Source organism: Pithys albifrons, chromosome 5, assembly GCF_047495875.1.
Source record: "Pithys albifrons albifrons isolate INPA30051 chromosome 5, PitAlb_v1, whole genome shotgun sequence".
Lineage (NCBI taxonomy): Eukaryota > Metazoa > Chordata > Aves > Passeriformes > Thamnophilidae > Pithys > Pithys albifrons.
In genome coordinates, this window is record NC_092462.1 from 32,105,010 (window position 1) to 32,349,519 (window position 244,510).

Consider the following 244,510-nt stretch of genomic DNA (forward strand, 5'->3'; position numbering starts at 1 on the left):
GCTTTTTCTTTTTTTTTTTTATCTCTTCCCTCCACCCTCTCCAGATGAGAGGAGAAGGAAGGATACAATCCAAGTAAAATAGTTCCACTGTATCTGTAAAACAAAGAGAGAAAATATGGTTTTAATAGTTTCCCATTTAAAAGAATTTATACAGATTAGAGTGCTACCAGATCTCTTGTACTGATGGTATAGGTATTTCATACAAAACACAGCTAGAAAACTATCAGAATATAATATCAGTGTGTGCTATTAAATGTGAATAAGTATGCATTGAGGGCAGCTCAAAACTAAATTTCACTAATATTGATAAGAGCTTACAGAATAGAGTAATAGAAACAACACTAGGAAAAGGGATATTTTCCTAGGATAAGAAGGTTTGTGAGGAGTTAGTGCTGGAAACACAGTACTTTTGTCTGCTCTCTTTGCTCCCATATTTGGCTAGAGGTTTTTACCAAAACAATTAGTGTATAACATGAAGAGAACTCTTTTCTAGCCCAGCAGAAAATGTATATTATGTGTTTTGCAGTCAGCTAAAGTGGTAGTTGACCTTAGGATCTTTATCAAGCTCATATTTCCATGATTATTCTGCTTGATAGTCATGCACTGTCTTGATTTACAAGCTAAATCATTGCAGTCAGTGAAAATTACTAAAATATCTAAAAGAAAAAACCAAACCCAAGACAGTAAAGCCTGACTAGAATAACTCACAGTGAAAGTAGCAGAGAATCCCCCATAAAGCCAGAACTAGCTGGTATGTTATAATGCATAAGCTAGAGCAACTGAAGGCCAGTAGCTGATACTAATCCTACCAAAGGTCAAGTGAGTTCAGTACTAGAGCTTCTCTTTCATTACTGCTACTGCAGCCCACAACTGGTCTTTTCACATCGTAAAATTACTGAATTTGGAACAAAAAAGTAAGGCTATTTTCTGGGCTGCATAATTACATTGTCACTATCACAGGATTGTTAGAGTTGCAAAAGGTTTCCTTGAGAGGTTGATGCCCTGAGCCTGTCAGTGTTCAAGAGGCCTTTGGACATTTCCCTTAATAACATGCTTTAGCTTGGTCGGCACTGGATTGATCGGGCAATTGGGCTAGATGATTGTTGTAGGTCCCTTCCAACTGGAAAAGTCTATTTTATTGTATTATAAACTAGAAAGGAAAAGGCTATAGCTACACACACTGCAGATGACATTGTCACATGCAGTGGCAATCAGGCACTGCCCAGACCAGGCAGCAAGAGGATCCAAATAGCCTCACTAGGTATCTTAGGCCAACTAGCTTTCTCACTAACAGCCCATTGTTTCTGCATCATGCAGAATTTCAGAATCTTAGTGCAGATTGGATGCAAACTGCTTTAAAATTCCCAGGGAAAAATCTGGTCAAGAACTTTATCCAGAAAAATATGCAGAAGCTGGTATTTTGCAAGCTTTCATGGTTCTGACAAAAGCATTGTATGTGATGAGTCGTTCTAGTCTCTGTGGCTTCGCAGGAAGTCCTTATCTTTTAAGTAAATTATAGTAGACTTCAGAACTGCTTCATATGAGTACCAAATGAAGTTCAGCAGAATGTTGCTTCCCCCTCAAAGAGTTCATGGCAGTGTAAATTTTTTAATGCTTGTAATGCTTGTGTTCACCTCTGACTACTCGAGTCAGAGGTGAACATATCAAACCCAAATTGCTTACAATCTAAATAGAAATAAAATTTTGTCCTCCTACATATACCCACAGAAATTTCAGAGTTGGAAGAAAAATGTAGAAACTAGATGAAATTACACAAGATGTGCTGGTGGATGTGGGTGTGACTTTTTTGAGAATTTAGTGACCTGAATTATCCTTCTCCCCCCTCAGGCCAGTACAACACTGAATGTACTTATTTTATTATGGTAATTCACAACATCAATAATTGACTTAAACTGCAAGTGAATATAAATGTGTGCTAAGATTGAACTATGTAAGACAGACATTCATTTTTATGTGGGTAGTTTTCTGCAGCAAAGGGACAGTATGAAGTGATTTAATAGCATCAATGTTTTTAAATGTTACAGCCAAATCTTCCTAAGCTTGCTCTGTCTGAGACCTACGTCTCATAAATATTATTTTGTGTAAGTCCTGATATAGTACTTTTATACCTTAGACTTTCCCCCCCTCCATGATTACAGCTAAAACCAGCTTAACTTTTGCATAGCACTCTCTGTCTAATAGAATGAGATAAAAATTCTCCTATTATGCATGTGTTAATGTCTTGTGTTATGAATGTCAAAGGTGTACACCATTGTTCAAACAGGAGAAAAAGTTATGGTCTGCTGGGCCTCTTCCCTCCTAAAACAAAGAAGAGTTCTACAGTTGTCTGTAAAAGGTGCAGAGCTCAATTCTAAATCATCCTACAAAACATTAAGGCTCTATTAAAGAAATGTACTCTTGCTAAGCAGCTGAAGAAAAAGCCGCCAGTCTAACTTATTCCATATAACCAAGAGGGTGATTAAATGTTCCAAATATGCAGAAGTCAAATGTCCCATTTCTGCTTTAAATCTTTTCCTTTTATAGGCTGTGGGTTATACTCCCTGCTTTGAAAACCTGGGCTGTTTAGGAACAAGAATTTATTTACAGATTTAAAAACTTGCAACTAATCTTGGATGAATAGCCTAAATTAACCTTTGGCAGAGAAGTTGTAATTTCTAAGCCAGCACATAACTGCATTTTGCATTAGTTCAGGAATATTGGGTACTTTTAGGGGTTAAGAATGAGATATTTTCCATGATTCATATCTCTTTTAGCTTGAAAAGTCAACAACTCTATTACAGTGTAACCAAAAGGGGATTTCAGTCCAAAATGTCTCATTGCTTGCAATTAATTCGGGTTCTTGCAATTAGGGTTTCCTATCACAATGCATTAATGCATGAAAGCAGCTGAACAAAGAGTAATACCACATGTTTGAACTAAAAATACCCTGTGTATATTGTTTCTGTGCAAACAGTTGTACATTTTGGTCACTGTAGATAACCTCTATGTCAGAACAGTGGAGATGCATATAAGATACAAATTGTAGAACTCTGAGGGGATGCTTGTGTGTGCTTGGTTGTGGACTTAATCACACCCTGTCCTTTTTTGTCTTAACAAGTATGCTGAATCCTATTATTTAAATCCGTGATAAAGTACCATAAAACTTTTAGTGATAAAATACTTAGGTAAATAGAAACAACTTTATTTTCCATGAAATAAGGACTTTGGAGCTTAGACAACTGACATGGTTCTTTAAAGAAGGTAAGAAAAAAGGCCAGGCTAGTTTAGAATGAATTCTGTCTTGCAGGCATACCTATGGGAGAGGGGAGAAAAAACCCTCAGTTGAACATGGCATGGTTTCCAACTTGCTGAGCTCAATCTTTCTTCCACTGTGCTGGTTTTGGCTGGGGCAGAGTTAATTTTCTTCACAGTGGCTAGTATGGGACTATGCTTTGAATTTGTGCTGAGCACGAGGTTGACAATGTAGAGATGTTTTTGTTATAGCTGAGCAGTGCTTAGACAGAGCCAAAACCGTGTCTGCTTTCTGTACTGCCACTCTGGAAAGGAAGTTGGGGATACATGGGAGGATGGGAACAGACACAGGCAGGACAGGTGGCCCAAACTGACCCAAACAATATTCTACACCATATGACATCATGCCCAGTATATAAAGTGGGGGGAAGAAGAAGGAAGTGGGGCATGTTTGGAGTGATGACATTTGTCTTCCCAAGTATTGTAATGGGGCCCTGCTCTCCTGGAGATGGCTGAACACCTGCTTGCCCATGGAAAGCTGTGAATTAATTCCTTGTTTTGCTTTACTTCTGTGTGCAGCTTTTGCTTTCCCTATCAAACTGTTTTTGTCTCAATGCACAAGTTTTCTGCGTCTTAGGCTTCCAATTTCCCCCCCAGTCCTGCTGCTTGGAGAGTGAGTGAGTGAGTGAGTAAGTGAGTGCCTGCATGGGTTTGGTTCCTGGCTGAGGTTAAACGACAACATCCACTTACAAGACAGTGTTTTGTGACCCCATTGAAGAGTCTGTGTCTTTCAAGAAACTCCAGAAAACTAATTCTGATCCCCTTCCTGCTAACATACATGAGTGGCTTGCCAATGGATGACAGCGTTATCCAAACTTAGAGTAACCTTTGGATCTCAAAAGCACTTGTTTCTAATTCCAGCCTTGTACCTTAATCTCTGTTCTCCATTTCAAAGTAAATTCCACAGAGGAAGAGTAAGAGATTATGTCTAAGGTTTTTTCTTTTTTTTTTTTTTTCAGCTCTGTAGCCCACATCTCATCCTATGTACAGTGATAGCCCTCAAGTGCCATAGTGTACTACACATGAGTCTTCATAAGTGCTGGGAACTGCTGGCAAAGTGCAACAGAATGGAGATAATACCAAGTTCCATTAGAAGATAACAGGACTGCCAACTAACACCATTCAGTAGGTACTAACATCTTAGGCAAATGGTCTGTCTTTATTTTCTAAGCTTTAGTGCATGAAATGTGCTTAAATGCCAACAGCCACAACTGACAGACTTGGGCTGATGCCTTTCAACTGGGGTCAATATCTCCAGTCAAATAGCTTGGACTATAAATTGCTAGTGGAAATTATGAAACTCCATTCCTGCAAGTAATTCTCGCTCTCATCTGATGGGATGCAGTTGCAGGTGGCTGTTGGTTACCAAGTGAAACCTGCAGTCTGTGTGTGCCTTGTCTGAATAAAATGGAATGGCAATATTGGTGATAAAAACATATCCAGTTATAGCACTTGCATATAATTTATAATAGAGGATACTATAATTAAGAATTATAAACTAGGTACTTGCAAAAATTTACCTGTCATTAGATAAATATGTCATATTTTCAATAGTTCTCTCATGTCTGTTAAATTAGATAGGTTAATGGCAATATATTATCAAGCCATTACTGGTACTTGCTGGTTGTCTTTCTTCCAAAAATTAAGCAGCAATTGAATACTGACAGTGGAATAAGAGGGGCTGGATCCTACAGCTGAGCACACAAGAAAGGCAGGAAAGAGATAGAAAAGTGTTTAGTTTCCCATCAGAAAGAAGCCAAGAGAGGAAGTTTTGAAGTACATAGTGTTAGCTACAAAGAGACTTTCATTTGTGATTAAAGAAGCTGACTGTATTGCATCGGCTTCTGAGAAAATGGGAAACAAAAAGGGATATATTCTTTTTAATTAGGATTACAGCTAAACTTGCTCATTAACTACTTCTAAGGGTAAAGGCTGACTGTTGGAGCCAGAAAGAGTGATGATATATGAGTACTTCTTTTACTTATTTCAAACATGGTCTCTGCTTTTAACAGTATTATTTTTTCCCTTTTGAGAGTGAGACAATAGTAAAATGTATGTGCCAATGGAAGAATTTGCATTGTGGAAGGACTTGCACTCAATATCGGCAGGCAACTAGAGGCAGTTCTGAAATCTCATTTGTGCTCATTTGTGTTTGTTTACTGACGACAAAGAAGCAAACAAAAGCTGTGTGCTAGCAAATTTTTTATTTGTACTTTTGCCAAGACATACTTGTTTATGTACTCTCTCTGTACCAGGATTTTCAGTAATGATGGCATTAAGCTGTACCCTCTTCTCCCTTTGGTTATAACTAGCAAGCTCATATATTTTTATTTAAATTGGCTATTTTAGAAATACTGATATCAGTTAAAACAGCTTCTCTTTTTTAGAAGAATATCATAATTGTGTGAGCAATCCAAAAATTCAGACTGCAAAAAGATCTTGTAATGTAGAGGTAGAGAAAAATATATATCTTAATTTCACAAGATATAAAAGAATTCTGTGTTTCTCCCTCCTTTTGCCTCCATAGTTTGTATGGACAAATTTTAGTGTACTGATTTTGCCCAGGATCTTTAAGGTTCTGAATTCTGGATTGATTATTTGATTATTTATTTATTTATTTATTTATTTATTTATTTATCTATTTATTTATGAGGCTTAAAGACCCCATACAGCAACCAGCATCCCTGTATCTACATTTCATTTCCAAACTTTATAGGCTACAAACAGTGGAACTAAAATATTTGTGAACACAGAAAAATAATTAGGATTCCTCAAGAATATCTAGGAGTCTGTTGTGTGCCTTCCAAAAAAGGAATGGTAACTGTCAACCTGTGAGAATTTCTCTATTAAATCAGATAGAAAATTTGACAACTAGCCCTAGGCTTCAAAGCTTAATTTCAAACACCTGTACACTGTGAGGAGCACTTGGAAGGGGTTCATCACTAAAGTGGCATCCAAGCATTTATGTTTCAAAACAGACACCGAAATGTGGCCAGCTAGTTAATAAATTGCCAGCATTATTTTTTGCATCTAACCCTTCCCTTCACTTACATCTTGGTGTCTTTTTTCACTCAGAATTCACATCCTAGCAAACTCTCTTTGCAGATTATGGAAAGAATGGAAATCTGTTTTGAATATAAAAGCCTACTTGACTAGGCTGCCTCTCCAACACACAGGGAAATTTCCTCCTCAACTTGAAGAGTTACTGAATCAGTGGGATGCAGACTGTCTTGGAAAGTGGAATTGCTCCCCCTCCTCCCCCCACTTTTTTTTTTAGAAGTTGCATCAGCCTGAAGTGTGGGGAAAAATGCATTGTCCAGTAAATCAGAGGATGAGCATCAGAAAATATGCAACAATTTATTAGCTTATTGGTTGTCCTGTCTCTGGAATGGAGACTAAGCCCAAGTATATCAGCATTTCATACTAAATAGTAGTTAAAGAAATAATATAGGTAGTGTTGGGAGCAGGAACTGAAAACTAGTGCTTACACCACCACCATTCCTGGATGACAATTCATCAGTTTTCTTTGCTCACTGTTGCTCGGGCTGTGTGCATCTAACAGTCACTATTGCAAAGACACTCTGTCTCAGCAGCAGAAACAGAATATTCTCCCCATCCTCATTTTTGCATGACTATATTCATGGTCTGACCACAGACACAAGTCATACTTTCAGGATCTTAGATTCAGGGAAAATTTGTTTAGGAATCCCAAGGCACCTCATATGTGGGATAATCAAGAGAGTTTACAACTCAGTCAGTATATTGATGCTTTTGGCTTTGCTCAATTATGGGATATTTTTAGTCTTCATTTTAAGTTTTCTAGTAAGTAAATAAAGATGTGTGTTGACTCCTAGTTGCTTAAACATCAATTACTGTTCTTACTGCCTTGGACTTCAATATCTACATGCTGATATCTAATTTGCTTTTTCTTCTTCTTTTCCCATATCCATGGAAAACTCAGCCTTCAGGAAAATCAGGTGGATCTGGAAACATTTGAAAAGTCAAGATTCAGACACAAATTTTGAAGAGGAGGGCTAAGGACTGAGGCATTTCAGGTTGCAGGATAAAGTAAGTAGTACAGGGGGGTTGAAAAATTTCAGTTTTGAATTCAAACACCTAAATTGTATTTCATGCTCACATTAGGCACCTAAGTCTTGCTTTTTTCATTTCTTTTAAACAGACGTTGGGGTTTTTTTACAAGTATTTTTTAATATATGCTCCAGTTCCTACTATTGTAATTCTCTGTAAAACTGAACACAATTAATAATGATGTAAAGAAACCTTTAAGAAAAAAATCCATTTTAGGCAAAGCATCAAAATGCAATAAAAAAATCTAGATCCTCCAAAAATCTTAACATCTATCATGTCTGGTGCACAAAGAAATTGCATATTCAAAGCTCTGTATCAGATGTTGTCTGTCTTTGTAGACTTTTCAGTGTTCAGGATATCAGACTAGTGGCTTCAATGGTGGATTGGCTATTATAGTCAATTTTTCTCCCTCAGGTTCTCCTTATAAAAGAATGAGCTGAACTTGATTCTTGTTTTCATTGGTGCTGGAGAGGAAACAGAACAGAAAAAACCAACCCTCTTTCTCCATTAAGAACAGTTAAGTGTGTTATATTCAGAGATTTTATTTTTCAGTTTTACAAATATCATCTACAGAAATATTCCTTGTAAGGGCAAGAACCATTCTTTTTTTTAGAGCTTGTGAAAAAGATCGCAATGACCAGTATGAAATGTGAGAGACAGTAGCTCGTCAAATAAACACAAACCAAAAAACAATTGGAGCTCTTAACTGCTGGCTCAATATGACTTTCAGAAAGCTGTAGTTTTCTAAATAAAAGTAGGCATGCTGTTAATAATAACTTGCACTAAAATGGTGTTCGTGTAGCCCAGCTGCTGTGGGAGAGACATTTTTCTCCCTTTAGAAAATGTAGATGCCTAAATCCAGAACAGAGTCTGTAGCTTGGCTGCTACAGGGTAGCACTTATTTCCTCATTAAAAGGGGTAATGCACTGGAAAAGTATTAGCTAAATAACTTACACCTTTCTGAAAAAAGGAGCTGTGGCAAGAAGCAGGGATGTGAGAAATCACCAGACGGCAGTGGAAGTCTTTGGCCAAAACCCACCAGAGCAGAGGAGACCAAGTGATCAAAGAACAGCTCTGGGAAAGCTGTGAGTGCAGTCCTGCATTCTGTGCTGAGCAGGAACACTCAGGCAGTGTGCTGCAACATACTGCTGAATTAAAACAAGTGGTATTGAAACAAGGGGCACAAATAAAGCAGATATATAAATAAGTAATTCTGCTTTGTTCTGTCAGAATGAGATATGATTCCAGGAGCTGGGAACGGAAGACTGCTCAAACCAATGTGTCAGTGCCAGAACTACCTGCCCCTATCCCACTTCAGGAATCTGGGAGAGAAAAGAATGAAAAACAGCACATGTAAGGAAAAATTAAAAGGGGTAGGTTTAAAATGCACAGACCTGTTTATTTATTTATTTTTTCATTGAAAAGGTGTAATGAAAATGGGGCACTATGTGAACAACCCCTGACTAGGAGCTGAAGCTCCTATCTGCATGTAGATAAAGTATGCTATAAAAAAAGAAAGTTAATGTACTTAGTCTGAACCACCTAGAAATGCTGCTTAGGAATATAAATTTGACCCAGAAGTACGAAATCTGGTCTTCTAAAACTTGAGCATGTCTCATTAGTTGAAATAAGACACTAAAGATCAGTCTTGATTTCACGATGGCAAATAACTCTTTAGTCAATATTACAGAAGGCTGTTGATAGTCACTATAAAAAAATATTTTTTGTTTGTTACTTCAAGTGAAATAAATTATTTGCAGGCAAGGGTTTTGCAGTAAATAAATTGGTTTCTATGCTCAAATGAGAAAAGCACTCTTTGCAGGAGCTCTTCACTGAGAACAGTTTTAGGAGCAGTTGTTTTGTTTGTGGGCTGTTTGTTTTGTTTTGTTTTTTTTTTTAATTAGGAATCCCAAAGGACTCTAAATATAGATAGTGTGGATCTGAATCAAAAATTGTTTTCTTTTCGTTTGTTGAATTAACAGGCGGCAAACAATTTATGAAAGAAAAAAGGCAATTTGAATCTAAAATATAAACTAGTCAATCCAGTGAAATTTGATGAAAGAAGGATGAAAAAAATCATGGAGTTCCATTAGTAACAGTAATGCATATTATGGGGGAAAGAACAGAATATGATTAGGCTGATAAGAAAAAATTTAGTGCAAATCCTTTTTAAAAATACTAGGTTGTTTACTTTAAAACATGTAAATATTGGTGCTCTGTACAAAAGTACCAATGGTTTTCTCCTGCAATACCTTATTGCCTGAGCAGGGTTTAAGTTGGCCTTGATTCTGCAGCCCCACAATCCCTTCCTGGGGGCTGGTGGCATGTACTGCTCTTTTTCTTCCTCATGCTCACAACAAATTGCTATCCTGAACTCCAGACTGACAGGTTCAAATGCTGTGTCACAAGAGTAGCAAGATAAAGGTCTGTTTGTTCCTTTTTCTAATTGGAAAAGTAAATAAGGAAAATAATTCTATTAAGAAAGCAAAAATAAGTGACCCTTTCCCACAAAGTCACAATAATGATAGTGAGTTGGAATGAACAACAGGAGCTGGAAAGAAATCTTTTCCCTGTTTGGCTTGCCTTCTCGTATGTGACTGCTTTCCATAGAGAAGCATTGCTGGATTTCTCAATTTTTTCCATTCTTAGACAATCTCTTTTAGAGAGAGGGGTCCTACTTTCTATGCATTATAATGTCAGGACTTGGGTGTACTGTAGCTTATGGTTCATAGTTCTCTGGAGGTATAAGATACGGATGGAAAACACATTATATAAATCCTCTCCTGTAGTTGAGAAACTTATTGCTACTTTCCTTAGCAAATCCAGACTTAGTAACGGCCCACAGAAGAATGGTAGTCTCTGTGATTGCAGTGTACTAGAAGCTAGACTAGCCCATTTACAAAAATGAAGCATTATTTTTGAGGCAATAATTTCTCAGACTTGCTTGTGATTGAGCACTATAGTTTAAGGCATCTTTTTTCAACTTTATGCTATTTCAGGCTTTTTAAAATCTATTTGGGTTTTATTTTTAATCTGTGCACAAAGCAACAATGGACAACCTATTGTCTGCAGAAATTTTCTGGATGTGAAGAAAGCAGGTAGCCTAGAGAAACTGGAGTCTGGGTGGGGACATGACAGGAAAGAAGGGTCTAGATGCAGTACTTAGACACCAGCATTCTAAATTTTAACAACTTTATTATGAGATGGAATACCGGCTATTGTCCACACTTGTTCAAGTTTTTCAGTGAACACTTCTTCTACAGTGGGGCTTTTTCAGGTTTTTTTCCAGACAGATTTGTTAACCTCACTCCTGTCTTACCTTTGTTGTTGCTCTTCACTTATATATTTTCTTTCAGCTATGGACTAGATGAGAAGTGTGACAATATGAATATTTACATGTGCCATAAAATATTCAGTGGTGTGCCAACACTTTTTACTGTACTAGCTGTGGAGATAAGAACAAAGTATATGCTGAGTAAACCCTCTCATTTTTGAAAGATAACAAGAAAAACAAGACTTTGTACCATACCAGGAAGAATTTCTTCATGGACAGGGTTGTCAAGCATTGGCTGTCCACAAAAGTAGTGGAGTCACTATCCCTGGAACTGCTCAAGAAATGACAGGATGTGGCACTGGCTCTGGTTTAGTTGGCATAGTGGTGTTCAGTCAAAAGTTGGACTCAGTGATCTTGGAGGTCTTTTCCAACCTTAATGATTCTGTGATCTGAAAAGGAAGAGCAAGAAATACGATCCCTTCTTCAGCTGGTAGCCATTTCAGAGTACTGTGTCCTGGACCTAATTCTTGGGATTAAATACACTTGTCAAGTCGCTCTTAGTGGGACTGTTTTCTAGAACTTAACCATGGAGCAACATTATACCGCTGCTCACTGACCTTGAATAAGATCAGTAATATGATTATTTGGAATGATAAATGGACACATAGGAGATGGGGCACAGATGTAAAGAAAACAGGAATGGAGCAGAACTTGCCCAGAGAAGAACCTGTGTTCATACCAGGGGAAAATTTTTTAATGTGCTTTATGTCTGTAGGTATAGTAGATAAGCTTATCTTGTTTCTGAGACTTCTACAAAATAATTCCTTAACAGCAACATCTCTTTTGAATAGCTTTGAAAATTACTTACAACTTATTATAAAGGTTTTAAATTAAAATAATTATGACACATTATAGAGAGTCTGTAATTGGTTTGATTTTGTTTGGGTTATTTTTTTTTAAACAGAAATTTCCTTCTTCCTCTTTTCTATTTCAATAATATGTAATAAACCAAGAAAACAGAAAAGTCAAATTTAATGACACTTCTATAATTACTAATGACCCCGTTTTATCACATAATGCAAAAAAAAATATGAAAAGTCTATTTTATGTTTAATATAGCTTCCATCATTCTTAGAAGATGCAGCCATATCTGATAAAAATATTGTACTTAAAACATAAGTATGTTTATCCCAGTTCTGAAGTTCCATTTCCACTGGAGGAGTCGGCAAAGCTAGAAAAAAATAAATAGGACCAATTCAACAAGAAAAATTACTTAGCTGACAGAAATTAAGACTGTTGTAGTGCATCAGGTTACCATTGCTTTGAGACACTAGAAGAAACTGGAGTTTTCAAAGATGATGCAAATTAGTCCTTCTTGTTTAGAAATCAGAATAATGCATGTCAGGTGCAGATTTCTTCTGTCCGTTTGCTCCTCAACATAGGAAAAGAAGGGTAGGGGTTTGTATAAATCTGTAAAGCCAATGTTCTGTTAGCAAGAACACTTAATATAATCCTATGCATTCCTCCAGGTAAGCATACCTGAGAAATCAGTTACTTATGAATATTAAAGTGAGCACCTTTTGGGCTCTCTGGAATATGCATTTATGGTGCAAGTGCTACTACAGATTTTTAAGTTAATTTTTATTTTGCTTAGGGAAAAGTAGGTGGCTTAGAAAAGCAGTTTTGGTGTCAAAAAACTAGGTGAGCACAGAGTAGCTCTTCAACACAGGTACTGCCTTTCTGTATATTGTTAGTAAAATAAGTGGCAATTAAACACTAATATTCCAAATTCTATTTGGCTTAAAAATTTAGGTCCAGTGAATGGATTTGGAAGTGACAAGGCAACAGTCATCTAGAGAGTCAGTACAGACTGTTTCATCCCAGGCTATCCCCTGTGGCATGGTAGGCTTGGCTGTGTAGCTATTCTTGGTATTCTTACTGTTCTGATGCTGTTCACAAGAGAGTACTAAGGAACAGAATTCTAACATTTTATCCTGAAGTTCCTTTTATAAATATGGCTAATCAATTCCTAGTATAGATGGATACAGAACTATGCCATGAATATATGTATTATTTCGTATTAATTCCATTCTCAATAATATACTGAACAATGTGATAACTTTGTACAGAAGGAGGTAAGATGAAGGTAGGTCATTGTTTGTTGAAAGGAAAAAACAATGAGCAGTTGCAAGAGAGTAATTATTGTAATAAACAGCAGTTCCCTTTTTTTTTTTAATATCCATGCATATTGAAATGCAAAGCCCAGGTTATTAAAATGAGACTACAGCTGGATGAAGCTGGCCCTTCAGGACTGGGAGTTACAATGAAGTACCAAAAGAAGTTATCATATAAAGACTTAGTTTATAAGTCTTGCTACAGACTGATATTTCAGACCTTTGTGAGTACCATCCTTTCAAACAGTATTTTTGTTGGCACTTCATTGTCCTTTCCCACATAGCCTCACTAGGGTTTTTGGGAACTGATGCTATTTATGAGGGTTTATTTCTTAAAATATCTCCCTCTGTAACAAAGTTCCTAACATAAGGGAAGGCCAAGCCAAGAAAACTAATATAGTTAGGAGAGAAAGCAGGGTAGTCATAGCCAGTACACATGGGCTGTGGTAAGGGAAATACTTTTCCATTTGAGAGGTTTTGTGGATTTGAGCAGGTCCAGTGGAACAATTCTGTATTATGGGATGATTAAAAAATTGTAGAAATCCATTCTGGTGCACCTTTCTCAACACTAGGTGCTCAACAGTCAGAGCTCAACTATAAAAAAGAGTGAAAGAGAACATTTTGACTATACACATTACAGAGACAGGAGAATATTAGACTAAACAAAAAATTGACCCCATGGAAATCACTAAATAAACGTTTCCTTCACAGGGAAACATATTGTATATAATGCTTTTAACACTAGACCTTTTTTTAAAATTGTCTATTCTGGTTGCAAAAGGGGGGCAAAAAGAATAAATTATTATGGGAAGGTTAATCCATCAAAACACTGACAGTGACATCACTACTCTCTGATCCTCAACAGAATTATTTTCATGATGTTCTTTCCAAGCATGGAGAAATAAATTCATGAGAAAACTATTGGTTACTGTGTAGAACTGCATCTGCTTAGTTGTCTTCTGCTGTACAATATGAAAAAAAGTAAATTTTATCATTGATACTGCAGCTGACACAGCAAAAGTAGCAGAAAGTTGAAAGTTTGTACCGAAGTTTAATCTACATGTAAACCCCAAAATTTTCTTCTGGAAACTCAAGAGGAATGTTTCTGAGCCAGAGACCTCAGACCTTGCTCTAAAACCTCTACCCATTCATATAACTGCTGCTCTCTGCTGCTCTAGTGATCTGTGGCTTCTGTCATTGTAATTCTACAGAGTTAGTGATGATGGCTTCATTTTTGAAGTATTAATTTGTTTAAAACAGCATTTATATGGAAAAAAGGTAGTACTATTGAACATTCACTGTACCACAGCATATCACATAAGATAATCATCACAGGATTGATAACTTGTAATGAGGTGCTTTCACAATCTGTAGCTTCTCTCCATCACAAACTTTATTAAAAATGTCTGACAAGAGCTACTGTTCCTTCTACCTTCAGTCAAAAAGCCATAAAAAGAGAAAGGGCTGCTCCTTGTCACACTGAGAACTGCCTACATTGCTTTAGCATGCCCCATGACAAGTGAAGATCGGGAGATCACACACATAGGAAAATAACTGCCCTATGGGAAAAGAATTACTTTCCTGGGGAAGTATATCAAAGTAGCAGAAATATCTATAATCTGACAGAAATTAGTAACATAATAATTGACATATATGTTAAATTTACAGTTGGTTTTTACTTACCTATTAGCAACTGAACACAAAACAATGTTAAGATGTGACATGTAAGAGAACAAAATTTTATCACAGACATTTTCTGTCTAATATGGATATATATATATATAAATGGAAAGTGTTTCTGTCATTAGAATACACATGCACAGAGCTGTTTCACATGTTAGCAGATACACCTACTCACTTTTTAAAAGTATTATTAATGTCTGTCTCTCATCTTCATAGACAGAAAAATACCTTCCCACTGTGAACATGTGTCAGATAGGATTATAAATGTTTATTATTCTCACATAAAAAGGTTGCATTAAAAAACTTTAGCTTTTAACAATGTTCCTTTTTTCCTCTTCTTTCCTTGGCCATTTCCTATCTCATTTGGGGCTTTTTGGGCTAAAAACGCAACTCTGAACTTTTACTTCACTGCTTACAACAGGACAGATTTTGGTGAGAGAAGCCTCAGTGTCCAAAATGAAATTACAAACTGCATTTGGTGACCTGCATGTAACTGTTAAGTCTTTGTTTTAGGGCTGGGTAATGCTACATTGCCTAAGGAAGGATTTCAGTTTAGTGTCTTCCTTCCTAGCCCTCCTTACTGGCAGAAAAGAAGGTAAGATTTGCTATTAACAGCCCTAGGGGCTTCCTCTTGTACAGCAACCACTGGTCAGGCAGGTGTGAGCAGGCACGTAACAGTGACTGTCAGGGCTGGAAAGAGATTGAAGAGTGGCACAAAAAGTGTATTCAATGCCAGACACATCGAGGCAGGAATGATGGAAGCACATCAAACAAAGCTTCATACCTCACCCACACAACCAGCTTTTCCTCAGATCTATGGGATTTGGAATTACTGGATTCTTAGTCTTTGAATTCACAGGCAATTTTTTGAAATGCTGAATTAGTTCCATGGGAAGTCATACTTTTCTGGGAGGTATAGGCATAGGCTAGAACAGACCATTTCATTGCTCCCAAGGCACTAAAATTGCTCTGCATGAACATTTCTCTCATCACTGAAAAAATACTGTGTGAGGGAAAGTAGATACTGAAAAGAAAGGCTAATGAAAAGGTTTAGTCTCTTAGAACACAAACATGAAAAACATGAAGCTATTTATGTTATGTAAAAGAACTTGATAAGAGTGAAGCTGCACCTACCACATCTTACCTTAAACACTGTGCCCCTTGGTGTAAGGAGAGGGGGAAAAACAAGCATCCCATTCAATACATATTGCCAGATGCATTTTCTAAAACCTAAAATGACAAGTTAGAAAATCCATTTGGATTTTTTCTTAAAGTCTTCCTCAGCTCTCAGTTGAGCTTCTGTACTCCCTTGTGGCTGCAGCCAAAATGAACCTCTGATTTTGAAAAAGTCTTGATTTCAATGGAACTTCTTTCCTATTAAGAATGAGTCAAACAACAGAAAACAACCAATCTACTGTGCGTTGATGAGACCCTCTGATCTCCTGCTACAGTTGGGAGTGTTACAGTCCCTTGCTCCATAGCCATGAAGGGCCTTTGCACCATGTATGAAAAACAAAGTTACAGAACCTTTTGATATCATTCCAATAAAGCTTCATCACACTCAAAGCCTCATAAATTCTGTTACTTGAAAAGCCACAGAACATACTTATATAGCTTTCAGTAGATGACCTGCTGGAAAGGGCTTTCCTTTCAAGAACTTTTGTGGTGGGAGTTATAAAAACAATAACAAATCTTCCCTTTGCATCCATTAAACAATAGAGTACGAATGACTATTATCTGATTTCTTTCTATGCAATGGTATTGCATTTCCAGTGAAGATGGGAATAAAGTGGTAGGAAAAAAAAATCACTCTCCTGAACAACTCTGAATGCAGAAACAAGAAAGAACTGAGGTCTTATAGAATCATAGATTCACTAATATTGGATAAGACCCCCAAGAGTGCAAATTCCAATCTTTGACCAAACACCATTATGCCAACTAAACCTTAGCACTAATTGCCATGTCCAGTGATTTCTTGAACAGTTTTGGGAATGGTGACTCCACCACTTCTCCAGGCAGCCCTTTCCAATGCCTAACTGCTTTCTCCATCAAGAAATTCTTCCTGATGTCCAACCTGAACCTCCACTGTCACAACATGAGCCCATTTTCTCCTGTCCTGTTGCTAGTTTCCTGGGAGAAGAGACTAGCCTACACATTTCTACAAACTCCTTTCAAGCAGTTGTAGAAAGTTATAAGGTTTTCCTTGATCCACCTTTTCTCCAAGCTAAACAGCTGCAGATCTCTCAGCCTTTCCTCATAGGACTTGTGCTCAAGTCCTTTCACCAGCCTTGTTGCTCTTCTCTGGACCTTCTCCAGTACCACTTCTCCTATGACTTACTCTTCAAACCCTTCACCAGTTCCATTGCCTTTCTCTGGACATACTCCAGCACCTCAATGTCCTTCCTGAATTGAGGGGCCCAAAACTGAACAGCGGATTTGAAGTGTGACCTTACCAGTGCCAAGTACAGAAGGATGATCTCTTCCTTAGTCCTGCTGGACACACGATTGTGTTCTTGACCACCTGGGCACACCGCTGGCTCATGTTCAGCTGCTTTTGGCCAGGACCTCAAGGCCCTTTTCTTCTGGGCAGATTTCCAGCCACTCTTCTCCCAGAATCTCCTAGGTTTATTGAAATGACAAATCAAAACTGTTGCAGAGATTTGATTCTGAAGTAAACACAATATGGATGGCTGTTTAGTATACTACTCACATCCTGTTCCCCACTTTAGTAGAGGATTCTTGTTTGCTGTAGTAGAGACCTTTCTTAATTTACCTGAGAATTTGGTATGCCTCTGCTATCACCCAAGAGCCTGTCATTACCTGTGGATATTAGGAAGCGTATCAGAATTTTGTTTTCTGCTGTCTTTTATATTTTCTGAAAAAACTGCTACATCTTCTGGAGTATAGAAAAACCTGCAAAAAAGGCAATAACTCCACTAACTACTGAAAATAACATTTGAAAAACAACAATCAAAAACCAGAAATCTTAAAAAATGCAGAAGTATTTGAATTTCCTTACATAATTTTGCTGGTATACCTTTTGATACAGCCAATGCACAAAGCTGCTTCCAAGGTACCTACAGTAGGTCCTGAATATTAATATTCCTATAATTTATTACATGCTTCTTTTTAACCATCACTTTTAGAGATTTTTATAGCTAGATGCACAAGATTAAAAGCAGTTCAGAAATTTATTTTGCAGCTTTAAATATCAAACCCCACTACTAGGAAGGTAGATTTTACTTCTGAACCAGGACACAAGAGAATTGATAGCAGAAGAAACTTTAAGAAGACATAAGTAGAAATTTTTGTTTTCTCTGCATCTTTCACTGCTTTCTTTTCTGAACAGATAGACTCCCAGGCTTGGGGGCTTGCTAATATGCCACCCCTACATTTCAGGCAAATTGAAAACTTTCATTCACAGAGAAGTTAACTCATGACAATATATATTTGTCATTGCTAATGAACTCCATAAATCAAGGTGCAATTCAAAAATAAATACCTTTACAACATTACAGACATTATCTATACTTGATACATTTGTGCACATCCACAGGTGCACATGGAAAAAATGAAGTCTAGCACTTTTAGCGATGTTTAGTTTTGGAATAAAAACCAGGAAATCTATTTCCATAATTTATTTTGTAAAACATTAAACAGTAACCACATAATTCTTTCCAGAAGAAAAGAGAAAGGTTTCTGAAATCTAATTATATATTCACTCAATAAGTTGGGGAGATATTTAACAATTTCTCATGTGCAGACAGCCTGCCTTTACAAAGCACATATATGAACGTATCACCTCTACAGCTGAGCATATCACCTACAGCTTAACAGCAGCACATCCTTGATCTGTTTACAACCTACTGCTTGTATAATTTAGACCACTGGAAATCTAAGACAAGCCTGGAAAAAAACAAACCATAAAATAAAACAATAAAATAAATTAAAAGGGCAAGATTTAAAAAATGGGGAAGGAAGCTAAGTCCAGCTATTCTTGCTTTTTAGGGTTACTCGACTCAATTGCAACATTCATTCAGTGACATTCATTGAGTGACACAGTAAAAGGGTAATGGTTTGTAAGATGGCAAAGTCAACATAACATCATTTGAATTTTCTGAGCTCAACCACTGTTTGGGATTGCAGTACCAGAAACACAGACAGAATCCTAAGTTCCCCTTCTGACACAGAATTTCACCTGATTGATGGCACCCTGACTGCTAACTTGATGCTTGTCTGAAGTAAAAATCACTTTTCAGGCCTGTCTCACTCTCTGGTTCATGTACTTCACATGTCCCTGTAGAGTATATCTTATACAGTGGGCCTTTGTGTAGTTTTGTGTTAAGGTTCCAAGGACATGGTTGTAAGGGTTTTTTTTCCTTGTCTTCTCAAATTTATATTAGTCAGGTTAAAGTTTACTTTGTTCAAAAGGGTCTAAGGACGAATATTTGATTGCAATGTTTGAAAGCTCTTACCCATTTCCTTATTTGCACAGAAGAAAAAAAAAAGGAGAAACATGATGAGAATATTTTCAAGATCTGCATACATTACAGTAACAGTAGCATAAGTCAAACCATACACCAAATGTTTCACAATTTGTAGTTTCCTTTGCTAAGCATACTACCTTATTTTGTCTGGAGTTCAAAACACTTTTCTAAGATGTTAAGCCACTTCCCACAAACTTCACTCTCAGGAAGTTTGAATTGGCTGCTTTTCCAAAGAAGTTTGAAGGATGCCAGTGTTCTCAACTTTGAAAACTCAAAATGAACTTGTATTCATGTTTCAGATCAAATGAAGGGCTTGAGTTTTATGTTTTATTTTTTAATCACTGCAGTGGCACTTTGGAATCCAGATATTCAGTTCTTATTTTTTTTCCTTTGTAAGCATTCACTCTCATATTTTGCCTAGTCTGTTTGACAGAACCATTAGCTTCAGCCTTTTCAAAACAAAAACAGGCAAACACAGATATTGTATTTCTAAATCAGAGGCTGAGGGAGAACTTAAAAAGGGTCTATAACAATAAATAAAACACATATTAATGATCAGCTAAAATAGCTGATACAAAGTGTTCTCAACACACCTGAACAGATCCACTGACATATGTCTCAAATTTATTTTTCTTTTTTTTTTTGACTATGCTTATTAAATATATAAGTCTTAGACATTTTGAGATGAGTAATATAATAAACAGTAATAACAGCAATACACTTTTCTTACCTCTGGAGGAAACCAAACCAAACAAAAGAAACAAAACTAAACAACTCACTTTTGTCCTAGATCAGCAAGTGGGACCAGTTTATCACTGTGTGGGGGTGACCAAAGCAATGTATTCTAAACCCTCTGATAAACTGTTAACAGTGGACCATTTGCAGCAGCTGCTCAGGGCACACCTGACCCCTCAGTCTGTGAGCTGGGTGTTAAAGAAGCCTGTGAGGTAAGAGCTGTGATAACTCCCTTCCAGGAAGTTGTTAGCATGTCCTCACCCAGCCTGAGGTGTCATGTCTGTTAATGGGCCATCAATGATTCCAAAATACCCTATGAACCACAGAGATCATTCAATGTGTAATCACCCTGCCCTGTGGGAGGTCCCATCTGGACCTGAAAGGATATAATCTTGGGGGCTTTGGGACTTGCTGGACCATTCATTGGATCCAAAGGAGGATCAGAACCTCTGTAGGACTGCGACCACCACTCTTGACCAGACTGTGACCATCACCTGCACCAACAGGGTTTTTTTCTCTTCTTTTTACTTTGGATTCAGGAGGAACCATGTGGGGCTCAGCACATGGGCCAACGAACACCACTGTGTTTGTGCCCCAGGTTACTGGGTTATACTTCTGGGTTTTGTGGGTTAAAACCAATTTCTCTTTGTATCATTGCATTTATTGTAATTTTTTAAATTTAAATTGTAACTCTCACTTATAATCTCTTTTGTGTTGAGTTCGTTTCTCCTGCGGGTTTACCTTTAAACCAGCACAACTTGTTATCCCAAGGACTTCTAGAGTAATAGCAGGTCAAAAGTTAATTTTGAAGTACAGCTGTTCATAGATGTAAAAGAAGAAAATTTTACAAGTACCCTTCGAAACAGTGAGCAAAAATGAAACTAACAATTTAAAAGAAAACACACTTGAAAGTCTTAGGCCTAAAAGTCTTAGCCCAAGTTCTAGCACAGCCTTATGGACCTCTGCTGTGGCTGTAGATTTAACAAAGGGTGGTCTAAGGCCCAACCAAGGACAGTGTATTCCGTTGGTCTTCAGGCTTGTCAGCCAAGGGGCCATCATCTGCACAGAAAAACTGTGAAGCAGCCATAATTCCTATTTTCAGCTGTGAACTAACTGAAAAAAAGGCTTCCTAACACCTATAACCAATTACTGAATTGCATTACACTAATTTACTCTTCCCCAAGAGCACAGAAGACCTGAATTTCATCCTCATTTCAGAACTTCTTTTACTTATGAGTGTTCTCATTTTCTGAAACAAAAGCCACAATGACTCAGCTGTCAGCTGTGTATTTAAGAGACTACAGGATTTTCATTCAGCCACTAAATAGGATTATTTATAATAGGGGGTTGAAAAATATTCAAAATGAAAAAAGCATGGGGAGGAAATGCTACTGCCCACTGATTGTCAGCTGGTATACACAGCCCACTGCACTGTTGGAGACAGTGTCAACAAACTCCTCTTACTGACTGGAGGGACTTGCAGCTGAACTGAATATATTGCTTTTGCCTTCATGCCTCATGTGCACCAGACACCACCCTGACATGGCCAGAGGCTGGGTCATTCTGAAACATATTTAAATTCAGCAAATTACTTACAGATTATAGCAACAGCTGTCAATACCTAGAAATCAGATGGAAAGCCTTCCACAAGCTTGAAGTGTCTCCCAAATTACTACATTACTGAAAGAGCTGTAGGGGTTAATGTTTTACACATTTCCATGTTTATTCATTTGTAGGGTTGGGTGTTCGGGTGCTTTAAAAAAATGCTTTAGAAGAAATGAGAAGGAAACATTAGAAGTCTTCAAAGACAAAGCAGCTACTACCAAATGTAAAACAGAACTATAAAACAGTCACAGTCACATAATTTCAAAATTGTTTTTCACATATCTGAGCTGCACTACAATAAATATTCTGAACCTTAGATGTCCTAATTGCAACTTGGCAACACCCTTTGGCTGCACCAACCTAGTTAAGTGTCAGATGTTATTGGATAAGATCCACCTTATAAGGCAAAGGAAATACTTCAATTTGACATGTGCAATAAGTAACAAACACATACTATTAGGTTTTTATTTTGAGATAAACATAAATGTGAATCTGCTAAACGTTCCACAGCTGCTGCAGTTAGGCTTTTAAAAAATATATTTGTGATATTTTGCTTGTCTTAATGACATAGACAATTAAAGCAATCCCCAACTGTGTTAATGTGATGTGCCCAGTCAGGGAATTTATCAATAAAATTGATTAATTTATTCAAAAGATAAAAATAACAAGATTGTTAGGGAGATCAAAGATAACCTCCATTGCTGATCAGTGTTTGAAAGACAAGTCCATTACACTGTGTTAACACAAAGGTCAGATGAGCCTTTTTTGCATAAACAATAGGCTAAAGTGCTCAGAGAAACTAAGAGCACATAAATTTGAAATAATATATAAGAATGGATTCAAATTGCCTTCATGTACATCCAGTCAGTGAATTCTACCCTCCAGACTCAAATTTTGTTGACCAAATAAATGCACACAATGTTTTTATTTACTTTGTTTGAAGGAAGAAAAAGGTAAAGCATGAGGAAATGCTGCAATTCACAATAAGTACTATAAATAGCTGCAGGTTTTAGAAAATAAAAGCCAGGGCACTGAGCATTGCTGGATAGCAAACACAAGGACTTGTTTCAGAAAAATGTATGCAGTATGTCTTAAAATAACTGACAGTTTTACTTTGTAGTTTTACTTCACTGTTTTTCCAAGCTATTTTGGAAACTTCTGAAATCTGTCTCTTCTGTGGAGAACAAACTTCAGTTGCAACAAAAAACTTATTCCACCACTGCATCAGTCTTTTTAATATCAAGAGACAAGCTGCAGTGTATTGAGAGTTTCAGCTTATCATTGTATACAATTATCCAATATATCCAAAAGGATTTAAGTGAGTTAAATATGTCATGGAGCTAAACAATCACTCAAAGTTTGAGAACCTCCTTGCTCCTTGAAAATGCCAGAGATACCAAAGCAGCTTACACAGGTCAGTAGCAAAAATTTAATGAATTATTCTTGATGCAGAAACACTGTAACAGAGTACCAGATTTCTTTACTGATGGATCCCAGAAGTACAGGGAACCAAAAGTATTTGAATACAGATCATCAAACTATATTTAAAAAATTAATTAAATTGTATGTCAGAGTTGGTAACAGAGTTCAGACAAAGATTTTGGGGTCAGAAAAACAGTGAAAGCAAGACATAACATCTGTTTTTCTGAAGCAGCGACTGAAAATGGATTCACATCCAGGTAGGTATTTCCAGCTACTAATATAATTTCAGTCTAAAGCTCAGACCAAATGCACAGCAGTCAGCATATGTTAAATGGAAAAGTTTCTGCTCTGTATATTGAACCATTTGACTACATCACTCCACCCAAATACCTGCAAGTGTTGTTAACTAAAGCAAAGCATGATCTGAAAGAGGAATTACTCTTGCTAGATCTGAGCAAAGTCACTGTGATCTTTTGTTTTGGATCCAGTATTAAAATACACAAGTGGACCATACTATTAGGTCTGTTTCAAATACCTACAAATTCTAGGTCTTAGTTGAGAGTACAATCAATTATAAAGGAAATAATAAAACATGCAGCTTTTGAACCATATATGCTCTGATTGTCAGGTTATACTCAATATTTCAGGCTGGTAAACCTTATCACCTGAGATAAACGGGATCAGGGGAACTCGAGGAAGAAGGAAAGTGAAAAAGGGAAACATGCTGCTATGTGCTGTTCCCTTACTGTCCATCCTGGTCATGTCTTTGCAGCTAAACAGGTCTCTCTTTCAGTAAGTCACATGACGGATGTTAGCTGTTAACCCAATTTAAACTATTTTTGTTTCCTTTCCAGTACATTCCAATCAGCAGCACGAACCACAAACAGTGCCCAGCAACTGGTGAGTAGCAGATGCCCGAATACCACGTTTTTCATCTCCTTTCAATATCCTTGACTCATGCATCCTGTCTGAGCTAATGTTAGTTTCCTGATTGCAGTGTGACTGTAGCTTGGACTCTCAACAAGGGCCTGAGCCACCCCAGAAAGCTCACTCTTCAGCTTTACTGTGCTTTTAGTGACTGACTCTCAAAGCTACTGATTTGCATCTGGAATCTCTAGATTTGCATTGATATAACAGTCCACTATTAATTTTAAAATAATTGTACATCATCATATAAAAATACCATTCAGTTCTGACTTTATTTGACCTCTAAGAATAAAATGAGCTACCACCCCCACCAATTATACTGACCATACTACCATTATTACCATATCACGTTGTCCTGCTTGAATGACAATGCCTCCAAAACAGATCTGAACCAGAAAAAGACCTATTTCTTGTTTGTAAGGTCCCTGTGTCTTTATTCCCTAGATACTTTGAAGTCCTCCTCTCCAAATTACTGTAATGTTCTGGATATTGTAGCAGTGATTTCACATTGCTTAAAACAATTTAATATTTCAAAAAAGGTAGCTTATTTTTAGCTCTGATTCAGGAATATCAGCCAGGAACAGAAGGAAAAGGACAGAGTAGCCAAGTAGCGAATTTTCCTAAGTACCCTAGATGTGATTAAAGTACAAAGAGTACTAATTGTGTGGCAACTCATTAATAGCATTAGCTAGGGATGCAAAATAGTTACCATTTTTTCATCCTTTTAAGCCATACAGTTAATAAAAAACTCAAATTTGGGTCATTGCCTTTATTTTTACATGTTGCAGCAAGAGGCCATGTGCAAATATATGGCTGAGTTGCAACAAATGCTTTGTTAAGCTACTGATTTCAAACTTCAGTTGCATACACTTCCATGTTCAGTTATTTACCATGAAGTCTTTCTTCTCTACCATTAAAACCACTCACTTTGCTATCAAAAGTAATTCCCACCAGGTCTTGTGACAGAGCAATATTCTTACCTCCATTTTACAGAAGAAGGAACCAAGATAAAAGGTCCATAGAGAAAGTCGGTGGCCCAGCCAAGACTGCAGATTTCCTGAGACTCCATCCAACACTTTGACCACAAAGTCAAGCAATTTCTTCTTTGTAGCCTTTTGATCTTTTATTTCCATCATGAATGACTAAGCTATAAAGGATCTTTGTTTAAAAAATAGGCTTTAAGAACAAATACACACTAAAGATTATTTACAAAAAACTAATAAAATAAGACTTGAGCCTTATCCAATTCCAATTAGGTGTTCAAAATGTGCAAGCTTATATGAAACTATAGACATCTAATGTTGTAAACATGTTCAAAAGTGTCAACAAATATGAACTTGAGAGCAACAAGTTGTGCTCAAACACCCTACAAAGAATTATGCCACATAGCCACCTTTAGTTTTCACAAAAATGAATGCACATGTATTATCTGGGCAATGAGGCAAAGTACAAGGCCAGAAGTCTACAGGGTCCCAATTCAAATGTATTTACCTAGGTAATGAACTATTCACCTAAGCAATCATTATTTCAATAATTAGTAGGGGGAAAACAGTGTCTCACCTTAAACCATGACAGCAAGGGAAGAAATTGCAGAAGCTGCATACTCTAAGCACTTTGAGCAGGAACTTGACCAGACTTGGTGCAAGACATAGAGGTTTGCTTGGTTTTGTTTATAAAATCAAGAATAACATTATTATCCCAAGGTCCTGTCCACCCAAAAGAAATAAACACAAAATATGAGGGAACAGAAGGATAAATGTGAAGGCAGGAAGAAGTAAAGCATGTCTTGTAAGGTATAAATACCTTACTACATCATAAACCTTTGGTTGGGGAAAAAAAAGATATATTTTCCTTTTTGCATGGGCTATTTAAATGGGCAGTCAAATGCCTTCCTGACATTCGATCCCGTCAGATCTCGGAAGCTAAGCAGGGTCAGCCCCAGATTAGTACTTGGATGGGAGACCTCCTGGGAAATGCCGGGTGCTGTAGGTTCTAGTCCTGAGGACTTCACTGGCACCGTCCAAGCTCACTCGGCCATGGCAGATGAACCTCAGGACTTAAACGGTGGGGCCAGTTCTGCGCACGCTGAGCCTCACCTAAAATCCACTGCGCAGGCTGGAAGGGCACACCCACATGGGGGGACAGCCCTTCCCAAATCTTCGTTTGCGAAGTTTGGCCATACATACATTTTTGCTGATTATTTACACTGTTTATTGTACCTACCAAAGGGCTGTGAAGGCATTGGCCACTCTACCACCAGACAGAGCAGTCGTGAGATGGTAAGTATCACAATCCCATTCACCCTAAGAAATTGTATAGGGTGTGCAACACACAGCTGATTTCTACTGAGATATTCACACTGTTAAAAAGATACAGTGAAAAAACCAAGCAAGTAATTCTCATTCTGATATAAAATTGTTCAGAAAAGTCTATATTGTGCATCTGCATTATTCAGATGACATTTAATCACACAATTTATGGAAGGAAAGCATAGCTCATAGGCAACTTGATAACTGAAAGGAAGTTACCAAAGATGAAGGTGAAAGAATTCATTATCTTCCTCACAGTAATTTTAAACTGCTCTATTCTTCAACAAAAGCACAGAATGCCTTTGATTATCTGTTCAGACCATTTATTATGAACACAAGCAGAGTAAGACAAGAAATCTCTTCCCAGCTGTGCAAGCACTAATTGCCGTAGCAGTCCCATAATTTTCAGCCTCACCCGCAAAGTTTTGCAAAGCTGCATTCACAGATCACATACTTGTACACTTCAGAAGCTGATCCTCTTTACTCTGAAGTGAGCACAGCATGGCTGGGGGTGTGCAGCAAGGAAGAAATCTTCCCAAAAAACCCTCTTTAAAAAGAAAAATGGTAACTTAACTGAGAAGTCACTATAAAGCTGCTTCCATAAAATACTTTAGCATAGATGTGTCTATCCATATTTCTTATCGTACATGTTTACCATGATTGATGTGGTACCAAACTGGATACAAAATCTACAGAAATGTCTTGCCTGAGATTCAGTTTTGGAGGGGTGTGTATATATGGGAGTGTGTGTGCATTGGTTTGGGGTTTTTTTTCCTCTACTGACTGTATTCTTTGAAAATCATTGCTACACTACTTTGACAATTATTAGCCAAGATTGTGCTTAAGTATCCATTCCAAAGTGCCCTTTGGATGTAGAAGTGCTTTGCATTAAGTGTTTTGTTATTAAGAACATTGCAATTTTAGTTCTTGGACATATTCAACAGTCATATTGCATTGAATGAAAGGTCAATAGTTTTTCTTGGAATTTGTTCATAGTCCAATGTAGCGTTTTCTAGGAACTTACTTGCAATGTTATTATATGGATATTACTCCATATAAAATATGGCCTGCTAAGAATCCAGTTCAAATCTTCTGCTGCTGCAAATGCAAAATGACAGAATGTGACAGAAGTGTGACATTTTACGTGGGCTGAATTCACAACTGAGAATAGAGCACACCTGAAATTATTGTGAAAGAGTCTGAATATTAGAACTGATCACAGTTATTTGTATTACCACTAATTTTTATAGGTGTATTTAATGCTGAACCTGTGAGAGAATGCAACTCCACAGAAATACAGAATGCCCATATTAAATAGAGAATGCCTATAATGTTCAAAGAGCTTACAGTGTCTATTTCCATGTGTAGTTATGAAATATTTATATATATAATAAATATTTGTTCATTTATTTACTGCTGCACACAGCTGATCTGATTGTTGTTAATGAGTTGTATTGATAAAGTTATGGGACACTGGTTGCAGTAGCATGTATCAGACTGAGAAAAGCCTACTGGCTATGTATTCACAGGATATTGTATGCAAAAGTAATTTAATCAGTAAAAGCCCAAACAGGCCTGAATATAAACTACTGTTTTCAACTTAGTCTCAAGAATGTAAAGAATTTAATTTTTTTAAGATTTATATATCTTTCTTGTCCACAGGGAGCAGGAACCCTAGCAGTCTATTGCTCTGGATTCCAAGGTTCTTCTCATATAATCTTATTAATAAAACTTTCAGTCACAAGAGTGATCTTACATTTTGTTGTAAATTTATTCTTTAATTTACTATGGCAAGAAACTCACAAAGACTTTTAATTGAGCATCTGCTCTATTAAGAATGAAACAATATCTGTCCAAGAGAAAAATGCATTTAAAATCAAGATACATATTTAAAATGTTGTGTGGAAAAAACATGAAATGGTTCGAGACAAAGAAAGTTGCTAGCACATGGCAAAGCCTGCCCTGTGGTTGGTATTCTTCCTTGTTTACCACCAAGTTTAGGAGGACTCTATAAAAACAAAGATCTACATGTGAATGTCAGATAAGCCATATCAATAATTATCTTCTAGAGGAACAATTTTGTATTCTTCAAAACAACAGTCACGGACTTTTAATAAGGCTAAATAAAATCAATTGATAGAGAGGACAGCATAGAAAGTCTAAGACATTTCTTATGGCAAGAAAAGCAATAGAGAAAGCAGTAGTATTTATCAGTTTTTAAGAATGTCTAAGACTAAGTCAGCAAGGTATCCAAATTTTAACATAGGCACAAATGTATAGGCAATAAGGAATGTTTGTTGCATATGTCTTCCCTTTTACACGGGTGGCAAGTATACTTAAAAATGTAGCAGATTTGAATCTAAGTAGGACACCATTGGTTCTACACTCAATGCTCTGAACTATCTTGTCTTCCACATCCTCTTTTACCCACATGATTTACAAATCACTCCATCAGAGCCCCCTTCATTTGGGGAAGGAGAAGGATTGGAATGGAGGAGAGGGACAAAGAGGGTATAAATGTTTAGGAAGTTGCCGCTGTGTCAATTAGCTGTATTTCACATGATTTGCCTGTGAATTTGGCTTATGAAATTGAAGGGACTCCAGCTTCCCCTTCCCTACATAGGAATGACTGTCTACTTTCCTTGGCATACATATATATATGTAGAGTTTCACAGCTCAAGAATCAACTGCACTTACTACACAACCAAGTCAAGGTGCATGATTTCAAGGCTTCAGTGAAATACACTGAATAGCCCAAACTCCAGGAGTGCATGCAATTATCATTCAGCTAGTGTGAGTAAGAGACAGAAGATTCAATTCATCACAGTCTATGAGATTTTCAAGACATCATGATGAGGTTACATAGACAATTTGGACTGATTCTCATTGGGAGTGAATGGGCTAGGCAAATATTTAGGGTTTGGGAATTACCACTAGTTGGGCCCTATATCTATTCTTTCAAGGAGAAATCTTTTTTTTTTCCTTTCTTTCCTTTTTTATTTGTTTTTGTTTGTTTGTTTGTTTTTCGTTTTTTAATGACCACAAAGACCTAAACACTTTTAGAAGCTTACCTGCAATAATCCAAGGACTGTTCTGAGTACTGCTTATCTACTGTTCCTTTATGACAAGAAATGGCATCATTACACACAGTGAGGAAAGGAAATTGCCTCCCTTAGAAATGGTTCTCAACCAAATAGGTATATGAAAATATTCTGCAGATGTGATTTAGGTAACTCCTGTCCTGACTTGTTATTTATCACTGCTGAAATTAAGTCATGTTTTTTCCTTTCCATCCTCAAAACCAGTGTCAATACCAAAATATTTCTGTTGCTTAAGAAAGAATTAAACCATTTATTCACGTAATAATTTATTGCTACTATTTTGAAGAAATTTAATTTTAATTTGAAGGCAAGTGTAGATTTTTTAGTCTTGTGCTGCACAATTAATACATTCCTGTTTTCTCTTAATTCCATTCTCATCAAACCTCTCTAGCTCCAGGCTGCAGACTCAGAGTAATTTCTTTTTGAAAGATTGTTTCTTATGCTGTTCCTGTAACTTCTGTGAGGAAGCTACATTAATAGTCTGTGGGCAAGAACTGATAATAAATGCAGTGCTTATTCTTAAGTGGGCCGTGCCAGGCTACAGTAACAGAATCTGTTTAACAACAAAGTCTAAACACATCTTCAAGGGAATAATATAACTACCAAAAATGTCTACAACATTTTCTGTGGAGCAAGCCAAATTGCAATCCTAGTATGACATGTCTACACTACTTGCTAAATCTTCCAATTACCATCATGCATGGGATTAATTTTTTTGTTTTGTTTTGTTCTCTTTGTTTTTGCAACCATATGGTTTTTTATTTACAGGTGAAACTCTAAAGACAGATCAGCAAATAATGGAAACCATGAATTCCAATGAAGCAATATCTATTAAAAAGGATTCTGTCCTCCTAACTCAGCCTACATCCTCTAAATGAACTAAGAGTATAACATATTTCGAAGCAATAGAAATTTTATACACTATCTTCACTTATAATGTTGCCAGCCTGAAATATTCCTTACAGCAAAAGTAATAATTTCTATACTTTTTAAAGAAACATTTGTCTGCGTGAATTTTGAGCTCTTAGTATTAATGTTTTCAGCAATCTGCAATTCCTTGCCATTCTCTTTGCAGCACACAGTATGCTTCTTTAAAGTCTCAAGCCTTCAGCCACAACACATCATCAAACCTAGCAAGACTACTGTTGATCCCACACATCTGGAAACCATAGCTTCAGGAAAAAAACAAATTAAACCAGACAAACCCAAAGCAAACAAACCAAGAACCAAACACAAAAACATCACCCTACCAAAAACCAATCAGAAATTCTCACTGCTAATTTTGTTTTGTCATATGTAATACATATTAAAGTAATTTCATATATCAAAATTGCACTTCTAACTTTGCAGTTCATTTCCATTTTTATATGCTATGCACAATGGGGATTCAAACTGTCTCTCTTTTAAACAGTTAAAACAAACAAACAATTATCTGTCAGACAGGTTTTTTCTGCAACTAAAATGGACTTTAACTGATAAGAATTATGGTTTCTCGTGACTTTACAAACCAACATTTTATAAAAATAGGTATTTTTCTCTACCTTATAAACAATAGAGGGGAAATAAACCCAGGAAATTCTCATATTCATTTTTGTCACTGTTTCAAATTGTGTTATATGGCAAGAACATTTTAATTTCCATTAGCGAATGCTATCACTGAAGAGGAGGAATACTGATTATCCCATAAAAGACTTCTTCAGACTCCTGCAGCATTCTGCACTGCAGGTCCACACATCACTGGTCAAATGACTGTAGCAGTATGGATTTGATTAAGTATATTTCTTTGGAGTATTTTGATGTAGCACAATGAGAAGAATGCTCATGAATGACCTAGTAAGTGCCATGCTGGCCCATAAATTACTCCAAAACAGTCCCAACAGATGCCATAGCCCAATCTTTCAGAAAATATGCAAAAGTAAATATTTCTGTACTTTACACTAAGTAAACAGGCAGTTGATTAGCTCCTGACATCTCAATACCCATAGGAATACATGCAGTAGTATCTGCCACCAAAAGCCATATATATAGAAACATTTATCCAAGATATAAAACAACAGATGGATACATACAGATACATTCCCTGCTGGCTGCCATCCAGGGTTATTATGTGGTGCAGGAGTCGACCTCCAGAGCTAGCCAGCTTGCCCTGCCTGTATTTATTCAGTAACATCAGCCCTGTGTTTGAGCTACGAGCCTCTCCTGTGGCAGCAAGCATGTCCTCGTTAAAAAGTCAGACAAGGTTAATTACCATTGTGTTTATTTATAAAGATGATCTGCAATGAGAAATATTAAATACAGGTTGAACACCAGGTTGTTTGTTTAAGATTTCCATTGCTTTAGAAGTAGTGTTCTGTCTCGTGATCACAGCTAACAGAGCACAGTTCTTTTAGTTGAGAAGCTGAGTCACTCACTGTTGCTTTTTTTAATCAGAAATCAACATCCCCACAGCATATATTTTTCCCCTCATAGGCTATCTGTGTTGCTGGTTTGGGCAGTAACTGAATAGCTCTCAAATGCAGATGTATTACAGACCTATAAAACATTACCACAATTTACTGAGCCTGGTGAGGATGCTTTCGTTTCAGCTTTTGATTCAAATTCAGTACTGTGTCTGCCTCCTAGGGCCATGAAGCAAGTCTCTTTAAAGAGAGCTACAGATTTATTCTTCCACTTTGAATAAGTGAAAATGTGTTTTGTTGAAGCCTCCTGAGAGTAAATGGATTTCCTATAGAATCCCCTTTTGTTTATGCCTTTGATGAAAGCATTTGGCACTTGATGGTTCCCAGGCTATCCCCAGTTTAAAAAAGAAGAAATCAAGTGTGCTGAGGGTTAAAATATTTTCAACTAACCTCAAAGCAAACTTAAAATGAACAATTGCATCAGATGTCAAATTATTATGGAAAAGCAGTGCTTACTGTCTCTCCTCTTCACTTTTAGACTGAGTATACTGTCTCATTTTGTTCTTAAAGCAGAGCTAAGGGGTGAACATATTCAAGTAGCCACCGGAAGTCCAAACCTTTTCCTCTCATTTTTATCATCTACTACTCTTTCCATTTCAATTTCTTCAGAAAATGATGCAAAAATTATTGAGATTAGAGGCAGGTGCTAAATCACCACAACAGCCCTAGATCAGAAAGAACTGCAGATTGAAACTTACTTAAACACAATGAACCTCCATTAGATTATTAAAGAGTTTGCTTTATGTTTCACTAGCCAAGTCTTTCAGAATAAAATTTCTAACAGACAGTTACTGATGCTATAAATACACAGAGGACAGAATAAATTGACACTACTAAAAGTCTTTATGTAGAGTTCATTAAGAGTAGCCAGGACTTTTGGTGAAAGAAACATTATTTACTGAAGCAGGGAAATATTAAATAAATCTTTTAGGACAGTACTAATTATTCATAATAATTTATCACAAATTAGCAAGCTCTTTAACACATAATACATCATCTACAAATCTCAGGACTACCTATTTACATTTGGAGTACTCAGGACTTTTTCCATTAATCATTTTGAGAAAGTAAAAACTTATATTTCTAATTCATTATAATTCTAATACTGAACTTAGCTTCTCTCTTCCTTCATTGCACTTATAATTGTTGCTTTTTAAAAAAGAGATGGTGCAGTGATGGCAAATCCATCCTAACTAGCAGATATCCACCTGCTTTTATCACCTGTCACTGACCAGTAAAAACAACATTGTTCAAAGCCATTGGTTTTAGAGTCATTTGCAAAAATGCCACAGGCTTATGTTCTCTTATTTTGGACAAGTTTCTGTAGTTCAGTTATTTCCCCACTCTATGTCTGAAATAACTTTTCCTTTCATGTACTTTGAAACAAAGCAACATAACTGAGGTCATAATTTCTAAGCTGCAAGAAATAAACAAATTAAGTATCATTTCTCATTTCATCCTCATATCAGCCTTCTGTGATACAGCTTAAACCCCCTGCCCAAAGACTACTGACATTCCCCAGTTTAGGAGTAAGAGCCATGCAATTTTATAGGCACAAACCATCACAGTGGTCCAGATGACAATCAAAATTATGCCATCCTTCCCTTCAGACAGCTTGGGTTCCCATCACTCCCATTTGTAAATCACGAAGTCAGATATTCTGTAAAATGCCTTTACTTCTTCAGCTTAGTTTCCCACCATACTTAGCAAGTAAAAGCAATGCACAGGGAGGGCCTGTGCCCCAGTCCCAACATGGGCAAGTGATGAGTGTAGCACTTCTTATTTATAGTGGCAGTGAAAATAATTCATGGTATAATTCTGTAAAATGCAGAAACAGAAGAAAAGGAAGCCAGCATCTCAAAGGTACAGCAAATAAACCTATGAAGATATCAGCACAGCATAAAACATGTCTAATTTTCCTTTTGAAGCAAGAGTACAAGGGAAGAACAATGGTCTGAAAGGAATAGCAGAATTAGTAAGAAATAAAGTGAATGTAATATCAGAAAAAAACCTAAATCAATTGTTTTCACCCTGTCAAGGATCAGATTGAAAGGTAATGTGGTAGAAGTTCATAAACCCCCCTGTGCTATAAAAAAAATGAGAGGAAAAAACCCCATTCACTGTCTTTTTTAAAATAAGGGTTAAAGACAAACTAAGCTACCAGGGTAAGAGTAGTCAGAACAAACCAAAATACAATATGTAGGTAAATGCGATGCCACCAAATCATTTAACTATTCACATGTATGTTAGTTGTTGTGTTTAATTTGTTTCTTCTGTTTCATCATTTCTGTGCAGTTTTCTTTGTTGGTTTTGTTTTTCTTTGTTTGGCTTAGGCTTTTTTTTTTTTCTACATTAAGTTGGACAAATCTGTGCAAGAAAATGAATTAAATACAAAAACATTCCCTCTGCTTTGGGTAGTTCCTGAACCACATATTTAATCTGAAGGAGTACTCAGAGAATACCACCCTCACCACCACCCTGCTCTGCTCTGATGCTTTACCATGGTAACATTGTTAGGGAGAGAAGAATAAGCTTAGCACAGCTCTGAATTGGTCTGAAACATTTTTTTTCTGTAAGCAATCTTTTGGCAGCCCTATGCAAAGAAAAATGCACTTTCACTGGAGGATATCTCCAAATCTGAAAAGCAACAATCTGAAAGCTACTTACTCAAGGAAAGCTCTTAAGCAACCGTTAATTATTTGCATCATTTTAACAAACAGTTATTAATAATGCTTCCTTTCTTCTTTTTTTTTTCTCCTACCATTTCCTCTTAGCCATCAAAAAATATGGCTCTTGCTACTGTCAGTTAGATAATGGGAAACTTAGATGCCTGCCTAGATGGCATTTCTTACTTTAATATATATGGAACCTGTTTTATGTCATGAAGAAAAACTAGGAGCAGGCATATTCTGGAAATACCTGGAAATATCTCAACAAACAAGTTCAGGCATACAAGGACTGCCCTTTTAGGAATAATCTTACCTGATGCAGCAAAGGAGTGTCACTGCTTCTCACTCACTCCCTGGTCCCAGTGTCACAGAGGACAAAGACAAGCATACATAGAGGATGAACATTGCAGTTTATCTGTTCTTTTATGTTCTGCACAAAAGGTTCATGTTTTAAAGAAAATTGAATAGAAATATGTCCTAGTTCAGCAGGAGGGACCAGCTAACCCTGTGTGGGGGTGATCAAAGCTGTGTACTCTACCCCCTCTATTCATTCCCCAAGGACAATGGGCCATTAGCAGCAGCTGCTCAGGGAGCCATTATCACCTTCACACCCAGCCTGAGGGGGGCGGAGCTGCTAATGGGCCATCAACAGTTCAATACTCCCTGGCTCCCAGAGTTAGTCACCCATTGTGTGAGTTCCCGCCCAGGGGGAGGGACTGGGTGCTCTCTGAGGGTACATAAGTGGTGGGTAAGAAGACCTTGGGAACTTCTCGTTGGATCCAGAGGAGCAGCAGGACCTCAACAGGAGGAGATCATCGCTCTCGCCCAGACCATAGCCCTTGCCTGCACCAACAGGTCTTTCATTTCCTTTTGCTCTGGACTTGGGGGAACCACAGGGGTCTCAGCACAAGGGCAAACAAACCCCCTTGGGTTTGTGCCTTAGGACACTGGGTTATACTGCTGGGGTTTTGTGAGTTGAATTTCCCTTTTGTGTCAGTGTTGTTATTGTAATATTATTATTTAATTTTAGCTCTGACTTATAATCTCTCTCGTGGTGAGTTCATTTCCCGTGCTGGTTTGCCTTTAAACCAGTACAAAATATTTTTCCTGGACTTTAAACTAGTACTGAGTAATATTTCAATCTGTGTAGTACCTGCTTAGTCATGTTCTCAAAGTATCTGTCAGTATAACTTTAGACAATGTTTAACAAACATTACCTTCCTGAATCAGGCTAGTAGCCAGAATATTTTATCTACTGATGACTAAAACTGGATGTTTCTGAGGAAGGTACAAACTTAGAGAATAACATGTTCACAAGAGAAGACTTTCCCCGGGCCCCATTAACATTTCAGTACTCCAAATCTAAACCATTTCTGCTCTGTGCCCCTTTGCCAAGTACCTCTGGCACTTTCATACCCAAGTATGAGCTAAAGCAAAGCTTCTGGCTACTTTCCAAATTAACAAGTTTCCAGTATCTAATAAAAAGACCAGGGAAAAGACTCTAAGAAATGGTTTCAAACAACTCTGTTTGCTGCGCTAGCAGCATATCTGCCTGGGGAGAAGCAGCCAACATATTACATTAATCTTTTTTTGGCAATTCATTTCTTCTGTCTCCTTTTTTGCCATGACTTTTCTCCACCTAAGGAGAGTGTCGTATCAGCCCAACTTAAAAAATAAATCCCATTACATCTTCTTGCCCTTCATGCTGTTCCTATCTTCTCTTTCTCCATTTGGTTCTGGATATCAACGTGACAACAGCAGCAGCCGTATACATTAGCTGAAAACATTTCAGTTGTAACTGATCTGAGACAGAGTAACTGTACTTATGTTCTCATTGTTAATTTGCAGTTCTCTCATCAGAGCTTCAGACAGAAAAAGATTTTTGCAGTTTTACAGATGAATTCCCTGCAATCTTGGTGTAACTTTACAAGTGGTTTCTGAGAAGTCAGTTTGTGCATTCACTGAGTAAGTCCTAGTACACAGCAGTAGTTATATGGAAAGGAGAACCATCAAAACAAACACTGGAGCAAAATGAACACAGATATTCCATATGGCAGGAATTCTCCTTTCCAATAGTCACAAACACAGCAAGATAACCACAAGTTTTAAACAGCCCAAAATGTAAATTGCACTTGTAATCAACTTCCTGCTCACCGATACATGGCTTTCCAGGCAGTTCTCAGTTTTTGATTGTCATCCTGATCCTACTGCATATGGAAGATATATTAGAGCAATTTTCTTTTAAAATCACTCCAGTGACTTTAAATTTAATGTGGTTTTTATTTTGTTACACTTATCATTAAGCACAGGTACTGTTCATCCTGTAGTGGTACTTGACCTCATCGACTAATTACCAGACTATTTCTGGATCACTTAAGTTTGCAGTCATTACACACAGTTGTCAAGTTCAACAGAGCATGCTGTGAAGAAATTCAGACCACCTATGAACAAAGTTTCTGTAAATTCTAGAAGTTCATCAGCAACATGAAATGATGACTTTAGTCTCCAAAGGGAAAAAAACAAACCCAACAGCCTTTTTAAACAGCACCCAGAAACTGTCCTAGGAATAATTAGGAAGACAGAATACAATACTATATAGTACAATTCCAATGCAATTGCCAGTTACTTCTTCACGTAATTCATAACAGGTACAGAAGTTTTGGGTAAGAACTCTGTTGGCATGTCATGCTTACTCAAAATTTCATAGAGGCAGGAGGGAGAGGGCATTCAGACTCTCTCCTTCTACAAATAGTGGCTGCAATTACAAAAGCTACCTGAGGCTTTCATTTTATGGTTCTGCATCTATCCCATTGAACAAGACTTCCTGCATTCTCTAGCTCATACACTTGTTTTCAACCACAAGAAATAGTAAGCCAATTCTCCTTCTGAAATTGATGTAAAGAAGAAAAAAAATCACATTAAACAGCTATATTGCCTTCTGCTTGTGTGTGCCTGCCTGCAAGTTTGAATGGATCATAGGCTGGAATGTGTTTGATTTTATCACAAAGAAAGTTTGATGGTAATATTCATGTTCACCTCTACCAGGATACAGAGTCCAGCCAACAGAAATGCCTGCAGTTTTGGGAAATTATATGGATTGAGTAGAAAATCTTCCCTCATGCTCAAGAATGCCAGAAAACACCCTATTTTCTCTGTTATAGAGGACTTCCCTCCCTCTCTTTCACTGTGCACATCACAATCCTACCTGAGCCCAATAGCCAGGGACAGCCCCATTGATGAAGATGTTCACTTCAGCAACACTGAATCTGTTCTACTGTCAGGGAAAACAGACTGGTTTCACTCTCAGAAAACCTACACCACTGCTTAGGCCTCCTTGTCCAGACATGAAAGAGAAGTGCTACAGCTGGTTAAATAATTCTGCTCTGAAGATTAAGTAGGTAAGGCAGGCTGTCATGCTTCCCATTGCCCTGATAGCCATGCACTTTACAAAAGATGCCAAGTGCTATTGCAAACATAGTTTGTACTTCCATGACAGTAAGTGCTTCTCTGTGTCCTTTCATTGCCACAGGCCAGTGCTTTTGATCCATCAGCAGTTCTCAGCACACATTCCCAAGGGAAATTCTTTGAAATGTACCTTCATCTTGATCACTGACCTCAAGCTGGTCCTCACTGTAAGCACTAGTCCAAAGAGCTGCAGTTGCTTTGTGCAGAACTTTATCTGATTACCAGATTTCAAAGAAGCTAAACCCAGGCTAATCCACCACATAAAAGAGTCAAACTATTTTTAATGCACTTCTTTCTTTTAAAGCCTAACAAGGGACCTAAAATTCAGACCACAATTTAGCATAGCTTTTTTTCTGTCCCAGAGCCAATCTGCTACAGTTTATCACAGAAGATTATACTGTATTAAGAATATTATTCTAGAAATAATAGAGCATTAGAAATACTTGAGGAAACTAAACATACATAAGGATCCAAGAAAAAAAAGCCAAATACAGGCAGAAGATGAAAATGAACCAGCTTAATCTATTCATAAACAATTATCAGATATCACTTTGTTCTGATACAACTAATATGTCTTGCAAAGACATCAGCGTTTTATATTTTGCTCAAATTAATGACTAACAAAGACTTCATGTAAATGCTAATTCATTTATATACTCCATTTGACACAAGTTGCTTCACAGTCAACTGTGCCAATTCTTTTTAAAAAGGTAACATCTGCAACATAAAAAAATTATAAATGCTTATAATATATTGGGAGCTCCAGCTGTTGTGAGAATGAAGAAATCCTAATGATATCAGAAAGCAGGAATTATATTTCATTCACCCTTTTTACCATGGTGAAAAGTCAGTCAACATGATCCAGATGTTTGTTCTGGGTGTGAAAGAGTGTCTACTTGGTAAATATTCTCTGAGACACAAGCATTCTCTTTATAGTACTGAAATAATTGATTTAATTCAAAAGTAAAGAATTCAGAAGTACAGCATCCCTCTTCCATTACTCTTCAGGGTGGAGGACATGTTTTTTTCACATTTTGGTTCTTAACATAAAGTCTTAGGGAGTTATCCAATGGCCAAACAAATCAGAACAATAATGGTATAAGTAAATAATGAAACATTAGAAAGGCAAGTTAGGTTTTGTACCAAGTTGCATGAAATTCTGTTTTTTGGTAATACATGTCATTTGTCAATGGAGTTACAACAATTTGTTTGTAATTATATTCAGTTCTATATGAGAATGATTCTGCCTCTCTTTTTAATGTGGAGAGAAATTGAAGTTTTGAGTGCCAGGCATATTGCAACTACCCAAAATACTTTTTCTTCTTTTAAACCTTCTGCACTTACTTGCATCAAAGCCACTTATATCTGAGCTCATACACTTCCTGATCTCAGCCTCAGGAGTGTTTATGAATACAGAGAAGCACAGCATCCAGGGAGAGGAGAGCTGTCTCACCACAGACCCAACACGAGTCCACTGAGGTCATGAGCTATGAAAGCACCCTGCTCCTCTAGCCCAGCCCAGGCTTTAGGAAATACACCAAGCAGAGTCAGAGGTTGAACCAGTCATCAGCAGAGACACCAAGGCTGGCATTACAACAGAGCTTTAACATCACTACTCAGAAACAGCATGTGAAGTGATAAGTATTCCTGCGTACCAAAAAAGAGAGGGCAGTAAATAGCTTTACTTGCACTTGCATACAAGTTTACATAATTCATTGAATTATATTAGGATGACAAAGTATATATTTATAGCACTTCCCCCTTTCTTAATCTGTTTTACAATGCCAACTGAAAAAAAAAAGTCGCATATAATTTTTCATTGATTTCCCCAGCTAATAATCAAGGCTTCTGTGACATGGACAACCATCAGCAAAAAAAATATTGCAGCTCTTGATGCAGGAGAAACTACAGTATTTTTGCAACAGGACTGCTTCTTCTTAAACAAGCTTAGGATAAAAAAAAAAAATTAAACTGCAGGACCCAGACAGAAACACACAGGGAAAGTTCTGGCCTTGCCTGTTTTTGCTTTAGTCTCCGTGTTCCTACCTTAAAAACACAGTCATAAATTAAAAGTGGTTTATTATTATTTCTTTAAATGAAAGGGGTGATGATAACTTTGAAACATCCTCCCGCAGTGGACAATCCACTGTGATGTCTATAAAGTCTTCTCACCTCCAGCATACTGAAAATACAGTGCAAATAATCAACTCATCAGACTGATGCTAATCTTCTGTGCAACACCTGATGTCAAAGACTTCACCAGTTGGAGAAAAATAATGTGAGCCACAAAATGAAGATATTTATGGCTGCAGTTAACTGAGTCTTTATTGACAAATGCTCCTTGTGTACCTGCATTATGCACCAAATAGCAATTAGTCAGATCTGATCTTCAGATGCTATTTAAGAGAACATACTTGCAGTGGCCATTTATTTTACAAAGCAGAATTTATTGCCAAATGCTTCAGGTCCACAGAAGTTGTGACAGCATTTGCTCACTTCTGACTTACAGGTTTGGAATAAATCACATTTCTGCAAAGCCTGAAACTTACCTGGACTCCTCTGTGAAGGGGTACCATCCATGGAACAAAACCTAAAAGCCTCCTGAATGCATCTAACTGAAACTTCCCTGAAGTGATCAGGAAACTAGAAATTATAATGAAGCTTTAATAATTATCATCCACCACAGTCATGGACTGGCAGTGAGAAGAGCTCATCGAGGAAGATGGACACTGATTGACCTCCATTTTGGTATGAAAAGGCTGTAACAGCACACTGGAGTTTGACTGGGGACAGGACAAGAATGAACCCAAAATACTGACACCATGTTTAGAAAACTGGCTGGAGGTTCACAACTCAGCAAAAATGCAGGACATTTTAGGAAAATATCTAAAACACAGATGAAATTCAAGCCATAAATTTCATTAAGAAGTCACAACAATTATGTCCTTTAAAAAAAATGTTCTTGAATAAGCTTCCAAAAAGAAAAGGCAGACAAAAAACCACATTTAAGTTAAATACTACTTATTTATGAGGGGTTCAAGAATGTGTTGAACTGTTTTCTTGACTAATGGTTTCTTCAGAGATACTTAGACGAGGAAAAGTTAGAGTCCTTGCAAATCCATAGCTGTTATTTTATTTTAACATAGTTGTGAAGGCCATGTATCACAGCCTCACAGTTCAGAGCACAGAAACCACCATCCTAAGCCTTCATTACCACAGTTATCACAGTTATCAAATATAGCCCACGTTGCAGTTCACAGTGGACCACAAAATGATAGCTTCTGCAAAAACCATAGTGGTCCTCCATTTCCACTCACACTTGGTTTTGATCAAAATATTTGCAAGGAGCTTTGGCCACTTGAAGCCATGTACTGGAGATGATACTATACACAGCACACAATCCTGGAAAAAGGGACTACAGAAGTAGCAGTCCAAAGTGTCAGCACTGTACTCCCCACCTACCTTCCCACACTGCATGCTTTGTGCAGAAACACAAGGGACTTTTTCCTCCCCTCATTCACAGAGGTAGAGACGAGGAATTTTATTTAAAAGTCCAAGGAAAACCTGGTCATGGTAACCAGTCAACTATCAAGGACAGTATCACACAGTCTATTATTAAAAGGTAAGCATTTGATTAACAAAGCAAATATTATAATCAGGAAAGAAATGCAAAACAATAGGAAAGTGAAATAGGCCAGGAATAAAAACTCATTAAAATTGGCCATGTTTGGTACAAATATATTTCAACATCCCTTTTTCACCTTTATATTGTTGCCATACACAGACAGATTCTTTAGGGAGATTCATTCAAAATAGGTGCTTCTTAGTTCTTACAAAACATATGTATAACACACATGACACTAGGGATGGTGTGGGAAAAAGGGAGAGAATGAGGAAGGAGGGAAGCAAAACTCTGCATTGTTTCTAAACATTCAGAGAAGTCTCCACAGGCAATATAACTTGGATCAAACAGGAAGTGGTTCTTCAGTTGCTGACACAGGAGAAGCCTGACACCAAGGTGATAGAAATGTTCAGTTTATCCCAGTCCTGTAAGCACTTTCTCTTGGCTGTTGACTAATTTCAGGACCTTTAGCCTCTGTCCTGCCAGGGCTCACGTTCTTTTCCCACCTAATGTCCTGGTTGGTCTAGAGCTTTATGGGTGACATAGGTCTTATTGCGACTTAGTCACAAAAGAAGGAAAGAAAAAAAAGAAAAAAAAATTGTTTGCATTTTCACCCATATCCATCCTTCATTTATGTGTTGACTTGTCCAGGCCTTTAGCACTGCCAAATGCTTACATTGAGGAGAGGACAGCATTAGACACATCAGTTGACGTCAACACTAAGTTTCAGAGTTAGTTTAGTAGTGTTCTCTGTCTTCTTATGGATTTTTACACTTCCTAAGTAGAGTATGGTAAAAATAAGTAAAAAGGAATTGAAACTACCTCCAGTGGTTTTTAAACTATGTTTTCTTTTATTGTTGCAAGTGTTTGAAATTTGTTTGCAAATAACATACAACACTGATTTGTGCACAACTTTGTAAAAGAAGACAATAAATTTCTCTTTTCCAAGACTAATAAGAATTGTAGCAGCATCACATAAGATTGCAGATGATTTTTCATATGTATTATTGGAGTGTTGATGTTGGCTTCAAAAAACATATCATTATGGTTTATCTGAGCATGGGGTTGGAGGGCAAATCACACCACCCTTTAACAACCTGCTGTTTCAAGGAATTAAACAGCGATTTTTTTCAAACCCCTTTGGTAAGAAAAGCAATAGAAAGCAAATATAAAAGCATGTCTATAAAAGAGGGGAGATGCTTGCTTAGGAAGTAGATAGAACAAGCACAGTCCTTATACATTCTTTTCAGTAAAATACCCAGAATATGCACCTACTTGGCAGCTGATGTTAAGAACAGGGGGGAATTAAAATCTATCGTTCTGCACCTAATTGAATCACATTAAAAGAGAATAACATCCCAGGCAATTACAATCCTACTAATGTAAAGGTCGGTTGAAATGATTGCAAGTACTAATTCAGCAAAACTCAATGCTCTTTCCATTTACTTAGAAATAGGTATTACCTTAATTATCCCCCATTAAAAAATACCCCATGCCTTATGGATTTAATTTTAGCAATGTGATTCTTTGATTTGAAATGCTTCTTTAAATATTTAAAATGAAATATTTTTCCTGATTTTGATATTAAACAATCCAAATATTTTCTTCAATAAAAAGTATTTTAGCCAATTTATTGTCTCATTTATATAGTATTAAAGTAATGCTTGTAAATAGTTTTTTCTTGGCATCCTTGTCATAGGGTTATGGTGCGCAAAATGTAATGACATTTTGCATCCTTAAAAGAGAGAGTTTGATTTTGCCTAATCTATGAATCTGTGGATAAATCTGAAATGACTAAATTTGAACAAGCACCTATTTGCAGTTTCAACTGGTGACTGATTGCTTTCTTCTGACACACTGTCAGACAAATCATTCCAAGTACTGGATGCTGTACATAACACGGCTCATCATATCCACGTAGGCTGAAGTACTTTCCTTGTAGAACAGGAGGAGCTTAGACATAGCCATGCATCTAAAGGCTCCAAAACACTGTTCTTGTTCTGTGCTTAACCATTAACTAACATGAAAAATCCCTATTGAGCTGTAAAAGGCTCCTGGCAATAGTAAGGAAGCAAATGTTGGCAGAAACACTGTTTTACTCATCCAGTTTTATGCATTTGCCTCATTTTAGAAAGCCACAGTTAGTGATGTCAGTTTAGAGGTAACAAAAAGTTATTTGGGCAACTTGAACACATCAGCCTGGAAACTTCATTCTCAGAAATCACATTTGATGCCTAGCTTTGTGTGAGATATCTGTATTTCTTGAAAAAGGTTAAACAGGTGGCTGGGATTCTTTCTGCACAAAGGGAAATATCTGCTTCTGGGCTTGCCCATAACTGCCCAAACCTTGGCAAAGCTAAAAAAAGAACATAGACCCAAGCCCTGCCAGGATCTGTGAAGGTGATCCTCTTCCTTGCCAGGTTTTCTCAGCCTATGATTCATGTTTTTTTATCATTCTCATTTATGTTCTTCAAAAACACCACCACCAATTCACAGTCTAAATTCCACCTATCTGGAGAGAAGGGAGGGGCATCCTCTACCCCAGAAGCAGCATCACCGGAACACCTGGCCAAGGAACAAAACATGGCTTTCAATTCCCATCTGTGCTGAAGGTGATAGGACATAAAAAGTAAACTCTACAGGTTTACAAGGCTCTCTGGCATCTTTCTTCACAGACGTAACTCTGCTTGTGTGGAAAAATTATTTGCCAGGTCACTGAGAGTAAGAAAGAAAGATATCATAAATCATTTTATAGTCAGTATCAGAAAGTTAAGTACACAGAGAGCAAATGTAACCACACAACCTAAAGGTTAGAACATTTATATAGTATAGCAACAGCTGGCCAATGACACTTTGCATTTTAGATAACAAATGCCATTATTTAAATGGCTAAGTGAACAATTTAATAAGCAAAACTGAGAATGCACTATCACAGAATACTTTTTCCACTCCATGCCTTAAAGCATTCCCACTGGAGACAGTTAAGTAGGATTCAAACCTTGCCATTAAAGAAGGGATTTCAGCCTTAGCTTTACAAAACCTGATAAAATATTTTTACTTCTACCTAAATTTTTACTTTCATTTTAAAAGGTTATTGTTTCAACAATGTTTTCTTTCTGAGAAGCTTATTCAGGGTACAATGGGATGGATATACTGCAGCCACATTTTGTGGGAACAATTAGTTCATTCTTTTAAAACAAGTATCTGTGGTTTGTATCTTGGGAACAGAACTGAATTTAAACACAGCTCAGTATACCACTAAGTATCTGATTGGCTGTACTTGCCAGATTATCACATTCACTGACACTGGATTTATTAAATTTGATGAAACCAAATAAAGGAGATCGGAAAAGGAGTGCCAGAAAACAGTACCTGTCTGTGTCTTAAGTGCTTCTTCCTTAAGGGCAACTGGAGGCTGCTGGAGTTTCAAAATTGCCATTTCAAAACCTTCTGGATCTTGGCCACAGAACATTCTTTTCAAAATTGCCATAGACACAGATCATTCAGATATGGAACATACAGAGACAAAATAAAAAGCCAGAGAGATACCCAACTGCACACAAGCAATACTGGTCAAAGGTAGACTGATCATAGGCCTTAGCAATAGTATTCCCTATCCCTCAGCCCTCATTAGGTGCAAAAACTGTAAAAACACTAAACCATCTCTTAGGTTGCTCAGAGACTACATAAATACTTTAAAACATTTGTATTCTACTGTGCTTTTTCCTACCCTTCTCATACTGCAGATTTTCTTATTCTAAACTACACCCTTCCCCTTTGTGACAATGATGATCCCAGTTCAGGAACTTGCTTCTTTAAGACAAGAATATCTTGCTGCCACAAGAATGCAAAGTTCTCAGTACTGCACTAGTTGAAAGACCCTGTGTTGGTGCAAGGATACTGAAATGCAATGCAAAGTCTGGGCTGGCAAAAATTGAGTGCTCACAAAGCACAGCAGGTGTTTGCAATTACCATCAGCTGACGAGCAGCAGCAAAATACAACTACTTCCAACAGCTAAATAACTCCTTGATAACTCCCACCTGTCTCTGTCCCACTGACTTTAAAAAGACAGGCCTCCAAAAACTACACTCCAGCAATTTGAGGGAGAGGGTAGCATGGGGAGCAAATATCAATGCCTTGTTTTTCCAGATTAGTGTATTAATTACTACTACATCAGGTGGTCACCAGTTCTGGACCCACTTTTGTTTAAAAAACAAAACAAACCAAAACCCATCCAAAACCATAAAAAAAATGACACACATGCCCTCCTAAGCTGAGATTTTGTCAATTCCTGCAGACACTCCTTGTGTGTGTGCAGTAGGCCAGTGGAACTGCTAGAAGCTCTGCAGGCAGTGCTCAGATTTCAGAGAAGCTGAAGATGCCAGTTCTAGCATCCCCCAGACAAGGTCAGCCCAGCCCAGCCCAGCATAGAAACCAATCTGCAGGGCCCTAAGAAATACCTGAGGGGAGCAGGCAGCTTTACAAATTCCACTTTAGTTGACACTAAAAGAGGATTTTAAAAATTTTGAAGAATATTTTAATATCTTAAATCCTTCTAAGGCAGCCTCTGGAAGGGATCATAATTAGAAAACTTAGTGTTACTTTGTTTCCCGCTGGTATAGGTAAGGAAAAATATGAACAGCAGAAAATAAGCATAAAAATATTCTTACATATCCCAGACATGATAAGAAATATCCATGATGCTTTTTTACTAGACAGACAATTAAATGGTTATAATTTTTTATATCTTGCAAATCCTGAAAACATGTAACATGCAAGCCTTAAAATTAAATTTGGGGATGGGGAATTTTTGTTTCGCAAGCAACTATTGACCAAATGGCAAATATTTCATATAAAGCTCTTATATTACATTTTGTAAACTCTTTTAGGAAACAGTGTTACTATATCCATCCTCCATTTTCCGTTCACTTACATGTTCTTGATACCTTTATGTATGGTTATTAGGTATGCCTGTTTCAAGAGTCTAATGAAATCCTGAGATATTCACATATTACAATATCCCAATGTCAATCTGCCAACTTCCAGGAATTAATGTGTCTATGGCTTAATATTCCAGTACTTAAAATAGTGATAAAGTTGCAGATCCATTAACTCTTATACCATATATTAACTAGTGATTGTAATGCAAATAGGTGAGTTTTCAGCTTAGAAGTGGTGGAATTCATAACTACTAGTTTCATAGTTGCTAAGAAATGTAGAAGATGCATATTTTTGTGACAAATTTTTGGCATTGATTGATGACTCAATTTTCTGTTTGAAAAATATAGTTGCTGAAATCTAGTTAAAACTACACTATTCTGCATCTTCTAACTTTGGTAAATTAACCAGCTTTATTATTCTTTTGAAAACTCTAAGGTCAGGCAATTTTGCAAACTGAAACATTTGATACAAGAAAATTCCTACTTCATCAGGATAAAATAGTAAAATACGACAATAAAGCTGACTTTCAATTAAAAAATATAATTAGTTTGTATAAATATCAGTTGTAATAACTAAAAAGTACTGAAGTAAGAAGCATAATTAAAACCTAAAACTTTTATTCATCCTTTAAGTGTATTTCACATTGTTACCATATGTTGCCAGAAATAACTAGCAGATATTTGGTTGCTTTTTTTTTTCCTTACAATCATTGCTATTATTTTAAGAGCATGGGAAATCTTTACCTTTCACTTTAAATTCTCAATTATTTCTATATCATTTTTATTATTTTTGACTCTTACTCCAGCAATGAATTTCTGCTTAGCACAAATAAGCAGCAGGATTTCATTCTGATCACTGTATCTCAACCTTTTTTCAGCTCTTAGTCAATAAGCCAAATTAGACTTACAGAAAACCATGCACTGAACACAGTTACCATTTCTAAAAACTCTTCTATAATCAAGTGGAATAAAGAAATCCTGTAAAGTAACTCTCTTCAAAGATGATGGGAAAAAAACCTGGGGTTATGGGATCAGTGGAAACTCCTTCATATTTTCAATATGCCAGTAACAAAATCAAAAAAGAGAATACAAAATCTTGCAGAACCAAACAGAAGATCTGAGTAGTCTGTCAGGCATTGCAGTGGTAGTGAGAAATTTCATCAAGAAAAATTGCTGAGATCAGCATGTGATCTTCAGTTTAGGGAGCGCCCATGGTTTGAGGAAATCACTATTTCAAAAATCTGTTGTCATCGTAGCTCTCTGTGAGCCACTGAATTAGAAATTAACCTTACTAGCTGGGGTTGTAATATGTATCGTCTCCAAATAGGAAGTGGGCCAACATACAACATATGAGCAAAGGTGGCTTTTGCATTCTCTGCAAGAATAGGACTGTACATCTTACTGTCCAGTACCTTTAGCAAAAAATGAAGAAAAAATTATTTTTAAAGTGATCTTAAAATCCTGCTGCTACTACTAAGATGAATAAGCAGAGTTTGCTGATAAACAGCATTAACAAATCAAGTCTATTTTTAGCTGTTTTGTGGTGGTTCTTGCTGATAAAGTATTTGTCTGCATTTTTCTGAATTGCATTTTATTTATCCTTGAAAAGAAAGCTTGCACTTCTAAAACACACACAAAAAGATATGCACCATCTTTGTAAAGTTCAGAGACTTCTGAAAGTGCTTAACTAGTTTCTTGAACAATGAAAAATACTATTCAATGAAATATTAGTTGACTGGATGTCTTATAGGAACCAGGAAAAAAGCATGAAGCAGCAGAAAAAAAATTAAAAAGTTAAAAATAGAATGACTATTTACATGTAAAAGACTAGGAGTATTATGCTCCAGAGATAGTCAGTGGCAGCAGATGGTACTTCTCCAGGGAGTAAAATTGCTGATGAAGTAAATTAAGTCTGTTTTGAGTCACAGACAAATAAATCCTGCAGGTTAGGGTAGCATAGGTAGAAATGTGGCCTGACATGGTGGTAAGACACATGGTGTGACACATGGACTTTTACACATTCACTGTCATCTATCCACTAACTCCCTGTTCTGATCAGTGAGTGACGTGAAAGGATCACTCTTTCTGGGTCCTGTCTCAGCAGACACACAACGCTGCTTGTGCACAGCACAGGTCCTTGTGCAAAGGCACAGGCTGCATGCAAGGAGAGACCTCCTTCTCTGCAGGGGTCATGTTACAGCCAAAAGCATGAAGTTCAGCTCCCCTCACCCAGCCACATATTTGCTTTGCAAGATCCTTTCTATGAATGAGTATAAAGATGTAAACAATTAAATACCCCTCTGTGCTACCAAGAATTTAAATGAATTCTCCTAAAAGGAAATCTATTCCCTACATATCTTGCATGGCACTTGATTGAAAGAAACCAATCTGGAGGGCAGGTTCTTAGTTGCAATATGGCTGGGTTTTGCCACCCTACAGTGCTGCACTTCTGGCCAATGACTGGAGTCAAGGAAAATTTTAAACAAGCGTAAATCAGGGCAGTCCAGGTTGGTTTATGGCTTGTGGAAGACAGCCCAGTCTGCAGGGAACCACACAGCTGTAAGAGTACAGGAAGGAAAAAAATAGGGCACTGTTAAAAACTTGGTCATTCTGAGCATGTATGAGAGTAACTTCACCCTGCTTTAACCTGGAACCATCTATCTTCACTTATCCATTTGAAGAGTCAAGGAACTTAAGGTATCTTTGAACATAAGGAAGAACTCAACTTTTCTCCCTGGGCCTTCATAGTGAGTAGCTCTGATGACAGGAGTTATATTACTTCACACTCATGGTGGTACAAGTGAGAAAGCAATGAAGGCTGGCTTCCTGCCCCTTTTCTATTGCATTCCAGAAACCATTTTTGCACCATCTGTGGACCTGTTGCAATATCTGCATGGGAAAAAATATTACCTTCAGACTTCATTGTAGATAAGACCACACATGGGAGAAGGCATGAAGAACAAGCTCCCTGGGGCCTTATTCCCAGATGTGTCTGAGTCTCCTCTCTCAGGTAAGTAGCTGATCAGATGCCGTAAGGGCTGTTTCCCCAACTCCTGCTCCCCACACAACTGGGGCAGCAGGGTTGCACTCATTTTCCCTACTGAGAGAGAAGCTGAAAGGGAGGTTATTTTATTGTCAGCCTTCTGTAATACAAGAATATCCTTCTGCACTCCCAGAAGAGAGATAAATTGGCTGTACAGCCATTTTGCACCAGACCAGAACAACATAATAAAAGAGCAATGCTTTGTCAGGGCGGGCAATGTTGACTGTGGTGCCTGGTTCAGGTGTTTCTCAGCAGTTTTTGATATAATGTGTAAATAAAATGCCTTTCTGGAGATGCATCTACAAAGTCATCCAGTTCTTTGTACATGGGAAGCACGTACCTCTCACATCACCTTTCTTCCCCTCACAGTGCTTTGATTTTAGTAGTATGCCAAAACACCAGAACTATCTATATTCTGGCACAGCTTTTGCATGGAAATCTCTGTATAGTGGGCAGCTTTCTGGCTTGCTTTTCATCACAAATCTTACAGGAGAGGAGCAGCAGTTCCAAAGACTTTTACAAGGAAGCCTCAGGGCTTCTTTGCCAGACTTCAATGGATATGCTTAGGGCATGGTATATGGAGGTTGAACTGCCTGACTCCCATTAACATTAATAGAGTCAGAAGGCTAAATGCCTATGCACCATTCTGATAACAAACCCACAGTGTCTGGCAAATAGTGTGCTGCCATTTCTAAGTCCTTTCAGATATGATGTTTCCTTCTTCAGTACCAGGGTGGCAAATTAAAATGGAGGGACAGCCTCCTTCAGCTGAGGCATTCTAAACAGTAAAATAACTGTGAGGGTTCTGTCTCATTTTTAACACAGAGGCTTCCACTGGCATATAGACTTCCTTACATATAAGGTATCAGCAACCTTACAAAAAACTAATTTTAAGAGCCCATAGCACAAAGATAAAAAGCTGCTATTGACCTCTTGGTCTAATATGAAAGAGCAGACTAGCAGTTACACAGGATTCATGACCCCACTAAAATTCTAGGATGTTTGCATTATATGTGGTCTTTGAAAGTTATAAATAACAGAGATATTCAAACATGAGGCTGTTGCACAGCTGAAGAAAGGAGCTAATTTAAAATTTAACCTGTATTAAGAAAACAAAAACAAAAACAATTTCCTTCATTCCCTGTTTATGAACACCTGCAGTTTATATTATACACATTTTCACTGGAAACAATCTGTTAAAACTGTAAAATTATTATAGTGTAGTCCCATAGTATGTCACACCGTGACAGTACCTTTGATCTCAGCCCCTGGGAAACATTTTTTCATGTGGGCAGCAGAAGCAGCTGTAAATACAATGTTAATACTGTTGGGGTATTAAATTTCCCTTTTATTTTGCTGGCTGAAGTCTGAACGGTTGTGCAGTACTACACTTGCCATATAACATGCTTTCAAGTTTCTGAAGTTTCAAGATAATCTAGTAAACGGTCTGTCTCAGATACTTTTACAGTGAAAAAAAAGGACTTCTCTGTTTCTTTCAAATCTGGGAAAATATACTTTGGTGATAAATCTTGGTCTCTCAACATCTTGATCCTCTCCTTAGCTGCCTCACAGTTCACAGCTTTTCCGCTTTAACCTGATTAAAAACAATCTGTTGGTGAAATTACTTTGTTACAGCCTACAGATACCATTTATGTTTGAGTTTTTCATATGAGTAGTCCTACTTTAACAAAAAAAGGCTCTTTTAAAAATGTTCTGTCTTTCCCTGATGACTGTCTCATCACAACACTAAAATTCCAGATCATATACAGAAACAGCACAACAATATACGCTTAGCTTGCCATCATGCTGTGTAGCCTATCAATCACCACACACCCATCCCAACTATACCTGAAGTCAAGGGTATGAAGACTGGGTAATGTTTTGAGCAGTGTAAAGTATAACTTGAGCTAGATTTATGCTACTCTAATCCCCACAACTTTATTCTGGTGGAGTTGCTTTGCAAAATTATCTTACTTGTTCAAGCTTTATACTGGGAAAGTTATAAAGATTAGGGACTTTTTTTTATCATTCATGTACTGAAAGTACATCTTTAGTAAGAATATTTATTAAACTTTTTAATATAATATCACACACATTCTGTTACGTGAAAATTTACATTTTTACATATATGTAACAACAGATCAGCTAATTAAATGCTTTTTGCCTTTTGAGAACAATTCCTTTAAAATGTCTTCAGAAAAGAAATTCTACCAAATAGCATGCAAACACTTTGAAGTGTCAAAATAGTCTCGGTTTAGCCTTTTCTGTTCTCTGCTTTCAATTCTGAACAAACACACAAGCCACAAGATCAGTTCTACTTTGCATGCTCTGTACGCACTGCATAATAACATATATTTTTGCTCATTTTCAAATACCACTGTAATAGCCAGTTGTGTGCAGACAAAGCTTTTTAAATGCATATTGCTGGGGTTTTGTGCCTTAGAGCAAATCTCATTTCATGCTCTTTGGTATCAGTATTGCTTGGGAATGCAAGGACTAAAGCCTACAGTCAGAGTCTAATTCCAGAAAAGATATAAAAGACCTGTTAGAAGGAGGAAGGGAAGGTGAGAGAGAGGGGCAAGCAGGTGAGCTCCTACCAAGGCAGGTGCAACCCTTTCCTCTTTAATGTGTGAGTAGCATTAGGAGTCCAGCTGAGATCTACAACAGCCAAGAGGCTAATGTTGCTGGACTTTTTTTTTTTCCTTAATGTCATCAGGTAAAGATTTCAAAAAACCACTAGCTGCACGTTTCTGGCAAAGATTGTGTGCATGTTTCTCCCCACTTTCTCCCACTAACTAACAAAAATAAGTTCATATTCCTTTTAAATATAGAGCTTTTCACAGAGGAAAGCCATATTAGAATAGTTTTACGTGGAAGACTGTGGTGAAAGGTGGGTGTTAAATCCTTCTGTTGGAAAGAGATTAAATCCACATTGGCTACTCATGCTTCTGTTGGAGGAACGAATGAAGACCCTCATTCCCTCCTGCTGCTGCTGTACTTCATGCACAGCCTGCACCATTAGTCATGCTAGGAGCATGCCAGCTGGATAGAGCCCCTCAGGTGAAACAGACCAAGGAATGCCTTGCTTATGAATCCAAATTAGGCTTAAATGTAAATTTAGGCTGGGTCATTCCACACTAAGCTAGTTTGGGGATGCCCAGGGGAAAAAAAAAATAAAGCCTTCAGGATATACAGGGATTTTTACATGAACAGGTGGCTAAAGACAGCTGCAGGTTCAGTCTGTACTCCCTCCAACCCAGCTCCACCTAAGCCTTCTCCATTTGAGAATCATGTCAGTGTGAAGACTCAGAAAAATGAATGCAACTGAAGAATTCAGGTGGCTCCAAAGTTATGTGGCTCCTTGGGGGAGTTATAAAGGCTGCAGTTTGGGACACAGAGGCTTAGAACAAGTATTAGGGAACTTTGTGCTTTCAGATTTGTCCTGTCTTGATTTTCATCAGATTACTTATCTGCTGTAAAATCCTGGTAAAGGAACTTCAAAATTTTAGGGAGGAAGTTTTCACATGAGTTCAAATGACTTGAAGGACAGAATTACACAATTACATTGCAAAAGATGGTGGTGTAGAAGAGAGCAAACTGTCAGAAATGAGCCAAGAATGGAGAAGGGCAACCTACTTGACTTAGTTATGCAGGTACCAGCTCTTGTTTGAGAGAGAGGTTGGGAAGAGAGTTTCCAGTCACCTGCTCTGAAAAAAAAAGCACACTGCACAAGGGGGTCGGTATGAATGCATCACATCCTCCAGTGGCCCAAATCTGTTTGTCCACACTGAGGAAGCTGGCTCTTGGGCCACTCTTTGCAGTCTGGCTCTGGGTCACAACTCTAAGTGCCTTTAACAGTGGTGGTGAAGAAAATTGTGTAAGGATGGACATGCTTCCTGAAATTTAACCAGAGCGCACATCTGTGCATCCTCGACACCAAATCAGTTAGGGATGGTAACCCTCTAAAAGTCAAGGGGAAAAGATGTCTCTGTATAATTGGAAACTCCATCCTGCCTCTTATATCAAATAGTCTAAGGCTGCCACCACAAAAACTTCTTAGTTATTTCCACAGCAAAAACTCACATTCCATAGACACTTCTTTACACAGTTCCACTTCTATACAGTTCCACAGACTCCTAGAGGAGTGAAATAAATACATTTTAATATAAATCATTCTTTAAAAATCTATGATCACTCTCAGGATGATGCATTTGTTATGGTAGTTTTCAACCACGATAAGGACATGTTCTTTGAGTGCAGTTATGATATTTCTCACTCCTGTTCCTATACTTGATAGAAAGTATAGCTTTTCATCTCTATTTACTGTATTCACACCAACAAACCACATTTTTAACAATGTGCAAAAACCTAAAATTACTTTGGTCAGAGTAAATGTTTATAATCTGTGAGTAAAGTATTGCAGTATTGTTTAGTAAAGAGCTTCTTCTGCAGTTTAGTAATATGAATTCTGGTCAAAAAATTGTCTAGAAGTACTTATTCCTTTCCACAGCATCCTGGTGTCTGAGTTGGAACATCATGGGTGGTAGGTCTGGATGGGTGGCCTATTAGATGGGTGAAAACCTGCCTGGACCCTGAGGACCAAAAGGTGGGTGGTTAATGGTTCATGCTCTACCTGGAGACCAGTTGTGATTTTTTCGGGACCTCTCTTGTCTAATATTTTACTCAGTGACCTGAAGGAGAGGTTGGAGTTCACCTTCATTGAACTCTTGGGTGACATCTAGTTGGTGGGTGCAGCCAATCTGCTTTAAGCCGTGGCTACCATCCGGAAGCACACAGACAAGCTGGAGATATGGGATGGCAGGAACCATAAGAAACAAAGGAAGGAGAAATGTGAAATTGTGCACTTTGAGTGTATGAAAGCCTTGCCGTGATACAGGCTGTGGAGCAGCTCAGTTGAGAGGAAAGGGGTGGCCCATAATCTAAATATGAACCCACACTGGCAGTAATGAAGGATAGCCATCTTTGGGGCTGTGTCAACAGGAAAATACACAGTGGAAAGGAAGATGTCTATTCTCTCTACTCAGCACTTGTTGATCGTATCGAAAATACTGTATCAGGTTTGAGGTCTCTTGAACAGTAAGGGAAGAGACTGATAAACTGGAGCAAGTTCAATGGAGGGCTGCCAAGAAGGCTGGGACTGGAGCAGGTGTGAGGGTGTCCTGCAAGGAGAGGCTGAGGGTTGTTCATCGGGGAGAAAGGATGGCATTTCAGGCAGACCTCACAAGAGCCACCAGGGCCTATGGTAAATTTAGCAGGAAGAGAGAGTCACAACAATCCATGGCAAGAGGGTGAAAGACAATGACATAAACTGAAACAGAGGACATCCCACTGGAAACAGGAAAATACTTGTTTGCTATGATGGCAGTCCAGCATTGGAACAGGCTGCCCAAGGAATCTGTGCAGTCTTTAGCCTTGGAGGCTCTCAAGATCCAACTGGATCAAGCCCTGAGTAGCCTGAACTGACCTGAGGACTGACTACTTTGAGCAGCAAGTTGTAATAGAGATGTCCTGAGGCCTTTTCCAGCCTGTACTAACCTATACTTCATTATACGTTTTAAGACCTTTACTGGAGCTCTCTAATCATTACCTTCTTTAACTTTCTTTTCCTTTAGCATGAAAATCTTTTAAACTATTTCTAAAAGTACATCCCTCAAAATAACTGTTCTATTCTTGGTAAGTACTGTCATTATATATAGATATTTATATATTTAAATTTGGAATGCTGCAGCTTAGTTTAAAGGCCTCTTCATAAAATAATGAAAGCAAGAGCAAGCTTTTCAAAATTTAATCTAGATGAGCTATGTAGGAGTGAATTAATGCCTAAGGATATGCTGTCATTTTTAAATGTAGAAAAGTATAATTACAAGTGTTGCAATTATGAAACTGAGCTTCTTAGAGAAATTAAGACTTGGTTAAGAAAATTAAAAGGAATTGAAAATATCTATGTGACTTAAGTGTCCTTCTTTTGTTACTATGGCTACAATAAAAAATTAGCAAAAGAGAGAACTGGATTAGTACAATATTAAAGATTAGGAGTGCTAATTAGTATTCTCCTTCTATTCCTCTGATAGCTACATAATCCAGAGCCATTTATTCTAAATCACTTAACTTTGAATACTTTTGTTTTGCAAGTAAATGCCAACTCTTTTTATTATACTTTTGTCTCTATTTAATAAAAATACCTGTTTCAATTAACATATTTTTGAAGTCTAGACTACTCCATTTTTAAATAGTCCAGACAGACATTTATTATCAGCTTTTTAGTGATATTATTTTCTTTTGCACAAATTACATAGTATGTTTCCTTTGATATATAAACATTGATGTGGTGCCTCTACACTTTTGGCTACACAAAATTGTACATGAATTTGAACACAAGTTTTCCTGTCCAAAACTTTTTAAACTGAAACACATCCACATTTTATACCATTTTAATTGCATGTTTTTATAATATTTTTTTACATTATAAAAATATCTTTAAAGCCAAGCTGTCTATTTTGTACTTTAAAACTTGCACACTGCTTTTTTAATCTGAATACTTATATTCTTGTCTCATTTTGTAATCTAAATTTGAAAGATGTACATGCACAAATTAAACCAAAAGCATGCAATTCTGTTTACAGATAAAAGTACAAGAGAGTGAGAATAACATACTTTTTGTAGGCACAGTTACTTGTTCAAATGTGAAACCAGTTATGGAAAAATAATACTAAATGGAAAATCAAGGGGAGGGTTACTTCTATGTGTTGGGCGTTGATCTTGGTTTTAGATTTTGATTCAATCTTCAGTCTGTCACAGGGTTGATAAGGGGCAAGCCTGAAGGGGTGCATCCTAAAGCTGATCTGCCTGGTGGCTGCCTCAGTCCTGCCATCCTCCCCAGCTCAGCTCTGACCCTGGCTGAGGCATTTCAGTACCAAAAGCTGTATGAAATGGTTTTGTTCTCCCCTACCCACTTTTCAGGTTAATTTTACATAGGTTCAAGGCAGAGAAACATCCCAAATGAAGTCTGAACAAACATTTGAGTTAGTGGGAAGGGAGGATTGCTGGTTTGCCAGCAAAGACAAAACATGAATGGCTACTGCTCTAAGTGAGATGTAGTTACACTGCATGGGACTGGAGCTTCAGTTTCTCTGTCTATAGCATCAGTTTAGTGTTGGTTCCCTCTTTCTTTACTTCTTATTTATCTTAAATTTTTACCTGTGACTTTTATTTTTTTTTTAGCAGAGATACAGATTTGGGAACACTTATTAATTCTACATAAAGACAAAATGCATAAAACTTCTAAAGGAAATATGTTAGAGGCAGCAAAAGGAAGTAACAAATGGATTCCTGCCAATAGCGTGCTATAATTAGAGGCTTCCGGGATGTGTTTCAGCAGATGTATAAGAGTATGATAAATATTTGAAAGCACTGGAGGACAGTGTCTTATCTTTACAATGAATAGGTATTTTAATAAATGTATTAATAGCAAAATATGAATTAATAAGGTCAAGCAAAGCACAGGGGCTTCCTTGAAAATCTTAATTATCCAAAGACAGAACCAGGGGTCACCAATGCTTGGCCAGACTTTCATCACAAAGTGATGTGATTACTGTTATGCCTTATCTGGAAAGAATGTTTTGCTCCAGAAATGATAAATTAGACAAGATTACTGCTGACTATTTGAACAGACAATAATTTTAGTTGTCTGTGTCTAGGTGACAGTAACCTTTGTTTTTCCAAAGCAAATGGAACAATTTAGGATTTGACTGTGTTATTGGTTTAACCAAGTAGGCCAAGAAGTTAGGCTTTAAAGTTCAAACCAGGCCTGAAATTGTCAGCTGACTTCTTCTAGCCAATAATATTGTATTCCATACCATACTACATCATCTCAAAGGGTGTAAAATCCAGTGTGTGGGAGTGGCTTTGTTCAGTTCTGCTATGGCCGAGGTACAAGTCGGATGTGATCCAGCTTTTGTCTTGGAGCAGGCCTTGCTGCTGCCCCTGCTGCCTCTGTTTGCATTTTGTTTGCATTCAGGGAAGTAGAAACATTTTTGTTGTTACTCTTTCTGTTTCTTGCTATGTGTCTCTTAGAGTACTTACAGATCTAGTGTAGTAGACTTTGCTTTGTATTAATTGGGGAGTGGGAAGTTATTCCTTGTTATATATATGTAACGTGTGTGTGTTATATTGTAGTTTCCTCTTAATTTTCTCTTTTCTGTATAAATACATGTAGTTAGTTTCAGCATAAACCTGGTTTTGAGGTTTTTTCTTTCCTCTCCCTCTTCTTTTCCCCTTAGCTGGTTGGGGGGAGGAGGAACCCTTTTCACTCTGTCCTGGACAGTTGGCGTTTTGCCAGCTCAACCCAAGACTGACTGGAAGAAGGGCCAGATTAAGTAATTTTAGGGTTGGAAAACTTATGGAGGGGAAAGAATTGGAAGATATTTAAATCTCAACAAAGCCCCAGTGGTTCCCAAGAAATAATGGGACAGAAGATACTCTTGTTTTTCCTATTTTCAAACAGTCTGGGAACACCAGAAATGGGGGAGGACAGTGCTATTGATCATGCGTGTTGGCAGAATGCTAGCTTTTTAACACAGGATGGATGGGTGCAATTCCTAGACATCCCAAGCCTGCAGACATGGAAGTCCATAGCATGTGCCATCTGAAAATAGTTAACAACGCTCATTGACCTTCAGAGCTCACTGAAGTATTTGAGCAGCAAGGAAGCACACCTGACTTATCTGCATGAGTGGATCAAAGATCTGTGTGAAAGTGCAAATAGATAACAGGGGTCTATGTATCTTCCTGAAAGCAACATGAGGCAGCAGAAGTCCTTGCAAAGTTCAATGCTGTGTATAAAACCATATATATTTAAATAATTTTTAAGTAACCTTCAGAAACTTATTCAGGCACTTCACGCACATAAGAGGCCTCATTGACTATAGTAGAACTATTCATATATGTCAAGCTAAGCCCATCTGTAACCCTTTGTAGAAGGCAGCTCTTGGCACATACATGAAATGTGACAATGAGCTGCTGACTGAGAAGTTCTTTACGAAACTCAGATCAAACCCAAGCATTAAGAGAAATTCACCGGGGAAAGGACTGGTGATTAAATGCTGTGCCACCCAGCCACTACAAACAGATGGGTAGCAGTCCTGGCACGCTGAGTAGGTCTTACAATGCTACAGTGAGAACTGGGGACAGGAAAGGTGGTACAGGTAGCAAAAACATAGAAGTAAAGTGGCAGGGGAAGCTGCATGAATAGCAATGACCCCATGTAAGAGGGTTTTTTAATTCCTTCACAATTTCTTAGTAAGTAACACAGAAAAAGCAAGTGCTTGGTAAAAAAAACAGGTACTTCTGCAGCATCAATCACTCAGCATGCAGACTGAAATATCAAAAGAGGAGGAGAAAGAGTAAACAACTTTGAAAATATATTCTGCCATGAATAATGGCTTTGTAGAGCTAACAGAGCTACAAGAATTCTGCAATATAAAGAAGTTCACCAAACCCCACGCATAACCCTTACAAGAAACTTAAAGCAGGCCTGGGAAGTTTGATAAAAGCGGTAACTTTGAACTTCCTCCACCTCAGGATAAGCACATACAGAATTTTTGAAAACCAACAAATATATTAGTAAAGCACTATAACTGAAATCCTTAGAGATTCTAGAAAACAAATTAGGATGGATTCATTGTTGCTAGCACCATTATCAATAATCTTGTGTGCAGGGTCAAAGCATAGCCTCTGTCAGAGGACAGCAGGCAGATCTATGCCTGAAAGTATTTCACAGCCTCCTTTCAAAAAGCCTTGTCAACATCAGTGATGCTCTCAATTAGAGTATTACATTTATTACCACCATATGACAACCCTGCCTCCCTGCCCTATAGAAACCTACCCTATGAAAATCAAAATGTAAAATGTAGTATTATGGAACTGTCAAAATATTTGAATTATTTTAAGGTCCACCTAAAACTTTCCTATTAATTTTGTAAGCAGGATGCTCAGGTGTTAGAGGGATTAGCTACAATAAAAAGCTCAACAAACAGTCACAGATAAACTTAATTTCAGTGACATACAAAATAACAATACCATCATCATTCTGACACAAATAATTCTAATAAATTTCAAAGTAAAAAATAGATGAAAAAACACAAGGTTGTTATGACTCACCCAGTGATGCATCACATCTTAAAGGGATATGAATAATTACTACTTCAGCAAGCAAACATTCAGTTTTAATTTGATGCTATTGTTGGGAATGAAATGGCACACAAGCAGAAACATAGTAATTGTTTATGTGGCATTAATTACTTATATCACATGTTGATGTTCTCTAGAACAGAATTTCAAGAAACTGCAGTGCAGGTCCTGTGCTTGCCATCCAATTTCCTCAAAACCATGTAAATCTTTAAATAGAACCATGGGGGAAGTATTCACATCTAATGTGTGCTGTTCGTGGTTATAAATGAGTCAGACATACTACTAAGTCTTTAGTGTAGGTGGGACTGTCAATGCCTGCATTGCATATTGAAACACTGCCACGAGAAGAAAGCAGTTGTCCATGGTGAGACAATCACCAGAGAAGAAATCAGTCCTCTCTGATAATGACTTTGATAGCAAAAAGGCAATGCTATGGCACTGATACATCATGTAGGTGCAGCAGAATCTAACCATAATGCAAAACGATTAAAATATTTTTTCAATCCTGACACCAGAAGCTTTTATAATTAGGATTTTCTCTTTAAATATATTTTTTCCTAAGGAGTCATAAAAATAAGTGTGAGAATAAAGGAAAAATCAATCTTAATTTCTTATCAAATTCTTGTTTGGAAATAGAGTTTTCATAATTCCGATCTTTCCACAATATAATTGAACAAATATTAAATCATTAAAAACAAACAAACAAACAAAATAGCAACAAAAAAACACAAACCCACAAACCCTCACTATTTCCTTCATTTCTCTTCAGGCTTGTCCCATATCTTATTTCTGAAAATCTTTTCTATTCTAAATTGAGAAAAATATATTACATATATTGATAAGTAAATAAATGTTAAATGTGAATAAATAAAATACAAATACTAAAAGATTTATTTCATTTCACAATTACAAAATAAATTATGTGCATGATTTTCAATACTGGCGTATTCTAATTTCTTATCAAAGGAATTTCACCTTTTAGGACATATAATTTTATGTTAGTGATTGTCTTGGTTTGAGATAAGCATTTGCCAACCCCCCCAAGCACAGAGAGAAAAGCCTCCCTCCTAACACCAGGGAAAGGGAGGAAAAGAGAAGGGAAAGAAAAAACCACTTCAAACCACGTTTATACTAAAACTACATATATTTTTCACAGAAAGAAAGAGACAATTAGAAGAGAGTACAAATATACACTCACACAAGTCTGCAACAACAAATTCCCCACTTCAACTTCTTAACGAACACACAAATTCTACTGTCTTAACTACACATTACTTAAGAAAAGACTTATTCCCCAGGGAGACAAACTCAAGCGGAAAGGAGAGACCCAGAACAACACAATTTACTTTCCTGAGATACCCTGTGAGCCAGTGCTGGGCCTGGTCCTCTCCATCCCCCCGGGACAGCATCGTGCGTCCTCCCAAGAGGAGGGCTGAGAAGTGACTGCCTTAACTACTCCCACCCACACTGGTTCCTACTTCCCTGGAGATGATGTCATAATGTGGTATGGAATACAAAATTACTGGCTACAAGAGGTCAGCTGTCAGCTCAGCCCAGCTCAAGTCAGCTGACAGCTTCGGCCTAGTCCAGACTTCAGAGCCCAAATTTAGGCCCACCTAGGTGAACCCATAACAGTGATAAAAACTTCTACAAATCACATTCACATGGATGCTTACTTAAATAATCTATTCAGCCAATAATTTACTGAATCTCTTAAAAAAATCATACATGTTCACTGATCGTATCAATTTTTAATATAAAATATACATGCATAAAATTTGTCCTATGTATTTTATTGTCACTTAAGCTTTCTCTCAGTTGCCTTGAGGTATCAGTCAATCTGCCCTGTCCCCCAAACTCATTGTTTCCTCTTCATAACAAGATGAACATAAAGAAAATCTGACATATGCATTATTCAGGCAGCTTCTGGTGTTATTTTTATCTTTTAAGTGGTTCACTGAAATACACTCCACAGAGCATATGAAGGTTATAGCACCCAGTCAAAGGAAATACACTTCATATTATTATTTCTTTCCTGAACTTCCCACTGAGACCTTCCTTCACCTGAAATATTTTGCATTTCTAGATTCTATCTTCCTAGTCTGATTACCTAAAAATTTCCTAAAGTACAGACAGAGGAGCAATCAGTCAATAGAAATCGGACAGTACAGCATTTCAACAAAATAAAGATACAAGACATCAGTGACTCAGTCTCTGAATGGGCCTTGACTTCAGTAGCTTAAAGGGTATTTTAAGGCCCCAGGACCAGAGCAACAAGTTCATCCAGGAGTTTTACTTTTTTAAAAATACACAAGGCTCCAAAAATTCATCCACTGAAATCTTTAGAAGAGCCCTCAGTTCTTTAATGCCTTGAAGTAGCATAAAGATGAGATGCTACACGTGTTTTCTCAGGAGGCACTTTTACTGACAAACTTTAGAAAATAAGGGAGAAAATCGGAGGTCTTGGCAAAAGTTTAAAGGGCAACATTCAACCGAAACAAAGCATTCCACAAAGCATTGACAATTTAGCAAAATCCAACTCATTTGGCCCTAAGTTACCCAAAATATTAGGAAAGGAATAAAGGAAGATAAGAAGAAGAAGTAAGAAAAGAGAAGGAGAAAGAGATTATTATCAAATAACTACCACTAGAGAGTCCTCTGCCAGTTCAGCTTGCAGGAGGCCAGGGGTCAGGGCTCAAGCAAAGATGGAACCAGGTGTTGCTGGGTTTGTGTGCTTTGGCCCCCTGTGGCCATCCGCCCCACATGGGATTCCTGGCCCACTGGCCACTCCGGGATTCCAGGGCAGGGAGAAGGGTGGTGCTCCCACTGTGCCAGCTGATCTGAGGGTGGTCAAGGGCTCCAGGGAGTGGTGGAGACCCCTGCTCCTTGCCTGCCTTTGACTGACAGCTGCCCTGGGGTCACCCAGTGAGTCTCAAGGGGCTGGCACATGGGACAAGGCATGACCTCACCTCCAGAAAATTTGCCTTGTCCCTTCCCCCCAACTCACCCCCCCCCAAGTTGTTCTGAGCCAATATAAGAATCCAGTGTCTCACAGGTACATTATAATATCCCTGTAATTATTAATAAACTGAATACGTAGATTGAAAATAATCTTTCTCTTTTACTACTCTTCCTTGAAATTTCAGGACTATAATAATAGCAGTCGAAAAAAGGAATGTGCACAAATGTCCATGGAAATATACTAGCTGGATATTCTGATGGTTATCATTTTCTGGCAGAGCAATCACATCATGAAGATTAGTTAGGCTATATTGTCATTGCTCATTTAATACGTCTGCACACGAAAATGGGAAAGGGGTGTCTATCATGGCATGGTTAAAGGAATACTGTATTTGCCAAGTTGAATAAATGCTAGAGCTATTCAGTGAGCTAAAGATGGCCTGCATGTACAACCCATAAACTGTCAGCTGTCTGTCCCTAATTAAATATCACCACCTATCACAGCTTGGAATTAAAGGCTTGAACTGCTTCAGTATCAGACCAGTCATCTAAAGATCTACACCTTCTTTCCTCTTCTTCTACCCTAGGTGTAAGAGAATGTTATTTATAGCTTAGTACTCCCTAAGTTTTTTCTTGGAATAACTCCTAAAAAGAAGATCCCGAGAATTAAAAGGAGGAAGAAAGGACACTTCCCCCATATCCCTTCTTTGTACAGAATTAATCTTTCCACTTGATTAACAATAAGAAAAAAAGAGCAGAATCCTCACTGAAAACAGAAATTTCTGATGGTCTTATTAATTTATCGCTGCATTGTTCATTTTTGCAACAGTGTATCTTAATTATAAAACATTTAACACTTGTTTGGGGTGGGTGGGGTGTTATTTTGCAGTTCCATTTCTTTTTCATCCTGTATACCCCTGAGTTCATCTACATGGTACTATTCCAAACCATCTTCCAGGATGTATTTAAAATGACATTTTGTGTTCCATATTCAGAATTCGAAGTGCCTTGTAAAAGGGAGGTACCATCACCTGTATCCAACAGGGTACATGAAAAAAAGGAAAGCAACTTGCTCAGCATTACATGAGGCATCAGTGGCAGTGCCAAGGTCATAATGCTATTTTCCAGTCTGATAGGCTACCAACTTGAAAGCAGAGGGTAAGGAGATGATGTTACTATAATAAACATGGAAACACAGTCTTTACGTATAAAAGCACAGAATCTGAAGTTCAGAATCACAGTCTCAATTTCTTTGTTTTCTTGTAATGCATGAAATGTCTGACCTGCAAAAAAAAAAAAAAAAAAAAGAGAAGTTTTTTATAAAAACTGAAAGGGAAATTCAATGCTATGTAATCTGCCAGTTCATTAAGATGTTTCTAAAATATCACAAGATAGAAAATATACAGGCATTTTTGTTTAGAATGTGCCTCTATCAAAGAAAATTTGATATTGAAATCATTTGGAGCTCATCACAATCTAACTCCAGCCTTGGCAGAGATTAAGCAAAGACATTAAGCAACAATCAATATTAATTAGGACAATTCTTCCTTTTTCATGTTCATTAAAAATAATAAAAAAGGAAAAAAAGAAGAAACCATTAAGAGCATTTCTTTGTGACAAATATTCATAGTGTTAGTTTTCCATATTTTGTGCACATACATTTGTGAAGCAACTACATATGTACAGTGTGATCTGCTGTACACAATCTGTATGTTTCAGTATTTACATGCATTCTTGCTTCAAAAGTGCACCCTGCTCTAAACACTGTGCAGAAACATCCATAGAAGACCAAGTGGAAAGCAGAGCAGCTGCCAGACCGTTTGATGGGACCCTGTCCATTTCTTAAAAATAGAAGAAAATAAGATGATTCAATAGTCGTACATTAGAGAATGCCAATATAAAGGGACACCAAGCAAAAGCATTAAAAATTGAGAAGAGACGTCTCCAGCCCAGCACTCCTGAATGGAGCACATGGTAAAGGACTAAAACTTCTCTTTTGCTTCAGAGGTGTAGTGCACATGACAGGTGGGTCTGGTATGCATGGTCATGGCCCAGGCAGCACACAGCCCTTCCCTCAGTGGCTCCCAAAATCCCTTGTGCCTGCCCAACAGTAAAGAGGATCTGTCTGTCTTTGCTATTGGGTGAATAAATCCCTGTTTATATGGCTGATACAACTAAATGTATCATTAAAACAACAGTCAACATACTTGGAAATGGTGTTAAGCCCTTTTTCAGTCTCTCCAGAGAAGGGAAATGTATTAAGGAAAAAATAAAAAGCATATGTCAAAAAGTTTTCAAACTTTAGTTAAAAAGCTGAATGATCCACTGCAAATTAACAAAATAATCTTAAATATCTCTTGCAGAATGAATGCATCATGTTATTTTTCCATTCTTCCCACATGAAGCAATTTATTTTACCCATAGGAAGCCCAGGAAAATGTACTTCACAGTATGTACCTCTGGTAAACAAATTTGCTGAAGCTCCAGTAAAAAGTCTAAAACAGTAGAAAATTAAACATAATTCCTCTGATTACTGAAAATACTGCACCTACAGTAAAAATGAAGTCAAGCACAATGGGTTGAGGGAACACCAAGGAACTTAACACAGCAGACAGAAGACTAAACTTTCAAAGTAATGATATTCTTGATTACACAGTAGGAGAAAAGTGCTGAGAGATGTATCCAAACTATCTTTTTTTTTAAACTAATTTCCCACTTGTTAGACTTGAGTCTCAAAGTACTCATGTCATATAAATGGGAATTGCAGCAGCTCATTCCAGCTGTAGTGGTTTTGAATTTGCTGAATTAAATGGTAAGAGACTGAAGCTGAATAAGACATGCCACAAGAATTAGAAAACAGCCAACATATTTGAACTATTTTTTTGTTTAAATCTTAATATTAGCCTGTTGCTGAAGCCACAGCAAACTTTTGTAATAGGCCTGATCCTAAGTTTTTATGCATATTGCATGTTTAAGCAAATGCTCAGTCTCTTGAAGTCTTCCTCAGCCATGTATAACCATTATGGCTCTTGCCATTAGTCTTGAATGGCTTTTCAGCAAACAGCAGAAAGCCTCTCCATATCCCTGCTTCACCTTGCAATATTTTCCTCTATGCTTTGCAAATAATAGGCAAAATACAACATGAAATAGGAACAGTTGAGTATTTGGCTCACTGAATGTAAACACAATTCATGTCTCCTTTACACCTATTAAATGCACATTCCACAGTCAGCTTGCATCTGCTTTAAAAGCTGTTCATTTTTCCCTTGCTACAGTTCAGGTAGCCAGTATACATCCTTTCAAGCTAAAGAAACAATACATTGGCCAGGCCTTCAAGAATTACAGCCTACTTTTTTCAAAGTAAATCTGCTTGCACAGGATAAAAGGTTTCTGCTCAGAGGCTGTGAAAGTTTCATGCCTACAGATATCCTGAACCCTCTCTACTTCCCCCTCTGTAACAGGATCAGTAAGAAAACCGATTGATAAAATAACATTGGTATAATAATAGAGTTCACTTTTTTAATTTGCTTGGTCAAAAGCGAGGTGCAGCAACCAAAAATCAGATAATAAATTTAGTCTAAAATTCCACTATATAATTCCAGATTTAGAAGCTTGCATTACATGACAAAATGAACTATATTAAAGTACTTAGGTGGTAGTAACTCCCACTACCGCATTCCTTTACAATGGAGGTAACCATCCACTACTTCATGGCTGGGATATCATTTCTAGGCTGTAGTCTTCCACTCCACAGTTCCTCTGCAGTCCAAACTTGCTCCCTCATGTCTCTGAGCTACAAACTTTGCTATTCAACTCAACTCCAAAAGCAGTTGTTTTCCTAACAGCTCTTGGAAATTTCCCCCACCACAAGAAGCACACCACAGCTTAGTCCCACCAATACCCCCACTTTGTTTCACTGTCTCAAGAGTTCAGTCCCTTTGTGTCCAAGCTTGCAATTTCCAACAGCAAGTAATGGTTGAGAGGCACTCTCTGCATTGCCTGCTCTTTTTCCTGACTCTTTTTATGTTGCCTTTGAAAGAAATTAGGTTTTGACAACTGATCAAATTACTGAAGGACAAATTAGTAGCAATCCACTGAATTATAATGGACTCTGGATGCACTTGTAGCTAGGGCTGGTGCAAGATGAGAAGCACTAGCTCGAGGCACAACCACAAGTGAGGTACACAGCACTGATAACTGCAGCTCAGACCAATGGCATCATCTCTCTGATGGCAGAACAGCAATGAGAGTAAACATTCAATGAAAAGAAGAAAAGGACAGGAAAATATTCTACAAAACCTTCATCTTCTTTCATGACTTGACAAATTAATGACAGCCAGACAGAACAATGGGAAATGAGTTTTCTTCTACAGAGATGCCTGAGAAAAGCCAGACCTCCCAACACATCCAAATAACCATCTCTCAGGACAGCATATTTGATACCCAAGTGTGAAGGCATAGCAGATTTCTCACAGTAGACCATATCCTGCCTAGTTTCTCTGTGTCCCTGATGACATACCCTTGCAAAGCCAGTCAGGACTGCTCCTGCCTTGGTGGCCTCTGTGAAGATCTATACAAAGGTGCAGGTGGGACCCCTTTGACCTGCTGGAATCAAGGTGCCCATTAACAGGGAGGTCTCTGTAACGCTTTTAGCATCCTACACTGCCAGGCAGACCTAGAGCAGTGTAAGACACAGTTTACTGCCTACAGTTGAGATGCACACCATAGCCCTTAGGAGCATCTCAACAATAAACACCACCACTTCCCAAACATGGTTAGCTCCCTTTGTACACACCACTGTTTGCCTTGTGCTTAGTTTCTTCAGTCTTCCTATGCCTGGGTCCCTCTTCAAAGATATGTTTCTACCCTTTTTTTTTTTTTTTTTTGTGCTGAAAGGGAAGATTTCCAAAGGCAATAGTAAAGTCAGACCCTACATCTCACTGGCTCTCAAGTGCTGCTAAGTCCTTGCCTTATATTTGTGTCTGTAAAGAGCTCCTCTGGATCTTCCATTTTTCATGTGTATAGATCTTGAATTTTTCTTTAACACAGACTAACTGCTCTTCTCCACTTTCTGGTTCTGTTGCTTTACTATACTGACACAGATCTGAAATATCAAAAAAAGACTGTGTTTTTACTTTTGGGGGCCCATTAGCACAGCATGAAGGAAAATATGCATAGGCTCTGGCAGTCTGGATTCACTGCTTGTCTTGCAGAAGGATGTGTACAAAAAGAATACATGGAAGGGAATAGAGCTAAATATTAGATTATAGGATTCTTGTTTTAATCTTCTTACATTTTCCCAAGAAAGAGAAGGAAATTTAAGTTTTAAGAGACAAAACAATCTTAGCTCAGGAGTTTGAGTCCTCTTTCTGCCAACTGAAAATTATTTCTCTAGCCATTTTCCTGAAACTTAAAAGTAAATCTGTGCCTGACTTCTTCTCTTGCATTTAAATAAGACTGCTTCATAACCTCACTGTTTAAAACTGTCCCACAGGTCACGAAGAAATTTTTCACTGCAGCCATCACTAGGAGTTATCTTCAAGGATACTGCAAGGGCAGCCAAAATTCTAAAATCTGTTAAGATTGCTTAGAATAGTTGAATATTAAGCTACCATATTTAAGGCAACAATTTTAACTCACCAGACAAAGAGGTTTGACATGGTTGAGTTCAGTTAGTACAGTGGTGATATGTTAATTCAGGTACTTTATAGAGTAAATTATTTATATAGAGGATCTCATTTACTGCTTTCACACTGGAGAGAATGCTGCTTTTACTGATTTAAATGTCACCTGGACCATGGGTAAGGGGAACTGCATCTTTGCTTAAATTAATACTCTGTTTCTTCACACTCCCATGGGGCAAAAAGAATTTATAAGTACTGGGATTGTTTAACTAACTCTTCATTTATTTTTTTCTCCAGGAAAAGACTAGGATGATGTCATTTGCCTTTACAGATTTTCTCAAAGAAAAGCAACAAGTCAGGTTTGAAGAAGTGCACCCTTTCCACCACTGATTCCCAGAGGTACTGCTGCCCAACCCTGTATCCTGTGGGTATTTACATAGTGGTCTGTCTGTGAGCTGATGGTTATCGTCATCCTGTGTGGCACCATTCCGGGCATTACTGCCCTGGACAACGTACCATAAAATTGATCTGATGTCATTTCCTAAATGACTAGCAACTCACAATCTCTATTTGCACTTATATGGTACCTCTTGACAGGGCAAAGTACTGTTAGCAACCATGAGAGGGAAATGCCCATGTTCTTATGTGCTACATAAAGCAAAACTAAAACACTGAAGGACTTCTAAATAAGCTGTTTGGTAGAAGTTCAAATGCTATCACTTATACAAGAAACTTAATTTTACTTGAAAAATAATGTGTGATTTGACACAGGATATTGGCCTAGATATAAGCCTTTTCCTACCACATGACATACTATTATTTCCCAACCTGATCTTCAGTTTTTAACTTGAAATTAATGATTAACAGATATGAACCCTTAGAAGCTTTTTCTGGGAGAAACTGAAGAATTTGTCATCTATGAGACTGTAAACCTTATGAGGCATTTTGATGCCTGGGTATATCCTTTATAAGGAAATACTTGATTCTGTGCTTAATAATTCTTAGTTTTATGATGATTTGAATATCTCAGCATTAAGATGTAGATTTAATGTTGGTGGGAATTATATGTTTGCTAATCACAGAATGGCTGAGATTAGAAGGGACCACTGGAAATCATGATTCAAGTCTCCTGCTCAAGCTGGGCTGTCTACAGCCAGTTGGCCAGATATGTGTCCAAATGGCTTTTGAATATCTACAAGAAGAGAGACTCCAAAATCTCACTGTGAAAACTCTGCCAGTGCTTAGTGACTCTCAAAGTAAGAAAGCCTTTCCTGATGTTCAGGAACATTTACTTCTCTTGCAGTCTTTTCTCACATAAGAGATTTGCCAGTCCCTTAATCAACTTAGTGGACATTTGCTGCACTCTCTCCAGTATGTGCGTGTCTCTCTTGCACTGAGAAGGCCAGAAATGGACATTAGTACTCCAGGTGTGCCCTCAGGAATGCTGAATAGAAAGGCTTGCCTCCCACAACCTGCTGGCAACACTTCTCCTAATGCAGGCCAGGACACCACTAGCCGCCTTTGCCACAGGTACACATTGCTGGCTCATGCTCAACTTGGTGTCCACCAGGACCATCAGGTCCTTTTCTTCAAAGCAGCTTTCCAGCTGGGTGATCCCTAGCATGTAGTGGTGCTTAGGGTTGTTCATCTCCAGATGCAGGACTTTGCACTTCACCTTGTTGAACTTCATGAGGTTCTTGTAGCTCCTTTTCCCAGCCTGCCAAACTCCCTCTGGCTGGCAGCACAACCTCTGGTGTCTAAGTCACTCCTCCCAGTTGGGTGTCATCTACAAAAGGGTGCTCTCATTCTCCTCCAATATCCAGATTATTAATGAAGATATTGAACAAGATTAGACCCACTATTGATCCTGGAGGCACACATATTGGTCTGCAACTACGGTTTGTTTTGGGCTGACCATTCATCCAGTTTTCCATACACCTCACAGCTGGCTCATTCTGCTCTCACTTCATTACCTTCTCTAATGTAGCTGTCTAATTTAGTTTCATAAACTGTGTGGAATAAATCCATATTTTTACAGGTAGAAAAAGAGCTATATTACTTTGGCATTAATGTGCCGCACTGCTAAACTACTGGAAATGTAAAATTGCCAAGTGCACTTCAAGGAATTCCTCACAGCCACAGATTTCCATTGTGGTTTAGGCCATAATTTTGTGTCTCTTATTTGAGATGTTTAAATATGGCTACGATTTAAAGTTTGCTTTTTATACTTCTTGAATTATTGTTACCAATAGTCAAAACTTCAACTTCAAAAAATTGCTAATATTTTTGATTTATCTTAAACTGATTAAAAAAAAAAAAAGAGAAAGTATGAGAAATGACTGTTCAACCTGACCAATGCCTTGGGTATAATGAAATTTACAGGAAACATATATACCAACATTGCTATGTGACAGAACAATTAGTAACTTTTTATCTGTCTTTCCTGCAAGCAGTTAGTCTGGATAACACTTCTGCTTTTATTGGCCACTCCATTGTGCATGCAAGAAGTGTGTTGCTTTCCCTGTGTAACTCATGTGTACTTCAAAATCCCCCTGTCTTTTTGGTGGTGAAACTGCTGATCTGCTCCTTTTGGACACATTCAGCTGAGGTATGAAAAGGGAAAGCGAGTTTAAGACACTTAGGATAATCATTTCTCTCTGAGGCAGAGCCTGTGCTGAATTTCAGCACTCTTTTATCACATCATACAGAAGACACATTCATTTATTTAAAGGAGCTGTGTTTTACAGCTGCCAATGAGGATGTTATGGGATGTAATTCAAACTCTGGCTAAAGGAATCCCAAACTGCTGATTTATGGAATTTGGAAAGCATAGCATAGTCATTGACCACTGCCATAAGTAGAGACAAGAATGCCGACCTATATGAGCACCTGCCCTAAAGCAACACAGGCCTTTCTCTTGTTTTCTTATTCACAGACTCCTCGCTCTTCATAACTGATGACCAGTTTTGTAGGTGGAAGCCAGCCTGCCCATATGAACTCAGCTGGATAGAGCATGGGGCTAATATCACCAAGGTTGGGGGTTTGATCCCCATATGGGCCATTCACTTAAGAGTTGGACTTGATGATCCTTGTGGGTCCCTTCCAACTCACAGTATTCTCATTCTGTTGCCAAGGACTACATGCAGATCATCTCTCTCAGCAACACGTACAGAGTGCTTCTCAAAGGGCCAGATGCCATAGAACTGCCTTCTCACCCTACTCCCCCAACCAAGAAGCAGTTGTTTCTGACTATATCAGAAATTAATCCTTAAGCTCTGAGATTTAACTGCACAACATAACAAAAAATGAGACAGTTGCTATGGTTTACTGAAGGAATCACAGCTCTTGTCGCTTAGGCCTCTGGATGAAAGAGCTTTCTATGGATCAGATATGCTCTGTCTTTCAACACATATCTTCAGCATGAAACATGAAAACTAAGTGGGTCACAAGTAATATGCCTGTGGGGCATATTCCTTTCTGAAGAACAGTGGTGGAATTTTGTTAATTTGAATTACATACACTCTTCAGCTGGTCTGGTCCAACTTCACAATTAAATGAAGGCCCTGAAAAAGCCAATTCCTGTCTGGCACCTCCTCTCTGCAAGTATACCAAAAGTCTGCTTAGACATGCAAACATAAAGATGCTATATGGTACCCAAGTCACCTACTTCTCTTCACTGAAAAGTATGTTAGTCACAATAAAGGAGATGTCACCCTGAAGGCTGAAAGAATCATAGGGAACAGCCTTTGAACACAGGACAAAATAAAGGGTTATGTGTTTACTGTTTTTGAGGGAAATCACTCAATTTGTGACAAAAGGATATGGAATAAAAAAACTACTGGTGAGGGTGAAAAGCAGCATCTCTTCCAAAATTGTGGAAAATCTTGGAAGAGTGAAAGCAAAGTTTAAACAGTATTTCTTCTTGTCAGTCCCTCAATGGAGGTTGGTAAATTTACTATCTTTTGATTCACAAAGTTGCTAATTGCTCTGATCACTGTGTGATTCTGTTTTTCAAAAAGAACACTAAACATCACAGCCTTCAATGAGTTAAATGAGTTTCATGTGCATGCTGTCTGAGATCCCAAGGCCCACCCCACAGATATGAGTAAAGCAGGACAAAGTGAGATGAAGTTTTCTTGCCAATCTTGTTAACTTACTGGGATTCTGCATATTGAAAGAAAAGTAACTTTATCAAGATGTGGCTTATCACGCGCTTTGAACAGGACTGACATCAGACCCAAGCTGGCTTGGATCTGTGTTCAGTGCAGCAGAATCTGAAAGAGGCAGCATGGGCTTGAGTCAAACTAGCACTTCTGTCTTTACTTCATTAAGCAAAATAAAAGCTTGTCAAATTATATATGGAACACCTTTCCAGACTGCAGCATTCCTTGAGACTCCTCTTTGAGAAAGAGATGTTTTGTTCAGCAAACAGGCCCATATATGGGGTATTCGCATTGAACTTTCTGCATCTAACAGAGCTTCCTCTGGGAGCTGGGAGGGCCCGACTTTGACTCTATACTTGATGAAGACATGGTAGTTCAATGAAGAGTGTCACAGAGCAAGATTCAGAGCAGGAGTCTAGTTTATGTGCTATCACACTTGCAAAAAAAGCTGTCAGCTTTCTACCATGACTTATTTTCCTTTCAACAATCTAGGGGAATTCCAGTGAGGCATTAGGCAAATTGTCTTCTCTGAAAAGTTTGTCCAATTTATGCTGAAGTAAATAGACATATTTTACAGTGTGATTTCAGCAGAGAGAATTGCTGTTCCCAGGTTTAAAAGGTCCATGAAAGGACTTTCAAGGGCAAATTTTCTTATAGAGCATCCCATGAAAAAAATTATATAAAATCTTACTCAATGTAATAAAGCATTATATCCCAAACACCATCGGAAAAGTAAGTTGGTCTACTTACCTTTAGCACTTGCTTTGAATGAAGATCTTACAACCATGATTCTTTAGTGTTTCTGCATGAGGTTTTGTGAGAGATCTTTGAACAGTAGCATTCTTACTGTATCTTCAGATGTCAAACAAAGTAAAAGTTTACAATTTTTATTTCCAGAGTTAGGTGTAATGAAAATGAAACTACTTAAGCAGCTATCATTTGAATTGCATTTTTTTTAGTTTCAACACAGTCTTTTGTTAGAAAGGAAATCAGGTAACAGTTTCCATTAGCTGATGCACTAGCTACTAAATGACAAAGTTTTGTGCTTCTGTCTTTTCCCTCCACACACTCTTTTGTGCCATCCACACTTTTTTCCTCCTCTTCTGCTGAAAAGGAGCTCCAAGCCTGTGTAATCAAACAGACAAAGAGCAAAGAAACTTAAATGAATTTAAGAGCCAAGAGATCTGCAGTTAATGCCCTTGGTGAGTAAAGCTTTGGTGCTTCTCCACATGGTTCCCATGATGGCCACAGCTGACAGAAAGGTTCCAGAAATGTGAATACCTACAGAATTCATAAAAGCAAGGTTCAGCATCAGTTGCCAGCTCCTCCTATCTATTCCTCTGAAGATATTTATCGAGCATAGGATAAAACCTACAAAACACAGCCTATATTATTTGGATTTTGTCTGTTTACAGGAGTTTATTCTGCTCAGTTATTTCCATTGTTTAGGCCCATTGGAAACAGCCATTTTCCTCTTTATTCCCAAACACTGACACTTACATTAACGCATTTCAGCAACTCATCTAAAATAGACAGCAAGAATTAAAACCAAATCTCCACAAAGGTGTCAATCTTCTCCCACACATAGGGCATCCCTGGCACTCAGCTGCCATGACCTGTAACTGTGAAAAGCACTGTTAGTTGCTTGTTAGCAATTCACTATTAATATCTTCAGTTAGTTTTTTACCACAACTTGTGCTTTGAAAAAACAAAACATTAATAACAATGAAACAAAATTCTTGGAGGAGCATTTCCTCAATGCTGTGTGTAACTGTATAACAAGACATGGCTCACCTCAAGGCCACAAGAAATTAACACTCCTCTGAAAGACCTGACTGAATAATTCTTTGGGTAAGAAAAGCTTCAGAAGGAGAAATTAGAACCTCACAATGGGGGAATTTAAAGCAAATTAGGAGAGGTAGAATGAGGCCATTGCTTCTCTAAGTGTAATGCAAAACAACCCCTTTATGCTAAAACTGTTTCTACTGTACTTATTAAATGCAATCCTTAAGTTTTATATCAAGACTATTTTTCAGAGTTTAAGACCAAATACTGGTAATGTTCAAGGCATCCCAATTAAACCAGAGACACATTCTGTCCCTTCTTCCAGCTGTCCCTGCACTGACTGTACCCAGGAGTGACAGAGCCTCGCAAGAGAGGAAGGTTCAGGGAGTTACAGGCTTAACTGCAGGGGTGTTGCCAACAAATTGGGAGCCATTAGGCAATTAGGAGACCCCTACTTGCCATTTACTGCTGTATTTGGCCCCAGAAGCCCAGCCTGGCTCATCCACAGCCCCTCATCCCATGCCTTGACCTGCATATTTCAGCTCCCCTCACCCTTTCTTGCCAATGGGAGGGCCCCAGTGGGACTGCTGTGGCAGCAGCTCCCCTGAGCAGTCAGAAGGACTTCTGCAAAACATTTTAAGACTCTTCTAGATGCAAAGATGACGGAAAACTCAGCAGGATCTTCAGGCAGGACACAGTGTGGGTGTGGCCCATTGGACCACCAGCAGAAGCCACCCACACCCAGGGGCAGCTGCTCTGCCTGTCAAGATCCAGAACACAGCACCAAACAAGAGAATTGCACCCTTCACTGCTCCCCTCAGCTGGCATCTTTCCCACATCACCTCCTGCAAAACAAATGAGCCTGTTCATAGTGTTTAAACTAGGGAGGAGGTGGAGTGCCAAACCTGAATGTCTGAGAGGAGGTGGAAAAACAAAGTCTTGGCAGAGGTTGTGAGAAGACAAAGCTTCAGCATGGAGTTGAAGAGGAGGCATAGAGCTTAAAGATGCTTGGCAAGAGGATGGCAAACAGAAGGACTGATGTTTTTGGATCAGATGAGAGAGACAGCACTATGAAGAGGGATATAAAGAGTAAAGGGGTAGGGAGTTCAGAGCAAGCAACTGGGAAGGAAAACAGTGAAAGAAGTTGGCAAGGAAGAAAGTGACCCAAAGGAAGGCAATACAAGAAATACTTGTGGCATTTAGAAAATGTTACCTGCCATACCTCACAGAAACTCCCCTTTACTCTCTGCTGCCACCAAATACCTACCCCAAAATGCATGTCCTGCCTTTTCTGCTATCATGTCTACAGAGATGAAGACACCTCCTGTACATCCTGCAGCAGAAATTTCTGTAATGGAATTATGTTTTTCAAATCTTCTGCTGAATTGTGATGCCAGAGGCTATGATTTCTGTTTGTATCTCAAACTGATGTTCAAAAGCTCTTTAAATAAAAAAAAAGGACAATATTATTGCAAAAAAAATCACCAGCACCCCTGCAAAACACTCTTTTATTCTGGTCAAGGGCTCAAAACTCAATTAAACCAGGTTTCTTGTGTGACCATAATTCTGCTTTCTGATAGAGGGTTAATATTCAGACAGGATAATTACATGTACATTTAAAACAGATATTTTTCTTATTGAGTAGGAGTTTGAATGTGGGGATGGAATCAGAAGCCACTTGAGAATTTTCCAAAATTGGTATCAAAAACTCATACCAAATTGTGTAAAATCAAATTTTCATCAGAATCCATTATCACTATGGAAACAAAAACAGAAGATGTTATTTCAATTTGATGGCTTCACATCCCCCAAATTTTGAATATTTTGAATGCTTCTACAAATAGCATCACATTTATTCCTCTCCTTCTTCTTATGGATTTACACTAATGCAGAATTCATAAAGCAAGTGGAAGTCTTGGTAATGGAAGAATTCGGTTTTCAGAGATGACTTTTTAAATGGTAAGGAGAAAATCACCATCTTAACTTTTCCCATTAAATTGTATATTGAACAGGTACAAATATGCAACCACACCGAAACATTTATTCTCCCAAAATTAGCATTATTACTTTATTTTGTGATTCATTACAATCTGAAAATCCAATAGTCAAAAAAATAAACTAAGTATAACCTTAAAGCATTTTACAAGCAAAATACTGTTTCCTTTCAAATTTGCATAGGGTGGGTGGGGTAAGTGTATTGGTTAAAGAATATAACATACAGAACAACAATACCATAGTTCATCAAACTGTACTGCAGAGAGTTATGTTCCTGTGAGTAAACAGTACTCCAACAGTTATAACTGTCAGTGGAAAACCATACACTTCAACATTTACATGACTGCCTTCCCATGATCATGATGCATCATGAAGGCTACAAGCCACTGGTTTCTTTTCTTACATTGTAGATCATTCTACTTTAAAGAAATTGAAGAGTTAAACAAGCCAGAATGCATCTATCTATGCTCGTTTCTTTTCTACCTGAACAAAGGCCAGTATAGAGAGAGGGAATCTTCAAAGTCAGCTTCTGAAACCGCTTATAGTAATATCTATCTCATTTTTAGTGTCATGGAGCTAGCAAGCTTAGAGCTTCATCCACACATCTCTGTCTATTATTGCTGTGCATCCAGGTAAAAAACTATATTTTTCACCATGTAGAAACAAACTGAAAAGATATCACACTTCTTTCCCACTTTAACCACATCTCTGTTCCTCCAACTGTACAAATCTGGCTTTAAAGTCTCACAAAGTTAAAAAATAGTTGATCTAGATTGTAATGAAAAAAAAGAATATTAAATACCTTTGGTAAAAATAGATATATTTAACAAGTTTAGAAAAGCAAATAGTTATACTGCCAAAAGGAGAGTATAAAAATGTACACAATAAAAAAATAACAAACAAACAAACCAAAACTCATCAGCCATAGTCATAAGCATAAAGGCAGTGTTCTTTTCCATGTTTTCTTCCTTAGATAACATTATTGTCCAGTCTTCCCTCTAAAAGGCAGGAGCTTTACTAGAGCATATGGAAAAATCCAGTCCTTCCTATCAGCATTAGACAAATTAAGTTTAATTCGGAACAAGACAGTCTGTTTTAGCCCAAGTTTATACAACAGAGAACGCTTTGATTTAGAGTACATAGGCATAGCTGAACACAGAAAGATAGATCTCAGGTGTTTTCAACCAGAGGCCAGATGCACTGAAGCTGTAGAAATGAGACGGCCAGCAGGATCAAGTCTCCGTGATGTCAGCCTTCTATTTCTACTCCTAAATTATAAATCCATGTATTGTCAAGAAAATTGTGGGGACAACAACAATACATATATTTTAAATCCCTCATTGATGCCTTTCTCCCATTCTTTCACTGGACCTCCAAACAGAGCTGACACACAACATATAATCCCAGTTTGGCTTCTCCTCTTTTTAGAGCTCACCGGAAATCTTGAAGATGGAAGATCCCCAAAGCAAACAACTGAGATTACAGAAGGAGATAATGCACAAGCCCCATAATAGAATGAGCCATTGATTGAATGTGCTTTGAAAGAAAACAGCACAATTAAATCATGTTTATCCTTCAGTATTCCCTTTGCACACACAGTTACACTCCTCGTGGTGTTCCAGGGGTACATCTGTCAATGATTTGTGCAATCCCCGGACACCAATCCTTGGTTTCAGCTGAAGAACCTGAAGGGGAAGAAGCCAAGCATCAAGAAAACAGCACACACCTAGCCTATGAGCTGGAAACACAGCGGATGACAGAAACTAAATTTTTTCATTAATCCTACCTGCTATTTACTACTTTTGATTTTTCCTCAAACCCTTTGCAAAATTGATAAAGTCTTGTTGAACACAATTAATTCATGTTGCTTTACCAAAGAAGTCTTGCAATTTCATGTTTCTACCTAATTTTAAGAGCTAATAGTAGAGTTAACTCAATTAGATAATTCTATAATAAATAATTTTAGCTATAGATTTATAGCAATGGGAGTTGACAAATATCTATTTCTCCATGAAGTTGACATCTTCCACTAGAGAAAGCAGAACAAATGGTATGGTTGTGATGTGTTTAACTGCACCAGTAAACAAATACCTAAGGAATGAATTAAGAGTTACACAGAAAATTATTTTAACAAGAAGATATTATTTTTTTCAAAGCAATACCTAATTAAAATGCCAAAAAATTATTTACTACCAGTGTAGTACATAAAATATTTAAAAATTGATATTGGTGCATTCATTAAACAAACTTTTTAACTGGCTCCCAGTATTTCCAAACATGCAAATGTAAAAATAGCACGTACCTCATGGTATTTTTTGGTGACTTTTGTTGGCACACATTGGCACTCATTGCAGCTCTGTTGACAACAGGCACAGTTTCCACCACAACGTTTAACCAGGAGACACAGTGGCCAAAAGATGGTGTCAGTTCTCTTCAACTCCTCCCTCAGTGACACTGAGAAGTTGCGAGGAGTACAACTATAGAGCCGCACCTCCTCCTTTAGGAGGTTGAGATCAACCACTGCAAAAAGACAAAGAAACTGGTGCTTTTCTGATTCGCAGTCCAAGTTCATTGGTGGTAAACCAACTTCAGCAGTGAAGCACCCATGAGGATGGTTCATTTTTGTGCAGGTGGTACAGGTTCAGCACAAAAGTACACTACTGCAGTTACATGAATACTGTGACACCTAAATGGAATGATGGTTGCATAGTAATATTCACCAATCTGGCAAAGTTTCTTCAAATTAAACAAAGCAAGCATTGGCTAATACATTCCAGTGCATGTTTTATCAAATCAAACCTTATGGAATTCCCTTTGTTCACACTAATACTCTGAGCTCTAGTGTTGCTATTCTGCAATCATTTTTAGATTGGAGAAATACACACAGACATTAAGAATCCTGCAAAATCTCAAAGACATTTCTAATTTATTTGCATAAAGCATTCAAACTTCCTAAAATTTCAATTATTGCTTCTTTGCAAGGGCTATATAAAAAAGAATCAAACCATTCTTATCTAAGCAGAAATCACTTTTATGGACTATGAACTTCAGGAAGTTGTCATCATCAGTGAATTCTGTATAGAATAAATAAGTGCACAAGATTGTGTATCAATATAACTATTAGTAGGCTCCATTTCCTCCTCCTCCTTCATAGCAGCATACATATGAATTTCTGTTGTTTCTCTAAGTTTCATTTTCTCTTCATGTGTCTTAAATAAAAGTTCCTCCCTGTAAGCACCTAATTTGAAGTGCAAGTTAGCAATATTGATATTTGGCAACAGTTTCCCTTTAAACTGGTTCCACTGTATCACAGTCAAGTTTCATATACAAATGATTGAACTTCAAGCTCATGAAAAGCTCTGAAACAGGACAAACTCTTTTAGGTTCACCTTAGCTACACAGTCAGGAAAGATCAGGTCTTGAAAGAAGCAGTTAAAACTGAAAAAAAAATGAAAAAGACAAGGAAAAGAAAAGAGGGAAAAGCAATGTAAATTGACTTATTTCAGAAAAGTCAGACAGTAATGAACATGATCTGGGATCTTTTGTCTGAACTGTTTTTCTCCAAACCTACCATTAAGGAACAAATGTAATGTCTACTTCACAGGGATGCTCGCTCTAGTAAAAAAAAAAAAAAAAGAAAAAAAGAAAACCCTATGATAACACGACTGTTGAGATGGTTGAAATAGAAGCCTCAAACAAGTTGTAAAGACTTTTAATCAACTGGGTTTGAGCTAAATAAAAAAGAAATTAGGCAAAAAATATCCCAGTGCATTGATATTACTTTAAAAAGTACTTTCTTATTATTGCTATCCATCTGTAAATAAAAAGTTATGCAATAAAGCTAAAATAAGTTTCTGATCTGAATCACTCTCTAGAGAAATACCTTTTTTATCTCCCCACTATGTGAAGAACTTCTAGAGGTCACCAAGGAGAACTTCAGCCTATGAAGGCAAGATAATACCTCAATTGTATTCAAACACATAAGAAATAAAGAGAATTTAGAAGCTGCTAGTAGAAACATTCATTGGTACTGTCCCAGGACCAGATTTTTGGGAAGGAATTTCAGTCCATGATTCTTCAAACATTTCTTTTGCAGACCATATCCTTATACTGGCATCCATGAGTAAGGATTTATTGTTGTGAAAGGTCAATTAAACACACTAAAGCCTTTCCTCTGCTTGCACTTATGGTGAATGCCAAGCTGGGGCACTTCATTCCATGACTATCAGGTTAACATAGGCTCCTAACTAAACAAACTGATTTTTAAGAGGGAGGAGTGTGTAATAACTCCAATACAGTTACTGATAGGACAACAGCCTGCCTCCCACACTGCAAGAGCATTCCTTGGAGAAAGCTGAGAAGGGAGCAGAGTTAAACAGAGGCAAAACTTCCAGGGGAGAGAGTCACTTTAAGAAATCAAAAATTGTTTAAGCCCTTCTGATTAGTTAATTGCTCTGAGTCATTTAGAGGGTAGACATGTCTACCTCCATTAATCAAGGACTATGGACAGAAATGGAGTACTTCGTTCTTCTGTCACGTTTTCAAACATATAAGTGAACTGTCTGAATGAGGATAAAATGCCTGAAGCACAGAGTGAGAAATGCTAGTTCTGCTAATGCTTTCTACAGGGATTGTTTCTTCAGAGACTGATATGCTTCGTACAGTGAATTTGAAGAAATTAGGCTTATGTGCTTATGAGCTATTGAAAGTGGTAGCTGGGCACTGACACCTCTACCAGCAAGCCCACTGGCAGTGGGAGAGTGATGCCTGAGTGGTGCTGTGCTTCTCGGTTACCTGCTGCCTTCTGGCAGCAGCAGAAGAATGCACCAATTTCCCAGTGCTAGCTGTAGTGATAACACTGAGAAATGGGCAATGCATTAAAATAAGAAGCATGTTACACATTCTGTCACAAAATTGGAATGAATTTGAACTGAACCCCTCAGACCCGCAGACATGACTTTTAAAATGGTTCTGTGGAAGGACATCTGCTCTCAGCAGATATCTTTCAGTGCACCGTACAGTTACAACAGGCTTCAGGAGAGATGAACAAATGTCATGTTTGATTTCCATGTGTTAAAATGTACTAAGGTATATTGCTATGATACCTCACAATGAACCCTTGCCCTACCTTATGTAATTCAATTTCATTAAAAGGTCTGTGGCAAATTTATCTAGTGCTTATATAATTACTTCTTTGAAGTCTGTGAATGAAGCTGTTATTTTTTCAAAGAGTAGCTGTCTGTTCAAAATTTATTTTAACACACTGTGGGCATGAAGCTAAATGTGAGAATGTATATATTCCCTTAAAAGTGTTTACTTAACCACAATAAAAGGTTATGTGGATTTCCCAAGTGCACTGAGTTACAGTACCTGTTACAGTATGAACATTTAAACACTCCTTCAACTTGGCTTCTAGTTATGTATCATGTCTGACACAAGTCAGGATTCCTTTGTCTAGCACTAGCTCAGGAGGAATGGAAAGCTCTGCAGTAGCACATAAATGAGAAACACTAAAATAAAAATAAGAGGAAAATGAAAAAAAGGGAGAAAAATGTAGACATAGGTAGGCCTACAGAAAACTGTATTTGAAAAGTGTGCCTTCACATACAACTGAACTAACCCACGTTCACATCAGCCTGAAATTAACTGTGTTCTGCAATTGGCAATGCAATTGTCTGGCATCTTCTTGGACCTGTATTGAGTACACTTGGGAAATTTCTTTCCTAAAACATTTTTCCAGCTGGATGCTGCTCTCTAAGTCAAGGAAACAAATTAAATTCTGTTTGGGGCACTTGTGTACGAGAAGAGATAGCAGCAGGATGGTTTTCATTCCTAAGCACTTTGGAGATGTTCCTGGGAGTGTAAGTTTCTTACTGGCTTCTGCAATGGGAGATGCTACAAAATCCCAAACAAGAAGTAAAACAAACAAACAAACAAGAAAGCAAAAATCATGTAACTGTATGAAAAAAGCATTTTCTAAGGACTGTGACTTTGATTGTGGGTTTGATTGTGACTATTTTTTCCTTCTTAAGCAGGTTTCAGAATATGATCTAATGTTTATACACAGATTTCAATGGGAAGAAATGTGAATATTTAATTTTGCACAGCAAAATATATTGGGTTGTTTGTTTTTGTTTTTGTTTTAAGAATGCTTAATATTATAAAAGAATTTAGAACTATATTTAGACTTCAAAGCCTCTGAACTTGGTGTGTCTTCTTTCCTGACTAGAAGTTTTTGGAACCATTTTATCCAGAAAAACATCAGAGACAGTCCTGTGGAATTTAGGTTGTCTAAACATAGTCTTTTTCATACAAATTATTAAGTAGGAGTAGAGGACATTTCTCTACATAAAGTAACATACATTTTTAATTACATGTTCCTGAAATTGGGACAGTAATCACGCATTTACACTGACACAATGCAAAGATGAAACTGATCTAATCATAGAATCAAAGAGTTTGAGAAACCCCAAACATTTCAGGGCATGCACTTCTCCTAAACATTTCTTAAAAAGCTTCTGAAATACAACAAACATATTAGTGGAGGGAATAACATGGAGGATTAAAGGAAAAAAAAAGAAAATAAAAAAGACAGAAGGTTTGCTTTTCCTATCTATTGAATATACTGAACAGTTAATACTATGCCATCTCAACTGGACAAATTTTCCACCTCAGGCTATTACATTATAGACTCTGTAATGCAGTTTGAGGGTGGTCTCTTTAAGATAAATGTGGCAATACCATGATATGTTTATTCAGCAGAAAAATCTATTTCTGCATCTAATTAGAAGTCTTTAAAAGATTTACTCTGATAGTTTCTTTCTTTCTAAGATATGTTTTGCAGGGAGTTGCTTTTGTCTGTACAGATGTTATCCAACACCTGCATTTTAGTTTATGCAAGGTTTCACAAATTACGTTTTGTTTGTCTCCCACTTACTGTATGCTTATGGCATACATTTAGCTAATAGTGAATCTCTTTAATTAAGGAAGTGTTAAATGAGTATCTGAGAGATATGGTTCATTGCTGAGAGTTTTTAAAAATATTTCCTCCTCTCTGGCTTTTGATTTAGCTGCTCTGTGCGCAGCTATAGCAATCCAGGCAGGGTACAAAGGTTGATCTCTAGGCTCTGATCCAAGAATTAGTTGTCAAAACCTTAAATTTGAGTTATGAAATGCTTTACTTCCTCCCTTTTTTTGCTGATCAGAAGATAATCTAGTTTACAGCTGTCAACAGAGGTCTATTCAGTCATGCTCATATGTTTTCATTTTCCTGCTGTACGGTGGTCAAGGAAGGTGGTACTGTCTGCATGCTATTCATCCACATGGAAACCACAAACATGAAACAGTGAGTAGCATCTGGATGATATGTGGTAGGAAATTCATGAGTGTCAAAAGCAGATGGAAGAAAATGACTTGCTGAACAATAGTTTTACAAGTTTTGAAAACAATCTACTTTACATCTGATGATGTTGACTGCTGCATGACAAACCAGACATGGACACAGGGATTTCAAAAGATACCATCAAAGAGAAACATTTAAGTAATTACTCTCAATTCAGTCTGTGTAGAGACTTGAACAATTCTGAGGAAATAAACCAACAGTTTGCACAATATAGTAAATGTAAGAAATTCCCTGCCTCAAACAAAAAATAATGATTTTGCCTTCCTTAAAATAATAAACTCCCAAAGTTCAATTATTTTACCTCATGAAGAAGTAACATAATATTATATTGCAATATAATATTATATTGCAATATAATATTATTGCAGAAATAAAGATCTCACAGGTTCCTTGCAGGAAGCTACCCTGTTTGTTTCTCTTTTTTTATTACCCTTTTGCTGCTTTATTTTGTAAATTCCTTTAAGTTTTGAGTTTAGTCATCGTCTTTTTTCAGAGAACACAATGGTGAGAACAGCTAACAACAATGATATCTGCTGTGTTTCTAACACACTCCTTTCTTGGAACTAAAACTCAGGGTGAATTACTGTTTCTCTGTTAAGAATCATACCCATAGAAAGCTGCAGGGCCAGACAAAGTAGTAATTTACCTCTTGATTTCCTCCCATGGATGTATGCCTTTCCAAGAAGTTGCCACGTTGGCCTGTACAAATCCTCCAAATCCAGTTGCCACCGATCTGGTTCAAGATACCGGATAAGGTCTTCCACAGTACTAAATCCAGCGACGGCATTGTTTAACACATCTAATGGGAGAGCTGATGGGGGTAGCAGTGATGGGCTCGGTGCTTCTGTGTGGTGCTGCAATCAAAGCCAAGAGCACCAGTCAGAGGGTTAATGGATCTGCTTTGACAAAGTGCTGTACTTCATGAAGTTGCATAGCTGGGAAAGTTTATAAATGGCTAGCTTGTTGCCAAAGAACAGTTTATCTAATAAGACAAATGACAAGAGTCAAAGAGTACCTAATTATTCTTAAGCAATAATTGTAAACAAACTTGCACTACAGTTTTCCGACTTGTTACATTTCTAGCCTTCCAGTTGGCACACTGTGACACCTGTCCTTTGAAGATGTTCACTGAGTGACAGACGAGACTTACAAAATAGAACAAAGAGTGATTTGAAAGTGTGGCCCCATTACAGGCAATTTCTGTAACCTTCTAGAAATCTGACACATCACATTCTGCCTTTCCACTGAAACTTAGCCACAATCTTTGTCTTCTTGTCCTTCGATGTAAAACATGAACATCGCCTAGTACAAAGACAGTAAATATTCTTTTTCTCATCTTTAGATGAAAAAAGAACACAAACTGTGTTTCATATAATGCTAGGAATTATGTTTCTGGTTAAACAATAATAAACAGACTAATAACAATATCTGGCATAACTAAAATTATTTGTCCCTTATGTTCCTAATGAAAAGTCCTTAAATGCTGAAACTGAGTACTGAAACAGTCTGTGTACTTTACCATAGCACAAATCTCACTGACAAACTCACTGGGTTGGGGGTACTTAGTCACAGAAAATTCAAGCAAAGTGAGGCTTCTGTTCTTGCTCACTCTACATTCTACAACCTATTTTAAAATTAAGCATTCATTAGTATTTTCAAAAGAATAAAAAAAGGCGGGAAGAGAAGCCTAAGTAGGAAGCTGCTTCTGCAGCACCATAAATTTCTTTAGGCTTTTGTATAAGCAGCCATCACTACAGACATTATGTCCACAATACAGCACTAGAGCAATTCATCTGGATCATGTAAGAAAGATGAAGCAAAAATTAAACATACTGCTGATTTAGGAGATTGGAAGGACAAGAATATGTGTTTATATGTATATATATTTAAAATATTCATACCATTTAGTGTCAAAATGGTATTCTCAGTACTGTAACGTGAAGTGTATATATCTTGTAATTTTTTTCATCTATAATGTCAGATAAATGGTAGTCACCTTTTCAAAATGATCAGGGAAATTTATGAGAAATATAACAGTTATGCTGGAAAAAATATTTAATTAAATAATCCTTGTAAGACTACATACCAAACAGAATTTTTCTAAAAAATATATATGATCGTGTTAACTATATGTCATATCAAGAATTGTATTTTCTTTTCTGTCCTCTCACTTCTATTAAATATGCATTTTTGGTTTCAGCTGAATATGTGGCTGAAAGAGCAGCAGCAAATGGAAGTTGCTTTCCTATTTTTTGTCTCAAGCCTTTTTCTATATCCAAATTCAAGAAATGGAGTCACTAGAATGATTTGTGCTGGTTTTTGACTGGGATTCTTGCAAATAATAATATAAAACATAGGTCTAGTGTGCTGCTACTATTAACTTTACCATATTTTCATCTTGCTAATGATTTCCAATAGTTAGTGAAGTAGTTGTTTCTCATTTTGGATGAAAATGGGTTTCAAAACATTAAAATACTTCTTTTCCTCTTCCACCCATTGCCCCCATTAAAAAATAGTAACATGCTGATCCATTTCTTTTGTTATGACAATAAAGCAACAGATTCTGGCCTATAATTTAAATACTTGTTCTTAGCAAAATATTCTGCTCAGCAAACTTCAAAACAGTGCCATGACACTGTAATTCAGACGGTCAAAAAAATAAACGTTCCAAAATTTTTCTTTCTGTTTTTCTGCTTGATGATGTAACAGTCACGTTTCCTGGTTTGAAGGTGTAGGGGTTTGCTAAGGTGAAAAACAAAATCAGTGATAAAACACATGGTAGAACTAGTACCTGAATTTAAAACAAACAAACAAACAAAAACAAAACAAAAAAACCCTTTTTTGTTTCCAGATGAAGAAATTTGCTTCAATGTCTCACTTCTACTGGGATTTTGGTTGCCAGTGAAACAGGTGGATCCCAGATGAAAATGCATTAGAACCCACATAAAAATGCATTGGTCTAGAAACTATTTCCATATTCACACCTTATGACATGCAATGTTATGACCTTATGACCAAGCAACACATATATAGCAAGTAACCCATCAGTTTATGATACTCTGGATTCAGTAGGCACTTGCCTGAGTTAGAATGATATGAAGATACGGTGAATCACTACACTTAATGGTAACAATTAAAGTTGCCAACACTTTCTAATAATTCTTAAGGCAAACAAAAACATAGAGAAAAGTAACTGAAACAGCGAAATTACACAACTTTGAAGATGCATGTTTTGGAATAAAGTCATGGGAATCTCAAGAATGTTTTTCCCAATAATCTTTAAAGTTAGTAAATTGAAATGAGAGTTAACATGTACCAAAGTTTAGAGATAATTGATATCATAAAGCTATAAATGCTGTAAGTTATATTATGACATAATAACCTTTATGGAATCTCAATAAATTGTTTAAGTGGTAATTCTAATTATACTTTACATTATTTTTACTTGCTAATAGGTAATATATTTTTTATAATTTAAATCTTTTGGACAGAACATCCAGGGTAGCATAAATGATACTCCTTGTCAGGATTCACAACTCCTTTCTTATACTAAAAATATATATTGGAATTTTATACCGTTCTTTACACTCAGATTTCTCAAAGTTTCTTTGTTTTCTGTAGGCAATGTTTTCACATCCAATAAAGTTTTACTCTCAGCAGAGAAACCAAGAGAAATTACTTAATGCAAGAAATTAAAACTCATCTTCATTGATGATACACACTTTTTAGAACAAGCAAATATGGAACTTCAGTATAACTTTGAAATGTAGCATCATAGATACAACTTCAAAATGCTGAAATTCTCCTTAAATGGATCTTTCATTCCCTTTATAGCATCACTCCTATTGCAATTTAACCTACACTTCTCTTGACAGTCCTGCTCAGAGCTTACCTCCATCTGTGTGCCTGACACAACTGTTTCCAAGCCACTCCCTGTGCAGCGCTATCGACATCAGCACTCAGTAGGTGCCAGAGATGTGCTTTCACTGCAGAATGGTGGTGTGAAAGCCTCACAGGAGGACCAATGATAATCCCTACCTGGTTTGCTGAACAATGTGATGTAGACACTGGAGATGATCTTACAATGAAGTAGCCACAGGTCAACTGTATATTCTATATGCAGCATCACCTAATTTACTCCACAGAGCTATATCATGTCTCTTCTTATGGGCCAGCTAGCAAATAATCAGCCTCTGATATAACAGATATTTATCTATCTCACAGGGGAGACATAACCCAAGACATCAGACACTTCTGCAGTCCAAATATAGCAGGTATCCAAACTAACTTTCCTGACAGAGACCATTTTTGGGGAAGTGATGGTCTTGAAGCTCTTCTACAATAAATACTAATAGACAGTAAACACTGTCTTCTGCCATAGCAGCATATTCTTAATTAATACCAATGTTTCAGACGTGAGATCACCTTTTTTATTTTTTTCCTCTGAGCTTGAATAATGTCTGTCAAGATAGATTTGACAAATAAATCAACAAATTCTGTATTTTAATGTGATATCTCTAGTAATACACAGTCCATGGTTTCTGTCTTTCTATTCAGAAAACAATTCAATTTACTTTAAGAATAAATATGTTTAAAACCAATATAAAGCCAAACAGTTGCATATTTACTGATAGTTACAAAATGTCAGGGTGAAAACTATAGCAGAAAACATAGGGCTACTGCTGGCCTGTAGAACAGCCAAGAATTACAATTAGTGTGGGACCAAACAGAATTTTCATTTGATCTGTTTATATTGTATTTCTGTATGTGGAGGTCACTCTATCAAAACAAACACCTTACAGTAATCTTCTAAGTTGTTTACAAATGTAGAAGACAGGCCAAAAAAAATTTAGGCAACAGTTTAAGATATAGGCCTGGAAATAATATAAAAACTAACATCATAGGACTATCCAGCCCTGGACATCACACAGAACAATGATACCCCAGAAAAAAATGTTGAGATTAAAATGCATTTTGTGGTGCTCTCAATGTTAGTTGTGCCTTATTAAAGGAATCAAAGCTACTCCATCTAACCTCTTCCTCTAAGGGAAAAGCATAGGACACTATTACAAATAAAATGAGAAGGGGTGACCCTGACTGAAGCAGCAGATCTGAACATAAACATCAACAAACAAATTTAAAATTATATAACTGAAGTTCAAACCTAAAGGATTGTTTAGTATGCAGTTTAACTTGAAGACTTGTGTTTAATTTCTTGTTCTGAATATATTTCCAGTGTTATCCTGAGAACAGTATTTAGGCCAAAGTTTCACATTGTAAAGCATCTGGAAGTAGAACCTCCTTGCCAGGCCAGCATGACTCTTTGTGTGGCTGCATCATAAACAAGAGATAATCTTTTTGGAAAATAACAACAATCTTATTCACAGCATAGACCTCCAACAGCTAAGCCATCACAACCAAAAGCACAACAGCTGCTAACACAAACACATTTCTAGATTCACTCTGGCACCAGGAATTTCACAGCATACAGATTTGATAAGGCTGTGTCATAAACCTGTAAAGTAAACATAAAGACATGCTTGATCTCACAAGTTCTGTGAGAGAGGAATACAACCAAATTTTATTAGATGCTTATTATTAGTTTACCTGAAGATTCCAGAGGTATGTTAGACAGATACAAGGCATAAATTTGGATATGAGACTGGATGTTATAACCTTTTCTGTTTGCCACTATCTGTTCTTTCCTTGAACTGAACCTGCTCCAAGGATAAACAATTCAAAATACAACAACTCTCGCCTACAATATACACAAGATCAGCTTTTAAGCACTATCATGACCTAAGGAAAGCCTTAATTTGCTCCTGTTTCTTAGGATAGGGCTGTCAAGATACTAATACTATCCTCTTCCAGTTAAAGGATATTGTTAGGTTGTTCCTGCCAGGAGTAAGGAATTTAATGTTTAATAACACAATCACTGAGTTAAGACTGGAAAAACAAAACCAAGTGAGTTAAATACTTGGCATGACAGGACACTTGCAAGTAGTGAATAATATGTCTAAAATAATTACCTTCCAACAAAAGAAATCCTCACTTTTTTTTTTTCTTGTCTTGAAAACATTGCCAAGCAGTTTCTGAGTGACAACTCATTTATCAGTTGGCACAATTTAGAGAAACTGTTAGACATCAATATGGTTTAACCAGACTAGAAGGGACTCTTTAATAAAGAAAACCTCAAAGAAACCTCCTCTCCTCTAAAACCCAACTAGGATCAGTACTTTGAAAGAAATAACGTATTTCTGCTAATGAAACATCCTTCCAGCATTTTTAAAATAATTTTAAATTATTATATAAGAATACTCCAAGTCCTGCTTAGATTTAAAGATATGCACTTGAAACTTATGGTACATGCACATTCTTGTAGCACTCATAATAAAGAAAGCCTGTTTTTTTCCCTTTATAATCACAGGTAGGCCTCCTACTAGCATCATTAGAAGTTATGAGAGAAAGCAGATATCCAGTTCTTTCCTGAGTTTGCCCTGAGGACACACAAGTTTCTCCACATAACAATAGCTCTTTCTTTTCTCCAGTAAGAACATGCAGTAATAGGTGTGCAAAGCCTCTAGAAATCCTGACCTACTTGAAAAAGAACAAACTTTTACTTGCTTGTATGTATGCAGTACAAAAAAACCCAAAACATTTGTGAGTGTCTTTCTTTTAAAGCCATCTTCCCTGTGCTACATCAACCTGCACACCTCTGCTATGCAAAATGTGAGTCCTGTTCCAGTTGCAAGGCAGAAGGAAGAGGAGATGATCTGTGGCTGGGCCTGTGTTCAAACCCTAAGCAGAGAAATCAGGTTCCAGGATGCAATTCTTGTGGCTTCAGCAAAAGAATGAGAAAAAAACCAACCAACAAAAAACCCCCCAAACAAACAAACCCCAAAAAAACCCAAACCAAAACAAAACACAAAAAGAAATACACAAACAAACACACAAAACCAAGAAAGCACAGAGGTAGACACTCAATTTGGGCTGTCAAAACCAGATAATAAGACAAAGATGTTTGAAGAGATGGAAACCAGGAAGGCCATCACAGCTCCCATCCAGTACAGCACTTTTTACTACTTTAATTGAAGTTACTATCACAAGGATGGTTGCATGAGAAACACGGCACTATAGGGCTACTAATTAGGTAGGTCTACTAAAACAACCGCCACTGGCACTGAATTAAACATACATCTCATTCAACTATCCTCACTTCAGGGATGTAACTTCTGCCAGTCAAATGACACCCAGATAGGGGTAGCAATCCTCCTCAATTTAATCAGCTACTGCAGATGAGAACCAGACTGCAGGATAACAGTCCCCTTCTTTCCAGAGCCTCCAGCTCTCTGCCTTTTACAGGCTTCCTAAATTTTCTGTTCCTGTAGTGTGCTACAGCCTCTTGTCAAAAAGGTTTCCCTTTTATCTCATGGGGAACCTTAATTGTTGCATCCCTGCATGCACTTGCACCAATTTACATCTTAAAGCCAGAGATGGCTTTCTGAGTTCTAGATCTATGTTTTTGTTACTGCACTTTGATGATTTCTAACACTGTAACTGCCAACAGGAAAAAGGTCACAAAGATCACAAAGGGAAATGAACCCATTTATGCCTTTCAGTCTTTGCTTGTCACAGGTGTGAATAAAAGAATAAAGATGTGTAAAAGTAGTGTTTGTTAACAGATAATAGCTTAAATAGCAGCCTAACATTTTCTCAAGTTAATCTTTTGAGACAAAATGGGTTTTGAAAATTTTAAATTTTCCCTCAGAGTTTCTGTGCAGTATACAGAGAAAGTCTGGAATTCTAATTGTGCTGAAAAAAAAATGGGAGATGTTCTCAAGGAAATCAGCAGCATGGCAAGAGCACAGGATGTCACTAATCATCAGTGTTCTTCTGGCAAATTGCAGCTTTTTGACTGAAGCCTGTGCACACTGACACATTTAGAAATACACAGCTTAGGTGTGAGATACTTGTGAAGACACAGATGACACATATCTAGAACAAGTTTATTAACTCTCAGAGGATGCCATCAACAGCAATAACCTCTGGAAACCATTTTCAAAAACACTTTAGTGATTAGTTGGTCTCATCATAAATATCTATAATCCTGTACATGTATATACATAGTTGTGTTTACATACGTATAAAAATACATTTTGCTTTTTCCTGTGATCACATGTATCTCTGGGGCATGGTCCTGTGCAGGGCTTGGGGTTGGACTTGATGATCCTTATGGGTCTCTTTCCACTTGGCATATTCTGTGATCAGTAATAATCTACACTAATTCATTTTAAAGGCAAAAAGAAAACTAATGCTCAGAGTACTGGTTGTATGGAAGACCTTATTGTCAATGCACTTTACCATGACAGTTGTAGAGGTTTCTATTCGTAGGAAATATATACACACAAACAATGATCTCTCTTGGATGCAGTTGCATGAAATTCTTGATTTTTTCAGTGCATCTGGTAAGTCTCAGCAAAGCAGCACATGCTCCTCCATGAGTATTTCACAAGCACTACAAAATTACCAAATTTCTTTCTCCTTTCTCTCCTTTATTGGAAGTATTTGTTATTCTACAGAGGAATCCAGTGATTCTTGTATTCTTTGAGGTCAGAGATTTCATTCACTGATTTACTCTTTCAGTTAATTAAGGACAGAATTCTGCTTGAAAGCTGTGGCACCAGCATCTCTGGCACCTGCAGAGGTCTCAAACCATGAAGCATACAATCCCTGCAATGCCTAGAATCCAGAAAGCTTGCTGATTCAGCCAGCTTGTTTCAATGGAAGTTAAATTTTGATGCCTTTCTACCTTTGTCATGGGTTTTTAACTATACTTGCTTGTTTTAGGAATTAGTGGACTTAGAAGCAAATGGTAAGATTCTAGATAGAAGGTTTAAAGTAATGTAAAACCTCTCATGACCTGGCCACATTTTGATTCAGTAGACAAAGACTCAGCCTTATTATTTGGAAAGTATGACCTTAGAAAGTTGAGCTTTGCTGAGCTGAACAGGGAGTATTTGAAAGGAAACAGCCTGTGACAAATCAGGTCTAATAATACAGAAGAAGCTATGGCATAGACTATCTCCAAGCAAGAAGTTTCAAAATGGAATCAGTACATCAGGTTCTTCCTCAAATAATTTCTTTGTTAATGTATTCAAATTACTATAAATAATACAAACTAATTTTAGATTTCTTATCCCCGAGTTTGGGTTCCTATTAAGTATACTTGTGGCAGAGTACTCATTAAACCATAACTACTTTTAAGGCCTTAATTTCTGGTAAGCACTCCCTCATGTTTATACATTTCTGTCTTCTAAATGGGACTTTAAACCAAATTCAGTAAGCTCTCCCCAATCCCTATATATGTATGCCACAAAGAAAAGTAAGCCTACCTTTTGTTTCCTACCCTAGCTGTTTATGTACCTCATGCATGTGCACATAGAAGGATTATAACTGCAACTTTAAAAACCTGATAATGCTATGCCTTGTAAAAGTTAAATGCTTAATAAAAACATTTAGTGTAATTCAGACCACGGGCAATACTAACATCTATATACACATTTTAAAGAGTGTGTTTGTGTGTTTATATAGGTTAAATATCTGCTTAAAATGACTGAGAGTAGACTGTGTGTAGGCAAAATGAAGTCCCCAAATAATTTACTGAAATACAGTTTTTCTCATGACAATCTCATAAAATATTTGTTTGGAGAAAGTGCTGTAATGTGTCTTGTGCTTGCAGTGTGGTGCTAAAACAGGCAAAACCTCAATGTCTAAGAAATTATAACCTCAGTGTCTGATAGCATTTTGGTTTTTGTATTCACAAAACTGTCCTAAAAAAATTAGCAGCTGCAATGAATCATGTGGAATGTGTAAGGGAATGTGCATCTTCTGTGTTTGCTGTGAGTTTGGTTGAAGCACTTGCACAGGATGTCAGCAGCATCTTCTGCCTTGAAGAACCTCTGTTCACGACAGCTGACTAATTATTCACATAATACTGCTGCTAATTCCTAGATGTTAAGTTTTTTTAAAACACAAAGTATTTTCCTAAAGAGTAGCACTGTCCTCCCTCTCTTAGTGTCTTTCTTTCAACACTTCCTTACTAACTATTCACCATCATATTTAAGGACTCTTTACGCTTATTCTCTCTTTAATCCACCTCATCGTTAAAAGGCCATCTGCCATCTCGTACCATTTCCAGAGCAGAACTCTTTGTTAACTACTTGCTGTATTTTCCAATAAATGTTTTCTCCTCATACTGATCTTACTGAGGAGCTAAAGCACTGAGAACTTTCTAAAACTACTTCAATATTTCATTGCTTTTATAGCTTTCTGAATATATCCACAATTACCTCTTTATGTTGCAAATATAAGCTCTTGAGGTAACTTGGTTTCTGTCCTGTGCTTGAATTGTGCTTGTGTAGTAGGAAATTTCTTGACTGTTTTAAACAATGGTAGCAACATTTTTGAACTAAATTATTCTTTCATGAATTTTCAACTATGCTTGAATGCATATATGAGTTGACAGATGAGTAAGAGATGTTGTTTAAAATGCTGGTATAAAAACTTAAGCTTCATTTTTTGAATATAAACTTAAATGCAATTTTCTATGTTGTGATATCTTGATGTATGTTGTGTTACATCCTTCTAGAAGGGAAGTTTTATAAAGATGTATATATCAAACACTAAAAGCAAGAATGAGATTCTCTCTTCTTGGTATTTGTAGTGATAACCTAATAATTTTTTTAACAGTTCAGATCAAAAGTCATATTTAACGTACAGAGACCCTGGCTTCAGGATTTAGCTGAACTTTAGCAGAACAAGAGAAATATAAGAATCCCAACTTAGCTTCTTTGCAGGCTGAAATATGGAATAGTTTTACTTAAATAAGAACAGAACAACATGAATTATGCTTGAAATGTGAAACTATCACAGGAGAAATAACAGCATAGTTAAACTATCAGTAAATAAAGAGCCTCAGTGCACAAATAAGTCAATACAAAAAGAGATTCCAAGAATCAGATTGCAGTGGGCATGTAGGCATAGTCCAATATTTTTTTTAGTTTGCTCAGATCTTATTGCAGATGGGGTTAATGTGATTCTTAATCACTACATTTACAGACACACCTAAAATTCAATCACAAAATACTCCTATATTTTTTTTTAATTTTCTGTACACAAAGCTCTAATTCTTACTTGACAGGCAAGGAACAAACAGTCAACATAAGTGCAGCTGTTCTGAATAGCAAAACGTTTTTGTACATTCTTCCATGACAGGGGACATGTCCAGCACTAGTTGAAGGACATCATGTCTGCAGACTTTTTTTAAATTACTTGTTTTAATCAAAATACCTATAAAAGCTAAATCAAATTAAACAACTGCAAGAGCCTGGAGTCAGGGAATGAACCATTCTTTAAGTTCACTCTAGGAACTTCCCTATTGGGAATGAGGAGCTGTTTTTAAGAAAATGTTTACTTAACCCAGTACATTCTTAGGAAGCTCATCAAACATTAAGCACTAGGAATGACCATTTATTACAACTGGAAAGTGTATTTGTCAAGGACAAGGAAAAGTACTTCTACAGTGCATGCAACCTTAATTTGATTCTTCAATACACATTTTAAATTGCATTCCACAACAGGTTTCTGTTCATTTCATATCACAATAAAAGGAACACACCCAACATTCCAGTACAGCAGACACTGCAAATCAGAGCTTGTCCTGCCTTGAAGGTAAAAAGCCTTTAAACAAAGCATTACTTTACAGGGAAGAAACCTAAGAAACCTCATCTCTGTCCCCTATCCACTCTTAGTATGATCAAACACATTACAAATGTACCATATTTTAAGACTTGTGAAGAAAATAATTTGTATTGTGTACTTGTAATATTTAAATTTGTAGCATACCCATCAGAACCCAAAAAGCATGGTTGAGACTATGGCTACATTGCACACCTAAAAATTCTCACACCTTTTGAACATGCAAGATTTAAAATTTGTGAGCTAGCTTTCATAGCCCTGTACTGCTAACCATAATATTTTTCTGGCAGACTTAATGTTCAGCTCTCTCTCTTCCACCTATTTTCCACTATCTATATCTCATCATTCTCATGTTATCTCATTATTGATATATATATTATGCACACACCTGTAATATATGCAATAACACAACAAGTGAAAGACAAAATTAATTGGCAAAGTATGCTTAATAGGAGAAGTTTAAGAATAAACATTTTAAACCCCCTTGCATTTAGGAACCAAATAGTAAAAGCATAAATACAAAATGATAAGTACAGAGTTGAAAGTATAATAAACACTGTTACAGGGGACCAAAATTTGAAAAAAGACTATGTGATCCCATCATGAAAAAGGCAAATCTCATTTATATATATTCAGAACAACCTCAAAAAATCAGACTCCTGAGCTGCCAGAGGGGTCTCAGATGAAATACAGTGTTCAGATTTATCTCCAGAACTTGTGAGATACAGGCAGAGAGAAAAAGAATATTCATGTGAAAGAGAAAGAAGAAAACAAAAGCATAAACTATGATAAAACATTCAGTGATATAACTTTCATCTTGACAAAATCAGGCAGACAGGAGACAACAAACAAGTAAAATATCATCAGACGATCAGCTGTTCCCTAGACCATCAATGACAAGAAAGCTGTTACTTATTAGAAAAAAAATTCATACTGTGTAAAACAGTGCAACAGATGATGAGGGAAATCTCAGCAATCTTCATCCCTAAACTACAGGAACAGTACTAGTACCTAGCAAGAATGAGCTTAGTCTATCTACTCCCTGCTTAGGGCAGGATAATGGCTCAGAAAAGATCCCACTGAGTTCCCTTCCAGACATTTCTGTGCATTTCTGTTATTGCATTAAAAAATATCTATCTGGTAACCCTGATGTTTCTGGAAGAGTATGCTGAGGGAAATGCGGAATTCTAGACACAAATGACTTATAAATAACTTTTAAATCTGTGCTACTAACTAACTATGGTTAGGTATCTAGAAGAGCTTGGGGCAAACATTTTTTTCCTCAGTGATTATTTGCCAATTTTAAACCTTTGGATTTATTATACTAATGGCATAATAAAAATCAATAACTGCATGCCAGTATACCTAAATACAGAATATTCAAGAAAAATATGTTTTGGTTTTTTTGCTGCATGTCAACCCACAAGCCCTTAACTTCAATGAGAACAGGAAAATTAATGAACCTACTCCAGTTTTGGACTTTAATTTAGTTACTTTCTCTTGAAGAAAATTGGGGAGTCACGGATTTCTGATAAAAGTTGGTTCCTCGGGAGCAGTAGAAGTTCCTTTAGCAGTATCATTTACAATTTCTTTGAAACCCCAAAACAGTGTGTAATACAACCCATTTGAGAAAACGGTTTTAGTATCAGCTATAAAACAAGTAGATGCATTTCTGCCATGCTCCACTTTTTCAAAGCTATTTAAAATTGATCCTTCAAAGATGTTTTGAAAGCAGACCGCTTTGTTCTATTTCTAATAGTCTCCCATGAAATTTTGTGCTGCTTACAGCATGAACAAATCTATTAAAATTGGATAGGTTGAATCTTAAGGCACAACAGTTTCAGTCTGATTCTTGGTGTTATTAAAATTGTTATAATGAATAAATACATGTTTTCCTTTCTTGACAGTCCTTTCCTTGACACATGTAAAAAGAAAAAGAAGAATAAAGGAAAGGTACTATCTGTCAAGTAATATACCCACAGTATCAACAAATGTTGTAGAGCAAACATCATTCTCTGGAGGACTGCTGGTAAATTGATTGACTTCCATGAAGCCTGAAAGCTTCAGTTATAACACTGTCATTGTCCACAGATGTGGCCAAATATCTGTAATTAATCTGATTTTCAACTAGATCAATAAATATATATTTAATTACATTAATTTGGGTTTGCTAACATAGTATGAGTAAGGGTGGTACTCTTTATAACAGAAATGATGGAAAATTATACTGACTTTTTCTCAACCAGGCCATTAATCTGCCTTGTAACATTTTAAACAAGTCTATTTGGACATTGATTATGGCCCAAATCCTGCCACCAGAACTGCAAGTAGTGACACTGACTTAAACGGATCTCTCTCATGTGCACAGCCCTTCATCTCCTTTCACGCTACTCCTCTGTTCTTGCACATTCACGATGCTGTAAAGCTAAAAAATCAAAATACTCCCCTGTACAAGAAAGGAAGCACCACACACTAATGCTGCACTATTCTTAACCCCTTTACAAACTACTGCTATACCTTACTGTTACTTTTTAAAAAGTGAGGGGTTTAATTTTGTATTTCAAAGGCATAATTTTAAGAGAGTTGTTAAGTCTTCTACAGAGGCACTCCTCATTCTATTCCCCACATGTACCCTTTTTCATAAAAAGCTTTTTAACACCCGTTTCAAAAATTTATATTTACACTGAAAAATACTTGTATATGTATTTAAAATATCCCTGTCTCTTAGTTTCCCATTCACTGATTCAGCAATACTGGGTGTTCCTGATGATTTAATGTAGAATATATGGAACTAATTACAGAACACAAGACATCAAAAACTGTGGTTTTCTAAATTTTAATTAATTGTGGTTTCACAGGCTGCTATTCCATGCAGTCTAGGAAGTGGTTAGATGTGGGGTTTATTATCAGTTTAAATAAAAACTCAAAGTGTGAGGCATTGGTTCCACCTGAATTTTCCAGCCCATAAGAAATATGATTTTCTGTAAGCTGCAGACATTGTGTAAAGTGGGCTTCAACAGAATGAAAACAAAGTGATTTGCTGTCCTAGCCTGCTAGACTGAAAGATAGTGGCTAACCACAAGTTTATCCTTTGATCAAGACAGAAAGTGTACGTCACAGTAATATGATTGAAGATGCTCATTTGAATGCTTGACAATACACTCTCTCACAACTAAGCCAAATAATAAGATAAATTCAGATGATATTAAAAAGGCATTATTTACAAGCATTGCTCACTGACTATATATCTTGATACTTTTTCCTGGGCATGAGAGACAGACACTGCAAACTGCTACAGAAGATGGCAAAAAAGAAGGGAGGTGGTCGGCTGGGTGGTGGAAAGGGAGGAGGCAAAAACTTTGCAAGGAAGCATCAGTCAAGCACATTTACTGGGTGGCTAATTCTGGTGGGATTTCTTCAACCTGCCCTATATGACATTATCTATTTTTTTAAATGAGAATAGAAACCCATTCTGAAGGTTCTCAATACTAAAAATGAAGCATAATCGAGATGTTCTGCATGAACTACACTTACAAAGCAACATTAAACAATTTGGGTGAAGTGACCATGACGACTGCCATGTTTTGCTGAAGGAAGAGTCAGTCTAGTGTTTGGAGAAAACATTTTCTGATTTTGTAAACATTTATACATTTGAGATACCTAATTGCTACAAAAAATAGGATTATCATGTTCTTAGCCTTCTTTTTACTATTGCTGTTTAATCTGAAGCTGGTTTGCACCTTTCAGTTTATCTGTGCAGTCCCATTGTAAACACGTGAGGATTTGAATGAACAAATTGGGATGTGTGAGCACTAACCACTTGGGGAATGGGAGGGGAGAAAAATTGTCATTTCAAGTACATTACTGTAAACAATGTCAATTGACTGAATTTAGATGAGTAAAAATTTTCTTTGCAAGGTTATATTGCAGTTAAAAGTCAGAAGAGGACATTTTGGCATTTAACAATTATGGTCATATTCCCTACTCATACAATATATTAGCATTAGATATAGGTTATCTCAGCAACTACTATGTGTTGTAAAACAGAATTCTGAGAAATGAGGATGTTTTAATGAGTGACTGAAACACTCAAATCTCTTCTTTTTTCTCCCACTCTTTGATTTCTCCCTCAGAAAATAAACCAACTTTTTGATATAAACACTGATTGCAATCTGAGAGTGACAGCATACTGGTTTTAACCTGATGAACATCAAAGCTTAATTCTTCCAGGTAACCTTCACTTCATTATTGTATCTAGTTCATTTTGTATAATCCACTCAATTAGGAGATTAGAAGAATAGGTAGCAACTATGAAATAAGATCTCACTTGGCATAACAGTAATCTCAGTGTAATAAATACACATAGAGAAACAATTATTTGGCAATTTTTATAATATATAGTGGAAAAAAATACCACCAAAACCAAACACACACACACACACACACACACACACATCAACCTATTAAAGTTTGAATACAATGACCATCATTTTGATGATGTGGTCATTGTTTTTCAGATTCCCAATACCTAATATTTCCTTTTGAAGACAATGGGAACTGTTTGTTTTAAAAGCTGTCACCAGGCACACTGTCTATGTGACAAAAGAAGGAGAATCAAAACATTCAAATATTTCAAAAACCTATAAATTGGAAAGTATATTATTATTATTGAAATTTCAATAGTGTGGTTATCATGATATGAATAGAAATTATGAACATCAAAATTACATGTGATAATAAATTCATGTTAGTGCAGTTAGAATAAATAAATAAAACACAATTCTTCACACCTGACAAAGCCCATAGGAACACCATCTGTAAACAGAGTGATCCAACCATGATAACTTGGCTCTATAGCAATTGCCAGTTCCCACCTCGTAGGTAACTTGAATATTATTTTTCTTTCTTCTCTGAACCTCAGTACTTGGCTCAAAACAGAAAAAAGCTGCTATCCTTTTGCTGCAGCAAAAACCCCAATGGAATCTAGGAGTCCCTGACTTCAAGGAAGCCATGGCCTATGGCAGACTGTTACTGGGAACCGAACAATGTTCTGTGTTACGCGGCAGACTCAGAGCAGGGTATAAAAGATCTAAAACAAAAAGTTCACACTCTGTTCCCTGTGCACGATGTGTTGTTTCCTGGTTCTCCTTGGGAACTCTCTAATTACTTGATTAGGAGATTAGCTTTTGTAAGTATTTAATTAATGAGAGGACAGTGGGAAGTCTTTCAAAAGTACTTGTATTCTCACAATTTAATAGGAAATTCAGTTTAGAGAAAAATTAAGACAGTTATGGTGTTTTTAAAATCACTTTTCTCTGTTTTCAGGTTTTTATGGTTACATCTTAATATTTAGCCACTTTTCAAAATATTAACCACAAAATTCAGGCCAGTACAGTTTGGCTTATTATTGCAGAGCAGAGTGTTGCTGTGGGGTTGACAGTTGCACAAAGACCCACATTTTCACTTCACCTCCCTGAATTGGGGCTTTTCACAAGGTCAGGTTCATCTGTCTCTCATGTTTGAAAAATATTGGGCATTCAATCTGCTCACCTATCAAAGATGTGCAGGCTTGTTCCTTAAGTTCTAATATTTTTTAGATATATTTTATTAGCAAAGTAGTAAATTCCAAAACTTATATTGTCTTTCATTCACATAAATACCTACTTGTAAAAGTAACTTAGTTTTTATTATTAATGATGATTGAGAACACAATTGAAAAACTTGCTGACAATTTTTCATTTGTCTTTGTACTTTTGACTTCATCATCTATTTTTCCTTTTTGGTGAAAGCTGGCCTTTACGCTGAAGTGTTTTATACCAGAAAATAGTTTCAACACACTCCTATGAACCTTTATTCTATATTTTATGTTGTATCAAAAGATATCCTGCTACTTTAGGCACCTAATCACAAGGGGTTTTTTTTTCCTACATGAAAGGGCTTGTGACCTTTTTTTTAGCAGAAAGGTAATTAAATAAAGTAAATACAGTATTTAAAGTCACATATATTGACAGAGCGCAAACAAGAAGAGATCAATGACAGAATTTATGTTAACTGAAAGACAAGAATTCCAAGACAAAATTACACAGATGACTTAAGAACAGGAAGTATTTTATTATTAACTTTTGATTACCCAGAGCAGCTCACATTGAAAAGCCGGAAGACAAATATGCGCACACACATCAGAAGAGTTCAGCAGAACAGAATGATTTTCAGAAGATAAGCACGGGCAACCCTACTAACAGGTTACATATTAAATGCCTACATACATGTGGCTGACTGCCCTGCCAGTTAGGAAGTTAAATAATTTGGTATTTAATCCTTTCCCCTCAAGAAATAGAGATGACAATCGAATGGGTTTGATAATTTGGCTCAACTTTATCTTACTCTCCTTGGCTACCCAGTCATTTTGACTGTGTCAGGGATCAGGGAAGTTCAGGGTTTGTTGCAGAGAGGAAGTGAAAATTTGTTTATGAAACAATTTTAAATTTTAGGGATTTTCAAGTTTCAAAAATAGCTGCCTTTTTAACATTCACATGAAGGCATGATAAGGAAAACAGTGGAAATAAAACATTTGAAAATTCAAATTCTGAAATTGTATTTACTATACCAACCTTTCACAAAACTACAAGGATACTGATTTCTAACAAAATTACTGTAGCACACCATCTGTCTTGTTAAAGGGTGTTTGTCACACTGTTAGAAGAACATTTAGAATAAGAGATATCTACCAAAAAGCTATGAAGTTAACTGAGTGCTACCAAAAGACACCAAAGTTACAAAGTGAACAATAAATCACCAGATTGATTTCATTCTCTACACAACTACATTGAAAATCCTGTAACCGACGAAGATGAGACTCAAGAGCTGCTGTGAGGGATTTCAGGTTAGAGTTATTAGAGCTCCATACAAGGAACCCTTTGGCAGCTGAAAGGGTAGGACTGTTAGGACCTGTCAACTTCAAAATGCCTGTAGGATTATATGCAAAATTTCTTGGAAAGGCTGTGTCATTTGCCTTCACACCTCCACCTTTCAAATGTCTTTGAACCTGGTCTTTCATGCACTAAATCACTCCCTTCAATATGAAGCCCAGCATTTTATTTCTTCTCATAAATGATCCTTACTATTTTTCTTCCTGTGATTTATTGCTTAGCTCAAAAACAGAGTTAAATGAATAGTTAAACAGCCTGAGCATTCTGTGTCTAGAAATGTCCTTTGCAACCAAACTGTGCTCCATTTTCACATGCAAGGTTTTATTAATTTCATTTTGGGGGTTTTTTTTATGCAGCTACACTTCACCAACATTAGCCAGCTATCAAGAGCCAGCATGGAAGTAGCCTTCCCGAATTCCTTCTCTACTAGCCTAGCCTGACATAATTGCAAGAACAGATGCAATAGCTTTGTGATTATCTAGACTTTCCCATGAAAACAAAACTGAATGCTTTTCAACAACAATCTTGGCTCCTTCAGCCAAACCTTTCATCCTCATCATTAAAAAAGTTTTGAGTACTTATGAGAAGCTAACAAATGACAGCACATAATCCCCATCTGTAACAACAGACGCCAGGTACTGCAAAGACAAGACAGGTGCAAACTTTGGTATTCCCATAGTGCTTATTATCTACCCCTTTTCAGAAACAAAAGGATTTTTCTCTTAACACCACTACAGATTTCCCACATTAATCTTCCCACAAGTAAACTTTTACCCTGAAGCTACTATACAGTGTTATTATTCTGTCAAGAGTTTTTCTCCTGAGTTTAAAGAGGTGCTTCTACCAACCAGTGGAGTTAGATTGTGCAGTAAGTCATCTACAGCTGATTTGATCTCAAATGTTTAGAGTTGCCCTCATCAGAGCTCTACCATATGCAAAATACTAAAAAAAAAAAAAAAAGAGAAGTTGCATTCTTCTGTCACAACTTCTTTCATTTCATTCCTGTTTTTCCCTTTTGTTTGTCCCTTTCCTACCAGAATTATAGTAAGAAATTTAGCACAGTACATGCCACTCTAATTACTTACTGTCTGTGGGGAGGCAGTGGATAGGATTGTGGCATGATTAAGATACTAGAAATGAATAGGGACACAGCATGAATGCACCTAAACAGCATAAGTGAAAACTAGGGTGCTACCTGAAACCTAGTATGAAATATACATTTGCTTACCTTTTCTTCCACTAGCAAGCATGTCAGACACAACATCTCAGTATTTGAAAGCACAAAAAAATCTAGGACTGTGCCAGTTACACAGGGGATTACTTTGAGAATAGGACAGAATCACTTTGCTTTGGAATTTGTAGAGAAGCCATCAGCGTGCTTTCTCATAAATGTTGATCCTGAAAATTGGAAAAGGGATAGTCAACTAGATGATTCTGTAATGCTTAACAAACAAAAAATAAAGTTGCTAAAAAACTTGGGAGCAGAAGAAGGTGATGTTTGGGGTTCTTTGGGTTTTTAATTTGTTTGTTTGTGGGACTGGGCGGGGGGGGGGGGAGCTTTTTGCTGCTTTTTTTGTTTGGATGTCTGGGGATTTCTTTTGAGGGGTATGGTTTGGGGTTTTTTTAACCAAACATATTAAGTAAAAAAGTAGCTCATAAAATATTTAGTACAGGATTAAATAAAAAAAAAAAACAAACATACAAATAATTGAGACACTACATTGTTTAGAACAGATATGATCAATAAGATTAAACAAATAAATTTTAACCATGACTACAGAATAATTTGGAAAGACTAAAGGAATATTTGGACTTCATTGTGAAATATTTCTGTTGAAGTAGCATCCAGCAGCTCCAATGACATTGCATCAGTGAGTTTACAGTTTAAGAGTGACGAGTTTATATATACATAGAGATTCCTCTCAAATCACAGACTTGTTTGAAGTTATTTGGGGTTTGTTTATTTGTTTTGATTTTTTTTTTTGAGGTGCCTTACAGAAAACTTTTGGTTTGATACAAGATAGTTTGACATTTGGGAAACTGGGAAGCCAATTGGAAAGGCTTAGAAACTTGCCATTACTGCTAACTCTATTGACTAATAGATCTTCAAATTCGCATGCCAGTGTACATAACATATTAAAAGCTTTAATGCAATACTACTGACTGATAAAAGCTAACCAGCTTGATCTGATCTATATTAATCTAGAACCATTTTAGAGGTAAGATTTTGAGAAAGAAAAGAGAATCTCTTTGAAGATCAGTTAAAGGAAAGTTTGCATGAGTAGAGAGTAATATATTTTAGGCTAATATTTCCAATAGCTACAGAGTGGCAGTATTATATTCTTTCATTATTTCTTCTGTGTAGTTGCTCTGATTAGACCCACTCTTTGAGCTTAATGAAAAATTACTACTTGAGAAAACATTTTTCAGTTAGCATGCTAGACTTTTCATCACCTAAAACCCTCACAATATGAGATGTATTTCCAACTCTGGTGTCAAATTGCAATAAAAGACACCTATTCATTTTAAATCTTGATTTTTGACATTTAACTGTGATTTACTATAGGGATACACTCTCATAATGAGAACATACTCAGGACTATAATATTAAAATGTAATGTTTGAAAGTTATTTTCGTTAGTGGTGTACTCTCTGCTTATTAGAAGGTGTAAACTTTGTTGTCTATTAAGCAAAACTGAATGATGAAAGTACCATGGTGGCAAATCCACAAGGCTGGTAATTCACCCCAGTCCATCTTCCTCATATAACATGTATTCTCTTCCTTACACATTAATGCAGATTGGATTTCCCAGTTACTATCTTTCCTGGATTTGTACACAATTTTTTACTCTATTTTCTCATCAATTGGCAAAACACAGTTCTTTCAAAAACAGAATGATACTTAAGAGCCCACATACACCAACCAGACCACTCCCAGAGTCATGACATTGTGTGAGACTTTTGAAATTGTTCAAGACAAAACAAAAATCACTTTGTTCTGAAAACAGCAGGGCACACTACATTAGATTTTACACTAGAACACTACAATAAAGTAAATGATAGAACATGTAAAAGTAATACTCATTTCCAAGTTAAATGTGCATACATAAACTTCTATGCTAAAATGCTGTGAGACACATTAATAAAGTTTCCACATAATAAAAAAGAGTCCCTGACAATATAAATATCCATTAATAAATGGAAATCTAACAAAAGTTTTAAGGTAACTTATAGAAACTGAAGGAAAGGGAGTGTCTAGTTTATTTGAAATAATTTTCCAATATGTTTCCTGGACTTTAAAAATTTTTAGGACATTTACAGTGGTTGAATGCTATTTGCACTGAATCATCCTACTATCTGCTTTGATGTGGGAGGAGAGGGTTAATATGTGATGAAAGTAATAATTTGGGAGAAGGAGCAATAAAGGTTGTCTGCTTTTTCTTGACAATTGCAGTACCTCATCTCTTGTTTATGGCAATAACTTATATTTCAAACAGGTTGCCAGAGTGATCTAACTTGTAAATAATTCTATTAACAACTAAAAGGAGAGCAATTTTCAAAAGCTTTTGTGCACATCATTTGTTTTGATTGCCCCACAATAGTTTCTTTAAAACAAACAAAGTAATTTTAAGACTTAGATAAAAGTTCCCTAATCAGAACCAGTTTGTTATTTGTTGAACACTACTGAATTTTTCAGGAGAAAAAATTGTACTGAATTTCTTGAACAGAAAAAAAACAACCCCAACAAAGTATGGAATTTGAGGTAACATAATTGGATTTAAACTGAAATGAATGTTATTTATTTAGAAAAAAGATAATCAGATGATATTTTATAACTCTTGCCGCAGTGATACTTGATGGGATATACAATAAACTTTCCAAAGTAATGAATTTAAATCTTAGTCAAATCTATGAAAAAATTGTAAAAAAATTGTCAGCCAAGGAAACAAAATTACTGTGTTCCACAGTCAAAGCAACAATTTTTGATTTTTTCAGACCTGAGACACTACATGATTAACATTACAGAAAAATACAAAAGAAATATTATACATACTACATATACTTTATGAGAAACTGCACTCAAATGTTGGCCAAAGGGAAAGGAACCTAGTCCTTCAGAGTAAAAAACTTGCTATCAGGTAAGTATATTCATTCTTTTTAAGAACTAAATAACAACCAACATGATTTAAAATGTCTCTCTTCCTTGTAGAGTCTCAGAAAGTCCACACTGACGACTCAGGTTCTGGAGATTCAGGACACACTCCCATGGATTTCTCTGCAGGTCCACAGTCCTGCTGGATTCATGTCTAGCCCTATCTCTCTGCGAGTCTGCTTCACACAAACAGATCTTTTAAGTTTTTATGGTATCCATGTGATAGAATGAGATATGGTCACAGGCAAAGAAGAAGTTATGATTTGATTAGGACATCTACTTCAGAGGCTCTTTTGTTTCAAAGGTTTCCCCACCCTCTCATTTTAGTCCCACGGATAATAGCCATCCTCAGGTTTGTATTTTTTGTATATTTTTTTATTAACCTGAAGAATTTCACTCCTGTCTATGTATTTTGGGGCAATATTTAATGTCACATCTAAGAAATAATCTCATCTAAGACCTTAAGCAAAAATACAAAGCAAAATAAAATCTCCAAGGTAAGAATTAGTTCAAAACCATCTTTGATTTACAATGAATTTTTGCCATGCAGAAGAAAATGAATTATTGAATTTGCACATTGAAGCATCTTTAGGAGCCTGTTCCATTATCTAGACAGGTTTCACTGTATTTAATCAGTGTAAACTCTGAATGCAGAAGGGTTTTTTTCAAGTCCTTCCCATTATATGACAGGATTTCACAGTCCTTTTTCACTTCATGTAGCTTTCCAAAGCTCTACATAACACACATTCTACATACTACCTTGGCTTATACAACCCTGAAATCCTTTTACTCTAAAACTTTTTGATTACTTCTTAAGAGAGCATAGGAAAAACTACTTTGCTTAAGAGAAAATAATGTCCTTAATAATATCCTTTATGATGTTTCTGGATGGATTTTCTGTTATTGCAGCCAAAGTTAAGCAACTCTTAGGCTTTCATACCTACATGAGAGAAACATAACTGATAGCTGTGAAATCTGTGGGCTTGTGAAAGGAAGAGAAGGCAGGATATGAGCTTTCCTCTCTGCTCTATTAGTATGAACTTTTTCTATTAGTATTTAAATTTTATTTGCCTGTTTCAATCAACAAGCTGAATTAAAAAGGTACTGCAAACAAAATGAACATGTGCAATTCTAAAAGATCAAAGCTTAGCCAATTTGGATGAAATAAAGGAACAATTATTAGATAGCCCTAGACAGAATATCTATTTAATCTTCATTACTGTCAAAAGCAAGCAATAGTAACAACATCTCTGCATCAAATGGGAAAAAACCCCAAACCAACCCAAAACATTCTCTTGAACTGACACCCAGATAGCCATACAGGTATTGCACCAGAATATCAAACCACCTGCTCAGTTATTTTCAAAGCAGGTCAGTTTTTAAACAGCTTGTTGGATTTTCATCTTCACTTGCATAGAAGAGGGTTAAGTCTGTTCCTTGCAAAGATCTTTGGAATGATCTTTGATGACAAATGACATGCTACCATATGCCAAAAAAGAACGGGAATACAGTCACTCCCAGCTTCAACTTTAACTGGAGCTGCTTTGTTCTGAGTGCCCTGAATAATTAATAACTACTTTGGCAATCAGTCATGCATTCCTTAATGGCACCTCGGGCATCAAGTATCCCATTCACCCGCTCCCCAACTAACAATGGACTTTATTACATCAAGTTTTCTCTGCCAAACTTGTAACTGACATAGTTTAAACTAAACAAGTCACTAGGAAGACTGAAGCCCAAATATATATTATTGGATTTTATAAGATTTTCCTCAATTGCGTGTGGCTACTATATGGATTAGAGGTTTAATTGGGGCAAGTGAGAAGAAGGGGAAGAGAAATAAAATATGGACTGCTTTTGCAATAAAGTTCTAGGAGGTGGCATAGTGCTGCCAAAATCTTGACTTTTAATAAATGCATAGCTGGTCAAAATTGAGAACCATTACAAGGCAGCCCTTACTGAATAAAGCACCTCATCAGTAAGTACAGACTAAATGACAAGGCAGAGAATGAAAAGAGTGACTGAGAATAACAGCTGTGCTGAAAGGAGTATAAAAATTTTGAAATAACATAAACTATATTTACTGAGTAATAAGAATTTTCAACACTTGCTTCCACTTCATGGTATTGTAGACAAAATTTACTTGCAACTATAGAAGAGAGAAAAGAAAGTGGAGTTAGACTAGAATTATAGGAAGTTCTAGATGTAGCCAGGGTACACAACTTAAAAGGGAGGAAATTCAAATTGTTAAAATCCAACCAGTTAGAATCTAAAGAAGAGCTTCAGGTTTTAATAAGGGAGCATTCTGCTTGTATACAGCATGTGCTTTTATGCAGTGCCTTATAATCCCACAGAAACCTTTCCAGAGAATGATGTTGTATCCAGTGACATTGGAATGGCAGTGAGTCCCTTAGAGTTACTAAATCTTAGAAGCAAAGTAAGATCAATAGCCATTCCTGTCCTACTTATGTGAAAAGTTGGTTTGAAATATAATATACAAAGTAAAAAAAAAAAAAAAGTATACGATAAATTACAGCAGATTTAAACAAAGCCATTTCTCCTGGTCTTTAAAAGACCTGAAAGTTTGCCCCTCTCTGTGGGTGGCCTCCAAATACAGAAACAAGCTTGCACTGTTTTATTTCAGTTTGCTTCATTTCTCCCTAAACAAACTCTCATTGCTAGTCTACCAGGCATCTCCCCCTCCCCACCACTTGTCAAAAAAAATGAGGGGGAAAAAATTAACTGTTTAGAACCAATTCATTGAAGTGAATCTCCAAGTGAATCAGTTATGATTTTGCAAGAATTATGTAAAATTTACACTAATTCTTATAGCGGACATCTTTTTTGTAAGCATGTGGGAATAGGGCTATAAATTTTATTTTCTTGTGAAAAGCTGGGTAAGATAGCATTACAGTTATAAAGAAAAAACACTTTTTATCACTTTTCAATTGCATTAGGTATAAAAAGCAAGATTAACCCTGGAACTCAACAATATAGATTAAATTTACAACTTGCTGTCTGAAATGTGTAATTGTATTCTCCATGACTTATTAAGGCACATTTTTTTGTTGAAAAAGATCACAGCTCTTTTAAAGACAGATTTAGAAATTAACCAATAAGCAGTTGCTACACTGCACATTTTGGGGCTCATTCTCAATTCTTATGACATGAAGCAGCTGCTCTTGCCTGTTCTGTATGTTAGAGGGATCATGTTTGATTGCTAAAACTGGTTGCATGGATCCTTCTTATGCTATATGTGCTTTCTTAGTGGAAAGGAATGCATCCTATGATGTCAGCTGTTTTTTTGTCTATTGAATAAGTTATGTAAATATTTTGAACATTAAACCATTGCCCTGCCAGCAATGATAATGTAAACTTTATAATCAGTTTTCTCCATCAAATATTAAGGAATAAACTCAGTCCATTTGCACAGCATGGCATAAAAAAATAATTATACATATACTCTGGTATTTCAGGTGCCTTCGCTTCATCAGCTCCACAGAAATTGAATCACACTTAAGTTCAATAGCTATGTAGCAGGTAGGATGTAATACCAGAGCTGTGACAACAAAATTTGGCACCAGCCCCACAAACACATGGATTTAGTGATTTTCTTCAACCATTTTCTAAAAGTAAACATACTTATTTCATTCTGCCCTCAGATGTATAAAAGTTTAAACCTGGCCTTATTTCAAGTTAATTTGGAGACTGACATTTTATTTAATTTTAAAATTCACCATTATTAGGTCATAGTATTCTACTATCAGAAGGGTCTAACTCATAGAAGATGCAAATATGCAGCTCTAAGCTTTGATCAGTTTAGGAGAGTTCTTATTTAGGCATAAATATTTAAAAATATTTATAAGAAAACAACAGAAAACAACATACATAAATATATATACACACACACATACATCCCCCAGTACAGTACACTGACATCATCTGTATGCTAAATATGTTCAGCAGACAATTTTGTTCTATTGAGAAGATACATGGTATGGTTTTTTCTTCTCCTCAATAACTGCAGTGTTGCATATGGGGAGAAAAGCAAAACTGGCAAAAAAATAAAGCAAGCCAAATTCATTCTGAGTGAAGCATATGTCAGTGGGGTTACAACATGGATTCTTTTGATCAATTTTTTATTGAGCTTGCACATATTTTCCACCAACCAAATACCACAGTACCACAAAATTACTTAAGAGATTCAAAGAGAATTATGAGGAATTTAAAGAAAAGTGCTCCTTACGTTTTTAAAATGTGGAATATCTATTCTAAAACAAGTCAATTCCTGTTTTCCCCCATTCTAATGTTTCAGCAAATTATCCATCCTTAAAAATCTATAATAGAGGTTTTCTTCCCTATCACAGATTATTCATTTGGTGAAAAAAGGTAACAGAAATCTGTTGACAGTGAAACTAGTCACATTTTAGACAATTACTAGTGTTTAATACCTGTGATTTACAAGATTTAAGCAACATTTAAGAGAAGTCTAGAGCACAGTTTCCATGGAAAACACAGTGGAAAAAGAGTATTACGCATTGTCTGCTTTGTCACTTTAATAAAACTATCCAGAGGCATAAGAACTTCTCTGTTTGGAACTAGGTATAATCATTTGCCTGTGCATGTCTAATAGCAGCTGACTAATAAAACCATTAATTTCTTCAGTCCTTTTTGCAACATCCCAATGGTCTTTCAACATCACAATACTGATTTGTATGCTGATTTTTCTTTTTCTCAAAGCTAGAATTCTTTTTTTTTTTTTTTTTTCACAGTACGGTATTAGGAATGCAAAGATTTCATTGAAGTTTCCAGACAAACGAGTGAGCCCACAGCTTCCTAGTCCAAAGCCATCCAAGAACAACCACAAGAACACTCAGTTAAAAAAAAAAAAAAAAACAAACAAACAAATTAAAACAAAACAATACAAAAAACCAAAACCAAAATGTACAACTCAAGGAAGACAGATTGCACATTGTTATTATTAAGAAATAAACAATAATTGATCCTAACCTATTAAAAGATTCTTTCGAGCTACCAGTTCAAAGATTTTGTTACTTACTGGCATAAGAAGGGTATAGTGGATGCAGAATCCAGGTTCAGAAGGAAAGTATTCATCAGACACAAATCTTATTCTGATCTGGTTTCCTTTGGAGATTTGTCTGCTTGGCACAGTACTGGAACCACACCAGCGTCCTAAAACAGTGCCATCACTAGGCTCTTCAACTTCTACAAAGTCATACCTGAAGAGAAAAGAAAATAAATATTTATTTACTGACAGAAATTCTATAACCTTCATGTTTTAAGCAATAAACTGACTCTGCAGTTTGCAATTTATTTTTAAATGCTAAAAGTATGCTGCCAAAGCTATTTTAAAATTAGCTCCCAAACTGCTACTGACTTACATACCCATAATAAAATCATGCAGTGAGGTTAACAAAATAAAAGAGAGTTAGCATTTTGAAGAGACCCATGTGTATGGTTTTGTTTGCTCCTTTTACAGAAAGCAATTACCACATGTGGGATAGAGCAGAATAAAGTCAGAGAAAAAAAATACTGAAATTGCCAAAAGTGTGGCACAGTGATTCATACTACAATATCACTACCAGTACACTGCAAGCCATCAGTGACAGTTCAGGGCCTTTTTGGTAAGGAAAACTTGCTCTCCTGTAATACCAGTGGTGAATAAGTTCCTAAAGTTTAAGGTGGCTTAGGGAAACTTGGAAGGAGTTTATGCATAAGCCAATAAGACATTTGTTGAGCAAATTCCTAGACCTAAGCATGTGCCAAAAAGTATTTGGTATTTAGATAATAATGACAAGAAAGATATGGATTGGGAACTTTGAGAGAATTAAACATATTAAGTTTGAATTAGTTTCATTATTTTTAACATGTGGTCTGGGGATCTGTGAACAGCTTCAACTAGATTCATGAAAGGTAACCAAGAAATGTCAGCCAATCATCAATAACCTTCAGTAACGTGGCATAGAGAGATCCTCATTTTCACTGGAAATGTTTAGGGTTCCCAAGTAATAAAAACATTGAAAGCCACTGCTCTAGAAGGTACATCTGGTTTCAGTGCTTTAACCTGTTTCATGTCAGCTCTCGGCTGTCCACTGGCAGAATAAACACCAAGCATTTCAGCTGCATTTTCCCTGCTTCAGCTTGAAAGCCCTGAGCCCCAGTGGCAGCCCAGCCCAGTGCTTTGGGAAGGTGTGTTCGTGCTGCTTAAAGCAGGACAAACACTCAGATGTTCACAGCTGCACCTTCGCGAGACAACTTGTTACTTTTAAACCACAATTTGTATCCTAAGTACAAGCATAACAAAACCTTCGAGTTTGTATTTGTTTCAAGGTTTCTGATATTTTTATGTTTTCTTGAATGTGCAGTCATTTACTAAAGACATCTCGTATCAATCTAAATTCATGAATAGCAGAGTCCTTTTCAAGGGTAAAAACAATCCTACCTCTGATGATAGCAAATGCTCATATTTGAAAAAACATGCACACACACTCTACCAAATACGTCAAAGAATATTCAATGTGAAAATTATTACCTCATAAACATTTTCTACTAAAGCTTTTTCTGTATTTTTTTCAGTAAATCTAATCTTTATAATGATTTCCAGTTCCCTAGTTAGACAGGAGGCAATAAATTCTTCTGTTGCATGTTTGTGCAAGACTGACTCGCACATTTATTATGTCCACTTAAAGGACTAGTAGTTTTTTTCCACTTAATTAAAAATGAATGCAATGAATATGCTCATTAACTATATTCAAAATCCATTAGTGCAATGTACCAGAATTTTAAATCTTTGTTGAACTTATGATACTAATTACTTTATCATTATCCTTTTTTCCCCAAAACATGAACTAATTCCTTTAACAGATCCACCAGTGTTATTACTTTATGATTAGGTATACAACTTATTACAAAGGCAATGTGTACATTAATTGTACTAAGACCTCAGGGCTCAACACATTTATCAAATTGATTTTGACCACTGAGCTTGTTTTGGTTTTTGTTTAAGATCAGCTTATGAAGTTTCTAAAGATAACCTTTTAATTTTTTTAGCTAAGAATAGGAAATAATTTTTCCAATTTTCTGATTTTTAAAGAGTGAAATAAGCTATTATTTATTGACTTAGGTTTGAGATGTCAGGAGGTCAAGCACAGTGCTTCTACCTAACTCACACTACGTTTTATTGCCCTTTTTTGTCTCTTGATACACCTGAAGTAAAAGAGAAAGAGTCCGCAGTTTAAATCCCAGACACTTCAAATAAATTCTAATTAGCTTGATCAGTCAAGCAGTAAAATAGAGAGAAATAAGTATTCTGAAAAAGTAAATAAAATTCAGCTTGGATTTTTAGCCAGTAACTTTATTCCTGTCAGTTATCTAGGCTGAATGTGGTACAGTGGCCTATCAAAAAAATCTTTTGTGTAACTAAAATTCCTCACATTGCACATGGGCTGAAGCCTGAACTTGCTGTAAAAGTAACTAAACAAAGCAGTTGAGATGGTTTAGCACTTACCTGATTATGCTACATAATTTTGCAGCTTTGTATTACAGGGCTAAGGAGCAGCAGGTATAATAGCATAGCCACGGAAAATTATTTCCCCAAAAGAAGTTTGTTCTTGAAATGCAAGGAAACTAGGATAAATAACCAAGAACTGAGAAGCCATTTCACAGCTGTAGTGAAGTTAAAAATGTTAAAATGCATGTTGACCCCAACACAGAGACCTTCTTTTCTATGCAGTATGCAAAGGAGAAAACATAACCCTCTTCAGCAACAACTAAAGAAACGCACTGGTACTGTATCTGTAATATTTTTCAAATATTAATAAGCAAAATTTATGCCAAAGAGGCAGTCCCATCTCCTCTCTTGGGATGAAAGATGCTTTTGCCTTGATGGCATGATACTCACAATGCCTTCTATCATATCTGTAGCAGAACATGTATTCCTCTCCCATGAGGCCTAGGGTACCTGGGAACATGGATTGAATTAACAATCTGAACAAAGCTAATTTACTGGAGAGAGGCAAGGAAGCAACATAAGCAACTCAAAGCATCAATGCCTTTCCAACCTAGAAATGATTTTTCCAACAGTTATGTTTTCCTCTCTATATATTTTTTCCTGTGGTTTACACTGTCATTTGCTAAACATCTTCTGAGAGGCTGTTTACCTTGGCTTGCAGTTTTGTGACCTTTTTGTGGCTTTCCTCTGCCTCCAGAATTCCACAAATATATTAATAAATGTAAGAAGGAAAAATCCACAGAGTAAAACACTTTCTGATCTCAGTGACACTGGACCTTTCTATTTGTATACAGATATGTGCTAGACAAAAATCTAGGAAACTCATTAAAACAGCTTGTGAAAGGTGAAAACTATTTTTTCATCTACTTTTGGTAAGAAACTAGGTTTTTTGGTTGTTTCTTTTTTTTTTTTTAATTAAGAAAACAGGTTGTAACAATGCCTATCAAAATTCTTTACAGCATTGTGTGGGACAAGGTAATATTTCTGTTCCAACTTGTTTTAAAGCTCATAGAATTCCAAGGTTTTCCTAGAATTGGAATAACACGTCATAATGCAGATCCAAAACATTCAAGGTCCCCTGGCAGTTCACCAGAAAAAATTGTTGTTAAATAGCACTGAGATGGTTTGTGTTTGGACAGCTTTAATTCTGGAAACTAAAAACTGTCATCATGAAAATATAATTTTGATATTTTTCCAATCAGATTTTTAACACCATCATGCTAGAAAAACCTCACTCTCTCTCTTCCATGTCTATTTGAAGTAATATTACAGAAATAGTTATATTTCCTATGGATGAAAATTTTTGGTTTCCATTATTCAACTTAACTGTGCATTTATATAGACAAAACTGTAAGGGTACTGGCAACACCTTACATAATCTTCACCTTCAGAGGAAGGAGAGAATACTCCCTCACATTAATACTTGACCCAGGTCAGGCAGTACAATCACATATTGCCCAAGCTTCAGGACGGCTATTTAATTAATTCCATTGCCTTTCAAATTCATTATTTTACATCATACTCTTTCTTATTTGCTTCCAGACAGGAATGTATAGAAACCTCAAACTGGGAAAGACCGGCCTATTCATTCCAGTCTTCTGCTCAGCTCAGTAGATACAAAGTTCTTAAAATTGCAAAGCACTAGCAGGGCACACCCGTAAAAGTTACCTAATAATAACTTCACTTGCCAGCTAGGTGGCAAAGATAAAACCTCAGATGATACATAAAGCAAATTTCCTGGAGATACAGAAGGGAGATGTCACCTTGGCTGAAATGGTGGCGCTGAGGCATCACCAAGAAATACTCCACACAGGGTATCAGTACAACAAAAATGATTCTTATCAACATTACCAGCTATATTTAACTGGGGCTGCTTTGAGTTACAGTAAAGTCAGGATATTGGAAGAAAACATTTTTTCAAAAACTAGCCAATATAAAATTTTAAACATTTAAAATATTATGTCTGGATTAAGTCTTTCCACTACAAATTTCTGAACAAAGTTAAGCAGAGTAATTTTATTCCAGTTCCTCAGGCTCACAACACCAGCAATTTACCCATAGGACTCATCCTCTTTAGGAGGATTTGGCAGCACCTTCCTCTATAAAAGGAAACTCCTTTGGATATCACTACAGAGAAAAAAAGTTACATTCTACCTTTTCTGTCATGCTTGATGTTTTAATGTCTAAACAGAAAAGATGAAGCAGCAGTGATTTGACATGAACTAAATTTCCATAGTAGTTTCTGTATTTGCTGATCTTACACACAATATGTCGTAACACTTACTGGGGAAAAAAAAAGCAAACTCAGATATAATCCAAATAAATAACTGATGAGGTCAAGATTTTGTACTCAGAAAATTATGTTTAATTATGCACAAACACCACTACTAGCAGGAGACATCGCTTCCAACCAATAGAGCAAATGAGCATAAAATCTCTAAGTATCCTGCCATGTCTACATTTTCCATGAAATAAAGATACTCAAGGTATAAACAGAGAACATTTCCAACTGCCATTCACCAAATATGGATTGTAGTTTCTGTGCCAACCTACTTTGAATAAATCTATTTTAGAATATGCAGTACTGTACATTAGGAACTGCCTTATGGAAACACAGATTCATTCACAAATGTTAGATGGTTGCCATGGTTCTCTCTACTTAATCTTTCCTTGTACTGATTAGTAACAGCCTGGGGCTTTTCACACAACCACACAACTCTCTCTCAAGTATTTCTACCTTGTTATTTAGGATACACGAAAAAAAGTTTAATCCTTAGATTTCAATTCTCTTCCCTTTCATTCACTGTAAGCCACTTCGATCATAAATATACACTTTCAAGACTGCAAAACAAAACTGTGTTCAAACACATAAATTCTACTCTTCAAACATTTGAACACTTTTCATGAAAAGGATGCACTGTTTATTTGATTTGGTGAAATTAACTGTTGCATTCCCACTCTTCAGTCTACCATAAAACATTTTCTGTGGATTTGCTGAAAAGTGGAGGTATCATGTGAATCTGAGACATACACATTTTGCAAAGCAGTTTTTGTCCCTTGGTGAACTAGAGTCAAAGTACTGCATGCAAAAGTACAAAACCCAAAGAAACATGTCTCTCCACACTTCTCTCCAAAATTTTCATGTCAAAAGTTTACTTCAGTGACATTGACAAATTACATATTGCTCAAAACATATCCTTACCCTGATGACACACAAACACCTCTAGGAAATAAAAGATCATGACTGCTGTCTAGGTGCACTGGTAAGCACTTAAGAAAGCATATGAATATCCCATAGCTCTGAAAGTAATATCTGCCTTGTGGGGAGGAAGGGACATTAATGTTTCCACAAGAATGAGAAATTGTAAACTAGATACATTAGTAAATGTACTTTGGGCTATAAAACAAAACAATTATATTCAGACAGGACGACTGCAATTATTTAAACGTATATTAAACTACTGATATGGATTAAACATGTGAACAAGTACTTTCAGGAACACAGAACCACAGAATTCAGTCCTAGATAACCTCTGCTATGAACTGATTTATACGGGTGTAAATTCCGTTGATACATCATTTCAAGCACTTGAATAAGAGTCTTATAAAAAGAGACACTATAATCCTGGAAATCAGAAGTAGAGGTAAGAAGGAAAGAAGACAGATTCCCAGACTCCTCCTTTTAAAAAACAAATTGCCAGATTTCTTAGAAGCCACCTATACTTACCTTCTTTGTATCACAGAATAACAGTATTCCCAGTCCATTCACAATAAGAAATATGTTTAATTCTTTTTAAATAAAGTTTGGTACCAAAATGGCATGTTATAAGTAAAAGAAACACACAAATCAAGAAAGTGCATGAAATTTCATGTCATCACTATTATTACATCATTACATTACATTATTATTACATATTATCATTACTATTAATCAAGGACACAGATGAATTTGGGAAAACTGGAGAGCTTAGAAATACATAAGAATCATCCTTCAAATGATGGCCCGGTCCATTTCCATACCATGGCTTTCATCTTAAAATAAAAAAGATGAAGCTCTGTGGAGATGATGGCCCCAAGAGTTTCCATCACTCACACTTACAATGCTACACTTACCTTATTCCTATCTTTTTCTACAGATCCTCCTGTAACCACATAAAATAGAGTGAAAAAAGACTTTCCATAAAATTAGAAGTTACTTGTAAAGGCTAATTTTCAAGGACTATAAAATGGGTAATCTCCACATGAAACATTTTCTTTTACTGTTTCACCTCCAATTTGTCTACTTTGCGGTACTGATCACCTGTGCAGACAACTGATTTCTTTGTTATTTTGCACAAGTTATGAAATTAAATAACACATATAACAAAATGGTATAGGAATATATAAGAATGTTCTTGCTGTTCTGCACAGTAGTGCTCCTATCTGTGTCATCCTCACCTGCCTCACAAATTATTACCTGTATCGTTTATGATGATGATGATGTACTTATAATACAACACCATATGGAAATGACCATCAGAGTTTGGGGTCCTGCTGGCCTGAACACTATACTCTACAAAGCACTTTTTCCTTTATGATGATGCAGCCACTGTCTGTTCACAGACAGTAAACCAGTTCATTAAACATCCTACACTGTACAGTACCACACATTCCAGATTTGGAAGAGCTAAATGCTTTAGCAACTTTTTTCAGTACTCCTCTGTAAAGTCTAGTATATTTTATCTTGAGAATTACAGCGATGATAATAAATCACATGTTCCTACTGTACAGATCAACATTTTGTAGAAAACCAAAAACACTAATGGACCTTAAAGTTCACGTTAACAGCCAAGGCTATAAAGCATTCTTTCTAACCCACTATGAAACTTTTTCCTTTCCTCACACTGTTCATAGTGGTCAATGTGTCTGTTACAGCTTCTGTGAATCCATAATCAAATTTTTTACCTTTTTTTTTTTTCAAGCAGTATTTGAAATATTTATTCTAGTATCCCAAACTGTAATTTCTTCTTTTTGCACACTGTAATGGCTCCAGTCAATGATGTGAAAACTACTGGCTAAGCAATTTCCTAACAATATTCAAAAACATATGTTTGTGGTGTGGAGGGGTGGGCAGGAGAGAAAGAAATCAAGAGGGACATAAGGAGCATTTTCAATAATGTGAAGATTCATCCAGGGCAGTGCAGGCAGCATCCCTTCCGCTCAAGTATCCTGTGATGTTCGATCACAATTACACACCTGGTCAAGTTTTCCATCTCCCCTTTTCCTCCCTCCGTCCTACTTCAGTGGAAGCTGGGGATCTATCTATGTTTATTTACATGAAAACACCTTTTTTTTTTTTCCCCTCAGCTCAGCAATACAATAACATGTGATCTCTTGGAAGCTACACTAGCACACAAGATTTATCAATCCAGGACAGACTAGCTGTCATGAAGTACCATCTTCTGCTTCAGGACAAGCTAATAATTGCTGCTTGACTAGAAAGTGAAAAATCTCTATAATGTCATTGAGCAGTTGCATAAAATTGCATGAGGCAGAAAAGAAATGTGTTCCTAATTCAAACAGGAGATCAGTTTTCAGTAAGAAGCATAAACTCTCTTCAATTTAACTAGTTATAAATTTATGGTCATGAAATGATGCAAATCTATTTTTAATCCAGATACAACATATGAATAAAAGGCTAGTTTGAAGATATAATTCTTAATAATTGATGCTAGCTTATTGGTCTCCCTCTTCACATGCTACTATCAGAAAAGGAGATGGATCTATTTATTTTACCTTATAAAGTCCCTAGGATGCTCCCACATGACCATTTAATCTTTTTTATAATAATGAATCTTTCTTTCTGCAGTTTCCCATGTACATGCATCTTCTCCGATATTCGGATTAGCTGAGAACATATTAATGTCAATTGTATACCATTTCACTTCTACTTTATCCTAATGGAGCAACATGGAGTGCAAGACAGGACTGCTACTGACTTGTCTGTCTGACAGTATTTGATGGCAATGTGGTGTAAGTACAATTGCATGTGAGTAAAATACTTTGATAAAATGTTGATGATACACTTAAAGAAGCAATCACAGCATCTAGTGAGATGGAGAGAGGAAAGGAAGAGGACAACTATAGGAAGATAAAGAAAATCTGCATAACACATGAAGAAACGCATTGTCCTTCTAGGAACAGGACAATTGGAATGTTTGGTATTGCTGTTTAATCCTGCTTATACACCTGGCAGTGACTCTATCATCTTAATTATATTTAGACTTTCAATAATCAGAAAACATCAGAAAGGAATTGTACGCTATGTTTAAACCGGCATTCTTAGACACTGCATGGGGTAACTTTAGATTACGTTGCTGGGCCTGCTTCTGCAGCTTGCATTTCCATTTACATCAGGACTTAAGTGAGCCACACTGGAAAAGACAGATCCAGTAGCCAACTGTAGATGTCCCTGATCTCAGGTGGTGATGGCTCAGAGTATGTTGTTCTGACCCTTCAAAGTAGACATTGACTTCTATTTTAATAAGTAGAGGGTCAGGAGCAGGGGAATTCCATCAATAACTGTTCCCAGAGCATCCTAGACAGAAGCAATACCCAGCAGTTCCACACTCACAGTCAAAGTAAATAACTTCAGTCTCCACCATTAGAAACACAGCCAACTACAGCTGAAACAATTTTAGAAGCAATAAATTAACATTAGGACCATTTACAAAAATATTTTGATACTGGGGACACAGTTTACTTTATTCAAACAACTTACTTGAGATTGAGAGGACCAGGAAGGACTTTTAAGGAGTCTAAAATGTTTTTTTAAGTCAATGACTGCAGTCTCTGGTGCAAAAAAAGGAGTAAGGGATTATGTCAACTGCCCACACATCAGCAATCACTCCCCAACACTCATCTAGACTGTGAAAATAGGTTTCAAATTACTTGCAAAATAATATCTATTATCATGTCCTCTAGCAACAGTGGATACTAAAAATGAGAGTTGGATTTATTGTAAAGGAGTGAAAAGTGAGTAGACAAGAATGCAGTATTTTAAGTTCGTGCAGCATGTCCTCCTGACAACAGCATCTATGCTATGTTGTCCTCCCATTCCACTCAGAGAAGCATCTCCTTCACTTTCCCTTTCTCATATTGCATTCTGATTTGCTTAGAGAATACAATTTTGAAGCTATAAACCCTTTCTGCAGAACAGAGTTTACTCTTTCTGAAGCTTAAGAAATGAGTGTTACAGAGTAGTCTTAGTTATAACCATACTACTCTAGTTTTCTGATTTCTTTTTATCTTCTTTTATTGCCTTTTTATCTTCTTTTATTTATCTGCTTTGTCACGTTTACATAGCACTTATCATGAGAATGGTATTAAGCAACTTTTAATAAACAATAGAAAACCCAAAAGAATATGTATACTGGATAAGCAACTTTTAATAAACAATAGCAAATCCAAAAGAATATGTATACTGGATACAATACACACACTATGAACAGTGGACAGTAGCTAAACCTACAGCTATTTCATATTAATTTTCCTATCAGTATTTGAATTCAAGTAAAGCACTTGAATGTCACAAGTCATTCCAACCATTTAAATGATGCGTCCCACTTTCAGACTCTGAATAAAAATAGTTAACAAATAATTTATGTGTTGGGAAAAAAATAAATATTGTGTATTAAGGAATGAGAGTTTATATGCTTTATATAATTCCATATATCTATGAATCATTCCTATTCAAATGGATCTGACTCACAGAATAGAGCTATAATAAATTTTAACTTTAGTTATGGTCTCACTTTTGCTGAAGAACTTAACAGCAAATTAGGAGACATTTTAGTATCACTGATATGTAGAGTCACCTAAATAGAGTGTAGCCCATGCGTATGTGTAGCATCTCAGAAAAAAACAAGTGGATAAAATTAAGCATACTGAAATTCTAAGGCAATAGCTGTAAGAAAAGAGTTCTAAGGATTTGACAACATTCATCTCTGCTTACAAGATTCTGTGGGTTTTGGTGCTGAATGTTTTGGGGATTTTTTTCCAATTTTAAGCCTTAGAATTTTTTGGGACTTACAGTTTTCTGAATTCTCAAATAAAAGTGGCAACAGTAACCCCTTCATCTTCAGAAGTGTGTGTGGAAGCATTAAAAACCCCAGCAGCCAGCTACTTAGCAACATGAGTCACCATGGACATTATCTGCATCAATTCCACTTTAAATACAGAGTTCATTTAAAGGTCTTTCTTCAGTTATTCAGCACCAACTTGAACTTTGTACTTACCCAAGAGATAACTTCACCCTCTGTAATCACAGTCCATGAGAAGCATTTAACACTGTCTGACAGTAAAGACAGCCCATCAGTTGCATCCAGAAAACAATTTTCTTGGGAACTAGACATTGATAAGGAACTTGTTGCCTCAAAAGCCCCAGAATTAATACTTACTGTATGTGGGGAGCTGTATTTCTTTCACGAATCTATGCTTGCTATTACCATGTTCTTCACACATATATCAACATTGACTCTATTATATACTCAAGGCAAAACAAATTTTTCCTTTTTTTTTTCTTCACTGAAGGGCAGAGTGTGGGGTGGAATTTCTTCTGTCTAGAGGAAAATGATGCTGACATTATCCTTCCCTGCATGTGCTCTGTTGATATTGTAAGGTGCTTCTGTAACAGGGAGCCAAAAAGAAACAAAATATCTCTCCTCTTTTTTACTGAAGCATTTGAGAGTCACAGTTATGCATCCATGGATTTTACTCCATGTACTAGATGTACAGATTTGTAAAAATTACAAGAAAGGACACTCCATGTTATGTCTTATATGACACAGAAAGGATTTTCTGAAAAATTATGTCACAAAATTCTTAGCCTTTTTATTGTGTTTACCATAACTTATCACAACATATTTTAAGAAAAAGACTGCTAAAAAAATATTTTATTTCCTCACAGTCACAGACTAAAGACAGTGTTTGTATGTTTTCTCTTTAATACACTTGTTTCAGTTTTGTCAGACAGAGCCAATTTTCTTTTTTTTTTACCTCTTATGTACAATTACCTAACAGCACATTCATTAAGAATGCATATGATTGCTGAAGCAGTCTGGATTACAGTTTCTAGCGCAGAACTTGATGGTCCATGAGTGGAAGACAACAGCTCAGTCCCAACAGATGTGAAGAGAAGGCAAGTAGCTTACAGAAACAGTGGGGAAAAGGGAAGCAGCAATTTTAAAGCATGTGGCTCTGAATAGTAAAGCATTATCCTAAGAATCCTCAGAGGAAGGACATTGCTGATATCAAAAGTTAGGTATTGAATTTGTCATGAAGAGATAAAAAAAGTGCATAGATTTTGCCCTAAGTTAACACTGAGAGTTGCCTTCAGCTTAACTAACTCTGCATGGAAAAGTTCTACATATTACAAATATTAAGTAGATAACTTTTGAAAACCTTTCAAAACATTCTAAGTTAATGCTTATAGCTATATAACTAAATGAACAAGTTCACATCTACTGCTGCTAAAAGCCTCACTCAAAAAAAGACAAAACCCCCACACAGATTACAGCTGTTAATAATTTAAATATTTGAGGACAAAAGAGATTTGGAAATTAGTGTAGCTATCCTAATATGAAGATGATGTTAAAAAGGTATTTATTATTCAACTATCAGTTAGTTCCAGATTCTTGTAGTTATCTATTTTATCCTTATCATCTTATCTACAGTAATTGCAGTTTGGATTTGTGACACATTTCTGTGTTTTATAATATATAATAAAAGTCAAACAGACTTCAATCATCTGATGATTTGAAAGAAAAGCTGCAACCACTACTAACATGAACAACTAGAGCCACTGCATGCACAGTGAGAGAGCCAGTTTGAAACATGCTACTAAAGTAAGCAAGATGTTATTCTTTTCCTTTCCTATTGCAGCCTTGTGTAATGCTCCAATATACAACCTACTCACAATACCAGACTTCCTTTTAAGGGCAGCTGTAGCATCCATGTTCTTGCTGAAAGAAAGCTAAATCTGTGTCTTCCTGGCACACAAGAGTTCATCACAAAACTGTTATCACTTCGTGTTCTCAGCTACAGAAAGCAAGAAATTTAAAGAGCAAGCAACAGCTGAGCAAAAATCAGCTCCTGGTCAAGAGGAGTCATGGCAGCCCCCTGATGATAGGAGCTGTCTGGCACAGAAGTCTAATGGATTTATGATTAAAACAGCAGTGAGGGGCTAGCAGCACAAAAATAATGACTTTTCACAGCAGCTATCATATCTGCAGAAGAAAAACTGCATTTTTATTGCCTCAGAAAGCGCGAGCGTACACAATCCAAACCCACAATGCCTCTGTGTGTTAGACATTCACTACAACTTCCATCATGTAAACAGCACTGCACAAAACACCCAGGAGTGGCATCCTCCTCCTTTTTTGTTTGTGTGGTTTCCTGGGGGATATTTTTGTTTTCTTTTCTTTTGCAAGTCACAACTGAAATCAAATAAATTGTATGAAACTGACATTATCACAGCATTGCAGAGATTATCCATATTATCTACAAAACAACCTAAATCTCTTCTGGATATAGGTATGGATCTAGTTTCCATGAAAACTGGAGTTCATGTTCACTTTGAAAAGGAAACAGTGGGATTTTTAACATTCTCTCCAGAGAAAGAATCGAGTGCAGACGAAGTAGAACTTTTAAAAAAATCATTAGCTGTTTTTTAAGGAATACAGAGATGATCTGTGTAAATGTGAAGCACATCACAATTTTAAAAAAAGCTTTAGGATACATCTATGATAGTTTTTATTCATCACCACCATTTTATGTCCTTTATAGAACTATGTTAAACAAAAAAACCTTATACAGCAAATGTACTCCAGCATATTTTTCATGGGTCCTGTGACCTACATTGCATGGCACTCCAACCTACAATGATGGAGAAAGCTCTGGCATTACCGAAAATAAGAAGCTTAAGAAACGGGTAGAGGAATTGAAAACTGTGACTATGACCACTGCAGGTAACCCAAGGTTGTCTCATACACTACAGAAGGGAGAGAAAGAGATACTGATACACACTGTACAGAGTTGCATAAAAAGTCTAGTGTAATACTAACAGCCTGCAGTTTTTACCTAGTTCAGAACTAAAAGTATAGAGGTCAGAACTAAAAGTATAGAGTTATAATAGATTTAATTTCATATGACATTTCATTCTGTCTCTACAGCAACAATACTGATTTGTGTGCTTCAAGATGGCAGAAACACAGTGAAGTATTAAATAGTGTGGGATCCAGTCAATTAAAAATTTCAATTTTTCTACTGAAAGTATTGGGAAAAATATAAATAATTTTATTAGAAACTCTAATTGGTAAGAAATAAAAGATATATCCTATAAAAAAGTTACTAGTTTGATAACTGGCAACTTACTTGACCTAGGTGGAATTATTTTACATGTTTAATCTCTCTGTGTTTTATTCATTTCCTCCTCAACTCATCAGTTATTTGTAATCCTCACACATTGAACAAGCTACACTTTCTCTTACTTTACTGATCCTGTTATGGAATTTAAAGTTCACTAGAATCCTAGCCATTTTTGGTTTGGTTTTTTTTTTCTTTTTCTTGTGGTTAAAATCAACAGCGTAACTCTCTTTTTCAGAGGGTCACATCTTCCAAAGCAAAAAGCCCAATATTTCCTCAGAAGTGCACGTACCAGGAACTGCATTCACACAATGTCCTGATAACCCTGCACAAATACGAGCATGATAAGATTACAATCAAATGAAGATTAGGAGTGACTTTTTACTGTTTCTTAATTCAGCAGTACTTTTGTACTCAGCACATTGTTTACTTAACTGTACTCCAATGAAAATACTATTGTAGTTGTAATAATATAAAATATTTTGGCTTATCTTACTTTTCTTTTAGCAAGTGGATGAATGAGTCACCCTACCTGGATTTTCTTTCAATTGCCACTTCATTCTGCCATATGCAAAGAAAAGAAAAAGCAAGCCAAGTTTTCACTTAGAGAAAAGAATTATTGTGCAAAGAGAGTTCACCAATCTGAGCAAACATATGTTTATAGTATTTAGTATTTCAATTCTCTCTGATATGCCCATAATAATTATGTCTTTCAGAATTATGAAAGAAAAATATTTATCCATCTGTTATAAACTTCTGGTACCAAATTAAGGATATATCCAAAAGTAACCCCTAAAAAATCAAATTTGTTATCAAAAGTTGATACTAGATATACAAAAAAATGGAATATCATTTAATTAGAAAATGAAAGCAAGAATGAAAACAAATGTGTATTTGAGGTACACACAAAACTCAAAACAGAAAAACAAAACAAACAGGAAAAAAGTTATTTTGAAACAAAAATCTTGTGTGAAGGTCTCTCCAGGAAGTCATCAAAGGAAATGCAGCATTCAAATGACATAGTTCAACTATTCCTTAATTTACTGAAGAGTTCAGTCAATGTACCCCTATTCACAGATTAGAGTTTTTCACAATGTGTTGCTGCAATGGTAGACAGATAGAGGATACAAGAGTTTAGGATCTCTCCCCTTTCACCCACCCACAGGAAATAGGTATAATAACAACTACTGCCTCACAAAATATCCAAAACCAGATTATCAACCACATTGCTTGGTTCAGAACTACATCCATCCTGATGCCGGTTATGCGACGGTTATTTTTCTTCCAAACTGAAAAGACTTTAACTGAAAATCATAGAATCATAGAATCATAGAATCATAGAATCGATTGGGTTGGAAAAGACCTCCGAGATCATCGAGTCCAACCCTTGGTCCAACTCCAGTCCATTTACTAGATCATGGCACTCAGTGTCACGTCCAATCTGCGTTTAAAAATCTCTAGGGATGGTGAATCCACCACCTCTCTGGGTAGGCCCTTCCAATGCCTGATTACTCTCTCTGGAAAGATATTTTTTCTGATATCCAACTTAAATTTCCCCTGGCAGACCTTAAGACCGTGCCCCCTTGTCCTATTGCTGAGTGCCTGGGAGAAGAGACACACCCCCACCTGGCCAGAACTTCCCTTCAGGTAGTTATAGACAGTGATGAGGTCACCTCTGAGCCTCCTCTTCTCCAGGCTAAACAACCCCAGCTCCTTCAGCCTCTCCCCATAGGATGTATGCTCCAGTCCCTTCACCAACCTTGTTGCTCTTCTCTGGACTCACTCCAGCACATCAATATCCTTTCTGAACTGAGGGTCCCAGAACTGAACACAGTACTCAAGGTGTGGCCTCACCAACGCAGAGTACAGGGGAAGGATCACTTCCCTGGTCCTGCTGGCCACGCTATTTTTGATACAGGCCAGGATCTCATTGGCCTTCTTGGCCACCTGGGCACACTGTTGGCTCATGTTGAGCTTCCTGCCAGTTAGTACCCCCAAGGTCCCTTTCTGCCTGGCTGCTCTCCAGCCACTCTGTGCCCAGCCTGTAGCGCTGCATGGGGTTGTTGTGGCCAAAGTGCAGGACCCGGCACTTGGCCTTGTTGAACTTCATCCCATTGGAATCAGCCCATCTCTCAAGTCTATCCAGATCCCTCTGCAGAGCCCTCCTGCCTTCCAGCAGGTCGACACTCCCTTCCAACTTGGTATCATCAGCAAATTTGCGGATGATGGACTCAATCCCCTCATCTAAATCATCAATAAAGATGTTAAACAGGACTGGACCCAACACAGACCCCTGGGGAACACCACTAGTGGCCGGCCGCCAGCTGGATGCAGCTCCATTCACCAGCACTCTCTGGGCCCGACCCTCCAGCCAGCTCCTAATCCAGGAGAGGGTACACTTGTCCAAGCCATGGGCTACCAGCTTTTTCAGGAGTATATTATGGGAGACAGTATCAAAGGCCTTGCTGAAGTCCAGATAGACCACATCCACAGCCTTCCCCTCATCCACCAGGTGGGTCACTTAACCGTAAAAAGAGATCAGGTTGGTCAGACAGGATCCGCCTCTCCTAAACCCATGCTGGCTGGGTCTAATCCCTTGTCCACCCTGAAGGTGCTGTGTGATTGCACTCAGGATGAACTGCTCCATAACCCTGCCAGGCACGGAGGTCAGGCTGACAGGCCTGTAGTTGCCAGGGTCCTGCTTGCAGCCCTTTTTGTGGATTGGGGTGACATTCACCAACCTCCAATCATCTGGGACCTCCCCAGAGAGCCAGGACTGTTGGAAGATGGAGAGTGGTTTGGCAAGCTCTTCTGCCAGCTCCCTCATCACCCTGGGATGGATCCCGTCTGGTCCCATAGACTTGTTAGGATCCAGCTGGCTCAGTAAGTCAGTAACTATTTCCTCCTGGAATACAGGAGGGCTATTCAGCTCCCTCTCCTCTACCAGCTTCAGAGGCCAGTTGTCTTGAGGGCCACCTGTCTTACTGGTGAAAACTGAGGCAAAGTAGGTGTTAAGTACCTCAACCTTCTCCTCATCTTCCTTAAATGTATTTCCCTCCATGTCCAACAGAGAATGGAGGTTTTCCTTTCCACTCCTTTTGTTATTAATGTATTTATAAAAGGACTTTTTGTTATCCCTAACTGAATTAGCCAAATTTACTTCAAATTCCACTTTTCTTTCCCTAATTTTTTTCCTGCATGACCTAGCTCTATCTGTAAATTCATCGTAAGTAGCCAGCCCTTTTTTCCATAGTCTGTAAACTTTCTTTTTATCCCTGATTTCTTGCAGAATCTCCCTATTTAACCAAGCTGGCCGTCTTCCTCTCCGGCTGGCCTTTTGGCACACTGGGACAGCCTGTTGCTGTGCACTCAATTTTTCCTTCTTGAAACATGTCCAATCCTCCTGGACCTCCTTGCCTTTAAGGGTTGTTTCCCAGGGTATGCTCTGAATCAGTTCTTTGAGTAGGCCAAAATCTGCCCTCCGGAAGTCCAGTGTAGAGGTTTTAATGGTGGCTCTCCTTACATCCCTGAGGACTGAAAATTCTATTATTTCATGGTCACTATGCCCCAGGCGGCCTCCAACCACTACATCATCTACCAGCCCCTCTCTGTTTGTAAACAGTAGGTCTATCAGGGCCTTACTCCTGGTAGGCTCATTTACCAGTTGATGAAGGAAATTGTCCTCTATACACTCCAGGAACCTCCTTGACTGCCTCTTCTCTGCAGTATGAAGCTCCCAGCAGATATCTGGCAGGTTAAAGTCACCCACAAGAACAAGGGCTGGAGACTTTGAGACATCCGCCAGCTGCTTGTAGAATAATTCATCTCCTTCATCATCCTGGTTGGGTGGTCTGTAACAGACTCCCACAAGGGTGTCAGCCTTGTTGGCTCTCCCCCTGATTCTGGCCCACAGGCACTCAACTTTGCCCTGCTGATCTCAACTTCAACAGAGTCAAGACACTCTCTAACATATAAAGCCACCCCTCCACCTCTCCTTCCCTGCCTATCGTTTCTGAAGAGGTTGTAGCCCCCCATAGCAGCACTCCAGTCATGTGATTCATCCCACCACGTTTCTGTGACAGCAACTATGTCATAGTTTTCCTGCTGCACTATGGCTTCCAGCTCCTCATGGAAGGAAACAGAAATTCCACAGGTACTACATACACCTGGGCCAGTGATTGAGCTGGCTACTTATTAAAGTTGGGGGGGAAAAAACACAATACCACTGAAGAATGTCAATTAACACATTACTGTAACTGCTATTTTTCACACAAAAGAGACAACTTGACAATTTAAGGCCATTAAAATTTTGTGGAGTAGTGGGGGCAGGGAGGGAGTCCTCAACAGGAATGTATTACTTTGTGTGTTATAACCTGAATTCTGCTTCTGGTAACTTACCTACCCAAATTTCTCTGCAAAAATTAGACATTGATCATTTTAACATTCTGTCAAGAATCTTTTCCCAGATATCAAAACTTTTACTTGAGAGAGACGGGCTAAATATATGACATTCTTGAATCATAATATTTCTATGGCTAGATACTGAATGCAGAAGTAAAAATGGGTGCACCTTAGAGTTTTCAAGCATGAAAACCTTCTCTATCACTGCAAAATAAAATAATAAGCTAGAACTTTAAAATATGCATTTTATAAATATGTATAATGTGCATGTGTCACAGTCTTAAAAACTCATGCAACACTTTTTTACCCCTCAATACCTCTTTTCATATTTTCCTAAGTTGAAGGGAAAGTAACTTACTTGCAAATGTCATCTTCTGGGTCTTCAAGCCCAAATCTTTCATCAAAAGTAAGCTGTATCCATACATTTTCATCTAGTGCTACCAATCTCCACACTAGTACAGTATTGCGTGGGTATGTGTGTGGAAACTTGGGACTGTGAATACTTCCATTAGTAGTCACAGTTATTATCTTCTCATGGTGAGGATCCTGCACACCTATAGTAAAGACAGAAAACAGATGCATTAATACTCACTCCTTCTTTTCCCAATGTGTTTATGTAGAATGCACAGATAAAGATGCTTTTATTTTGTTTTCTTTCCTTTATCTTTCAAAAACTTCTGCTTGAAAAGTCCATACAGTAAAAAACACTTGAAAGTGATAAGTATTGTTTTGCTGGCGAAACGTTACTCAAACCTAAGTCTGTTCTGCTTTCAGGAAGCAGAACAGAAGTTCAAGTGGAAATAACAGAAATGTGACTGCAAACACTTCACTGCAAGACTGGATTTCTCATGTCCACCAGTCCAAGGGCTATGTCATGCAATCTGCTGCTGGTTTCAGTTCTTGGTTACTGGAGGTTGCAAAGAGATCGTGCAAGAGTACAGGGAGAGGTCTGCACACACCTACCACAAAAGGGATGGTTCAAATTTGTCTCCTATTAATGGAGACTGTCCTACATTTATCGGGTCCAGTGATATGGATTTTGATGACTCTCCTTCCTCAGGCCTGTATCAGAGCAAAGTTGTCCCCATACAGGAATGAAAGTGGGACATGCTTGGATAACCTGGGAAAGTATAAGAAATTGGCATTCCTCAAACTTGTTCACAGCATTGTAGGGCTAAATATATGTAAAACCAAGTGAGCATTTCAAAATACACCAGGAAACTAATTCAAAAGAAATAAGGCAAATATGTTTGATTTTTAAAGCCCTCAGTAACACTGAAACTACTGAAAAGATCAAAACCACCCCTTTATGCTATAGGACATGACTTTATTATCTAAAAACCTGTATATAGTCAGGTTGGTATTTCAGGCAGTAAGTTATAGGAATTCTTGGAGTTATCTATTAATAACTTTTGTAACAAAATGAGTGTAGTTTTGTACTGCAGAATTCATATTACCTTGTTTTCAGCTATTCTTTGTCTTTTTCAGTTAGATAACTTATTTTTCTGATTTCTTTTTTGATAACCAGTATTATGTGAACATTTATTTGAAGTTATAAAAGACATACATACTTCAGTCTACTATGAAAATACACGCTGCAATTATACCTTATTATAGCTACATATAAAGGTTGACAGCTAAATGAATGAAGGCCACAGAAACTCCATTGCTATTTTAAAAGAATTAATGTATACTTAAATATAATTTAAAGTCTGACAGACTTGCCTTTTACTCCTTTGGATTTGTGCTTTCTATTTGTGGTATGAAACTGGCAAAATTTCTTTTAACTAGAATGGCTTCTTATAAAAAACTGATGCAGTGTGGTCTTGCCAGTGTCCCTACATGCTTGCAGAGGACTGACTGCAGTAAGAGAGGACAGCATGCAATAATAAGAAAAAAAGGCATAAACACAGAATTCCTAATTTAGATATTTCACTGGGTTTTTCTTAGCTGAGTCATAAGCATTTTTCTGTAATGTACAGTCTGTCAGCTGAGAGCTGCACACAAAACATGGGAGCCAACAATAATAAAAATTACTTTCCCAGAGATTAGTACACCACAGTGCTATTTCCAAAGTCTTCAGAGGAGCACCATTTCAGATAAACACGTCAAACCATGGTATCTGATGACACTATATTCAGTGGTGCATTTTGGCTTTCAAAGCACAAACAGGATTACAAAGCAGGATATACTTCACAACATATTAAAAAGTCTTTTCTTTTGCACCATCAGGACACTGATTACAGCACTGCAACTGAGGACTGTAAACAGTCCAGGCATATGAAATGAGAAGTCAATAAAAAGGGCCAAGCGAATAAAATTTACTTGGCAATTTAGTTAAAAGAAATTACTGGAACCGGCAGTACCTTCAAGCTCCTCCATCTGTAATGGAAAAATATCTATTTACTTTAGCACACAACAGCATTACATGAACATATCAAATTCCCATACACACACCACTTGCTCCATTTCAAATATTTGCTCTAGCGTGGTGGAATTTCTTCTCCAAAAGAATTATTTTGAATGACTACAAAGGCAAGTAATTGCTGTCACTGGATAACGAAGCTTGTTATTTCTCTTCAGATAAGCTTCAATATTCCTTTTTATCTGTTTTACATAAATTGTGGCAGTGTACCTCAAAAAGCTAGCCTTGTTCTACTGACTTCAGGTATGTTCTTAAAATTTCCTTTGAGTAGACTGTGTGAGAAGCAAAGCTACCTGAACAAAGCTGAAATGAGACTATAGTGTCTGGTCTTTGTGGAATGACTTTGCAATTCCTGGCTTTATTTTAGGTAGAAATAAGTCCAAGTTATACTGAAAGTGGAGTAATAAGCTCAACTCAGATTTACAGTGGCCAGTTGTGTATCTCCAAAGCTATAGACATAGCTGCTGTGGTCTGTCTGCCTTTCTATTAACATCCATTCTCCCCACCCTGCCCCACCACTGTCAAAAAAAAAAAAAAAAAGAAATAGAAAAAAAAAGATTATTACTGTACAAACAGCATTGAGTAACTCTGAAGTATCAGTTTAGGCAAGGACTGAGATAGGCAAGGCACCATCTCAACCAAGAGGCCACAGTATCATGCAAAGGCAATGGTGACAGACAAGGACCAAAACAATGTATTTGTATCTTCAGTAAGAAGCTTTATCAAATGATGAGCAACTGAGATTCACTCAGGAGAAAGTCCTGGAAATGAGCAAAAAAATCCCTGAGTTGACCCACGAATATGACATGCTTACACTTACTAGGAAAGGACAGCACAGACTTATAGCCTGAAATTGAAGAATGAGTTGGTGCAGTTGTCTTTGATGTGGTACAAGATGCTATCACCAGATTTATATATCTATCAATGCAAAAAGTCTGCTCCTGAAAATAACAAGATTCCAGGCATTCTGGAAGCACAGCAGTGCCTAATCCTTCCACCAATCTGTAATGCAGATGAAAAACTATGGTATCACCAAACAGATCAGCAAATGCCACTGTAAACTGAAATTAAACCCACCAACTAGACAAGCTCATTCCTGCCTACTTCAAAGTAGTTCTCTTCCCCCATGGGCACAACACATTTCACAAAGATCAGTGCTGACACTTTTCAAATATAGCAAATGGCTATTTCTTAGTACACTGTAATCTATACATTTTAGCAAGGGTCATGGGTAAAACACAAAAAATGCATACAGTTCAGGAACAGATGAGGAGCTGCAGAGGAAGAGAGGAGCACTGTGGGTGGAGTAATGGCCTCGGCACTGATTCATTTAAAAGGTCACTCAGTGATGGTAAAATTAATTTTTAAACTCTTTTGCTAAACCTATATTAAATTCACAACAGGACAAGAGTACTGCTAATTACACACTGTCAGTATATAGCATTCTATAGCCCTAAATTATGAAAAACAACTTTTAGGCCTTCAGAAACAGCATTAGCTCATGTATGTCACTGCTTAGAAAAAATAAAGGCAAATTCAAACATAAGTCTGAATTCCAAATATTTACCAAATAACATTAGAAATTCCTTCAGATATAATGTTGCAGTTTGAGTCCTCTGCTTTGACTCATTACCACAGAAGTTCATTACCACAGAACTTCAGAGGGATTCAGGGTTTTTCAATTAAAGCAATTTAAAAGATTTCCTAACAGCATTCCCATATAATTTTTACAACACTCCCACATGTACAGAAACTGAGACCTTGTAGAAGACATTCTTTTAAATGTAACACAACATGCCATTTCTTCTTTTTCAACCAGGCTTTCAAAAAGCGGTAAATCTGCTTTCAAAACTAGTAACTCGAGGCATAAAAGGGTAGATCTTTCTGTCCTGTCTGTGCTTCAGTTGCCTCCAGGCACTTCTTAGCTATTACCTGAACACAACAGTCAACTGAAATTTAACTCTTTTGCTGGGAGCAAAAGAAAAGCTAGAAAATCACCTATATTGGCAGAAAATTGAAGACAAATAGGTCTGTTCAGTATTGTTTGTACATAAAATGGCTATCAGACAAAGCCACTCAAAATCAAACAAAGGCAGCTTTCCAGGGACCTCTGAAGAACTCCATTCCCAGCTCCTGCTTGGGTTACAGTTCCCCACTCACACCAGAGCAGCACACTCATTTGAGGGTTGGTTGGCATTTTCTAACCAATACTCAAAGCTCCTAATGGATGAAAACTCTACAGTGACTTGGGATAACTTGTTCCAGTGCTGTGCTACCTTTCCAGGGAAGATATTTTTCCTAATGTCCAATCTGATCCTTGTAAGCTCCAAATTCTAGCCATGATTTTTCTGTTGTGGATTTTTCTGGGGTTTTTGTTGGGGTTTTTTAATGTTTTTTTTTTGGTTGGTTTGGGTTTTTTTTGTTTTATTTTGTTTTGGTTAGTGTTTTGTTTTCTTTTCTTTTTTTGTTTGTTTGTGGGGTTTTTCATGGGTTTTTGTTTGTTTGTTGGTTGGTTGGGGTTTTTTTCCAGGATTTGTTCTGGCTTAACACTCTCTACCCCTACCAAGAAGAGTTTAACTTGGCCACCTTAGAAACTGTTCTTGAAGCAACTGGAGGCCTGCTACAACTGTCTCACAGCCTTCTCTTCCCAAGACAAAACAAGCCAAGACTCCTCACTGTCCACTGATTTCCTGCCTCCAACTAGGTGCCGAGACTTCAAGCCTGACCATCCCATTGATTTTCAACCCACCGAGCAAGCACTTGGTTCTTACCAACCATTGTGCCTTAAGTACCAATGTTTCTGAAGCCCATAGGGTTCATCATCAACTTTCCAAGAAGTAAGAAAAGAAAACTTAATATTTGCTTGCTGTATTTCCTAAGATAGCTTTCCTAAGCAGTATGGCTTGCAGCTCTTCTGGGATAAACTTCTTAAGACAGATCTAGACTTCTGAGGATTTTCCATTTTCAGTTGCTTTCATGATATAGCTACCTATATGAAACCTTGATTCTTCAGGTATTAGTAAGAAATTAGAGAGGGAAACAAGAACGTATCCATACAAAATATATATATATATATATGATTTGTTAACTATCAGAGCATGTTACATTCAACTTCTAACTAGTAATCTGATAATGCAGTTATTTGTTACCTAAACTAGCCAATGTAACAAATACAGTTTATAAATTATAATAATGATGTAAAGTAACAAAGTAGAAACATGCAGGAAAAATATTACATCTTGTTTACATTACTTCTCTCTCTGACATCCTTAACTCATACACTTGAAAAGGCATATGAAAAAATTCTAGTTCACACAACTCAAGATGAATGTATTGAGGACTGTATTTGTTTTTTTCTTAAATCCTACAATTTAACCTATTTGTTTTTTCTTCTGTTACTATTTTGAATTCAAACCTGTACTGTTACCTTAGGCACCGAATATCATACAATATTTCACTGCTGGCTAAGTGTCTTTCTGCCTTTCACATTACGTGAAGGACTGAACACAGATGAAGTTAGCAGAGAATAAAGAGCTTTCTAATTGATCTTGAGGAACTCTCAGTTTTGTCAGCAGGCCCAACAGGGAAGGACAAAAGGAAGAAAAAGAAAGAGGGGAGAGAGGAGTATTAAAGAAAAAAAAAAGCAACAGAGTGTAGAACTGCAATAACAGATATAATAAAGTTTCCAAACAGCTATGTGACTTAACATCTTGCAGAAGATAACCATGACTAATTCACTAATCATACACTAACAAACCTTTTCTGATCCCAAATTGTATCAGGAAACAAAAATGAGTTTATTCACTTGTATATAAAGTATTCAAGTATTTCACCAGCATTTCTCCTAGTACTCTGGCTTCTGCTCAAAGAAGAGGATGGCAATTAAACAGGGTTGGGGGGGGGGGGGAAGTTTGTGTGTGTATGCACAGTAAATCTTGCATTAAAAGCAACCTCTATTGAGATCTGTTTTCAGACCAAACTCTTTTGGAAGGCAGTCTTTACTGTGAACTTCTCAATATCTTTTAAAACTAGATAAATACTACATTTTAGCCAAGATAAAGAATTCCTTTTACTAAGTGTTAGATGAGGTAACTTTTTGGTGCTATCACTTGCTCAAAGATCCAATTATTCTAGAGTGTTCGAATAAGCACTTATTCCAATGTCCACAGGTAAAGTCTTGCTATGCAGGAATCAATATTAAAGCTCCTGCTGACTTGAATATGAAAGGAATTCCATCTATACTAAATACATAAGCCTCCTAGAATTATTTTATGATAGACTGATCTGCTTTCTTTATTCTGAAATAAATAGGATTATTAGTATATTGCATAATCATAAAACAAATGCATGTTCGGGTCATTCAAAAATTAACAAAGAGCTCTGGAATATGACAATCTGTAATTAAACTCATAAGTAACATCCTTCTTTACTCTTACAGATAAAGAAAATTGTCAAGCTTGTCCTTTTGTATTTTTTCACATTTGTTCTTGTCTCAGGGGTTTTTTTCCTAATAAAATTATTATATGGTAAGTAACTATCACACAACATACAGACTTGAGTCAAAGATTGCTCCATATCTCTGTCCTCTATTTCAAGTGACCTGAAGTCATCTCAGACAAAAAAGGCAAACACTTATGGAAAGAAAATTCTGGCCTCTTCCCTCAACCAATATTCGTCAGATATTTAAGAAATTAATCCCAATACATGAGTTGTTCTGAAGGTGCAAATATAAAGAGAGGAAGAAAGTGTTTCTGGCAAAAAGTGCTGTGGAATTTTTATAGACATTATATTTAATTCCAGGGTGATCTATTTGTAGGTGCCCAGCCATACAGAAATACAAAGGTATTAGCAACTAAGATCATACACATTTAAAATTAAAAAAAAAACCTCTTTGCTAAATACAGGCAGCATAAAACAGTGAGAAGCTAATCTGATTTCATATCTGTACCTTGCATGCAAGAAGAAAACACATCCTGCTATCAGTGATGCCCAAATTTTAATTTAAAATACTACTGTCTGAAGAAATATACTTTGAGAGAAGAATGATTCTTAGTTTCTGCTTTTCATAAGTCATATATGGCTTGAACAACAGCCAAGCATTTGACCATCATCTCTATGTCATTACTATATTAGACACAGTAGAAGAATCCCTCCCAGCTCACCAGTCAGGATGAATAAGATACAACTAAAAATACCTGTTGTATGCACAGAGAAAGAACAGCTGTTAAACTTTCATTTTTCTTCACTTTAAATGATTTACAATTCATTTACATTTACAGTATGGACTCTGAATGCCAAAGTAGTATCTGAAAATGTCACACACACACACACACACACCCCACCACCACTAAAAAAATACCCAAAAAACAAACAACAAAATGGAAGGAGAAAGAGTGGAAAGGAGAGAAGAGTTTGGAGAGGAAAAGGAAATCCTTCTGAGTGGATCACTCCCCCTACCATTGCAAGGATTGGCAGATAGTAAACAGCTCCACAATCAACAATATCCAGGGCATACAACAGATGTAATCAGCCTAAATACCTGACCTTCACTCACCAGTAGTGTGAGGTCATCACAACTTCCCCATCTTTCTACAACAAGACTTCTTTTTTGTTTTCTGCTGTATTCCAGGGCATCAGTCTGCTACATAATAATTTCTGAGTTTTCTATTTCCTTTTTTCTCTTCCCCTGCAGAAGGGGGAAGTGTTTTACATAATCTCCACTCATAGGTCCCTCTATGGAAAATTATGTCGATAGATACTGAAAATTGTTGAAGCTGAAACAAAGCCTAACAGTATACAGTGATGTATCCCTTTTCCAGGTGCATCCTGTGGAAGGCCAGAATATCAGGTTCAGTCTTCTTTAGTGTGTGTGGCTCGTCTTCGCGAACAAAGATTTGGGAAGGGCTGTCCCCACGTGGGTGTGCCCTTCCAGCCTGCGCAGTGGATTTTAGGTGAGGCTCAGCGTGCGCAGAACTGGCCCCACCGTTTAAGTCCTGAGGTTCATCTGCCACGGCCGAGTGAGCTTGGACAGTGCCAGTGAAGTCCTCAGGACTAGAACCTACAGCACCCGGCATTTCCCAGGAGGTCTCCCATCCAAGTACTAATCCGGGGCTGACCCTGCTTAGCTTCCGAGATCTGGCAGGATCGGATGCTTCTTTAGTAATGAAGAGGTAAAATGAGTATCCCTGAATGATAACAAAGCTCAGAAAGGGAAAAGGTTTTAAAAGCTACTTACCCAGGCTTTAACAAACACATGATTAAAATGGTGTGGGATAGAAGGAATTGCAAGTCTCCTTGGGAAACTACAACTTGCTATACATGAAAATGTCAGTAGAAAAGACATACAGTAAGATTTAATGCTGAGACAGACAAGGAAGCAAACACAAACAGTAAGCCAGGAAACCAGGGAAAGGTTTTCCCACTTGAAAATATTTATACCCAATAAGAGATAAAAAAGTTATTTATTTACTTTATGAAGAAGAAAAATATAAGTATTTTCAAAATTTTATGTGTACAGGAGGTTTGGGTGAAGAAACAGTAGCGAGTACTTTCAAATATATATCTTTCCAATTCTTCTCAAAATAGTTGTTAGTTTTTTCCTATGGGAACTGATTTAGAAAAGCTTTGAAAAATATAACTTTATTCTTAAATGTAAACAAACATCAGCAGAAAGTATAACTGAAAATAGTGTCTATGGCAGTAACAGAGACTCAAGTGAACATAAAAAACATCACGTGTAAATGCTCAAGCCCAGCACTTCTACTTTGTTTCCAATTTTATTATGACAGCTCTTCCAAGCTACATTCAAAATTAGCTTTGCGAGTACTAGAGACCACACACATGCCCACATGGTATCAGTCAGTCTGTCTTGAAAAGCTGTACATACCAGCTGAGGTAGGAAGGGATGGGAAAACAGAGCAGTATTACCCTGATTTTCCAGACTCCGCATGGCACAGACTGGTTACAAGTGCAAGAAGATAACTTTAACAAAACAATGAAGTTAACCCGGATCTCCTTTCATCTCAGTTAAAAGCCTTAGTTTCAATGCCATTATCTTAAAACCTCCTTGGATCTCATTTTCTAATACTAGCTATTGCTCTCCATATGCTTTTAAATGTATGTGATTCATGTCCTTTACAGAAGAAACTCTTTAAAATCCAGCCCATTTGAAATTTTCACTTCTTGAGTCTTAAGTGAGACTTTGCTGAAAAGCAAGACTTAATTTTATTATGCCCCTTTTCTTTATGGTTCCTTCAGTTTATATTGTGCAGCACTTGTTAAAAGCAGATACTAGTAAACATTTGGGAAAAAGATTATCCATGGTCCTTGTGGAATTCAGTCTGAATAAATAGACTCTATGGATACGGTATGTGTTAAACAGCTCTCTCTCATATTAGGTATTATTCACAGTGAAAAAAATAACCCCATTCTGATTATGTTTCAAGAGGTGGGGAGAAGAAAAAAGAAAAAGAAAGAAAAAAAAAAGGGAGATAAAGCCACTACCCTAATCTTTAGAAATACAAGCTCTGAAATGCTTTAGTTTGCTTTTTCCATTGTTTTGCTATTTGTATGGGGTTAATTTTTTTAATTCCTCACACAGTAAGGTACTTCACAAATATAACAATTCAAATACTTACAAAGAATTTCAGTCATATTCAACATTCTGAAAAAAAACTGTTGCTGAAGACCATTTTGAAAAGCATTACTGCTAACATTTTTATTCAACAAATTAGTGATGAAATCATGGAAGAGGGGACATAAAAGAGAATCAAAGATTTAATGATTTGTGCCCTGCAACTAAAGGTGTGACTGTAGCACATATAGGGTTAGCTTTAATTACAAAGCAAGAGTAACTATAAGCATTAAGTCCTTATGGCATTCAGTTCACTGTCAAAAAATCAGAGGCTCCTAAGCAAACTACAAAGTTTGTGCCAAACTTTAAGTACAGAAATGTCATTGCTACTGGAGACTCCAAAAGCCAGTTTAATGCTGCCTCAGGCTTGCATCACATATACACAGTATGTACCTCCAGCATATCCTTATGTTAAAAAGGTAAGAGAAACAAAGAAAGTACAAAAAAAGAAATCATTTAGTATAACTTCATGTATTTTCTGATCTGGACTACACTACACTTAAAAATTCAGAGAAAAAAATTACATCTTTAGTGTCCATTAAAGCAAAAAATATTTTAGCTTCTATTAGCCTGCTAAAACAAAGCTTTTAGAATAATATAATGTCTTTATCTCATTAAAATTTGATGGCTAGAAGATGATTTTGCAGAATGTGGTCATGCAATATCAATACAGATTTACAGAGATGAATGCAATGCAACTGTTATTGAACCTGAAGACCTTCAGGCAGACAGAGTTCAACACAAAATCAAACTTCAAACCCTCATTTCTAGTACCTTTGCATGGAAGGTAAATCATGCAACACTAGAAAAGTACTCTTCCATAACAGGTTTTGCATGTCTAGAAGCAATTCAGAAAGGCAGCAATAAGTCCAGCTACAGCAGACAGTCTGTCTTTCTGCAAGGAGAAAATGAGAGAGTTTGTACTGTATAGTATCACCGTATGGAGGAATAATGCTTTTTACAACTCTGGTAACAGGTATCTCTGATCCTGCTGGCTATTGAACTTATGTACACATGAAAACCAAGGATATTTTTTACAGACAGTCCACAATGATAAGCTTTTCATACTTAGATTAATTGATGAGATTTTTCTTAGGATAGGATAAATTTTCTAGCCTCAGCAAGAGAACTCTTGACATTTTCTCTGACTTTAAATGAGTAAAATACTTGCCATTTCCAGGTAATTGCAAGTGGCATGAGCCTAATGGATCATTCAGCCTTTACTCTTAAGGGAAGTTGGAAGAACAATAACGTCACATTTACAAAAAATTTATCCTTATTTTACTCTGATCTTTGTATTTTTCCAAAGACCATAAATGCACAATAAAGCATCCATAAGAGATCTGTATCCCACAGTCTTAAGTATTGAATGTGCTATTATATATAAAACCACTTCCAAAAGATCCTTTTGCTAATCTAGCACAGCAGGTGTCTGAGAAGAATTAACAGCAGGGCCCAAGCACCATCACAGGCACAAATTATGCCACTAAAAAGATTATATGCAGTGTTGTCATCTTCAGAAACATACTGGTATACCAACTTAGGCTTCATTCCCTAGAGCTGCCATTGTTCACCTTATTTCATTTGCTAACTTATGATTTTTTTTATTCACATATAATTTATTACTTATTTAACACATGAAGTTCAAGCTTTTATCACTAGATCATTTATTATTTTTCCTACCTACCTTTAATATAAAAAACTTCTTACGGAGTTATGTTAAACCCAAGATCAAGAAGCCCTATATAGGCTGAAAAAATCTTCACAGTTGTAAAATGAAAAGTGACACTCTTGCATCACTCCAATATCCCTAGTTTCAGACAAGTTTCCCAATTTTCAACATTTTTAAAACTATACAAGTTTTAAAACTTCAGAACTTTTAAAACTGTCTGTCTGTGATTTTCCCAAGGGTTTTTGGCAATCCTGTGCAGAGATTCCTTTAACATAATTTGTTCAATCAGCATTGCATTAAAAGCTACTGTTCAGCTTGAAATTCAGCATGAGAGGTACGTCGCTTTCCACAACAGTCTTATCCTCAGTGTTATTTGGGATAATATGCAGCCAGATCTGTCACTTTACCTTTTTAGAAACTTTACCCATTGCCAAAGCATCCATACCACTCTTTAGTATTCTTCAGATTCTTTGGAAAACACAGCAGGGTATAGGAGGGTTGAGGGAAACTAGTGCTTAAAATGTGTTTTGCACAATGCCCTTGCAGTTGTGGAAAACATGAAAGCAGCATGAAAGGGAGTCAGTCTCTTGGTAGGGAAGCTTGAAGAGTGCTCAGAGGAGACTGGCTACAGTTTAGTCAGCTTTGGTCTAAGAGTCAATGGTAGAACAAATAGTGACACACCCGAGTAGCGCCTTCTTGTCCAATATAGGTATTGGAAACCCATCTGCCCAGCAGTAAATAAGAGCTGCTTCTCTGATAATTTTTCCTAGGCCAAGTAATCTAGGCCAGGATACTTGATGAAAACCACTTTCTTCACTCACTTTTCAGAAGGCGTTTTGGATGCCAGTTTTTGCTGAGTCTGTATTCTCATTTAAACTCATTGAGGGGGAAGGTAGAACTATAAATTCACAGGCACAGAATCACATTTCTTAACTGCAGTATGGACAACTGGAATTCAAAGTTCACATCAAATCACACAAGTCTCAAGGCAAAGAATAAATTACATCCCAGGACTCTATTTACTGAAACAACTTAAATAGAAAGCATTTTGCCCTAGTTACACTTGTAGTCTCTATAGAATGATTCAACTGTTAAACTTCATATTGCAATTGTAAAAGAGAATTATATCTTTTAAAACAGAAGAAAACTATAGCAACTCCAATGAAATGAAATTTTGACTTATGTTAAAGCACTGCATTTTTGCAGGGCATAGCAGCAAGTTACTATATGGAAAAGAACGGCTTTTATTAAGAACAGCATCTTGATGCACACTTAATTTATAATTTTATGCCTAAGAATTCCAATGCCTCTTCAACAGAAGACATTTATTAACAGTTTATTAACAGTAGGTAAAGCCAGTATTTCAATTGCAAAACAAACAAGAGAGGGATATCAAGACCTCAAGCTTATGCTGTCATGTATATTAGAATGAACAAAACCAATTAATACATGCATAATCTTATCCAGCACTGCAATTAATGGGGCATCTGAATCCCTTGGTGATAAATGGTCTATGATAGCTAAATACATATATCTTGCACACGATGCCTGAAGAATTAAGAAAATACTTTTCATATCTAATCAGTTCTCCTTTGCAGAATTTTAGCAGTATCAGCGTCTACAAACTTTGATGGTCAATAATTTTGATTACTTACTCCACCATGAAAAAGAATTCTATACACATAGAATGTGTAAAACAAATCTGAAACTTGTTAATTCAGTGCTTACTGAAATTTCTAGCTGTGTTAATCTCATCTTCTTATTTACAAGCACTTTAGCTAAAGTCTATTTTGCACAAATTAAAAACAAAAAATAACAAATAGAAAGGTCCAAAGTGTTATGGCAGCTCTACTGTTTGAAACTCAGATCTTGAAGTTAAGATTATAATGTCTTACAGGTAAAGTCTTGTCTGCACATCAAAGACTCACTGCTGTAAAGAAATATTATTGTACTTTTTGAGGACTTATTTCTCACTACTCGATTTGAAAGAATTGATCAATTTACCTCTTGCTGTCTGCAGTTTAAGTTAATAGAATTTAGATTTGCAGTCTTAGAATGATGAAGTTAGCTTTTGAGAACATTATTCTCTAAGGTTATTTTAAAATATGGGGATTATATGCAATTTTTGTTAGGATGTACAAAAAAAATCAAGCAAGGCACAGAGAATTTTTTTTTAATCCAGAAATATTTTAATTTCCGCTTACTTAGGTGTAGCTGTTGAGCAAATCTCAGGGCTTCAGAGGTTGAAGAGCAGAGAAGGAGGACTGGTATTTCATGGTATTACCTATTTGCATACAACCAAATGCTATTGAATAGCTGATTTCAATGTAGGTGTAATAGGTTTTGTAAGGTGAGAAAAAGTTTCAAACTAAATTGAGGTATTACTGTTTAAAGAAAGGCTGAACCACCAGTGATTAAAAAATGTACTTAATTTTAAAACATGGCTTCATCAACTGGCAAATGAGCCTACGAGGAGTAAGGCCCCGCTAGACCTACTGTTTACAAACAGAGAGGGGCTGGTGGATGATGTAGTGGTTGGAGGCCACCTGGGGCATAGTGACCATGAAATAACAGAATTTTCAGTCCTCAGGGATGTAAGGAGCGCCACCATTAAAACCTCTACACTGGACTTCCGGAGGGCAGATTTTGGTCTATTCAAAGAACTGATTCAGAGCATACCCTGGGAAACAACCCTTAAAGGCAAGGAGGTCCAGGAGGATTGGACATGTTTCAAGAAGGAAAAATTGAGTGCACAGCAACAGGCTGTCCCAGTGTGCCGAAAGGCCAGCCGGAGAGGAAGACGGCCAGCTTGGTTAAATAGGGAGATTCTGCAAGAAATCAGGGATAACAAGAAAATTTACAGACTATGGAAAAAAGGGCTGGCTACTTACGAAGAATTTACGAAGAGAGCTAGGTCATGCAGGAATAAATGTAGGGAAAGAAAAGTGGAATTTGAAGTAAATTTGGCTATTTCAGCTGGGAATAACAAAAAGTCCTCTAATAAATACATTAATAACAAAAGGAGTGGAAAGGAAAACCTCCATTCTCTGTTGGACTTGGAGGGAAATATAGTTAAGGAAGATGAGGAGAAGGCTGAGGTACTTAACACCTACTTTGCCTCAGTTTTCACCAGTAGGACAGGTGGCCCTCAAGACAACTGGCCTCTGGAGCTGGTAGACAGGGAGAGGGAGCTGAATAGCCTTCCTGTATTCCAGGAGGATATAGTTACTGACTTACTGAGCCAGCTGGATCCTAACAAGTCTATGGGACCAGACGGGATCCATCTCAGGGTGATGAGGGAGCTGGCAAAAGAGCTTGCCAAACCGTTCTCCATCATCTTCCAACAGTCCTTGCTTTCTGGGGAGGTCCCAGGTGATTGGAGGTTGGCAAATGTCACCCCAATCCACAAAAAAGGCTGCAAGCAGGACCCTGGCAATTACAGGCCTGTCAGCCTGACCTCCGTGCCTGTCAGGGTTATGGAGCAGTTCATCCTGAGTGCAATCACACAGCACCTTCAGGGTGGACAAGGGATTAGACCCAGCCAGCATGGGTTTAGGAGGGGCAGGTCCTGTCTGACCAACCTGATCTCTTTTTATGATCAGCTGACCCACCTAGTGGATGAGGGGAAGGCTGTGGATGTGGTCTAGCAAGGCCTTTGACACTGTCTCCCATAATGTACTCCTGAAAAAGCTGGTAGCCCATGGCTTGGACAAGTGTACCCTCTCCTGGATTAGGAGCTGGCTGGAGGGTCAGGCCCAGAGAGTGCTGGTGAATGGAGCTGCATCCAGCTGGCGGCCAGTCACCAGTGGTGTTCCCCAGGGGTCTGTGTTGGGTCCAGTCCTGTTTAACATCTTTATTGATGATTTAGATGAGGGGATTGAGTCCATCATCTGCAAATTTGCTGATGATACCAAGTTGGAAGGGAGTGTCGACCTGCTGGAAGGCAGGAGGGCTCTGCAGAGGGATCTGGATAGACTTGAGAGATGGACTGATTCCAGTGGGATGAAGTTCAATAAGGTCAAGTGCTGGGTCCTGCACTTTGGCCACAACCACTCCCTGCAGCGCTACAGGCTGGGCACAGAGTGGCTGGAGAGCAGCCAGGCAGAAAGGGACCTTGGGAGTACTAACTGGCAGGAAGCTCAACATGAGCCAACAGTGTGCCCAGGTGGCCAAGAAGGCCAATGGGATCTTGGCCTGTATCAAAAATAGCGTGGCCAGCAGGACCAGGGAAGTGATCCTTCCCCTGTTGTCTGCGTTGGTGAGGCCACACCTTGAGTACTGTGTTCAGTTCTGGGACCCTCAGTTCAGAAAGGATATTGAGGTGCTGGAGCGGGTCCAGAGAAGAGCAACAAGGCTGGTGAAGGGACTGGAGCATACATCCTATGGGGAGAGGCTGAGGGAGCTGGGGTTGTTTAGCCTGGAGAAGAGGAGGCTCAGAGGTGACCTCATCACTGTCTAGAACTACCTGAAGGGAAGTTCTAGACAGGTGGGGGCTGGTCTCTTCTCCCAGGCACTCAGCAATAGGACAAGGGGGCACGGTCTTAAGGTCTGCCAGGGGAAATTTAAGTTGGATATCAGAAAAAAATTCTTTACAGAGAGAGTAATCAGGCATTGGAATGGGCTGCCCAGAGAGGTGGTGGATTCACCATCCCTGGAGATTTTTAAACGCAGATTGGACGTGGCACTGAGTGCCATGATCTAGTAAATGGACTGGAGTTGGACCAAGCGTTGGACTCAATGATCTCGGAGGTCTTTTCCAACCCAATCAATTCTATGATTCTATGATTCTATAAATAACCTAAATAATATAAATAAATAAGAATAACGTAAATAACAGGCATACCTTCCTTCATATGGTAGTAACTTTATTCTTGTTTCAAATTCATTATTTTGCATATTTTAGAAAAAACATTATTTTAGTTTGCTGTCTATTGAATTGAAGTTTGCTGTCTATTAAAATAATTAGACTAACTCTTTTTAGACTACCAGTAGGATACATATGATAATATACAAAGAACTGATGCTTTAATTATTTTTCAACTCTACAAAGTGGAAAAAAATTAGTGTGTACAGAATTTTCACCTCAACTATTTAAACATTCTTGGATTAAGAACAGAAGCCATTAAAAGCTGCACTGCTGCAAAGACAAACTACGTGCATCAACATACAGGCATTAATTGTAGAACTGGTGAAAAAATATAAGTTCTGCTATCACTTAATAAAATTTGCTACTTTACAGTTGGACAGAACTAATTCTGTGATTGTGAAGTCTTTTCAGATTTCACTCTGTGTTTAAAAAAAAATAAATTCTTGGAATAGGACCTCATCCTAATCTTTTTAATTTTTATGGTATGTCTAATTACTGCTAAGTGCACTTTTGGAAGCAACATCAAACCTACTTGTGAGATCCAGCAAGTTCACAGAACAAGTGAAAGTGAGAAAATAATTAAAAATAACAACAAAATAAGTCATCATCTCATTCTGAAATTGGCCAAATCTGATGAAAGCTAAAGTGATTATACACTCAGCTCATGGGAATGCAGATTTTCCTCTGGAAGATTCTCGTTGTACCAAATTAGAGGAGAGCAGAAACTGTTTCTGCTATCTTTGAAGATGAGCTGCAGACCTAAAACTAATAAAGATGAAAGTCTTTGTGCCCACTTCAGAAAAATATATCAAATGTCTGAGGCATACATGAAATCAACTATGCTAATAGCTGTGTTAAAATGTGCCCATACCATTAGAATCATTACTAGCAGAAAAAAAAAAAAACAAGGGTAAAAGTTAAAAATATTCCAGATTAAGACTGGCACATTCCCCAGGATTTTTCAAATTACAAGCCAAGTATGTCCTCTGATCAGAACTAAACAGTCTTGGTGTTGAACCATAAAACAACATGCTGTAGTTCAGCAGCGACTTTGAGATATGTTAAACAGACTTAAAGAGTGACAAAAATAATTGGAGAAAGATCTCACTGCCAGCTGCTCAGGTGGTTCCATGCATCAGGAGCACAGAAAGCAACACCCTCTCCTCCCACAAGTTGTATTTCCCATTTGATCCCTTATTCTACCATGGCTTACTGCAGCTCTGGGAATCCCCACAGTGGGGCCTTCCCTGGGGTGAGTCCAACCTCAGGACAGTACTGCTCATGCTGCTTTCTTGTGTCAGTAGAGCCAAGCCTGGCACCAACTGTACTCTAGGGAACTTCTAAAATAGTTCCCATCTCTTAGCGATACCATTTATGCACACCATCAGGGAGCCACTAATATTCTAGTTGATATCTTCCTTTTTTCATACACTAGTAAAAAACATTTTCTTTAAGTTTGCTGGTTGGAGCAAACAGAGTCCCCCACTGATACTGGTACTTATTCTCTCAAGCTCAGAGTGCATCACTTATTCTGGGTACAGTTTTCCACATCATAGTAGTCATATAATGTACTAAAACAAGGGCACTTAACTGTGAGAGGACAGAAAAATGAATGTGTATTAGGGCATTTCACACATTTGCTGTACTGATAGGATTTCCTTAGGAGACTTCCCACAAGAACTGGAAGTTTCCACAAGGGTCTGCACTTGCACTTCGTCCAGTGTTGCTTATTATCCTTACTACTTTTAGAGACTGGTCTAGGAAAGTGTTAGCCAAAAGCCCAATAGTAACAAAGTAACCTTTGTAAAGTAAAAATGGTATTGATTAATAAACGGGCTAGAACCACAGCTTATTTCTTTATTTTGGCAATTTTTCATATACAACTCCCTCCAGTCCCTAACAGTTGGAAAACTGGGTTTTCATTCTGTTTTATGGTACATCCTGCAGAAGACAGCAAACATGTTTTATCCATTTGCAAAATCACTTGTTTGCTTTGTAATTGCTGTTAAAATTCAAGCTGATAACAAAACCACCCTCTTACTCCAAGAGATGCATCGTTCCCCAGCACACACCACTCAAGCACTAATGCCTGGTGCAGGACAGTACTAGGGACTAGGAGTTGGCAAAACTGGGTATCTACTCACAGCTTAGCCCAGAGCCGTTCATAAAGACAGTATTCCGAGAGTCAATGAAGGCATTTAGTTAAAACTGTTGTGGTTTCCAGTTCTAATTCCCTTCATAGGACAACTTTTTTTGTGTGTTAGTGATACTGGAAATTAATGTCACATGAGTACGGAGCAACATCAATAGTTATCAATTGTCAATTAAAAAACTTAAGGACTTGCTTAATTCATCTCCTAAAGCTTTAACTTTTACAGTTACTGTAAGAAGAGAGCAAAAGCCACTCCCTTATTTGTGTTATAAATTTTATTTTAATAATATTTATTCATATTCTGGTTACAAGCCAAAATAATTGTGCGTCAATGTGACAAGGAGCTAAAAAAACAAGTATAAATGAAAAAAAAAAAGCAACGTACAATAAATACTTGCTGTGTCTCTCTACTTACAAAGATAAATCCTGAAAGATTATGGGAACCATCCCCTTTTTCAACAGAGCATGTAATTATCTTTCCACTAGGCTCATATTACCAACTAATATTACAGGTTTAGTACAATGGAATTTATCTTAAGTCAAAGCAAGAAAACAATCTAAAACATTTAATGACCTTCACAGCTAAGGAAACCCCATTAAACAGCTTTTTAAATTTTTTAAGTGCACTAATCAATTCATCACTAAAGCCAAGATTTTACGATTACCTTAACATGAGAACATATTGTCATTTCTTACTATTATTATTGGTGGGTGAAAGTGGGTAAATATTTGGGGTTTTTTTCTCCTTTAAATTCAGAGTACTGTACCAATACTAATACCTGAATGTTTAAATTAGCCATAGTCATTTGATGACACATTCTACTGGAATCCTTCTCTTCTTCTTTTTCCTTCTTTTATTGTGTGTACATTGCAGCTGGCAACATGGATGAAATACAGATGTTATGTAAAACAGCTGCAAATATGTGCTTTTATTTAAGCCTCCAGTACTTTTACTCATCCACAGAAAATGCTTATACTGTCAACGTCTGTGAGATCACTGAAAAAAAAATTAAGTCAGCTGCTATGCCTCAGTAACAAAAGTTAAAAAGAACCCTCAGTCAAACTCAGTTCTTGCCTTAAGTTGCATACCAGTTGCCTAAACGAGGTATTCATTCAATAACAAAATATACTGTCTTGTATATCAGTTTTGTGGGGTTTTCTTCCCATATAAATTCACTATTCATTGCATTTTACTTTTTTATTTTGATCTACACATACATAACAGCACTCTATAAAAGCTGACTATCTGGTCTCTTCCAAGGTTTGGCAAAGTCTTATCTAGATCTGCAGTCCTAGTTCATTAAGGAAAGGGAAAGGTCTCATTTTTCTCCCATTCTGTTGCTTTAACACAGAATTACATATTTCTATTCGTAACACACTTTTTAGGTAAATTAAGTGACGGATTAAGAAAATATTGATTGATCACAGCAGAAAAATCAAATAAAACAAAACTCAATGAATCTCCAGTGCTATTCTGTGCATAGAATACCACCACATTAAGTACAATTTATAGAAAAGAAACAAAAAAGGAAACAGGCATTTATGAGTTTTATTTTAGTCTAGTGTAAATATAGATTTGTGAATTTGAATAAGAAGTTATTAAATATCAGTGTTTGTAATATTTACAAATATATCAGCAACAAAAGGAGGACTAAGGAGAATCTCCATTCCTTACTGGATGCATGGGGAAACATAAGAACAAATGATGAAAAGTCTGCTGTAATTAGTGGTTTTTTTTTGCCTCAGACTTCAGTAGCAAGACTAGCTGTTTTCCAGGTACCCTGGCCCTGAGATGGAATACAGAGTAGAATGATGACCCCATAATCCAGAAGAGCATGGGTGGTGACCTGCTCTGCCACTAAGACATGCACAAGTCCATACCACCCAAGGGTACTGAGTGAGCTGGTAGAAAATCTCACTGAGCCACTTTCCATGATTTAAGCAGCCCTGGCTAACCAGGGTGGTACAAGCTGACAGGAGGTCAGCCAATGTGGTGCCCGTCTACAAAAGGAACCCAAGAAGGATTCAGGGAAATTACAGGCCTGTCAGCGTGACCTCAGTGCCAGGGAACATCATGGAGCAGGTCATCCTGAGTGCCATCATGTAAACACGTGCAGGACAGTCAGGGAATCAGACCCAGAGAGCATGGGTTTATGAAATGCACGTCCTGCCAAAAAAAACCTGATCTCCTTTATGATGCTTGGTGGACAAGGGAAAGGTTGTGGATGTTGTCTAGCTAGAAATTAGTGAAGTCTTTGACACTGTTTTCCACAACGTCCTCCTGGAGGAACTGGCTGCTCATGGTTTGCATGAGTGCACTGTTCAATGGCTAAAAACGCTGGCTGAATGGTGGGACCCTGACAGTGGTGGTCAATGGAGTTACACGCAGCTGCCAGCCAGTCACTAGTGGTGTTTCCCAGAGCTCAGCCTTGGGCCCAGCACAGTTTAATACCTTTTTCAATGACCTGGACAAGGGATCAGGTGCTCCTTCAGTCACTTCGCAGAGGACACGAGTTGGGCAATGTCCACTTTTGATTAAGCAATTTCACCTTGAATGGGATTACTTTTAACTATCACTTTTTAATTAGCTTAGAGGTATGCTATCAAACTTTAATAATTAGTCATTATACCAGACTTTTTCTCAAGACTGTTTTCTTTAAAAAGAAAAGGAGAGGAAGCAACCAGGAAACACCTTCTGCCATCTATGATGCAGAACCCAGTAAAATACTTCAATCAAATTAAGATATATCACTTTTATTTATCCATACAAACACATAAACCCCTCCCACCCCCACACACAATTCTAAACAATCATGTTTGTGAGGATGCCTGTGGTTATGTACTGTGGTGTGGGAAAAGCACACAGTTCTGTCTCAATTCTAGCTCAGAAAGGATCACCTACCTGCCTACTGCATGCTTACCCCCCAGATGAAATTCTGGGTGAGATATTGTGCAGGGACTCTCTGTTACACAACAGCTCCTGATCAGCTCTGGAACACAGGTTCCCATTTTTTGATACAAGGTGGTCTTGCAGAATTTTAACATAAATAGGCAGCTGAGTGTAGCCTGACACAGCTGAATAATAAAGATGTGAGCATGAATGCAAGGAATAGTAGGCAGTGAGGCTGCTGAGAAGTTCTGAATACTCAGAACTGGTCGAAGGTTACAGGAAAAAAACACTGAAAGTTTTCTGACAAATGGAGTAGTACAGTATCCTACTACTGTATGAGTGACCAAGATCAGACAGTGCATTTAACAAAACTTCAATAGGTCACTATCACCTTATTACTGGGGACCTAATTAAAAAACAAATTCTTCCACTGAATCAAAAAGAATAATGTGTGTCACAAAGCACAAAATAAGGCTGAAAATGAGTGTAACAGCATAATCTTGACAGTGAAATAGACAAGGGCAACAACCACCTACAACCACCTTTCTCACTTCCACAGGTTGCCATGCAGTAGGACTGTGCAAAAATCACAGATGTAATTTGTCTCAAGTTATTTTTTTCTTTGTCATATCATAATTTTACTGGGTTTGTTTGGCTTTGCAAAAACAGTAGATTGCAAAGATTTTCTGCTCGGAAAACTATTCCATGGATAGCGACGGTTCTCAATTTTCCCACCACAGGAGCAAAACAAGACACCACTTAATAAGTACTAGCTGACCAATTCATGTGCTTGGCTATAGACTGGATTATGCCATATAACAGTGAAATATAACTGAGATTATCAAAATGGGCACCTGTTTAGTTCATAGAGTAATGGTTTATTTACAACTACAGTCAGAAAAAAACTGCAGAAGTGTGAAAATGTAACTCAACCTTCACAAAACATTGAAGTCATGACTATTCACCTTTTTTAAGTGGGGAAAAAAACTTTTTGATTCTGAGTATTTTAGAACAAAATGTCATTTTTATGTGACATAATTCAGTATCAACTGCAGTTGGTCACTGACAGTAGTTCAAAAAACTGGTGAAACTTTTCAGTGCATCCATTTTAAATAAAAAGCCTTTTTTCTTCCTAAATTATACTCTTTCATATCCCATTATGCATATTTTCTAATTCCATTTCCAAAAGCAGAGTTTAAATTTCCAACATAACAAAGATGAAGCTTTACCTTTTCTTCTTATTTTATTCTTTTTATGATTTCCCTCTCCTTTCAATTTTGAAAGATGTTGAAATGAAAAAAGTCAGTTCTGAAAAAAAATCTCTACTTTCTTTTGAGGCAAAAAAATTAAGTAATTTTAAAACTGTTTTCACCAAACACTCTATATTCTTCCCTTCCTTTCCCAATGAATCAATAGGAAAAAAATAAAAATATTTTACTCAGTAATTAACAACATTTACAAGTTGAAACAATTCTGATTTGTAGGACTATGGCTTTAAAATTTAGGCACAAAACAAATTACATTTTCTATCTTCCACTTACATGTGCAAATTAAACTTTCTACATGGAAAGAAAGAATGGAAAACACAGATATTCTTGTTTAAGAGCAGAGGTTAAAGACTTTTTTAATCTAACCAAACTTACACAAACAAAAGGAGAGTTCTACTTTCTTACTTTCTGCAGCTCAACCCTATTTTCCAAAATAAGACCCCCCTCAAGGAGCTTTCCATTTTTTTAGCAGATTCATGTAAGCTACTTTCATCTCTTTAGAAAGATAAAAATCTAGCATAATACAGATCAAAAACCCTTTGCCTTCAAAGGCAAACAACTTCAAATTATGGCTCATAAAACAGTAACACTCCAAAGTTTATTCACTGTGTCTTTGTTTCAGAAAGGTGTTTTAAGATATTTTTCCTACAAGTTGTCTTCCTTCCTTCTATCTAACTACCCCTGTTAATGACTGGTCTAAAAATGCAATGAAACCAAATTATTTCTGAGATTTAGAAATATTAGAATAGAGGACTTACAGTATCAGAATGGAGGATTTACTACACATTTGCCAGTGTACAGGTGTTAAGCATTAATTGAAATTAAGAAATATTACCTGGATGCTTCTGCAGCCAGCAAAAGGTGCTGTGAGTGCTTTTTGGAGAGATAAAAAGATGAACTATTTTCATACCAGATGCCTCCCTATAGAAGAACATGCGTGTAGTTAGGAAACAGAGAAGCTAAACAAACTATTTTTAAAGATTATGCTTGCAGCTGTCTTCATTCTCTTAATACAGCTGTGCAAGCCATGAAAAGTCTACGTCATAATTAACTATTTTGCTTTCACTTTTCATCTCCTCTATGAAAGACATATAATCAGACACTTTCATGCTGAAGCTTGTAATATACATCAGTATAATTACTACTATAGTATTTAAGCCAAGCTTAAGTGCTATTTAGTCAGAATCATAGTGGCAACGTTAACAAATGTGTGCTGCTAGTGACAAATTACTCTCAGTAGATACTTCACACAGCACATGTCATTTTTGATATGGCTGCATTACTATCAGATAAAGACATTGTGGGTTTTTTCTGTTTGTTTTTTAAATAGCTCCCAGCAGAAAAACTCCCCAAATTTCAAGATTAATTATAGGATATTTAGGTCCTGTACTTGCATTGGTGTTGTTCCTCTGCTCGAACAGGGACAACCTGATAGGATTCTAACATCCTGCTATTAACTCCTTTTCTCTGCCAGTCTCTAGGTAAATATTCCTAATTTTTGGTATCTGTATTATGCAAATACACTTTTTTTAAAAAGTCTGTATAAAATATCTGAGAACATCTCCAGTCTACATATTACCCTAATATTTATTCTTACTACTATTTGTGAGGTCTATAATTTCTATAATCACTCTTGCAGCTTTCAACTCTCACCAAGATCTCACTGATGCACAGAATCAACTTCTGCCATCTCCCTGAGGACTGCTCTAAGAATAACACATTCTTCAGTGATTAAATCTAATGGGTTGAGCTCCTCAGTAATATCAGACAGTCTGAATTAGCAGCATCTTCAAAGAAAAAAAGTCTTCAGAGAAAAATTATTTTTTCAGACTACATCTGCCCAAAGGCCAGCATAAGTCTAACAAAATAAAATAGTTCTGTGTTTGCAAGGCTCACAAATGGCAAGAGTCAACCTTTGTCTCACAGAATCCAAGTTACAGTCAAGAAAATTATTATAAGCACACTTGCCATCTGTACTCAAACACTAATGGCACAACTGGATTGACTGTATATGGACAGAAATCGTCTCAGAAAGATTTGGATTGCAAAACAGATAAAATATAACAGATGTGCCCATCAGCAGGCAGGCTGGCATTCGCTCCACAGCAGCTGAAGCTTCCAAGAGTAAGCATACTGGAGTAATTCATCTCTTTTGAGCTTTCAAGTCACAAAAAGCACAAGTTCAAAAGTACCCCAAATATATAAGGAGGGAAAAAAAATATATATATACTTGTTTCTTGGACCATGGATTATAAACAAGCTTTAGCTCTGAGTCCTGTAGTATTGCTCTAATCTGGATCCAGCCTCAGCCAACTCATTCTGCAATTCTTGAGTGTGCCCCTGCTCTCTGGTGAGCTGGGCAGACCAGTTCCCTGCCCACAGGGACTCCGGGCACTTCAGAGATGGGGTAAAACGAGAGCAAACACCATCATGCAAACCTGCAACACACAATCTTGCCTTGCCCACTTGGTTCATGTAGGTTTAAGCATTGCAATGCCCACAGTTCCCAGTATACCCTTGTTAAGCTCCAGACTGGAGAGAAAAGCAGCCTGTTTAGAAGAGTGGTTCTCCCCTGAGGGGAGGGCACTGCCTTGCTAAGGGAGGCACAAAGCGCAGCACTGCACAGCCAGACTTGGGCTTCTGCTTGAACAAAGGGTCAGCATACACATTTCTAGCAGCATCAAAGGGCCACCTTCCTCATGGAAAACTGGAGACATTTGAAAAACCTGGAAAAATCTCTTTGGGCTAAGAACTGATCAGTTTCCTAAACCCCATGGAAGTTTGGGAAGAAAAAGGGAAGGGAACAGCCCACACTTCTTCTTATAATCTTGCTTCTAAATTACCAAAGCCAGTAACAGATTCACACTAAAATTTTTTTGACAGTATGTTCAGTTGGTGTTCCAGTTGCTAAGACCATCATTTATTCTGTATGTCACCGTGTCTAAGGGGAAAAAAATAAAAGTCCATCTTTAAGTATCTGCCACACTTCTACTGAATGGCAGGCACATCTGACAAAGTTTTATCCTCCTTTACTAGTTAGGGAAAAAAATACAACAGAAATACTACTTCCAAATTCAAAGACAGGATTTTGGAAGAATCCCAGTTTTCTTCCACTCTACTGATTTGAGAGTGACATAATGACCTGATGAAGTCAACTGCCAAATACTTCTGAGGCAGCCTTCAGGAGCTCCAGATGGCATTATTCAGAAGTTCTTATAGTCCTGGTCCTATGGGCTAGCTCAACAGCATTAAAAAATTCTTATTTTCCATATGAAATCTTACTTCTGACCACAGGAATATTTCCCCAATAAAAAAGTTACATGCTTAGAGAATATATAAGGCAGAATGAGTTTTGACTAACATGTTTCCAGCCTTCAAATAAAATTAATATATAGTTAAGTAGACTTATTAGTTAGTGTCAAAATTATTACTGTATTCATATTAAAATTCCAAACAAATACACAACTGAAAATCAGATGTTGAAGACTATATGCACCCAAACCTTTCCAACTAGAAATTGAAGTTCTCAGATAATTCAGATTGTCAACATAGCTTCTAGTTTTATATAAGAACACTTTATTACACTTTCTTTTTTTGACTCTATTGTAAAGATAATTTTTAAGAAAAAACATCCATTTCTCTGCAAAGGACTCTTCAAAGATTATCAGAAGTACTGTCTAGAAAGGACCTGAATGTCAGAATTTAACCCCTGAATTTAAGTAGTGTAGAACTCTGCATTAAAAGCAGCACAGGCCTCATTTTTCAACACATCAGGACACAACTGAATGGATGTTAATATGATAAATTAAGAAGGCAATGTCAAAGTTTTTCTTCTCTCAATACCAAGTGAAATACCATATAATTCACTTTGCTGGAACTGAAACTGGGCTGGCAAAATGAATGCCCAGTATAAGAGCTGTAGCACTTGATTTTATATTGTTTTCTTGGGAGGTCTGGTCAACTGCTTTAAAAAAAAATGGAAAAAAGTTAAGACTACCAGCTAATAATGATGCTGGCTGCTACTGCTCCATCCCAAGAACTGATGTTATGATGGATATTATCTTTCAGAATCAATAGGGAAATATACCGAATAAGAATGCCAGTGCACCTGATTCATGAAAGTCATTATCAATTTTTTTTTAATGAAACTGCTATTAAAAAAAAAGAAAAGTTAGCGACAATACTCTGGCTATGAAATAGTTTGCCTCCTATTCCTCTTTCTCTTCCCTTCCTTCAACTTGAGTGAAAATTTTAGTTTGACCTTCCAGCAATTCTATTCTCATTGCAGCAAAATCCTCTGATCTTATTTCAACATTCCTAACTCTCCTTTGCTCTGATTTCTGGTGGGCATTTATAAAACAGCACAGATCAACAGTAAAGATCAGAATTAGCAAGCTAGCTGAACAACATGAAAATATCTCCTAACATATGGTCTCCAGGAGGCTGCATGTGAACACAACTGCCATTTCCCAGAGGGGCCAGTGGTACATGAAGCATATTGCACTTCCATCAGCAGCCCAACATAGACTTTTCAGAGGTAAATCAGTAATGTAACTACTCCAGTACAAGATAAAATAAAGAGAAGACCAAAACACCGAGAGAGAGCAGTTTAACCAAAAATATTAAACACTCCTGAAAATATTTCACTTATTTATATGAAATATCCAAAAATGCCTTTGAAAGTTACTGAAATCAATTAATATTGAGGCATGTAGCAGATGGGGAAGTCTGGTATTTAGTAAGGGATTCTTATTTGCAGGTCTTTTTTCTCTGAAGTCAGCATAAGCAAAAAGTAGTGCAAGTTTTTGTTCTTTGAAGATTATTCTGTGCTCTTAATTTTGATCATTCTGAAATAAGAAAACAGTGTTGCAATGCCTTGGTATGTTAATGGCAACCTTAATAAGGTATTTATATGAATTGTAAATTTACAAAATCCCTCAAAACAAACAAACAAAAAACCACATCAATGAGACACATTTCTCCCTGTGCAACAGCTTATTATTTACAACCTCAATTTTGAAAACACTTATTCATGTGCTTAATGTTTAAGTCTGCAGTTAGTACCACAAAGGTCAATGAAATCATGAAAGTAAATTTAGAACTTCACAAAAAGCAGGCACATAAATGAGTGAAGTGGTTTTAATGGAAATTTTTGTTTTGATAGAATTTATGTAGAAATCATTATTTTTTATTATTTTTAGATGACATTTATAAGACTGCTTTAGGTCAGAAATGGTTTCCCCAAACATCAATAACTGGCAAATACAGAAAATCAAGGCTATGTATTTCAAGGGTGTTGGTTTGGGTTTTGTTTGGTTTTATTTGGGTATTTTGCTATTTGTTTGTGATTTTTTGGTTGGTTGGTTGTTTTTTTTCCATTTAAGAGACAACCAAGTAGCACGTCAAGAAATACTGCTGGGACTACTGTTGCTGGAGTATTAGTGATTATTTTTATTTAATGCATCAGAAAAGTGAAACCTCAAAAGGTAATTAGAATGGTTCTCCCCCCCCCCCACCAAAAAAAAAAAAAACAACAAAGAAAAAACCCCAAACACATGAGAAGCTGAGAGAAGAGTTCACAATAGCGACGAACAAAGCTGTGTCTGCAACAAACACCAAGAGACCCTCAGGACCAAAGCACCGGTGCCACTACAGAGACCCTCCAACTACCCAACAAACACCAGCTGGAGATCCAAAGAATGGGAGTCTTAGTCCATTTCCCAGACTTGCAAACAGAGCAAGTCCCAGTAGAAACTACCTCCATGAGAGCAAAGCCACCACCAAGTTGCTCTTGAGCAACCCATCTTCTGTAATGACTGGATCTGCGGATAGCCAGCTAAGTCCACTTCACTTACCTTGACTTCAGCAAGGTTTTCAATGCTCCCCAACATCAAATACACAACCAGTTCTTGTAGTCAAACTGAGGAGATACAGACTGGATGGGTAGACAACAAGGTGGGTAAGAAACTGGTTGGATCATCTGGCTCGAAATGGTTTGACAAAGTTGGTATAGGGTCTGATGCTGTCTAACACTTTCACGAGTAACTTGGGCAAAAGGAAGAAGCTCAAACTCAGTATGTCTGAAAGAGCAAAGAAAAAGGGGGACACTGTGGACAGGCTGGCAGCCAAGGCTGTTGCACAAAGGGACCTTCACAGGCCAGAGGAGCTTCCTCTCAGAAGAAGGAGGAGCTTCCTCTCAGAAACCTGCTAAGGATCTGCCCAGGTAAAAGCAGGGCAGACAGGCGCAGCCACTGACAAGGTGGTGCCTCTTCAAGGAAGGTTCTGGGGGTCATGGTGGGCAACAAAATGAACATATCAGCAGTGCACCCTTGCAGCAACAAGGGCTAAGCTCCACAGCCACCAGAGGATAGGACTGGTCCCTCCCCAGGCTGCACCAAGGGACCTGTGCCTGGCATAAGAGAAGGGGACACACTGGAGGCAAACCAGCAGAGGGCCACCCATCCTGTGTTTGCAGCAAATGATGCAGGATGAAAGACTGAAGGACCTGGGTTTGTTTAGCCCAGAGAAGAGAAGGTAAACAATGCATCTCATAGCAGTCTTTCACTACCTAAAGGTGGGTCACAGAGGACACAGAGTAAGTTGGGGCACAAGTAACAGGGTGAAAAAAAAAGCAGTGGTAAGCTACAGCAAGACAAGGTCTGATTGAGCATAGGGATGATGAGTAATCACAGAAAGCAGTCAAGCACTGGGACAGGCAGCCAAGCAGGCCATGAATGTTGACCCCTAGAGGCTGAAAATTCAACTGTATAAGGCCTGAGCAACCTCATCTAACTTAGTCTTGCTGTGAGGATGAAGCTGCATGAGGTGACCTGCAGAATTCCCTAAGATAATGGTATGACTGCAAGATAACTGGCATGGAACAGCTTTGTTTGGTTCAGTGAAGCTGGAAAGCAGTCAAATTGCAAGGACAAGGACTACAAATGGATTTGTTAAACTCATTACACATTCTTTAAACTCCAAACGAAGACCCTCAAGCATTGTTGCACTTGAAGGTTCTTGATCTACATTCTACAGCACATCTTACCTCTATGCAGATGCAGGCTGGCTCCTAACGACCTCAGTGCTCCAGGAACAGGGACAAAAATCTGCAACCTTTGGTGGTTAAGAGGTCTTTGAGTATGACCAGATCTTTCTTGTGCCATTCTTTATGATAAATAACCAAGGGTAATTCAGAATACAAAATCTATGTTCAGCAATGTTGCTTTTGTACATGGGCAGAACTACCAAGAAAAATATTATAGAGACTAGATATTATAGAGGCTAGATTACCTTTGACATTACTCCTGTGAAGTTTAAAAGTTTCAACTTCATACAACACAATACAACAAAAACCAGAACTGTTTGATGAGTTCTGATATGTGGAATTCTAAAACATTGAGCTAACTTCACTACAAAAAGAACAAGATATTTTCTAATAGGCAATCTAAAACCCACAGGAAATTCAAGTAGTGAATCCCAAAAGCCAAATACAAAAAAGTCATTTCCATTCAAGCAGTAGCATGCATGAGTGTCCTGAAAGATAATCTCTAAAGTTTTCCTTAATAGTAAAGAAATTGCTGAGATATTTCTTGTTGAAAAGCAATAGCTTTGAAATCTGGTTCAGAAACTGAACTAGGTAGAAAAAATTTACATACAGAGAAGTAAAAGAAGAGTAAGAAAATGTGTTCCCATGGAATTTCTCCTTTATAACTCTAGAATACATTTCTGGAATTTCACATGCAGGTTTTTCTATGCATATTAAATGTAAAAATGAGCAGAAGACTCACAATTAAACCTCACGGATTTTTTAAGTAAAGAACAGACCAATCATGCCAACAAACACACTCATCAGCGTTATAAAGTTACACTGAAAGTGTGCTAGAAAGACGTCCTTAAAAACACGACTCTTTTGCTGAAAATTATAGACTTACTGCAAGTTGCAAGAAATGAGTGTTCCTTGCACCAACAATGTTTTAAGCATGCTGCTTAAAACTGATAAAGGCACATCATGAAACTTTTACAGCCAGGACAAGTTCTGCATTCATAAATGTATGTTCTTTAGAAATATTTTAATGAAACAATGGGATGACTATCAGTTCCACCAGCCAAAGGGCTTCTACCTACACAGCAATACTAAAAAATTCCCTAAAGACTGGTTGTATAAATTGGGATACAGTAAGACTTTAGAAGAAACAAATACACCTCATTTAGCCTTATCTACCACCACTCCAACGCCACCCAAATTAACAAATATGTTATTAATTTCTTTAAAGTAATGTGATCTAATTATGGGGTTTGTTTACATTTTTCTGCTCATTGAATACATAGCTTTTGCATTTAACTGGACCTGAGTACAAAAAGAGATCATTTGTCTGCATCCAAAAGCAAAATACCTCTATTTTTCTCTGTTGCCTCATGAGGCATGCCACTTCTTGAGCTTTGAGGCAGGGGGAATCTTAGTTTGCATAAGTTGTCCTTTTTCTATGCTCAATTTTTTGTTGAGAAATTGAAAAGTGACATGACAGGCAGATACTAACTTCTTCTTTCATATGGCCTCTCGCAATGACCAAAATATTTGTGCAAACTTAGTCGATTCCAAGTGAAACATCTACAAAACTCAACTGTTCGATCACTTTCTTGAATTTATCTATCTGCCTCATTCCATTTATCTTATTTCCTCCAATCACTGATACAGTATCTAATTTAACACCTACAACCACATTTACTGCCAGCAATGGTTACAACATGATAAATTGTAAAGTAATTGTATGGTGCCGCAAATGTTATGACTCTCTAGGCAACAACAGAGAAAAAAATCAATAAATTAGTAATCATAAGACTTATCAAAGGCACTGAAAATACACAGAACCGGGTTGAAGAAATGAAAATGGCTATAAAAGTATTGAATTACAAAGATTTTTTTTGCTAATACAGAGGACTGGGTGGCGCCAGTGGCTGGGGAAATTCTCTAGATTGGCCATACTAAAATCCTTTGCAATCCCAACCGAAACTGTATCACTCTTTGGATTCTTCTGTTTTCCTATGCCATGGCCAGCTAGCTGGCAGTAAAGTAGATTTATAGAAGAAAAACAAATTGGTATTATATCTTCCTGAGTTTTGTTTTCTTCTGATTATCTTCTGAAAGCTTTGTAATAGAGCCAAAGGCAATTTATAGCCAAAGTTAAATGAAATGAATAACAGGCAATTGCAAAGTGTTAGATTTCTTTATAGGGTAGCACTCCAAAGAGTAGACAAAACAAACTGGCCTAAGGAGGCAGCTACAGTAAACTACACTTCATTAAACACATGAAGAGTTTAATTCTGTTCAATGAGCTTTTGTTAAACATCTACTTCATTGAAATCAAAATGGTCATTAAAAAGTGAGGTAACTTTAAAGGATTATAGCAGGAAGGCATCTGTCATCCCACAGACACTTGGTGCATTCATACTGTATTAGTGAAAGAGCTGAGAAAAGGGACAGAAATGCCAATTTTGCAGCACTGCAAATTATGGAGTTCTTCAAGCAGTCCTTTGGTGGGATGGCAAAAAATAATTTTAACTGTCAACATGTTTCCCCAAAATCACATCCATACAACAGTCCACAAAAAAATTCACAATCTCCACTTTTTAATACATGTGTATTGCAAACACAGAATTTTCCTCTGCAAAATTACCACTACTGTGCTTCAGCCATTCTCACTCAAGGTAAGCACGAAGCTTTCAAAGACATCTACTGCTGCACTCACTCTTCACAACATCACCATTTGCTGTTCTACAAGTCAGATTTCTTAAATTAACATATACTTTTGGTAACCTCACATTCCTTCCCAATGAGCCACAGAAAACATTCACTTATGTGCAACCAGACTGACAAATAAGACTGAAGGGAAAAAAATATAACAAAACAACAACAAAAAACTCAAACAAACAAAACTAAAACAACAACAATGAAAAAACCCAAAACCAAACAAATGCTAGGAATGTTGTTTTGGTTTGCTGGGGTTTTTTCCTCCCCCTTTTAAGGGCCACAGTATGTCAGTCACTTGTAAAGTTAAGCTAGAGGTGATAAAAATTCTGCAGAGTCGGGCCAGACACAGGACCGTCATATTGGAAGCCAATAGGATGGCAAGGTTTGTGTCCTTCAAGTATTTTCCTTTCCTTTGAATAGGACAGGTGTGAAAAATGGATGGATTTCTGCTACAGCACAAGGTTCACAGAGAAAGGTGGGTGAGGAGAGGTCCAGTCAGCAAGGAACTGCAAGTTAAACCAGGAGGTTGTAGGTTTAAACCAGAAGTCCACTATGCAGAGAAACTGCTTCTGGCTCATTAACAGCAGCCTTGGAAAGAATTTATGGATAGTGTATGTTTATTCTCTTCCATATTTACCAATCTGTTTACCTGTGGCCACTTCTCAGGGTACACTGGTATATGCAGGCCTCTGAACACACCTAGGCTCATGTTTTACAAAAAAGGAAATGGTATGCCTATTCACAGAATTTTCTTTTAATTTCTTCCAATATTTCACATTTTCATCATCAAAAAAATGATCCTGTATGTCAGACTAATGTAATGGATAAGAATGGTGTTGACTTTTAAATTGGTAATTGCTTCAGATCAATTGTAATTAAAGAGTATCTTTTCCTTAGTCAGTATAATTTGACACAACAACTTGCCAAGATTCAGAAAAAGGATAAATATTGGACTAGTAAACAAAGTCTTCTAAACTACATTACAGTTAGACAAAACCATCTAGTCATGTTGCAATTTCGCCAAGGCACACAAATCAATCTAGTCTTGAATTACCAAAATACCCTATATGCCCAATCTGCACACTTTTTAATTTTTTTTTAAACAATCATAGGATGGATTAGGTTGGAAGGGACCTCCAAGATTATCTAGTTACGAATTCTCTACCATGAGCAGAAATACCTTTTACTACACTAGGTGGCTCAGAGCCCCATCCATACTGGCCTTAAATACTTTCAGAGATGGGGCATCCACAGCCTCTCTGGGCAGCCTATTTCAGTGCCTCACCACCTTCAAGTAAAGAATTTATTCCTAATATTTAATCTAAACCTATTCTCTTTTAGGTTGAAGCCATTTCTCCTTCCTGTCACCACCTTTCTTTGAGAAAAGTCCCAATCCAGCCTTGTTGTAGACACCTTTCAGGCACTGAAGGGCTGCAATAAGGTCATCCCAGAGCCTTCTCTTCTCCAGGCTGAATAGCTCCAGCTCTCTCTGTCTGTCTTTATATAGGAGAGATTCTCCAGCCCTCTGACCATCTTGGTGGTCCTCTGGACTACTTCCTGTGCTAAGGACCCCAGAGCTGGATACAGTACTCCAGGTGGGGAGTGAACAACATATGCAGTGAGGTAATTTAAATATTTAAAATGCAACAAAGTGCTATGTTGCTAGCAGCAATAAACCAAGAATTTGCATTTTGATGCTCGGACACAGGCTGCAGCTTAACCTACCCAACCTGTGTAACTAGACTCCAGAAAAGTATTTTGAGAGAAATATCTTGCAGTATAAGCTTTCTAACATGAGCATTGGATGTTTAGACAGCTGAGGAGGGCTCACCGCGCATGCTTGGATAAATAGTCCTAATAGTAGGCAACTATGGCAAAATATGAGAGTCAGGACCACCACTTTCAGCTTTCTCTCTTTCAAGAAAAAGTAAGATACCTTACATGTAAGACTGCCTTACATCCCAAAGCATGCACACAACCATTACTAAATTTTATATAGGATACAATTCTTGGAAGGTCAATGAACCAAGTTTTTTCCCTGAGTGAGAAAGGACCAGTAAAGAAATGTTTGCTTAGTCCTGTTTTACCCAGGTAGGGCAGACACTGTACCAGTTCTTTTTCAGCAGATAACTAATTACGTATTTCCTGCGGCCTATGATGAAAAAAACCCACATTGCTTAACCACAAAAATACATCCAATGTGGACAAGAAATTGAGATAAAATTTATAAATAAAATGCAATACATATGACTGGCTTCCTTCACTGACATTTAGTGCCATGTATGAAAAGGACCTAAAAGCCAACTAGCAAAACTGTAGACTAAGAAACATCTGTTTAAAGAATCATTTTATTTACAGCCTATGAATTTCAGGCAGATGTCCCCAGATCAATATTTATAGTACTTTTAACAAACAGTTGTTTAAAAGAAATTATTTGATTCAAAATGTATTAAAAATAAATCCCTTAAGCTTGCAACTTCTGCAATGTGAGGAATGCAGGTGTTGAAGAAGTGTGCAGATGGAAATATAGCCCTTCAGAGAATTTGCCTCAAATCTGTTCCAAGCTTCGAAGATAAGGCTATTTCAGCCCTCCTTCAAATAGGGAAAGGGGGACAACAAACTATCTTAACTCTTCTCTTTCAACAAGTGTTTGACTAATAGGGGTGATGGTCTCCTGTGCAAACTTAATATTTGAGCCTGGGTTTAAAGTATTGTCAGGAATACATGGGCTCCATTTATACAGGACAGCTCTAGTAGTTGAGCATACACAACCCTGTATTGACTTCTCAGAAGGGCAAACTAGTCCACAGAGAAAATGCTGATCCTGAGACCACTGGATAACAGTGCATGGGGGGAAATAGAGCCCTTGTAACCCTACTGAAGTGCACCATAGATTCACATCACTTTTAAACACACACACAAAAAAAGACCACCAAAACTCTTCTGCCATCCAAGTACAAAGGAGACACTTAGCACTACTCTCCATGTATGTCAGCAGAGTTTTCTCATTTTTAATTTTCTCCTTAAAAGGAGATTTTGCCTCAAAAAACATTATCTACGTGTCCCCAGGAAGTCAAAGAAACCAGAGTTTAAAGAAAGCAAAATGTTATTTTGGATGTTAATGTATTATTTTACTTTCTAATTTAAACAGTTATAAGAAGCACCAATTTCAGATTCGGTATAAACACATCCAATGCCAATTAACATAAACATCTTCCTTATGGTCAGTAAGAATTGGTGTGTCATTTTCAAGTGTATCAGGCCTGTGCACACTGACCACAAAAATCCATTCTTAGCCTAAACTACTGAAGTCCTTCTTTCCAGTGCAGCAATGACTACATTACCACACAGTCTTCGAACAGTACATTCGCCCATCTCAGCTACTTCTAATTAGAGGACAAAACAAAACTGCTGTCTAAATTTAACAGGGAAGGCCAGAGTTAGGGATCATAATTCTGGCCTTACGGGCATTCCAGTCATGTCCACCACGTCTAGCCAGAGCCCACAACTCTCATATCCTCCAGCTAAGTCAGTAACACAATGTCAGAAAGCTCTTTCTCCTGTCTGCAAGGCACCACTCCACAGGAAAACTGTTCTCATTAGCTCTTCTAAAGACAAGCAATAGAAAGCCATCACTAGACCACATATCTGCAGTTTTCCTCACCATCCCCAAATATCTCTGAATTCCTGAATCAATCTATGCAGAAGGAAGCCTCAAGAAATTCTTTGTTCTATCCACCACCTACATACCTGTAATTCATAAAACATTGAGTGTCAAGTATTGTACTCCCATTCCCACCCCCTTTATCCTCAGTTACAGCAAAAAAAATGATGGACCTTGAAGGGAAAATTTAACAAAAAAAGTTTTGTTACAATCCCCAAAAATTAGTGGCCATCACTTTAACTTATTTTAGATGCTTTGCAACCTACCTAAAGAGCAATTTTCAAATTTCGCAGAAAGAGCTGTTTGTGGAACTATGTTAAAATATGTGCTTATGCCCCTAGTATAACCCATCAGCACAATTTGTGATACACAACTTTTAATGTAAGAACAGCAGCCTCACTGCCATTGTATCACCACATATCAGACAAGAAGTATTATGTAAAAAAAAAAATAATTTGTATCACAGAACTTTCCAAATTAAGAAATAAAGAGCATATCTGCAAAACATCCATGTCTGAAAGAAAAAAATGCCTAAAAGACTGTTTGGGTCAAGCATGTAGTTAAAACACGGTTGTTACAGTCAAATCAAACAACAGAAACATAGTCTCACTAGAATGTTTAGAGTTGGATTAGTGGTCCTGAACTATATACCATCACATAAAGTCCTTAATTCACTGCCTTTTAAACTGCTTGTTTCCACACTGAGTCCTTGATCTGCTCATAGACTCATTTTGTTATCAGTCACATTGTTTATCAATTTTATTTCATCTACATTTGAAGAGATGCTCCTCAAAAGGTACAATTTGCAAGGGTGTGTTCCCTACTCCCTTAACCTGGCAATGTGCCTCAAATTTCCCTCGGCCACCAATGTTTCAGTCTTACTGTTCAAACTGCTGTCAGCTCCAGTGCTACCCGAAGCATAGTATCTACCTTAAGCAGTATCTGAAATCTGCTATGTCCTACATTTAGGTTAACATACATAAATATATTCAGGAACTAGTTGTAAAACCCATATAAAAGTGAAGCTCAAAAATGTATATGAAATTCTTTATAAAACCAAATAGTCTTTTGGGAAACTGAGAACACTAATCCCTCCTGCCCTCACCCCCCCAACCCCCCCAAAAAACTTGAGGCATAGTTTAAAAATGACTGCCAGTCTCAAACACAGAAAAAAAAAATAGAATTGTTCTGCAGACTTATTGATGAGAATTAAAGCATTACCAGGAGACTCGTGTCAAGAATGCAGTGTTTCTGATTTCCCATAAAAGTATCAGCTCAACCCCTGTAATAATTTGTATTAATAAAAAAAAACAAACTGCAAGAGTACAAATATTTTCCTTAGAATCACAAACATATTGAGAGTAAAAATTTGGTACTCTTAAATATCACATTTATTTTTTAAAGTATTTTTGTTCAAATTCAGCATATGATATATATATATATGCATATAAAATAGAAGGAGCCATTCACAGCAACCTAGGTTTTGTCCAAACTGCACAAAATCATCACACATTTCTAAATGAAACAGGTAAGAAGCAAGGAAAATTTCTTAAACTTACTACCTGATAACTAAACATGGTGAGCAGTTGTGAAAATAATATTGGAAAGACAGACTGATTTACAGTTATTAAAACTTTTCTTTGAAGTTTTAGGAATGTAGATGTCATTTCAATGTTGACTTCAATAACTCCTGCTTTGCTATTAGAAGTCATATATTTCTTACAAGTCAGTCCTAGCATATCTAAGTATTTTACTGATAAAAAGTAGGATAGCCTGAAATTGTTCAAATTAAATTTGAATGGTCCACTGAACCCTTAATGATGTCTAATCCCTTCCTTTCTGAGATTCTGGAGTTATTTTCCAAAAGGCTGTTGAAAGGACTATCCTCAAATAAGCCTGAGAAGCTTCTTAAGTCTCAAAGAGATTCAGAACAAGAGAGTAACTAGATCCAACATAAAAACAGGAAAAACTGGAGTGAATAAACCTACTTAAAGCTAATATAAAACACACAAAAAATTATGTAGTGAAAATTAAACAGTATGGTTTGCACACAAAAATTTGGTGCAATATTTTAAATATCTATTTCACAACATGTTCCCTTGCAATAACACCTTTACAATTATCAATTAGTATTACCGGAATTGACTAATAGCATTAAACAAAATTTTGGATTAAAAACTTTTTTCATACTTTTGCTTATTTTGATGACTGCTATGTCAAAAGAGTTCTAGTCACAAACTATCATAGCATTAGTTATTAACCAGACTGTTTAGAAAACATCAAATTTCAAAAATAGAAAACCACTAATTTGTAGATAGATTAGAATCCATCTATGTGCTTGGATATGTAGCATATGCAATAAGCTGAACACACCTTTAAAAGCAAAATTAAATGTCTTTTCCCTACCAGCTCCTAAGACTGAAAAGCACACAACTAAATTAATCCAAAATATGTAATTAACTGTTTGACAATACTACATGATAGCATCCAAAAACCTCTTATTTTAATGTTCTTGGAGAGGAAAATAAAGGTAACATTGCTCAAAAGAGGAAATATAATTATTCCCTGTGCATATTTGGGTGCTGAAATGATAAAACCACCACATCAGCATATATTTGGATCTATATATCCAAATGACCAGCAACAACTAGCCTTCAAAAGAGAAGAGGTAAAAAGAAAAGTCTAAATATCAGTGCCTGCTACAGGCATAGACTTTGCAATGAAGTTTCCTCCAAAGGGAATCTTCACTAAGACACTGACTCACATCCCATTATTGAAACTTCAGCATACTTATGAGACACTAAGAGAATCATATTATACCACAGATAATGCACTTTAAATTCTAATGAACATCCACCTGCCTTAGCTTTTTGTGCTAACTCTATTGGTTAATTCACTCTTTTTCAAAGGACTGCGCTTTAATAACTGTATATCATTTTCTACACACAATAATGCATATGTTTATAAATTGAAAATATTTTTGGCTATAGGAAAATTGGTTAAGTCTTTCTTAATCAGATATTAAATGCTCAACAATTTATCCTATCACTTCCAAAAATGTGTTTATACAAACCACATCAGTTACTGATGAACTTTGACAAAATAAGTATATATTGAGACTACAAACATTACTATAATCATCTTCCAGGCTAGAAAATGGGATTGCCAGTAGCTTGTTTCTCCATGGAAAATTTCCTGTGATGTGAATTTTAGCATAATTACATTCAATAACTAGTTCAAATGTACATTATACTTGGTTCAGTGCCCATGGAGAAAGGTTGGACATACATAATTCTCCCTGCTACTGCTTTGGTGAGAAAAGGACAATGTTCAGCTTGCTCATATCATGCATAGTCCCAGAACTATCAGCTGACTCCTACTGACCATTATAATGGATTCATCTTATACTGGTTTTATGAAAATTTGATGACTTATCATGAAAAAAGGATGAATACAAAAGCAACTGCACAGTATTTTGCACTTTTCCAATTAACTGTATTTTAACATTAAGAATTACATAAGCTTAAAGTAAACAAAAATTTGTAATCCTTTCATAGCGCTTTAGGAACCAAGCCCTCAACAGACATGACTTTTACTACCAAGAAAGCTGTTGGTTCTTCAGATACTGTGACTTGTTCCTACTGTTTTTCTTTTTTATTACTTAGCCGTGTTGTATTCTATAGCATCTTTTACTGGACTCTGGAAGGGATGCCTAAGCAGATGCTTAGCTCCCAATACTGTCTATACTGTATGTGCAAATGCCATTCTGAACTGTGTTTAATAATAGTGATATATGTTAGATTTTCCTCACTCTGGGAAGATAATACTTAAAACATCCATCTTAGAATAGGTTCTGCAATATTTCTGTTCAGAAGATGCAGGGTAGTTGTGCATGGGTTTGTTTTCATGAAGACTCTCTCACAGTCTGCATTTTAACAATATATACCAATGCAGAGAGCTCGGTAACTTCAACTGTTAATGGGAATCTCCAGGGAATCACATAAACCAGTAATCTCTCAGGTGACATACCCCTGTCCTACTATGAGATCCTTAAATGATTATCAGCAGCTTCACTGAAAGCAAAAGTTGATAAAAAGGGAAAGCGGATGTATATTCCACTACTTTACAAGGGGAATAATTTCTCTACTAAGTCATATGACAATCTTTATTGTAAACCACTCTTGAAAAAAATGGCATTCACAACTTTCAATATCTGCTTAATATTCTTTTAAATTATTTTAAAATAATTTTTAATAGTGCAGGACTTCATTAACCTGAGGCAAACCTGAGAAAATGGATCATTTTCCCCATTTAAAAATATCTTTGTGTAAGCTTCTCAAGTTGTTTGCCACTCCATTCTCACACTGCATCTTCCCAGGAACTTTCAACAAACAAACCTTGCAATGCTGATCAAAAGAGTTAAACTGAAGCTACATTAGAAAACTAAACCAAGAATCATCTTTTGGGCTTCTAGCTGCCTCAGGACCAATGCTGAACAGCACACACAAGAAGAGAAAACAGTGTTGTGGGAAAAAAACCAAAACAGGTATACTTGAAGCTTTCACAGAGCTACTGCTCTGCAATTTGAAAAAGTACATAAAATTATGTGGTAGTTTTCTGACTGAAGTGGAACATGCATCTTCAACCCATCACTCACCAATCTCAGTTCTCAGGTGGATTCAGTAGACTAACTCGACAATTTGTCCCTCTGTACACTGATAGCAGGAAATACATTGATTTAAGATCCCTTAAGTTCACTCAGCCTTTTTGAATAGCTATTCTGCAGATGTAGAAAGTAAAGTGCCAAGTATTAATACATCATTACATATTGAGATAAAGACAACTGAACTTGTCCCTCTGCAAGTTCAGGAGGCAGAACAATAGTTGCTCTCATTTATTTTCAGGAATATGGAAGCTAGGAGAAAAAGCAGATTAAAAGCATGTGGAGTTTCAAATTCCTTCAGTAAATAGTTTTCCCACTTCACTCAGAAAACTACCATAAAATTTCATGTATTTTTTCAAACTGCATTTATTCCTCATAATAAATTTTCTCATTTTTCCTGTCTGTCTAGCTACCATTTCTTCTTATACCCACCTAAATAAATTTCCTTTTTCCCTAGAACTGAAGCAATTTCAATTGTTTTAAGGTTTATTACCATTTGCCTAAGGTATTGTTTTAGATAAAATACACATATTCAGCTCATAATTCACTATAAATAACTCTGCAACTTTCCTTTGAGCTTTGTCCAAGTCCTAACAGTACCTAGCTCCAAAAATAAGCTCATTGGAATCCTAGACTTTAGAGGAGGGAAGTTACAACTGCCCAGTATCACTGGAAGTTGAAAGAGTCTTTGCTAACACATAAGCCTCACAGCCCCCTCTGACAACACTATTTTCACTAGTTCTTCCTTGGATTGAATTTCCACATCCCAGTGGTATCAAAGTAATGATGTTGTCTTCTACCTGTATGTCTTGGTACTTGGCTTTCTGGTATTAATTTTTTCTTTAACTGCCTAGGAACAAATATTCAGAGAAAGTCTTCACTTTTGATACAACTGTAAATTTTGCTTTTGTGGTCTTCATAGTTTACAGCACACATTTTACACCTCTTTTTCTGGTAACAATACCAGGAAACCATAAGACAATGTTACCATTGTGCTTCAACTTTACCCTTATTAGACCTAAGCGAACTGAAGTCAGCGCTTCTGAATTTGAATTTCCTTCTAATTGAATATTGCATAAAGTCAAGTCAGCTCTAAACTTCTATACTTCCTTATGCCCCTACTCACCTCCTCTATACTTTACATCTCCCTCTGGTCTTTTAATAGAAATTTCAGAGAAAAACAAACAAACAAACAAAAAAAAACAAAAACAAAAAACCAAACAAACCCCCCCCCCAACAAACAAACAAAAAACCTCTGGTGCCGAGGAGATTTATTAAATAGACTGATTTTTTTTCTAAATTGCAAAATCTGAGGCACCAAATTCTTTGCTTCTATATAAATAAGCTACTTTTTAACCACTGCAACTGTAGAGGCTTCTGTATTGAGGCACACATCATCCAGACAGAGAGAGCAACGAACTGTCTGACTAAAAATATTTTTTCTACTGCTCTATACTATCATGAGAATTATGGAACTATTCTAAAAGGCATCATGGACAATCCCTGACTCAAACAAGCTTTAATTTAAGGAAAACGCTCTGAGGATACGCATGGACACTGCACATTTAAAACAAGAATCAACAACATATAGAAAAAAAAATTGTTCCCTTTTACTCTGCCTGTATTTTTCTTCTTCCATTCAACATATCTAAAAATAATTGAAACTTTTAAGGGATACAGATCTGTGGGGCTGTTTGACTTATCCTTCCAATAGAAACACACTGCAAAATAAAGTGAACATGCACATGGGACTGTATGAGATTTAAACTGAGCAATACATCAATGCTCACAGTTTTAAAACTATGTATTTAAAATTCTGTTCTGACTGACAGTAGTTCACTAGAAAAGCTGGAAGAAGGCATCATAATTTCAATTCTGTTTAATATCTTTATTATTGATCTAGATGAGGGCATTTAGTGCACCCTCAGTCAATTTGCACATGACAGTCACTAAGTTGGTCAGGTTCTGCTGGAGGGTAGGAAGGCTCCACAGAAAGATCTGGACAGGCTGGATCAATGGGCCAAAGCCAATTGTATGAGGTACAAGAAGGCCAAGGTCTGGGTCCTGCCCATTGGTTCACAACAGCCACATGCAGTGTCACAGGATGGGAGAAGAGTAGTTGGAAAGCTGCCCAGTGGAACAGGACCTGGAGGTGCTGGTCAACAGGGCTGAACATGAACCAGCAGTGTGCTCAGGTGGCCAAGACAGCCAAGCATCCTGGTGTGGCCAGCAGGACCAGGGCAGGGATTGTCCCTCTGTACTCAGCACTGGTGAGGCCGCACATCAAATCCTGTATTCAGTTCTGGATCCCTCACCTATAAAAAAGACATTGACATGCTGGACCATGCCCAGAGAAGAGCAAGAAAGCTGATGAAGGGTCAGGAGTACAAATCTTATGATGAGTGCCTGAAGGAGCTGTAGTTGTTCAGTCTGGAGAAAAGAAGGCTCAGGAGGGAATTTATCACTCTCTACAACTATCTGAAAAGAGATTGTGGCAAGGTGGTGGGTGGCCTCTTCTCTCAGGCAACTAGCGACAGAATGAGAGGACATAGCCTCGAGCTCCACCAGGGGAGATTCAGGTTGGTCATCAGGAAGAATTTCTTGATGGAAAAGAATGTTAAACATTGGAACAGACTGCCCAGGGAGGTGGTGGAATCACCATCCCTGAAGGCATTTAACAAATGATTGGACATGGCACTTAGTGCCACGGTCTAGTTGACAAGGTGATGCTCAATCAAATGTTGGACTGGATCTTAGAGGTCTTTTTTAACCTCAAGGATTCTGTGATTCTGTAATTGCTTCTTATACATGAGAAGCATATACACAATTTCCTCTTATAGGCATTGTGTAAACATCTAGCAACAACATGACATCCTCAATAAAAATTAATGGTTTCAAATAAAGTCATTCTATGGAAAAATAACTTTAAAGAATATTTAAGACATAAATATATATCTTCCAAATCCTTCTTTTGTATATAAATGCTACAATGAAAAGTTTTGCCCTAGTACAGGTGATTGGTTTACATTAGTGGAATTAAGGAGCCTTTCAAGAGTAAAAACATAAGTGAATGCAACTCCGCAATAACATTATGCCATAATCCAAGATTAGGATTTGTAACTGGAAGATACAGTCTTACATACCTCAGAAATTTGCTCAAGTCTCTATGTTTTTACCTTATGGCAGTGTTCATTATCCTTGTCCTAGAGTTGTTACTTTTGTGACCTCTGAACTGCAAACTTAACCCACAGAAAGAAAAGTAACTATCAACACGGTAGAGAAAAGCTAAATCACACAAATCCCACCAGTGTAGTTATATTTGCAAGGCTTTCAAAAGGAAAAATACACTGTTGTTAAAATAATGTGAGCACTGGAAAACAGAGCTAATCTCACAAGAAATATCACTGCTACTTCAGGTGTGTTTCCCACTATTCCATGTTCCTGGAGATATATTAAAAAAAAATACAGATTCATTCAAATGTTGCCAAGAAAACAACTGTGCCTCAAACAGCAGCTGTGAAAGGAAGCTCAGGTTTACAATGTCACACAATACTACACAAGCACATTTCCCCCACATACCAGGTGTATCTAGCAAACATGCAGATACATCAGAATAGCAGGTGGTCTGCATTAGAGAAACTTTAACAGACATGTTCTGGTGCCAAAACCCTCCATTTTCTTACAGCTGAGAAAAATTGGTTTGTATTTGATGTTCTTAGGAAATTATAAACTGTATTCCATTTTAAAAATCCATGCTATTCAGAAAATTCCTACATATGTACCACAACACAGAAAAAATAACATTGTTTAAAAATATTGAATAGTATAGTAATAATAATATAGTAACTGAGTTACATTTCAAATCACTCACAGTTCTTGGCTGGTATTTTGTTTCTGCAAAAAGGTCTAAACAAAAGGAAAAAAAGCAAGCCTAACTGTATTTGCAATACAAAGTATTAGGCAATGTGTAAAATGCCTTTTTAGCACAGGAAAGGCTATTTTATCTTCTAAAAACCAGCCCTGAGAATGGACTGCTTCACAGTATAGCAGCATTATCGGCTTTTTCCAGATTAAATGCTTTGGCTTACAGTAACTGCAGTTTTAGGCTGAATGACACCAAATTATTTCAATCAGTTGAAATTTTATCCTAGCCATCTCAGTTTATCCAGTATTTTGCCTTTCCCACACAGATGTTTTTACATCTTTGAATCTGCACCTCTGTATCTCCTATTTTTTTTCATTTTGCTGTTTCTCCACAGAAGAGGAACTGATAAACCTTCTCTTTCCTCTTATGTCTACATCCTCTCTGATACATTCATTTACATCTGTTTCTCACACATTCCCTGTCTCTACATCCTTCCATACATGAAGGCATAGGGACCGCATTCAATTGACACAGTACCACTTGCTAATATACATTTGTATAGAAATTTTTCATTCTGTGAATTCAGCTTGGTTCTTTTTAAGCACTTTGGGATTCAGAACCAAACCTGTAGTAAGCAACCTCATAAAATTCTTCAAGTGACTACACTAGTGTACACCAAAACTTACCAGGATATTACCTGGGAAAAATAAATTATGGGAGGTTTTGGGGTTTTTGTTTTTGAACTTGCATCTATTTGCAAAGAGACAAATATACCCTTCAAATCCTCTTGTTATTGCCTGTTGGAAAAGAGTAATGAGCAGCTAGAACAAGGATGGATGAAAATAGTGTTATGAATCAAAAATACACATTATTTCACAGCTTAACACTGGACCTGTGACCGCACTAATGAGGAACACCACAAACAGATGCCTCATGAAGCAGAGTGAGTGAATCCTCTGTTTGCAGGAGAGCACAGATTGGAGCTTAGAATACTCTTTAACTGAAATGTTTATCTACAGAACTTCAGATTTATGCAGAGATTAAATCCATTACTTAAGAGCACTCAACCACTGCTTCTCCACAGGAGGCCTGTTACTAAGATGTATGTGGTGGGTCTCTGCTGTGGGAACAGCTGATTACAATACTCGGGTCAAAAAAGTCACCTCCAACACACTAACGAGAGAGCTGAGCACCACAATCTATGCAAGGCTATCATGCAGAGATGAAATGCCAACTTCTATCCTTCCAGTTTTATTTAATGCAAAAGGCACCTTAGAATTTTTAAGGGGAAAATGTTTTCAAGAACACATATTCTTTGTCTCTCTTTTCTGAGGCATACACTAGCAGGGACTTCTCAGTCAGAGTCTCATTCCTTCACTGGGGTCAAGGAGAATATTTCCAATGACTTCAGTGGACACCAAGGTGGATTTTCTATGTTCACAACCATTGTACACAGATGATGGCTTAATCAGTATTTTATTATTTATTTGCTTAGGGTTTTTTAAACTACTTGTCTGAGGTTAGTTGTAGCTTTAAAAAACAAAACAAACAAAATAAAACAAAAACCACAAACAAGGAAAATACTGGTCTTTCAAAGGTCTAAGGAAAGGAAGAAAAGACACACAGCCTAGTGAAGTAAAACACAGTTTTGCAGGCCAACATAATGTGTTACCATATCTTCCAATAAGTGTATTGACTCTAATTTCACATTGAATGTGTCAATGACTAGGTAAAATACAGCCTAAAATCAAGAGAGGTATATGTTTCAATAGTCAGAAGTTTGTCAGTAGTACAACAGTCAAGTTTACACAATTCAGAGCATTTTATTGTTATCAAGAGATATAGTACAGGCACAGTTACAATGTATGATACTGAAATTACCATATTTTAAGTCTAAGATAAAGTAAAATCGTTAAAAAAAAGGAAGAAGAAGAAAAAAGTACTGCAACCAGTGCAGCTTTGTAAACAAGCCTGAAACTAAGTTGAATCACTGTGTTTATCTCTTCAATGACAAAAAAAGCGCTTAAAAATAGGACACTTGTTTCATATTTTATTCTGCAAAAGTGACAAGGATGCTGTTTATTCCCTGCAAGTTACTGAGATGGCAAGTCCTTGATGCTACTTCCAGCTCCTTGTCTTTATACCCTTTAAGAAAGGGCTGCTTAGGAGCTAGAGCAGGGTACAGTAGTACCAGCTCAAAAAAGATAAATACACATCATTTTACCTGTTGTGCTTTATAGATTTTATGTCACAGACAATAATTAGAGGAACTATACTTCTTAAGGCATCTCATTAAGCCTGAAAATTAACAAGTCCATCATGATGATTATCTGATAATGAAGCAGGTATTCTGAAGTCATTAGGATGATTTTGATGCAGTTAAGAGATCCTGTATAGAACTCACATGGAATACAACCACAGCCACTACACAGAGTGGAAGAAGTGATCCTTGCAGCCACTGGCAAGAGAATTGGCTTTATGAATGTCTGGCACAGACCTGACACTCATTTTTCGCTTGACATAGTTCATGACACTACTTGTCAGACACAGCCACAGAACTACAAGATTGGTCAGGTAAATGATGAAACAGCTGCTTTGTGACTGCAAAAATCTTACACAAGAATAGTAGCAGACAAGGAAAAAAACTCCACCCCTTTATTTCCTGGGAAAGAGTTATCTCTATGTTTTCCACATCAGATGAGTATTGGATCTAAATCTTAAGTAATGGAACACGTAATACAACAACAGCACTTTACTGAAAGCTGAGATTAATGCAGAAATATAAAAATTTAAAACCAGTTTAAAATATTGTTAACAAACCTTTCACTATTCTGATGGATTTTGTGGTTTTGGTTTTCAGTGTAGTTTTTTTTCCTTAAAAAAAAAAAAAGGCAGCAGTAAGCCATCTCATATATTAGCTTTTGGGAAAAGCATTTATGGGATACAAAGTTTGCTGTCTAGTGTGAAGTTTTGAATAGAGTAATGTTAAGCTGATAAATGTGTGACTAATTCATGGATTATTTAAATAGCATGCACAATATTACACAGACACTTCTTAGATTTCTAGTGGTAAAGATTTCTTCATGTTCTTTCAGTAAATTCCTGCTTTTACAGGCATAGAGATTAGTATTTTGTAACCAACCTGGAATGGAATGGTTTACAATGTTAAATTTCAAAAGCACGCTAGTTTTGTGTATTTACATACTTCTAAGACTAAAGATTCAACAATATATATAAATATATGTGTTCCCAAATTTGTAGTACCTTATACATAACCAGTCACTTCAACCATATTTGTTATTTCTGAAAACTTTGCTTGGTTCTAGACAAGTCCAAAGGTTTTACTTCAAAACCATTAGCTAAACTGTTTTGTTGTTACAGCATTCCCCACAAGAATATCTTACACACATACACATATATTCTTTTTTGAATATATACATACACAAACATGTACACATATACACAGACACTCCTCTCAAGGGAAAAAAACCCAGGCCTTGTGTTATTACCTTTCTGTTCAAAACTCAAATCTGATTCATAGGAACAAACTAAAAGTGGATTGATTTTTTTTTTCCCCACGACAGATATGCTTCAGAACATCTCATACTTTAATTTCTGTTGGGTGTCAGTTTCAAAATTAATCTCGGTCTCTCAAGCTCTACCACAGTCAGGCAACTGCAACAGTGCCTTTTGATGGGCGTACAATCAGGACAAGACACTGCATAGAAGTAAAGCAGCAAGGTCTGCTAAGGCTGCCAGTTTCATGGACTTTCAGAATCTGCAAACCAATGTTCTTGATTTTTCATTTATCTAACCTATCCTACTGTGCAAGACCACTCCATTAGCACAGTTTCTTAATTTTCCATTATTTTCAGCACTTACAAAGAACAGTTTTCAGAACATATACATTTTTAAAAATATATACTTTACTGACAAGAGGATAAACACAAAACTAGATTTAACACAAGTTTATGGGTCAGAGTACACATAAATTAAGCATGTTATTAATTAAAGCAACAGTTTAAAGCAAATGTATGGGACAAATTTATGTCTCCACAAGTTTCTTTTTTTTATTTTTTTTTATTTTTTTTTTTATTTAAGGCAGGAAGGCTATGGGCTGGAAATAGAACTCCATCAGCTATGGGTTACATGATCCTGGGGACTGTTCAGGAAGCTTTGCCCAAAGAAATAATATGTAAAGTAAACTATCACCATTATTAAAGGCTAAACAGGAAAGATTGATGAACCAATTTGCCAGATACCTTAGAAACATACCACTCGTGGGAAAATTTTTGCTGCTGACTGATCTTGTATCCCATGTGTATCTTAGAATGTTTTACAAGTTAAATGTAATTTATTGCCTTCTTGCATACATCGTATCTAAAGGTTTCTAAGTGAAATCCGTCCTAAATGTAAAAAACAGTATTATTCAAGCAGTCTCTTTATATTGGTCAAGCAACTAGTTTTATAGCCTGAAGACACCACCTGTGTGAGCTTAAGTAACAAAAGTAGAATTAAGAAAATACAGGGAAAAAAATTAGGAAGCATGAAGGGGTGGTGCGACAGATACAGGAGGGAAGATGACAGGCCCAAGATTGATTCTGTAAATGCAAAATCATCATACAACTTACAATCAGCTTTAATTATTCAATGGTTTCCCACCAAAGCAAAAGACAGTTTCAGGACTTTGGTCACTCTGTAACACCCACTAACTTAGAAAAGGTAGTAATAATGTCAACAAGAAGCACTAAACATAATAGCTCAGTTGTATTCACCTTCCTGCAGAGAAGAAACTCATCTCATAGATAACAGCACAACTTTGAAGATCTGTAGGTGCTCTGAACTGTTTCTTCATGTACCGCCTAAACTTGTAGGGTGCCCACAATGTTGCAGAGCACAGCATACAAGATACAGAACATGATCACAACCTACCAGTTTAGCAATAACATGTTAAGACTGATCCTGTAAGTCTTAACCAGACATTTCTTTGGGATTGACTCCCAATTTTTGTGAACAATCCCACTGCTTGTGTAAAGCTGTCTTCAAGAGACCAGAGGCTGGTTCTGCCTAAATATGCATGCCCAACAGAGTCTCATTCCTGTTTTATTATAGAGGAGAACAAAGGTTAAATGGAACAGTGCTCCACTGCTTCACATGCAGGGGACAACATTCAACCTTTCTCTCATGTCAATAAAATATTTCACTGCTGACAGCACATCTTTGAGAATTAACAAAAAGCTTTTCAATTTTATATCTCTTTTTATCTCTCTAGTTTAATATCACCTCAATTTAAAGCAGGAGAACTCTCCTTTTATGGTACAATACAATGGATTTATGCAATAGATGGCTTCCATGAGAACTCAGCAGTAATGGCCCTCAACAACTTGCTTACATGAAAATCCAATTTTTTCATATACTTGGCTTACAATTAAGAATTTTGAGGTCACTGAAAGTTTACTTCTTTAATTATGCTCCAGTTCTTATCAGGACCATCATACTAACAGCACACACATTTCTACTTACAACAGAGCAAACAAGACAACAGTCTTGGTACAGATTTGTACGTATGAATAAAGGGGAGGGGGGGGAGGAGGAGAAAAAAAAGCCCATGTGAAATACCTCAGAACTCAGTGATATTTACATCAAGGAAAACTGGACAACTTGAAAGCAACAATTGGAAATTTGAGTTACCCATCACCTTTATAAAAAGTTGCAACTCTCTTATTTATTAATATACTAAGCTTTCAAAATTTCTGGCAACTAATTCCAGCTCTAAGTTGGGATAACACTATGACAGTCAAGCCCAGTTGAACTGGGTGCATTTCTAACTTCACATTAACTACAAAATCAGAATCTCTAAACCCACAAATCAGAACTGCCTCAGTTGACTTTCCTCCCACTTAAGGAAGGCAAAAAATGCCTTTTTTCAGAAAAAAGTGTGGCACCGCAAAAGACACCAGGTCACAGCTTCCAGGACATCCTTTCTTTAGGCCTGTCCTCCAGCTACCATGAATATTGATAATGTATAATACTGTTTATCCATATTTACATTTGTCAGTTTACAAGACACACTTTATATTACAATATGTTCACACAACAGAAAAAACAAGACTACATTTGTTGTTTTACCTCCACTAGATGTCTAAATAAGACAATACCTCTGAAAGAGGTATCATATGTATCCTAGTAATAAACATGTATTCAAATATATAAAGTACAGAATTTCATACTCTTGTAGTGGCATCTAAACTATAATAAATACACTGACTCTACTTCATAGATTTGTTTTACTTGCTTTTTTTCTAGAAACCAAAGCTGCATCAAATTCCCTTGCAAATCTGAATAATTCACTTACAGAACAAAATAAATCAAATCCGTAGATTTTAATTTTACCAAAAATAATGTCAGACAAATGCATGTGTGTTGGTTTTTTTTGTACTGGGGGGATTGTTCCTTGGTTTTAGTTGCTGATTGGCTTTTTGTTGTTTGGGGTTTTTTTGTTTTTGTTTTGTTGTTGTTGTTTTTTTAAAGGGAGACTACTATCAATTTTTAGAAGAACCATAGAAAAATCAGAATTTCACAGTATGAAAACAAGAAAGGGAAGTTACAATGAAAAACAAAATCTCATGGGCTTTGCCATACCTAAATATTTGGTACATGGTTGCCAAGCAAATCTGGAAACCTGTATTAGGCTCCTGGAAAGAAAAATTTTATTTAAACAACTACACACTCCCCCCAGTTCAAATCAGTATGCATTCCATAAAAAGACTTAAAGCAGGCTTAGGAAAATAAAACACCATGGCGGAAGATGTTGAGTTTTTTGAGGGTTTTGTTTTGAAAGAAGCCTCTTCTTTCAAAGACCTCAGCGCTCCACTCAAAGCTGGTCTCCTCAATTCTCTAAGTCGGCATCTCCTCCAGAAGGTCCTATGGTGTTTAAACACCAGGACTACTTAAACCTAGTTTCAGTGCCACTCAGACATGTGTTCAAATTTATGGAATTACTTCTGGAGGGATCCCTGAAGGCCACACTACAGCTTTTTTTCTGAGAATGTCAGATGCAAGGCTTGAAATCCTTCAGAAAAACGAAAAATCCTGCATCTGTCCCATTATGAGCTAAGCTTGAGAAAAGAGCAGCAGATTTCTTTGATGCAAGGAAGAGGCACTGCCACTGTGTTTTTTGGGGATCATATTTATGTAAATGTGAATAAAGTACAGTCTGATTCTCAATTAAAAGCCATCTGGGAACTTCAGCAGAAAAACACCATCTGTATTTAGAGACAGTTCACTTGAAAAAGCATCACCTCAGCTTGCCAGGAGCAGCACATTTCTGGATAAGCACGAGTCAAGCTTTTTAAGTAGTCAGCAACTACTAAAAGGAAGAGAATCAAGAGATCTTGGCTCTTTCCAGCTCTTCTACCTTAGCAAGCAAACGTAGAACAGTCATTTTGTGACAGTGAAGGTGATATTCAAATGACAGTAAGTACCTAGGTCAGAATTGAAGAATAAAAACCCTGGGAAACTTAGAGATTGAGGTAAACTTCCCAGGCAAGGTCAAATGCCTTAAAATACAACAAAACCTTACCATTCTATTCACTGCATGCACTTTAACATAAAAAGACAAAGAAAATGCCTCCATCAGTTACTTCAACTTTGAATTACATCATCTCAAAAATATTCTTCTGTTTTATTGCAATTTTAATAAATTAATAACCTTAGCCCTGAACTTCAGCAGTAACTAAGGATACAATTACAAATATAAAATTGGCAATAAAACCTACTTTAGTTTAGTCTAACATACTAATACCCAAACTCAGTGTCAGATTTCCCACCTCACCAGTTTAAAAACAGTATTTCAATTTTCCTGTCCAAAAGCTTAAAATCCTGTTTTCATACTGTTTTTCTGTATCCCATTAAAAACGCCACACATACCAAAAGAGCCCACCCACACCACAAAAACCAAAACCAATCACTATCTGGTGGGAATGCAAAAGAGGTTGACTCTAAACAGACAAAACTGAAATGAGTTGTGAAAGCAAAGGATGCAACAGCTCCACAGTTCTGACCTTTAAAAGGACCTAGCTTTTCAGCAAACATGAATTCCTTTGTATTGTAGGTGAAATGGCAAATATTTCCCGTTATTAAGCAAGGTTTTGGATTACCTTCTCATCACTCAAATGCAAGACTTCTGATAACTCACCACAATGGCAATAAAAAGACTGTTAAGACTGTCCTGAAGCTGTACTATGAAGCAGATCACATTGCTATTGGAAAGAACAATAACATTGCATACATGGTCATCACAAAAATTGCATTAAGCTTTTTTGATGGTGCAAAGAATTTCAGGACTCTGACAGCTAGGAATTATTCCTCTCCTAATTTCAGATAAAAAATCCAACAACCATGGAAAACAAAAACTAATGACCTGCTGCTTTAGAAGTGAAGAGATTTGAAAATAAAGACTGAACTTTAACCCTTTTGTGCCATCGCAACCACATCTCCTACAGATATCCCAGGCTTACAAAAATACAGCCTTCCTATCAGCTTAGGTTGGAAAGAGTCACCCGAATTTTTAACAAGGCTTTGAACCACAGAAAGGTTTTGTCTTTGGAGCTGTTCATTCATTATTCCACAACTGTGGAGTTTTGCTCCTTTATTCCCTATATATCTGTTTTCAGCTTCAGTGGTAATAGGGGATGCCATCTGCTTCATTATCGTTGAAAGCAAGAGGTGGCCTTTAAGTAACCAAATACACTTTTGTGGAGTTCAGAGCCACAAATTATATTACACACAGAAAGACCATAATAAAAGCACAGACAAGATGCAAAAAAACAACAGAGCCCTCCAGTTCAATAAATCTGACACTTTACACAGGTAGTCAGGTTCAAATTAATATTTTGTAACTGCAATTGCAGATGCATTTGACTTTGCAGTGATAATACACAGATCATTATCTCAAGTCACCTTCTTTTATCACACCCTCACATTTTAAATACATCTTGTCACTGTGGCAGAAGAAATAGATTTGAACCTAGAGAATACTCAACACTTTGACCCTGATCTAACAAAGCACCTGAGCAGTGGTTGAGCCTTCAGCACAGAGTCTCTCTGAAGAGTTTCCCCAATCAGGATCAAAGTACTCACTTTATGTCTAACGTAAGAGAATCAGCTCCTGTCTAGTAAGTCATGGTTGCGATTCACATCTAAAACATGAATCAGCTCCATGATGCTGTGTATGGCTAACCGAGGAACAAGCTGAATGTCCAATCACAGGAAAGAGAGGTCAATAAGACCTTTGAGAAGTCACCTAAGCCATCCTCTTGTCTTCAGTAATGACATCATTAACAAACATCAACTACAAAATCATATAGAAGGTAATTCATATATGCTATCAATGACCACCATAAAAGTTTAGAAATTGGAAAAGAGTACAAAAGGCAATTAAACTGATATGAGGAGGCAGGAGAAATAAAAACTAAAGAAAAACAGGAAAATAACAAAATGGTGTCCTGGTTTTCAGAGCAAGGCTGCACAGAATACATAGTTAAGTCTAACATCAAAAGGCAGCTGTAACTCAAAAATTTGCAGATTAGTTATTTGTAACACCAGATAATTGCACATGGTATGCCCTGTGAATCAAGAGATAATTAAACACATTAAGTGACAACAATTGAGTTCTAAGAATACACTTCATCCCCTTGAGGCCCAATTTTCTCTGTTTTAATCCTGCTCACTTATTTCCACTTAAGTAATAGCTTTACTTGCCTCTGACTGAGCAAAGTTCAGGATTACACCACTAATTAACTAGTGTCACTGGGATTTCTAGGCCTACACAAAGTAACAAAGAGTTAAGTTGAGAAAGTGCCCTAGAAAGTCTCTTATGCCACTGATTTTTACTTCTTTGGAACTTTCTTGGCTCATCTATGATACACCTACATATTTTCAAAGATTACATAACACCAGTTAAGGCAAGAACATGACCTTGGAGAGAAAGTTCCCTATAGTATGAAATCATCTGCAAGGTAATGTTAACTAAATTCCCACTTGTATGGACTGATTCAGAGAACTTATGCTCATCTCCCTCCATAAATTTTTAAGCCAAATCCTTTATAGATGTCTCCATTGACTGCAAATTGAGACTTCATGATCTAAACTGCACCAAATCTGCCTTTGCAGAATGGTATGATGGAAGGCACCTAAGTGAAAGGTAACTGGCTCTTACATTATCATCTTTTCTGAGTAGAAAAGCACAAGCTTCCCAAACAATTTAAGCTTACTTTGAATTGCAACTGAATATACAGAATGCATAAAAGCACTGTAATTCAAAATATATTCTCATCACATATGGCACATACTGTTATTACAATGTTCAGTTTGTTGTCATTTTATTTTTACCTAATTAAGCAGTCCAGAATCTGAAAAACACTTCAGTGACAAGTCTCACATCTCACTTCACAAAGATGCACATGGTGCAATTCATCTTCAGGAAACTAAAAGGGAATTTTGAAAACTATTCCTTTTAGTAATCAGCAGGTAATTATTCTTCTTCCTGTAGGAATTCTTGTTTTTCAGCAAGTATTAAACTTTTTTTTCTGCTTAATCTAAAGTCAGAAAGTAAACACTTTAAGGAAAAGGTATTTAAAACCCTTTAGTATAAAAGCCAGAGTGGAGTACTATGTGCACCATGGCTTAAGTACTGAAAACACTTTTAACAGCTAAAAAAACTACAGCTCTTGTAGCATATTTCAGGTGTTTCCAACTGTCCAACTTTGGACTATTTGCAGTTTTCAAAACAATCAGTGGAAAATTAAACCCCACCTGGACATATATTTTGTACTACCCACTGCAGTTTCTCTAAAACAGTTCATATAAAAGAAGGAGAACAGATTTATTATGCTCTCTGCAGCTAAATTGCTATGTAAGTAAATTATTTTATTTGTGCCTTTTATGTTACTCAATACAATGGTACTTTTTGACAGTAGCATTTCAGTGTTCTGCATCCACTTTACAGGTCTGGAGATCAATCAAATTGAATCAAAATTTTCTTTGATAAGCAAAAGAGACCTGAGAGAAGCTACTAATTTTGAAATATTTCCATGTCACCTAGGTGTGTTTTTGTTCATTTGTGAGGTTTTGTTTGTCTTACAAAAAAAAAAAACCAAAAAAACCAAAAAGAAATCCAACCAACCAACCAACCAAAAAAAAGATGCCAAAAAAACAACACACACACACACACCCCTTGCAAAAGTCAATTATTCTATTAGTATTACTGGTAGAATATGTTGATCTGCTATGATCAACTGACACTGAGTATCCAGACAAATTTTTAGATAACTTAAGCCATTATCAACAGAATCTCACTTGAAAAAGAGACATTTTGAGAAGACACAGTCATGAGAGCTTAATCAAAGTGCTATTTTTATAAGTAAACCTGAATGAGGAAACTTATCAGAGCAAAAACATCAACTTGAAAACATGTTTATTTATCATAAAGTATTTTTCTACTGGAAAAAGAGAAAAATAATTTTTTTTGCCTTTAATTCCCCAGACTTCTTTATTTAAACTCAAGTTTACAAAGTATTAGCTGGAAGTTTCTGAACTGCATACTTGGAAATGTGTAGTTCTCTGAGTAGCTCACAGACAGAGGGAAACACCCCTTCCTGACCATAAAAGGTCCGAGTGCATGCTCTCAAGTGGAAAATGTGTGGGATCTTATTTACAAACGTATAAATACATGCCATTCCTTTGCGCTCACAGGCACAGTTGAAAGGCAGCCAGAAAAGGACGTACTAGCAACTTGAGAGGAGATTTCTATTACATTTCACCTAGCATGGTACCACTTCAGCCTCTATTTTCATATATGTCTAATTATTTTAGTGACTGAAGCCAGGCAATATTCTCCAAATACAAATTGCATTTATAAAGTTTTTCATTTTGTGCATCAAATCTCCATTTCTCTTCATTCCTCCCTTAATACTTTTAGACCTTCCTAAGGCAGAGACAGGAGACTGGGGAAAAAGGGCCAGGCAATCTGTACTGGATTCCAGCAGCAATCCACAAATGTATTTCACAGCCCTCCGAAAGGGCTTCCCTGCAGACAAGAAGCACTAGCAAGAGGCGTGCCACTGACACCATCCTCAGGGACACCAGTCCCTGCCGTCAGCACTGCCCACGAAGAACCAGGCTCAGATCATTACAGGTTTTACCTAATAGAATCATCTAATAATACTGAAGACAAAGAAACAGTTTCAGAAGAGCAGGCATTAGGCTGTTCATGATTGCAGAACTCATTCCTTATCTCAGAATCCTCTAAAATAAAAAAAAAACAAAACAAACCCTTAACAAAACAAATAGTAGTTCAATTGCTAGCCTATCTTTAAACCTAGAAGGCAATCTTGAAAATTATTCTTAGAAATCATCTCAAACCAAGTAACTTCCTAGGGCAAATTTAAAGCTGACTTTCAATTCTACAATTAAACGTAATAGTGCCATGTTATCAACATTAGCTCTAGAACTGCAGAATTTAAAAATACTACCAAAAAACAAGTAGCTTCTACTCTCTAGTTCTTTTCTTTTCCTCTCTACCTGATGTTAGTGAGGATTATCAGCTAAGCATGTGCTATTTATTGCCTGCATAAGAACCAGAACTTCAGAGCACAGAAGAAATCAGAAGTACACATCTTCTCTCTTGAATTTACTTTTCTAAGGACAATATTTTTTTATTTTGATTGTAATCAAGAAACACATTCCTAAATGCAGAATGGCATCCAAGTGCTGACTCAAGAGAAACTAGAAAGATAGTTAGGTGAACCACCTTGTACTATGAAATATATGTTTTTATTCATTTAAGAAACTCTAGAAAATATTTTGTTGAAAGAGGAGTGGGGAGTGGAAATCAATCATTATCATACACAAGGTAGACAAAGATGGGGGTTACCTGTGAAACTCAGTGGCAAACCTTATAAAAAATAAAATTCAAGCCTGAAAGAGATGGAAGACCACCAACTCCTTTACAATATCTTAATACTGTTGGTCGCACTGAAGAACCTACCCTTAGGGGCAGGTTCCCCTACAAACAAGGATCTAAAATAAACAGCTAGAACAAAAAACAAGAAGTCTTGGCTCTTCTTAGGCAGAGGCATAATGGAGGAGTAGATTGCAGTCATTAAGGTTTACAAATGGAAAAAAGTCTATGGGAAGAAAACCAAGGGCAAAACAAACAGAACACCACTTGACACCACAACCCAATGCTAAGGAAAGAACACTTGAGAAAGTTTACTTTCCATTTTTACAGTTATCACCTGAATTACAACATCTTTTACCCATATTAACAACGATATACTTGAAGAGGAACATTGAAATTACTTGACCCTGTGAAATTTATGGCTTCAACTCACTGAAGTTCCTTTCACTGCCAGAGCTCAGCACAACACAAGGCAATTTCTCAGCATCCTTCCCATGTGCAGGGCTGCTGTCTATCCTACTGGAAAAGGATTACACTGGTAAGAGAAAATCCTATCCTGTCAGAAAAGCATAAAGACCTAGAGAAAACACTATTACTGTGTAAATCCATGGTATACTCATATCTTGAGTACTGCTTGCCAATACTTTTGATAATTGAAATACCAGAAGACACATACTTTATGTGCATTTTTCCTCATATCTCCTATGCCCAGACACACACACGTGCGTATTTACTACAGACATACACACAAACACTATACAGAAGATCAGTGTGGCAATTCAAGCCCTGGAGCGACTTACCAGGTGAGGCTCCACAATAGTAGATCGAATCTAAAAAACATAGGCAAAGCTAAAGAACTAGATGATACTGAATGAAGTGATCCATCAGTGAGTGTGAAGCCACCAAAAAAAAATATTTCTCTGTTACACAGTTTACTTTCTCACTAGAAACTATAGACAGCAAAAGTTTTCAAGATTTCAAAAATTCATTGGACTAGCAAACCTCAATATTCTGCTTGCACGTTATAACAAAAATTCTGACTCCTAAAATGCTAGAAGGGAGAAGAATAGATCAGGGAACCATTGTTAGATTCCTGAATGGATATTGCCAGGCACAACATGTTGAGTCAACTAGACCTTGAATGTGGTCTGGAATGGTTGCTATATTACCTTCTAGATATTTCTAACTTGGCACACATTACCTGGGCTTTCTTTTAATCTACAGTCTTGAGATCATAGCATTATACTTAACCTTATCTCTTCCTTTTGGCCTCATTACCATTTGGTGATATTCAAAATGCACAAATTATTTCATGTCTTTAATTGCCTTGCCTTGCTTACTTTTAATAAAATTGTTTCATCTCAAATACAAAGCACTTCTTTCTGAATACAATCAACAATATTTTTCTTGAATTCTCCTCAGCCTAACATTTATATAAGCTAACTAACTTTACTTCTTTAAAAATTTCTGTATTTAGAAGGTAAATTGATAATTCTCAACTAATTTTTTCTTGGTATTCATGTCTCAGTGCAATTGTATATCTCTTTGTAATTTTTCTGTCCATAATTCTGTTCTGTTCCCTTGTCTTTCTTAAAGATTCTAACTCTGTTTTCAAGCCCTAGTGTCACAACTCTACTTCCTAGAGTATCCATAAGTAAAAAATGAAACATAATAAATGGATATTTTGTCATATTTTTCATGTAAATACATCAAACCATACTAAAGCAGATCCAAAGTTGTGTAAAATTGGGCAACAGAATGGCAATTACATTTTTACAGATCCAAATAACTCCAAGTAGTCAACAAAGGGTCTCTAACAGAAGGCTCTAGTGTAGAGCAAGAAAATTAAGTGTTCAGAAAAGAATTTATGGGGACCAAAAGCAATCCTCCAATTTGAATTTGGTCAAAATAGTTCATCATCCTGAAGCAAGTGATAGGTAATTTCGGTCAACAATTCAACCCTCCAGCATGAAAAAGAGGAGAAGAAGAAAAAAAACAGAACAAACAACAAACCTCCCCACAAACAATTACAGAAGGACCATCACTTCACATTTAGTACCAATACAGATGGAAACTTCAAATGCTCTTCATCTGGCACTTGGCATTTCTTTGAAAGCCTATGCAAGTAGTAGCTAAACCTAAGTTCAACTAAGTTACAAGAACAGAACAGGGCAAATAGCTCGACCTTGTGCTTTCAACTATTCACACTTTATTACTACCTGAAATATGACACAATACTAAGAAATACAACTGAGGTATTACACTGAAAGACTGTTGCTAAGTGAAGTCCCCAGCAATATTTTTGATCAAAGAAGTAATAAAAGGGTCTTCATGATCCTGGAACATTTCTTCAGGTGCTTCAAGAAAGTTGTTAGCACTATCTGAAGTCTAATATATAGCTACAACTTGAATAGTTATAAAACAATTGTTGGAGATGGTATTTTCATCATTAAATAAACCTTTGCAAATAGACTAAGATGCTAAAATTTGAAAGCAATTTTTTTAAATAACTCTTGTGTTTATGAGGAAGTTATGAAAACAGAATAATACCTAGCCTGAAAAATTAAAAATATAGAAATATTTCTTTCACTGCAAGAAAGACAGTTGGCTATCTGAAGCTATTTAGAAAGTTATTTTCTGGGCAAAAGCTCTTTAAAGGTAATACTGCTTATTTGAACTGGTATTTGTAAACAGACATCTGAAGTAGGGAAAGAAATGTACCCAGAACCAATGTACTGGGTACTCTATTTATAAAAGAGTAAAATTCAGGAAAGCTGAGTTACATACAGAAGACTTCAATTCTGGAATGGAAAGAAATGCCACAGCCCAAGAATTTTAAGACAAGGGTACCCACCTTAAAACAAACACAAATATAATTGTCAGGGAATAAAAATAGATTCTTTGAGTTGGATCTTGTTTACTTAAAGACATTCTTAAAATCTGTACAATATTATTGCTTTTGCCTTGCTACTGTCATGTCTATTTAAACACAGAATGTATGGAACTGCAGAGGACAGTGTCTTGGTAGCAATTCTTCCTATACTGCAGAGAAAGCATTTATTTACATTACCTACCTAAAAATCATCAGTACCTTTCATGGAAGAGATCTAGAGAAATATTATATACCAAACATGACATTTGAATGGATAACTTTCTAGGGTTTGGTTGGTGGTTTTTGTTGTTTGTTTTGGGGTTTTTTTTTTCCTTGGTTGGGGACTGTGTGTGTGTGTGTGTGTGTGTGTGTGTGTGTGTGTTTTGTTTGTTTTTTTAAGACCATCTCGCTTACAGAGCTTCTCTACTGTTTGCTGCTGAAGGTAGCAGTAACATAAACAGCTTGGTCCTTTGAGCAAATAATCCCACTAAGTTTATGGAGTGTTCTTTTGTTATCAAGTGATCTTGAACAGAAGGACTGATTTGATTTTTGTTTTGTTCGGTCTTCAGGAGCTGCATTCCAGATGATTCCAGATAGATGCAAGATTATTTCCTCTAGCCCTTCTCTAACTTTGACAGAAAGCAGATGCTAGCTGAGCACTCAAAGCCTGATGTTGACCATTATAATCTTTATTTCTGCAAAAGGTGATTCAGGAGGTTCCAGGGCTGTTTATAGACAGAGAAATTACCAAAGCTCTTCTTCCTCCTGTTTTCCACATTGATGTATAAATGCGTATCTAATAATTTCTGATCAAAATCTTTTTGGCAGGTGCAAGCTGCTTATCCTTTTACCCAAAAATCAATCATTCATTGTCTGGGTCACAATTTTCCCTTAGGGGGAAAAAAAAGTACATGCCAACCTCCTTTCAAAAAATAAGGAAAAAAAAAAATCAAATCCGCAGAATTCATTAAGGCTAAAGCCACTGCTTTCCCGACAGCCGCAAAATGGTTCCACTTGCATTTCAGTTACTTCATTTTCCTTCTCCCATCATCTTACCACAGGAATGCACTTGTTTTCCGCTACTCTCTCTTTAACCAAACCACCCACTGACTTTTCATAGAAACATAGAATCGATTGGGTTGGAAAAGACCTCCAAGATCATCGAGTCCAACACTTGGTCTAACTCGAGTCCATTTACTAGCTCATGGCACCCAGCGCCACGTCCAATCTGTGTTTAAAAATCTCTAGGGATGGTGAATCCACCACCTCTCTGGGCAGCCCATTCCAATGCCTGATTACTCTCTCTGGAAAGATTTTTTTTCTGATATCCAACTTAAATTTCCCCTGGCAGACCTTGAGACCGTGCCCCCTTGTCCTATTGCTGAGTGCCTGGGAGAAGAGACCAGCCCCCACCTGGCTAGAACTTCCCTTCAGGTAGTTCTAGACAGTGATGAGGTCACCTCTGAGCCTCCTCTTCTCCAGGCTAAACAACCCCAGCTCCTTCAGCCTCTCCCCATAGGGCTTGTGCTCCAGTCCCTTCACCAGCCTTGTTGCTCTTCTCTGGACCCGCTCCAGCACCTCAATATCCTTTCTGAACTGAGGGGCCCAGAACTGAACACAGTACTCAAGGTGTGGCCTCACCAATGCAGAGTACAGGGGAAGGATCACTTCCCTGGTCCTGCTGGTCACGCTATTTTTTGATACAGGACAGGATCCCATTGGCCTTCTTGGCCACCTGGGCACACTGTTGACTCATGTTGAGCTTCCTGTCAATTAGTACTCCAAGGTCCCTTTCTGCCTGGCTGCTCTCCAGCCACTCTATGCCCAACCTGTAGTGCTGCAGGGGGTTGTTGTGGCCAAAGTGCAGGACCCGGCACTTGGCCTTGTTGAACTTCATCCCATTGGAATCAGCCCATCTCTCAAGTCTATCCAGATCCCTCTGCAGAGCCCTCCTGCCTTCCAGCAGGTCAACACTCCCTCCCAACTTGGTGTCATCAGCAAATTTGCTGATGATGGACTCAATCACCTCATCCAAATCATCAATAAAGATGTTAAACAGGACTGGACCCAACACAGACCCCTGGGGAACACCACTGGTGACCGGCCGCCAGCTGGATGCAGCTCCGTTCACCAGCACTCTCTGGGCCCGACCCTCCAGCCAGCTCCTAATCCAGGAGAGGGTACACCTGTCCAAGCCATGGGCTACCAGCTTTTTCAGGAGTATATTATGGGAGACAGTATCAAAGGCCTTGCTGAAGTTCAGACAGACCACATCCACAGCCTTCCCCTCATCCACCAGGTGGGTCACCTGATCAAAGAAAGAGATCAGGTTGGTCAGACAGGACCTGCCCCTCCTAAACCCATGCTGGCTGGGTCTAATCCCTTGTCCACCCTGAAGGTGCTGTGTGATTGCACTCAGGATGATCTGCTCCATAACCCTGACAGGCACGGAGGTCAGGCTAACAGGGCTGTAGTTGCCAGGGTCCTGCTTGCAGCCCTTTTTGTGGATTGGGGTGACATTCGCCAACCTCCAATCATCTGGGACCTCCCCAGAGAGCCAGGACTGTTGGAAGATGATGGAGAGCAGTTTGGCAAGCTCTTCTGCCAGCTCCCTCATCACCCTGGGATGGATCCCATCTGGTCCCATAGACTTGTTAGGATCCAGCTGGCTCAGTAAGTCAGTAACTATTTCCTCCTGGAATACAGGAGGGCTGTTCAGTTCCCTCTCCCTGTCCACCAGCTCCAGAGGCCAGTTGTCTTGAGGGCCACCTGTCCTACTGGTGAAAACTGAGGCAAAGTAGGTGTTAAGTACCTCAGCCTTCTCCTCATCTTCCTTAACTATATTTCCCTCCAAGTCCAACAGAGAATGGAGGTTTTCCTTGCCCCTCCTTTTGTTATTAATGTATTTATTAAAGGACTTTTTGTTATCCCTAACTGAAATAGCCAAATTTACTTCAAATTCCACTTTTCTTTCCCTAATTTTTTTCCTGCATGACCTAGCTCTTTCTGTAAATTCTTCGTAAGTAGCCAGCCCTTTTTTCCATAGTCTGTAAACTTTCTTTTTATCCCTGATTTCTTGCAGAATCTCCCTATTTAACCAAGCTGGCTGTCTTCCCCTCCGGCTGGCCTTTCGGCACACTGGGACAGCCTGTTGCTGTGCATTCAAAATCTCCCTCTTAAAACATGTCCATCCCTCCTGGACCCCCTTGCCTTTAAGGGTTGTTTCCCAGGGTATGCTCTGAATCAGTTCTTTGAATAGGCCAAAATCTGCTCTCCGGAAGTCCAAGGTAGAGGTTTTAATGGTGGCTCTCCTTACATCCCTGAGAACTGAAAATTCTATTATTTCATGGTCACTATGCCCCAGGCGGCCTCCAACCACTACATCATCTACCAGCCCCTCTCTGTTTGTAAACAGTAGGCCTAGCAGGGCCTTCCCCCTGGTAGGCTCATTTACCAGTTGATGAAGGAAATTGTCCTCTATACACTCCAGGAACCTCCTTGACTGCCTCTTCTCTGCAGTATGAAGCTCCCAGCAGATATCTGGCAGGTTAAAGTCACCCACAAGAACAAGGGCTGGAGATTTTGAGACATCCGCCAGCTGCTTGTAGAATAATTCATCCCCTTCATCATCCTGGTTGGGCGGTCTGTAACAGACACCCACAAGGGTGTCAGCCTTGTTGGCCTTGCCCCTGATTCTGGCCCACAGGCACTCAACCTTGTCACTGCTGACCTCAACTTCAACAGAGTCAAGAGACTCTCTAATATATAAAGCCACCCCTCCACCTCTCCTTCCCTGCCTGTCTTTTCTGAAGAGCTTGTAGCCCCCCATAGCAGCACTCCAGTCATGTGATTCATCCCACCACGTTTCTGTGACAGCAACTATGTCATAGTTTTCCTGCTGCACTATGGCTTCCAGCTCCTCTTGTTTCCCATACTGCGTGCATTGGTGTACATGCACTTCAGCTGGGCCATTGATTTCATTCTCAACTCAGGCTCTATGCCCTTAGACCTATCTCTGGAGAGCCCAGTTGCCGTCCCTTCCCCCTTCAAACCTAGTTTAAAGCCCTCCTAACTTAACCCTGCCAACTTATGGGCTACAGTTCTTTTGCCCTTCCTAGATAAATGAAGCCCATCTGCTTTGACGAGACTGGGCAACACAGAGTTTGCACCATGATCAAAAAACCCCAAAATTTTGACGATAGCACCTTCCCCTAAGCCACCTATTGGTAAGCTGGGCTTTCCTAAACCTCTCCTCATTCATCCCAGCTAGCACAGGAACTGAGGCAATTACTACCTGTGCTCCTGTCCCCTGAAGAGATTGGGTCAGTGCCTTGAAATCTTTTTTAATTACTCTGGTACTCCTTTTATTAATGTCATCACTTCCAACCTGGACAACCAACAGTGGGTAATAGTCTGAGGGTTGGATAAGTTTAGGAAGTCTTTTGGTAATATCCCTCACCCTGGCCCCAGGAAGGCAGCAAACTTCCCTGTGGGACGGGTCTGGCCGACATATAGGGCCCTCAGTTCCCCTCAGAAGGGAGTCACCGATTACAACAACCCTTCTCTTTTTCCTCATACCTGTAGTCGTAACCCGTCCGGTAGGCTGGGGGTAACCAGAAGATCTTGTAGATAGATCCTCCTCCTGACTGTCCTCCAACAGACTGTCCGAGTCCAGGGCCATATACCTGTTTTTTAAGGGCACCCTGGCAGGTGAAAGGGGTCGAGAGGGGGTGTTTTTGCCTCTACGACCAGGCACCTGTTTCCATTCATTCCCATCCCTATGGTTTGTTCTGTCTGCCTGATGGCAGGAGGGGCTGGGCTTCACCACCTCCTGCAGGGCTTCCTTAGGAGTGGAAAGGGTGTAACTCCACCAGTCAATTTACCTTTCACTCTCCCTTATGTTTCTGAGCCTATCGACCTCTTCCTTTAGCTCTGCCACCAGACCCAGCAAATCGTTCACCTGCTCACATCGTATGCAGGCGCTTCTCATACTGTCCTCTGGTAGTAGGTCCAGGCTCAGACAGTCTATGCAGCCAGAGGCCTGAGTGGCTGCATCCTTTTTAGAGGGTTCTGTCTGTATTGACACCCCTCCACTGGTAACAGGAGCAACAGCTTTCATTTTTTTGGGAGGCATGACTGCCTTAAGCTGTGGGGAAAGGTAGAAAGAGACAAAGAAACAAACAAACAGAGGAGAGGGAAAAAAAAAAAGAAAAGGCTGCAGAAATACCTAGGCTTCTGCCCTGCCTGTGCGAACTGCCGTGCAAACTGCCGTGCCACGCCCTCACTGAAGTGCCTCTCCCCTGTTTGCCCGCTCCTGTTCACCGCGCTCCAGGTCGCTTGTGCTCCCTAGAGATGTTTTTAAAGCCTTCTCACTCTCCTGCTAACGAGCAAGCCCCACCTCCAACTCCCCTCTGAGTCACCTGCTGATAGCTGAAGGAGCAGCAAACAAAGCCTGCCAGGGCTTTGGTTCTTTAGTCATTTGGTTCATCACAACCAGGAGAGAGCCCTCAATCACACAGTAAGTCAGACTCAACTGGCCCTTCTTTTGAGAGATGATAATTTAAAACCCTATTAGATATTCTTGTTACTTTCAAAAAAAATTCACTTTTAAGATAAAATGGAGTTAGATCAACTGACTGCCTATCTGTGCTGAAACTGTTGTTTACTGTGCCTAACAGGATACCAATGCAAAGGACACTCAAAGTTCACTTCAGCAAAACAACCACTATTAATCATCATGGCTGGGCTCTGCGAACAAAGATTTGGGAAGGGCTCTCCCCACGTGGGTGTGCCCTTCCAGCCTGCGCAGTGGACTTTTTAGGTGAGGACTTTTTTCTGCTTGCGCAAACTGGTCCCACCGCTTAACTCCTAAGGTTCATCTGCTACAGCCGAGCAAGCTTGGACGGTGACAGAGAAGTCCAAAGGACTAGAACCTACAGCCCCCGGTATTCCCAGGAGGTCTCCCATCCAGGCCTGATCCTGCTGAGCTTCTGAGATCTGACAGGATTGGGCATCAGGGTGGCATTTAATGCCTTACCACTGTTAATATTCAGTAGGTAATTAGTTCCCATCAGATTCCCTGCACCCTACAAAGAGTGATTATTTATTCCCATGATGATTGCCACTCTATGGCTTATAAACACAGGCTCTCTTAACTGAAAATTAAAAATACTGCTTACTAGTATGATGTAGAACACAAACTTTAGAGCTTCTCAACCCATATGAATAATGAAAAGTTACAGATAGAGGGAAGGAAAAAAGAGAGAGCAAACCTTGGATGCAGTCTTATTTCTCCTCAGAAACATTTCAGGCATTATCAAGTCATTCTTTCCAAAAGTGCCAGGAACAACAAAAACAAACAAAAAAAAATAGAAAAATGGTTTGCACTGAATCTATCTTGGCACCAAGGTGCCACTGTGCAGTTTGTTACATTCTCTCCTCTTGCTTTTAGGATCAAGTTCCATGGGGCAGCATAAGCATGTGCCAGAAAAGAAAGTATACTGAGAGTTTTCAAAGAGACATATGACCTTTCTATTCCCATGAAGTTTGACTTTTAAAAATCAATACCAATATATTTTAAAAGTATTATCATTTCCTCTTGTTTAAAGTAATGACAATTATTGGTACAAAGCTGTCTCTTCAAACCACACTTACTAACCACAGAAAAAAGAAGCAATTTGAAAGGCCATGTCTGACATTTTGATTTTGGTGCACAAGAAGAAAACCTGAAGAAAACACAGGAAGGCAGAGATTACTTATGTTATGAATCCAATACTGATAAAAAGCCTAATAATCCACTACTTTTACCTGTACTTCATCAGCCACATAAATACTTACATGACACTGAAGAATGCCTTGGCATGAAAAACGATCACAAGCTGAAAGAATTGGTTTCTTTTCACTCCCTGTACATGAACTCTGATTAATGTGAGGCAAGAGCGAAAACGCCACAGAGTATTCATGTTTTTCTCTGACAAAGTAAACCTTCACTCACTTTGGTCATTATGGGTTAATAACATAAATACAAAGCCAGTGGCTTATCAATATTGCTTTATAACAAGCAAGCCTCAGGACACAGAAAATGAAGCATTAGAAGCTTGCCTACTAGAAGTTAGCTGAATGATAATACACATCTACCTGCTGAAACCACCACTAACAGCATACACATCCTGTATTTTAAGGAACAGCACTTCAAGGAGAAGTGTCACTAATGCTGAGGACAAACCAAGCCAGTAAATTGAGGTGTTTATAAAAATTTGATCACTGTCTTTGTTGTTTAAAGTTTCATGTCCTGACTTTTACAGTGAAAAATCTTCCAAACTGCCCTTTTAAATAGCTTTACGTGGCAGAAAAATCAAGTGATACCCATCTAGCAGTACAAAATCAGATTCTCATGCACAACAGTGTGGAAGAAACAACTAACATTTGATAATCAAAGAAGTTACTGTGCTGGAGCCTTTTTATTCATCTTGCTACTACAGAAAAGAAAAAGATATACAGAAAAACAGTTTCTACTCAGTGTTGTCACATTATCATGTGTTTTTTCCTATTGGTGGCTTTCAATACAGATTTAGTTTTTACACTTCTGTCTTTATCTCTCAACATATACCACTTCCTTATCTTTTAATATATTCAGCATTTTTCAACTATTCTGCAAACTGTAAAAACAAACATTTCTCACTTAGCATAAAGGCAGAAGCATATTTTTTGTTACAACTCTTACCAAATTATTTTTAGATTTTTATCAACAGCACAGATTTTACTATCTGTCCAACAATGTCTTATTGTAAATGGAGAAGAAATCCTGTTGTTTCGGCATACAGTGTAGATTCCTTAGCTTACTGATTAAACTATAAAAGAAAATTAAGCTCAAAATATGAAAGCATAATTAGCTTTTATCTTTCAAATGCTGTTTTACATAAATAAACTTCATTACACTTCAACCATCATTAGCTGTTTTGGGGTTTTTTTAGATAAGCAATTCAGATGCTGTAAATTATTTTTATAGCTAGACAGACACAACCACCATAGCTAACATAAATACAATTGCTCAACTTAATTTCACATTTAATGTACATAATCAAAAATCTGAAAAAGATGACATTTAGATGTTTCCTTTTTCCAGGCTTTGAATAAATGACAACAGCTTGATCTTACAAATGTGCATCATGTAATTTTTTTCCTTGTAACTAGTTTAAATCACTTCTCAAGTTCAGTGGAATTCCTCATATAAAATCAAGTCATTTTGTGTATCTTGGTGAACAACTCCTCAGTATATTTTTGCATCTTTTACACCTGTCCCAAGTACTGTCAGTGGGGAAGTTCAGGGATTAGAGCTAGTCAGCTAGTAACACATTATTTATAAGGAGGTATTCACACTTACAAATAGTAAACACAATAATTGCTAGCAGATAGAACAGCATGCTAAATTATAGTAAGCAGCAAGTTTAGAACTGCTTTCGTGTTAACGATTTGAGTAAACTGGGCACAGAAGTTAACCAAATGCAATATGTTACTGAAAATATTAAATATTTTACAAAACGTCTTTTAGAGTAGACTTTAAACTTCAAATAGTGAATATTGAGCAAAACAATGATGGAAATGGGGGAACATAACTGAAAAATCACATACTTGTGAACACAATTATATTTTAAACCCCTACATATTTCAGAGTTGTTTTTGAAGATCCTGAAGAAAGGCTGGGGTATCAGGACCCAGAAATCAATAGCCACTCTATTTGGTATTCAGTAGCAACATCTGGGTGCATGTCCAAAACCAGATGCTGTGAAACAGCTGCAGCCACAAGAAACATTGTCCCTCTGTGGAGCACGTGCAGCTTTTGTATGATGATCCACATGTTCCAACAGCCCCTATTACCTGAAGTTAAACAAATTTAAGAACAGCTGACATGTAGAATAGCAGGGAAGATCCCATTCTTCCCAAATCTCAGAAAATGAAAGTGAAATGTAAATATTGTCATGCTACCTACTGTTAGTTTATCTTCATATTTACATACAAGACTACTATTTAAAATATACACTATTTATTGAATAGCTTTAGGACCTGTTTAACATACTGATAACTGACTTTTAATTCAGTCAAATTTTTTTTCATTCCAATATTCACCATTGTTGTCCTATGCCAATTTCAAACAAGAGAATTCCACTTTCTAAAAAATTACATTCACATTTGAAATGCAAATGTGGAACATAAATTTTACCAAATACTTCCCTAAAGTGAAAAAATCTGAACAAGTCAATCTAGCCCACAAATAAACCTCAAGAAAGAGAATGAGAACAAACATACATTAATCATCCACACACATAAAAATGTTAAAATAAACCACACACAAGTGCATGCAACTATAAATTTGAAAAAATAATGACCATCTACTGAGCAACTATTGCTAGAAATAAATGTTGGGCTGTCAAAATTGTCCATGAGAAAACGAAGTCTCCCTTTTATGGTGAAGTATTTTAAACTGTTTCAGATGAATTAAAACAACTAACAGGATCTGGATTTTTATTTTCCATAATGAGCAAGAGAAATCAGCTCTATGCAAGGGCATTGATCTAACGTGAAAACAGTATTTTTAACAACATCATAGATGCTCAAACAATCTCAAAGAGAAGCTAAAGATCCTGCAGGACCAATGCTCAGTGTTAAATATACTACAGGAACGTCGTTATTTTCTTTCCCTAATGTAAAGGACTAAATGGGTCCAAATTTTGGCAATGTAACTATCTTCAAAGCAGTAACAACACTGAAATATTTCACAAATAATTTATTATTATGTGATGTTGGTGGGTGGGGAACAGCTCCTGCCTGTCCTCCAGAGTCAGCAACTGCAGAGACAGAGGCTTCTGTTCACTCCGGGAGCGAGTGGTGAAAAAGTGTTTATTGCAAAGTAACGTGGCTTACATAGGGCCCAAGGGGAAGGTGCTGGAATTGGGACTTGATAGGATAGGTGCTGACTAGCCAATAGGAAAATGGAGGGACCAAACCCAACAGAAAAACAGGGGTTGGGGATAGATGGGTGAGATAACCAGCAGGGTTAGGACAGGGGTGGAAGCTGGTAGGAGCAGCGGCCACACAGCCATGGACTACACTGGTGACAAGAGGCAGGGACATTCTGGCACAGAGCTGGCTTTGCTCAGACCAGCTGGGGCAGCCCCAGCTCATCACGCGTTGGAGAGGGGGGCAGGACATGAACAGACAAGTTCCAGTGGGACTGTCCTCGTCCAGGGAGAGACAATTCCTGTGCTTAATAAGCATGTGGTAATTCATCAGGGAACAAAAGCCTTCGGGGAAGACAGGGGAAGGAGTGAACACAATGCAAGAAGGGATACAGACACTTTCTGAACTAAAACCCTGTACAGAGAAAACACATAACTTTAAAACTTCGAGAATTCTCTCATGTATGCGCCTAGTGTATGTGTGCATGGCCAGGCTTTGGGAACAAAGATTTGGGAAGGGGTCTCCCCACATGGGTGTGCCCTTCGAGCCTGCACAGTGGATTTTTTAGGTGAGGCACAGCGTGTACAGAACTGGCCCCACCCTTTAACTCCTAGGGTTCATCTGCCACGGCCGAGCGAGCTTGGATGGTGACAGTAAAGTCCTCAGGACTAGAACCTACAGCCCCCGGTATTGCCAGGAAGTCTCCCATCCAAGTACTAACCCTGCCTGACCCTGCTGAGCTTCTGAGATCTGACCGGATCGGATGTCAGGGAGGCATTTAACGGCCTAGAAATGTTCAAGGTAAGGTGCTTCCCAGTGCTGTCCTCCCCGTGAGCTCACATCAGCGTTTACTCTTTCCATATCTCATAGTCTGGTCTGTTTCCCACATATTATCACTACACAGTACTTCCAAATACATCTTGACTAATGAGACCAATCAGAGTTTTGTAAGATCCTTGCTGATAAGGCAAGTGTGAGCTTTAGAAACATGTTTATCTTTCTACTTGACAACAATACAAAACCATCTTTTCCCCCACAAGCACTATATTAATTTTGCAAATCAGGTAGATAGTAACAGAGCTGTCTTTATTGGCACATTTGCTTTACCAAGGTGTGGCATTCTTGAGGTGCAAGATCAAAGATGATCTCAATGGTCTTTCTTGAGATGAAAATTAATGAGCTTACTCTGTTCCAGTCCTGCTCGGACTCATTCTAGGACACCCACTTCCCCACACTCATGTTATTTCTTGCAGGTACAAAATCAAGATTCCAAATGAAGAAACCAAAAAAATGGCTGTTCTCAACATCTTATGCTAATCTGTATAAAAGGATCTTAGGAGGATAGATAAAGATGGCTGAAAGACTCACCTGCCACAAATTCAATCTCCAGTCCAGAAGGAATAGCTACAAGGCTGCATTAGCAGTACAGGTAAGTACTGCGTGACTTCTGGTAACAGTAAGTACTATGAGAAATACAGTGAGTGCTTAGCGGAAATTTTTAGAGTATCTCAAATTTCATACTCTAGTCTGCCTATAGATATGCAGTGCACCTGGGGGCTGGGATTTTTGAATGACATAAAGCAAAGAAAGCAAGGCCATCAAGAATCCTTAGCCATATTTTAAAAGAGTAGGCAAGGTCACATACAACAGTTTCATCTCCTTTTATAGAAATAATGTTTGTTGTGGAGCCATTACTTGTTAGCTGTCAGCTAAGAGGTTTTACATACTTTCAGGTCCATTGTAGTTTCACAAGCAACAGTAATGTTTGTAGGTATGAACATCGCTGTGTAACAACAGACTAAGTAGTAAGACATGGAAGCCTTGAGAGATTAAGACAGAACACTTCCCAAAACTGTATTTTTAAAACACAAATTGCCAATAATATAAATGCAAATCTTTCACACCTGGAACTGTGTAATGCAAAATTCATTTGAATCACTTTCTACATAATCACATATATACACTTCCCAAGTAACAACTATTATTTTCACAGACACATTGTCAAGCACCTAAAAGTTACACAAACAGCTCATTATTTAGCACTGTACATACAAATAGGCAGCTTTACCTATGTACAGTTAATTAAAACTGACTCAAAACTTGTGCTGAGTAAAGCTATTTTCATTCTGAAATGATCTGCAGATTTTAGTGGATGGAGAATTAGGAAAAGTACCTGAAGTTGCATTGCTAATAGAAGAGCTGAGCAGCCACATCTCATAAGGTAAGCAACCCATAGTAGCTAACACCAATGTCTCTTCCCCAAATGTTAGAAAATTATCCATGCATAAGCTTACATTTACATCAAAGCAAATAAACGAGCTACAGAATGCATCTTAACATGCAGAAGTCTTAGTTATATTTTCCACTCCACTTTTGCAGTACTTTCTGTCAAATGATCAAGTCAGTCACAAGGGCCTTGCGAGCTGACACACCATAATGTTCAGTGCTTCAATTAGATCTGACATAAGTTTCTGTGACTAGCACAGTTTAACTTGGAGCACAGTCACTGCTGTTCAGTGCAAACCTATTTATACTAACAGAGCAGAGAGCCAAAACGGTTGCTTTTGTTGCTAATTAGTTCAGGCATGTTTGAATCCAGAAAGGAAACTGGTTTAGTTTATTGTACCTGGGAATGCTACAAAGTTCCACTTCAGCTCTGCAACCTAACCATGTGGATCAAGAGAGGTTCCTCATACACCTAGACAAATATCAAATTCATACTACTGAATTGTTCTCCTGTTTCTTGACTTTATGTCCTAAAGTGTTTAGAAACATTGTTTCTGAAAATTTGTCATCTGTAGTGTCAAAGGGATTCCTAGTAGAAAAAGAAAATCTGGTTGAGGGTAAAATTCAGTCAAGATGACTGTAAAACCTAGTCCACACCTTTGAATTTGGACTGAATATCCATCACTTTAACATCTTGTAAATGACCCAATTTGTTTACATGGCCCTGTAGCTTTTTATGACTTTTCCATAAAGAAGTTATTACATCCATTCCTTTTATTTTGTTTTAGAGCATTTGAATGGGCCCCAGAACCACAAGCAAGTGAAACAGACTCTCTGCAAAAGGAATTGGCCTCATATAATTCTCCACTACCGGTGAAATAGTCAGAACGACACTTTCAGTTTGGAAATGCCATACCTTCACACACAGCAAAAGAATTTCCTGTGCCATATGTCTTTATTAATGTTTAACTATTGCATAAAATGAGTGCTGGTTTCCTGTCAATCCAAGGAGGACCATGGAGCCCCTAGGACTTGTCACTCCAACTGTATGGAATAAGGGTGAAGACAATAGAAGTATTGGGGGGGGGGGGGAGGAAGCAAAAAAAAAAAACCAAATGTAGATATTGTAGCTGTTATCATACAATAGCTCATCCAATTACACTCCTCAGATAATAATTTAATAAAAGACTGGATAACTGAAGGCTTTGAAAAATACTATAACTAAAGATAATGATTGAAAGAAGCAATATTATGCTCTAGTTCACAAATTAGTATCTTTTCCAGGAAAGCCATTTTCCCACTTCAAGTGCTTTAAAACAAATGATGTTTAAAAAGAGACAGAGAAATTGAGAGCTATGGATTGACACGGAAGGTGTGCTAAGAACATCTCCAAACCCATTTTTCCAGTGTAAGCTATTCTTCAAACATGACACTCCCTGGTATTTTATATACCAGCTTTTTGTTCACAGAAACTTACAACTTTGTTGATATATGCCAAACAGAGTAATTGTTTAAAGATGTAGAATATCAAAACTACAAAAAGGGCACCACTTTTTACGTTTTACTGCCTGCACCTAGATTGAAGTCCATCTATCAGATTACAGGACCAATTCCCTAATTCACTGCAGCATCTAACCTTCTGCTTCCCCCCACACCTTCTTACATGATTTATTGCCAATTCATAATAAGAATATTACAGCAGCAGCAATGCAAAAAGGAATTAAATGTACAGGAAACATAAGGAGCATTGTTTCCTTTTCCCAAGACATTCTTTGCATTTTCCAAGACAGACAGACTTAACATTTCAAGAAAAGCTGCATAATAGCAATAAAGGACTTTAAATCCAGCACTCAAAATTATCACTGCCTATGCCAGACATTTGCTGAAAGCTAGGAAGACCTCCCTCACCTACCTTTAGCAAAACTGTAGTATCTTAGGGAACATTATAGGATAGGTACCCAACCAATAGCACTGTTCATCTAAAAGACCAGCCACTAAAAATTTAAAAGCAAAGAGTTTTAATTCCAGCCACAATGGTGGCAAGGTACACGGCCAGAGGAAAGCCTCAGCCTCCCTGCCTTTACCTTGCTTTAATCAGGACCAGTGGCACCCTCCACTTCCTGTAAGAAATCAGCAGGACAGTCATCAAACTGAGACATGACTGCATACTATTTTAATGCAGTTAGTTATCAGTTCTAACTGACTCAAGGAGAAATTTCAGTGGTTTTGGCTTTCAGGGAGTAGATGAACAAAAGTGCCCTTCACCATAGAAGAATATCCTTAAAATGTGTGTTTATAATGGTACCTTGAATGAATTTACCATAAAGTTCAAGATTAATGGATAATTTATGAGGATTCATTCACAAAAACGCACACTGTCACTAAAAAAAAAGGTATTATTGATTGTTTCCTTCCAACTCTCTCATTTTCATTACTATAAAAGGATGTCACTACATAGGAAATAACCTTTAAACATTTTCTTATTTCATTTCTCTTTCTGCCTGTATTGTGTTGGATTGCAAGGAGGTTAATTCATAATCTCTCTCCCCAGCCCTAAACATCTGCATATGAAAATGGCAATAAGAAAATTTAAAAAAAAAGCAGTGACTATCACTGTGAATATAGTCACTATTAACCTGCCGTCTCAAATTAACTCAGCATGAATGAGAACAGCCACACAGTAAACTAGTAATCTAGTGGCTCAAAGGTCTAACTAATTAGCTGATGAGTTCTTTTCATTTCAGTTGCAGCCAGCTCCCCTGATGGTCAAGTCAACAAAAGTTAAAGCACATTGACATGGACTGAGGGTGGCACACGCTCACAGAGCTCCAGAGGCATCCACAGCAACAGAAAGCCAACAGGCTACAATCCCAGTGCAAATGTATGGTCAGGCCTATGCAAGGTGAGTGCTGAAGTCCAAAACTTTGGGCATACTTAAAAAGATGGAATATCTGAAATAGAACAAATTAAAATCCAAAAAAAAAGACAGCCCTTTCTAACCCTAATGCAGAAGGCCTGCAGCTGGGCCCTCTCCTTTTGTTTACATTAATTTTTTAATTGTTCTTATATTCTCCGTGTATAAGACTTACTCCCTGAGTGTCTAGAGTCCTGCTTTGTGTCACACAGCACACCACCTTCTGTGGAAACTGATTAGGTTATGAAAATGCATAGAGCTGCTGTTGTACACATGCTTTATAAAGATAAGGTACCCTCACATATAAGAAAACTGCTTAGTATGCTGTGTGATCATGAAATTACCACAAAAAGACCAATGTAACAATTAAGATATGTTTTTAAAATCTCAGAAGAAGGATGTCAAGTAGAGAAGATCAGAAGACAGATGAATCCTAAAGCTAGGATGTCTATAGATGGAGCCATGAACAAATTTTCTAGGCATTGCCACCTTAAAATAACATTCTACAATTGAAGAAAACCTCTTGAAAACACCCATTCGAGTCTTAGCTTCACAATAACCCATTACGAATTTTCACTTACCTACTTGAATAAAAGCATTTCACATTCAAACACAAGCTGCAAAAATTTTCCCCAAAAGGGAATGACAGGGCTAAGTTTTAACATACAACTAATTTTTCAGAAACTCTGAAACAACAATGCATCACACAGATACCTAAGGGCTACTAAAATAACTACATTCTCTGTGTCTCTTCTATTCTGTAACTCTAAGTCCCACTGTTCTTTGTGAAAAGACTACATACATACAGGCCAATTCCTGAGACACTTACACACCAGAAAATGTATTTTCTATGGCATGCACTTTGTGACTAAAAATCAAAGGCATGGCTCTCTGGTAAAGCCAAGAACTATCTATAAAGCTATTGAAGAGGCTCATTTCCAGCTAAGGGAAGTGGGCTTGCTCAGCACATCCTCTTTCTAGTAATCAGGAACTGCCAAACATAGCAAAATCCAAAAGCAGCAACAGAAACAAAAATCCCAAGACAACTCTGCTATAATGCACAACCACTGCTGTATGATGTAAACCAGTACCTTGCTATTACATGTTGACTAGGTAACAATTAACACTCAAAGGGTTTGGCTAAAGTTATAAGATATAAAAAACTTTATGTTTATGTGAAGATAAAGTTCAGCATAAACTCTCTGGCTACATAGCTGTCACTGTCTCAAGGTATGTCCCATGTTTCTTCTTCACCATAAAACTCTATCTGACTGAAAAATTGAAAACCCCTAAACAACATGCCTGATCTGCAAACCTAGTAAAAACTAGTTAATGTAAAAATAAGATTTCACCATTCAAGATATTTAACAAACATACATAAAGGTTGGAATGACTACATATTTGGGACAAGTAGCAAACAGTCTGTGCTTTAAAAACTCTTACCTAACAGAAGAAACTCAGAGAAGCTACAGAACTAATAAGTCCCAAGCAGCACTCCACCAAATGGCAGACAATATGTCAGAAGTAAATTAAAAAGGAAAAAAAACAGTTTTAAAAGCTTTTGTCCTCTGTAATTTATTGTAGTGTTGTACAACTTCTCTAATTTGCCCCAATTTTTTGTTTAAAGTCACAAAAAAACCGTGCTGCAATTCATCACACTCCAGGAAAACGCCTTTTAAACATTTCAAAACAAGTCTTGGATTAAATAGAAATAGACTAAACTTGAGAAAAATTGCATCACCATGAAGTTTCACTTTAGATGACTTATGCTCTTATTTTATATTTCCTTATCTTTTCAAAATGCAGAAAATTTCTTCTATCCAGCAGTAGTCAACAGGCTGTACTGGCACTGTTCAGTTCAGCAGATGTCAGCAGAAGTGCCATCTCACCACTGTAAAGTAAGTTCATCTCTAAGATACAGTTTTGCAGTCAAATGACTGCATCAAGCAAAAGCACTGACATTCCCATTTACAAGGATTCAACGTGCTGCATCACTTGGACATCCTCACCTTTTACTGGTGTTTGGCACAATTTAAAGTAACAATCAGAAACTCTTTGTTGCAATGCTGTCCCTGTCCCTGAATAAGGTGAAAGCTCCCTTTGGAGATACACAAATCAGGGAATCCTCTAGGTCGTTCTGAGAAGGTGTGTCAGGCCAGCATAGGTCAGGTGATGAGAGAAGCTCCCTCTGGCACTTTAGCTACTCACTCAGTTCCAGCTGCATCCACCAGCTTTTCCCAAGGGTGACCTGACACAGAATCTCAAACTCTCTCTCAAGGGCACCCATTCAGGGGGCTTTTTTGAGCTACAAAAATCTTGCCCATTTCAGAAGATTTAAGAAATAGATTACAAAGTGGTCAGCAACTGAAACCATGATTGACAGAAATCAAGAAAGAGCTTTAGTTTTCGAAGATATACTTCAGCAACTGCTGATCATTTCTACTTGAACTTGACTGCAGGACAATTAGTATTTCTAGTTGGCCCCGGTGTGTTGCTAATTGACCTCAGGTTCTTTGCTTCTGAAGTCATGCATTACTACACTTCAAATGTATGTGCCACATAAGCTATACATGTTGTTGCTTATGGCACCCAACAATATGTTTTTTCTGTATAGACATCCTCATATTTTCCATAGGAAACATAACAGCTGATAGCTTAGCAAAGTTACTTTAAAAATATATTGCATCTTTTTCTAAGACACTCAAGAAATAGATTCTCCTTCTATCTCATGTTGTCTCAAATCTATATTGAACTAATAATATCACAGAGGCAGGTGCACTCAGACCACCAGGGTTAAGTCATTCACACTGCTCAACCTACCAATACCTCCCTCAGATGTTGCTGAAGCTACAGAAACAAGATGAAGATACTACATCAAAAACAGCCATCAAAAGTAGATGGAAATGAAGCAAGAACTATAATAGAAGAAATAAATAAGCCATCCAAATAATCAAATTCAATACACAAGAGATTCAATTTTTCCTCAACAGTAACTAAGCAATGAATTTTTCTTGACTCTCTACTTCAATATGGAAAAATAGTAATAAATGCATCAGACAGCCATAAGAAAAATGATAAAGCCACCTAAGTATGAAAAACCCCTCAAAGCATAATCTGCTTTTCAACATGACAAAGAATTGTAGAAATAAAATTCATCCAGATAAATGGGAGCCCTCACTACATGCACCATTTACTGCCACTTTGCTTTCCAGAAAACTGTTGCATAAACTTTCATCTTCCACATGAATATTTACTCAGTTGAATAAAATCAAAACATTAAAGGTAAATAGGACTTTTTTTAAGGAAATCACATGAACCCCCTTATTGTCAAGCAGAGTTCGAAATGAAGTCTGTTTTTAAAGAAAAATCTCACTGTAACAGAGAGAAGGCAGATCAAAATATGGAGGTAGTTTTAAGTGGTTTCAAATGAAACTATGATGGCCCCCACAACAACCAACACACTGAATTTCCAGGAGGTAACAGCAAAACACTGTGTTCTAAAAATATTTAACATACAATTACAAAGAAATATTTACACTAGGGAATTGCCACCTAGTATGACATTCACTATGCAGCAGAAACAAGTGAGGTCCTTATGTCTACAATTAGCAAATAAATTGAGTTAAAATGTAATTTTGGAGTTAAATTTAGCCTTAATCACATTCTTACCCTTTGTAACACAAGTAGTCCCACTGAATTAATAACTGGTCATAGACATCTTCATTATCACCTTAAAGCCATAGCTATTAGCACCCATGTGTGCAGCTGAGTAACACTGTAATCCATTCTACTGCAAAACTTCTTGGCCATTTAGCAGTTTTACAAGTTGAGGACAGAATTTTTATTTGTAGACTGTGTGAGTAAAAAAATCTCCCTCTATCCTGACCAGAGATTATTTGGCATGTGAACAGCAATATCTCATTCTCATACACCAGGGAGTTTTAACCTGCCTTTAGCTAAAAGCTATACAATCTTTAGATTGCAGCAGAGTGTAAAAATCACTCTAATTAAATCAAGTAAGAACTGGTTTGACTAGTGTTACTGATCCTCTAAATAATTAAAATCAGTTAAAAAAAGTCAAGGGTTGGTTTACCTAAACTTGTTCAATTGCAAAACTCACTTTAAAAATTAGCACAACTGTAAAGCAAACTAATACTTTTAAGTATAAACTACCACATAATACAGTTTCAGGCCATGTTTTGTTTTCTGTTGGTTTGGGTTTTCTTTTGTTTAAAAAAGTTCTCCTGACTTTGCATGTGTTCTAAGATTTAGTGACTATATTAGAGCATGCCAAATTGCATTGCAAACCAGTTGAAGCCTGACCTAAGGCAGCTGTGTTTCTGATATATGTGAACAGAACTGATTTGTACTGTCACATACTTACACCTATTTACATAAGTTTTGCTTCTATGCTGTATGATCTACCTTTTACACTGTTATGCTCCCATTGTTAGACCCCTGAGGCCCTTCAGGGCCCAGCTGTGTTACCCTGTAACAAACCTTTCAGAGCAGACTGACAGTAGAGCAGGTTTCCTTCCAGTCTTGACAAAGTTAAAGCAAAGCAAAGACAATACTCTGTGTGTTTATATGGTCCATACACACACCATGCAAATTTAAGAGAAGACAGCATAAGAGCATGACACATTAGTATATAATTGCCAAGACCATTTTGTCACAAACTGGTGCCCTAAAGCCTCTAAATACCCAGTAAGATGGGAAGGGGTAGAAAGTGAGTGATTTCTCACACAGAGCAGATAATTTCCTGTCCTGTGCACAGAGTCTGATTGGTTTCCTGTCAGAACAGCCTGGTCTCTGAGTCTTTTGATCACTTTCCTCTGGCTCTTCACAATTGCTCTGATTAGAGATTGATCCCCATGCTGCTCTTTGATCAGCAGCTCCAGCAGTCTGCAGGTGCCATATATCATCACATTAACAGGCCACTGCAGTATTAATCTCCCCTTTGTTAGTGCATGGCATATTCTACTTATTCACAGAACACTTGCAGAGGTCTCTGAAACTTTGTTTTCTGTTACAAGATAGGACATAGAACACTTTTATCTGAGGAGTCCCAAGTTCAAAGTTGAGGGAATTGAATTAGCCTTGAATCTGTGTCTCTGCTTTATTTCATTACAGTTCAGAGAGATTTGAGAGCTCCCACTTTGGCCTTTTTTGTTGGTTTGTGCCCATGGAGAAAGCTTGCTTTAGATGACATGTAAAGTACTAAATTTTTCAAACACCCCCCCTGCCCACCCCCCACTGGCCCCATGCATTAAACACCAGGGTTTCCATGTGTGCTAAAAGCCTTAATTTTAGATATTCTACATTAAGTGTGGTTTCATGCAGTATATAACATTACAGTTTGTAAAATATTCTTTAAAATTACTTCATAATAGCAGATCAAGAGGAAAGGCGCTTAAAAATCTGAATAATGTAAATCATATGGAGTTCAGAGGCTAAGCAAATTACACACCCCGAAGCTGCCCTTGCTGTATGAAAGGAGTCTTTCTCCAGTTCTGCGCAGCCCCAGCCCAAGGGAACTTGCATTTGAGAGTTTTCTAAACATTTCAGGTACACTTGAAAGCTGAAAGTAATTCTCATTTCCTATGCAGGATTAGCTCGTTTCCAGACCATACAAAACACCACTCATTCACGCACAGACACAAAATCCCACCCGCCCGAGAGCATTCAGGGTACAAAGGTGCACGGGTCGTTGTTGCGTTTGTTTGGGTATTTTTTAGCGGAGCGGGGAGGACTGGAGAGGAATGGGACACATATTGCACCCCAAATACCGCAGAGGAAGGAGCCTCTGAGCCGGCGCCGGGCTACCCCCCGGCCGCCGAACCGCTGCCCTTTTACCCACAGCGCTGCCCGAGCCGGCGGGCAAAGCCCCGGCTGCCGCCCCGCTTCGCTGGCTGCCCCCCCGGGCGCCACGCTCCCTCCGCGGAGAAGGTCTGCCCCGCGGGAGGAGAGGAGAAAGGAGAGCCAGAGGGAGAGGCAGGGAATTGCTCCGCGCCGGCCGGGCGCCCGCCCCCGCCCTGCCCCGGGCTGCGCGGCGGTGGGCGCTGCGGCTCCTTACCGTTCTGCTCCTTGGCGCCGGAGAAGGCGAACTTGCTGCTGAGATCGGACTCAGCGACGGCCCCCTGCCTCCGGCCGGCCAGGGCAGATGTGAGCAGGAGCAGCCCGAGGAGGAGCATTGGGCCGGCGGGGCGAGAGGCTCCGGCACAGCAGGCACTGGCGGCGCGGCACCGAGGCCCGGGCGTCTCTCAGCAGCGCCCGGCGCGGGCTGCGCCGCTGGGGAGAAGGCAGCACTGAGCCTGCTCTGGCAGCGGAGAATTGCAGGGTAGTTTCCACATAATCCCATCCAAAACTTTTTCCTAGAGCCCTTTTCTATGTCTCCAGGTTTTGTTTTCCTTTGCCTATTTTTTTCTTCTCTTAAAAAAAAAAAAAGGAAGAAAAAAGGAAGAAAAAAAAAAGAAAGAGGGTCAAAGCAAAATCTGGACCCAGACCAGCTTCCCAAGGACTAAACAATCCGGGGCCGTGGCGGGCGGGAGCCTGAGGAGCCGGGGCTGGTGCGGGGCCGCTGCGGCCGCGGAGGAGCGCGCACCTGTCAGCGGCGCCGGTGGGGGCGGGCAAGCCGCGCTCGCACACAGGCACCTTCCCCGGCCACGCTGCCAGCCCGGGCCGTGCCTCCTGACTCCCCCCTCCCTCCCACACCCGCCGTCCCATCACGGCGAGGGCGGCACCTGGCGCGGCCGTTTACGCCCCGGGAAGTTGTCGGTGGGGAAGAAGGAGGCGAGCGGGTCCCCCCCCCCCCCTCACTGCTGCCCCCTTGCTTGTGGCCAAGTGGCGACGCAGCAGGTGCTGGGGCGGCCGCTGCCCCCGCGGGGACGGGACCGGGGAGCTCCATTCGTCGTGCTTCCTTCCCCCGATGAGGAACAGAGGTCACCGAGGTCCAGAGCCAGTTTCTGGGTTTGGTAATTAGGATGAGGTGCTGAGGTGTTGACTTACCCGTGGTTGTTTACTGGGCTGTTATTACGGCAATTGGGTTCATGCTTGAAAATTTGGTGCTAAATTAAACTTCTCATATTTGCCCTTGATACTGGCAAATAAAACACAGAGAAGAGGTTTTAAAAAGAATCTGGATGGTTCCTTTTTTTTCTTTTTTTTCTTGTTGTAGAACTTGCCGGTTTGTTTACCCTGAATTGGGACCTCCAACATTGACATAAGTTGATGGAAACACAGGTTCAACTCGTTAAAACTGTCCCCCACTTGCTGAAATGCCATGTGCTACTCAGTGAGGTGGTATCGATAAAGCAGCCAGGATTGGTCTCCATTCTGCTGTTTCACCAGAGATCAGAGCTGAGTTTATGGGAAGGAGTATTCCCCCATTAACGCTGATGAGGACTAAAAGGAACGGTGATATTCAGCATCCATACAGATCTCTGTTAGAAATGGCATTTCTAGTTTGCCAAAGGGTTTGAACTATGGCTATGTGATGGGTCTGGGTAAAAAGACTGAATGCTAATTAGATGTCAGAAGGGTGAAAGAAGCAGTAGGAAGGACAAATCTTTTTCCCTTGACTGAGAAATTTTGTGAGAGTGTTATGGGTTTAGCCAGATGGGCCTAAACTTAGGTTTAAAGTTCAGCTAGGCCTAGGATTGTCAGCTGATTTAAGCTGGGCTGAGCTAGCTAATAGCTGACTTCTTCCAGCCAATAATATTGTATTCCATACCATACTACATCATCTCAAAGGGTGTAAAATCCAGTGTGTGGGAGTGGCTTGGTGAGTTGCTTCACAGCTGTGGTCTCAGCAAGACACTCTGCCGTCCCATGAGGGATGGGGAGGCCCAAGCCTGGAGCACTAGCTTACCATCATGTTATCTTAGGGAAGTAAGATGTTTGTTCGTAGCTTTTCTCTCTGCTTAAGTCTGTCTCTGAAGAATTGACTTCACTAGAATGATTTGTAGTTAAAATGGTAGAATTGGTGTTTACTGGGGAGTGGGAAGTTATTCCTTGTTATATGTAACTTGTGTAAGTGTGTGTTATATTGTAGTTTCCTCTTAATTTTCTCCCTTCTGTATAAATACATATAGTTAGTTTCAGCATAAACCTGCTTTGAGGGTTTCTTTTCCTCTCCCGCTTCTTTTTCCCTTAGCTCGCTGGGGGGAGGTGGAACCCTTTTCACTCTGTCCTGGACAGCTGGTGTTTTGCCAGCTCAACCCAGGACAGAGAGTTTCTTGTGACTTCAGCCCCCATATCTCTAAGGTGTTTTTGGAGATGGATGGGAAGAGCTATATAACCATGGTATCCCTGTCTGTGCAAGATACACAAGAGAGAAACTGAGTCTGCACTGCCAGAGTCTGGAGCACACACTAAATAAATTTCTTATCCTTTGACCCAGCTCTTTCCATTATATAACTGAGCTGTTTCTTCGCATCAGCCAAAGTAACCCTTGAGACAGTGATAAACAACCCCTCTGTTCCTAATAAGTGACGTATTTCCAGTAGCAACTGAAAGTTGTCCAGCCAAGTTGGGCTGTCTTCTGAAAAGCAGACTTGGAGCATATCGTAAATTGCAACCCTTCACTTACAAAGCATGAAGAAAGAAATGTACTGCACAATGCAGACTATGGAGTTACTTTTATTATTGTTAACATTATTATTTCTTGGGTTTCTCTGTTGTTATTTTTAAATGGAAATAAAAATAACATGCACTACTTCCCAGGTCTCCTACCCTGATGACCACAAGCAGTGGTTTAGTTTTGGTTTGTTTTCTTTCAATCAAATAAATGAAGTATTACACTGTAGCTTAACCTTCATTCCCTGAGGATTTTTTGGGATTCTTTGAATTTTGGAGACCTGATGGCAAGTTCATTCTGTTCATTCTGACTTACACTGAGTACATAAAAAATAAAGCATCCATCGAAAAATCCTAAGTCTAAGCTGCATAAGACCAGTGTTTCATTTGGAGGTGCTGGGCCATGCTCAGAGAAGGGCAATGGAGCTGGTGAAGGGTCTGGAGCACAAGTCTTATGAGGTGCAGCTGAGGGAGCTGGGGATGTTTAGCCTTGAGGAGAAAAGGCTCAGGGGGAATCCTATCACTCTCTACAACTTCCTGAAAGAAGGTTGTAGCAAGGTGGGGACCAGTCTCTTCTCCCAAGTAGCAAGCAACAGGGCAAGAAGAAATGGCCTCAAGTTGGGCATGGGGAGATTTAGATTTGATATTAGGGAAAATTTGCCACAGGAAGAATTGGAACAGGCTGCCCAGGGAAATGGCAGTCACCATTCCTGGAGGTATTTAAAAGACACGTATATGTGGCATACAGAGACATGGTTCAGTGGTGAACATGGCAGTGCTGTGTTTGTGGTTGTACTCAGTGATATTAGAAGTCTTTTTCAACCTAAAGCATTCTATGATTACACGATCCTGACTCAGACTTTTCAAAGGAAAATGCAAGAACCCACATAGTGGATGAATATGGAATAACAAGGCTTGGAGAGGAAGCTTTCATTCTAAACCTCCTGGAGTTAAAGATGAGAGTATATTTTTGCTCACTAAGGCTCTACTTCTTTTCAAAAAAAATTTTTTTTTTGCTAATCCCTTTCAAAATACTATGTGCAGTAATCTCTATCCTTATACATGTCCAGTCTTCTCTGAAATGCATGCTAAAGATTTATCACCAGCCATCTATTTCTCATGTTATTGCTCTCTAGTTTCATTGAGTATATGTGTGTGTATAAGTTATGAAAATAGGTAAATATAAATTATTCCCCTTCTGTACCCTGTTCATTTTCTGTTTTACACCCATATCACATCCTTTCCCATCTAGGCATTTATGCTGTAGTTGTTACATGAACATCTCTATACATCTAAGCTTCTCAGAGTCCCATCTGGTTTTTTTGTGTTTTATTTGGAGTAGGACAAACAGAACATGACATTCCAAATGAAAGCCTAATCTAACATTATATAGTGTATGAATGTAGAATGTTTCATTGTATATAGTATTTTTGGTGCATGTCTCTATCTTTTTATATTATCTACTCATATGCTCATAAGTATTTGCATAAAAATATTCTAAATGCTTAGATAATTGCAACAAACTAATGTGTGTGTAAAATGTATATATATATATATATTCTTTTCTACATACATGATAAATATTTTAACTACTTAAAGCTTTATGTTTGTAACTTTACTCAATGATTAGAATTGCACTTCAGTTTTTGTCTTTTTTATCAGTCACCTTGCCATATCTCATCTCAAAATTGCTCAATTTACACTCTGTAGTCTTTCAAAGACTTTTTTTCCCTGGAGGTTTTGTAATATGTTCTTGTGTATCAAGTATTTTTTTTTTTAATTTAAATATTGCAAAGACATTTTTCCATTAATTGTGGTCTTCAAATAGTTTGAGATGCAGACTTTGCTCTGTAGAGTAGCTCCACAGATCTGACACATTTTCAGATTGTTTTATGACTCTGTTTTTTATCATCCTCATTTAGAACTTTTTTTTTAAGCAGTATTTCTGTACTTGAATAAAATTTGAATTATCTGGATCATCCCACAGGAATTTATCAAGACTTAGCCACCATAGAAGGCAATGGAAATTTGGCCTTTTAGGAAATCAGAGACTTACTGTGATGGTGCATAGCCTTTGTACTCCTGAGCTATAAATATCCTGGAAATGGAAAAGTTTTCTCTGTGATTATTGTTAACTGAAAGAGTTACCATTTAAATATACATCCATCACACAATCTTCAAAACCTTCCCTTACATCAGCAAATAGAACTCCCCACACCAAAGTCAAATTAAAATGATCACAGTGCCAACAGAGGTGGACAGTTGCACACACTCCATTCCTTGCCCCTTCACCCCTTTGCAACAACAAAGATTTCCCAGTTACTTGTGGAAGCGGACTGGAACTGGGAAGGTGCATGGGTGCCCTTTATGATTTGAACTGATGCCAAGAGATCTTGACTGACTTCAGGAGGTTCTAAATATCTCAAGCAAGTTCTGCAAGGAAGCATATTGTTTCCATTTCCTATATGCTGTCTCCTTCTGGAGACTTTTTTTCCCCGTTCATAAGGTATGCAACGAGATAAGCATTTCTCTCCTGAGAAGGAACAGAACAAGGAATACAATGTTTGGGGGCAAAATAGACCCATTTTTAGGCATGATGTACAACTAAAGGGAAACATTTCTGGAAAAATGGTAGCTCTGCAAATACAGTTGCTTCTATCAAATTCATGTCTCTCAAGAGTTAGAGCTAGGCATTTATATACTTTTGCAAAATCAGGACCCACTGTTAGGAAAAGCAGATTGACTCCCTTTTCTCCCCACAGCTTGTTTCACTTCTTAATATGAATGGAGGAAAAAGGAATTAATACATATGTCCTTTTATATTCCCATATATTCCAGATGTACCTGTATAATCCTTGTAAGATCATATTAAAGGCAAAAGAGTGTTTTGCAAAACTTAAAACATAATTTAGAACTAATAAATTCATCCAGACACACAGGCAAATGTGTGCCTGTGATAAATGTGTGAGAAGTCTGTGATACAAAGGTTTGATGTCACTTCCTGATAAGTCTGTGCTGATGATTTAGAAAGAATATTTTGGCTGCTGCTTCCTAGTTTGTTAACACATGAGAACTGTATCCTGAAGTCATGAACCTTTGTCAGTGTCCTCTTGGACTAAACGATTTGTCCTCTTCTCCCCTAGTGCCAAGGCTATTAGTATGGTGCATGCTCATGCTATCTCTTGCTTCTCAGTGTTGCTGGATTTATTTTACAAAATGGTGGTTGCTTTTATAGGGTCCACTGGCCCTTGGCTCCAAGATTACAGATGAGTAGTTCTCATTATAAGTGCAGAGTAGCTACTAAATATGTTTGTGTATGTATGCATACATACATATATATGTTTTGTGCAAGATGCTCCTGATTTCAGTGTAGTTACACCTTAAGTAGTTGCTGGCATAAAGTGGTTGAGGTTTAAATGCTTATGTTCACATAATGGAATTATTTTTAATTATTAAATTATTTATAAAATATTTTATGTAATCAAAATAGTTTATGGATGAGTGATAAATATGAAAACAGAAATTGCAGTAGAAACACTAATTGCCTTTTAGAAAAGCAATAATACAATATTCTGCTGTCATGGTCACCAAGCAATAGAAAAAGAGGCATTTGTACAAATTAACATGACTCTTGTAATCTTACTAATGTAAGGTGGAAAAGCTGTGTATGAAATTGAATAGAAAATCACTCCTGTGCTAGGAAGTGCTCCTGTAAAAAGAGACAGTGCTAAATCTTAGTGTTTAAGTCTTATTTTCCATTCCTACTGAATCTGTAAACAAGTTGAAGATTTGTTGTCCCACTTTCATGCTACATTCAAAAATATAATGAAGAGAAAGTGTGAAGTCTAAAGAGGTTTCAATTATGTTGATGGTTATACAGCATGGATTGCTCAGACACTGCCAGAGAAGAATGAACTCCAAACATGCTTTGGTCACTTGAATCATACTTCTAAATAAAAAGTACTATTTCCATTTTTCAAATCCTCAGATGAGACTTTGGTCTTAAAAATACAAGTAAAGATAAGGATTATAACAGACTTCTAATCATATTAATGTTATTCTGCTCAACGTTGCATAGCTTAATAATTTTTCAGTCTTCACTGTACTTTTGTGTGATTTCCACTTATAAGCATTGCTTTAGAGCAGTCATATTTAATAATTCCAATTATGTAGTCAACTACATACACATATATGGTCCAATCTACATGACAATGCAACTTATTTTATATAAGCTGTGGGAGCTACAATAGGAGACAAGGAAGGAGGCCCACTAGAGGTCTCCCAAACTATTTAAAAGAACACTACCCACCTCTGCCACCTGGTAGCTCATTTGGATCTTTCTGGGCTTCCAAAGTCAGGATGAAAAATGCAGAATGTGGCTGTCACGTATGCCTTGTAACATGTTTGCTGAACATAAATTACACTTAGACTACACCTAGACCTGAAAGGGCAGCAGTTGCCAGTCTTAAAATCAGCATTTCCCAACGGGGTATGTGGGAGTCTTGTGGGTACGAGAATCTCACTCTCAAAGCATTCATGTTCTTCTGTATGCTTTCAGAGTAGAACGCTCTTATCATCTTACACATCAGTTCGGAGTCCCCTCAGTATTCAAATGACATGTGCTCTTCTGCACATACTTGAGTAACTGCATACGGATTGTGCCCAGATGACAAGCTTTGTCAGGCACAACATGAATGTTAATTTATTTATTGCTATGTTTGCAATGATTTTGTTTATTTATGTCAGAAGTCAGCTAAGCTTTCTCCTTTTTAATCAGATGGCATCACATATTCATCACTAATGTCTTTGGTGCTATGAAGTCCTGTCATGATCACAACTGAAGATGGCATGTCTCTGTGTGTGCCCTGAAGAACTCTTGAATTCTGGATAACTTGAATTTGGTCTTCCTGCCTCTCTCCTTTTCACTGAACATTGCAAGATACAAATTTGCAATCAGAATACAAATTTTGGTTAGTATTTCCAAACATTGCTAACCACTGTTCTTAGAAAAAATAGTATGTATCATGTAGTTATAAAGTTACATCACTGTATCCAGATAAAGTAAAATTAAGGGTAAACTATTATTCAAAACATATATAGATATTAACAGATTGTTTTAAATCCCACTTAAAGCATTACAAGATTTCTTTTTCATACTGGAATATTTCTAAGCTATTTGTATGGGAATATTCTATTGCTTTGGAACTGCTCTTCAGAGAAATGAAACACAACTGAGAATATTTATGGCACAGCAGCAAAATTGTGCTACCAGTATTGGAAGTGTATCTAGCACTCAGTCTGAATGTAAGCTGTCTATCAAATAGAGATACTAAGATCCATAACAATTAGTTATTTGAGTGGAATATTTGCATCTATTGAGTTTAAAGTAGAAAAATAACATTAGTTGATTTACTTTGATGTCATAGGTACTTTTTGCTTATGTTATTGAGAATATTATTGATACTAAGAATTTTGGTTCTTGACCAGGTTTAATCAAACGAGATTTTTTTACATAGCTGTGGCACTTCAGCTTTAGTCTTCTGGTCCTTCAGTCCACATAGAGCAAGAGTAATGCTGAGATAAATACGTATCCATGAGCCCTCATTTAAGTTTAAATTCTGCAGAACTGAATGGGAAAGCATCAAAATAGTTGATATCACTTTCTAAAATATGAACTCAGGAAAAATATGAAAAAAAAACTTTAGCACTGGAGACATACAAAATCATAAACACTGAGTTTCTCATCAGTTGACTCATTCACAAAACTAACAAAGTTATTTTGTGAGGAATAAGGTTCAAAATGAAACATGGAGTCTTTCATCCTGTGTATTTTTCCAGACTTAGAAATAGGAAAAGTCTTTTAAAATATCAGGTCACCTTAGTAGACAGTAATTTTAGAATTTTTAAACAGATCGCATTTAGCCCTTTCCTTCATTAATATCTTTTAAAAGCAGCTATAGGTTCTAAAGGATTTTTTTAATAAGATAAAATGTTGTTGCTAAAGACCTAGCAGCTTAATTCTACCAATTTTTTTCTACCCCTTCCTACATAAAGATAGTTAGAATTTCTGCAGATTATAAATATATTAGAATAATCTGAGATACTGAAGAACAGTTATATTTTGACTTAGGTACACTGCAAAAGAACATAGACAAAAACCTACTTTAGTATTAATATTTCAAATCATACAATAGTTTTTATATCTGGAAATCCAGGTAATGCTGCAGCAACTGGACTGCCAGTTGGACAAGAGTAAAAGAATGTACGAATGATGCGTTATTCATACCAGTAAAGTCTCATTGTTATTTCCTTGCCAATTCACTGAATGGAAATATACTACAAAGGAAAATAATTTTAGAGTTTTTCCAGTAATTTTTCAAAGCTATCCCACTATTAATCACTGGATTTCATGTCATCCAGTGAAGAACCCGTAATATTATGAAGTATTGCCAACATTTTTCTTTATTGATCAAACACTGGCATCAAATCACAGTGTCTCATTCCCACAGCACTGTGAAAAAATAAGAACTTCAGCTTCACTGCCGTGTGGATCACAGATCATCCCATAAAATGTGTTTAGGTTGACAGTAGGTCTTTGAACTACTTATTTCATATTATGTTTCTGATACTGTTGTATATTGTGCCCTGTCACAATCCATTTTGAAAAGAATACCACTCCATTAATGTTCATATTTGTAAAAAATACTCTTTCCTCCTTACATAATAATCTATTTCTAGTTAGGTATTTAGGGTATATTCCTAGACATAAACAGTGATATTGTCATTTCTGAGTGCTCCTTCAGCATGCTGGTTACTATAAATAGCCCAAAATGTAGCATTTAAGGGAAGATGAAGGAGCTGAAGATGCTGAAGTTGTCAGCATCTTTTTGGGTGGAACTCAGTATCTCACAGGATTATGCCTCCATTGACAAAGCACATCAACAATTCTCAGAATGAATGGTGTGAGTAGGGATGAACCTGAAGAAGCCCTTAATCAATGCAAAATATTAACGTTATTACAAGGACGTATTTTGAAAGAGTAAAAAAGTTTTGACATGATAATTCTTAATCTACACAAAGGTTCATAATCTCAATGGATTTGTAGGATCAGATTCCTAATCCTGCCCACCATACTATTGGATGAGGGCCTCAAATCTCTTCCGCACTAGGAGTGCTATCACATACATAGAATGAGTAAGCCTGTTCATGCCTAAAAAAAGCAAATATGACTTGATCCTCTGTAGCTCAGCACATTTCTGCTCAATCCTGTAAACCACTGAACTGAGTAATGTTAATTCCATTATATTCATTGAAAAATGAAAAACAAAGCTAAGAAACAGTGCTCAGTCCTTCATGTAATTGGAAATTAATGAGAAAGTTCAGCAGTGGGGTGTCTGCATTCAATTCAGCTGTCCTGTTTACAGCCTAATAAATGGATTTTGATTTTTTTTTTGATGAAGGAAATAATGAAAGCTCTATTTTCAGTGCCACACCTGGTTATGAGCAGCTGTCATACTAAAGGAGAATGATCACTCTGTGAGCTGGCTAAAGGTACAGAAGCTGAGTTATTACCTTTTTTGTTGCGCAGTTTGTATCCCTCTCCTCAGTTTTCAGGATTCATGCATTTCTACCCATGTTCTTATCAACTGATTGTGTACTTATTGCTACCTACAAAAATATTTTGTCACATAAACTTATTTGCTATGTTTTGTATTTTTCGAGAAGAAAAGTTTTGTGTGCTGTAAGTCTTAACAAGTGCTTACAGTAATAGTTTTCCCATGACTGTTGTATATTTTATGAAAGCAGAAGGAATTTTAGTTTGACAAAGGTAGCAGATAGCCTGTAGACTATCCTTTTTTACCCTGGTGTCGCACAGCAGAATTCTACTGATGAAAAGAGAAATCAGTGTTGGTTTTGTAGTGGAGATGAGTTATTTTAAGGTCATTATCAATCTCTTCCACCAAATTTATAGTCATGGACCATATTTATTCTTCCAGCGATTTCCCGAAAAGCTTTTCAATTCAATCAAACTGGGACTACTCTAGCCACTGAAAGAAGTTCATTCAGTCATCATACTCCTTCTTCCCACAAATGATGGGCAGTCAGTTGTCCTTGTACTACAAATACCAAGTTATTGTATGTGTACACTTAACATCTGCAGTTTTAGTTGAGACTAATATATGGCTTTAAGTAACTTAGAGAAATTAATACTCAGTGAAAAGATAAGAAGAATGTTATTCATTGGACAGACTAATTCAAAACTGCTAATGCAGTTATCAGATGGAAGTCAGATTTGTCGTATCAGTTAATTCTTTCATGAATACTATGGTATAAAGAATAGCTGCTACATGTTGAGACAGTGGAAAACTAAATGCTTTTTGCAAACCTGTTCCATTTCTTTTTCCAAGGTAGTTAGCTTTGATTTGTAGTTCTTTATCTAATACCAAGTGATTTTTTTTGGCAAGACCAAGTGCATTAATAGCTCAGGGCAATATTATGAGTTGTTTTAGGTAAATCTGCTCATAGAGCAATGTTTACAGCTGCTAAATAATACTATATTTGTTCCCAAGATTATTACATCAGGTTCTAACTTGTAATGACACTAAACAAGGAAAATAAGCAATATAATAAACAACAAAATATTTGGGAAATTATTGACGTTAAGAATCTGTCAAGTATTCAGTGCATAAAATAAACATTCATGCCTCATTTTGCAGATGTGAACTTGTTCATTTTAATGTATAGCAGATTGCAACATCCAGAAGGGGAAAAGAAAAAACCAAACCAAACACCAACCCAAAAAAACCTTCCAGCAACACATTCCCTTTCCTGTAGTCACTCATCACTCATCTCTGTTGTATCAGGGAAAGAAAGCAAAGTGAGTCAGGTATAAGAATCACCAAGTGACATCTGCCAATTATTTACTAAGAACTGCTGAAACAGCTACAAAAAATTAAATCAGAATGTAAAATTTCACTACAGAGAAATCACTATGGGGATTAACCAAGGGCTAACCAACTGGCATGCAAAGTTGTGTTAGCATGTCTGTGCTACTTTTTGGATGTTTATCTTTGCAGTGCTGCATTCTGCCTTCAGGAGGTATCAGTTCTTTCTAGTAGTTAGAGTTTTTTTGTCTGGTCCAGCTCAGCTTAAATCCAGACTAATGATATTCCTGCCCACAACAGGTTCATCTGTGGGGCAATCTAGAGGCCCCAAGGTACATGGCAGCACTGTGTGGACAGGTAACAACTTACGTGGAACAAAATGAGGGTTTTTAAAGCATTTTGCTAAGATATTATCAAAAATTCTGGGAAAAAGAGTTTGGTCAAGGCAACACTTTTCTTGAGATGGAAGCCATTCCTCCAGTGAGAATGATGTACCTGTTAATTTGTGTAGCTACTTGATTGGATCTAGTTTAGGTTTTCCTACTTGATGCTCTGTTAACAGGATTTTAGAATTATGTATTTTGTCCATTCGATTGTAAGTTTACTTTGCCATCATCTAAATTATGCTTCTAAGTGCTTATACTCCACCCTACTACATTCTCCTGATGTTCACACCAGCTAAAAAATAAATGCTTCTGCAGGTATGGAAAAGTCTGTGTTAATATAGCATCTCCTGTGGAGACTATAGGCTTTCTATTCCCAGTGTAACTGAGGAGACTGGTAAGCAGCAGCAGCTACTAAAAATAACCATCTAAGTCTTACTGACCTGCACAAAACACAAGAAAATTGTCTCAAGGGAATTTCAATATTTGTGTTTATTTGTGGTAAGCTTAAACTAGCAGAGGAGATTTATAAAACTGAAAAAAGGAAGTGGTTATAGTTCCACCTTGATGGAGTGTGATATAGCATAATCATTGCCACATTGGGTTCTGTGACACATTAAATGTGAAGTTATCTGTAAATCTCCAGTTACATAAAGAAAGGATTAGAATGATCCAAGTCAGAAGAGATGTGTTAGCTTGAATTTGACAAATTAGTAGAGAAACAAGGCTGATCATATTTCTATTCATTAATTAAAATCATTCAATATTGTTTATGGCAGACGGAATTTGTTTTATTTTTTAACAAGATTACACACTTTGTTGGTTAAAGTAATAGTGGTGATAGTGGTGATAGTGTTGATGCAAAATGCCTCATGTAAATTTGAGTGTATGATGTGGTAAAACAGAGCATCTTGATTAAAACCTTAGAATGTAAGGAATGGAAGGTAAAGCTGTTCAGTGCCTTAGGGGCTGAAGGCAAGAACAGCATCTTAGTGTAAATTCTCGGCTTCATGAATTCAGCAAATGTGTAAGAACTCAGAGGAGAAATGCTACATGATGCCATTTAAAATCTAACCCCCTGAAAGGGTAGGTGAGGAACACTACTGCAAAGCTAGAATCGATTTATTTACAAGTGTGAAATGAGGACAGTGTATCCCAGTGTCCCAGTGCATATTTACAAACAGAACATAATATAAACCTGCAGTGAGGAGGGCTCATATTCAACCAGCTGGCAAATCTTTATTAATTGAAATCACATTATCCGTACAAATACATTGGTTCTCTGGAAATCAAGAGAGTGAACCTTTCTACTGAAGGTCTACTCATCAAAAGAGTGCCCAAAGGGCTATCTGCCTCACCAGCAAATAGAAGGTTTGCTATGATGAACCACCTTGGTTACCCTGCACCCTCAGGGAAATCCTTCAGACCTGAATTTGACTGTATGAACAACTGTGGTGCTAGTTCGGACTCATAGAGTTAGTGGACAACTAAAAACATTGATGGCCTGGTCCTTTTTCTCACAATACTTAGAAGCCTTTTAGTCCAAAATACAAATTTGAACCTGGGTCTCAAGAGCACTTTCATGGGAAATAAAAAATTGATTTGCCAAAGAAAAAGCCTTAGCTATTATTTGAAGCTATGTAGTAGAAGGCATAGATCAAAACTCAGTAAGGCTGAGAAAGATGGTGAACCTGAATGTCCATGTAGTATATGGTAGCAGTAACCACTGAGTTACTGAGTAAAAAGTAGAGGCAACTGCTCTTCCATCTATCATTTAAATGTATGTGCAGTTAAACAAGGAGGTACTAGGCCCTAAGTAGACTTTCTCTATATTTTCAGCTAAAAACACACCTAGCTGACATGCTATATGTAGACAGAGAGGAAATCTTATGTGACTCAGTGGATTTAGCTCCTAGCTACCTGTAGCAGTTTTATTTTCCAGAACATGCACCCTTGAGAATCCAAATTTTTTGCAGCAGTTCTTCTTATGTATCATGCACACTCCAAGTGTGCTGCTTTTGGCTGGGGTAGACTTCATTTTCTTCACAGTGTCTGGTGTGGGGCTGTGATTTGAATTTGTGCTAAACACAGGATTGATAATATAGAGGTTTGTGTTATTGCTGTACAGTTCTTGCACAGAGCCAAGGCCTTTTCTGCTTTTTGTATGGACCCAATGGCAAGGAAGTTGGGGGTGCATGGGAGATTGTGGGGAGAAGCAGCAAGGACAGGTCATCTAAACTGACCAAAGGGATATTCCATAGCATATGACATCATGCTCAGTATATAAAGTGGGGAAAGAAGAAGAAACGAGTGGGATGTGTGAAGTCATGGTGTTTGTCTTTCCAAGTGTTACATGTAACAGAGCTCTGCCCTCCTGGAGATGGCTGAACACCTTCCTGCCCATAGGAAGCTGTGAATAAATTCCTTGTGTGCATGGCTTTTGCTTTCTCTAGTAAGCTGCATCTCAACCCACAAGTTTTCTAGCTTTTACCCTTCCAGTTCTCTCCCCAGACCCACTGGTGGGAGAGTGAATGAGAAACTGTATAGGACTTGGTGGCTCCCTGGGGTTAAACCATGACATTGAGCTGTGAAGACCACCAGATGACAGAACAATTAAACAAGGGGCTGCAATACTCAATTCTGTTATTTATCTTCTAGAAATAAAGCTTTCTTTGATTAGCAAGCCATTTTAAGTCACTTCACAATGTGACCATGGAGATCAGACATCATGTGCTTATTAAACCTGACATGTGAAGGCTTTTCTAAAAATAAGTTCTTCCTTTGCAGAGAGAATTTCTCAATAACTTTAATCTTTTGTGGTATTTCGGGATAAAAAGACTCTTCAATGACTGGAAAATTTCCAAAAAGATGTCTGGATAATTGAAAAAAAAAAAGACATACATATGATTCATGAATTGACTATTCATTCAGAAGATTATCCTATCACACTTTGTAGCTGAGGACTGAAGGAAACAGTCACTGCATCATTGAACTTTCAGGCTCTATGTCTTCATGTATTAGATCCTTCCCTGATACATCAGGAAGTGTTCTCCTACAGTGTGAAACATCTATAAAGGATGTGCCTTCCTGCCTGCCCTACAGAAAACCCCCTCCACTGCTGGCTTGGTTGAGTCCTTACGAAACAGAAAATCTGGGTTTAATTATCTTTTCAAGCTGATGGTGGCCTAATCATATCTAGTCCTCCACAGAGACTATAAAGAAGAGATGTTCTCTAAATTACTTAATAAAGTAATATTTGTGTCCAGTAGCAAATCCCACTTTCACTGAATGAGAGGAAGAAAGCATTGGCTCCCTCAGTCTAGCTAAAACTGCTTAGTGTGACAAGGTAATACTAAATCCTTACTTGCATATTTCTTTATAGTGGAAACTAGGAACACCAAACTAGGATTTCCCAAATGTGTTTTCTCTCTTCAGTGCTCTAAAGAGTAGAAACATGTTCCTGGTTGTTGTTCATTTTTTTGTTTTTTCTCTTCCATAACCTTGCATCCTTTGCACATTATCATTTATTCAACAGGAAAGACTTTGGATATTTCTGTTGCTTTGTATTGGAAGGGACTCATATTGTGAGTATAGGCTGGGAATTTTGGGAAACTGTCCTATGTACTCTGCACTTTCCAGTTTTGCTGAATAAATACTTAATTTCCTGAGTGTTCTCCTAGAAGCCCAGCAATCTGCCCAGTCCGCTGTTCTGAATGGAAACAGTGCACTAGGCATCTGAAGAAATTCCTGGGTTCTTAAAAGCAGACAATAGTAAGTTTAGGTGCTGCCAGTGCCTATGTTAAGGCTAGGTGTTTCTGTTTTCTTCAATTGTAGTATCAGACAGTCATGAATCATAGGACAGAGGGAGAGTAAAGTGCTTAATTCATCATTCAGGCTGGTGAGTATTTAATTAGCTTTATTATGTTTACAAAACTGGATAAATAAGTTAATTGTTTCTCAGATAGGAAAACTGACGCATAAGGAAAATAAGTTCTATTTTAATATCAGTGTTCTCTGCTGCTAGCTCAAGTCAGAAGGCCAAATGTAATATTCCCTGCTTTTCTGGACAGGATTTTAGTGAATATTAGACAAATACAATGAAATGTTCTGAGAAGCTTAGCAATGCATGCCTAGAAGAGACTTCTTGCATCATTGAGATCTCCCTTACCTGAAGGCTGTTTTTTGGAACTGTTTTTCTGAAACATTGCTCACAGTATTCCAGATGAGATTTTCACTTGCTTGAGTATTTCTCCGTCACTGCTTGAAATACTAAATCTAATGGGAAATCCTATAAACCAATAGTCTTCAATGCTGCCAATGTATTCCAATCTCTTCTGTGTTGCAAATCCTAATAGGCCTAATCCTAATAGGCTCATAGCAGAAATTCTTATTAGTATCTTTTTCTCTGAATTTAAGTTTCATACTGTTTTCCATTTCACTATTATTTTTCTAAGCCTTGTGAATTCAGGGGCTTGGATAAGGGACATTACTAGAAAATTCTCCAGTCTAATAACACCCTCTAATTACTGTCCACTAGTGGATGTTCAAACTGATATCAACAAAATAATAAAGAGAAGTCTGAAGGCAAGCAAAAAGACACTTCAAGGCCCTGGGACAATTTATGGAGGGATCAGCAGCACAGGTAGTGATTTCCTTGATTCTTCTGGTAACAAGGAATAATATCGATAAGAATAGGCAGATCCCTCAGGTTGACAGGTGGCTCTGAGGCTGGTGTGATTGGAAAAATTTTTTTGGCCATGGGATGATCTACTCAAAACTGGTCTACTGACACCTGATGGGATGTGTCTACCTCAGATGGCAAAAGTTCTAGCACAGGAGTAGCAGGGCTTGTTGTCAGAGCTTTAAACTAGCTTGGAAGGGGAAAGGGGACAAAACCAGACTCTCCAGTGATGAGCAATAAATAGGAGAGTGTGTCAAAACTTGAGAAAATCAACACTGGGATCCCTCAATCTGCTTCATAAGATATTGGCTACAATGTATCACACCTGAAATGTTTCTGCACCAATGCACAGCATGAGGAACAGACAAGAGGAGCTCGAAGCTTTGGCCCAGTCCCAAGATTTGACAGCATTGTATAAGTGAAACTTGGTGGGATGAGTCCTGTGACTGGAGTGCCCTGTTGGATGGTTACAGGCTGTTCAGGACAGATAGACAGGGCAGAAGAGATGAAAGCGTAACGTTGTGTGTAATAGCAAGGATGAAATGTATGGAGTTCACAGTTGGCACTGGCATAGTTGAGAGCCTCTCGGTGAGAATCAAGGGGCAAACAAATAATGCAGGTGTCACTGTGGGAGTCTGCTATAGACCTCCCAGCCAGGATGATGACATTGACAAATTATTCTTTGAGGAACTAAGGAGCACTTCCAATCAACTGCCCTTGTCCTTATGGGGTACTTTACTTGCCAAAACATAACTGGGAGCATCACACAACTGGTACAATCTGGGCCAGAAGATTCCTAAAGAAACCGGATGACAACTTTATGGAACAGGTCCTAAGGAAGACAACTCAGAAAGATGCCCTCCTTGGCCTGCTGCTTGTCAACAGAGTGGATCTCACAAGTAAAATGATGATTGGTTGCCATCTTGACCGCAGTAACTATGAAGAGATCAAGTTTAAAATACTTGTTGACAGAAGGAAAAGTGCCAGCAAAACCTCAGCTCTGGGCATGAAGAGACCAGAATTCAGGCTGCTCAGGGAATTAGGAAGTAAGGTCCCCTGGAAAAAGGTGCTTGCTGCTGTAGGGAGAAAATGCATGTGACGAAAGCTCAGCTGGAGTTGAAGCTCAACAGAAATGTGGGAGCCAATAAAAAGTTTTTCAATTTTAATGGCAATAGCCATTCCCTTAAAAAAATGAAACACAACAATATATACCAGATTATTATTATTATTATTATTATTATTATTATTATTATTATTATTATTATTATTATTTTTAAAACCACACACATAAGTAGAAATACAGAGGAAGGAAAAAATGTTGTTCCTAAAGTTCTCTCATTTTAATAAGAAGCAAAACCAGGTTAGTCAAAAGTCTGGAAAAGTAGTGTCATAGCTACTGCCTGATACAGTCTTAAAAAACCCAAGCCAATAATGAACTCACCTGCTAACTAACAGCTCTCTGGTTATGCTACTGCAAAAGTCTTTCAGGGAGAACTGAAAGAAGCTGAGGGAATGTTTCTGAGAGACCACATTTTTTATCCAGTATCTTGAAGAGAGATGCAAACAGGATTTAGGTACTTAACTTTCATTTAAGATGGATTGCTATTTTCTCACCCAAACTAATTAATTTTCCTAACTTCTTCATGATGGAACTATTTACACTTTATTGAACTTTAATCAAATAGGTAGAGTTAATTGAATTCCTACAGGGCTTGACAGGTAGGCAAGTTGGCTATAGTAATACATATCTCTGATGTTTTCACAAGGGGTTTGGGTTTTTATGGCCCAAAGATATGAAGCAGATCTAGCCAGGTTGTGTTTATGTGCTGTAGGGTCAGAAAACTTAACCACAGCTATTAGTATCTTGGCTTCTAAGAGAGAATTGGGAAGTTTATGTCTCACCAATGCAGGCAAGTTACATTGCAAACTGTTGCCAGCTTGGGTTCATCCTCTGTTTTCATCTGCAGCAGGGTAGCTCAGGATTAAGATTCAGCCTCTTTGCTTGGTGTGGAACTGAAGGGTGGATGGACACATTAGGAGAAGGAGACTGTCATCTTTGCTTGCAAGCAACCACTGTGAAAGCTCAATTCCCAACGCAGCTTCAGGCAAGGAAAAATGTTTGAGGGAGTGGAGCTGGCTCACCATACGTGGTGTTCACTCAAACACTACAAATGGAGTTTCCAACAGGGAACTTTCCTGCAATTTTTGTTTGCAGGTCACTAGAATGAAATTAAAGTTACAAAATATTAGAATTTCCCAGTTTTGCTCACAGTATGAGTCAAAAGCAGATCCTGTCCTAAGCCTGAGTTTTCTGGAGACTGGCTTTTGAAACACCAGATTTTAGAGATATCTGTAACCTATGGATCTGGATGCTACCTTGTGATGTCCAAGACATGGGTACAGGGCCACTGCTGCATCTCAACAGATCTGCTACCTGAACTTGAATGTCTGCCCTCCCAGGAGAGTGATCTGGGCTTGGAGTTTCCCATGACAAAAGGGCACATCCTCTTCTCAGATTTCTCTCTTCCTAAATAAAAATGGTGCTCTCCTGATAAAGTTTAATGACAAAATATTCTAAACTGGCTCTACCTGTAGATCACTTTTTGAGATAAAAGTGTGATGACTTCTATAGTTTGAGGGAAGCCCTGACCCTGCTCCTGATTAATTTTGAAAACAAAATGTGAGTAATTTAGAAAGTCTCTCCTTTGAAATTCACCAACACTAAAAAGAAAACTAATAAGAATATACCCAAGTGATAAATCCTTTTTAATTGACAGTACATAGGTGATGGCAGCACTGAAGAGTGGATGATTGTGTGTTGCCAGCTGGTCACATACACACATAAAATGTGTTATCAATAGAGTTATTGCTATATGGATTTACTTACATACTTGCATTTCAGTCATATTATGTCTCTTTACCAAAAAATCTAAGTTGAAGTTATAGAACCATAATCACAAATGATTTTTGCCAGCACAGGTATTTTACTAAAGCACCTTCAGATGTTTAACAAACACTGATCAGAGAATTTTGCTTCATTTTCTCATCCTGCATCTTCTGTGCATAGCATGTTTCTTTGAATTATTTGTCTAGGGACCCTTTTTTCCAGTTGCTGTATAAAATGACTCCTGCAAATATCCTGTGCTTAAAATGTGCCTATTTCTTTTGACTGAGCAAACATCTCAATCTGAATGGTTTTCCCTGCTGTGGTTTGAACCTGGCCTTCCAAATCCAGCATATAAAACTGCATTTTTACACCTGTTCTTGTCACACACCTTCACGCTCATTTTAGAAAGACTAAAAGCAAAAGTGATCTATGTATGGTCAACACTAAATTTTTGAAATAATGCTTATCCCTCCCTACTCTTGAAAGCTTTTACTTTTTTTTTCCCTACTCTTATAAAAAAAATATCCCTTGTCTTTTCAACTGAGATGCAAGTACTAGAGCTGCAAACAGAATGCAGGAATCCTATGTGTCATTTCTCTGGTGTTGTAGCCAGAAAAAGAAAATAAACCAGTAATTGACTTAACAGTCATGACATATGTTGGTAATCACATCACTTAAACTCTGAACTCTAAACAGTAAGGATAGAAGCATATACTTTAAATAAAAAAAAAAACTTTTAAAATATTTTCTGGGTTTGTCTCTCTCTCATTGAGACCTTTCCTAAGTTCTTTAAAATATTTCAGACAAGACACAATAATTAGATTTCCAGACCTATGTTTATTACTTGAACTAGACAGAGAAGTCCAGAGTGAATGGTCTAACTTCTGGCCAGAATGGATTCATAACTTATATGAACTCACTCTAGTTTTTGCTCCCCTTGGAAAAGGGTCTTTTCTTATTGATGCATTTAAAGGGAGTCTGGTGCTCAGTCTTTAGAGATGTAACAAGGATAGTACTGGTATTAATTGCATTCTGGTCTACTACAATTGAGTGCATGTTCATTCAAAAAAACCCCAAACAAACAAACAACCCCCCCAAAAAAAGCAAAACAAAACAGGAGAAAGACTGAGAGTGAAACAAGTATTAACAGCTTTTTAAAATATGTAATTTTTTGTTGTTGTTGCTTTTAACATGATGTCTTTCTTTGGAAACATCCTTTCCAAAAGCATACTCAGTCTGACATTATGGTACATTATTTTTTAACAAACTTGCTGCTGTCTCAAAGTAGCAGAAATCTGTCTTGTTCTTTTTCCATCAGAGTTTTCCTAAGAAATTCTTAAAAACTAGGAATATTTTTTGGACAGAAAAGATGACACCAGCTCCTTTACAAAAAAAAAATTACTAATTACTTTCTTTAGATTTACTGTAGACTGCACTAATTCTTTACAGTGCACTGTATAGTGATAAGGGATCCTTTAAAATGCACTGTTGAATGCCCACTGTAGGTAATTACCCTCAAGGGGAATGACTATGACATTTTCAGGATTCTGTAGAACTGAACACCTGAACGGGCTCCAAAATACATCAGTGAAGTGCTATGTCAGTGGCTTCACAGTCAAACTGTTTGCTAATACAGGAATTTCCCAATTCAGCCTCCCATCAGATCCTACAAGGACTGAAGTTGAGTGGTATCTTTGGTTCAGACATCACCATTAGAGCATGAAGCAGAAATATTTCTTAGTTTGAAGTGTTAGTAAGCATGATTATACTGTTAAGTTAATTATGTGGATGGAATAGATGTCAGAGGAAAATCTAATTTACTCTCTCTAATTGGCCTGTTATACTAACGAGATTAACATGCAGAGAAGTAAATTTATGTTTTAATTCTGATTACACCAGGGGATAAATCTTCATACCAGATGGTGCCAACTTCATATGACTGTAAATACCCTGTGAAATTCTGGATGGGTATAATTTGAGTTTCAAATCCATTTTTTTCCACATTTTTTATACTTTGTTTCATTCCCATCCTTAGATTAGCAATATAATTTTTAACCCTGGAAAATCTTAAGATTGTGGCAGAGAAATGTAGCATAAATGCTGGAGAGATAACAAAACAAATAAAAGCTGTTTTCACAGGTCTCTAGGCTACATCAATTTGATGGCCTTTGACTAATTCAAGTCAACTTGAAATAAGCCCACTTCTTCAAATTAAATGTAAACTTTAAACCTCCTTAGAATTGCCTAGAAAAAATATTCTGGAAATTAATACTGCTCGATCTTCTGTTTGAGGGTATTATTTGCATCGACCAATATCCAGGGAAATGACTTTTAGTCTGCTTTGCTCCAAGTCGAACATAACTATGGCAAGAGTACTGCACTCACCACAACTTGAAGTTAACACGGTAAGTTAAAAGTATCTTAAGACTCCTTTCCTTTTTCCACCCACAGCTATGCACCTGATTGTAGTGTCCTTAAATCCTGTCTGAATCTTTGCTAATTTTGCCAAAAAAACTGATTATGAAGCAATATTGAGTCACTCTTTATATCTGGGAAGCTGTAAAATATGGTCACAAATATGTACTGACCCCTTGGTGAAAGACTATGATCATATATAAAATGTAAAATGCTATCAAAACTTGAAAACAAAGCACTAAAAGAAACAGAGGTGGCAGTCATTCTTTTTACCCTTCTTGGATCAAGATGTCCAACTGACTAGAAAATGCATTTGCTACTCTTTGGGATGTGCCTGAATTGTGCCTGCAAACTGACTGTACTTGGAAAGAGAAACTTTATTGGGATATGACAGTCTTCAGATAGTTTACCTAATTTGAACATAAATTTATAAGCGATCTCGATGGTGCCTTTCATGCTCTTTTAATCTAGTTGTATTTGTAATCTGTTTCTTATTTTCTTACTTTGCCTGGTAAAATGTCACTTAGCAATATAAGATACCTTAACCTATGTAGAATGTATGCCTCTGGGTAAACTGGGACAGTTGCAGCCAGATCCACCTACAGAGGCAAGCTGCTTGCTGACCCTGAAGGGTTTAGTATCAGATCTCAGCTCCAGTGCCCTGCTTCTACATGACTAAAAACGAGATTCTATTCCAAAAACCAATTAAAGGAGAAAGAAATTAAAGGGAAAATATCTGCAGTGACTCAGCAGATATTAGCATACATTGTAGGAATTCCTGACTAAGAAAACTAATCCCATTTAGCCTTTTTCATGCCCTGGAACTCAAAGATAAAAGGAGAGGGATGTGTACCAGTATGAAGCCTTGCATTTCGGACACCAGCCTTCAGCTGAAATTCTCTAAGCAGGAACAGGTTTGTTCTATATGAGAGGAGGTTTATGACTCCTTATCTTTCCTAGTGGCACTTCTTCTTCTACATTTGAAGATCATTTCATTCTGTTTGCAATGTTTTATTGTACTCTGTCAGTTTTTGTAATTCAAATCATTGAGGAGTCTTGAGTCTGCAATAGAAAATTGTAAAACTACCGAAAATTAATTCTCTGACTAATTAAAAATTTGCAGGGAATGTTTTGCCTAGTTATAGAACAAGGCTTGTCATTCAATCCCTCACTGTTAAAAGAAAGTCCTGTTCTTTACCACATTTTTTTTCCACTCAACCCAGGACTGTTCCTTTTGAAATTGAGTGAATTTTTGTCCTCTTTTGCTTCTTGTGTATTCAGAGATCATCCTTGAACAAACTTTGCCAAGGAAGAGGTGCACATGATAACAACCTGAAACTGACCCCTGGAATGAAATGACATCTGAAATTAAATTCCATATTTTTTATCAAAATGTTGACCAATGAAATGCCTTAGGACTGCCAAGGTTATCCTGTGTTATTAAAATTATTTCAGAAAACTTGTGGTTGTGTAACATCTGCTTACTCCTGTTTGTTCATGTCCAGTCTGATCACCTGGAAGCCCTCCCTGACCTCCTGCCAGTGCTGCCCCTCTGACTTTTTCTGTTCATTCCTCTGTTCCAAATAAACACGCAAGGCAGTTAGTGTGGTGTAGGAAGGAGCGCGACTACTGGTGACAGGCTTGGCACCAGAGAAATCTGTATTGTTCTTGGCAGCAGTCACTTCCAAGCAGGAAAACTATACCTTGTTTTCTTCCTTCTCACAAACCCCAGCTTTCAGGGCAGGAATTTCATTATACTTTTGATAGGTGGAAAAGCTATAATCAAATGCCTGTGGCAGGTAGACAGGAAGTCTGCAATAGGTTGTCAGAGCAGAAGAAACAAGAAAAAATGCCTTAAAGCTTCAAGAAAAACAAAACTTTTTCAAAGTATATTTTAAGGAGCAGCACCCATTGTAGCTCAATCAGCACTCCCAGGGTTGATGACTGTGGCCATCCTCACTGTCGGAAGAGAAATGAGAAGTCAGAAAGAGACATAACTATATCTGTTGTGAAAGAAGAGATTACTTTGTATTCTGAAACCACAGTGTCAAACATTTGTTAAAATGAAAATTTAGAAAAAGTGAGTACAGGACTTGCCTCTCTTAAGTGATCTACTTTAAGGTCTTCTAAGCATACCTAACAGTGTGTAACTGATTCAGTGTGAGTCAGAACAGAACTTTCCCTTTAATAGGACACATTTGCCTTCAATTTGGTTTGAAAGTTGCTGGTAGGATCTTGCCTTATGTTTATTTTAATGGCTATTTTCTTTCCTTAGAAATACCCTAACTTCTCCCTCAAGCAAAATTGAAGGTAGCAGTCTTGAATACTGAAACGAAAAAAGCACAACAATTGGAAACATTTGGTTGAAAGTGACTACTGCATGTGCTCATATATGTCTTTAAGCAGGGAGCCAAGGCCTGGACTGATGTTTTGCATCAGCATTCTCACAGATAAGCCTATGGAAGAGAAGGAAGTTCTGCATCATCAGCTCTCTGAGCTTTTCATGAAGCCTACTAATGAGTTACTGGCTCTTCTGCAATCCATCCAAAAGCCTACTAAAATAGGAAAAGACAAAAAAAGATATTTAGTCTTCATTAGACTTTAAGTACGGTGAGTTGGTGCATTTTCTATCACATGCCTGTGCAGCACGGTGGAGGCCTCTTCCATGACTGAATGTCTGTAAGCCTCTACTGAAAGAAAATAATGTTCTTGTAGATATTTTGAGTGGCAAGCATTTGTAATGGCAAATTTTATATGATAAACTATTTTTTTAAAAAGTCAGATTTTAGTTGGTTGAGTTTAGAGTTTTGAAATCTTTTGAAAGCAGAACCTGTGAGTTGCCAGTTTTCATTAAAGAATGGGGAAAAAAAGTAACTTAAATATTTTAAAATAAAGGTGAATCCTGTGTCTTGTTCAAAAAAGACACTATCTCACAAGGTTAAACTCGTAACACCTAGGTCTGAAATTATGGATATGATTTGCATCATGTGCCTTACGGTGCATAATATAGATTGCAGCCAGACTAGCAGTCCAAGTTTCCATGTAAACCAAAATATAACAGCATCCTTATTTAGATAAGGCAGTTAAATGCCACCCTGATATCAGATCCCATCAGGTCTCGAAAGCTCAGCAGGGTCAGCCCTGGTTAGTACTTGGATGGGAGACCTCCTAGGAATACCAGGGGCTGTAGGTTCTAGTCCTGAGGACTTCACTGTCACTGTCCAAGCTTGCTTGGTTGTGGCAGATGAATCTTAGGAGCTAAAGGGTGGAGCCAGTTCTGTGCACGCTGTGCCTCACCTAAAAATCCACTGCGCAGGCTCGAAGGGCACACCCACGTGGGGAGAGCCCTTCCCAAATCTTCATTCATCAAAGCCTAGCCATGAATATTTAGATAGAAGCCCAACTTTCTCCTCTAATCCTTAACAATCCTCTGGACATTTCTTTGTTTATTTCTGTCTCTGCTTGAAATCTGAATCAGTAACTATAAAGGGGAGCAACTGGGGCTGTGTTTGTTACAGACTCAGAGTATGGTAGTCCTAACATTGACATGTGTGTCTGAACTTGTTCATGTAAATAGTCCCACCAAGGTCACTACTGAAGGCAGGAATACGTGAACAACAGGAAATGCAAAGCAAGTGTATTCTCACAAAATTTCTTCTCTCTCTGACTTAAATACACTTGCTAAAAGTGCACTTTATGTTTTTGTGGGTTTTTTGAGAATCACTTTTACAAGTTTAAATATTCACTACTGTAAATACAGTATTCATTTAGAGAAGGAATGACCATGGCCCAAACTTTCACGAAGAATTAACCATTTTAGTCCAAAATCTTACACCACTTTAGACCCATGAGTTTCTCTGAAGCCTTTACTTAAAAAAAAAAAAAGAAAAAAAAAAGAAAAAGCATTGTAATACCTTTGCAATACCTTTTCTTCCGATAGGAAAAAACAAATAATCATTAGATATCTGAATATTCCTTCAGGATGGTAGTCTAGAGAGTTTCCAACAAGCTTTCTTGTCTGCTTATTTGCCTTTATTACTTTACAGTGATAAACTGGTTTACTTTCAGTAACTTTTACAATTGTTTAGTCTGATTTATGAAGTAGTCAGTAATTCAGTTTTCTGGAAATTAAATGAAGCCTATGCCTTTTTTTTTCCTCACCACAAAGCTTCTGAAAAGTCTTGTTGACCAGGAAATTTCTGGAGGGTTGGGTAAGGTTATGAAGTCAATAGCCTAAAGAGGAAACCGCAGCTGGCAGTTCTGGGTATATTGAGCAATTACATTTTTGAGTAATCCTTGTTTGGTTTTAGCTTTTATGGTAACCTATGAGGCCTCATGTAGCCAGTGTTTCTTATGTAAGAGAAAAAAACTTGGATGAGAGATTTATTTTTGTACTTTCTTGTTTTGGGACCAGAAAGTAAATAATAATTACTCTTGTAAGTGCAATGATGCATGAGTTCAATGCTAAAAGCAGGGAAATGCAGAGTACTCGTGTGCATGGATATCCAGAACATACACAATTTAAGTCAGTATTTATGAGAATTTGGCAAACATTTTTTCATTTTTCTCACATCCTTTTCATCATGTTCCTTTGGGACCTGTCCATACACAACCCCAGGCATAATTTCCCCAAAGCCCCACAGGGATTTCCCCTGAATTTTGTTTCAGACTGAAAATCGTGCTTGGCACCACAGGTGTTCTTCAGAACAAGGTGCTGGAGAGCAGCACCACAGAAATGGACCTGGGGGTGCTAGGTGATGCCAGGCTGAATATAAGTCAGCAGTGCCCTGGCAGCCAGGAGGGCCAACGTGTCCTCAGGGGCATCACGCACAGCATCACCAGCTAGTCGAGGGAAGGGATTGTCCCGCTCTGCTCTGCACTGGGACAGTCTCACCTGGAATAATTTGTGCAGTTTTGGGTGCCACAATATAAGAAAGATATTCAGCTATTAGAGAGCATACTAAGGAGGGACATGAGGATGGTGAAAGACCTTGAGGGGAAGCCATATGAGGAGTAGCTGAGCTTGCTTGGGCTGTTCAGCCTGGAGGAGACGGAGGGGAGGAGACCTCATTGCAGTTACAACATCCTTATGAAGACAAGAGGCACTGACTTCTTCTCTGTGGTGTCCAGTAATGGGACCTAAGGGAACAGTATGAAACTGTGTCAGGAAAGGCTTAGATCAGGTTCTTCACCCAGAGGATGAGTGGGTGCTGGAATAGGCTCCCCAGGGAAATGCTCACAGCACCAAGCCTGCCAGAGTTCAAGAAGTATTTGGACAATGCTCTCAGTTACAAAGTCTGATTCTTGGGGTGTCTGGTACAGGACCAGGAGTTGGATGTTGATGGTCCTTGTGGATCACTTCTAGCTCAGGATATTCTGTGATACTATGATGAAGTTCAAGACCACTAATGAATACTAGGATGGACTGCTCAGTAGACACCACTATTTATCAAGGTTACAGAGTAAGTTAGACTCAGATAGAACAGAAATCTGAGACTGTACTTTTATCTACCAGTTTCAAGTAATGTAAATTCAAATATTATGACAAGGATGACCTCTAAATACATATGTAAGATAACTAACCTTGATTTTTGTTTAAAAATAACTATTCCTAATAGAATTTTAGCTTTGAATAACTATTTTTTTTTATTTTTGGGTGTGATCTCAACTAAAGACAATCTGGAAGATATAGACAAAAAGATACTTTAAATTATCATATCCGTAGAAGTGGTTTTTCAGAATTCTTAAATTTTTGAATTAAAAAAATTCAAGTAATTTAAAATGAAAATACCGTATCATAAGCTATATATCATACTGTGATCTTTGAAAAAATAAAACATGTGTGGCTGTGGCCAAATTATCTCTGCCACTTTGAAAATGTTACCTCATGTCTTAAAAGCTCTAGATAATATTCCGTACAGAAAAGTTCTGTCACTGATGGGAGCTGGCATCATTTATGACCTTCTTTTTTCAGTGGAAAACAACAGGTAAGAAGGGATGATTAGTCTGATTATGAGGAAAAGATAAGTGTAATGCCCCAAATAAGAAAGAGGTGGGGCATATGTTGATATATTAGATATGTGGAGCCAAACTCAGTCCTAGTGGCAAGCAAAGATTTTTTAACTTGAAGGAAACAAAATAGGTGAGAAATCAAGCAGAAACAGTTAGTGACTCAGAAGAACTGTAACACCCTTAAAAGGTAAATAGTCACTTGAAGAATTACACTAGACGATGAAACACAACTCTTGTAAGTGATAAAATCCATTAGCCAGCATAACAGTCCAAACAATAATGCTTTCTGCCTCAGTAGGACTTATTGCTAACTGGGGACTAGTTCCTCTTGAATTCTATTCAAGACAAAAGTCAGAAAATTTGGTAACTTGAACTGGTAAACTTCCTTTTTGGAAGTCAATGACATATCACCATCTTGACAAGTGTCTTTCTCAGCCTACAGTCCTATAGGGGAGTATTCTGGAAAGTATTTTTAAACTGTGCTTCTGTCAAAGCTTTTCCTCATTCTCTTCCTGGGAAAGGTATATATTCTGTATTCCTTAAGGTTTATCTAATTAGGGATTAATATCCAAGGGAGAAAAAAACAAATCCCACAATTGATACATCATACTGATGTTTTTGTCACTTATTTAATTATTATATCCTTTGAAACACACAAAAAAATAATTTCCAGAAGCCTTGTCAAATATGCTCTGATTCCCTGAATATCTTGCACAGTCTCATTTTTTAATCTATTAAAATGTGGCTTTGAAATGTCATAATTGGGTCCACTGAAGCCTGGAAGTTTTGAACTGAACCCATGCAGAGGACGAGTACTGCACATCGGCCATAGGCAGTGCCGGATGTCATGCATGGAGTTATGAGAATGGCATTGTAGGCAGAGATGGTTTTCTTTAACAGTATCAGTTCTTCCAAAAGGGCTGGTGAGGCTGTGAGAGGTGGGGAAGAACAGGTCTCTATGGATACTCTTTCTGATTGCTACTAATACAATTCTCATGGAAAACAACAGGAGTTGCCTGTTAGCTCAGAAGCAGGAACACAGTAGTTTGGGAAGAGTTAGGGACCTATTTTATTTTATTCATTCCTGATTGAAAATGGGACCTTATTGTAATCGTTTTGAGAACACTTTAACAGATAAATGCAGAATAATACACGGAGAATCTGTCAGTTGTGATATGTCTTTAAGGATGGAAAAGATATTTGCTTGTGCTTTTTGCCACTTAAAAGGATTACAGGATTAATCAATGCCTGCCTGCCTTGGAGGCCTGGTCTTCTTTATCTGCTTATCTGCCATACTGGGTTGCATTTTACCTGTGATTTCTATGATACTCTCCTTCCTGTAGGTAGTAATTTCTTTAAACTCTTAAACATTCTTTATTGTATAAGCTGCACATTATGCAAGATACAGTCAAAAAGGATCTCTCTATCTTCATGTATAGGAGAGATTTAACAAAACAGAGTAAGTGTCATGTGAGACTTTTTTTTATGGCAATCACTCCCTTTTTCAAAGAGGAACTCAGAGAATGAAGGAAAGATTCTGAAACCACTCTACCTGTCTACTGCAAATTATTTAATCTCATAAAGTTTATAAAGCAGGGAAACATTGCTAAGCTTTCCAGATCTAAAACATGGGGACTAAACATTTCCTAAATATGAGAAACAATTTTGATAGAGAGGAGAAATGAAATTTTACCAGGTACTGAACTGTCTTTTCCCATTTTTTGAGGAAGCTGAAGTGAGGTCATTGGCAACCATGTTCCCAACCACAGAGAGTTTTCTGCCATTTTTATGCATGAGGAATTGTTTAGAAAACTGTCATTATTTGAAAACTAAGCAGATTGTCATTAATGCTTTTAAAGCTGTCTGCTCTTTAAGCCATTGTTATAATCCACTTGTATGTAAAATTCAGGGATTGTGTTATAATATCTTTACATACATGGAGATGCCAGAGAATGAGCAAAAATCCCTTTTCTTTGCCAAAGCAAATAAATGAAGAAAATCTCCAAGTGTAACGGGTGAATGGAACAGATGTGATAGCTTTATTTTACATTTGCCTGCCTCATATATGGGTGCCACATAAGAAATGTAGTTTGAGAGTTTTTAGTTAGCAACAGAAAAGTCTCTTTTAGTGTGTGGGCAGCCACATTTAACTCATATCCAGCCTAACACTACTGCAAATTATTCAAGATGCTGAGCTCAGGGTAATTTACAAACCTCCTTTTGAGCTGAGGCTCACTTGAAAAGGGAATTGCATTTTCATCCTTGTAATCTTGTGCTTCTACCTTTTTCACCCTAATAAAGTGGGATTTTTTCTGTTGCAAAACACAGAAGAGAAGGAAAGAAAAAGGAAGTTGCCAACTGGCTAATTTCCAATTTGCATGAGTGTAACTGAATATGGAATCATTCCAGTATTTGGCTTTATTTAGAAATATAGGCCCTTTCCAGATCCCATTAAGACTAATGAAAAATGCACTTTGTTGCTTTTGCTGACAGTGGATTGAGCCCATTAAGGAAAATGAGTTCGTTGTCAGGATAGTGACAGTTTCTGAGTAAAATAGAAAAGGTGTAATTATTTGTAGACCAGAAGATGTTTTCACAACTTTAATATGAATTCCAAGCAAACTTTTTGAAAATTTATTCAAAATAAAGTTAGTGCCTGTGCACACTTAGGTTTTTCTTACTGAGAAACACTGCTGGAGGAGTCTAATGTGTCTCTTGGTTATCTATCAAGAAGAAAATTATCCATAAAGACTGTGATTATATTCTGAACACTGTGGTTACATTAACTATAAAGAGAAAACTGTTAGTGATGGTAGACTTCTAATTCAATCATAAAACCTTTTATGTTGGAAAAGACTTCAAAGATTGCTGAGTCCAACATTAACCCAGCCCTGCCAAGCTCACCACTAAACATTTACATGTCTTTTAAATACCTCCGGGGGTCATGACCCTGCCACTTCCCCAGGCAGCCTGTCCCAATGCTTCACAACCCCTCCTGTGAGATAATTTTTCCTAATGTCCAACCTAAGCCTGCACTGACCCAGTTTGAGGCCACTTCTTGTTCTTCTGCTTTTTACCTGGAAGAAGAGGCTGATTCCCACATTGCTACAACCTCCTTACAAATAGTTGTAGAGAGCAATAAGGTCCCTCTTCTTTTCCAGGCTAAACAATCCCAGCTTCCCCAGCCACTCATCATTTGATTTACTCTCCAGACCCTTCACCAGATCTGTTGCCCTTCTCTGGACTCATTTCTGCACCTCAATGTGTTTCTTGTAGGGAGGGACCCAAAACTGAACACAGGATCTGAGGTGTGGCCCCACCAGTGCTGTTTACACAGGGACAATCACTGCCCTAGTCCTGCTGGCCACACTATTGCTGTTACAGGCTGGGATCCATTGGCCTTCTTGGCCATCTGGACACACTGCTGGCTCATGTTCAGCCTCTGCCTACCAGCACCCCTCAGGTACTTTTCCACTGGACATCTTACCATCCACTCTGCCCCAAACCTGTAGTGCTGCATGGAGGTGTTGTGACCCAAGGGCAGGACCCAGTACTTCACCTTGTTGAAACACATACAAATGGTCTCAGCCTATTAATCCAGCCTTTCCAGATTCTTCTGCAGATCCTTTCTATCATCCAGCCTTTCCTTTATCCCACATAACTCAGTGTCGTCAGTGAACTGACTGAGAATGCACTTGATCCCCATACCCAGGTCATTGATAAAGACATTAAACAAGGTTGGCCCCAAGACTGAGCCCTTGGGACAATCACTAGTGAATGGATTTAACTCCATGCACTGCCCCTCTTTAGGCCCGACCAGCCAGCCAGTTGTTTACCCAGACAACAGTGCATCTGTCTAAGCTGTGAGCAGCCAGTTTCTCCAGCAGAATATTGTGGGAAATGGTGTCAAAGGTTTTGCTAAACTCCAAACAGATAACATTGACAGCCTTTCCCTCATCCACCAAGTGGGTCACTTTGTCATAGGAGGAGATCAGGCTGGTCAAGCAAGACTTGTCTTTCATAAACCCATTCTGACTGGATGATAATAGATTATTCCTATCCCACAGTCTTGGGAGAAACAGATAAAGAACTGTTATTTTCTTTTCCTGACACTAAATGGCTAATGTGAAGTTAACTCAAAATGACTGTTTTGCTCTGGGGGAAGAATAGCTGCACATTTGATAGAATACCAGAGGGGTTGAATATGCCTTGCACATACAGTTGGAATCTTGCAAGATGTGTCAGAGTGTGTGACTGCTGTGCTGGTAAATGTTTTCTCTCCTGGTGGAACCAAGGCTGAAACCACTCATTGGAGTGCCCTTGACTCACCTCACTTGCAACATTATCTCTTCACGCACTTGCAATATGTGCCTACAGTCAGATGTTTGCACAAATATAATTTTTGGTAAAGACACAATGTGCGTATACCTTCCTAGCACCATACATAATTACAACATGTCTGCACCACTTCCTAATATCAATGCACTCTTAGTCTGTTAAGGAGAGCAAGAATCTACAGACAGATATATTATGGGAAAGATAAAATTTTAACTTTTTTTTCGCTGGTAACAAAATGTTCTTATGACACACTGACTTTAATAGCTTTTGAAGACTTAATGCTCACTGAGGCAGTGAAAACAAGGTGAGTCTTATGGAAGTGCTGGGGAGATTTTAGTAGAGAAATTGTTATTATTAACTGTGAGTTCTTCTCAGAAAAAAAATCCCCACAAACAGGCTTGGTGGGAGCCAAAGCCTCTCTCCCCATGGGTGCAAATAGCTTCATTTACCAAGACAGGGGGGAAAGGGCTCCATTTATATTCCAGGGTCCCATCTTTTTCCCCTTTCCCCATTTCACTTTGTTTGCATACTTCCTTTTTTCTCCTTTTTTCCTTTTTAGGTTCTCCCCTATACATTCTCCCTTCCTCCCTCCCTTGTACTTGCTTTTTTGTTGCTTTGGAGTTTTCTCCCTTTTTTCTTTCTTATCTAAATCATATACCAGGCAGGGTTCAAGTTCATTCAGGAGATGAAAAAACCTGACCTCACATCTGAAAATCACTGCTGGGATATATGAAGATTGCAACGCTGTCCCAAAGCAAAGTCAAACAGCTTAGCTTTGTGTGTCTTTCCCCTGGAACAGAGGAAGGAAGCAATGCTTTCAGAGCTAGGAATAATCTCTTGCTAAACCTCAGTGGCTGGCAGTACTGCCTCCCAGCAGATCTGCGTGGAAGGAGTTGGAGTGGCTTGGGATGGCTGGATCTCCTTC

The 244,510-nt window shown here is 37.5% G+C and overlaps 1 protein-coding gene across 1 annotated transcript; it reads right to left on the reverse strand.

Annotated features, from left to right (window-relative positions):
- Window positions 1–76,827: 76,827 nt before the first annotated feature.
- On the reverse strand, window positions 76,828–212,138 carry PDGFC (platelet derived growth factor C). The gene is made up of 6 exons (XM_071556145.1): window positions 211,484–212,138; window positions 129,989–130,184; window positions 111,355–111,535; window positions 84,103–84,310; window positions 78,357–78,574; window positions 76,828–77,739 (listed from the first exon to the last, which is right to left on the reverse strand). The coding sequence occupies exons 1-6, from the start codon at window positions 211,599–211,601 to the stop codon at window positions 77,623–77,625; spliced, it is 1,038 nt and encodes a 345-aa protein (XP_071412246.1). The 5' UTR covers window positions 211,602–212,138; the 3' UTR covers window positions 76,828–77,622.
- Between the last annotated feature and the right edge of the window lie 32,372 nt (window positions 212,139–244,510).

What these genes read in the sequence shown, in the direction of transcription:
- PDGFC (XM_071556145.1), bottom strand. Translation starts at nt 211,601, where the DNA reads ATGCTCCTCCTCGGGCTGCTCCTGCTCACATCTGCCCTGGCCGGCCGG. An exon ending in CCAGAAGATGACATTTGCAA is followed by an intron (nt 111,536 to 129,988) that starts GTAAGTTACTTT and finishes TTTTCTCTTCAG; the next exon opens with GTATGACTTTGTAGAAGTTG. An exon ending in TCACCAAAAAATACCATGAG is followed by an intron (nt 77,740 to 78,356) that starts GTACGTGCTATT and finishes CTTCCCCTTCAG; the next exon opens with GTTCTTCAGCTGAAACCAAG.